General features: G+C 43.3%; 7 protein-coding genes, 1 long non-coding RNA gene, 1 other non-coding gene and 1 pseudogene across 12 annotated transcripts; 8 read left to right on the forward strand and 2 right to left on the reverse strand.

Annotated features, from left to right (window-relative positions):
* The first annotated feature begins 5422 nt into the window (after positions 1-5422).
* On the forward strand, positions 5423-27310 carry LOC129865791 (coronin-1B-like). 2 transcript variants are annotated; one of them, XM_055938802.1, is made up of 11 exons: positions 5423-5909; positions 6918-7123; positions 7778-7900; positions 8211-8340; positions 19020-19201; positions 21627-21746; positions 23569-23673; positions 23790-23935; positions 24165-24222; positions 24420-24758; positions 25333-27310. In XM_055938802.1, the coding sequence occupies exons 2-11, from the start codon at positions 6920-6922 to the stop codon at positions 25453-25455; spliced, it is 1530 nt and encodes a 509-aa protein (XP_055794777.1). In that variant the 5' UTR covers positions 5423-5909; positions 6918-6919; the 3' UTR covers positions 25456-27310. The 2 variants fall into 2 exon arrangements, with proteins under 2 accessions (XP_055794777.1, XP_055794776.1); XM_055938801.1 differs by having other exon boundaries at positions 5426-5550.
* LOC129865796 (uncharacterized) lies at positions 12535-15657 on the reverse strand. Its single transcript, XM_055938810.1, has 2 exons — positions 14096-15657; positions 12535-13176 (listed from the first exon to the last, which is right to left on the reverse strand). The coding sequence occupies exons 1-2, from the start codon at positions 14637-14639 to the stop codon at positions 12989-12991; spliced, it is 732 nt and encodes a 243-aa protein (XP_055794785.1). The 5' UTR covers positions 14640-15657; the 3' UTR covers positions 12535-12988.
* Positions 27311-27397: 87 nt separating the features above from the next.
* LOC129865797 (uncharacterized) lies at positions 27398-46488 on the forward strand. The gene is made up of 3 exons (XM_055938811.1): positions 27398-41321; positions 43924-44040; positions 44362-46488. Exon 3 carries the CDS (start codon positions 44364-44366, stop codon positions 45027-45029), a length of 666 nt encoding a protein of 221 aa, XP_055794786.1. The 5' UTR covers positions 27398-41321; positions 43924-44040; positions 44362-44363; the 3' UTR covers positions 45030-46488.
* Positions 46489-46648: 160 nt separating this feature from the next.
* trnaa-cgc (transfer RNA alanine (anticodon CGC)) lies at positions 46649-46720 on the forward strand. The gene has a single exon. It is a non-coding gene; the product is annotated as a tRNA-Ala (tRNA).
* Positions 46721-46991: 271 nt separating this feature from the next.
* LOC129865801 (E3 ubiquitin-protein ligase DTX4-like) lies at positions 46992-69604 on the forward strand (annotated as a pseudogene).
* A 5520-nt stretch (positions 69605-75124) lies between these two features.
* Positions 75125-78021, forward strand: LOC129864842 (myb/SANT-like DNA-binding domain-containing protein 1). 2 transcript variants are annotated; one of them, XM_055937126.1, is made up of 3 exons: positions 75125-75780; positions 76052-76339; positions 76879-78021. In XM_055937126.1, exons 1-3 carry the CDS (start codon positions 75521-75523, stop codon positions 77177-77179), a joined length of 849 nt encoding a protein of 282 aa, XP_055793101.1. In that variant the 5' UTR covers positions 75125-75520; the 3' UTR covers positions 77180-78021. The 2 variants fall into 2 exon arrangements, with proteins under 2 accessions (XP_055793101.1, XP_055793102.1); XM_055937127.1 differs by having other exon boundaries at positions 75126-75774.
* A 4882-nt stretch (positions 78022-82903) lies between these two features.
* LOC129865802 (regulator of G-protein signaling 12-like) lies at positions 82904-175875 on the forward strand. 2 transcript variants are annotated; one of them, XM_055938814.1, is made up of 18 exons: positions 82904-83101; positions 83829-85799; positions 96788-96889; positions 141756-141777; positions 143557-143729; positions 144757-144849; positions 145141-145284; positions 145732-145911; positions 146267-146420; positions 147180-147277; positions 149098-149295; positions 156170-156243; positions 157610-157736; positions 158279-158378; positions 164080-164150; positions 164688-164784; positions 165028-165621; positions 174544-175875. In XM_055938814.1, exons 2-18 carry the CDS (start codon positions 83922-83924, stop codon positions 174876-174878), a joined length of 4440 nt encoding a protein of 1479 aa, XP_055794789.1. In that variant the 5' UTR covers positions 82904-83101; positions 83829-83921; the 3' UTR covers positions 174879-175875. The 2 variants fall into 2 exon arrangements, with proteins under 2 accessions (XP_055794789.1, XP_055794790.1); XM_055938815.1 differs by lacking the exon at positions 174544-175875 and adding an exon at positions 169598-174537.
* LOC129865803 (uncharacterized) lies at positions 158592-169922 on the reverse strand. The gene is made up of 3 exons (XR_008761415.1): positions 169845-169922; positions 164581-164736; positions 158592-159514 (listed from the first exon to the last, which is right to left on the reverse strand). It is a non-coding gene; the product is annotated as an uncharacterized LOC129865803 (long non-coding RNA).
* Positions 175876-178708: 2833 nt separating the features above from the next.
* On the forward strand, positions 178709-196270 carry LOC129865804 (hepatocyte growth factor activator). Its single transcript, XM_055938816.1, has 14 exons — positions 178709-179090; positions 179245-179308; positions 179991-180084; positions 182132-182205; positions 182532-182675; positions 182982-183113; positions 185659-185769; positions 186066-186240; positions 186927-187024; positions 189694-189979; positions 190885-191024; positions 194982-195122; positions 195396-195538; positions 195974-196270. Exons 1-14 carry the CDS (start codon positions 179037-179039, stop codon positions 196145-196147), a joined length of 1830 nt encoding a protein of 609 aa, XP_055794791.1. The 5' UTR covers positions 178709-179036; the 3' UTR covers positions 196148-196270.
* A 306-nt stretch (positions 196271-196576) lies between these two features.
* LOC129864735 (protein Dok-7-like) lies at positions 196577-231949 on the forward strand. The gene is given in 12 exon segments (XM_055937031.1): positions 196577-196669; positions 196768-196813; positions 199374-199604; positions 202560-202760; positions 207761-207880; positions 212311-212415; positions 212966-213774; positions 221261-221309; positions 223185-223267; positions 224833-224902; positions 230190-230366; positions 231687-231949. Coding segments are annotated over 12 exon segments (2208 nt in total). The 5' UTR covers positions 196577-196615.
* The last annotated feature ends 56409 nt before the right edge of the window (positions 231950-288358 follow it).

The raw sequence follows: 288358 nt of genomic DNA on the forward strand, positions 1-288358 counted from the left end.
TTTCATCAGAATGCAGTGCCAGGAGTCCTAGTTCCACAATAAATCGTTGTTTTGTTTTAGAATGTCCATTTCTTCTGTCGAATTAGCAACTTTGGCTAGCATAGTGGAGCGCACATGTCCATGAACGTTTGGCGCATGGAACGAAAAATTCCAAAAGTCATAATAAAAGTCGAATAAACTGATCAAACTCAATTGAAAATCCATCCATTTCTTCATGTCTACCTAACGCATTGCAGAAAAAGATATGGTGCTCTCAGGTGCTCAGCAAAATACTGCCAATATGGCTGACCTGTCACTCCAAAAGCTCTCATTCGGTCCCACATCAGGCTAGACACCTCATTCAACGTTCTACTGCCTGTTGACATCTAGTGGAAGGCGTATGAAGTGCATACATATCCATAAATAAAAGGCAATTGAATAGGAGCAGCCCTTCACAATTTTCACTTCCTGTTTGGAAATTTGCCTGCCAAATGAGTTCTGTTTTACTCAAAGATATAATTCAAAAAGTTTTAGAAACTTCAGTGTTTTCTATCCTATAGTAATAATAATATGCATATCATATGATCTAGAACAGAGTACGAGGCCGTTTAATTTGGGCACTATTTTTTCCCAAAGTGGAAATGGTGCCCCCTATTAAGAAGAAGTTAACAAGGCACACCTGTTAATTGAAATGCATTCCAGGTGACTACCTCATGAAGCTGGTTGAGAGAATGCAAAGCTGTCATCAAGGCAAAGGGTTGCTACTTTGATGAATCTAAAATCTTTTTTGGTTTTACGTGATTCCATATAGCCAGCAGCATACCACCCTGCATACCACTGCTGGCTTGCTTCTGAAGCTAAGCAGGGTTGGTCCTGGTCTGTCCTTGGATGGGAGACTAAATGTTGCTGGAAGTGGTGTTGGGGGGCCAGTAGGAGGCACCCTTTCCTCTGGTCTAAAAAAAAATATCCCAATGCCCCAGGGCAGTGATTGGGGACACTGTCCTGTGTAGGGTGCTGTCTTTCGGATGGGACGTTAGACGGGTGTTCTAACTCTCTGAGGTCATTAAAGATCCCATGGCACTTATTGTAAGAGTAGGGGTGTTAACCCCAGTGTCCTGGCTAAATTCCCAATCTGGCCCTCAAACCATCACAGTCACCTAATAATCCCCAGTTTACAATTGGCTCTCTCATCCCCCTCCTCTCCCCTGTAACTATTCCCCAGGTCGTTGCTGCAAATGAGAATGTGTTCTCAGTCAACTTACCTGGTAAAATAAAGGATAAATAAAATATGTGTTATTTAATTGTGTTTTCTACAATGTAGAAAATAGTGAAAATATAGAAAAACCCTGGAATGAGAAGGTGTGTCCAAACTTTTGACTGGTACTGTATATGCATTGTCACTTTACACTCATCTATGCATAGTCACTTTACAAATTACCATGACTAACCTGTACCCCTGCACATTGACTCTGTACCGGTGTTGTGCCGAAAATCTCCCCCCTGACAGAGTTCTCCCCCCTCTTCGTGTGAACACGCATACACTCAATTCTTCATTGCTGCAACTTGCTTGATAGTAGAGGTCGACCGATTAATCGGAAAGGCCGATTGATTAGGGCCATTTCCAATTGGAAAAATTGCCGATTTGGCGATTTTAAATAATATTTCTGTGTGTTATTATGTTATAATTGAGTCTATGATTTGATAGAGCAGTCTGACTGAGCGATGGTGGGCACCAGCAGGCTCGTAAGCATTCATTCAAACAGCACTTTCGTGCGTTTCGCCAGCAGCTCTGCTGTTTATGAATTCAAGCCTATCAACTCCCGAGATTAGGCTGGTGTAACCAATGTGAAATGGCTAGCTAGTTAGCGGGGTGCGCGCTAATAGTGTTTCAAACGTCACTCGCTCTGAGACTTGGAGTAGTTGTTCCCCTTGCTCTGCATGGGTAACGCTGCTTCGAGGGTGGCTGTTGTCGATGTGTTCCTGGTTCGAGCCCAGGTAGCGGCGAGGAGAGGGATGGAAGCTATACTGTTACACTCGCAATACTAAAGTGCCTATAAGAACATCCAATAGTCAAGGTATAATCCTATAATTCCTTTAATAACTACTACCTAAAACTTCTTACCTGGGAATATTGAAGACTCATGTTAAAAGGAACCACCAGCTTTCATATATTCTCATGTTCTGAGCAAGGAACTTACGTTAGCTTTCTTACATGGCACATATTGCACTTTACTTTCTTCTCCAACACTTTGTTTTTGCATTATTTAAACCAAATTGAACATGTTTCATTATTTATTAGAGGCTAAATTGATTTTATTGATGTATTATATTAAGTTAAAATAAGTGTTCATGGGCCTCCCGGGTTGCGCAGTGGTCTAAGGCATTGCATCACAGTGCTAGCTGTGCCACCAGAGACTCTGGGTTCGAGCCCAGGCTCTGTCGCAGCCGGTCGCGACCAGGAGGTCAATGGAGCAACGCACAATTGGACTAGCGTTGTCCGGGTTAGGGGGGTTTGGCTGCACTAGGGATATCCTTGTCTCATCGTGCACTAGTGACTCCTGTGGTGGGCCGGGCACAGTAGCACTGACCAGGTCGCTAGGAGCACGGTGTTCCGACACATTGGTGCGGCTGGCATACGGGTTGGATGCGCACTGTGTTAAGAAGCAATGCTCGTCGAATAATCGGTATTGGTGTTGAAAAATCATAATCGGTTGACCTCTACTTGATAGTTGAGATTTCTGATCACATTAGGCTGCATTTCATTAGATTTTTTATGTCGGTTTGATCGTAATGTCTGCAGTTTTGGTTTGGCTAAGTGTATTAGTCTATAAATAAAGCTCTTTGCCAAAATTCATCACCTCCCCCGTGTCTTATTCGACTAGTAGTTGTTCTGAAATGTGTATTGCTTGCCTAAATTTTACTCCCTCCTCTATGTTTAATATAACACACATAGAGTTGAAGTCAGAAGTTTACATCAAATCAAATCAAAGTTTATTATCACATGCGCCGAATACAACAGGTAGACCTTACAGTGAAATGCTTACTTACAGGCTCTAACCAATAGTGCAAAAAAAGTATTAGGTGAACAATAGGTAAGTAAAGAAATAAAAACAACAGTAAAAAGACAGTGAAAAACAGTAGCGAGGTGTGGTGTACAGCAGGTCAGCCACCAGGGGGAGACTCGTAGAGGAGACCTATTCTTTTGGACTACAGTATTATTTTAATAAATACCTTTGAAACTGAGCTACTCCTACTCTGTCCGTGTCTGATCTGTGTAAACGTTTTGACCCAACCCCCTGGTCTGCCACAGAGGCTATATACAGGAGCGAGGCTATAAAAGTAGCGAGGGTACAAACAGACACCGGTTAGTCAGGCTGATTGAGGTAGTATGTACATGCAGATGTGGTTAAAGTGACTGTGCATATATTTACGTCATTTAGCAGACACTCTTATCCAGAGCGACTTACAAATTGGAAAGTTCATACATATTCATCCTGGTCCCCCCATGGGAATTGAACCCTGGTCCCCCTGTGGAAATTGAACCCACAACCCTGGCGTTGCAAGCGCAATGCTCTACCAACTGAGCCACACGGGATATATGATGAACAGAGAGTAGCAGTAGTGTAAAGAGGGCTTGGTGGGTGGCGGGACACAATGCAGAAGCCTGGTTAGCCAATGTGCGGGCGCACTGGTTGGTCAGGCCAATTGAGGTAGTATGTACATTCATCAATGTATAGTTAAAGTGACTATGCATATGATAAACAGAGTAGCAGCAGCGTAAAAGAGGGGTTGGGGTGGGGGGGGACACAATGCAGATAGTCCGGGTATCCATTTGATTATCTGTTCAGGAGTCTTATGGCTTGGGGGTAAAAACTGTTGAGAAGCTTTAATGTCCTACACTTGGCACTCTGGTACCACTTGCCATGCGTTAGTAGAGAGAACAGTCTATGACTAGGGTGGCTGGGGTCTTTGACAATGTTTTGGGCCTTCCTCTGACACTGCCTGGTGTAGAGGTCCTGGATGGCTGGCAGCTTAGCCCCAGTGATGTACTGGGCTGTACGCACTACCCTCTGTAGTGCCTTGCGGTCGGAGGCTGAGCAGTTGCCATACCAGGCAGTGACGCAACCAGTCAGGATGCTCTCAATGTCGCAGCTGTATAACCTTGAGGATCTCAGGACCCATGCCAAGTCTTTTTAGTTTCCTGAGGGGGAATAGGCTTTGTCGTGCCCTCTTCACTACTGTCTTGGTGTGTTTGGACCATGATAGTTTGTTGGTGATGTGGACACCAAGAAACTTGAAGCTCTCAACCTGCTCCACTACAGCCCCGTCGATGAGATTGGGGCCGTGCTCGGTCCTCCTTTTCCTGTAGTCCACAATCATCTCCTTAGTCTTGGTTACATACACTTAGGTTGGAGTCATTGAAACTCATTTTTCAACCACTCCACACATTTTTTGTCAACAAACTATAGTTTTGGTAAGTCGGTTAGGACATCTACTTTGTGCATGACAATAATTTTTTCCAACAATTGCTTACAGACAGATTATTTCACTTATAGTAAACTGTATCACAATTCCAGTGGGTCAGAAGTTTACATACACTAAATTGACTGTGCCTTTAAACAGCTTGGAAAATTCCAGAAAATGATGTCATAGCTTTAGAAGCTTCTGATAGGCTAATTGACACCATTTGAGTCAATTGGAGGTGTACCTGTGGATGTATTTCAAGGCCTACCTTCAAACTCAGTGAATCTTTGCTTGACATCATAGGAATATCAAAAGAAGTCAACCAAGACCTCAGAAAGTTAATGTAAACTTCTGAATTCAACTGTACGTTAATTATTAATTTCGGTTGACTTTCCTGATGTGAAGTTTGTTCTATAGAAAGTATTTGACTCTAGCACAAAATTAAGGAAATTAGAAGGGGGGGATTTCGGCAAGGCCATGTTCTTGCCTTCCAAAATCCCCACTTCTAAATTCCAAAATTTTGTGGCTAGAGTCAAGTACATTCTGTGGCACACATCAGAGTCAAATACTTTCTATAGAACAAACTTTACGTCAGGATAGGCAACCGAAATGAATAATGAATGTGTTTTATATTAAACATAGAGGGAGTAAAATGTAGGCAAGCAATAAACACTTCAGAGCAACTAATAGTCGAATTAGACATGGGAGCGATGACGAATTTTCGGCACAACACCTGTACCACATGTATATTGCCTCGTTATTGTTATTTCAGTCACATGAGTGTATGTATGGCCTGATATATGCATCTGATGTGGTTCAACAGCTTTTTTTTGCTGCCATCATGTAATGCCAATGTTGACAGAATACGTCACTTACACACATATTTCAAACACTTGTTTAGCATTTCAGGTAGTACAGTAGGCCTTTGTTTTTAGTGCAGCAAGCCAATCCAATAGAAAACTGTTGAGAAATGCGATGGATACAACAACGCTACATCCACTATATCCTGCCAGGGGCGGAAGTCTGGAAGTCTGTTCCAAACAGTAATCATTCCAACACGGAGTGTGAAGTGTCAGCATCTCTCCCGTCGCACGCCCATAATTCCTGGTAACCATTCTCTTGTTGTCTACATTTTAATTTACCATTATTTTGACGCGTTTTAAATGTTTGTTCGTTTTAAGTATTGCACCACAGATACGCATTTTTTTTACCAACTAGGTGGAAAATAATTTTGCAACAGGATTGTGCGCCGCGCGTCTTTATTTTTTTGAGCGCTAATCATCGCTTGTGTTTGTCCATCTACAACAATTATTTCCTGCCATCGTGGTAGGTCGGCTGTGTAGCCGTCTCTCAGACATAGCAAAGGATTAAGTTACTGCTGGTGGCGGATTATTCTATTGGCTTCCTCTTGTCACGTTCTAGTCTTCGGCCTTTATCTTTTCCAATTGAAGTTGCCTGAAATCGAGGTAGAGTAACTGAAAAAATGTCCGTTTTGTTTAACTAAAACTCAATGCTATTGTATTTACTTCGACTAATCTCCTAAAACCTCACACTGTCGAATCGCTTCTCCAAGTAGGGCAGGCTACTTTTAGGCTATTAGTTGTTACGTTCTCTTAGTTGTATTTTGTGTCCTTTTTATTTAGACATTTTCTGACCCACCTTTTCCATTAATGTTGATGCTAATAATGTGCGTTGTGCATCTACAGTATTTGCTAACTACACCTACCACTCCCTGTGACATTCTTACATTCAAATGATCTGGATGCAAGCCAAGCCAACATTTCTCACTACCACGTTGTTATAGGCTACATTGTTACGTTAGATGTAACACATGTTAACACTCTTGTTTAGATGGATACTGCATCGTCAACTATAAAGCATTGAGTAGCACCCCCTCCTCTCTCTAGCCGTCTGTCTCTAGCTGCCAATCCCCCCCAATGTTCTTCTTAGAACTGACTGACTCACATTATTGGAGAATTTAGCTGTTGCACATTGTTTACTTCCTTTCTTATCCCCAGTCTCATTAAATGTTACTGATTAACTGAATATACATTTCTTTATTGGTTAGTGCCATATTGTGTACCCCAATCAGCTGGTTTCACAGAGACAGGGCGAGACAACTTGTTTCATAGGCTTGACTCTTGACATTGTAGCCTCCTTGAGGATGTTCTTAAAAGAACATGGCTCAAAAAGTTTTGGAACTCATAGGCCTACCAGCTACCACCTGTCTATTAGTACTGACTTGCAAGAAGCAAAACTAGCACCACCAGAATTCTAATCGTTACTTGCATGCGAGTGTCTCAATATGTATTTGATGTGGTAGATATATTGGAACCATGGTACATTTCTCACCTGGGGTGTGGCTGCGTAGGCTAGCTACATCATTACAAGTTGAGGATAAAAACCTCCACATCGATTTGTCATGTTGTTGCTTAGGGTGCATTATGGGTAACAAGTAATATCTCCCTCTTCAGTCATGTCGTTCCGAAGAGGCGTGGTCAGACAGAGCAAATTTAGGCACGTTTTCGCCCAGGCTTGGAAGGCTGAGCACTGCATCGATGATGTCCGAGTGTCCCGTGTCACATGGGACGGGCCCCTCTGTGCTGTGAACCCCAAATTCACCGCAGTCATCATTGAATCAGGCGGAGGAGGGGCCTTCCTCGTTCTGCCACTCAACAAGGTTTGTACTCGCCCACTTAAGCATCCAACCTCTCTCAGATTGAGGATAAGCATCGGATCAATACCCTAAAGGTGTTTATGGGCAATTCCATGGTAATGGTATTATGCTGAGACTCAGATTTTTCACTTTAAAATATATACCAAACAAAAACCATTGATTTCAAAGTTTAACAAACCAAATAACTCAGAACATTTTACAAAAACACATTCAGAGGAAGAACTGTTTACCTACAAAGTTTAGAATAAAACTGACGGCGATTTTACCGTAATTCTGTTACCAAACTTGCATCTGCACAGTTTTTCCAGTAAATGTTTTTTTATTTTTTTTTATTGACCATGTAAATTGTACAAAGTAGTCATTGTGCATAGAGTTCTATGGTTTGTTAAACTTTGAAATCTTGGCTTTTGTTTGACATGCATTTTAAAGTGAAAGCAGAATTCCGTTGCCATGGAATTGCTCTTACTGGGCTGACGTTACTGGATGGGTTGGAGCAATATGTTAGCTACTCTGAGTCTTCCTGACCCACTGATTTTTCATGTAAAACAGTGCTTTTCTGTTAGTGAGTAAGTCGTATTGAGATCTACCTTGGAGGTTGTGACTTATCTGATGATGAATTGTCACCTGGCCCACCTTACACCTGCTTCTCTCTCACAGAGTGGCAGGATTGACCAGGCCACTCCCACGGTGTGTGGACACGCAGCCCCGGTGCTGGACGTCCAGTGGTGTCCTCATGACGACAACATCATCGCCAGTGCCTCGGAGGACTGCACCGTAAAGGTGAGTGATGGGAACGTAGCTGCCCTCTAAAAAAAGCAGCGTAAGCAGTTCACAGTAGTCTGATGACACTTTCAACCCTTCTCCAGATCTTTGCTTAGATTTAGGTGGACCGCTGGATGATAGTTATGTGTTCATTAAGGGGACATAGAAGATGCACTATTATATGATGGCATTGTGTTTGGCTTGTGATATATGTTCTACTATCCAGAGGGAATATTTGTGTTGAGAATGCTGGAGTTGAAACAAAGGTTCAGTTGTATGCTCTACTCCTGTAACAAAGTGTTGTCATTGATTGTATTGTCTATGACAGGTTTGGGAGGTCCCTGATGGAGGGCTGACAGGGCCAATGACAGAGCCTGTAGTGACACTGGAGGGCCACAGCAAACGAGTGGGGATCCTGGCCTGGCACCCGACAGCCTTCAACATCCTCCTAACTGCAGGTATCTGCACCTCGTTGTCTCACGTCGGATACTGTGATCATAATGCCATGGCTGTCTGAGAGGACAATGCATGGCAGACTACTTGAGGTGCAGACATTGTCCTCTGTCTTTGGACTATCCAACTCACTAGCGATGTCTCTTGTATCAATGAATGTAATTGGTAAAAGGAAAGGGAGACATGGTAGTGGCACAATTGGATCCCCAGGTCCATGAAAATGGGAGACCTCTTATGTTAGGACTTTTCTGAGAAAGAAGAACTGAGTGTTTTAAGAGGGAAGTGTTGCATGTAGTCACGCTCACACCTGGAAATGGAGACATAATGATAGTGTTAGGACACAGTTTGGTCACGAGTCAGGGTAGCATGTAGCTAGCTAGTTAGTCACCCATGTGTCGAACATTGGACCATGTGTGATTGCCAGAGAAAGCTAACGTGTAGCAGTAAATGTAAATGGTGAGAGTCTAAGGACAGCTCTAAACGCACTGGAGAGGTGTTACATGAAAGACAGTTTAATTCCAAATGCATTATACAAGCTAGGAATTGAGTTTCCTTCCTCTGCAATTAACTGCATGTGATTATTATTTGACCCTGCTGGTCAACTATGAACGTTTGAACATCTTGAAGAAAAATATGGCCTTAATGGCCATGTACTATTATAATCTCTACCCGGCACAGCCAAAAGAAGACTGGCCACCCCTCAGAGCCTGGTTCCTCTCTAGGTTTCTTCCAAGGTTCCTGCCTTTTTAGGGAGTTTTTCCTAGCCACCGTGCTTATTTTCTGCATAGCTTGCTGTTTGGGGTTTTAGGCTGGGTTTCTGTATAAGCACTTTGTGACATCGGCTGATGTAAAAAGGGCTTTATAAATACATTTGATGTGGTTTGCAAGTTTTAAAGGAGACTGTGGTTAAGGTTAACATGAAACTAAAGAGGTTTCAAGAGGTTGTGGGAAGGTTTCAAATTTTAGAATAAAAAACATGAGCTGGCGCACACCGAGAATTATTTTATGTAGAGGTGCTGACTAATGGCGGATAAGCTATAAGAATAATAGTTGTATACAGTGAGCACCATAATTCATTGGACAGTGACCATTTTTTGGTTCTTTTGGTTCTGTACTCTAGCACTTTGAGTTTGAAAGGACGCAATGAGGGTGAAGTGCAGACTGTCAGCTTTAATTTGGGGGTATCATACATATCGGATGAACCATTTAGAAATGACAGCACCTTTTGTACATTGTCCCCCCCCATTTTAAGGTACTACAAGTATTTGTTGTATTGGCTTCACAGATGTGTGTCGTTAGCCAGGTGCATTCATTTGTGTCGTTAGTGAATGCAGGAGAGCTGTTGATGAATAGTGTTGATTCTAGACTTTGCTATTGCCTTTGGAGGTTGTTGATGGGGTGTGACAACATGAGGAAGACAGCAGTGTCGATGCAAATGAAGCTGGCCATCATAAGGCTCAGAAATGAAAACATGAAAACATCAGGAACATTGCAAAAACCCTGGACATGCCCAAGTCAACAGTTTGGTTCATCATTAACAAGAAGAAAACAACCGGTGAACTCAATAATGTCAAAAGACCCAGTAGACGGAGAAAGACCACTGTAGTGGACGACCGGAGAATGCTCTCTATGGTGTAGAAACCCCCCCTGACAACAGCCCAACAGATCAAAAACACTAAAGGCGAGATTACAGTTTGCTAAAAAGCACCTAAAAGAGCCCCAAGAGTTCTGGAATAAAGCATTGTGGACAGATGAGACAAAGATGATCATGTACCAGAGTGATGGAAAGAGGAAAGTGTGGAGAGAAAAAAGACATGCTCATGGTCCAAAGCATACCACCTCATCTGTGAAAAATGGTGGAGGGGGTGTTATGGCTTGAGCCTGTATGGCTGCCAGTGGAACAGGCTCACTTGTCTTCATCGATGATGTGACTGCAGACAGAAGTAGAACAATTCATTCTGAAGTCTACAGAAATATTTGATCTGCTCAGATAAAACCAAATGCCTCAACTCATTGGACGGCACTTCATCATGCAACAAGGCAATGACCCTGAACATACTGCTAGAGCAACAAAGGTTTTTTTTGATGGCCAAAAAGTGGAAATCCTTGACTGGCCGAGTCAATCACCGGATCTGAATACAATTGAACATGCATTTTACATGCTGAAGAGGAGACTGAAGGCAATAAGTCCCCGAAACAAGCAGGAACTGAAGATTGCTGCAGTACAGGAAGAGCATCACCAGGGAAGATACTGGTGCATCTGGTGATGTCGATGCATCGCAGACTTCAATCACTCATTGCATGCAAAGGATATGCGACCAAATATTAACAATGATTACTTTATTCTACATTATGTTAAACTGTCCAATGTTTGGGACTATGTACAAAAGTTTCTATCATTTCCAAACGGTTCATCCGATATGTATGAAAATACCCTCAAATTACAGCTGACACCCTCATTGTTATTGTATCCTTTCAAACTCTGCTCAGTACAGAGTACAGAACCAAAATAACCAAAAAATGGTCACTGTCCAAGGAATTATGGTGCTCACTGTGTGTGTGTATATGTACACTACTAAAAAATGAAGGGAACACTTAAACAACACAATGTAACTCCAAGTCAATCACACTTCTGTGAAATCAAACTGTCCACTTAGGAAGCAACACTGATTGACAATACATTTCACATGCTGTTGTGCAAATGGAATAGACAAAAGGTGGAAATTATAGGCAATTTGCAAGGCACCCCCAAAAAAGGAGTGATTCTGCAGGTGGTGACCACAGACCACTTCTCAGTTCCTATGCTTCCTGGCTGATGTTTTGGTCAATTTTGATTGCTGGCGGTGCTTTCACTCTAGTGGTAGCATGAGACGGAGTCTACAACCCACACAAGTGGCTCAGGTAGTGCAGTTCATCCAGGATGGCACATCAATGCGAGCTGTGGCAAAAAGGTTTGTTGTGTCTGTCAGCATAGTGTCCAGAGCATGGAGGCGCTACCAGGAGACAGGCTAGTACATTAGGAGATGTGGAGGAGGCCGTAGGAGGGCAACAACCCAGCAACAGGAACGCTACCTCCGCCTTTGTGCAAGGAGGAGCAGGTGGAGCACTGCCAGAGCCCTGCAAAATGACCTCCAGCAGGCCACAAATGTGCATGTGTCTACTCAAACGGTCAGAAGCAGACTCCATGAGGGTGGTATGAAGGCCCGACGGTGGTGGGGGTTGTGCTTACAGCCTAACTCCGTGCAGGACTTTTGGCATTTGCCAGAGAACACCAAGATTGGCAAATTCGCCACTGGCGCCCAGTGGAACAGCCACTTTACAATAGTGCATCAAAATCTTTTAAGGGGGGGGGGGGGTCAGAAGGATTGCTATCCTATCCTAGGTATTCCTTAAAGAGGTGGGGTTTCAGGTGTCTCCGGAAGGTGGTGATTGACTCCTGTCCTGGCGTCGTGAGGGAGTTTCTTCCACCATTGGGGTGCCAGAGCAGCGAACAGTTTTGACTGGGCTGAGCGGGAACTGTACTTCCTCAGTGGTAGGGAGGCGAGCAGGCCAGAGGTGGATGAACGCAGTGCCCTTGTTTGGGTGTAGGGCCTGATCAGAGCCTGAAGGTACTGAGGTGCCGTTCCCCTCACAGCTCCGTAGGCAAGCACCATGGTCTTGTAGCGGATGCGAGCTTCAACTGGAAGCCAGTGGAGAGAGCGGAGGAGCGGGGTGACGTGAGAGAACTTGGGAAGGTTGAACACCAGACGGGCTGCGGCGTTCTGGATGAGTTGTAGGGGTTTAATGGCACAGGCAGGGAGCCCAGCCAACAGCGAGTTGCAGTAATCCAGACGGGAGATGACAAGTGCCTGGATTAGGACCTGCGCCGCTTCCTGTGTGAGGCAGGGTCGTACTCTGCGGATGTTGTAGAGCATGAACCTACAGGAACGGGCCACCGCCTTGATGTTAGTTGAGAACGACAGGGTGTTGTCCAGGATCACGCCAAGGTTCTTAGCGCTCTGGGAGGAGGACACAATGGAGTTGTCAACCGTGATGGCGAGATCATGGAACGGGCAGTCCTTCCCCGGGAGGAAGAGCAGCTCCGTCTTGCCGAGGTTCAGCTTGAGGTGGTGATCCGTCATCCACACTGATATGTCTGCCAGACATGCAGAGATGCGATTCGCCACCTGGTCATCAGAAGGGGGAAAGGAGAAGATTAATTGTGTGTCGTCTGCATAGCAATGATAGGAGAGACCATGTGAGGTTATGACAGAGCCAAGTGACTTGGTGTATAGCGAGAATAGGAGAGGGCCTAGAACAGAGCCCTGGGGGACACCAGTGGTGAGAGCGCGTGGTGAGGAGACAGATTCTCGCCACGCCACCTGGTAGGAGCGACCTGTCAGGTAGGACGCAATCCAAGCGTGGGCCGCGCCGGAGATGCCCAACTCGGAGAGGGTGGAGAGGAGGATCTGATGGTTCACTGTATTGAAGGCAGCCGATAGGTCTAGAAGGATGAGAGCAGAGGAGAGAGAGTTAGCTTTTGCAGTGCGGAGCGCCTCCGTGATACAGAGAAGAGCAGTCTCAGTTGAGTGACTAGTCTTGAAACCTGACTGATTTGGATCAAGAAGGTCATTCTGAGAGAGATAGCAGGAGAGCTGGCCAAGGACGGCACGTTCAAGAGTTTTGGAGAGAAAAGAAAGAAGGGATACTGGTCTGTAGTTGTTGACATCGGCGGGATCGAGTGTAGGTTTTTTCAGAAGGGGTGCAACTCTCGCTCTCTTGAAGACGGAAGGGACGTAGCCAGCGGTCAAGGATGAGTTGATGAGGGAGGTGAGGTAAGGGAGAAGGTCTCCGGAAATGGTCTGGAGAAGAGAGGAAGGGATAGGGTCAAGCGGGCAGGTTGTTGGGCGGCCGGCCGTCACAAGACGCGAGATTTCATCTGGAGAGAGAGGGGAGAAAGAGGTCAGAGCACAGGGTAGGGCAGTGTGAGCAGAACCAGCGGTGTCGTTTGACTTAGCAAACGAGGATCGGATGTCGTCAACCTTCTTTTCGAAATGGTTGACGAAGTCGTCTGCAGAGAGGGAGGGGGGGGGGGGGGGGGGGATTCAGGAGGGAGGAGAAGGTGGCAAAGAGCTTCCTAGGGTTAGAGGCAGATGCTTGGAATTTAGAGTGGTAGAAAGTGGCTTTAGCAGCAGAGACAGAAGAGGAAAATGTAGAGAGGAGGGAGTGAAAGGATGCCAGGTCCGCAGGGAGGCGAGTTTTCCTCCATTTCCGCTCGGCTGCCCGGAGCCCTGTTCTGTGAGCTCGCAATGAGTCGTCGAGCCACGGAGCGGGAGTGGAGGACCGAGCCGGCCTGGAGGATAGGGGACATAGAGTCAAAGGATGCAGAAAGGGAGGAGAGGAGGGTTGAGGAGGCAGAATCAGGAGATAGGTTGGAGAAGGTTTGAGCAGAGGGAAGAGATGATGGGATGGAAGAGGAGAGAGTAGCGGGGGAGAGAGAGCAAAGGTTGGAACGGCGCGATACCATCCGAGTAGGGGCAGTGTGGGAAGTGTTGGATGAGAGCGAGAGGGAAAAGGATACAAGGTAGTGGTCGGAGACTTGGAGGGGAGTTGCAATGAGGTTAGTGGAAGAACAGCATCTAGTAAAGATGAGGTCAAGCGTATTGCCTGCCTTGTGAGTAGGGGGGGAAGGTGAGAGGGTGAGGTCAAAAGAGGAGAGGAGTGGAAAGAAGGAGGCAGAGAGGAATGAGTCAAAGGTAGACGTGGGGAGGTTAAAGTCACCCAGAACTGTGAGAGGTGAGCCGTCCTCAGGAAAGGAGCTTATCAAGGCATCAAGCTCATTGATGAACTCTCCGAGGGAACCTGGAGGGCGATAAATGATAAGGATGTTAAGCTTGAAAGGGCTGGTAACTGTGACAGCATGGAATTCAAAGGAGGCGATAGACAGATGGGTAAGGGGAGAAAGAGAGAATGACCACTTGGGAGAGATGAGGATCCCGGTGCCACCACCCCGCTGACCAGAAGCTCTCGGGGTGTGCGAGAACACGTGGGCAGACGAAGGGAGAGCAGTAGGAGTAGCAGTGTTATCTGTGGTGAGCCATGTTTCCGTCAGTGCCAAGAAGTCGAGGGACTGGAGGGAAGCATAGGCTGAGATGAGCTCTGCCTTGTTGGCCGCAGATCGGCAGTTCCAGAGGCTACCGGAGACCTGGAACTCCACGTGGGTCGTGCGGGCTGGGACCACCAGGTTAGGGTGGCCGCGGCCACGCGGTGTGAAGCGTTTGTATGGTCTGTGCAGAGAGGAGAGAACAGGGATAGACAGACACATGGTTGACAGGCTACAGAAGAGGCTACGCTAATGCAAAGGAGATTAGAATGACAAGTGGACTACACGTCTCGAATGTTCAGAAAGTTAAGCTTACGTTGCAAAAATATAAATAAAAAAATCTTATTGACTAAAATGATATAGTACTGCTGGCTGGTGAAGTAGGCTGGCTAGGAGTGGCTGCGTTGTTGAAAGTGTAGCTGGCTAGGTAACCTCGACAATTTCTCTAAATTTCTCTAAACTACACAATTATCTTGGATACAAGGACAGCAAAGACAACTATGTAGCTAGCTAACACTACGCTAATCAAGTCGTTCCGTTGTAATGTAAGTTTCTACAGTGCTGCTATTCGGTAGAAGTTGGCTAGCTAGCAGTGTTACCTAGCAGTGTTGACTAGGTAGGAGAACGGCAGCGCGGCGGACGAAAATAGCTGGCTAGCTAACCGATAATTACTCAAAACTACACAATTATCTTAGATACAAAGATAGCAAAGACAACTATGTAGCTAGCTAACACTACACTAATCAAGTCGTTCCGTTGTAATGCAATCGTTTCTACAGTGCTGCTATTCGGTGGCTAGCTGGCTAGCTAGCAGGGTTGACTACGTTACGTTAGGACGAAAATAGCTGGCTAGCGAACCTCAATACTACACAATTATGTTTGATACAAAGACGGCTATGTAGCTAGCTAAGATCAAACAAATCAAACCGTTGTACTGTAATGAAAATGAAATGGTAATACTACCTGTGGAGTGAAACACAGGAGAAAGAGGTAGGGTGAGCTAGTGCGGTTGGCCCTGGGTTCCTCCTAATGCAAGACAATGCTAGACCTCATGTGGCTGGAGTGTCAGCAGTTCCTTCAAGAGGAATGCATTGATGCTATGGACTGGCCCGCTCGTTCCCCAGACCTGAATCCAATTGAGCACATCTGGAACATCATGTCTCGCTCCATCCAACGCCACGTTGCGCCACAGACTGTCCAGGAGTTGGCGGATGCTTTAGTCCAGGTCTGGGAGGAGATCCCTCAGGAGACCATCCGCCACCTCATCAGGAGCATGCCCAGGCGTTGTAGGGAGGTCATACAGGCACGTGGAGGCCACACGCACTACTGAGCCTCATTTTGACTTGTTCTAAGGACATTACAACAAAGTTGGATCAGCCTGTAGTGTGGTTTTCCACTTTAATTTTGAGTGTGACTCCAAATCCAGACCTCCATGGGTTGATAAATCTGATTTCCATTGATAATTTTTTTTTTGTGATTTTGTTGTCAGCACATTCAACTATGTAAAGAAAAAAGTATTTAATAAAAATATTTCATTCATTCAGATCTAGGATGTGTTATTTTAGTGTTCCCTTAATTTTTTTGAGCAGTGTATATACAGTGCGGAGAACAAGTATTTGATACACTGCCGATTTTGCAGGTTATCCTCCTTACAAAGCATGTAGAGGTCTGTAATTTGTATCATAGGTACACTTCAATTGCGAGAGACGGAATCTAAAACAAAAATCCAGAAAATCACATTGTATGATTTTTAAGTAATTCATTTGCATTTTATTGCATGACATAAGTACTTGATACATCAGAAAAGCAGAACTTAATATTTGGTACAGAAACCTTTGTTTGCAATTACAGAGATCATACGTTTCCTGTAGTTCTTGACCAGGTTTGCACACACTGCAGCAGGGATTTTGGCTCACTCCTCCATACCTTCTCCAGATCCTTCAGGTTTCGGGGCTGTCGCTGGGCAATACGGACTTTCAGCTCCCTCCAAATATTTTCTATTGGGTTCAGGTCTGGAGACTGGCTAGGCCACTCCAGGACCTTGAGATGCTTCTTACGGAGTCACTCCTTAGTTTCCCTGGCTATGTGTTTCGGGTCGTTGTCATGCTGGAAGACCTAGCCACGACCCATCTTCAATGCTCTTACTGAGGGAAGGAGGTTGTTGGCCAAGATCTCGCGATACATGGCCCCATCCACCCTCCCCTCAATATGGTGCAGTCGTCCTGTCCCCTTTGCAGAAAAGCATCCCCAAAGAATGATGTTTCCACCTCCATGCTTCACGATTGGGATGGTGTTCTTGGGGTTGTACTCATCCTTCTTCCTCCAAACACGGCAAGTGGAGTTTAGACAAAAGCTCTATTTTTGTCTCATCAGACCACATTCCCATCTCCCGTTCCTCCTCTGGATCATCCAGATGGTCATTGGCAAACTTCAGACGGGCCTGGACATGCGCAGGCTTGAGCATGGGGACCTTGCGTGCGCTGCAGAATTTTAATCCATGACGGTGTAGTGTGTTACTAATGGTTTTCTTTGAGACTGTGGTCTCAGCTCTCGTCATGTCATTGACCAGGTCCTGCCGTGTAGTTCTGGGCTGATCCCTCATCTTCCTCATGATCATTGATGCCCCATGAGGTGAGATATTGCATGGAGCCCCAGACCGAGGGTGATTGACCGTCATCTTGAACTTCTTCCATTTTCTAATGATTGCGCCAACAGTTGTTGCCTTCTCACCAAGCTGCTTGCCTATTGTCCTGTAGCTCATCACAGCCTTGTGCAGGTCTACAATTTTATCCCTGATGTCCTTACACAGCTCTCTGATCTTGGCCATTGTGGAGAGGTTGGAGTCTGTTTGAGTGTGTGGACAGGTGTCTTTTATACAGGTAACGAGTTCAAACAGGTGCAGTTAAAACAGGTAATGAGTGGAGAACAGGAGGGCTTCTTAAAGAAAAAATAACAGGTCTGTGGGAGCTGGAATTCTTACTGGTTGGTACGTGATCAAATACTTATGTCATGCAATAAAATGCAAATTAATTACTGAAAAATCATACAATGTGATTTTCTGGATTTTTGTTTTAAATGCCACCCCACACCATGACTGACCCACCGCCAAACCGGTCATGCTGGAGGATGTTGCAGGCAGCTGAACGTTCTCCACGGCGTCTCCAGACTCTGTCACGTCTGTCACGTGCTCAGTGTGAACCTGCTTTCATCTGTGAAGAGCACAGGGCGCCAGTGGCGAATTTGCCAATCTTGGTGTTCTCTGGCAAATGCCAAACGTCCTGCACGGTGTTGGGCTGTAAGCACAACCCCCACCTGTGGACGCCGGGCCCTCATACCACCTTCATGGAGTCTGTTTCTGATCATTTGTGGCCTGCTGGAGGTCATTTTGCAGTGCTCCTCCTCTTCCTCCTTGCACAAAGGCGGTGGTAGCGGTCCTGCTGCTGGGTTGTTGCCCTCCTACGGCCTCCTCCACGTCTCCTGATGTACTGGCCTGTCTCTTGGTTGCTCCTCCATGCTCTGGACACTACGCTGACAGACACAGCAAACCTTCTTGCCACAGCCCGCATTGATGTGCCATCCTGGATGAGCTGCACTACCTGAGCCACTTGTGTGGGTTGTAGACTCCGTCTCATGCTACCACTAGACTGAGAGCACCGCCAGCATTCAAAAGTGACCAAAACATCAGCCAGGAAGCATAGGAACTGAGAAGTGGTCTGTGGTCACCACCTGCAGAATCACTCCTTTATTTCGGGTGTCTTGCTAATTGCCTATAATTTCCACCTTTTGTCTATTCCATTTGCACAACAGCATGTGAAATGTATTGTCAATCAGTGTTGCTTCCTAAGTGGACAGTTTGATTTCACAGAAGTGTGATTGACTTGGAGTTACATTGTGTTGTTTAAGTGTTCCCTTTATTTTTTTGAGCAGTGTATATATTTTTTTCACCTTTTAACTAGGCAAGTCAGTTAAGAACAAATTCTTATTTTCAATGACGTCCTAGGAACAGTGGGTTAACTGCCTGTTCAGCGGCAGAACGACAGATTTGTACCTTGTCAGCTCAGATTTGAACTTGCAACCTTTCGGTTACTAGTCCAACGCTCTAACCACTAGGCTAACCTGCCGCCCCGATATAGTGTGTGCAACTCTATTTTTTTTACATTTTTATATATAGCTTAAGGTTTCAAATGTTGAAAGCAATTTGATTTGTCTTTTTGTCTGCATTACTTAGGATGTTATGTCTGTATTATGACTTATTTGCATGCTGTTCGTATACATTTGATTGTATCCATATGACATAGTTTTTAGGTTTTAGTTGTCTACAACTACAGAACTCCTACACACAATTTAACTAATGCACTTTTATTGTGGTTGACGTCTTGGTAAGCTGAGATTGGTAGTGTGCATGTTAACCCTCTTCTGTAAACACTGTTTTGTCTGTGCTTTCCTAGATGCTGTGTGAACACCTGTTTTGTCTGTGCTTTCCTAGATGCTGTGTGAACACCTGTTTTGAATATTACATATTTTCTCTCCTTTCTTGTCTCTCTCTCGCTCTCTCTGTGTCTTTGTCTCTCTCTGTATGTGTGGCTCTCTCCTCTCTCTCAGGCTGTGATAACCTGGTGTGTGTGTGGGACGTGGGCACGGGGGAGCTGGTCTACCAGATAGCCGATGCCCACCCAGACCTGATCTACAGCGTGAGCTGGAACCGGGAGGGCAGTGCCATCTGCACCGTGTGCAAGGACAAGGCGTTGCGTGTCATCGACCCGCGACGGGGCACCGTCCTCAAGGTGAGTCCTGTCTGTCCTATGTCGTATGACACACCCATGCAAATGAATGGAAAGAAGTCTTAAGAGATTTGGATATAATGACGAGATATCTACAGTTGAAGTCGGAGGTTTGCATACACCATAGCCAAATACCTTTAAACTCAGTTTTTCACAATTGCTGACATTTAATCCTAGTAATAATTCTGTCTTAGGTCAGTTAGGAACGCCACTTTATTTTAAGAATGTGAGATGTCAGAATAATAGTAGAGGGAATTACTTATTTCAGCTTTTATTTCTTTCATCACATTCCCAGTGGGTCAGATGTTTACATACACTCAATTAGTATTTGGTAGCATTTCCTTTAAATTGTTTAACTTGGGTCAAACATTTCGAGTAGCCTTCCACAAGCTTCCCACAATAAGTTGGGTGAATTTTGGCCCATTCCTCCTGACAGAGCTGGTGTAACTGAGTCAGGTTTATAGGCATTCCTTGCTCGCACACGCTTTTTCAGTTCTGCACACACATGTTCTATAGGATTGAGGTCAGGGCTTTGTGATGGCCACTCCAATACCTTGACTTTGTTGTCCTTAAGCCATTTTGCCACAACTTTGGTTGTATGCTTGGGGTCATTGTCCATTTGGAAGACCCATTTGCGACCAAGCTTTAACTTCCTGACTGATGTCTTGAGATGTTGCTTCAATATATCCACATAATTTTCCTCTCATGATGCCATCTATTTTGTGAAATGCACCAGTCCCTCCTGCAGCAATGCCCCCCACAACATGATGCTGCCACCCCCGTGCTTCACGGTTGGGATGATGTTCTTCGGCTTGCAAGCCTCCCCCCTTTTCCTCTAAACATAACGATGGTCATTATGGCCAAACAGTTTTATCAGAACAGAGGAAATTTCTCCACTAAGTACGATCTTTGTCCCCATGTGCAGTTGCAAACCATAGTCTGGCTTTTTTTATGGTGGTTTTGGGGCAGTGGTTTCTTCCTTGCTGAGCGGCCTTTCAGGTTATGACGATATAGGACTCGTTATACTGTGGATATAGATACTGTTGTACCTTTTTCCTCCAGTATCTTCACAAGGTCCTTTGCTGTTCTGGGATTGATTTTCACTTTTCGACCAAAGTACGTTCATCTCTAGGAGACAGAACGCGTCTCCTTCCTGAGCAGTATGACGGCTGCGTGGTCCCATGGTGTTTATACTTGCGTACTATTGTTTGTATAGATGCACATAGTATCTTCAGGCATTTGGTAATTGCTCCCAAGGATGAACCAAACTTGTGGAGGTCTACAATGTTTTTTTTCTGCGGTCTTGACTGATTTATAATTTTTTTCCCATGATGTCAAGCAAAGAGGCACTGAGTTTGAAGGTAGGCCTTGAAATACATCCACAGGTACACCTATTGACTCAAATTATGTCAATTAGCATATCAGAAGCTTCTAAAGCCATGACATAATTTTCTGGAATTTTCCAAGCTGCTTAAAGGCACAGTCAATTTAGTGTATGTAAACTTCTGACCCACTGGAATTGTGAAATAATCTGTCTGTAAACAATATTTGGAGAAATTACTTGTCATGCACAAAGTAGATGTCCTAACCGACTTGCCAAAACTATAGTTTGTTAACAAGAAATTTGTGGAGTGATTGAAAACAAGTTTTAATGACTCCAATCTAAGTGTATGTAAACTTCCGACTTCAACTGTACATCTCCATCTTAAAAACGGGATTTGTTGTCCACAGAGCGGAACGGTGGGCTGTCAAGCTCCTGCCTATATCCTCTCTTTTGGATTGATGTCTACATTTAGTTTATAGTTTTTTGAATATTAGAATTTGGGGTGTTAATGTCAACCACCTGTCTTCAATGGAGAGAGATGCTATGCTACTAGCCACATGTCATGAATGCGCATAGCCATCAAGACAATTCTGATGTAAAAAATTCTTAAAGTTGCCGGTGTGTCACGAGTCCTACTTATATCAGTATGCTCGTAACAACCTGAGTATTATGAAACTTCTATTAGATAAAATAAACCTCACGTAGCAAATAAGCCATTACATTTATTGTTGTTGACCAAATTCGACACTCATTGACTTTCATACGAAAAGTCCTCACTTGGTGAGCGAAATAAATTAAATAAATCTCTCTGGAGAAGACAGATTTTTCGCCCAGCTGTCCCTCTCGCTTCGCCTTTTCCTCTGGTCTTTAAGTACCAAAAACAAGCAATACAACTTTATTATCCTTCAAGGGGAAAGTAACCAACACAAAGTGGTCTGTAACACACAATCTCTCCACTGCTTAAGAAAATATCCTTATCAAAGAGAATTGGATTCAGCCAAATCCCCGAAGTACTGTATATTGTTTAGTTTGTATGAACTCTACCTTCTGTACATGTGGCTTTTGACATTGACTCTACCTACCACTTGTTGCTGTGTGCCTCAGGTGAAAGAGAAGGTCCACGACGGCACCAGGCCCATGAGGGCCGTGTTCCTCTCCGACGGGAAGATCCTGACCACGGGCTTCAGCCGCATGAGTGAAAGGCAGCTGGCCTTGTGGGATACGGTACGGCGGCTGGATGGGGACACTTCATATACACTGAGTATAGCAAACATTAGGAACATTTTTCTAATATTGAGTTGCACCCCCCCTTTTGGTCTCAGAAGAGCCTAAATTGGAGCATGCATTCTACAAGGTGTCAAAAGAGTTCCACAGGGATGCTGCCCCATGTTGACTCCAAAGCTTCCCACAGTTGTCAAGTTGGATGGATGTCCTTTGGTTGGTGGACCATTCTTGATACACACAGGAAACTGTTGAGTTTGATAAACCCAGCAGTGTTGCAGCTCTTGACACAATCCGGTGCGCCCAGCACCTACTACCATACTCCGTTCAAGGACACGTCAATATTTTGTCTTGCCCATTCACCCTCTGAAGGATACACATACACAATCCATGTCTCAATTGTCTCAAGGCCTCAATCCTTCTTTAATCCGTCTTCTCCCCTTCTACACTGATTTTGAAGAGACATCAATAGGATCATAGCTTTCACCTGGTCAGTTTGTCATGGAAATGTGTTCAATGTTTTGTACACAGTGTACATGACCTTGTTGAGTCTTATTAGAGTGTATGGAAGAGGAGAGTTGTGCTGCGGTGTCATGACAGTACAGTTCAGGTCAGCCCTGTTTATTTTCCCTTGACGCAGCACCTAGGGGTTCACTACACACACTGACCAAATAGTGGGAGCTAAGTGAACACTAACTGTAAACAATAGAATCTTCATAGTGCCTTGGAACGGTAGCTAGATCAACAGGTTCAGCTGCTACATGTTCAGCCAGGCAGAGCAGTGACGTACGTTATCAGCATGAGATTAAGTACATTCAAATCCAAGCTCATAGTTTCAAGTTTTATTAGTCGTAAGGGACACATACAGATGTTATACACGGTACAACAATCTCGACAGTGCAACAATAAGAAATAATTAAATATAAGAATATAAAGTAAATGTCTCAGTAGAATAAAATAAACATTTTAGCATAAGTATAATACAGGAAGGAACAATTTATGTTCCAATATTTACACATGTATCAGGGAATGGGCAGTGGGGGGGATTTTTATTTTTTTGCAGTATTAGCAATGATAAATAAGAGTCTGGTAGCAGCATGTGTGAATGTGTACGTGATTGCACTCAGACCTCATGCTCCGATACAGTCTGCTTGACGGTAAAGGAGTGAACAGCATGTGTGTGGGGTCCTTGATGCTGCAGGACTTCCTCAGGCACTGTTTCAAGTAGATGTCCTGGATGGGTGGGAACACGGCCCCAGTGACGTATTAGGTCCTCTTCATCACCCGCTGGAGGGCCTTGTGGTCGTGGACAGAGCAATTCCTGTACCAGGCCGTGATGCAACCGGTCAAGACGCTCTCGATGGTGCAGCGGTAGTATTTGGAGAGAACCTGGGGTGGTGTTGGTCCATGTCAAATTATCGGTGATGTGTACGCCGAGGAACTTAAATGCTGACTGTTTCTACTGCAGTCGCGGTGATGTTGTTGGGGGCTTGTTCCCCCCTCTGCTTCCTGAAGTCAACAATCAACAATCAACTTCATGTCCTGGCACCACAATGCTAGTTAATTTACCTCCTGAGAGGTTGACTCGTTGTTGGTATCAGGCCTACAACCGTGGTGTTGCGCAAAGGCACACAGTCGTGGTTAAACAGTGAGTGAGGACACACCCCTGGGGGGCACCTGTGTTAAGTCAGTGTGGAGGTGTTGTTGCCAATCCTCACAGCCTGTGGTCTTCCCGTCAGGGCTCTGAGTTTGGTGACGAGCTTGGAGGGAACAATAGGATTCGAATGCTGTAGTCAATGAACAGTATTTGGTGTTTGTGTTGCAGAATGATATGTCTGAGCCAATGGCAGTGCAGGAGATGGACACCAGTAACGGTGTTCTCCTTCCCTACTACGACCCTGACACTAACATGGTCTACCTGTGTGGAAAGGTACAGTACACCCATTTCCTGCAACACTTTCAACAAATTCTGCTGGTGGCATATGATCAGATTAGAAGACCTCTGGATGCTTGGTTCAGTCCCTTTTGTCTGTTGATCACTCTCAGGGGGACTGCACCATCCGGTACTTTGAGGTGACGGACGAGTCGCCTTACGTCCATTTCCTCAGCCTGTACAGCAGCAAAGAGCCCCAGCGAGGAGCAGGCTTTCTTAGCAAGAGGGGCGTGGACGTCAACAAGTGTGAGATCGCCAGGTGAACAGGTTTTTCAGCATGACTTCATGGTTGTTAGTTGAATTCTTCCTTTGTGTATTTGCTTCCTTTGTTTTCTCTTTCACCCCTCCTCTCTCCCTCCTACATTCCCCCTTTCATGCCCTCCCACTGTAATTAATTTCTATCGTCTTTCTTTCATTCATTCACTCTTTCATTCACTTTCTCGCTTTCTTTCATTTAATCTCGGTCTCCTCTCTTTCTCATATTGCAGGTTCTACAAATTGCATGAGAGGAAAGTAGAGCCCATTTCTATGACTGTACCACGGAAGGTAAGCCATGCATTTCGAAACAAAGCCATTTGAAGTCAATAATTTTTGGACAAAGGCCATATTCCAATAGCCATACTAGCGTCCCACTTAGAATCCATGCCCAAAACACAACATTCTACTAAGTGGCATGTTAATGTGGATATTGGAACAGAGAATTTTACTCAAACCTCCCCCTCACCTCTCTCTTGCCTCCTCAGTCAGACCTGTTCCAGGGGGACCTGTACCCGGACACTGCCGGTGTGGAGCCCTCTCTCCTGGCCGAGGATTGGATCGCTGGGCAGGATGCAGCGCCCCTGCTAGTCTCTCTGAGCGGGGGCTATGCTGGCAACCCCTCCAAGCACAGGGACAAGCTCAGGAACAAGCCCAAGCTGCTGTCGCAGGGCCCTGGGACGGATTCTTCCCCAGTCCCCCGGCAGGCCGCCTCTCCCACGGCAACCACCACCGCCAGGGAAATGGAGAGCGAGGGGGTGGGGGTGGTGCAGCAGAGGGTCACTCGAGCAGAAGGAGAAGGAGCATCCGATAGGGCGAGAAGAGAGGTGAGAATGGAGTTTGGTTATACGTGGGTATGGCAGTAAGCATAGCAGGGGTGTATTCACCAGGACACACTGTAGCCACTAATAAACAGATCACTTGTCACTTTAATAATGCCACTTTAATAATATTTATATCTTGCATTACTCATCCCATATGTATATGCTGTTTTTTATACCATCTATTGTTTCTTGTCTATGCCGCTCTGTCATTGCTCATCCGTATATTTATGTACATATTCTTATTCCATTCCTTTACTTAGATTTTTGTGTATTAGGTAGTTGTTGTGGAATTGTTAGATATTGCTGCACTGTCGGAACTAGAGGCACAAGCATTTCGCTACTCGCAATAACATCTGCTAACCAGGTGTATGTGACGAATTTATTTGGGATTTAGCAAAACGTTTTGTAACGAGAGTTTCTTATTGCTCAAGTTTAGGTTCTCTCCCTTAGAGAAGTAAGTATGAGTATGGAGGTAGAAGTGCCAGAAAAGTGACACTTTAGGCTGTCATCATGTATGTGACTGCATTCTCCCTCTTCACCTCCCTCTCGTCCCATCCATCCCTCTCCCCCGCTCCAGGAGGAGGTGCTGAGTGAGGTGCTAGCAGAGGTGAAGGCCCTCCGTTTGGTGGTCTTGGCCCAGGGCCAGAGGATTGAGCTGTTGGAGAGGCAGCTGGTCCGCATCGAGGACGGGGATGTCTGATTGGCCGATGGGGCATCACCACTACACCCAAAGGGCATTCTTACTAAAACTCCATAGACCATAGCCTTACTAGAATCAACAGCAGTACCTTAAGCTGAGTGGGAGGATGTAGTGAAGTGTAGCTCCGTGACTAACTATGTATATCACAGAGGGGCCGAGAATAAGGTGAACTGTTATAGTGAAGGTGTGCTGTGGGTGAATCTAAATTGTGTTTCCTTGTTCCCTCGCGTCCTCTCCCCTCACCTTCTCAAAACGCATTGGAGGACAAGGTCAGAGGGTCCTCCCCTCAGACCTTCTCTTCCAATGGGTTTTGAGAAGGAGGGAACAAGGAAACACAATTGAGATGCACCCTACAACTCTTCAGATGCTGCTTCAGATAGGATGAATGGAGATCATCTGTATAAAACATCCATACTGCAGTAAGACATGTCACAGGATTTTTTTGAAGGAGCATCGATGGTGACAGTATTTGAAGGTGTATCACTACAAAACTTAAGACATGCGGAATCAATCATAGCCTACTCACGAATCCTTATGACATCTGGCACAAAGGTCTATGTTAATTTGGTACATTTTGAAAAATGGCACATCAGTATACATTGTATGTATGTGTGTACACCCTCAATAAATAGTACCAAGTAGATTGCCAGATCATTTACAGTTGCTGTGTTCATTGAAGCACTCGCATTGTGAATCCATTCGGGATTGTTTCATCAGGTAGTTACAGCTGCTAATCATGTCATATCAAATGTGATACTCCGTTATTAATACTTATACATTTGTACATGTATGGCTTTATACATTACCATCATAGGAAGCTATTACTCTACAATCAGACCATTGGTATTATAAATATAATTGTTAATGCTAATAGTGCTATCCTTTTACAAAACTGCACTGGTTCATTGCGATTGGATTAGTTGTATTGAATTGTGCTGTACAGCGCCTATATTGACATAAAGAAAAAGATGGGTCAATTTCCAAATGTTTATTTTGATATGAAGCTCTTTTTCTTACAAATTCTGTGAAAGATGTGAGTTGGAGGTAGCTTAAAAACAGTTCCTATCATGTATGTTTATCTCTTTTTGGGTGATTTTTGTAATTATTTTTTTCAACCTTAGAAGGTAATACTTCATTTTTTGCTCTCCAACTTAAGTTGTCTTAGGTGAATGAAGCAACATGCAGTATCATTTGTCACAAAGGGTTATAAACTCCGATGACAGTTTATAACAGAGTTCAAGTTAAGTGTTACCTCAGAGAATGTGTTCCAAGCAGAACAAACGTAATATACCATTAAAACCATAGCAGTTCTATGAGGGTCACGAGGCACAGTACTTTAAAACTTTACAATGAAATTAGATTAAACTTCTTTTTTTACTGTGAATGATGTAATCCAAGCCAGTAGAACCTACTAGACTAATGTAGCAGCAGCTGCTGTGTTTCTATTTGAAGATGGGGAAGGGCATACGCTGCACGACTGTTGGACGGAACTGAAAAATAATAGTTCACTGTTACATTTAGATTTTTTTTGCGTTTATCAGCAGTTTATACCTCACCCCTTTTGTAGCCTTGGGTACTGTTCACATATAGCCTGGTCCCAGATTTGTTTAAAGCTGTATTGTCTACAACGACTACAGGAGTTGGCGAGACAGCATAAACAGTCCTGGGACCAGGTTAGTTCACATCGGGCTCATGTGTTTGTTTTATTTACTTGATTTAATATTTCTGTATGCTCTGTCATAATACAAATTTTATGTGTATGGTTGTGAACCAATAGAGGATGAAAATGACACTCCACTGTGCAAATCTTCCAATAAACAATCCTTTTGCATTGTGCAACAGGCACTTAATTATCCTCACTGGTCACGTGTCAGGAAGTCATAGCTGTCATTGAAATGTATTAGTAAGCCAGTGTACTGACATACACACAGAAAAATAGGAAAGTAAACAAACGGGTAATATGTTCTAACAGTAGTACAATTATTTAGTGGCATAGCGAACGTGTGTCCTATATACATGGGAGTACCGGTACAAAGTCAATGTGTGGCTGCACCGGTTAGTTGAGGTAGTATGTACATGTGGGTAGAGTTATTAAAGTGACTATGCATAGATGACGACAACCGAGAGTAGCAGCGGTGTAAAGGGGGAGGGGGGGGGTAAGCCTTTTAATTTTTTTATAATAAAAAAAAAAATTCAGGTAGCCATTTGAGTAGATGTTCAGGAGTCTTGTGGCTTGGGGGTAGAAGCTGTTTAGAAGCCTCTTGGGCCTAGACTTGGCGCTCCGGTACCGCTTGCAGTGCGGTAGCAAAGAGAACAGTCTATGACTAGGGTGTCTGAAGTCTTTGACAATTCCTGGTATAGAGGAATGGTTTGCAAGTCCTGGTTTGCAAGCCCTGCCACATCTGACGAGTGCCAGAGCCGGTGTAGTACGATTCGATCTTAGTCCTGTATTGACGCTTTGCTTGTTTGATGATTCGTCGGAGGGCATAGCAGGATTTCTTATAAGCTTCCGGGTTAGAGTCCCCCTCCTTGAAAGCGGCAGCTCTAGCCTTTAGCTCAGTGCGGATGCTGTCTGTAATCCATGGCTTCTGGTTGGGGTATGTATGTACGATCACTGTGGGGACGACATCATCGATGCACTTATTGATGAAGCCAATGGCTGATGTGGTGTACTCCCGGAACATATTCCAGTCTGTGCTAGCGAAACAGTCCTTTAGCATCTGCTTCATCTGACCACTTTTTTATTGATCTAGTCACTGGTGCTTCCTGCTTTTAATTTTTGCTTGCAAGCAGGAATCAAGAGGATATAACTATGTTCAGATTTGCCAAATGGAGGGCGAGTGAGAGCTTTGTATGCGTCTCTGTGTGTGGAGTATAGGTGGCCCAGCGATTTCTTTTTTTTTTCTTCCCTTTGGTTCCACATTTAACATGCTGATAAAAATTTGGTAAACGGATTTAAGTTTCCCTGCATTAAAGTCCTTGGCTACTAGGAGCACCACCTCTGGGTGAGCGTTTTCTTGTTTGCTTATGGTGGAATATAGCTCATTCAATTCTGTCTTAGTGCCAGCCTCTGACTGGTGGTATGTGAACAGCTACGAGAAATACAGATGAAAACTCTAGGTAGAAAGTGTGGTCTACAGCTTATCATGAGATACTCTACCTCAGGCGAACAATAGCGCGATACTTCATTGGATATCGCGCACCAGCTGTTTTTTACAAAAATACATAGTCCGCCGCCCCATGTCTATCCTGCCGGAATAGCGTGTAACCAGCCAGCTGTATATTGATAGTGTCGACGTTTAGCCACGATGCCGTGAAGCAAAAGATGTTAGTTTTAATGTCGCGTTGGTAGTTTAATATTCAGCGTAGCTCGTCGATTTTATTCTCCATGTTTGCTATCAGAATGAAGGGAAGTGGGGGTTTATTAGATCGCCTACAAATTCACGCAAATCGCGGGGATCTGGGCCTGTTCCCGAGAAAGCAGTATATCCTTCGCGTCGGGCTCGTCAGAGTCGTGAAAGGAAAAAAATGATTCTGCTTCGTAAAATGTCTGCCTTCATCTCCGGCGCCATAACCCAGTGGTTATCATCTTGTGTTATCATACACAGTGTAACCCAGTGGTTTTCATCTTTGTTATCATACACTGTAACCCAGTGGTTATCATCTTGTGTTATCATACAGGGTAAGCATGCTCCTGAAGCTTTTCTGATTGGTTCCTCAACGCTTTGGAAAGAAGAACTCAATTATATTCAGCATTAGAAATGGACTGTCAAGTTTAGTCCTCCCACAACATCATAGAAAAATGTACATTAATTCAAATCTATCTCTACGGTTCCCCAGAAGTTTATTGGGTTGTGTTTGTACTAGCCAGTGGAGCACACAACAGGATGTGGTCCCAGGTTAAAAAAGCATCAGCTCTGTGTCTCTTGAACCACTCACTTCCTGCCTCTGGGCTATGCAGTGTCTGTCAGCCGAGTGGTTCTGCACTGCTTCAACTCTTAACATAGTGCATTCGGAAAGTATTCAGACCCTTCCACTTTTTCCAAATTTTGTTACGTTACAGCCTTATTCTAAAATTAATGAAATTGTTTTCCCTCATCAATCTACACACAATACCCCCCATAATGACAAAGCAAAAATTTAGTTTTAGAAATGTTTGCAATTGTATAAAGAAATACAAACTGAAATATTACATTTACATAAGTATTCAGACCCCAGGCTCCGTTCATCTTTCCCTCGATCCTGACTAGTCTCCCAGTCCCTGCCGCTGAAAAACATCACCACTGCATGATGCTGCCACTACCATACTTCACCGTAGGGATGGTATTGGCCAGGTGATAAGCGGGGCCTGGTTTCCTCCAGATATGACGCTTAGCATTCAGGCCAAAGAGTTCAATCTTGGTTTCATCAGACCAGAAAATATTGTTTCTCGTGGTTTGAGAGTCCTTTGGGGGCCTTTTGGCAAACTCCAAGCGGGCTGTCGTGTGCATTTTACTGAGTGGCTTCCGTCTGGCCACTACTATAAAGGCCTGATTGGTGGAGTGTTGCAGAGATGGTTGTCCTTCTGGAAGGTTCTCCACAGAGGAACTCTAGAGCTCTGTCAGAGTGACCATCGGATTCTTGGTCATCTCCCTGACCAAGGCCCTTCTCTCCCGATTGCTCAATTTGGCCGAGCAGCCAGCTCTAGGAAGAGTCTTGGTGGTTCCAAACTTCATCCATTTAAGAATTATGGAGGCCACTGTGTTCTTGGGGACCGTCAATGCTGCAGAAATGTTTTGGTACCCTTCTCTAGATCTGTGCCTCAACACAATTCTGTCTCGGAACTCTATGGACAATTCCTTCAACCTCAGGGCTTGGTTTTTTCTCTATCATGCACTGTCAACTGTGGGACCTTATATAGTCAGGTGTGTGCCTTAACAGGAACGAGTTTGGGAAATCCTGATACAACTGATATCAATTGCTCGTTAGAGTGCGAGCTGCTTTTATAAGAGTTGGTATTTATTAGCAGAATCACTATGTCCAGTTAGATTCAGCCACTCTGTGGTCATTGGACTGTATGCATCTGTGAACCTTGAACTTCAAATTTTATTTGTCACATACACATGGTTAGCAAATGTTAATGCGAGTGTAGCGAAATGCTTGTGCTTCTAGTTCCGACAATGCAGTAATAACCAACGAGTAATCTAACCTAACAATTCCACAACAACTACCTTATACACACAGTGTAAAGGAATGAAAGAATATGTACATACAAATATATGAATGAGTGATGGTACAGAACGGCATAGGCAAGATGCAGTAGATGGTATTGAGTACAGTATATACATATGAGATGAGTAATGTAGGGTATGTAAACATTATATGAAGTGGCATTGTTTAAAGTGGCTAGTGATACATTTTTTTACATACATTTTTACATTATTAAAGTGGCTGGAGTTGAGTCAGTATGTTTGCAGCAGCCACTCAATGTTAGTGGTGGCTGTTTAACAGTCTGATGTCCTTAAGATTTAAGCTGTTTTTCAGTCTCTTGGTCCCTGCTTTGATGCACCTGTACTGACCTCGCCTTCTGGATGATAGCGGGGTGAACAGGCAGTGGCTCCGGTGGTTGTTGTCCTTGATGATCTTTATGGCCTTCCTGTGACGTCGGGTGGTGTAGGTGTCCTGGAGGGCAGGTAGTGCCCCCGGTGATGCGTTGTGCAGACCTCACTACCCTCTGGTGAGCCGTACGGTTGTGGGTGGAGCAGTTGCCCTACCAGGCGGTGATACAGCCCGACAGGATGCTCTCGATTGAGCATCTGTAAAAGTTTGAGTGCTTTTGGCGACAAGCCAAATTACTTCAGCCTCCTGAGGTTGAAGAGGCGCTGCTACGCCTTCTTCACCACACTGTCTGTGTGGGTGGACCAATTCCGTTTGTCCGTGATGTGTTCGCCGAGGAACTTATAACTTACTACCCTCTCCACTATTGTCCCGTCGATGTGGTTTGGGGGGTGCTCCTTCTGCTGTTTCCTGAAGTCCACGATCATCTCCTTTGTTTTGTTGACGTTGAGTGTGAGGTTATTTTTCTGACACCACAATTCGAGGGCCCTCACCTCCTCCCTGTAGGCCGTCTCGCCGTTGTTGGTAATCAAGCCTACCACTGTAGTGTCGTCTGCAAACTTGATGATTGAGTTGGAGGCGTGCATGGCCACGCAGTCGTGGGTGAACAGGGAGTACAGGAGAGGGCTCAGAACGCCCCAGTGTTGAGGATCAGCGGGATGGAGATGTTGTTACCTACCCTCACCACCTGGGGGCGGCCCGTCAGGACGTCCAGTACCCAGTTGCACAGGGCGGGGTCGAGACCCAGCGTCTCAAGCTTGATGACGAGTTTGGAGGGTACTATGGTGTTAAATGCTGAGCTGTAATCGATGAACAGCATTCTCACATAGGTATTCTTCTTGTCCAGATGGTTTAGGGCAGTGTGGTTGCGATTGCGTCGTCTGTGGACCTGTTGGGGTGGTAAGCAAATTGGATTGGGTCTAGGGTGTCAGGTAGGGTGGAGGTGATATGGTCCTTGACTAGTCTCTCAAAGCACTTCATGATGACGGAAGAGAGTGCTACGGGGCGGTAGTCGTTTAGCTCAGTTACCTTAGTGTAACGGATGTGAAATGGCTAGCTAGTTAGCGGGTACGCGCTAGTAGCGTTTCAATCAGTTACGTCACTTGCTCTAAAAACTAGATGTAGTGTTGCCCCTTGCTCCGCTGTGGGCGACCGTTGTTGATGTGTGCAGAGGGTCCCTGGTTTGCGCCCGGGTATGGGCGAGGGGACGGTTTAAAGTTATACTGTTACATTGATGCTGTTTACCCGGATCACTGGTTGCTGCGGAAAAGGAGGAGGTTGAAAGGGGGGTGAGTGTAACGGATGTGAAATGGCTAGCTAGTTAGCGGGTACGCGCTAGTAGCGTTTCAATCAGTTACGTCACTTGTTCTGAAACCTAGATGTAGTGTTGCCCCTTGCTCTGCAAGGGCCGTGGCTTTTGTGGAGCGATGGGTAACGACGCTTCGTGGGTGACTGTTGTTGATGTGTGCAGAAGGTCCCTGGTTCGCGCCCGTGTCGGGGCGAGGGGACGGTTTAAAGTTATACTGTTACATTAGCTTTCTTGGGAACAGGAACCTCTTGAAGCATGTGGGAACAGCAGACTGGGATAAGGATTTATTGAATATGTCCGTAAACACACCAGCCAGCTGGTCTGCGCATGCTCTGAGGACCCGGCTGGGGATGCCGTCTGGGCCTGCAGCCTTGCGAGGGTTAACACGTTTACATGTTTTACTCACGTCGGCTGCAGTGAAGGAGAGTCCGCAGGTTTTGGTAGCAGGCCGTGTCAGTGGCACTGTATTGTCCTCAAAGCGAGCAAAGAAGTTGTTTAGTCTGTCTGGGAGCAAGACATCCTGGTCCGCGACGGGGTTGGTTTTCTTTTTGTAATCCGTGATTGACTGTAGACCCTGCCACATACCTCTCGTGTCTGAGCCGTTGAATTGCGACTCTACTTTGTCTCTATACTGACGCTTAGCTTGTTTGATTGCCTTGCGGAGGGAATAGCTACACTGTTTGTATTCGGTCATGTTTCTGGTCACCTTGCCCTGATTAAAAGCAGTGGTTTGCGCTTTCAGTTTCGCTCGAATGCTGCCATCAATCCACAGTTTCTGGTTGGGGAATATTTTAATTAACGCTGTGGGTACAACATCACCGATGCACTTGCTAATTAACTCGCTCACCGAATCAGCATATTCATCAATGTTGTTGTTTGACGCAATGCGGAACATTTCCCAGTCCACGTGATCGAAGCAATCTTGAGGCATGGAATCAGATTGGTCGGACCAGCGTTGAACAGACCTGAGCGCGGGAGCTTCCTGTTTTAGTTTCTGTCTATAGGCAGGGAGCAACAAAATGGAGTCGTGGTCAGCTTTTCCGAAAGGAGGGCCCGGGAGTGCCTTATATGCGTTGCGGAAGTTAGAATAACAATGATCCAGGGTTTTACCAGCCCTGGTCTGCTTGGGGGGAATATATGCGGCTGTGATTATAATCGAAGAGAATTCTCTTGGTAGATAATGCGGTCGGCATTTGATTGTGAGGAATTCTAAGTCAGGTGAACAGAAGGACTTGAGTTCCTGTATGTTGTTATGATCACACCACGTCTTGTTAATCATAAGGCATACCCCCCCGCCCTTCTTCTTACCAGAAAGATGCTTGTTTCTGTCGGCGTGATGCGTGAAGAAACCAGCTGGCTGTACCGACTCCGATAGCGTGTCTCGAGTGAGCCATGTTTCCGTGAAGCAAAGAACGTTTCAGTCTCTGATGTCTCTCTGGAATGCTACCCTTGCTCAGATTTCATCTACCTTGTTGTCAAGAGACTGGACATTGGCGAGTAGTATGCTCGGGAGCGGTGCGCGATGTGCCCGTCTCCGGAGCCTGACCAGAAGACCGCTTTGTCTTCCCCTTTTACGGCTTCGTTGTTTTGGGTCGCTGGCTGGGATCCGATCCATTGTCCTGGGTGGTAGGCAAAACAGAGGATCCACTTCGGGAAAGTTGTATTCCTGGTCGTAATGTTGGTGAGTTGACGTTGCTCTTATATCCAATAGTTCCTCCCGACTGTACGTAATAAAACCTAGACTACCTGGGGTAACAATTGTCGTGGCAATTTCCTGTATTGCCAAATGAGGAGAGTTACAAACCACACACCAGTCAGTTATACTTAAACTTCATCTTTAATAATGTGAGCTTTACCATAGCCCTGTGACTTTCAACAATTCACTTTCTATAATGAATTGTTGAGAGTCCTAACATAATGGCAACTGAGATATTTTATAGCAAAGATACACCCCTCTCAACTTACATGACGAACCACAGATCTTTAGGAACTCTTCACAAAGGGCCTTTTACTTGAGAAAGGAGTATCCCATAGCCAGATAGCATTAGCTATAAATTATCGCTCAGTTTGGTCTCTAAATCGAGGTTCTAATCTCGTTCCTGGTACTTCATAGTACCAAAACATTACCTCATCCAAGGCATAACTCAATTGTCAACTCTTATATACTCCTATCTCAAGTAAACCCCCTCTTCTCCCCACTCCTAGACAAGCTCACTGAGGGGAGTGACTTGCACACAGACATTGTGGAGCCAAGAGATAATTGGTTCCCCCTTAATCATGCCATCCCTTCTAACAGATACATTCACATATGAAGACAATGTTCCATTCTGTCCTCTTCCCTTTCTGATATTCTGCATAGCACCAGGGACATGTGAAAGACAAGCCTGACCTCTCCCCTCTCTGGGCCCCAAGTGACTGAGCCCTAGCTGAGAAGGAAAAAGTGCAACTGCCAACAGTATAGTCCAAAAGGATACATTCTAATGACAAGTATCTCACATAAGCATATTATATAAATAAAACATCTTATTTATCTATGTTACCCAACTAATTCTGATTCATCTGCCACACAATGTAAGAAATAACACGTAAAAAAACAAAATACTGCATAGTTTCCTAGGAACGCAAAGCGAGGCGGCCATCTGTCGGCGCCTGAATTTGACTTTGCACATACAGTATGTTAATTGGTGGGTTGCTTTAGTGACATCAACCCTCCATTGTTGTACAAATCAATTCCATAGAATATTTTCTTGTGTCTATTTTCAAAGGATAAAGCTAAGAGCTGTTGTGGAAATTCTTACACAGGGACACTCAAAGTCAATCTTAAATGAATCATACTTTTTTGTCAGCAAAGCTGGAGAGGTCGTAGTCAAACTTAGATGCATAAAGTACCGGTCTGAAGTGAGCTCTAACAGGGCAGTCCCGTTAGTTCCCTTATATACTGACAAGTTATATTTGCATGATGTAGCTTATTCATCATTCATAATTAATGTTTGCTTCATTCATGTGACGATCAAATACTGGGTCATGCATGTGACAGACCAACACCCCACAAGGCTTCTTCTCTCTAAGCTGAGACCTTGAAACTGAGATATCCCTTTCTCTAAACAAGGTTCTAGGCGTACTGCCAAATTGCAGATACTGACAGTGAGGATTCGTTCAATCAGTCACTTGCATGAACACAGAAATTGGTTTATAGAAAAGCACAAACATAACACACAAATTTGTTATTAGAAAAGCACAAACATACACATTTCCATAACATTCCATTCTCTTATCACTTGTGTGATGATAATCATTACATTTTAATGTAAGCATTTAGATTTTAGCTTCTATATCATAATATTCTATACTCCTATTAAAGTTAGGGAAATCAACGCAGAAAAAAACAGCCACTTCATAATTTCAAACCCTTCATTCTGGGTTATACAATCTAAATAGTATGGTAATACAATTTTTTATTTAACTAGGCAAGTCAGTTAAGAACAAATTATTATTTACAATGACAACCTAGGAACAGTGGGGTAACTGCCTTGTTCAGGTGCAGAATAATTTTTTTTTTTACCTTGTCAGCTCGGGGATTCGATCTAGCAACCTTTCAAACAGGGATTCCAACCAAGTTGCAGGCGTCCACTCTGGTTGTGGGGAATTATTCTTAGCAACAGTGGCAATGTATTCGGCGAGATCAGTCATATTAGAAGAGTGATCTGGGACAAAAGTACAACATTCATCGCCAATGATTGCACAAGTGCCCTCTTGACCTGCCAAAATATAGTCAAGAGCCTCTCTGTTTTGCAGAGATAATTTACGCAATTCTTTTAGCATTGCCAATTTTCTCTATGTCTCTAGAGATCTCCCGAATTTGGCCTAGAGCACATGCATAACTTTCACAGGGAAGAGAGAGAACACATGTTATAACAGTTTCACACCAACCTTGATAAGAATGGGATTGGGGCAAGGTTAGCCCAAGCTACAATCTAGTGGCTCTCCTCACAATTTAGGGGTATAGCTCTGTCTCTACAAGCCTCTCCTTCCCATATCATAATTATAAATATTGATAAATTATCCAACCCAAATTTAGAATGACAGTCCTTAGTGCTTCACATTGGTTCTATCACTTTAATTTAAGACCCTCATCAATAAATCAAACAGAGTATTAACCACTAACAAATATTAATTAACAGGTGGGTTGTGTGTGGGTGCTGGCATGGTGCCCCCTTGTATATAGATTCCTTGCCCGCTATAATTACCATTCTATATTAACAGCTGGATCCGGGTACCTTTAACTGCTCTCCTAAGGCACTTGCCTTGGGAATCCTTTCAAAGGGAGAGATACAGAATCATTGATAAACGTAGAAAAAAAACTTGATAGACACATCACATGATACAGTGTCCCGTCAAGCTGAATAGGCACCTTCTAAAGTAAACAAACCCAGAGCCCCTCTCTTGTAATCATTGTCATTTCGACCTGTTGCGTTGACATACAATTCCATACAAACTATCCCTGGGACATAAACTTAGTCACAATTTAAAACCTGTTGAACAAATCTGCTAGGACCTTCAAAAAGTTGGTGCTGGCTTATCAGCACAATATTCGGTACTAAAACATTTACTTGGATCTACTTCTTCTGGACACAGTTCCAGGTAATGGAAACATATTGTTGTTTTAGATCACATTACCCACTTAAATCACTGGACACAGTTCCAGGTAATGGAAACATATTGTTGTTTTAGATTACATTACCCACTTAAATCACTGGACACAGTTCCAGGTAATGGAAACATATTGTTGTTTTAGATTACATTACCCACTTAAATCACTGGACACTGTTCCAGGTAATGGAAACAGATTACTGTTTTAGATGACATTACCTTCTTACTTTAATCCCTGGTGCTACCCATACTATAGAATTGAGTAATACATTGTCAAAAACGTGTCTTATTCAATTATTCATACCTCTGTCCCAAATTTCCCCACTGTGTCTCGTACAGCCTATTTGAGTTCAGTGTGTACTGGTAGCTATTGTTCCACAGGAAGCTGATCTCTAACCCAAACAACAGATCACTTAAACACAAGAGCAATGGACCAGGCCTTGAAGAGTGAGCAGCCTCTAATTTAATATCAGTCCCAATGCTCAATCCCTTTGTCTTATTACTTGAAATTACTAAAATATTGCATTATTGGAGTGCTATCTGAAAGCCAATTACTATTCACGTTGTTACTTTCACTAGTCTCCGTATCTGTTTCTTTCTTTCCCAATAGGAAGATCTTCTCAATCACTTTGTTAATACACACAGATCACTCTCAAACAACATTCTGCTTTTCCCCCTCTTGCAAGGTTTAAAACAAAACAAACATGATAACCTTCTCCATATTGGAAGGCATTGATTTCATTTTAGTCTACCCTAACAATGTTAGTCTATATATTTATTTCACTTTCTGCTTCACACTTATTAAATGTCTATTTTAAGCTTCGTATGTAATATGCCAAATGTATAAAATATATTGGTCAATTTAGAAGGGGAGAGATAAACAGTTTTTATAACTAGGCTAGCACGGCACTGTCATTGGAATGTTCTATCCATAAGGTTTCTGGCACTTGAGACAAAATAGACTGGGAGGCAGTGTCAGACCCCCAGTCATCCTGGGGCACTGGTTCAATTTGCCTGCTTACTCATTGGTTTAATATCTCATCGTTTGGGATATCAACAAAAATCAGGAGTACAATCAATTGTAGCCTTAAGTTTAGTTAATAGAAAATCATGTTCAACATTCATTGGTTCTATTTCTAGTTTTATTGGTTAGGGGTAAGTCAAGTCCCATACAATGCTTTAACCTTATCACACCTCAAATTATCCAAAAAGGGACCACTCTGAACATTTCTCATAATACTTTTTACACCACTTACATACGTCTACGTGTGGGTGTGCAAATTGTATATATATTTGTTTCTATTGTTACATCTCTAGTAACCCATTATACTCAATATTATGTTACTTTATCTCTAAAGTTTCAATCTCTTAATATCCACATTTCAATCAATCTTATTATCCAAATTTCAATCAGCTTAATTTGTCGTATCTCACAATCACGCATCTTTCACATCGACTTTCACTTTCACAAAATCACTCCCTAAAAACAAAATCCTATGGAACAATCCTTGGATAGCTTTTCAGAATGCACAGATAAATTGGTCAACATGGACAACTAGGTGAAGGATTTTTTAAACTAACAAAAGGAGTTCTACAAGCAGTTGTTACAAAAATAACAAAATAGCTTGAAGTGTTTTGTCCAATTACTGGTGGAGTAAACTAATAAAATAATGCATGACCTGATCAGAGAGGTCCAGGACCTGAAGAACAGTTTGCAGTTCTCCCAGGGTCCTCTTGATGAGTTTAAACAGGAGAACGGCAAGATGATAGCAATCTGTAAATCACTGAGAGAGGACATCAATTCTCTGTATGAATCCATGATAACAATAACAGATAAACCAGATTATCTCGAGGTACAATCAAGACGGAACAACTAGGTTGTGGACGGAATTGCAGAATCTCCACGAGACCTGGAGGGAGTCTGAGGACAAAGTGAGGGAAGTGATCTCATAGAAATTGAAAATGGACCAGCGGAAGATTGAGGTGGAGCGCGCCAACAGAACTGGAAATCCCACCACCGGTCCAGGTGACATGCCCAGGCCGAGGTAGCTGTTCTGTAAGGTAGTTGTTCTAGAAAGAACCAAGAACTTGAGAGGAATGTATATCTTCCTCAACAAGGACTATCCTGAAGCTATGCGCCAGAAGAGAAAAGACCTTATCCCAACCATGAAAGCTGCCAGAGCGCGTGTGGACATAGCTTACATCCGCTATGACAGGCTCATTGTCCATCCTCCGTCCCAAAAATGCCTGGAAGGGATGAGAGAACCAAGACTGTAGGTTCATAGCTTTAACCTCGCAGCACACACCACACTTTCACACACCAATTGATTAATGAACTGCTGAATGAATATTTTTTTCTCTTGCTTTATCTCTGATAAGCTACCCAGGAAAGGGCTGAAAATAGCCCATATTAATATATGTAACCATAGAAATAAGGTTCATATATTAGCCATTTCTGAGACTCACTTAGATAATTCATTTGATGATACAGCAGTAGCAATACAAGGATATACCATCTATAGAAGAGGCAGAAATGCTGTATATATTCAGAGCCATATCCCTGTAATGCTTAGAGAAGCTCATATGTCAAGTGTTATTGAAGTGTTGTGGTTTCAGGTTCACTTGGCACATTTAAAGCCTTTTCTGTTGGGGTGTTGCTATAGGCCAACAAGTGCTAACAGTCAGTATCTAAATAATGTGTGAAATGCTTGATAGTGTATGTGAGGTAAACAGAGAGGTCTACTTTCTTTATTGACTGGTTTTCATCAAGCTGCCCACTCAAGAGGAAGCTTCTTACTGTAACCAGTGACTGTAATCTGGTTCAGGTTATTAATCAACCTACCAGGGTGTTTACAAACACTACAGGAACAAGATCATCCACATGTATTGATCACATTTGTATAACTTTGTTCTAAAGCTGTATCTGTACCCCTTGGATGCAGTGATCACAATATAGTGGCTATATCCAAGAAAGCCTAAGTTCCAAAAGCTGGGCCTAAAATTGTGTATAAGGGATCATACAAAAGATTTTGCTGTAGATGATGTAAAAAATATTTGTTTGCAAGTCAGTTAAGAACAAGTTCTTCTTTACAATGATGGCCTACAAGGGAACATTGGGTTAACTGCTTTGTTCAGGGACAGGTAGACAGATTTTTTAACCTTGTCAGCTCAGAGATTCGATCCAGCAACCTTTCCCCTGGCCCAACACTCTAACCACTAGGCTACCTACCGCTCTAAAATGAATAAGGAGCATCCAGATGCTGCACTTGATGAATTTATGAAATTGCTTCTTACAATTATTGATAAACATGCACCTGTTAAGAAACTGACTGTTTGAACTGTTGAGGCTCCATGGATTGATGAGGAATCGAAAACCGTTATGGTTGAAAGAGAAGAGGTAAAAGGAGTGGCTAATACGTCTGGCTGCACATCTGATACTCATGTAGCTACCCTGCACACCAGCTGCCAAACCTTCAATCTGCACTACAGCTAAAGTACACAGAACACTACAGCTTCCTCTTTCTATGTATATTTGGGTGCACACTTTACTTGCTTATCACCCCTTGCAACATTTCCCCTCCACCCTGCTTGAGTTAGTGGGTTGGTTTATCTATCAATTATCAATTGTCATTGCAAATAAGAATTTGTTCCTAACTGACTTGCCTGGTTAAATAAAGGTTAAATATATATTTTTTTTTAAATAAAGTCATCTCTGCCCTTCGCTCTGTCTCTCTCGCTCTCTCTGTCTCTCTCGCTCTCTCTGTCTCTGTCTCTCTCTCTCTGTCTCTCTCTATCTGTCTCTCTCTATCTGTTTCTCTCTGTCTTTCTCTCTCTGTCTCAGTGTTGTAATGATGTGCAAATAGTTAAAGTACGAAAGGTAAAATAAATAAACATAAATATAGGTTGTATTTACAATGGTGTTTGTTCTTCACTGGTTGCCCTTTTCTTGTGGCAACAGGACAGACATCTTGCTGATGTGATTGCACACTGTGGTTTTTCACCCAATAGATATGGGAGTTTATCAAAATTGGGTTTGTTTTTCAAATTCTTTGTGGGTCTGTGTAATCTGAGAGAAATATGTGTCTCTAATATGGTCATACATTCGGCAGGAGGTTCTCTCTGTCTCTGTCTCTCTGTGTTTCTCTCTCTCCACCCACATTATATCCCCTCTCGCTCTATTTCTTACACGCCTATCTTTAAGTTTCTGTGTCCCCTCTCTTGTTTAAAAAAGTGCCACCACTAACACCTGCCTCGTTGGGTCTGTCTCTTTTGAAACCATCGTTCAGACTGTTCATTTTATAGCAACACATTGGTGAGTTTACATTTTTTTAATCAATGATAATTCATCAAATCTCCCCTATGTTTGGCATTTTATGGTCTGGATCTGTTTGAACATTTTCTTCCATCTTTCTGACATTTCTCTCATCTTCCTATGTGTGACCATCTTGTCACGGCTCTTTCCACTCTCTCTGTATGTCCACCTTCAGCTTCACACTCTCCACTCAATCTCTCTTTCCACATCTCCTCCTCACTTTTCTCCCACCACTGTTTCTCTCCTTCCACTGTGTTTTTATTTAGTCTTTTTAGGACTTTTACATATTTCCCCCCCTTTTTCTTTTTTTGGGTGTGACCCTGGTGTATTTAGTTTCAGAACTGTAAGAAGAATGTTAGTGTATGTAGTTCAGTCCTTGAGCTGTTCTTGTCTATTGAGGTTTTGAATTATATCATGTTTTATGTCTTGTGTGGAGCCCAGGAAGAGTAGCTGCACCTTCAACAACAGCTAATGGGTATCTGAATAAAATGCCAATACCCAATCTACAAAATGAAAGAATTGCATTGGGGTTAAAGGGTGTGGTTAATGGTTACATATCAAGTGGGCCTTTGCTTAAAACATTTAGGTTATCTGTGCTAATGCTGTGTAACTATTATGCATATAAACAGAGTATGTAAACAGCACATCCCTAAGTGAGATCCTTATTAAAGATCCTTATTAAATCAGTGCTCCACCCCAATACGGCTGCCTTTACAAAGGCAGTCTAATTCTAATAGTTTTCCTACTAATTGGTCTTTTGACCAATCACATCAGCTCTGAAAAAGATCTGATGTGAAAAGATCTACTGTGGTTGTTCAAAAGAGCAATTAGTGGAAAAAAGATCCGAATTGGCTGCCTGTCTAAACGCAGCCTACTGTACCCTGCCTGCCTGCACCACATGAAAACATGTAACGGGAAATGTTCAGATATTCCTTCGACTTATTGGCTGGTTGGTCATATGCATAAATGTAAAGGCATTGTAGGATGTAGAAAGAGAGAGCAAACATTGCTTAATGTATTTTGCATAATCAAGTTGGCAATCTAGGATGGACTATGCCTTGTTGATAACTTTCATCTGATGAGCAGAATGTCACATTTGTACGTCATATGAAACAACAAGTCCACATACTCTACCGTTCAAAAGTTTGGGGTCACATAGAAATGTCCTTGTTTTTGAAAGAAAAGCACATTTTTTATCCATTAAAATAACATAAAAAGGATCAGAAATACAGTGTAGTATTGTTAATGTTGTAAATGACTATTGTAGCTGGAAATTGCAGATTTTTTATGGAATATCTACATAGGCGTATAGAGGGCCATTATCAGCAACAATCACTCCTGTGTTCCAATCGCACGTTGTGTTAGCTAATCCAAGTTTATAATTTTAAAAGACTAATTGATCACAGAAACCCTTTTGCAATTATGTTAGCACAGCTGAAAACTGTTGTGCTGTTTAAAGAAGCAATAAAACTGTCCTTCTTTAGACTAGTTGAGTATCTGGAGCATCAGCATTTGTGGGTTCGATTACAGGCTCAAAATAGACAGAAACAAAGCACTTTCTTCTGAAACTCGTCAGTCTATTCCAGTCACTTACAACATTAACAATGTCTACACTGTATTTCTGAAAAATTAGATGTTATTTTAATGGACAAAAAAACGATTTTCTTTCAAAAGTGACCCCAAACGTTTGAAAGGTTGTGTAGATGAATCCCACTGCATTCCTGTCTGAACTAGAACTATAAACTAGTCTTTACTCAATATGTCAGCTATCCACACAGATTTGGGAAAACCACAGGTGCACTTATTTTAAAATGCATTTGTCGACTCTGACAGGCATCCATATTTATCTATACAAGCATCCATATTCATCTATATAACAGTTTCCAATTGACTGTTATAATTATTCAACTAGAAGTGAGCAAGACCGAGGGAGAGAAAGCATCTGCTGGCTTCCTGTTAGTGAGTCACACAGGCAGAATCAGGGGGAGAATCTCAATTGCATACTCCCCGCGTCCTCTCTCCGCTCTCCTCGCCTCCTTCTCAAAACCCATTGGATGAGAAAAACAGAGGTCCCACCCCTCTGACCTTCTCCTCCAATGGGTTTTGAGAAGAAGATGAGGAGACAGGAGAGAGGACGCGAAGAGTATGCAATTGAGATTCTCCCATTGCCTACACCTCACACTCACTTCCTGTGTTTGTGAGGTGTGACGTGCTGTATCTGCAGGGACAGTACAGCACAATGAAACAATAGCATGGCACATCAATCACCATGACACCACAACTGTCAGAACCATTCACAACCAGTCAGTGTGACAGTTTCTGATTACAATAATCATATTATTATTCATGGGCAGGTTTTAGTCTACATTTAAAACCAGCCATACGTTATCCTGTAAAATATTTTTTTCTGAGAGTCCACCTTTCCGCCACAAACATTTCCAGGTGTAATTATCTGTATATATATTTTAAAAAAATTGCTGCATGGATATTGTAATTGGGAGGTGAATTGTGTTGCTTGTCAGGAGGTATAATGAATACTACTCAATTATACTGCAAACATTTTCGTCAGTAGGAAGCTAATGTTACTATATTTTCTTTACAGATCCAGTCATTAATAAATCAATGTATGGATCACCTCCAATTGAAAGGAAATAAACTGGATCTCCACCACAGCAGTGAGCAAAGATTTCTTCAACTTTTCTGCGAACTATTTGAAGAGGTACGTTGCGACATCAAATCTATCTTACCCTGCTAACCCCAATAATAACAGATTTATGGTTTTGTTCTAATAAGAGGCCAAACATGACTGGATTTGAACAGCTTTAGAATAAGAGACTTGTATTTTGTGACTGTCACAGTTGGGGTCAATTCCATTTCAATTCAGTCTGACAATTGAAATGTAATATTTATAGTGCAGATGAGGACCAACCAATCACTTCAGGATCTGAATCAGAGATACTGTATATGCCTTTAGATCCAACCCAATGTCCCTGTCAAATGTCAGTTTAAACAGTTTTTCCAATGTTACTCTCTCTTGTAGGCATGACTACTTACGATCCAGAAATCAAAGACCAAACCACCTCCTCCTTTGTCGTCTTGACTGTCTTCTTCATCCTGTTCACCCTCGTTGCCCTCCTGGTCGTTCTGTACATGTGGCTAAACCGCCAGACTAATGGCCAGTACACAGTCCACCAACTGGTCCTTGGGGAGGGTGGGGCCAGGGACCGGGTGAGGGGCGGGGTCCAAGTCCTGGAGGTGTGGTTCAGGCGTCGCCTTTGGCCTCTCAGTGAGGATGAGGAGACTGTAGGAGAGGAGGAACAGAGAGACGAAGAGGAGGATGTAGAGAGAGTGAGTGAGGGAGGGGAAAGTGAGGGGGAGGGGAAGAAGGAGGAGGGGGATAAGGAGAAGGGGGGTGAGAGGGAGGGCCGAGTGGACGACTCTTCGGATGACTACTCCAGTGCGGAGGGCTGTGGCCTGACGGAGAGAGTGAAGGTCATGGACGCGAAGAAGGAGAGGAGAGAGTGTGAGGGGAAGAGAGAGGAGAATATGGAGGAAAAGGGGGATAGCAAAGGTGATGAGGGAGCAGCGGGAGGAGAAGAAAGTGGACGGGGAGGTTTGCTGATACACCTGCATCAGTACTCTGGTAGTGCTATCTGGTCTGAAGATTATGAGGGAGGCAAAGACAACAAGGATGTGACTGCATTGTGAGGAAAGGATCAGAAAGGGGAAAGAGTTCCATAATACATTTGTGTACAGTAATAGCGCTTGACAGAACATTGGCTACTTGTCATCATCACCATCATCATCATCGTCATAATTGTAAACCTTACAAACCAGTGATATAACAATCAAGGCAGAGAGCAACAGAGAGTGTACTAAATCAATCCAATTATCAAAGTGACTGACAAGAGCAACAATTGCAGCTTGAATACATGAAGCTATATTAATGTATTTTAGATATAAAATCTCATTTTTAAACGGTTTGGGAGTTTTGGGGTTTGCACTGTTTCTATGAGATGATTTGTATTGTAAATATTTGTGTTCTGTATATTTTATGAATTGAATAGCTATTTAGATAGGCCTGCCCAACCTTCTTCCTGGAGATCTACTGTCCTGAAGGTTTTCAGTCCAATCCTAATTTAGCATATCTGATTCAGCTAGTTAAGGTATTGTTGAGCAGCTAATTAGTAGAATCAGGTGTGTTAAATTAGGGTTGGACTGAAAACCCATAGGACGTTAATCTCCAGGAAGAGGGTTGTGCAGCCCAGGCCTATGGCTTGACTTTGTGCTATACTGTTTCATGTATTTTGTGCATTATGTTTATTTCCAGAGAAATCCATGTAGTGAATTGGAGCCTCTGCCACAGTCAGAGAGCCATAGGCCAACCATTTCATTGATTTGCATGTGACAATTTTTTATTTTCTGATACAACTTAAAGGCCCAGTGCAGTCAAAATGATGTTTCGCTTATGTTTTGTATGATGTTGTACAGCAACTGATGAAACAAACACTGTAAAAGTGTGAACATATTTGATCAGTGTTATTCCTGATAGTTGCTGGTTGAAAATACAATCTACACAGGGCCTTTACATTTTTATTTTTGATGAGAGACTGTTACAGAGGAGTGTAAATGTTTTTTTTTAGGCTGGAACATGTTGTTGAATTGTATTGTTGTATGTTATAATTGTATAATGTATTGATTGTTGCTGCCTTTTTGGCCAGGTCTCCATTGAAAAAGAGGGTCTTAATGTGCTTTTCCTGGTTAAATAAAGGTTATTAAAAACATTTTTTTAAATCAGCAGGTTTGCATGGCATTCCCCTCCCACTCAGACCACTCCCTGACAGTCCTAGCAAAATTCTTGCTTGAGAAATATTTTTCTGCAAAAAGGCTATTTCTGTCCATTTGAATGAGAAACTATTATAGTAAAGGTTCTTAATTGTTACCCAGAAGTCATTTGATATTGATATAATAACGGTTGCATGAGGCTTTTAAGTGTTTGCGCTGATGTGATTATATTGTCTGTTTCCTTTTCTTAAAACTGCATTGTTGGTTAAGGGCTTGTAAGCAAGCAATTCACTGTTGTATTCGGCGCATGTGACATATCATATTTGATTTGATTCGATTTGATAGTTATACTGTTGAAATAAAAAAATATTTTCCAAATTACTATTATTGAAAGTGTGTTTTTCAAAAAAATAAATATAAGTATTATAAAAAGTGTAGGCTATAATACTTATACTTTTTAAAGTCATAAATATAATTTTAGTGATTAATTTATTAGATATACTAGCTTTATAACCCTTTTTGCAACTTCGCCTGTAGCCAATGGGGATGTAGCTCAGTGGTAGAGCGCATGCTTCGCATGTATGAGGCCCCGGGTTCAATCCCCGGCATCTCCATGTTTTTACCTATTGTCAACCCAAGAAATTCATTACAACACAAAATGATAATTTGGAGTTACAATCATACTAACTCCTAATAACACATTTAATCATGTCATTTATTTATTATGTTTTATTATAGGGCTGTGACAATGGATGCTGCTTGCACATTTCGCTTCCTTGTCCGCTCAGCCATGGGCGGAGTATTGGGCATTGCTTCTGAAATTTGATTGGTTACTTTACCTATAAACTGGGCGGGGTGAAACACTGGTCCAAGCATTCACGCCAACATTTAGTCAAATATTATTTTTGCCGGGAGCACCCACGGAATAATTTTCAGTGGGCCTCTCATATAAATGCAACCCACTCATAAAACCAAGACACATCATGGACCAATTGCACGACCTGGCTATGCAGACCCAAATGCGATTTCATAGAGATTCAAACAAATAGTCTAAACAAAGCTATTGCATTGAACGTCAGGGCAATTATATAACGCGAATCCGTGATTTTTCTCGCCACAAACGTCTTGGATTTGCAATACTAGGCTATCTTTTCTAACAGAACGAAATGGATAATCGCTAAACCGTATAACCGAAAATACCATAGCCCACACTGGATTGGCTTTGATTGGAGGTAGAAGAAGGCGAACTAAAAGTAGGCTACCCGGCATTGGTAAATATGTCTATATTGATTTACTTTAGGCTATAGCCTACCTACAAATAAACCAATACGCCTAACATGTTAAGGGAATACAGTGGAATAAAGCTGTGGAACTCCTGACAGTTATTGGTCTTTTCAGTGACCAGTGGGCGCTCGCTGCTTATCTCTTACATTTTATCTATTAAAATAATGCATAATGAAACCATATCTGGCACTTGTTACAGTAACCCACTTTATTCATGTTTGATGTATCCAAACTCAGCTCACCACCACCATAGCACATAGCATCTTCACACACCCAAATTGGATTGTGCCATATAAATGATTTCAGTAGCCTAACCTATACGTCATTTTTCTGCATACGGACCAAAATGCAAGGAACCTGCTTGTTTTTTTGCCCTGCTATATGAAAAACGATTCTAATGATTTATTGATTCGCTTGAACAAAGGAACGAAATATTGTTGTATGCTACCTGTACGGGATATCAACATGGAAGGTAGGCTGCACAGACAATAGGTAGCCTACCTATGACAGAGCTGCAATATTATAGTTAATATAAACATATTTCGATAGCCTATCCTAGCTGGTAAATGTCTCAAGATGGATGCAGCTACGCACGGAGATGTGTGTAAAATAGGACATATCTAAAAAGAAAACCACTTAGACGCGTAATTTGTGCTATTTTCTTTTGCAGGAGTAGGATGTTACTAGCGTCGGCCGTGGTGGTATGGGAATGGCTGAACGAGCACGGGCGCTGGCGGCCTTACAGCCCAGCGGTCTCTCACCACATCGAGGCAGTCATCCGCAACGACCCACGGGGTGGTAGTGTTGTCTTAGGCCAGGTGGACACTCGCCTCTCGCCCTACATCGTCGACTTGCATTCCATGCACCAGTTCCGACAAGATACCGGTAAGACGAATGTGATTGACAACCGCCCTATTTGTATTGAGGGAAAATGAATTGGCCCTATGCTATTACAGTGTTATTACTGCAGTGAAACCGACGATGTAGCATACGACACAGCAATACAATAGCCTGCACTTCTAATTTAACTCATATAACCTACATTTGATTTCATGTTTTAAATAACAGCCTTTCTGTTATTGTTTGATGCGACATCTTATGCAGACGAGGCTATAGCCTATGTGTGCATGCACGGTTGCAGACTGTTGTTGTTCACTGATATTTTTCAAGGCCTTGTTTGTTAACTGCAGTTGCCTCCATTATCCCAAACCGTTTTCTTTTTCTTTTTCTCTTGATCATGTGTTTTGCATTTTACAAAACAATATTTCACAAGATTCTGTCATTATCATCACTGTTATCATATTTACATTTTAGATCTGGATAACATGGTTAGGGGCTAAAGAGAAACCTAGCATAGAGATAGTTAAATAAAAAAATTAATATAAAATAGAGAGGTAGCCAAATTGTGCTATTCATATCTTAAACCTCAACACCGAGTAGCCTGCATCACTTCCATGTTGCTACAAGCTGATTTCATGCTCCTTCTCTCCACATCTTGCAAGTGCAGTCCACTCTTGATAAATGCAACGCTTGGAATACGCCTTTACATCATGCAGTAAACTGAAGCATGCTGGTATCTGGAAATAAATATTTGGAAATATATGGAAAGCAACTGAAATGGGCCTGGAAAACTGCATGCTTAAAAAGTTTGTTCTCATTAGGGAGTCCACTTATCATTAGGTACATGCAATCTCATTCATTGTAATCTAAAAGGAAAAACTGATCCTAAATCAGCGCTCATATTCTGAGACACTTGATGCATACAGGCCCCTGGAACCTGCTATGCACATTGAATACATACAGTACGACTGGAGGGTTTTTCAGCTTCTGTGTTCACAACTTCAAAGGCTGTGAGCGTACAGTGTGCCAATACTCAGCGGTTAGTCACTGGTTGTAGCGTGTATGTGGACATCTACAGTGTATGTAGGCCAAAGTTATGGATGAGCTGTTCAGGCCTCTCATTATGAGTATGCAAAACATGATCATGAATAAAGATGAGAAGGCAGAGGGGAAATTGGGGTCGATTTTAGCTTGCCCACTTGTTTGTGTGGAGTTATACCACATTGATCAGTAGTATGTTTTTGTTGGAAGCAGAGGGTACACACTATTTTATCACACAGTCATCATAACACATACCCATACCATGCAATCCTGGATTGGATTCACAGTGCAACTGCAAGGCTCACATCCTTTCTCATGAGCAGCACATTTCCAAATTAAATCCCTATAAAACTCCTGTATATACTCTACTCTCACCTATGACTGGCTATCTGAATAGAGAGGGTGAAGGTGAAATGCTATCTGAACCTTCCTTCATCCCCACACTTTCCCTTATAGGTTTCTTATTAAGGCTGTTAATGCTATTCTGTAGAATGGTACTGATTGTCTCAAGCCCTCCAGACTTTAGGTGCTGGCAAAGAGAGAAGTCTTCACACATTGAAGTGAGGAAAGTATGGGATAACACAAAGGGAAGAATTGTCACTTTGGCCAAGACCACCGCCCTCCTCTCAACTTTGGCTGACAAAAGCTTTTGTGCAATCTGCCTGCTTCCCAGGCCGGGATAGCTGTGGGGAGAGAGGGGGTAGGCTGCCCTTGTCCCAAAACTAGAGGGAGAGATGAATTGCAGAAGTCTGAGGTCATTGAGAGAAGGGGGTAGTTGGGTTGAGTTCAGATTCAATTAAATAATTACTCTTGCGTTCCAGGCATTGTTGTGTGTCTAGTATAGTCTCTAAATTGTAATAGACTATACTAAGTATGTATGTTTTTCAAGTATACTTTACATTCAAACCCTATTGTTTTGAACAACATATTGTATTGATAGATTCATTATATTTGTTTGTCTCTTCTTAGTTGAAGCTTTCGTTTTTTATTGTCGCAGTTGTAAATGAGAACTTGTTCTCAACTGGCCTACCTGGTTAAATAAAGGTGAAATAAAAAATAAAAAAAGCCCTTTTACACAATTTATTCTCCCAAAATGTAGTTTTCGTTAAAACAAGCAACCGTCATTCATTGTCTGCCAGTCATTCTCAATTTAATCTTTTTGCAGGATTAGAAGTGATTTAATTCCCATTTAATAGGTGAACAGTATGGACAGGGCTTTATTGAACATTCTCTGAGTTTAGTCTCTGGACTCCCTGGGAAAGCAAACATGACCCGCTCTGAGCCCGACCAAGGCCAGCGACCAATCACAATCCAGAACATGGTGTGCGGTTACCAAGGGAAAGCTGTTAGCCTGTTTGCCCAAATTCTTAGCGAGCACACACCTATATGTCAAATTTGCTGGTTGTGTAATCTGCTTGACTACAACAAATATTACAGCAGGGCCTACAGAACATTTAGCTCATGTAGCTCTGTTGGTCTCAGTCAACAACAAAGCCTTATTTAAAACATTTATTCATATTTTTTTTTTTTCATAACTTGAACTGGCCATATCAAATCACATAAAAGTAGAAACACAATCATGTCTAGAGATATGGCTAGAAACATATTAGTGATTTGTGTCAATGTTTGTCTATTAATGCAGTGTCTTAGTGTAATAATACATGTTGTCAGTGTTGTGAACAGTGGGTGTGTGACAGTGTGTGGTTAGTTGACAGGTCTTCTGGAACAGGTCCTTCTTGTTCCCCTCTCTGTAGTTCTGTGGCGTGACCCTCGTCTTTCTACCGTTACCCCAGGTACCCTCAGACCGGTGCGCCGCAGCTTCTACGACCCCACTTCGGCGCCGGGTCAGGGCTGGCTGTGGGAGTGGGAGAACGACACAGGCTCGTGGACAGCCTACGACACAGAGGTGGGCATCGCCATCCAGGCGGCACGCGACCGCCAGCAGCCCTGGCTGGACTTGGCGCCACTGGGATTCTGCTACCTCATCCACTTCCAGAGCATGACCCAGATCAACGGGCAGACGCAACGCTGCCGCCGCATCCAGCGCCGCTCTGACCTGGCTTACCCACTTGTTTCGGGTCCCCTTCCCAAGTCACACCACGCCTGGGGGCCCAGCCCCGGGGCACTTTTGGGGGTGTCCGGAGTAGGCATGGGGGTGGGGTTGAGCGGGATGGGGAACGGGAACGGTAGCGCCTACCCCAGCGGCGCCTTGCCAGCCTCCGCAATCACCTCCCTGGGCCAGCCCTGCGCCTGTCAGCAATGCATGCTGCTCCTAAGCGTCAAGGCGGGCGCCATGGCAACAGCCCACACCCTGGGCAGGAGGCCACCTCAGAACAAGCCTCCCAGCCCCAAACTGGGTGGGGGTTACTCGGCCATGGGGGGGTCCTACTCGCTCACCCTCCCCCGTCCCCCCTCCTCCATGGGCAGGTCCCTTCCTCCCCACAGGACGTCCGTGGGCGGGGCTAGCGGTGGCTTGGGGATCGGAGGGGGCGGTGGCTTTGCCCACTCGCTCTCCCTCCTGGGTTCGGCCACCGCTGCCCTGTCCCTCTCCTCCACCCGGCCCCCTCCCCCGCCTCTACCCCCTCTTCCGCCTCCTCCGCCTCCTCCGCCCTCCTCCATCACCTCCAACAGTGCTGCTCTTACCCCCTCCTCTTCCTTCTCCATGGCATCCATGGCTTCCTCTGCCCCTCTGTCGATGCCCGTGCCCCCCCCTCCTCTCATCTCCACATCAGCTTCCTCCTGCACCCCCTCGCCCTCTGCCCGTGTCCTGGGGCCGGTGTCTTCAGCGGCGGCGGCCTGTGCCGCCCCCCTGCCTCCCCGTGCCAGCCTGGCTGGGCTGAGCCGACCCGCCCTGCAGCGCATCGCCATGGCCCAGTCCAGAGCCCTTATCGCCTCCGGGTGAGTCACTGCTCCAGCTGTTGCTATGTCACTACAGTTCACTTAATATTATACCTTGTCCTTTTATATGATCAATTATCCAGGTACTATCCCAATACTACACCTGTTCGGGCAGAGACTTCACTATACAATATTATCACGATACTTACAGTAGGTAAACGATACAATTTGTGTCACGATTTATCACCATATGCACTTCGATTTGATACTGCGATTTTATTGCAATTCGATGTTCCAAACATATTGCTCACTGTATGTCTGCTGCAGAGGGACAAGAGAGAGCCATAATAACATGAGTTTTGATATGTCATTTTTAAAAAAAGTGCTGAAAATGTCACGTCCTGACCATAGTGCTTATGTCTTTTGCTTGTTTTAGTGTTGGTCAGGACGTGAGCTGGGTGGGCATTCTATGTTGTGTGTCTAGTTTGTCTGTTTCTGTGTTCAGCCTAATATGGTTCTCAATCAGAGGCAGCTGTCAATCGTTGTCCCTGATTGAGAATCATATATAGGTGGCTTGTTTTGTGTTGGGATTTTGTGGGTGGTTGTTTTCTGTGTCAGTGTTTGTGCCACACGGGACTGTGACAGTTAGTTTGTTTTGTTATTTTGTATTGTATATAGTTTTCATGTTATTAAATCATGGAAACTTACCACGCTGTACATTGGTCCTCCGATCCTTCTCGCCTCTCCTCGTCCGATGAGGAGGACGAAATAGACTGCCGTTACAGAAAACATATTGGCTCACCATTTAAAAAGAAGATATTGGCCAAGCTATAGGAGGATTACTCAAGTTTTGGTGCAAGCACAGCCGACTACCACTAGCAATTTTTTGTTGTTGCTGTTGTTGAGAATCTATACTTGAAGTCATAGAATCAGTATATTATCATTAAAATCAATAGACATGGGAACACTGCTTGTGTTGTTCTTACATATTGAATGGCTCTTCAGAGAATCTCTATTGAACATGCATTTTACTACAGAACTAGGCTTAACCCATCTCTGGGAAGTCGTCCCAAAGAGTTTTGCCAAGTTTTCTTTCTGAAGACAAGGGGCTTTCAGTGTTGAGAATGAGATTCATTAGTGTTGTGTACCCTATGCAATGGGTAATGCCATCATGATACACGGTCGACTAACCCAACATACAGACTTGTCTCTCGCAGATAAACACGACACGAGGTAGGAAAAATGAGGATAGGCAAGGAATTTATACATTTTGATCCAAAGCGTTACCACTAGCGTAGACATGCCTCCATAATCACTGCCCATATCTGACATAAACAGCTCATTAGAATTCATAAGCCTTTAATCCTTATGACAAATTCTGTTAGCCTGTTCATTTCCATGTGAAAGCAACACCCAAACAACGTATTCATATAAAGAATGCTGCATTTTCACAAGTGTCACTCAGATTTGATTCACCCAGTTAGAATGTGAGGGACAGGAGGGGGGAGGAGGGTGGAGGAGGGAGTGGGGAGATACTGACATCTTCCCTAACACACACAGTTCCCAGGCCTATTCTCATTCTTACAAGCCCCTCTACCCCTGTTAGTGTGAGTGTGTGAGTGTGTGAGTGTGTGTGTGTGTGTGTGTGTGTGTGTGTGTGTGTGTGTGTGTGTGTGTGTGTGTGTGTGTGTGTGTGTGTGTGTGTGTGTCAGGGTGCGGTCACCGTGACAACCATTGCGGGCACAGCCGAGGCCTGGTTCCCATTTACAAAACAATGTTGGGACATGGGCAGAGGCAGGGGGTTCTCAGGGCAGGGGGTATGGGGAGATCCCAACGTTGTAGCGACTGGCCCAAATGTTACCCTGAGAAAGCGAAGCTGCATGACTGTCCTGTGGTATTGGTTGGGGAGTTGGCCCTGAGAGTGAATGTGACATTGATGGGGGGTGGCGATGGGGGTAATATGGAGACATGAGACTTGTTGATAGGGGGCATTTGGTTGAGGAGGGAGTGGGAAAGGGAGGGGGGTTGTCAGAGGCATACGTCTCCAGTCTTGGAGACACAAAGCAGCGTCTCACTTTGAGATGTGTTCCTGGTGCCTGAGAGGCTTGGTTTAGACAACTACTATATTGCTTTCACCAATGCCATCTTTTCAGATTGACAAGGGGCCATTGAGAAGTGTCTAGGGGTAGGGACTTGGGGTCATGTCATACTGGTAAATGCTATAATAAGCCACTATCCAGTACCCAAGCATGTGTAGATGGGAAAGCATAGGAGAGACAGGTTTAAGCTCCACCTTCTTCCATATCACTTTTGCATGTGCCATATTACCTGTCTATTTTTTTCAAATCTGTGTATAGGGGTAAGGGGGTGATTTGAGATTGAATGCAAGATACTGTGTGGTTTGGGATCCTGGCAAAGGACAACCCAGGTCGTTTTTAAACTGAGGTAGCAGATACTTAGGTAATACATACATGCAAATAGATGAGTTGTCACCTGAGGATAGGCCCACAGGGCGAGTATCAATATTGACATAGTTACTAGTTACTGTTTGAAGGAATGTGTTATTGTGAGAAGAGTGAGAGTGTAGCAATGATCTCCTCTTAGCATTAGAGGGCACTTTTTGCTGAGTGACCAACTCACTGGGAAGAGCTAAGACTTTTTTTTATTTTACCTTTATTTAACTAGGGAAGCCAGTTAAGAACAAATTCATATTTACAATGACGGCCTACCCTAACCCGAACGACACTGGGCCAATTGTGCGCAACCCTATGGGACTCCCAATCACGACCGGTTGTGATACAGCCTGGAATCGAAACCAGGGTCTATAGTGATGCCTCTAGCACTGAGATGCAGTGTCTTAGACCGCTGTGCCACTCGGGAGCCCCAAACTATACTTGAACTATACCAGACAGACAGTAGCTGAAGTCTGGTGTCAGAGGCTGAGAGATGTATTTGTGGGCTTGTGGAGGGTCGGCTATTTGTGGACGCCTAGTTTGTTTGACAAGAATCACTGATAACTTGCTTATTAATTAATTTTCAATTATAATTTTTTGTGAAGTGACATATAGTTTTATGAGAGGGCAGTTTCAGACAGGTTCAGGCCTATTTTGTGGGGGGGAAATGGGATTTCCAAAATAATAAACTGATTACCAACAATGACGAGACAGCCTACAGGGAGGAGGTGAGGGCCCTGGGAGTGTGGTGCCAGGAAAATAACCACTCACTCAACGTCAACAAAACAAAGGAGCTGATTGTGGACTTCAGGAAACAGCAGAAGGAGCACTCCCCTATCCACATTGACGGGACTGCAGTGGAGAAGATGGAAAGCTTCAAGTTCCTCGGCGTACACATCACTGACAAACTGAAATGGTCCACCCACACAGACACTGTGATGAAGAAGGCGCAACAGAGCCTCTTCAACCTCAGGATGCTGAAGGAATTTGGCTTGGCACCTAAAACCCTCACAAACTTTTACAGATGCACAATTGAGAGCATCCTGTCGGGCTGTATCACCGCCTGGTACGGCAATTGCACCTGCCCTCCAGAACACCTACAGCACCCGATGTCACAGGAAGGCCAAAAAGATAATCAAGGACAACAACCAACCGAGCCACTGCCTGTTCACCCTGCGATCATCTAGAAGGCGAGGTCAGTACAGCTACATCAAAGCTGGGACCCGAGAGACTGAAAAACAGCTTCTATCTCAAGGCATCAGACTGTTTAATAACCATCACTAGCACATTAGAGGCTGCTGCCCTATATACATAAACTTGAAATCACTGACCAGTTAATAATGGAACACTAGTCACTTTAATAATGTTTACATATTTATATTCTGTATTCTATTCTAATCTACTGTATTTTAGTCTATGCCGCTCCGATATTCCTCTTCCAAATATTTATATATTCTTAATTCCATTCCTTTACTTTATATTTGTGTATATTGTGTATATTGTTATGAAATTGTTAGATATTTCTTGTTAGATATTACTGCACTGTTGGAGCTAGAAACACTCGCTACACCTGCAATAACATCTGCTAAACACGTGTGTGTGACTAATAACGTTTGATTTGAGGGACAAATTCGAAGTGCTTCCAGGACTAGGCTTAATCTGTGTCCAGGACACCGGCCCAATACGTTTAATTGATTAATGCATTCAACACTTCATAGCATAGTTGTAAACTCTGTTTACGTTTGTTTGGCAAGTTTTACTTTGAAAAAAGTGAAGTGTGTGAGGACAGACGCTGGGAGACGACAAGCAAGTACAGGGAGTGAATATTTAATAAATAACTGACATGAAACAAAAACAAGGACAGCGTCTGGACAGGGGGAACAAAACTACATTAATTCGAACACGGGGATGAAACTGAGGAATAGACAGATATAGGGGAGGCAATCAATAAGTGATGGAGTCCAGGTGAAGCGATGATGCACGTAACGATGGTGACAGGTGTGCGTAATGATGGGCTGTCTGGCGCCCTCGAGCGCCAGAGAGGGGGAGCGGAAGCAGGCGTGACAGTAGCCCCCCCTCTAGGGGTGCCACCCAGCGTCCCACCTGGGCGAGCCTGACGGGCCGACTGAGGCATGGGAGCCGACTGAGGCGTGGAAGCTCGACGAGCCGGCTGAGGCGTGGGAGCCCGACGAGCCTGCTGAGGCGTGGGAGCCCGACGAGCCTGCTGAGGCGTGGGAGCCCGACGAGCCGGCTGAGGTATGACGTGGGATGGGAGCCTGCTGAGCCAAATGAGGCAAGAAAACCTCTCAAGCCAGCTAAGGCACCCCCGGTTCCTTCGGCAGCGGCACCCGGGCCCGACGTCACCAACAAAAAAACAGAAACAAAAAACTCCCTGATGCTTCCAATATTGTGGTGTCAGCATTCTGTGATAACAAATGCTGGGATACGAGAAGCATGTACAGGGAGTGAATATTTAATAAATAAACGACATGAAACAAAGCAAGGATAGCGTCTGGACAGGGGGAAGAAAAACTACATTAATGCTGACACGGGGATGAAACTGAGGAATAGACAGATATAGGAGAGGCAATCAATAAGTGATGGATTTCAGGTGATTCCAATGAACCGATGATGCACATAACGATGGTGATAGGTGTGCGTAAGGATGGGCCGCTTGGCGCCTTCGAGCGCCAGAGAGGGGAGAGCAGGGGGCAGGCGTGACAAAAGGAGTGGTTGTGGGATGGTCAACCACGTCAAGAGATTAACCCATGACGTTACAGGGTCAACCCCTTTCTCCCCTGTCACGTGTGTGCATGTCAGTGGTCCAGGCACAGTGTTCCTGGCAATTGTGTGTGTATTTCCAGGTATCTGTGAACCAGACGGTTGTTTTAGGATCTGACCCACAACACATGATTTTAGAGCTTGTGGGTGTATATGTTTCCTATGGCCAGGCTGTGTGTGACTATTCTTGTCATATAATTTCTAGTGCTCCAGGGATCAAACAAACGTGACTAAACAACACAGTTAACTCCCAAGTCCCAACTCCTCCTCACCTTGTCGCTCTCCCTCCCCTCCTTCAGTCACTTGTTTACCATACAGGAGGGTGGTGACCCAATGAAATGCATGGGGTTTCCCTATTGGTCAGCCAATTTAGGGGATGACACCAGACAGGTCCTGTGGAGGGATGGGGTCATTTTCTTTAGCCTTTGGAGATTACTTGGGATAATGTTCAAAGCGCTATGGCCTACAATTGAAAGTTGATTGAGTGTTTGGACGGTGCAATGAGTAAGAGGTTCACAGACTATTACAGATGCTCAAATGATTGACTAAATATTGTCATTGGATGAATTAGAAGTAATCTACAACTGTTGACGTGTAATAGCTAGTTTAATTTCCTCAGCCACTCAAGTTTTAAAATGAGTTGTAACATGTTGCAGCTGATACACTTGATAAATGAAACCAATTGTACTTATGTAACATCTACACTAGATCATCTGTAGGGGTCAGGGGCTTTCCAAATAAAGTGATACCAACATTTTTAAAGAGGGACTGATGGGGGTTTAACTAGTTCTAAATGTGCAGATGAGGAATATCTCTGTTGAGGAATGGACCTTGGGTATGGTGGATGGTAATGTATATTCAACGAATGATCCACAGTTGGTCAGTGCAGTGTTGTCTTTATAAACAGAAAGATGCTAAGAAATATCCAAGTTGCTGGGCTAACAGTATGTTTCAGTACCTACATTATTTAAAATAATTTGCATATGTGGATGAACCAGACTTTGGTTAATGTAGCATGACGGTATAAGTAACAAGAACATTTCCCAGGACATAGATATCTGATATGGGCAGAAAGCTTGGTAATCTAACTGCACTGTCCAATTTACAGTAGCTAATACAGTGAAAGAATACCGTGCTAGACGAACCATCAAACAAGCAAAGTGTCAATACAGGTGTAACAGTCCTGACCTGTTTTATGTTGTTTTTTATGTGTTTATGGTCAGGGCATGTGTTTTGGGTGGGCAGTCTATGTTATCTGTTTCTATGTTGGTTTCGGTGTGCCTGGTATGGCTCTTGATTAGAGGCAGGTGGTTTGCATTTTCCTCTAATCAAGAGTCATATTTAGGTAGGGCATTATCACTGTGTGTTTGTGGGTGATTGTCTCCTGTGATGTCTTCGTTATGTTAGATGTATTCACTTTTGGAGCTGTTTGGCTGTTCGTTCGTTTCGATGTCCGTTCCTGTTCGTGAGTTTACGTTTGTCCATGTAAGTTTATGTTCAGGTTGCGTGTACGTCGTTTTCTTATTTTGTAGTTTGTTGAAAGTGTTTTGTTTAGTTTTCGTGTTGCCATCTGCATCGTTGTCATATGTAAAATAAAGATGGCATATTTCCCTAACTCCGCATTTTGGTCAGAAGATCCTTCTCTCCTCACCTCATCTGAGGATGAGGAGAGCGACAGCTCTAACAGAATCACCCACCAAAATACAGAGACCAAGCGGTATGGGAATGCTCGACGGAGCAATAAGGATTTCTGGACTTGGGAGGAGATATTGGACGGTAGAGGACCTTGGGCTCAACCAGGGGAATATCGCCGTCCAAAGGAGGAATTGGAAGCAGCGAAGGCTGAGCGGCGCTGGTATGAGGAGGCAGCGCGACGACGCGGTTGGGAGCCCGTGAGTAAGACCCAAAAATTTCTTGGGGGGGGGCACACGAGGAGTGTGGCAAAGCCGGGTAGGATACCCGAGCCAACTCCCCGTGCTTACCGTGGAGGTAGAAGGCGTCGTACTGGTAAGACACCGTGTTATGCGGTAAAGCGCACGGTGTCCCCAGTACGCGTGCTTAGCCCAGTGCGGGCTATTCCACCTTGCCGCACTGGGAGGGCTAGGTTGGGCATCGAGCCGGGTGCCATGAAGCCGGCCCAACGTAGCTGGTCTCCAGTACGTCTCCTTGGGCCGGTGTACATGGCACCAGCCTTACAGGTGGTGTCCCCGGTTCGCCTGCATAGCCCAGTGCGGGCTATTCCACCTCGCCGCACTGGCAGGGCTACGGGGTTCATTCAACCTGGTAGGGTTGGGGAGGCTCGGTGCTCAAGAGCACGTGTCCTCCTTCACGGTCCGGTATATCCGGTGCCACCTCCATGTACCAGTCCTCCGGTGGCAGCCCCCCGTACCAGGCTGTCTCTCCGGGTTCTCTCTCCTGCTGTTTCCTCCTCTCCAGCGCAGCCGGTGCCTAGACCACGCACCAGGCTGTCTCTCCTTCTCCTCCCTACAGAGCTATCTGTCTCCCCAGCGCCATCTGAGCCATCCGTCTCCCCAGCGCCATCTGAGCCATCCGTCTCCCCAGCGCCATCTGAGCCATCCGTCTCCCCAGCGCCATCTGAGCCATCCGTCTCTCCAGCGCCATCTGAGCCATCCGTCTCCCCAGCGCCGTCTGAGCCATCCGTCTGCCATGAGCCTGCAAAGCCGCCCGTCTGCCATGAGCCTGCAAAGCCGCCCGTCTGCCATGAGCCTACAGAGCCATCCGCCAGACAGGAGCCGCTAGAGCCGTCAGCCAGACAGGAGCCGCTAGAGCCGTCAGCCAGACAGGATCTGCCAGAGCCGCCAACCAGACAGGATCTGCCAGAGCCGCCAACCAGACAGGATCTGCCAGAGCCGCCAACCAGACAGGATCTGCCAGAGCCGCAAACCAGACAGGATCTGCCAGAGCCGCCAACCAGACAGGATCTGCCAGAGCCGCCAGCGAGCCATGAGCAGCCAGAGCCGTCAGTGAGCCATGAGCAGCCAGAGCCGTCAAAGAGCCATGAGCAGCCAGAGCCGTCAGTGAGCCATGAGCAGCCAGAGCCGTCAGAGAGCCATGAGCAGCCAGAGCCGTCAGAGCGCCATGAGCGTCGAGAGCCGTCAGCCTGCCATGAGCGTCGAGAGCCGTCAGCCTGCCATGAGCGTCGAGAGCCGTCAGCCTGCCATGAGCGTCAAGAGCCGTCAGCCTGCCATGAGCGTAGAGAGCCGTCAGCCAGCATGGACCTGCCAGAGCCGTCCAAACAGGACCTGCCAGAGTCCTTCAGCCGGGATCTGCCCCTTGTCCCGGTGTTGCCCCTTGTCCCGGTGCTGCCCCTTGTCCCGGTGCTGCCCCTTGTCCCGGTGCTGCCCCTTGTCCCGGTGCTGCCCCTTGTCCCGGTGCTGCCCCTTGTCCCGGTGCTGCCCCTTGTCCCAGTGATGGTCCTTATCCTGGTGCTGCCCCTTGTTCTGGTGCTGCCCCTTGTCCCGGTGCTACCCCTTGTCCCGGTGCTGCCCCTTGTCCTGGTGCTAGCTGTTTATTTAGGGGAAGGTAGTGTTAGGGTGGGCATTAGAAGGGGTAGAAAGAAGAGGGGAGTGACTATGGTGGTATGGGGACAGCGTCCTGAGCCGGAACCACCACCGTGGTCAACTGCCCACCCGGACCCTCCCCTGGACTTTGTGCTTGTGCGCCCGGCGTGCGCATCTTGAGGGGGGGGTACTGTAACAGTCCTGACCTGTTTTATGTTGTTTTTTATGTGTTTATGGTCAGGGCATGTGTTTTGGGTGGGCAGTCTATGTTATCTGTTTCTATGTTGGTTTCGGTGTGCCTGGTATGGCTCTTGATTAGAGGCAGGTGGTTTGCATTTTCCTCTAATCAAGAGTCATATTTAGGTAGGGCATTATCACTGTGTGTTTGTGGGTGATTGTCTCCTGTGATGTCTTCGTTATGTTAGATGTATTCACTTTTGGAGCTGTTTGGCTGTTCGTTCGTTTCGATGTCCGTTCCTGTTCGTGAGTTTACGTTTGTCCATGTAAGTTTATGTTCAGGTTGCGTGTACGTCGTTTTCTTATTTTGTAGTTTGTTGAAAGTGTTTTGTTTAGTTTTCGTGTTGCCATCTGCATCGTTGTCATATGTAAAATAAAGATGGCATATTTCCCTAACTCCGCATTTTGGTCAGAAGATCCTTCTCTCCTCACCTCATCTGAGGATGAGGAGAGCGACAGCTCTAACAACAGGATTAAGATTGAATCCTACTACACCGGCTCTGACGCTCGTCGGATGTGGCAGGGTTTTGAAAACTATTACGGGCTACAAAGGGAAACCCAGACGCGAGCTGCCCAGTGACGCGAACCTACCAGACGAGCTAAATGCCTTTATGCTCGCTTCGAGGCAAGCATCACTGAAGCATGCACGAGAGCACCAGCTGTTCTGGATGACTGTGTGATAACGCTCTCGGTAGCCGATGTGAACAAAACCTTTAAACAGGTCAACATTCACAAAGCCGCTGGGCCAGACAGATTACCAGGATGTGTACTCAAAGCATGCGCGGACCAACTTTCAAGTGTCTTCACTGACATTTTCAACCTCTCCCTGACCGAGTATGTAATACCTACATGTTTCAAGCAGACCACCATAGTCCCTGTGCCCAAGGAAGCGAAGGTAACCTACCTATATGATTACCTCCCCATGGCACTCATGGCACACATCAACAGCATCCTTCCGGACACCCTAGACCCACTCCAATTCGCATACCGCCCCTACAGATCCACAGATGACGCAATCTCAATCGCACTCCACACTGCCCTTTCACCTGGACAAAAGGAACACCTATGTGAGAATGCTGGTCATTGACTACAGCTCAGCGTTCAACACCATATTGCCCAGGAAGCTCATCACTAAGTTAATGACTCTGGGACTAAACACCTCCCTCTGCAACTGGATCCTGGACTTCCTGACGGGCTGCCCCCAGGTGGTAAGAGTAGAAAACAACACATCTGCCACACTGATCCTTAACACTGGGGCCCCTCAGGGGAGTGTACTTAGTCCCCTCCTGTATTCCCTGTTCACCCACGACTGCATGGCCAAACACGACTCCAACACAATCATTAAGTTTGCTGACAACACAACAGTCGACAACGATGAGACAGCCTATAGGGAGGAGGTCAGAGAACTGTCAGTGTGGTGCCAGGACAACAACCTCTCCCTCAATGTGAGCAAGACAAAGGAGCTGATCTTGGACTACAGGAATGGCGGGCCGAACAGGCCCCCATTAACATCGACGGGTCTGTAGTGGAGCAGGTCGAGAGTTTCAAGTTCCTTGGTGTCCACATCACCAACAAACTATCATGGTCCAAACATACCAAGACAGTCGTGAAGAGGGCACGACAAAACCTTTTCCCCCTCAGGAGACTGAAAAGATTGGGCATGGGTCCCCAGATCCTCAATAGGTTCTACAGCTGCACCATTGAGAGCATCCTGACCAGTTGCATCACCGCCTTGTATGTCAACTGCTCGGCATCTGACCACAAGGCGATACAGAGGGTAGTGCGAACCGCCCAGTACATCACTGGGGCTAAGCTTCCTGCCATCCAGGACCTATATAGGCGGTGTCAGAGGAAAGCCCATAAAATTATCAGAGACTCCAGTCACCCAAGTTGTAGACTGCTTTCTCTGCTACCGCACTGCAAGCGTTACCGGCGCGCCACGTCTAGGACCAAAAGGCTCCTCAACAGCTTCTACCCCCAAGCCATTAGACTGCTGAACAATTCATAAAAATCGCCACCCGGACTATTTACATTGACTGCTACTCGCTGCTGCTACTCGCTGTTTGTTACCTATGCAGTTACTTCGCCCCCACCTACATGTACAGATTACCTCAACTAGCCTGTACCACTGCACACTGACGCGGTACCGGTGCCTCCTGTATATAGCCTCATTGTTGTTATTCTTATTGTGTTACTTTTTATTATTACTTTTTATTTTAGCCTACTTGGTAAATATTTTCTTCTTCTTGAACTGCACTGTTGGTTAAGGGCTTGTAAGTAAGCATTTCACGGTAAAGTCTACACTTGTTGTATTCGGCGCATGTGGCAAATAAAGTTTGATTTGATATGCAATAGTTAATTGGATCAGTCTAAAACTTTGCACATACACTGTTGACATTTAGTGGCCAAGGCCAAGGTCTAAATTGCGCCTGGGTTAGAATAATTCGTTGTGGCCTTTCTCTTGCATTTCAAAGATGATGGTACAAAAAAACACATGTTTTTTTCTTTGTATTATCTTTTACCAGATCTAATATGTTATATTCTCCTACATTTATTGCACACTACCACAAACTTCAAAGTGTTTCCTTTCAAATGGTATCAAGAATAGGCATATCCTTGCTTCAGGTCCTGAGCTACAGGCAGTTAGATTTGGGTATGTCATTTTTGGCAAAAATTGAAAAAAAGGGGCGGATCCTTATTAATCACCCGAGACCAATCCCAGCCCCTGCTTCACGTCATGTACTATCCCTCAGTGAAATCCCACAGCATTGCCTAGAGGGCTAGTGTCGAGGGTTAGAGGGTGTGACCCCAGCTAATGTCATTACTACAGTATGCGCTGGTGTCTGTCTGCCGTATGGCGGCCTTGCACGTTGATGTGCTAATAGACAGGTAATCTCGGTGTGGTGACATCAACAGATGGAAACAGGCGGATTATCCCTATAAGAGCCAGAGGAATAAGATGGGACAATCATACACCTACTGACTGATCTAGAGAGGGAGACTGGAGCAGGGAGATACGGCGTATCTGAGGTTAACAAGGATTTATTCTTTAGATTTGGAAAGGAGAAGGAAGATAGAATTGAGAAAGATTAAAGCTTGGAGAAGCGATAGCGGAAAGCGTCTTTGGGATAAAACATTTATTCGTAGCTGAGGTGTTGTGCAGATTCAGCTGAGAAACAAACTCCACAATCAAAGTCAAGATGACCATAATCAAATTCAACGCAAAGTGAGTACAGTTTCTGATTGGATTATACTGCGAATAATGTGGAGTCTCATCATGAGAATGATACAGCACAGCAATCTTTCAGTTTTCTCACAGAGAAGACCGTAGGGAATGATGGGCAATTTCAACCCTGGCTATTGAATTCTGTTTCAATTCCTGTCAGTTATATTGGGCATGGAATTTTTCTATAGGAGCGATATTCCATTTCTGGTGTGATTGGAATTAAGATGAAATTGACCAACGGGCCAACTCGGCTGACTCCAAAGGGTTCTATTTCCTGTTGATAAATATTCAGAAGTTTCACAGCCTTCTATGTACTGAACGATAAAGCAGTGCTGGCTCAGATTAGGGTTGTTGTTTTCAGCCAGGGCTTAGACAACTAGGGGAGTCCTGGTTGGCGCAGCGACATGTCAACATGGTGCTATTCTAGTCCATGAGCCACTTAGCCATTGTGTCTAAAACGTGACTTGGTAAAAGCTCTTTGACTTGTAAACAAGATGTGAGCCTTGACACAGCAAACAGCAGACGCTATGGTCACCTGTGCGTTTCCCACCCGCAGTTTACCTTTGACACAGCAATTAGTGTGCCTAATCCTAATCCGAATGTGTGTGTGTGTCTGTCTGTCTGTGTGGTGTGTGTTTGTGTCTGCTAGGTGTGTGTGTGTGTGTGTTACGAAGTGGTTTTTTAACCGTAGTGTGTGTTTTGTATTTCAGAGTCCCAACGGTTCCTGTGAAGAACCTCAATGGATCCAGCCCTGTCCACCCTGCATTGGCAGGTAGGAACAGCCATTAAGACACTATCAAAACAATATAAACAACAAGCCTAGTTTCTTAGTTGAGCTATTAAGGAAATGCCAGTGTCCAAATTAATTTTCGCTCTTAGTTGCTAGGCCTATCAACGGCCACTTTATCTAACAATGATAGACAGTGTTACAGAGAATCAGGCTTCATTTCTTAATTAATGTGACCCACATATGGTCAATGAGAGTAGCTTCTGATGGATGAGATTGTGTGTAAACAGTGTCAATAGATGGTGATGGAGAAGTGGTCTAACTGCTCCTTCTGCTGGTTGTATTTAGGTATTACAGGGATCCTGATGAGCGCCGCAGGACTTCCTGTCTGTCTGACCCGACCCCCCAAGCTGGTGCTCCACCCCCCGCCCGTCAGCAAGAGTGACATCAAGCCCGTTCCCGGCCTCGGCCACTGCTGCCGCAAGACCACCAAAAAGCAGGCTCGCAAAGGTGGGTGTAGCATGCAGAGACACACACACACACACACACACACACACACACACACACACACACACACACACACACACACACACACACACACACACACACAGAGACAGAGACAGACACACGCACACGCACACACACACACACACACACACACACACACACACACACACACACACACACACACACACACACAGAGAGACACACACACAGAGACAGACACGCACGCACAAACACACAGAGACACACAGACAGACACACACACACACACACACACACACACACACACACACACACACACACACACACACACACACACACACACACACACACACACACACACACACACACACACACACACACACACACATAGTCAGACACCAGCATAGGAAATTTGTGAAAATGTCTCTCTCATCCATTCCTCCCTTTCTCTCAGGCAAGACACCTGAGGAAGTAGTGAAGAGGTACCTTCAGAAGGTCCGCAGCCCCCCAGAGGAGGACTGCACTATCTGCATGGAGGCCCTGCCTGGGCCCTCGGGCTACAAAGGCCCCGGTGTTGGGGGCATCCAGCGGGCAGAGTCGGTGGGTCGCCTGGCCCAGTGTGGGCACCAGTACCACCTACAGTGTCTGGTGGCCATGTACAACAATGGCAACAAGGATGGCAGCCTTCAGTGCCCCACCTGCAAGACCATCTACGGCGTGAAGACGGGCAACCAGCCGCCTGGCAAGATGGAGTATCACGTTATCCCCCATTCGCTGCCCGGCCACCCCGACTGCAAGACCATCCGCATCATCTATAACATCCCGCCAGGCATCCAGGTAACAGCCTTATTGCTTATCCACATCTGATGTTCTGTAAATCATGATGTTGACCATCATTTTCAATTCACTCTTTAGTACGTAGGAAGAACTACTGTACATGTCACTTGTTTACATTCTAATCGTGACCTTTCACCTTTCCCAGGGCCCTGAGCACCCGAACCCAGGCAAGCCCTTCACCGCCCGGGGATTCCCCCGACACTGCTACCTCCCTGACAGCGAGAAGGGACGCAAGGTAAACACCAGCCTACTTCCTGTTTAATGTTTAACTTCTTGATTACTAGTTTACCCAGTTGTACCGGTTTGCAGTGGATGAAATGACTGGACTATGTGGCTAACTAATTTCCTCCTTCTCTCTCTCTCTCACTCCGTCTCTTTCTCCCCCCCAGGTACTGAGGCTGCTGCTGGTGGCGTGGGACCGGCGGCTCATCTTCTCAGTGGGCACATCCAGCACCACGGGCGAGTCGGACACAGTCATCTGGAATGAGGTGCACCACAAGACGGAGTTCGGCTCCAACCTGACAGGACACGGCTACCCCGACCCAGGCCACCTGGACAACGTTCTGGAGGAGCTTAAGGCCCAGGGGATCACCGAGGAGGAGTGCCTACCCAGAGACTGAGCTAGACGGGCCGATGGGGAAACAGCAACAGAGAGACTTGTCAGACACTGGAGGGCATGGCTAAAACAATGAACATACAGTCAGAGAGACAAAGGAATGGAGAGGGGGAGTCATAGACATATGAATATGTTTTAAAAAAGAGAAGTACAGAAATGAACACAGACGGTACAATTGTGACACCCACAGAAACAGACAGCCTGAAAGACAGCATACGAGAAGAAATTAATGAACCGATGAACAGATGAGCCAAAAAAAGAACCAACGGGACATAAAACAAATGGAGAAACAGACAAATAGACTTTCTGGCTCTAGTTTCTAGGGACGCTAACTGAGGTACGACATTAGAAACCCTCTGAGCAGGTGGGCTGTGGGTCGGCTCCGCTGCATGGGTCAGTTGTATGATGGAATGTATATTTTTTTTCTGCTACATTAATGGGGCTGTCACAAAATGTAATTCAGTGAGAGGTTTGAGGCCACAGTGCACATGCAATTCATTGTTGGACAGAAGCTGTCGTTTAGACCCTGAGAGTTCGACAAGAATGTACTGAATCTTAATTGGTCCATTTGAATTCAATGGTGTACCAAGTTTACCAGAGCGGCTGTAAGTGGTATGATGAGCGCAAAACATGGGTATTAAAGGGAATATGCTTAATAGGGGATTGAATGGAAGAGGGCAAGAGAGAATACTAGGCTTAAAGTATTAGACCTTTGGCAGCATAGTAACAAATCTCTCGTTACAGAAAACATAACCTAACATAGCAGGCTTAAAAGAATCGTCTGAGCGGCGTTTCTTTCTTTCTAGTCCTGACAAGAAAATAAAAAACTGTTAGGGGATTTTCTCTTCTGAATCTGCACTGTTTAACCAATCCAGTAAATGTGGAGGAGTTGAGATGGAGTGTCACCAAAGACGGTTAGCTCTGTGATGTCGCCTCGTTAAAAGTCCAAAAGAAGAAGTCCGTCTCTATTTCCATTTGCTATGAAAACCGGATGCATCCGGTTGAACCTTCCCCACTGAGGGTGCAGAAAACTTTACAGAGAACGTTCAAAATATCTCAAGTTTATGACTGGATATGTGTGAGCATGAGTGTTTACTGCCCTCTAGTGGTACTTATCGAAAATACATTCCCTTTTCCTCTAGGTTCTTATCGGTATTTTATTAATTGCTGTACCATTTGGAAAATGCATTGTTGTACATTTTAAATAGTTGATATATATTGGCTCAGTTGAGTTGAGTATCATTTTTACATTCCATGTTGTTCTTAATTTTTAACATTATACGTTGTCTATTTGATTGCCAGAGCATTATTTTCTATATGTGGCATTGTAAGGAGATGTGTCAAGCTTGAATCTTCTCGGGAGGGCTCGCTCCTGAGTATTACGAGCCACTATGAGTGTGTTCAAAAAATTTCACTGAACATCGATTTTAGACTCATCCGTTGCCAATCAATATGAATGATTTGGGAACCCTCTTGATGGGGTGGGTGAGTCTAAATATACAAAATAAGAGTCCTCTTCAGCCCATGGGTGCATCTCAATAGTCTTGTGTAGCTTCCTCTCCTATTCTTTCATGTCAATTCAGATGAAAGAACAGGAAGTGAAAAAAGGCCCCTATAGACGGTTGAGAAGTCAGAAATAAAGCTATGATTGGACCTGCCACCAGAGGTCAGATTTGCACTGCACAGGGCATTCTGTCTTTTTTCCTTCAGTCAAAAGGAAACATGGAATGTTAGATAAACAGTTAAAACTACTTTGGGTTTCATTGTATTTTCTTTGTTTTGGACACCGTTGGCACCATTGGCAGCTCTAAGGAAAGCAAACCTTCTATTGTTTTTGCCATAACGAGGTACACGTTTGAAAGATTTGCTCTGTCGTCAATCTAACCTGTGGTCAAACAGTCCAGTCGGTTTGTGTTAGGTTCATGACGGACCTGCTTATAAAGTGGTACTGTTGACAATATTTATTGGTATGTGTTAACATACAATGTTAGGCCAATATTTATACTTTCTGTATGCACTGGATGTATGTGTTAATGTACACGACTTAAAACCATTAAACCATTTTAAAAGGTACGAGTATAACGTAACTGTACACTTAATACCTCCTTTATTTAATGTGCTCTCTATTTTTTAATCGTTTGTATCAAATTGTTAAGTTCAAATAATTCAAAACCACTATTTTTTCACTTTGGGGTATTGTTTAGCCACATTTAAAGCTGTGTGACTACATGGAGACTACATAGCCATTCTACTTTGTGAGTAGGGGTACATGCATTTGGTACGTCATGTGACCTTGTAATTCTTTCGATGACTCCTGCAGCTGGATTGGGAAATGTAGGACTTTATGTAGTCAGTCATGTTTAATGTCAGTTCTTGCAATGCTCAGTTTGGTACATATCATTTTCTTTCCCAGGCACATGTCTGTCAATGGGAATAAAACAACGGTTGAAGGCTCATTCACACTTTGTATAAAACCTCTGTAAAAGTTGTAATGGTGAGAACGAGTGACGTGGAGACATCTATGATGGCAGAGAATGTGGTAACATGTATAAAAGTAAAAAAGATTTGAAGTAACCGTGGGACTATTAAATTAACATGACTATTATGATAACGGTGTTGGTGTTTTTTAATGTGTGACATTAAGGGTTTCCCTATTACCCGGGGCAAGTAAACTAAGCAGTTGGTAAAGGCGTGCAATTATTTTACTTAAACAACCAAACTGCAAGAATTCCAGTAACCTTAACCTGATCTCTGGTTCCTCACCATTGTTAAAGTGAAATATGGCCAGTTTATGGCATTTCTGTGTGTAAACGTGTTTGGGCAAGTGACCATTTTCAGGCAACCAAAAAATATTCCTGATTTGTCTGATGGAAAGTGCCTTTCAGAATACAGTAATTCCCCCCCCCCCATTGTTTTCTCATTTATGATTTTTTTTAATACAAAGAATACAGTAATTCTATTAGGTTCTTCTCCAGATTAGTTACAGTCTATTGGTTCAGTCTAACCATGCGAAACCACGAGGGACAGGTCATCTCTAGATTAGTCTATGCTCTGGATTAGTTGTCTGGATTATGTCCACTTTAAAGAATGAGAAAAGCCATATACAGTAGCGTGAGTAGCCTATTAGATTACACAATGACTGTTGAATTTCTGCTCTTCTTTTAGTTGCTAGGCAAATGTGTAGCACAGTAGCCAACACACCTACTAGCATTTGGCAGTCTTTGTAGACTACCAGTCAGTTGCTATATATCACTGTGTTGTTATGAGAGGGCTTTTGTGCCACAAAGTGCAATTTCTGGCCAATTAAGTCCAATTTCTGATTAGGTTTTGATCTATTTGACAGGCTTGAGCTGCTTGAATACATTTGCGGATATGCAGACGGTCAAGAGGTATAAGTAGATTAACATAGTCTGTGTCTGTGAAATGGCTATGGTTGGAATAGGCTCCAAATTCATAAGGACTCTATGAGGCTTGCCATTGTTGGAAGTCTTGGAGTTCCCTTTTTCAGATAACAACACATTATTTGATTCTTGTACAGGGTTAATTTGACGAATGAAGTGAGAACATGGCCCTGCCACCACCAAGTTACTACAGGCATAATCCTTACAATGTCAAAAGGGGTCTCTTGAAACATTATCCAAGTTTGATATTATACAAATGATTTAATTATGTATAATGAACAAAAATATAAACGCAACATGCAACAATTTCAACTGTTTTACTGAGTTACAGCTCATTTAAGGAAATCAGTCAATTGAAATAAATTCATTAGGCCCTAATCTATGGATTTCCCATGACTGGGCAGAGGCGCAGCCATGGATGGGCACGGGAGGGCATAAGCCCACCCACTGGGGAGCCAGGCCCAGCTAATCAGAATTATGTTTTCCTCACAAAAGGGCGTTATTACAGACAAAAATACTCCTCAGTTCCATCAGCTGTCCGGGTGGATGGTCTCAGACGATCCCACAGGTGAAGAAGCCGGACGTGGAGGGACGTGGAGGTCCTGGGCTGGTGTAGTTACATGTGGTCTGTGGTTGTGAGACCGATTGGACATACTGCCAAATTCTCTAAATCGACATTGGAGGAGACTTAAGGTAGAGAAATTAACATTCCATTTTCTGGCGGACATTCCTGCAGTCAGCATGCCAATTGCACGCTGCCTCAAAACTTGAGACATCTGTGGCATTGTTTTGTGTGACAAAACTGCACATTTTAGAGTAGCCTTTTATTGTCCACAGCACAAGGTGCACCTGTTCCTGTCAGCTTCTTGATATGCCACACCTGTCAGGTGGATGGATTATCTTGGCAAAGGAGAAATGCTCACTAACAAGGATGTAAAAAAAATTTGTGCACAAAATTTGAGAGAAATAAGCTTTTTGTGCGTATAGAACATTTCTGGTATATTTTATTTCAGCTCATGAAACATGGGACCAACACTTTACATGTTGCGTTTATATTTTTGTTAAGTATAGAACTAGAAATACATTTGAAGCAAGGTTTGCTCTTCTGCCATCTTTAGCCACCTCAGGACAGACATGAAAACACATCAATATGTAGTGTTTTGTGGTCATGCGTGACTTAGCAACGATCATGGGTTCAAACTCCCACAGGGAACACTTACAAAAAATGTATGTATTCAATTTATTGTAAGTTGCTTTGTGTAACAGTGTCTGGTAAGTGCTCTAACATAAACCTCTAGTTCTCTGTCCATTTCAATAATGGATGTTTTCTATAGGTAAGTGACAGCAGTGATGGATTGTGAGAAGCTGCCAGTGTTATGGCATGATTAAACGACTGTCAGTTTCTATGGAGCAGATGGACCAGGAGGTCTAATAAGGGCAATATAGGCTAAAGACACAGTGACAGAAAGTGTCACTAATAAAGACAAAGTGATGGTAAGTCACAGATGGATCCGTCTATTAGTGGCAATATAATCTCTTTCGACTTCAATGAGGCCCCTTCTTGGAAATTTGAGGATTGGTTGGGGGTGTTTTCACATGTAGCCCTCTTTAAAAGCAAACTCCAGGTGAGAAAAGGATGTACTGTGTACTCCTGTTGGAGATCTCAGCAGGCTATCCGAACAGACACTATTACGTCCATGTTGTCTCCAGAGTGTTTTATGGAAACTAGTATTGAAACCTGCCATTGACTACAGTATAATGGAAACTAGTATTGAAACCTGCCATTGACTACAGTATAATGGAAACTAGTATTGAAACCTGCCATTGACTACAGTATAATGGAAACTAGTATTGAAACCTGCCATTGACTACAGTATAATGGAAACTAGTATTGAAACCTGCCATTGACTACAGTATAATGGAAACTAGTATTGAAACCTGCCATTGACTACAGTATAATGGAAACTAGTATTGAAACCTGCCATTGACTACAGTATAATGGAAACTAGTATTGAAACCTGCCATTGACTACAGTATAATGGAAACTAGTATTGAAACCTGCCATTGACTACAGTATAATGGAAACTAGTATTGAAACCTGCCATTGACTACAGTATGATGTACAGTGCACTCTGTTTTGTAGGCCCGGGGCGATACCGGTATCGCAATATTTTTTCCATGACAGAAATGAAAAAGCAAACCAGACCAAACTCAGACAAAAAACCTCCTGTATGTATTGTGTGCTATAGCTCGGGAAATAAATCCATGTGACTCTGGATGACAACATAATGACGTTTGTTTCCAACATTATGGCTGTTTTTCTAAAGAAGTTTTAATCCGCGAGAGAGAGAGAGAGAGTGAACTTGAGAGAAAGAGAGAGAGAGAGAGAAAGGGAGGGAGAGACATTGTAAATACCACCAATATTTTATCTGTTTATTTACTGGATCTTCCCCCACTATTAGTACTACAACTATTTTCACATTGCTAAAACTAACATCAACCCAAAAACGATTAGAAATTAACAGTAAACATTGCAATCAAAAAGGTTGAAAAAAGATAAGCATTTCAAGTGTTACATTATGAGTGTTGTAGTACGAATAGAGGGGGAAGATCCAGTAAATAAACAGATATATGTTGGTGGTATTTACAATGTCTCTCCCTTCCTTTCTCTCGGTTTTTTGTTGATGTTAAATGTATTTCTTCTCACTTTAATTGATTGTTTATTTCACTTGCTTAGGCAAGGTGAACATGTTCCCCATAAAGCCCCTTAGAAATGAATTGAGGGAGAGAGAGAGAGAGAGAGAGAGAGAGAGAGAGAGAGAGAGAGAGAGAGAGAGAGAGAAAGAGAGAGAGAGAGAGACAGAGACAGAGAGAGAGAGAATTCAACATCCCAATTAGGATCTGGCTAAAAATACTTGAAACAGTTATAGAACCCTTTGATGTCTGCGTTCTGCTTACCAACCAATAATTCACAAAATGGGACATGCAGAATTCTGCAAAAACATCCTCTGTATCTAACGTAAAACACCAAATAATGCATGCAGAGCAGAATTAGAACGATACCCAATGATCAAAATCCAGAAAAGAGACGTTAAATTCTACAACCACCTAAAAGGAAGCAATTTCCAAACCTTCTATAACAAAGCCATCACTTATCAGAGACATTAACCCAGAGAAGAGTCCCCTCAGCAAGCTGGTCCTGGGGTTCTGTTCACAAACACAAAACCCACAGAGCCTCAGGACAGAAACAAAATTAGACCCAAACAAATCATGAGAAAACAAAAAGATAATTACTTGACACGTTGGAAAGAATTAACCAAAAAACTAAGCAAACTGGAATGCTGTTTGGCCCTAAACAGAGAGTACACGGTGGCAGAATACCTGACCACTGTGACTGACCCCAAATGAAGGAGAACTCTGACTATACACAGACTCAGTGAGCACACTGAAAGTTTGCTGGATCGAATCCCCGAGCTGACAAGGTAAACATCTGTCGTTCTGCCCCTGATCAAGGCAGTTAACTCATTGTTCCCTGGGAGTCGAAGACGTGGATGTTGATTATGGTTGACTCTTTGATTCAGAGGGGTTGGGTTAAATGCGGAAGACACATTTCAGTTGAATGCATTCAGTTGTACAACTGACTAGGTATCCCCCTTTCCCTTTCCCTTAGCCTTGCTATTGAGAGCGGCCGCCATAGGCAGACCTAGCTCTCAAGAGAAGACAGGATATGTGCACACTGCCCACAAAATGAGCTGGATAATTAGCTGCACTTCCTAACCTCCTGCCAAATATATGACCATATTAGAGACACATATTTTCCTCAGATTACACAGACCCACAAAGAATTTGAATACAAATCAGATTTTCATAAACTCCCATATCTATTAGGTGAAATACCACAGTGTGCCATCACAGCAGCAAGATTTGTGATCTTTCGTCACAAAAAAGGGTGAGCCAGTGAAGCACAAACATCACTGTAAATACAAACTATATTTATGTTGAGTTATTTGCCCTTTTGCACATTGTTGCAACACTTGAAATGTCTCTATTCTTTTGAAACTTTTTGGAGAGTAATGCTTACTGTTAATTTGTAATTGTTTATTTCACGTACATTTATTATCTATTTCAATTGCTTTGGCAATGTAACCATATGTTTCCCATGCCAATAAAGTCCATTGAATTGAATTGAGAGAGAGATAACATGCTGCGCTCACCCTTGCAGGCCAAGGTCCATATTGTGGTGTGGGTGGGGGAGGGTGTTCAATTGTCCACGCATAAGCTGACCTACCGACAGGACTCCCATTGTCTTGGATGATTAGAATACACTGACTCCCCCCCTGAATGTACTCTACAACTCCCCATACATATCCATTTCAATACAATTGTTTCCCCTGCACTTTCATATCATTTGCATATAATTTAATTGTGCATTGAGAATAGTATCCACACACTGCCAAAGTATGTTGCTTTTGATAACAAATGTAGGTGTATTTTCCTCAGGTGAAGAGTAATATACTACTGTTTGCACCACTTTGACTGCAAAAAGCCAGTCCCTGTCTGTTATTAAAAGCATTTAAATGCAGTAACATCTTGGCAGCCTGCCCAGTCCAAAGGCCTGTTGCCAAGGAAACAAATGACACCTGCTCTCTTGCTCTACTCCCTCCCTCCCCCAAGGCTCATATTTCAAATCTGTTTTTCCTGTAATCTCTGGTATACCTCATTGCCTTTCAGCTAAAAGCTTTTTGTTGTGGCATTGGAGCAAGAGAGCGAGAGAGGAAGTGAAAGAGAGGGAGTGGTTAAGAGAGGGGGAGGGAGGGAGAAAGAGGGGCCTCCTCCTAGTTGCTAGGGCAACTTGACATCACAGTGACGATTTCCTCCATTTAAAAGCTTTTAACCGGATCCCTCTCCTGCCCTAGGCCCCATTTTGAGTCCTCTTTCAGCTAAGCTCGGGGGAAGGGCACAGCACAGGCAGAGCGGTGTGTGACTGTTTGCAACCACATTCCACTGACAGCATAAGAAATAATGCTAAACAGCAGAGAAGGGCTTTCAAACTAAACCGTTTTTGGGGCCTATTTTTGTTTACAAAACCAAAACAGGAAGAGAGTGCTTTTGAGAGGGCTTTCAAAATGGCTGCCGAGGAGAGTTTTAGTTACCTCATTCCGGGCCACAGCGAGAAGCACAGAAGGGCCCGAAACTGGACCGATGCAGAGATGAAGGGGCTTCTGTATGTATGGGAACAGAATGTCGCCGAGCTGAAGAAATGTAAGAGGAACGCCAAGATCTACGAGAAGATGGCCCAGAGGTTCTTCGAGCTCACTGGAGAACAACGCCATCGGGAGGAGATAAAGATGAAAATCACCAACATGTCTTTCCAGTACAGGCAAGTGTAAGAAATAGCTTTTAATTATTTATTTGGGGGGGGGGGAGTTGAAAAAGGTGGCAACATAAATCCACAAAAATCTTGTATTGTATGAACGCACTTTAATATCCAGAAAGAACTGAGGTAGGCTACGTTGGAATGTAACTCCACAGGTGTCAGAGCATCCTGCATAACTAGAACTCAATACGGTCTGCTATGATACTTAGAAACCCAGACTTCTTATGTCCCCTACTTTACCCAAACCAAAATATACCATCCTTAACTCCTTGTTTGACAGGAAAATGAAGTGCACAACCAATGGGAGCGGTGGGACACCCGACTGGCCGTACTACAAAGCAATAGAGAAGCTCCTCACCAAGACTGACGATAATGGGACTATGAACCCGTTTGAGCTCCAGTCTCCTGGCCCCTCCACCTCCACAGAGGCCTCGATGTCCCATGCAGAGGGCCTCCCCACGGGCTTCCTTCCGGAGTACACAGGCTCCTCGGACGAGATGGAGATGAGGGAGGACCTGGATGGATGGGAGAGCTCTGGCAGCCTGCACTCTGGACTTCCCTGTCCTGAGTAAGGCCATGTTTACATATTGGGCTTCAAATGAGGAAACGGAGAGATAGAAAGAGAGAAAAAGACGACACCTCCTGAGAGAGAGAGAGAGAGAGAGAGAGAGGGAGAGAGAGAGAGAGAGAGAGAGAGAGAGAGAGAGAGAGAGAGAGAGAGAGAGAGATAGAGAGAGAGAGAGAGAGAGAGAGAGAGAGAGAGAGAGAGGGGGGCGGGGGTGCTGAGGTATTGAGCTAAACTGCCCACCCTTGCCGGGAGGGGTCGTCTATTGTCATTGGGACGGACTGATTGTCTCCACAAGGCTCTCTAAGTGATAAACATCACAGTGTATTGTGATGATAGTTAATTAGCATGAGAGTAATTAGCATACAGCAAGTTTACTTTAATTTCACATTATTTTGTAGTTCTCGGCTTATCCCAGAAACCGCTTTACCAAGTTTGATCGAAAAGGGCCCTACATACAGAACTCTTGAATGCTTGTATAACTCTCTCTATAAATTATGTCCTTACCATTGCTTTGACTAACAAAACCGCTTTCTGTCCAGTTCCCACCCGGCGCCGGCCAAGAGGAAGAAGGTGCACCAGCACCTGTCTCTGAAGCGGCGGAAGCTGAAGGTGATGGAGGCCATGCTGCAGGAGCAGCGAAAGGTGAGCCGGGCAGTGGAGGAGACGTGCCGCGAGGTGCGCCGCGTCATGCACCAGCAGAACTTCCTCCAGGTGCAGAGCCTGCAGCTCCAGGAGCGCATGATGAACCTGCTGGAGAAGATGATCCAGCCACTGACGGCCCCCACGCCAGCCTGGGGTGCTGCTGCCCAGCCTGGGGTCAAAGAGCCAGGCCAGGGATGAAGGGTCCAGTGTGAGGGATCAAGGAGGGTGGTGGTAGTGGTCAGGACTCCCTAAAAACACGCCACTTCGATACAAGGGACTTTTCGTAGCAGGTTAGGTGAGCATTTCTGCTGACCCTAAAACCTAACCCTTTCCCCAATCTTAACCTAATTCTCCTAACCTGCTACATTAATTCTCCTAACCTGCTGCGTAAGTTCTCCAAATCTGCTACGAAAAGTCGTAGCTATATCGAAATTGCGTCCCTGTGGTGCTCACTATATGGCTATGCTAGAAAATAAATGCCATATGCTACATGGCTATGTGTTATATGCTACATGGCTATGTGTTATATGCTACATGGCTATGTGTTATATGCTATAATATGGCTATGCTTCATCTGGTATATGGCACTTTTTAACAACTGATTGAGAGTAAATAATGTAAATCTCACCCTAACCTTACCCCTGACCTGAATGCTCACTGGCAGAGAGAGGAAAAAAGCAACTTGCTCATCAAAAGGCCGGTTTCGTCCTTTCTAGCATGGCCATCTAGTGGTTGCTGTGAGAGAGTGAGAGGTCAGGGGTGAGGGTTCAGAGGTGTATGGCTGAGGCTGCTTTAAGATAAGTTCCACCATTCATTGACCGATTTGAGAGATATCTACAAGCTAGGAAAATAGTGTGCTAATTCACAAAAGACAACATTTGTCCACAAATTCTAAATCTTAATGACAAAAGGCATGGGCATTTGGTGTTGTATCACTTATTTTCTAATGTGTGTCCTGCTATGGTGTATGTATCTTCCAACTAGCATAGCCTACTTGTTTGAAATGTATGACTGAAATAAAAACATATGTTCTGTTGTCATTTTTTGTCTGTCTTTCAACTATTCCTGTTACAATCTTGTCTCCCTTTCATCCTAAATATTGTCATAATGTAGCCGACATAAAGTCAGCATTCACACTTTGTGTGTACTGTCATGTATTATGATCTCCATACAATAACACATCATATTAAATGGTAACATACAGTACCAGTCAAAAGTCTGCACACACCTGCTCATTCAAGGTTTTTTCTTAATTTTTATTATTTTCTACCAAAAAGTGTTAAACAAATTAAAATATATTTTAGATTTTAGATTCTTCAAAGTAGCCACCCTTTGCCTTGATAAAGTCAGAGCATCTGCTGTCTCAGCCACTGCCTGTCACCAAGGGTGTACCCCAAGGCTCAATCCTAGGCCCCACACTTTTCTCAATTTACATCAACAACATAGCTCAGCTGGCCCCTCCCACAAATGTCATGTGGTTTGGTAAGAACAATGCCCCTTTCCCCACAGGTACTACCTCTGAGGGTTTAGAGCTTGAGATAGTCACCTCATACAAGTATTTGGGAGTATGGCTAGACGATACACTGTCCTTCTCTCAGCACATATCAAAGCTGCAGGCTAAAGTTAAATCTAGACTTGGTTTCCTCTATTGTAATCGCTCCTCTTTAACCCCAGCTGCCAAACTAACCCTTATTCAGATGACCATCCTACCCATGCTAGATTACGGAGACGTAATTTATAGATTGGCAGGTAAGGGTGCTCTCGAACGGCTAGATATTCTTTACCATTCGGTCATTAGATTTGCAATCAATGCTCCTTATAGGACACATTACTGCATACCCGTCGCAAGACCCACTGAGATATCTGAGATATCTACTGTAGCCCTCATCCTCACAACACCCGGTCTGACAGTAACATTCTGCAGGTGTGTTGAGTCATTGTCCTGATGAAAAATAAATGACAGTCCAACTAAGCGTAAACCAGATGGGATGGCGTATCGCTGCAGAATTGCTGTGGTAGCCATGCTGGTTAAGTGTGCCTTTAATTCTAAATAAATCACAGACAGTGTCACCAGTAAAGCAACCCCACACCGTCACACCTTCTCCTCCATGCTTCACAGTGGGAACCACACATGCAGAGATTTACATTTGTATTTTATTGAATCTTTATTTAACTAGGCAAGTCAGTTAAAAACAAATTCTTATTTACAATGACGGCCTACCAGAAGGCAAAGGCCTCCTGCGGGGACAAAACACATCACGTCAAGAGAGACACCACAACACTACATAAAGAGAGACCTAAGGTCAACAGCATAGCATGGCAGCAACACATGAAAACACAGCATGATAGCAACCATGATCATCCGTTCACCTACTCTGCGTCTCACAAAGACACGGCGGTTGGAACCAAAAATTGCAAATTTGGAGTAGATGTTGACATGGGTCTGTTACTTGAACTCTGTGAAGCATTTATTTGGGCTGAAATTTCAGAGGCTGGTAACTTTAATGAACTTATCCTCTGCAGTAGAGGTAACTCTGGGTCTTCCTTTTCTGTGGCGGTCCTCATGAGAGCCAGTTTCATCATAGCGCTTGATGGTTTTTGCGACTGCAAAATTGACTGACCTTCATGTTTTCAAGTAATGATGGACTGTCGTTTCTCTTTGCTTATTTGAGCGGTTCTTGCCATAATATGGACTTGGTCTTTTACCAAGTAGGACTATCTTCTGTATAACACCCCTACCTTGTCACAACACAACTGATTGGCTCAAATGCATTAAAAGTAAATACATTTCACAAATGAACTTTAAACAAGGCACACCTGTTAATTGAAATGCATTCCAAGTGACTAACCCGTGAAGCTGGTTGAGAGAATGCCAAGAGTATGGAAAGCTGTCATAAAGTCAAAGGGTAGCTACTTTGAAGAATCTCCAATATAAAATTTGTTTAGATTTTTTTACACTTTTTTGGTTACTATATGATTCAATGTGTTTTTTCATAGTTTTGATGTTTTCACTATTATTCTACAATGTAGAAAATAGTAAAAATAAAGAAAAACCATGTAATAAGAAGGTGTGTCTAAACTTTTGACGGGTACTGTATAATGTGTAACAAAACATACTACAGATGTAGGATCTTAATTTGATCACCCTGAGAACTTCTTTGCGATGCAGGACATTTTTAACTTGTAGTGTGTTTGAGGTTTAAAAGGGCTTCTGAATTTGCACTTTCAAATTGCAGGCTTGATTTTCCCTTAAGAAAAATGTATCAACCCTTAAAAAAAAGTGCATGAAATATAATCCACATCATTCACATTTTCTGTTGCCGCTGGATTATTTTCCTGCTGTAGCAAACTGGCTCAAATTAAGATCCTACATCTACACTACTGTTCAAATGTTTGGGGTCACTTAGAAATGTCCTTGTTTTCCATGAAAACATGCATTAAATGAGTTGCAAAATGAATAGGAAATATAGTCAAGACGTTGACAAGGTAATACATAATTATTTTTAATTTAAACGAAAATGGTGTCCTTTAAACTTTGATTTTGTCAAAGAATCCTCCATTTGTAGCAATTACAGCCTTGCAGACCTTTGGCATTCTAGTTTTAAATTTGTTGATGTAATCTGAAGAGATTTCACCCCATGCTTCCTGATGCACCTCCTACAAATTGGATTGGCTTGATGGGCACTTCTTACATACCATACGGTCAAGCTGCTCCCACAACAGCTCAATAGGGTTGAGATCTGGTGACTGTGCTGGCCACTCCATTATAGACAGAATACCAGCTGATTGCTTCTTCCCTAAATAGTTATTGCATTGTTTGGAGCTGTGCTTTGGGTCATTGTCCTGTTGTAGGAGGAAATTGGCTCCAATTAAGCACCGTCCACAGGGTATGGCATGGCGTTGCAAAATGGAACGATTGCCTTTCTTCTTCAAGATCGCTTTCACCCTGTACAAATCTCCCACTTTACCACCACCAAAGCACCCCCAGACCATCACATTGCCTTCACCATGCTTGCCAGATGGCGTCAAGCACTCCTTCAGCATCTTTTCATTTTGTCTGAGTCTCACGAATGTTCTTCTTTGTGATCCGAACACCTCAAACTTAGATTAGTCTGTCCATAACACTTTTTTCCAATCTTCCTCTGTCCAGTGTCTGTGTTCTTTTGCCCATCTTAATCTTTTATTTTTATTGGCCAGTGTGAGATATGGCTTTTTCTTTGCAACTCTGCCTAGAAGGCCAGAATTCCAGAGTCACCTCTTCACTGTTGACGTTGAGACTGGTGTTTTGCGGGTACTATTTAATTAAGCTGCCAGTTGAGGACTTGCGAGGCGTCTGTTTCTCAAACTAGACACTCTAATGTACTTGTCCTCTTGCTCAGTTGTGCACTGGGGCCTCCCACTCCTCTTTCTATTCTGGTTATATTCAGTTTGCTCTGTTCTGTGAAGTGAGTAGTACACAGCGTTGTACGAGATCTGCAGTTTTTTGGCAATTTCTCGCATGGAATAGCCTTAATTTCTCAGAACAAGAATAGACTGACGAGTTTCAAAAGAAAGACCTTTGTTTCTGGCCGTTTTGAGCCTGTAATCAAACCCACAAATGCTGATGCTCCAGTTACTAGTCTAAGAAGGACAGTTTTATTGATTCTTTAATCAGAACTAAAGTTTTCAACTGTGCTAATATAATTGCAAAGGGTTTTCTAATGATCAATTAGCCTTTTAAAATGATAAACTTGGATTAGCTAACACAACGTGCCATTGGAACACAGGAGTGATGGTTGCTGATAATGGACCTCTGTACGCCTATGTAGATATTCCATTAATTATCAGCCGTTTCCATCTACAATAGTCATTTACAACAATAACAATGTCTACACTGTATTTCTGATCAATTTATGTTATTTTAATGGACAAAAAAATTTGCTTATCTTTCAAAAGCAAGGACATTTCTAAGTGACCCCAAACTTTTGAACGGTAGTGTATCTGTATGTGATATATCTGATATGGCAGCTAGTGCCTTGACTGAAAAAGTCCTCATTCAGAGGGAAGGGATATACAATATATGTTGTTAAAACAATTTTTGGGGATCACATTGAGCGATTGATTGATAGTGCAAGACATCCTAATTAGACAAATCTAGGATATGGTTAGTGTTGTGGATAATTTGAGAAGACAGTTCCATTAACTCACTTAAAACCGCATTGTCTTGAGGTGCTCTCTTATGTGAAACCATGGGATTAAATAGAATGGAGTTGAATGTAGTTTTGCCACATATAGGCTTTGCATTTTACATTTGTGAAAACAGCTAAATAATATACAGAAAAATATACAAAAAAATATCAATAGCCTGCTTATTCGATTCAAATGACTATCTATCACTTCACTATCTTACAAGGCCTAAGGTTTTTGTCCAGGGTTTTAGTAGGCCTAAACATACATAAAACCTCTCGGCTTTCACTGTTTCCATTGACTGACTCACTGTGTCTATTTGACTGTGGTGTGCAATAGGACCATGTGACTCACTCCCCTTGCGACCTTGCAGCATTTTGACCATAATTCACTGTTTTTGTGTTGTTGTTTTTCTCTCCTGGCAGGATGCAACAAATGATGACCCCTTGAGCGGTGTAATTCATCCTGTCATGTTAATTAGCTTGTTATATATCCATCATTAACTGTGTGGTGGTGGTTGCATTTAATAGCCATTTAGGCTACATCTGCATAGTCATTTGTAAATTAGCGCATGTTGGTAATGATATGTGTTTGAAACGTGGCCTGAACAACAACAACAATGTTTTTATTTAGGCTATCAATTTCAGATGATCAGAACCAATAGGATCACCGCAAATATTTGAATATTGAGCTCTCAGACAGGGGGATTGGCGAAAGAAATCACGTGCTCTGAAAACGATGTCATGGTTACTATGAAGGACGCTTTGTAATCCCCAACAATGAATGGATGCGGGTGGAGTTTGTCATCCGTGGTTTATGGAATACCATAATACTGGAGGGAAACTTTGGAAAATATAATTTATATTACGGAAACTACGCACGTTTGGATTTCTAACTAGTTTGGACTGTTGGGAGTATGCAACCTTTAAACTGACTTCATGAAGCTTTGAAACGGTAATTTCAGTCTCAGTACTGGCAACATTGTATCTAGACGTCGAGAGTGTGGGAGACTACTTTACATTTAATACTAGGAAATATTTTACCAAGGCTATTTTTTGTTTTGTTGTATTTTGATGGACAATGCCGAACTAATCTGCTGTTTTGTAAACATTTAACTAAGAGCGGTAGAGAAACGATGTCAAACGAAACCAAATCAAGGCGCTCGAGCATGTTTCATTAACAAACGTCTCGCTTGAATGCTCGTGCATTGATTGAACCGTTCTTGAGAAGGGGGCCAGCTGGCGCTGTCTACTCTATGGCAAGTAGATGGTTCATTTGCACGCTGACATGGGACCAGGCTAAATGGTCTCTTCAACCCATACTTGTCTGCTTAAACTATAACAACTCATACATATATTTTCGTAAAAAAATCTGGAGATTGTTATAGGGTGCAGCATTATTGTTGCAGAATGAAATCGTATAGTATTTTCTTAACAGTGAATGTTTCTAAATATAGGGGAAATATATTTTATGGCTTTTGTGCACAATACATTGTATCACACCATTATTATTTCGTTTATACATTGTATAACACAATATGTTGTGTATCATAATGATATCACATGTTAAGTGTTACGGTTTCAGTTTGTTAAAAATAATGTTACAGTAGGCCTATGCCTAATCATTATTTGATACACTGTATTTCACTCAGCTTAAATCTCTCTCTCTTGTCTACTTTTAGTGTTTACACTTCAGTGTTGGCACTAAAGAGATATCACTCCAGAGTGACATTCAGTTCCAACGCTCTGCATCTGAAAAAACGGCCACATTCAGGATGAGGATGCCGGGACAGGCTGAAGGGGCGCGGAGGCGTCTGGATTTGACCTCTCCTCATGAAGTCAGACGGGTTGAGGTTGTTCGAGGACGTGTAGGATACGGGTTTACCTTATCGGGACAAGGCCCGTGCCTCTTGAGTGGTATATTGGAGGGCAGCCCTGCAGACCATGTGGGACTGAAGCAGGGGGATCGTATAGTGAGTGTCAACGGAACTGATGTGGCAAAGGCATCCCATGAGGCTGTGGTGCAGTTGATTGGCACCTGTAAAGGCCCCTTACGGTTGGTGGTGCTTGTCGGGAGTGGGCCCTCGGTGGACCTATCCTCCAGCGACGAGGAGTTAAGGATTTCTAGAACAGAGGGAAAGGGTCTTTTTCAGAACGGGGGAGTTTTTCGCACTGTTTCGGACCACTCTGGCAACTCGTCATCTAACTCCGTAAATGCCACCCCAGCTAAACAAAGACCTGTGTCAGAACCTGACATGTCCCACTGGATCCAGCCTTCGAACTCCAAAACCCAGCCTCTCTTCCTATCTGAGGAGGAAACCGCCCGAGTGGCAGACGGCGACTCTGTTTTCAACGAGCAGGAGGATGATATGAATCGAGACTGGAGTATTCTGAACACAGCCATGGTGGTGGGCTACCTGGGCTCTACTGAACTGATCTTGGCCTTGTCCAGACACGGCTCAGAGGACGACTGCCTACAGGTGATCTGCGGGTGTATCAGACATATGGGCACAGAGCAGGAGACCCACACGCTGGTGATGATGGAGATCATGTTCGACTGCGTCCGCCTCTGTGATGACACAGGAGCCATTCTGGCCGCCTTCCCCGCCGAGAACCTTGTCCTGGGCGTGGTGTGTTCCGAGGACAGGCGCTTTTTTTGTCTGGTCACCACTGCACACATCTCTGGCGGCCACGTTGGCCAGAACGGTCCCCTGAGTACCTCCTGCCACGTCTTCTTCATCGACCCCGAGCTGTGCCACCACAGTGACCACCTGGGCATCACAGGGCGCTTCGGCTTCGACTGCACGCCCGACCCAGACACCCAGGGCTGCCTGGAGTTCCCCCTCACTCCCCCCTCCGTCCTCCAGTTTGTATCTGTCTTATACTGTGACATGGGGGAGGCAGTGGAGAGGCTTAGAACCAGGCTGGACAGAGACTCAGCCCACCACCTCCACACGCAACAGAATCGCAGCAGTACCGGTAAGAATGGCAGCGCCAGCAGCAACGGAGACAGCGGGATCGGAAACACCTCCCCCCCTGAGGAAAGAGCGGACAGGGATTTCCCCACCGCCCGCGGAAACGACCCTGGGGGCCAGCTCCCCAGCTGTCCATGGGAGGATTACCCCCAGGCTGAAGGAGACCTCACCCAAATAGTAGCTCATCAAAATGGCTGCCTAAAACTAAACGGCCATCCTAATCCAGGCAGCACAAATTCCCTTTCCGAATCTCTACCTGGCCCGGCGTCGTTAACCGGCCCATCCGGTGGCCCTCCTCCCACGCTGGAGTTTCAGTTCAAGCCCCCGCCACCACCGTACCCTCTGGCTAAGAACCAGAAACAGAGCCTAACAGGAGGAGGCTCCTTCAGAAGCAGTCAGCGCTGGTTCTCTATGAGTGTTAAGCAGAGATGGCCTAAGGGCCGAGGTGGAGAGCCCGAGTCCCAGGCAACACCGGCCACTAACAGCTGGTCAGGACCAGCCATGGTGGGTAGCACCAACGCTCTGCCACCCCCCATGAGCCAGATCCCACCAGACAGGTACCTGGCAGCAGAGACCATGATGCTGCTGCCCCAGAGGGAGGAGTGGGCCAAACGACTCTGGAGAGTAGAATCTGGAGAGCTGCTGAATGGAAATCACAGGAAAGATGCCAATACCAAAGTAAGATAAGAAGAGGGAATGCTGTGTCAAAGCTTGTATGTGTTTACCCTTTATTTAACTAGGCAAGTCAGTTAAGAACAAATTCTTATGTACAACAGCCCACCCCAGCAACACTGGGCCAATTATGCACCACACTATTGGACTCTCAATAACAGCCAGTTGTCATACTGCCTGGAATTGAACCAGGGTCTGTAGTGACTCTTGTAGCAATGAGGTGCAGTGTCTTAGACCACTGCACCACCCGGGAGCCCAGAGTAAATTTTTCCAGGGTGTGACCCTAACCCAAAGTTAAGATAGCTCCAATATTTGCTTTGTGCAACGCAACAAAAAATACATTTGCATGCTCCCTTCTGTTTAGCATCTGGTTTTGTGTTTCTGTTTGCTTTATGTTCAACTACATTCTACAGGAAGTGATAAAACATTTGCAGGAGTTGGGTTGCCAGGCGCTGAGAGGGTGGACAGACCATTCACTCTGACACATCAGCCATTTCACTGCTCAATTGGCTGTGAATTGAGCTTGAAAAAGCCACCTGTTAGCTTATACCTCAATGATGTCATTGTCATAAATCCACTTCCAGAGAAAGTTCAGTTCCAAACAGCCTTTTCTGTTCATCTCCTCATTGTCCACAAGATGTCCCTGTTTCACTATTTAACTGTGATGGGAGTGAGTTTCCCCATGGAAGAAGTACTTAAATGAAAACTTACAGGTAACTGCAAAAATAATGGAAACACTTGAGTAAATGAGGGAAACAAAGTTTAATGAAAGCAGGTGCTTCCACACAGGTGTGGTTCCTGAGTTAATTAAGAAATGAACATTCCATCATGCTTAGAGTCATGTATAAAGATGTTGGGCAGGCCATTATTTTGGCCATTATCACAGTAAATATAATGTTATTCGTCACATTCTTCATTAACCACAGGTGTAGACTAACATTGAAATGCTTACTTTCCAGCAATGCAGGAGAAAGAAAATAGCAAAGTACAAATAAATACACAATGAGTAATGATAACTTGGCTACACAGGAGGTTGGTAGCACCTTAATTGGGGAGGACGGGCGCTTGGTAATGGCTGGAGCAGAATTTGTGGAATGGTATCAAATTAATCAAACACATGGTTTCCATGTGTTTAACGCCATTCCATGTGCCTCGTTCCAGCAATTATTACGAGCAGTCCTCCCCTCAGCAGCCTCCACTGCTTGGCTATATATATGGGGTACCAGTACCAAGTTGATGTGCAGGGGTATGAGGTAATTGAGGTAGATACAGTGCCTTCATAAAGTATTCATACCCCTTGACTTATTCCACATTTAGTTGTGTTAAAGACTTTGTTTCTCAACCATTTACACACAACACCCCATAATGACAAAGTGAAAACATGTTTTTAGATTTTTTATCAAATTTATTGAAAATGAAATACAGAAATATCTTGTTTGCATACTTATTCACACCCGAGTCAATACTTTGTAGAAGCATCTTTGGCAGTGATTACCTCTGTCTTTCTGGGTAAGTCTATAAGAGCTTTCGACACCTGGATTGTGCAACATTTGCCCATTATTCTTTTCAAAATTCTCCAAGCTCTGTCAAGCTCTGTCTATGGTAAGATCATTTTCAGGTCTTGCCATAGATTTTTAAGCAGATTTAAGTCCAAACTTTCATTCGGTCATTCAGGAACAAGCATTTCGCTATACCTGCAATAACATCTGCCAAATATGTGTATGTGACCAATACAATTTGATTTGATTGATATTGTCTTCTTGGTAAGCAACTCTAGTGTAGATTTGGCCATGTGTTTTAGGTTATTGTCCTGCTGAAAGGTGAATTAATCTCCCAGTGTCTGATGGAAAGCAGATTGAACCAGGTTTTCCTCTAGGATTTTGCCTGTGCTTAGCTCCATTCTGTTTAGTATTTTATCCTGGAAGAACTTCCCAGTCCTTAACGATTACAAGCATACCCATAACATGATGCAGCCATCACTATGCTTGAGTGGAGAAAGTGGTAATCAGTAATGTGTTTTATTGGATTTGCCCCACTTTGCATTCAGGACAAAAAGTGACTTAATTGCTTGGCCACATTTTTTGCAGTATTACTTTAGTGCCTTGTTGCAAACAGGATGCATGTTTTGGAATATTTTTATTCTGTGCAGACTTCCTTCTTTTCATTCTGTCAATTAGGTTAGTATTGTGTAGTAACTACAATGTTGTTGATCCATGCATAGTTTTCTTGTCACGACTTCCGCCGGAATTGGTCCCTCTCCTTGTTCGAGCGGCACTCGGCGGTCGACGTCACCGGCCTTCTAGCCATCGCCGATCCACTTTTCATTTTCCATTTGTTTTGTCTTTGTTTTCTACACACCTGGTTTCAATTCCCCCATTACATGTTCATTATTTAACCCTCTGGTTTCCCCCATGTTTGTGTGCATGTTTGTTTTAGTGTTCAGGCTGTTACTGACGGCTGGTATTTTGTTGCTGGGTTTTGTTATTACGCCCGTTTATCTCGTGGTACCGGTATTTTTCCCGCACCATAGTATTGTGTTTATACTGGTGTTATCTTGTATTAAATACCTTGTCCACGCATCTCAGCTCTCCTGCGCCTGACTCCTTTCACCAGTTACCCACAGCCTTGACAGAAACACGCACCCACTTGGAATGGAGTCAGCAGGAGCAGGTGCCCCTGCAGTAGGTGTTGAGGAGCGAGTCCAGCAGCACACTGCCATGCTACAGCATCTCGGCAGCGCCATGGATTGCGTTCTACTAACCATGGAGCGCTGGGAGAGAAGAGGAGTCCCTCCAGCGTCTCCACCAGCACCACCAGTCTCACCATCACTCACCCCTCCTTCACCCGGGCCCAGTGGGATTCGGCTCGCCCTCCCGAGGGAGTATGATGGAACGGCGGTGGGTTGTCAGAGGTTCTTGCTCCAACTAGAGCTCTACCTGGCAACCGTCCACCCGGCTCCTTCGGGTCGTGAGAGCGTGGCCGCTCTCCTGCCTCTCAGGGAAAGCCCTGGAGTGGGCCAACGCCGTATGGGGGGAAGAAGAAGCGGTGTTGGACCACTTTGAGGATTTCACCCGTCTTTGACCACCCGCCTGAGGGTAGAGCAGCGGGTAAACGTCTCGTCCACCTAAGGTAGGGGACGAGGAGCACACAGGAGTTCATGTTGGAATTCCGGACCCTGGCCGCCGGCCCGGTATGGAACGACAGGGCCCTGATCGATCACTACCGGTGCAGTCTGCGCAAGGACGTCCGTCGGGAGTTGGCCTGCAGGGACACCACTCTGACATTCGACCAGCTGGTGGACCTGTCCATCCGGCTGGATAACCTGCTGGCTACCCGCGGACGTCCAGATCGGGGTCTGTCGGTTCCATCCCCCAGCACCACTGCTCCGACGCCCATGGAGCTGGGAGGTGCTGCACTTAGGGCGACCGAAGTAGCGGCCGTTCCATGCACCATCTGTGGCCGCAGAGGGCACACTGCCGGTCGGTGCTGGGGAGGTTCCTCTGGGAGTCGAGGCAGCAGGCAGGGCGCTCTCGTGTCACCCCAGGTAAGTCGGCACCACATGTTTTTGTTTATTAATTTTCCTGAATTTTCCCCGCATTCCCAGCATAAGGCGCTCGTAGATTCAGGCGCAGCTGGGAATTTTATTGACAGATCATTTGCCCATAGTTTAAGGATCCCCATTGTTCCTGTGGATATGCCCTTCCCTGTGCACGTCCTAGATAGTCGACCATTAGGGTCAGGGCTAATTAGGGAGGCCACCGCTCCACTGGGCATGGTTACGCAGGAGGGTCACAAGGAGAGAATCAGTCTCTTCCTTATTGATTCTCCTGCGTTTCCCTGGTTGGCCTGTCATGACCCCACTATTTCGTGGCAACAGAGGTCTCTCACGGGGTGTTCACGAAAGTGCTCAGGGTGATGTTTATGGGTTTCCGTCGGTGCTACTACAGTGGAAAGTCCAGACCAGGTCTCCACCGTGCACATCCCCTCTGAATATGCCGATTTGGCTCTCGCTTTCTGTAAAAAGAAGGTGACTCAATTACTACCACATCGACGGGGGGATTGTGCGATAAATCTCCTGGTAGACGCAGCACTTCCCAGGAGTCACGTGTATCCCCTGTCGCAAGAGGAGACGGCGGCTATGGAAACATATGTCTCCGAATCTCTGGGGCAGGGGTACATTCGGCCCTCCACTTCACCTGCCTCCTCGAGTTTCTTTTTTGTGAAGAAGAAGGATGGAGGTCTGCACCCGTGTATTGACTATCGAGGCATCAACCAAATCACTGTGAGGTACTGTTACCCGCTACCTCTCATCGCCGGTGCGATCGAGTCAATGCACGGGGCGCGCTTCCTCACAAAATTGGATCTTAGGAGCGCCTACAACCTGTTGCTTATCCGGGAGGGGGACGAGTGGAAGACGGCATTTAGTACCACCTCAGGGCACTATGAGTACCTCGTCATGCCGTACGGGTTGATGAATGCTCCATCAGTCTTCCAGGCCTTTGTAGACAAGATTTTCTGGGACCTGCACGGGCAGGATGTAGTGGTGTATATCGACGACATTCTGATATACCTGGCTACACGCGAGCATGTGTCCCTGGTGCGCAGGGTTCTTGGTCGACTGTTGGAGCATGACCTGTACGTCAAGGCTGAGAAGTGCCTGATCTTTAAACAGTCCGTCTCCTTCCTAGGGTACCGCATTTCCACTTCAGGGGGTGGAGATGGAGAGTGACCGCATTTCAGCCGTGCGTAATTGGCCGACTCCCACCATGGTAAAGAAAGTGCAGCGTTTTTTTAGGGTTTGCCAACTACTACCGGAGGTTTATCCAGGGTTTTGGTCAGGTAGCGGCTCCCATTACATCACTGCTGAATGCGGGACCGGTGCGTTTGCAGCGGTCTGAGGCGGACAGGGCTTTTGGTCACCTGAGGGCTCTGTTTACCTCGGCTCCGGTGCTGGCTCATCCTGATTCCACTTTGGCATTCATAGTGGAGGTGGACGCGTCCGAGGCTGGGATAGGAGCCATGCTCTCTCAGCGCTCGGGTACGGCACCAAAGCTCCGCCCCTGTGCCTTCTTTTCGTAGAAGTTCAGCGTGGCGAAACGAAACTATGACGTGGGGGACTGGGAGCTGTTGGCTGTCGTCAAGGCGTGGAGACATTGGCTTGAGGGGGCTAAACACCCTTTTCTCATCTGGACGGACCACCGCAATCTGGAGTACATCCGGGCGGTGAGGAGACTGAACCCTCGCCAGGCAAGGTGGGCCATGTTCTTTACCCGTTTTGTCTTCACCCTGTCCTACAGACCAGGTTCCCAGAACGCGAAGGCAGACGCACTGTCCCGGATGTATGACACAGAGGAGCGGTCCATGGATCCCACTCCCATACTCCCGGCTTCTTGCCTGGTGGCACCGGTAGTGTGGGAGCTGGATGCGGACATCGAGCGGGCGTTACGTACAGAACCCACTCCCCTCCAGTGTCCAGCTGGGCGTCTGTACGTTCCGTTTGCTGTCCGCGACCGTTTTATCTATTGGGCTCACACGTCACCCTCCTCTGGTCATCCAGGCATCGGTCGGACAGTGCGCTGTCTTAGTGGGAAGTACTGGTGGTCCACCTTGGCTAAGGACGTGAGGGTTTATGTTTCCTCCTGCTCGGTGTGCGCCCAGTGCAAGGCCCCTAGGCACCTGCCCAGAGGGAAGTTACAACCCTTACCCGTTACACAACGGCCGTGGTCGCACCTGACGGATCTTCCTCTCTCACAGGGTAACACCACTATCCTGGTCGTTGTGGATCGGTTTTCTAAGTCCTGCCGTCTCCTACCTTTGCCCGGTCTCCCTACGGCCCTACAGACTGCGGAGGCCCTGTTCACACATGTCTTCCGGCACTACGGAAGTAGTGTCTGAGGACATAGTATCTGATCGAGGTCCCCAGTTCACGTCAAGGGTCTGGAGGGCGTTCATGGAACGTCTGGGGGTCTCGGCCAGCCTTACCTCAGGTTTTCACCCCGAGAGTAAACGGGCAGGTGGAGAGAGTAAACCAGGATGTGGGTAGGTTTCTGCGGTCTTATTGCCAGGACTGGCCGGAGAGTGAGCGGCATTCATATCCTGGGCAGAGATGGCCCAGAACTCGCTACGCCACTCCTCTACCAACCTCTCCCCCTTCCAGTGCGTATTGGGGTACCAGCTGGTTCTGGTGCCGTGGCATCAGAGCCAGATCGAGGCTCCTGCGGTGGACGACTGGTTTAGGCACTCGGAGGAGACATGGGACGCCACTCATGTGCACCTTTAGCAGACCGTGAGGCATCAGAAAGCCAGCGCAGTGAGGCCTCGGTTTTTGCACCGGGGGCCCGGGTCTGGCTCTCAACCCGAAACCTGCCTCTCCGCCTGCCCTGCCGGAAGCTTGGCCCACGGTTAGTGGGGCCATTCAATGTCCTGAGGACATTCTCAGGCCGGTGGTGGCTGGTCCATTCCAGGAGTACTGGACTCGAGGCGTCGGTCGAGGGGCCTTCAGTACCTCGTGGAGTGGGAGGGATACGGTCCGGAGGAGAGATGCTGGGTGCCGGTGGAGGACGTATTGGACCCTTTGATGCTGTGGGAGTTCCACCGTCTCCATCCGGATCGCCCTGCGCCTCGCCCTCCGGGTTGTCCCCGAGGCCGGTGTCAGCGCACTGCTGGAGCTGCGAATGCTTCCTCTCCGGCAACTGAGTTAGGAAGCACGCCTGTGGCTTTGTAGTGACTGGGTGTATGGATACACTGCCCAATGTCTGCTTTTTTCTTTTTCTTACCCATCTACCATTAGGTGCTTTTCTTTGTGAGGCATTGAAAACCTCCCAGGTCTTTGTGGTTGAATCTGTGTTTGAAATTCACTGCTTGACTGATAATTGTATGTATGGGGTACAGAGATGTAGTAGTCATTTAAAAATCATGTTAAACACTATTATAGCACATTTTTCACTCCTGAACTTATTTAGGCTACCATAACAAAGGGATTGAATACTTATTGACTCAAGACATTTCAGCCTTTCATTTTTAATGTATTTATTAACAAAAATTGAAAAACATAATTACACTTTGAAATTATATGGGGTATTGTGTGACCCCCAAAAATCTATGTTTAATCCATTTTCAATTCAGGCTATAACACAACAAAATTTGGAAAAGTCAAATTGTATGAATACTTCCTGAAGGCACTGTATGTACATACAGTATAACTAGGAATAAATTGACTAGGCAACAGGATGGATAATAAACAGTAGCAGCAGCGTATGTGATGAGTCAAAAAAACTTTGCGCAAAAAGGGTCAATGCAGATAGTCCGGGTACCTATTTGGCTAACTATTTAACTAACTATTTAGCAGTCTCATGGCTGGGGGGTAGAAGCTGTTCAATGTCCTGTTGGTTCCAGACTTGGTGCATCGGTACCGCTTGCCGTTCGGTAGCAGAGGGTGGCTGGAGTCTTTGACAATTTTTAGGGTCTTCCTCTGACACCGCCTGGTATAGAGGTGATGTACTAGAGGCCCCAGTGATGTACTGGGCCGTACGCACTACCCTCTATATCGCCTTACAGTCGGATGCCAAGCAGTTGCCATAACAAGCGGTGATGCAGCCAGTCAAGATCGTCTCAATGGTGCAGCTGTAGAACTTTTTGAGGATCTGAGGGCCCATGCCAAATCTTTTCAAAGCCTCCTGATGGGGAAAGGCATTGCCATGCCCTCTTCATGACTGTGTTGGTGTGTGTGGACCATGATAGATCCTTAGTGATGTGGACACAGAGCAACTTGAAGCTCTCGACCCGCTTCACTACAGCCCCGTCGATGTGAACGAGGGCATTCGGCCCTCCGTTTCCTGTAGTCCACGATTAGCTCCTTTGTCTTGCTGATTTTTGGCTGCCATGGCGATGCCCCCATAGGGTGACAATGCCCCCATCCACATGGCACAAGTGGTCACTGAATGGTTTGATAAGCATGAAAACGATGTAAACCATATACAATGGCTATCTTAGTTACCAGATCTCAACCCAATTGAACACTTATGGGAGATTCTGGGGCGGTGCCTGAGAGTGTTTCCCACCACCATCGACAAAACACCAAAAGTATGGAATTTCTTTTGGAAGCAACTAGTGATGCGCGGGTTGACTCATAACCCGTAGTCCCCGCGGTTATATGTGCGGGGTGGGCGGGTTAAGGGTCATGTAATATTGTGAATAATGAGATGCATTAAAATCCATAAATGGGTAGAATAAAGAGTAAACAATGCATTAAATAAATAAATTATTGTGCAATTCATGTCTATATGCTAGATTGAGGTTTTTCCTTTCGTTCTTTTTATCTGATGTTAGTGTGTAGCCTAAGCTTTAGGGCCTGACTGTAGCGTGCAAAATACATGCCATTTGTCAAATCATTTTTTTACTTGTTAAGTTAATGTCAATCCACTGAGACAAAAAGGACAATGTCGGTGTTTAATTCAAAAAGAGAAAAGCTTTGAAATAGAGAGTTGAAAATAAATAGAAGGGAGGGCCAGAACAGTAGTTTAATGTTTGGGAAAGATTTGGTTAAAGAGGATGATAGCAGTGTTATGTGTGATGATTGTGAGGTGCTATGGAAAATCGACAGTCGCAAGACGGGGACTTCAAAATGTCACATCAAGGGAACTGTACTCTTCAGATGGGTTAAATGGAATACTAGCCTATCTGAACTCTGGACACTGACTGTAGGTCTATAACCTCTCACATAGCTTAATATAGTGTTAACCTCTGCAGAATTAGGCATTGCTTGCAGTAAAATTATACACCAAATGTACGTTTTGACTCGGGAACAGAAATGTAGAAATATTATTTATTTATTTTCGCATCATGACAGAATTACAGACGGTCCCTAACGGCGTGTTCAAAGTGCTGTCTTTATCAGCATCATAAAAGCTGATTGTATTTCAACCACATAAAATATACATTCAAGCCAAACTGAAATCTTATCAAAAACATGTTGGGTCTTTTAACAGCTTCTAATTTTCCTCAAAACCAAACTGATGTCATTTGGAATTTTGCACAACATTTTTCGCTATTGCATATTCTCTGCTGTCCCTAAAAGTCTTTGCTACTTGAGAGAAGCAGAGATAAAAGCGAAAACAAACTTTACCGATGTTAACTAGATTTAACCATTCATTCTATTGTTTTATGACATTCTGGTGAGCAAGGGTTTGTTTAGTCTTCTAGGGCAACAAGTATTGACAGAAGAGAAGCTGCATCTATCTAATTACTAATCTAATTACTCAAAGTTCACTTTATCACATACTGTGTAGAAGGCCGGTTGCGGATGGGTTATTAGCAGTTGCGGGCGGGTGAACAGCTGACCCACGCATCACAAGGTCCAACGCCCTATTAAGACACTTTATGATGGTGTTTCCTTTATGTTGGCAGTTACCTGTATACTGTATACTCAATATGTTTCCTGTTGACACAGAAGTAAAGGTGCATTCTAAACTTTTGGAAAAATCCTCAAAGCATATTAAAGTACTTTGAAAAGCCAATACAGAAAGTTAACCTTTTATAATATGTTTCTCCTGTGGCTACGCTATTGCATGCATGAGTACAGTAGATAAAGATGGATGTGTTCCATGGATAACCAGGCATTTGGCAAAACAGAATCTTTGCACAAATTGAGAGAATCCTCCTCTACCATCTGATGCATTTTTTATTTCCGCTCTTCTTTCCGGTACAGAGAGCAGATTACCCGAGTCAGATGATAGGGGAAAATATTACGCTGTTTATCGTTGTGTTTGTCTCTCGCTGTTTATCCAAGCAAAAGTTATTATCCTGTGTGCATACACCGAATGAATAATGTGTCTGTCTGAAATGTCCTCTGTTCTGAAAAGAAGTTTTGCACAGGAAGCTAAAGCAAATTACAGGATAGAGCACATGTGATACCATGGTAATTACCGGCAATTCTTTATTCCAGCTCAGACATTAGGCTGGGCTTTCACCCATCATTATAATAGCAGGCTGCTGGCGAAATGTGTTTCTCATGCTCCTTTAGTGTAGCAGTGAAACGGTGAGATTAAGGTGCAGATGAAAGGGGAGGAGTTGAGTTTGATGGAAGCTTTTGAGGTAAAGTAGGTGAAAATCTATTTTTTCACTACCTCAGCCCAACTGGTGTCTGCAAAATCGTCAACATAGTGCAGAACTGAGACTAATGGGCCGTGTGTGTGTGTGGCCAATCCGTTATTTTTGTACAATCTGTTGGCCAGTCACAGTTATGTTGTCGGGCAGGAAGGGAGTTGCGTGTCAGGACCCTTGTTTATTTAAAGACACGCCATATGGCCTGAAGGTCATGGCAGGAAGAACATCTGTCATCATCTTGGTTGGTTTACATCATCTTGGTTTAATTGCCCAGTGAGATAGTCCCTTATCACTCGAAAATCTCTCCAAAACGACAAGCTTGTTCAGTGTATAGGGATATGCCTATTTTGTATGGAAGTGTATTCCAGACAAAGGGATGATCACCATTGACAAGTTTACTTTACTAATCCCTAATGCTTACATCATGTTAAAGGTGTTATGTCATGTTTATGATGGTGTTATGTAGGCTCATGACCCATAGCTAAGTATGACAGAAACCATGATAGGATCAGTGGTCCATGTAGTAGTGTGATGTTTTGGCAGACAGTCATTATCCCTTTCCTGCAGTCAAATGACCTTGTGGCCCCATGGGTGGAGTGTTATTAATATTTTTCATAATTATTCAACATTTAAAAAAATAAATGTCGAACAGTTTTGTTATATTTCAGTCTTCTGTGATGTATATGAAGTATCAAAATTGAATACATTTCAACTCTATATCTGCATGGTACAGGTGTCTTATTTCTTTTAAGCCCATAACCATGTGTGTGAGGTGTGTACTTTTGTTTCAAAGTAGATTTGTTTAAGACTACTAAGAAATACTCAGTGTGACCCTGATTTAGCCCACTGCAGTAAAAGGTTCTCACTGTTCTCTCTTCTCCCCATGAAAGGGCTCCAAGTTCTGGGGCATTGGCGCCGGCCGCTCCTCTGGCCGTCGCTCCTTTGGACACTCCAAGAGGCTCAGCCTGGCACGATCACTGGACGACCTGGAGGTAGGCCCCATGTCCAGTACAGTATTTATAACTGCTGTCATATCGTTTAAAACCTAGCACCATCCTACTCGGTTTGCCTGGTATTAACCCCATTTGTGTTTCTGGAATTGGAGTTTTTTGAATTAGAGTAAAATATCTGGTGTTCAATCAACTTAATTCAATAAAACTCTGTTCTGGCTTATTGTAACATTGTAAAATGGCCCATCTTTTATGGGAACTGCATTTTGAGGGCATGCTGCTCGCTTATATGTGGAGGAGTTGGTCAGCTTGACTAATTTGGACATTCAGCCGAACCTCCCCCGTTCTGCTCCAGTTTCCACTATTTTGGAACCTTTCATTTCTGTTTGCCTTCAACTCTCATATTTGGTGCCACACTTACGGCGAGGGTGGCTCACAAAGTGGTCTTTGTGTGGGCTCTAGGCATGGGCCCTGTTGGTTTGGCCTTGTTAACGAGCAGCCTGAGGCATGGGCCTTGTTGGTATGGCCTTGCTAACGAGCAGTGCTACTAAATGACGTTCCCACATTTCTCCCCTATTCGCATTGCTCATGGATTCTACAGCCCCTTGCTATCACACATATACACACGCACACATGCACACACACACCCTAAACAGTAGTGTCAAAAACTTGAGGCATCTGATTCTCTGTTTAAGTTCAATAGGGTTTTCACCAAGTCTCTTTGGAACATAAACCTCTATCTTATATAAAATGGCACCGACAGAGATGGTCGCCTCGCTTCTCGTTCTTAGGAAACTATGTGTCACAGCCGTCGTAGGGAGGAGACCAAGGCGCAGCGTGGTATTCGTACATTCTCTTTATTTTAAGAATGAACACTGAACAAAACTAACAAAACAACAAAATGAACCGTGAAGCTATACAAAGAGTGCTAACAGGCAACTACACATAGACAAGAACCCACAAAACCAAAAGGGAAAATGGCAACCTAAATATGATCCCCAATCAGAGACAACGATATACAGCTGCCTCTGATTGGGAACCAATTCAGGCCACCATAGACCTACATATACCTAGACTACCAAAATCCCTAGACATACAAAAAAACGTAGACAAGACAAAACAAGCATACCCACCCTCGTCACACCCTGACCTAACCAAAATAATAAAGAAAACATAGATAACTAATGTCAGGACGTGACAGTACCCCCCCCCCCCCCCCCCCCAAAGGTGTGGACTCCCGACCGCAAACCTGAACTTATAGGGGAGGGTCCGGGTGGGCATCTACCCTCGGTGACGGCTCTGGTTCTGGACGCCGCCCCCTCTCTTTACACTGATCCCTCCGGCTTCGTAAATCTGGACCGTGGATCATCGCCGGAGGCTCTAAACTGCAGATCATCGCCGGGCTGGGGACCGTCGCTGGAGACCCCGGGCTGTGGACCGTCGCTGGAGACCCCGGGCTGGGGACCGTCGCTGGAGGCTCTGAACTGGGGACCGTCGCTGGAGGCTCCGGACTGGGGATCGTCGCAGGAGACCCCAGGCTGGGGACCCTCACTGGAGGCTCCGGGCTGGGGATCGTCGCTGGAGGCTCCGGACTGGAGCCCGTCGTTGGAGGTTTCGGACTGTGGCCCGTCGTAGGAGGTTCCGGACTGTGGCCCGTCGTTGGAGGTTCCGGACTGTGGCCCCGTCGTTGGAGGTTCCGGACTGTGGCCCGTCGTTGGAGGTTCCGGACTGTGGCCCGTCTTTGGAGGTTCCGGACTGTGGCCCGTCTTTGGAGGTTCCGGACTGTGGCCCGTCGTTGGAGGTTCCGGACTGTGGCCCGTCGTTGGAGGTTCCGGACTGTGGCCCGTCTTTGGAGGTTCCGGACTGTGGCCCGTCTTTGGAGGTTCCGGACTGTGGCCCGTCTTTGGAGGTTCCGGACTGTGGCCCGTCGTTGGAGGTTCCGGACTGTGGCCCGTCGTTGGAGGTTCCGGACTGTGGCCCGTCGTTGGAGGTTCCGGACTGTGGCCCGTCGCCGGAAGCTCTAGACTGGGTACTGTCGCCGGAAGCTCTGGACTGGGTACTGTCGCCGGAAGCTCTGGACTGGGTACTGTCGCCGGAAGCTCTGGACTGGGTACTGTCGCCGGAAGCTCTGGACTGGGTACTGTCGCCGGAAGCTCTAGACTGGGTACTGTAGCCAGAAACTCTGGACTATGGAAAGCACTGGAAGCCTGATGCGTGGTGCCGGAACTGGTGGTACCGGGCTGAGGACGCGCACCTCAGGGCAAATGCGGGGAAGAGGCACAGGCCATACTGGACTGTGGAAGCGCACTGGAGGCCTGATGCGTGGTGCCGGAACTGGTGGTACCGGGCTGAGGACACGCACCTCAGGGCGAGTGCGGGGAGGAGGAACAGGCCCTACTGGACTGTAGAGGCGCACTGGAGGCCTGGTGCGTGGTGCCGGAACTGGTGGTACCGGGCTGAGGACGCGCACCTCAGGGCAAATGCGGGGAAGAGGCACAGGCCATACTGGACTGTGGAAGCGCACTGGAGGCCTGATGCGTGGTGCCGGAACTGGTGGTACCGGGCTGAGGACACGCACCTCAGGGCGAGTGCGGAGAGGAGGCACAGGACGTACTGGACTGTGGAGGCGCACTGGAGATCTGCATTGTAGAGCTGGCACAATGCGTCCTGGCTGGATGCTCACTTGAGCCCGGCAAGTGCGGGGCGCTAGCACAGGACGCACTGGGCTGTGCAGACGCATTTTAGATACAGTACGCAGAGCCGGCGCAGGATATCCTGGTCCAAGGAGGTATACTGGAGACCAGGAGCGCTGAGCCGGCACCATCCGTCCTGGCTGGATGCCCATTCTAGCCCGGCAACTGCGAGGAGCTGGAATAGAGCGCACCGGGCTAAGAATGCGAACTGGAAGCACCGTGCGCATCTCTGCATAACACAGTGCCTGACCAGTTACACGCTCCCCACGGTAAGCAGGAGGAGTTGGCTCAGGTCTCCAACCTGACTCAGCTAATCTCCTCGTGTGCCCCCTCCCCAAAAAATTATTGGGGGTGCCTCTCGGGCCTCCTTGCTAACTGTGTCCCCTCGTATCGTCGCCGTTCCTCCTGTGCTATCTCCACCTGCTTCCATGGCAAGGTCTTGTCCCCTGCCATTACCTCCTCCCAGGTCCAGGATGTCCTCCACTCATCTTTCTTCCGGGCCCAGGATGTCCGCTCCTCATTCACACGCTGTTTGGTCCTTTTGTGGTGGGTTCTTCTGTCACGGCCGTCGTAGGGAGGAGACCAAGGCGCAGCGTGGTATGCGTACATTCTCTTTATTTTAAGAATGAACACTGAACAAAACTAACAAAACAACAAAACGGACCATGAAGCTATACAAAGAGTGCTAACAGGCAACTATACATAGACAAGAACCCACAAAACCAAAAGGGAAAATGGCAACCTAAATATGATCCCCAATCAGAGACAACGATATCAGAGACAACTAATGTCAGAGCGTGACACTGTGCAGTATTTTGTTTTTTTATGTATTATTTCTTACATTGTTACCCCAGGAAATCTGAAGTTTTATTACATACAGCCGGGAAGAACTATTGGATATAAGAGAAACGTCAACTTACCAACATTACGACCAGGAATACTACTTTCCCGGAACGGATCCTCTGTTCAGACCACCACCCAGGACAATGGATCTGATCCCAGTAGCCAACCCCAAATAACCTCGCCGCAGAAGGGGCAGACGGAGCGGCCTTCAGGTCAGGCTCCGTAGACGTGTACATCGCTCACCGATCCCGATTATACTACTCGCCAATGTCCAGTCTCTAGACAACAAGGTAGACGAAATTCGTGCAAGGGTTGCCTTCCAGAGAGTTGCCTTCTGTTTCACGAAAACATGGCTCTCTCGGGATATGTTGTCGGAATTGGTTCAGCCACTGGGCTTCTCCATGCATCATGCCGACAGAGATAAACATCTCTCTGGGAAGAGGAAGTGCGGGGGTGTATGCTTTATGATTAACGACTCATGGTGTAATCATAACAACATACTGGAACACAAGTCCTTCTGCTCACCCGACCTAGAATTCCTTACAATCAAATGGAGGCCATTTTACCTACCAAGAGAATTCTCGCCAGTTATAGTCACAGTTGTGTACATTCCCCCTCAAGCGAACACCAAGACGGCCCTCAAAGAACTTCACTGGACTCTATGTAAACTGGAAACTATATAACCGGAGACTGCATTTAATGTAGCTGGGGATTTTAACAAAGTAAATATGAGAACAAGGCTACCTAAATTCTATCAGCATATTGATTGCACGACTCGCAGGGCTAATACTCTCGACCACTGTTACTCTAACTTCCACGATGCATACAAAGCCCTCCCTTCAGCAAATCCGACCATAACGCCATCTTGCTCGTTCCGTCTTATAGGCAGAAACTCAAACAGGATGTACCAGTGACGAGAAACATTCAATGCTGGCCTAACCAATCGGAAGCCACGCTTCAAGATTGTTTTGATCACGCGGACTGGAATATGTCAGCCTCAGAGAACAACATTGACCTATACGCTGACTCTGTGAGTGCGTTTATAAAGAAGTGCATTGGAGATGTTGTACCTACTGTCAATATTAAAACCTACCCTAACCAGAAAGCGTGGATGGCGGCATTCGCGCAAAACTGAAAGCGATATCCACCGCATTTAACCATGGAAAGAGGTCTGGAAATATGGCTGAATATAAACAGTGTAGTTATTCCCTCCGCAAGGAAATCAACTAAGCAAAATGCCGCTACAGGGACAAGGTGGAGTTGCAATTCAACGGCTCAGACATGAGACGTATGTGGCAGGGTCTACAGGAAATCACGGACAACAAAACAGCCACGTCACGGACACTGCCGTCACGCTTCCAGACAAACTAAACACCTTCTTTGTCCACTTTGAGGATAATACAGTGCCACCGTCGCGGCTCGCTAACAAAGACTGCTTCTCCCCCCTCTCCTTCTCCGTGGCTGACGTGAGTAAAACATTTAAACTTGTTAACTCTCGCAAGACTGCTGGCCCAGATGGCATCCCTAGCCGTGTCCTCAGAGCATGCGCAGACCAGCTGGCGAGTGTGTTTACGGTCATATTCAATCGCTCCCTATTCCAGTCTGTTGTTCCCACATGCTTCAAGATGGCTACCATTGTTCTTGTACCCAAGAAGGAAAATATAACTGAACTGAAGGACTACCGCCCCGTAGTACTCACTTATGTCATCATGAAGTGCTTTAAGAAGCTAGTCAAGGATCATATCACCGCCACCTTACAGGTCCACAGATGATGCAATCGCCATCACACTGCACACTGCCTTATCCCATCTGGACAAAAATAATACCTATGTAAGAATGCTGCTCATTGACTAGAGCTCAGCATTCAACACCATAGTACCCTCCAAGCTCACCATCAAGCTGGAGGCCCTGGGTCTCAACCCCGCCCTGTGCAACTGGGTCCTGGACTTTCTGACAGGCCGCCCCCAGGTGTTGAAGGTAGGAAACAACATCTCCACTTCGCTGACCCTCAACACTGGGGCCCCACAAGGGTGTGTGCTCAGCCCTCTCCTGTACTCCCTGTTCACCCACGATTGCGTGGCCATGCACATCTTCAACTCAATCATCAAGTTTGCAGACGACACAGCAGTAGTGGGCCTGATCACCAACAACGACGAGACAGCCTACAGGCAGGAGGTGAGGGCACTCGGAGTGTGGTGTCAGGAAAACAACCTTTCATCAACGTCAACAAAACAAAGAAGATTATCGGGGACTTCAGGAAGCAGCAGAGGGCGCACCCCCCTATTCACATCGAAGGGACAGCAGTGGAGAAGGTGGAAAGTTTTAAGTTCCTGGGCATACACATCACAGACAAACTGAAAGGGTCCACCCACACAGACATTGTGGTGAAGAAGGCGCAACAGCCTTCTTCAGGCTGCTGACAAACTTTTACAGATGCACAATCGAGGGCATCCTGTCGTGCTGTATCACTGCCTGGTGCGGCAACTGCACCTCCCTCAACCGCAAGGCTCTCCAGAGGGTGGTGCGGTCTGCACAATGCATCACCGGGGGAAAACTACCTGCCCTCCATGACACCTACAGCACCCGACGTCACAGGGAGGCCAAAAAGATCATCATGGACAACAACCACTCGAGCCACTGCATGTTCACACCGCTATCATCCAGAAGGCGAGGTCAGTACAGGTGCATCAAAGCTGGGACCGAGAGATTGAAAAACAGCTTCTATCTCAAGGCCGTTAGACTGCTAAACAGCAATCCCTAACTCAGAGATGCTGCTGCCTACATTGAGACCCAATCACTGGACACTTTAATAAATGGATCACTAGTCACTTTAAACAGTGCCACTTGAAATAATGCCACTTTAAAAATGATTACATATCTTACATTACTCATATCACATGTATATACTGTATTTTATACCATCTACTGCACCTTGCCTATGCTGCTCGGCCATCGCTCATCCATATACTTATATGTACATATTCTCATTCACCCATTTAGATTTGTGTGTATTAGGTAGTTGTTGGGGAATTGTTAGATATTACTTGTTAGATATTACTGCACTGTCGGAACTAGAAGCACAAGCATTTCGCTACACTCGCATTAACATCTGCTAACCATGTGTATGTGACCAATAACATTTGATTTGATTTGTACAGGACAGCTTCACACAATGTAAAGTACATTTCTTATGTCTGACCTAATTGGTTTTGACATTTTGTTTTGCTCACTTTTGCGTTTAACTTCGAAGGAGTGGGCGGAAGACTCAACTTCAAAGCCTTCTGTCAGCACAGCGGCTGAATCACTCTTACCTCAACATGGCTGTTCATTAGTACTACACAGCAATAGGATGTTATGACTTAACGGTTTCTGCTTTTTCTGTCTGAGGGATTTCTGAGTCACTGGTACTGCAGAGGAGTGAAGATAAGATAATGGTATTGTCAGTCAGTGTGTGAATCCTGAACCGGGAACTCTATATATATAGATTTGCTCCACTTCACCATTTTCGAACGCTAGAGCGATGTCATTGGTTAAAGCCATCTCAAATTCTTTCAAGTACAGTAGGGCCTTGCAGCCTCTTCAGGGTCAAGTAAACTAGGGCCTTGCAGCCTCTTCAGGGTCAACAGCTACTGTGACGGCTATGGAGCGAGACCGGACATTTGACGTGTTGCAAGTGTCTGTGAGGTCAATAAAACGAGCTACAGCTTTCATACATTATGTTAGCATTAGCTATGATCTCTGTCTACAGAGCCTGCTAACTGCACATGCTGGGTGTAAACAACTGAATTATAGGATCCTAAAAAAAGGTCCGCTATAGGCCTACACAAAGAAAACCTGCTACCTAGTAATGAACTACTTATAGCTCTAATCCAACAGAATAAATTGGATACAAAACGTTATTGTCCACACAACGAGGAAATTTACCCTGGGCTTCACATAAATTAAATTTCTAGATACAAAACATATTGCAATACTAGGAATACTTTGTCATCAAAAGCATTTCAGTTGACATGTATAACTATTATAGAGAGAAAAATGAACATTGGGCTAAGGTCAGCTCGTATTGAATTAAATAATAACTCATTTTGATGTCTCTTTTATAATTGGGCTTTCAGGGTAGTAGCTCATCCTACTGTTTGATCCTCTCTATGACGCAAACTGTAATTCTCTCAGAAATAGTTTTGGCCTAGCAAAACAAAAGGCTATATTTGGGTTGCCACAGACTGAATGGGAATCCCCGTTCAAATTGGGAACAGCAAGTAAGAGTAGTAGGATTTCCTCAAGTGTTTCCTGGAACATTAAGACTTGGGTGTATTCCACCAGCTAAATAGTATTTTGGTCAGCGGGTGGCTGCAGCGCAGAGTGGGGCTAAGGGAATTTTAACATAGTCCGGGAAGGGAATCCCGCCTTTACTGTATAGCATTTGTCACAATTGTCTTCTTTAGAGAGAGTGGACCAAGGCGCAGCGTGTGCAAAATACATCTTCTCTTTATTTTGAAGATGAACACGAAACGAAACACTTATACAAACAACAAACAGCCGTGAAGCTACAAACGAAAGTGCACACACAAGCTACTTACGTTCAACATAGACAATCTCCCACAATCACCTAAAGCCTATGGCTGCCTTAAATATGGCTCCCAATCAGAGACAATTAATGACATCTGTCTCTGATTGAGAACCAAACCAGGCAACCATAGACTTTCCTAGAACTCTCTCCTGAACACAACCCCATACACTATACAACTCCCCCTAAACAATACACACACCCTAAACTAGACGAAACACACAAACTTCCCATGTCACACCCTGACCTAACTAAAATAATAAAGAAAACAAAGAATACTAAGGCCAGGGCGTGACAGCATTTTCCTCAAGCTGTACTTTTCCAAGTTATGAAATGGTGGAGTTCATAATTAAAGGCCCAGTGAAGTCAAAAACATGATTTGTCATGTGTTTTATATATATTTCCACAGGTTAGAATAATACTGTGAAATTGTGAAAATTATGATAATACCGTTTTAGTGTAAGAGCTGTTTGAAATGACTGGCTGAAATATTTTGTTGGGATGAAGTTTTGGCCTGCCTTGTGACATTAGTTAACCAATATCAAATCAAATCAAATGTATTTATATAGCCCTTCGTACTTCAGCTGATATCTCAAAGTGTTGTACAGAAACCCAGCTTAAAACCCCAAACAGCAAGCAATGCAGGTGTAGAAGCACGGTGGCTAGGAAAAACTCCCTAGAAAGGCCAAAACCTAGGAAGAAACCTAGAGAGGAACCAGGCTATGAGCGGTGGACAGTCCTCTTCTGGCTGTGCTGGGTGGAGATTATAACAGAACATGGCCAAGATGTTCAAATGTTCATAAATGACCAGCATGGTCAAATAATAATAATCACAGTAGTTGTCGAGGGTGCAGCAAGTCAGCACCTCAGGAGTAAATGTCAGTTGGCTTTTCATAGCCGATCATTAAGAGTATCTCTACCGCTCCTGCGGTCTCTAGAGAGTTGAAAACAGCAGGTCTGGGGCAGGTAGCACGTCCGGTGAACAGGTCAGGGTTCCATAGCCGCAGGCAGAACAGTTGAAACTGGAGCAGCAGCACGGCCAGGTGGACTGGGGACAGCAAGGAGTCATCATGCCAGGTCGTCCTGAGGCATGGTCCTAGGGCTCAGGTCCTCCGAGAGAGAGAGAAAGAAAGAGAGAAAGAGAGAATTAGAGAGAGTATACTTAAATTCACACAGGACACCGGATAAGACAGGAGAAGTACTCCACATATAACAAACTGACCCTAGCCCCCCGACACATAAACTACTGCAGCATAAATACTGGAGGCTGAGACAGGAGGGGTCAGGAGACACTGTGGCCCCATCCGATGATACCCCTGGACAGGGCCAAACAGGAAGGATATAACCCCACCCACTTTGCCAAAGCACAGCCCCCACACCACTAGAGGGATATCTTCAACCACCAACTTACCATCCTGAGACAAGGCCGAGTATAGCCCACAAAGATCTCCGCCACGGCACAACCCAAGTGGGGGCGCCAACCCAGACAGGAAGATCACGTCAGTGACTCAACCCACTCAAGTGACACACCCCTCCTAGGGACGGCATGAAAGAGCACCAGGAAGCCAGTGACTCAGCCCCTGTAATAGGGTTAGAGGCAGAGAATCCCAGTGGAGAGAGGGGAACCGGCCAGGCAGAGACAGCAAGGGCGGTTCGTTGCTCCAGAGCCTTTTCGTAGACTACACTCAATCATATGACCCACTGAAGAGATAAGTCTTCCTTAAAGACTTAAAGGTTGAGACCGAGTCTGTGTCTCTCACATGGGTAGGCAGACCATTCCATAAAAATTGAGATCTATAGGAGAAAGCCCTGCCTCCAGCTGTTTGCTTAGAAATTCTAGGGACAATTAGGAGGCCTGCATCTTGTGACCGTAGCGTACGTGTAGGTATGTATGGCAGGACCAACTCGGAAAGATGGGTAGGAGCAAGCCCATGTAACGCTTTGTAGGTTAACAGTAAAACCTTGAAATCAGCCCTTGCCTTAACAGGAAGCCAGTGTAGGGAGGCTAGCACTGGAGTAATATGATCAAATTTTGGGGTTCTAGTCAGGATTCTAGCAGCCGTATTTAGCACTAACTGAAGTTTATTTAGTGCTTTATCCGGGTAGCTGGAAAGTAGAGCATTGCAGTAGTCTAACCTAGAAGTAACAAAAGCATGGATACATTTTTCTGCATCATTTTTGGATAGAACATTTCTGATTTTTGCAATGTTACGTAGATGGAAAAAGCTGTCCTTGAAACAGTCTTGATATGTTCGTCAAAAGAGACATCAGGGTCCAGAGTAACGCCGAGGTCCTTCACAGTTTTATTTGAGATGACTTTACAACCATCAAGATTAATTGTCAGATTCAACAGAAGATCTCTTTGTTTCTTGGGACCTAGAACAAGCATCTCTGTTTTGTCCGAGTTTAAAAGTAGAAAGTTTTCAGCCATCCACTTCCTTATGTGTGAAACACAGGCTTCTAGCGAGGGCAATTTTGGGGCTTCACCATGTTTCATCGAAATGTACAGCTGTGTGTCATTCGCATAGCAGTGAAAGTTAACATTATGTTTTCGAATGACATCCCCAAGAGGTAAAATATATAGTGAAAACAATAGTGGTCCTAAAACGGAACCTTGAGGAACACCGAAATGTACAGTTGATTTGTCAGAGGACAAACCATTCACAGAGACAAACTGATATCTTTCCGACAAATAAGATCTAAATCAGGCCAGAACTTGTCCATGTAGACCAATTTGGGTTTCCAATCTTTCCAAAAGAATGTGGTGATCGATGGTATCAATGGCACCACTAAGGTCTAGTAGCACGAGGACAGATGCAGAGCCTCGGTCTGACGCCATTAAAAGGTAATTTACCACCTTCACAAGTGCAGTCTCAGATGGGGTCTAAAACCAGACTGAAGCATTTCGTATATACATGGTTTGTCTTCAGGAAGGCAGTGAGTTGCTGTGCAACAGCTTTTTCTAAACTTTTTGAGAGGAATGGAAGATTCGATATAGGCCGATAATTTTTTATATTTTCTGGGTCAAGGTTCGGCTTTTTCAAGAGAGGCTTTATTACTGCCACTTTTAGTGAGTTTGGTACACATCCGGTGGATAGAGAGCCGTTTATTATGTTCAACATAGGATATGCAAGAGTTCCAAACCTCTTTGCTAGTTTTCAGTTTTCCCCTCCCCACACAGACCATTCCCAGACAGTCCTAGCAAAATTCTTGCTTGAGAAATTGCTCTTTGCTAAGAAGCTATTTTTTGTTTATTTTTGAACATTTTAATGAAAAATAATCAAATAATCACACAAGGTAATAATTGTTTCCCAGAAATGATTTGATATTAAGATTAAAACAGCTGCATTGGACCTTTTAAGGGTTTCTTAGGAATTGCTGGTCCTCTGGGAGTTTTTTTGTTGCTGCAAAACAGTTGTTCTGTAAGCACGTCTGTGGTCTGATAAGAACTTAACAGTGGCGTATTTGCACATTTTTCATTGTGCAGTCATCATTTCTGCCACCCTGAAACCATGACAAAGTGAGTGCAATTTACCCATGCTGCTTTAAGTCATGGTATACATTCCAGGTAATTACTATGAGGTTTTCTTCTAATGGTGGCCAAAGGCAATTAGATCCTCATCTATGGCTGTCGCCCACCCCTGGTTTCCACTTCAAGGGCTCATCACCCCTAGGACTCAGCATCACCATCCTTGCTAAACCAGACACCATTGTTTCACCGGAGAACGGCATTCAGTCAAGTTTAACTACGCTATAACAGCTTCACATGATCATCAGTCAAAGATCAATGAACCACGCCGCAAGGCTCAGTACGGGAAGGAAACATGAATATGTATGCACTCACTACTGTATGTCTGCTAAATTAGTCAATGTAGAGCAACAGAAACACATCATCTGCTCCTTCTTGATAAGGAAAGTGAGAGCCTCCATTTGGCAGGTATCCTGTAAAGACAATATATGGAATGACAAACTGGTGCATGTTGTGCATGCTACATCAAAGGAGTTTTACACCCACAAAGTAAGATTCCCTATGTTCCTCACCATATAAATAGCAAGTGTCATCGTATCTCAGCCTCTCCAGATTACTAGCGTGCATCACGTTGGAATATCCCATTATACAGGGATTGGAAGGTGTTTTGTTTAGAGAGTTTTTCCTACCCTCATGATTCCTCAGTCCAGTCCTCGACTCCCTAGAATGTTATTGAGCCCATTTCTCACGCTGTGTGAATCCAAAATGTGATAAGCTGCCACTGGTCACTGCACACATCTCTACATGAGCGGACAACGTGGGCCCCTGGGAGACCCGTCCCACAGCGCTGTGGTGAGACCCCTGCTTGTGTATAACCTCTCACCGTTTGACGCTACGGAAGCTGCAAGCACATGCGGCGGCTCTGTTGCTTTTTCCGTGGTTAGTCGTGTGCGTCAGAACCGTGGCAACAGGGGTCAGGAATCAGTAAACACTGTTATATTTGACCTCGCAGAGCCTCTGACATGTAGCTACGCCAGACTGTCCTCTCGGCTAGCCTAATCTGCTGTTTTCTGTCTGTTTCGCTTGTCCTGGTTGCCATTTGGTCTCAGCAGAGGAGCTGTGATGATCAGCGGTTGATGTATTTTGTGTGTGTGTGGAGATTACGCGATAGGAGCGTCTCGCTGCACGCTGGGGCTTTGTTGTTTGGGAACTTTGTATCTCTTCCATTTATTTTTCAGCACACTTGTCAAAGCCCCGCCGGCCCCCTCCCACGCCAATTCCTTCCTCATCTCAGGCTTTAATTTCTGACTTAAATCAGATGCTTTGCACACTGAATGATAAGTGTGTGTGTGTGTGTTTGGAGTTTCTGTGGTCTATGTGTACAAATAATACATTACAAATAGTGTGAAGAAATGCTTGTGAGTGTATGCTATTTTGTGTACCTATGTGTGTGTCAAGAGTTGATGGCCCTCCCTTATCCGTGAGTCTAAGGTTTTGCGTTCCCTCACACATCATAGGCTGGATAACAAAGCTTGGTTTGCCTGCCTGAGGCTAAGAGATCCACTTTGTGGGCGTAGCAGGAACTGTGAGGAGGAATGAAGACAGAGGGAGAGAAACATAAATGGAAAGGGAAGGATGATAGAGTGGGTAGAGGGAAAGTGAGAGAGGGAGGGAGGTAGGTAGGGAGTGAGAGAGGGAGGGAGAGAGGAAGCAAGGCACAGTAGCAGCAGGGGGAGGGTGTTTGAACTCTCAGTAGCTGTCAGGATCTTGGACTGCCGCTCTCCGCCTGAGCTTAGCTCTCCCTGGCTGCATACACACACACACACACACACACTGCGGAGTGAGCCGACGAATGGACTTGTTTCCACACACCGGGCGTGTGGAGCTGCAGCAGCACTGAAGACAAGCCAAACACAAGCTGCACACAGCGCCATACATGGAGCAAACTTTAACTCTCAACTCTGTAAGTATTCTCATCAAACTCATTGAGCGTCTCTCTCTCTCTTCTTGCTTTCATAGTTCATGCTTATCTCTGTGCTGTGGTGTCTTCCTGCATCTCCCTGACAGTTTTCTTGCCTTCTTTGGGCTCTTTGTAACTCATATTTGACTGTTTAAGTGCCTCACAGTGGTTAGCTTGTGTGTTCCTTCAGAGGAATGTTTTGGTCAGCTCCAGCCTCTAACAGAGCTTGCATGTGTGTGTGGCTATGTGACACACTGTGCAGTTCTATACAGCGATACTGTCCTGCTTCCTGAATACTGGGACCGGGGACACAAACTGAATTTAAATCAGGCATCATACTAAAAGGGTTTTGTGAAGTGATGAGTGATTTTTCTCATCGTGGACTCTCATCAAGTGTTCTTTATGAACTGTTGACTGAGCGACGCTGTGTTTGGAGTCCCTTGGCTAGTGACCCATTTCAAATTAATTAGTGTTGTTTGGAGGAGTGCAGCACAGTTTTAGTGTAAAGGACCCAACCGACATGGAGAAGAATTTTCTCTTTAGGGTTGCCCATAGCAGCTTGAGTTGAGGTTGAACTTGATGTGGTTGCATGTGGTTTTGCTCTGCCCCTCTCTGTTTACTGTGCACCGATTCACCCCCTGCTGTTAGACAGTCAGTTATGTTTCTGTCTTAAAGGAACCAGTGGTGGCACATCTGTTTTTGGTATATGTTCTGTCTCTGGTCTATTTTTGTCTTAAAGCAACCTGTAGAAACATGTAGCCTAGGCTTAGTCTAGTTGTTTTATTCTAATCTAAATGTATGGGATCAGCCAGAGCCGTATATAGAGATACACCGTATGTATACGTCTGGATTCTGCTTGGGACATTATGATGCTGCTGCTGTGACTTGAAAGGCGGTGCAGAAATGGTGTGTTTTTGGGAGGATTAGCAGTCGAGGGAAGATCACGACACGCTTTTATCTCGCAGACGTCACAGGATGAGAGCGTCAACGTGTGGGTGGACAGTTGCTCTCACGAAATGTGTCCTCGGGCACAGCATTATGGGATGTAAAGAGCAAGTGGCCTGACATTTCCTAAATGCCTCTTCACAGCGGTGCGCTTTTTTTCCTCCTGCAGAGGTTTCCTTGCGTTAAATAAGCTGCCTCTCTGCCCACAGACTGGGAAAATGGCTAGCTGCATTGGACTCCAGATTCAGTTAGCTGCAGAACTCAGAGGATGGAAACTATGTGACCAAACAGACAGATGCGACAGCGGTTGCTGACCACCTTGAGACCACAGAAGGAAAGCAGTGTCTGACCAACTGAGGTCAGAAATACAGTACTGTGTACTCCCACACTGACCATGTGGTTGGTTGGTTATTGTGCATAGTACACCCAGCTCAAAACTTAATGATGTCATCACAGTGACACCAAAACCATGACATCATTCTGTCAACATTTAGCCAACTGCCTGGTGGGAAAGGAGATGTATTAAATTAGTTGGCAACAGTCAGCTCTGTTTGTCCCATTTACCTGGTTGTGTTGAATAGCCTCCTCCTATCAGAGATATAGGCAGGCTCTGGGAATAAAGCAGTATGATTCACCTCCAAGGCCATTTTCCCACCCACGCTATTTACATTCCTATTTATTTGTATTTCTTTCTACTTTTCATCCATTCCTTCATACTGCATTGTTTGCAGTACATCTCCTGCCAAGGGTGTGGAAGTAAGTCAATGAAGGAAAACCATGGAACTAGGACACCGTTTCTCACGAAAGGAAACGGTTTGAACATGTCGGAGAGAGAAACTAGTACACACTTGTTTAAAAAAAAAAAAATGTTTTATTTGTCTTTAACCTCAAACCTGTGTCTGTTTCGTACGGGCGTGTATCGTGTTAGAACTAGCGTGCTAAGAGAATGCGTTTCTTCAATAATGCAGGGAATGAACGCGTTTGTTGGTATCTTTGGCCATATGTTGGCAGAGAATGTTGAGAAACAGTGCCAAGGTCCTGTCTCCTTAGCACCATGGATAGAATAAACACAGATCTTTGTGAGACAAGTTCCTCCCCGACGCTATTGTGAGAGCTTTGCTAGGGCTTTGCATTGCAAAGACAAACACTACCCTTTTCTCCCTCGTGAGATATTTCAATAACTTAAATCTAGGACGTAGGTTTATATAATGTCTCCTTTTTGCACTCTTTTTATCCAAGCATCTTACAGTACTACATACATACTTTTTCATATCTTGCCGCAGTGGGAATCAAATTTACAACCCTGCTGTTGCAAGCACTATGCTCTACCAACGGAGCCACACAGGACTAATGCAGTATTCTATTGTGTGACCTAGTTGCTTTCTGTTGAGCAAAACAGTAACTCCTGTGGTTTGTGCTATAAAGTACAGTACATGGTATGTGGTCATGGTATTTCCAAAGGCGCTTGAGGTGTATGTTGCCCCTAAAATTACAAATCTAGGTTCAGGTTACCCTCCCCCGTTCCCTGTAGGAGGTTATTAAAGGAAAAATGACCTGAGAACTGCCTGATATCATCACTGATGTAACATTCTAATGCCCCCAAAGGCGCAGCACACATGGGTGGGTGGATAAAAGTAGCATATAGATGTAAATACTAGGATTACTTAGCATAAGTATTTCAAATTTATTTAATTGCATTTATTTAATTGTGGGCAACAACTCTCTCTAGTAGGAAGATGTGGGTGGTTCAAAGGATGGATAGAAGATTGGCCTTTGGAAGCTAAATTGGATTAGATGACACCAGTGTGTTATAATATTTCAAGTTTATTTTTATACAGCGGAACATGTAACTCTCCCTACTCTCACCCACTCAGTCTCTGTAACAGTTTGTACATAAACACAGCAATCCTCACAGTCTCTGTCTGTTTCCCTCCAGAAACGTCTATTTTTGCCCCTCTGAGAGCTGCCCCGAACTTGTCCCCATGCCAAATACCCATGAGGACTAACTAGACGACGACATCTGTTCCCCTATGGGGACTGACTTAACCGAAACCCCCATCCCCGTTTTCTCTCCCAGTCTCCCCCAGCCAGTTAAGGTTCCCAGTATGACAGTGGTGGTCGGTGCCGTTTTAAGATGAGGGAGGACGATTCTTTTTTTATGAGCATGGCGTTATTTCTATTACAGGATATTGGATGACTGTTATTCATATTCTTTTCACCCAGCTCAATGTAACATCGATAGGTTTAGGCTACTTAACATTATACTATTATACTACATTTTCCCTATACCCATTATGAGGTTGGTACGAACTAGCCTATCAGTTAAAGTTCACAACGTACACTCCAGTTCAAAAGTTTGGGGTCACTTAGAAATGTCCTTGTTTTTGAAAGAAAAGCAATTTTTGTGTCCATTAAAATAACATGTATTTGATCAGAAATGCAATGTAGACATTTTAATGTTGTAAATGACTATTGTAATTAGTCTGCTGGAAACGGCAGATTTTTCTGGAATATCTACAGTTGAAATCGGAAGTTTACAAACACTTGGGTTGGAGTCATTAAAACTCGTTTTTCAACCACTCCCCACATTTCTTGTTAACAAACTATAGTTTTGGCAAGTCGGTTAGGACATCTACTTTGTGGATGACACAAGTAATTTTTGCAACAATTGCTTACAGACAGATTATTTCACTTATAATTCACTGTATCACAATTCCAGTGGGTCAGAAGTTTACATACATTAAGCTGACTGTGCCTTTAAACAGCTTGGAAAATTCCAGAAAATGATGTCATGGCTTTAGAAGCTTATGATAGGCTAATTGACATAATTTGAGTCAATTGGAGTTGTACCTGTGGATGTATTTCAAGGCCTACCTTCAAACTCAGTGCCTCTTTGCTTGACATCATGGGAAAATCAAAAGAAATCAGCCAAGACCTCAGAAATTGGAGACCTCCACAAGTCAGGTTCATCCTTGGGAGCAATTCCCAAACGCCTGAAGGTACCACGTTCATCTGTTCAAACAATAGTAGGCAAGTATAAACACCATGGGACCATGCAGCCGTCATACTGCTCAAGAAGGAGACGCGTTCTGTCTCCTAGAGATGAACGTACTTTGGTGCGATAAGTGCAAATCAGTCCCAGAACAACAGCAAAGGACCTTGTGAAGATGCTGGAGGAAACAAAAGTATCTATATTCACAGTAAAACAAGTCCTATATCGACATAATCTGAAAGGCCGCTCAGCAAGGAAGAGGCCACAGCTCCAAAAACGCCATAAAAAAAGCCAGACTATGGTTTGAAACTGCACATGGGGACAAAGATTTTACTTCGTGGAGAAATGACCTCTGGTCTGAAAAATCAAACTGTTTGGCCATAATGATCATTGTTATGTTTGTAGGAAAAAGGGGGAGGCTTGCAAGCCGAAGAACATCATCCCAACCGTGAAGCACAGGAGTGGCAGCATCATGTTGTGGGGGTGCTTTGCTGCAGGAGGGACTGGTGCACTTCACAAAATAGAAGGCATCATGTGGATGGAAAATTATATGGATATATTGAAGCAACATCTCAAGACATCAGTCAGGAAGTTAAAGCTTGGTTGCAAATGGGTCTTCCAAATGGACAATGACCCCAAGTATTTTTCCAAAATTGTGGCAAAATGGCTTAAGAACAACAAAGTCAAGGTATTGGAGTGGCCATCACAAAGCCCTGAGCTCAATCCTATAGATCCCTTCCCACAAGGGAAGGGCTACCCTTCCACAATTGTTTGACCGAAGTTAAACAATTTAAAGGCAATGCTACAAAATACTAATTGAGTGTATGTAAACTTCTGACCCACTGGGAATGTGATAAAAGAAATACAAGCTGAAATAAGTCATTCTCTATACTATTATTCTGACATTTCACATCCTTAAAATAAAGTGGTGATCTCAACTGACCTAAGACCTGGAATTTTTACTAGGATTAAATGTCAGGAATTGTGAAAAACTGAGTATTTGGCTAAAGTGTATGTAAACTTCCGACTTCAACTATACATATGTGTACAGAGGCCCATTATCAGCAACCATCACTCCTGTGTTCCAATGGCACGTTGTGTTAGCTAATCCAAGTTGATCATTTTAAAAGGCTAATTGATCATTAGAAAACCCTTTTGCAATTATGTTAGCACAGCTGAAAAGAGCCGACTCTGGGATGCTGGCCTTCTAGGCAGAATTGCTCTGTCCAGTGTCTGTGTTCTTTTGCCAATCTTAATCTGTTATTTTTGTTGGCCAGTCTGAGATATGGCTTTTTCTTTGCAACTCTGCCTAGAAGGCTAGAATCTCAGAGTCGCCTCTTCACTGTTAACGTTGAGACTGGTGTTTTGCGGGTACTATTTAACCAAGCTGCCAGTTGAGAACTTGTGAGGCGTCTGTTTCTCAAACTAGAGTCAGTTAAGAACAATTTCTTATTTACAATGACGGCCTACCCCAGCCCAACCCGGACAACGCTGGGCCAATTGTGCGCTGCCCTATGGGACTCCCAATCACGGCCGGATGTGATACAGCCTGGATTTGAACCAGGGACTGTAGTGACACCTCTTTCACTGAGATTCAGAACCTTAGACCACTGCGCCACTCGTGAGCTTGTTGAAGCACCGTTGGCAGTGATTACAGCATCGAGTCTTCTTACAAGCTTGGCACACCTGTAGTTGGGGAGTTTCTCCCATTCTTATCTGCACATCCTTTTAAGTTGGATGGGGAGCGTTGCTGCACAGCAATTTTCAAGTCTCCAGAGAGGTTTGTTGATCGGGTTCAAGTCTGGGCTCTGGCTGGGCCACTCAAGAACATTCAGAGACTTGTCCCGAAGTCACTCCTGCGTTGTCTTGGTTGTGTGCTTAGGGTCATTGTCCTGTTAGCAGGTGAACCTTCGCTCCTGTCTGAGGTCCTGAGCGCTCTGGAGCAGGTTTTAATCAAGGATATCTCTGTACTCTGCTCCGTTCATATTTTCCTCAATCGTGACTAGTCTCCCAGTCCCTGCCACTAAAAAACATCCCACAGCATGATGCTGCCACCACCATACTTCACCGTAGAGGGGGTGCCAGGTTTCCTCCAGACAGATGTGACGCTTGGCATTCAGGCCAAAGAGTTCAATCTTGGTTTCATCAGACCAGAGAATCTTGTTTCTCATGGTCTGAGAGTCTTTAGGTGCCTTTTGGCAAACTTCAAGCGGGTTGTCATGTGCCTTTTACTGAGGAGTGGCTTCCGTCTGGCCACTCTACCATCAAGGCCTAATTGGTGGAGTGCTGCAGAGATGTTTGTCCTTCTGGAAGGTTCTCCCATCTCCACAGAGGAACTCTAGAGCTCTGTCAGAGTTACCATCGGTATCTTGGTCACCTCCCTGACTAAGGCCCTTCTCCCCCGATTGCTCAGTCTGGCCCTGGCGGCCAGCTCTAGGTAGAGTCTTGGTGGTTCTCAATTTCTTCCATTTAAGGATGATGGAGGACATTGTGTTCTTGGGGACCTTCAATGCTGCAGAAATGTTTTGGTACCCTTCCCCAGATCTGTGCCCTGACACAATCTTGTCTCGGAGCTCTACGGACAATTCTTTCGACTTCATGGCTTGGTTTTTGCTCTGATGTGTTGTGCAACTGTGGGACCTTATATAGACAGGTGTGTGTCTTTCCAAATCATGTCCAATCAATTGAATTTACCACAGGTGGACTCCAATCAAGTTGTAGAAACATCTCAATGATGATCAATGGAAACAGGATGCACCTGTGCTCAATTTCGAGTCTCATAGCAAAGGGTCTGAATACTTATGTAAATAAGGTATTTCTGTTTTTTTTAAATTATACGTTTGCAAAAATGGTTAAAGAAACTTTGCTTTGTCATTATGGGGTATTGTGTGTAGATTGCTGAGGATTTGTATTTATTTAATCAATTTTAGAATAAGGCTGTAACGTAACAAAATATGGAAAAAGTCAAGGGGTCTGTGTACTTTCCGAAGGCGCTGTCAGTGAAAGTGAGAGAACAAAAATTGCCAAATACAGCAATCTCTCTCTCTCTTTCTTGCTCCTGCTTCATTTTTGAATACATTAATTTGTTCAAAACTGTTCAACTATTGTCTTTCTCTCTCTTTGAGTCAACTACTCACCACATTTTATGCACTGCAGTACTAGCTAGCTGTAGCTTATGCTTTCAGTACTAGATAAGTTCTCGGTGGGCCACATGTCAGTTCGTGCTGCAAGAGCTCTGATTGGTTGGAGGACGTCCTCCGGAAGTTGTTATAATCACTGTGTAAGTCTATGGAAGGGTGTGAGAACCATGAGACTCCTAGTTTTTGTATTGAAGTCAATGTACTCAGAGGAGGATGGAAATTAGCTGTCCTACGGCTACACTATGGTGCTACCCTATAGAGTTGAGGCTACTGTAGAACTTCATAGCAAAACAGTGTGTTTTAATAAAGAAGAACCAACAAGGTACTGGATCACAAGGTCACGGAATTGAACATTACACTCAGCAAAAAGTCAGGGAATGGGACTGTTTCATTGTCAAGGCCAAGTCCATCTCCCTTAGTCTGGTTACACACTGAAAAACTCCAAGCCTACAAATCACAAGGTCCTCTCATCATCATAGGCTCAAACAAAACCACCGGTGATGGCCGCTGATTGGCTAAGTACTCGGGGCAAAGCAGCATGACAGAAATATGATGCCAAGTTTTCGAACTACCATTAGTTTCTTTGAGAAGATAAAGTATATAAAAGTGATCTGTGCATTTGAACACAGCGTAAATACACCAATTTCAGTTTTGCAGATCAAAACCGAATGACCAGTGCTGCACATGCTGCCTCAGTTTTAACCAGATTAGATTTAAAATGAGCAGCCAGCTCACAAACGAACGAGTACACCAGGGAGAACGCAACAAGCATGCAGATGCAATAAGTGAAAACATATTATCTAACTGGGGATAGCTAGCTAACATAATGTCACAAAGCATGATGTGCTAGACAGTTAACGTTCATTCTGAAATAACTTCACATTTACGAGTTAGTCAGAACTGAGTTTAGAAAGACTTGATATTGGCATGGGCACTATCTAGCAAGCTACCAGCTACCTATAGATAGCTAGCTGCTTATCAAAGGTAAATAACTGGTTAATTCGACCCCCCCAATTTTTTTTTACCAAACTATTTCTCAATGTGTCTGAAAATTACTGTAGCTGGCTAATTAATTTGATCATGCTTTGTGATACACCCGGTTTTATGCTGTTTTAGTCCACACATGTCACCCTTTCACCTATAGTAGAACCTGACAAACAACATAGGGGGAAGCAGTAAGCCACCGTCATGCTTTTCTGTCTTACCAGATCCTTGGTGAGAAGGTTCTAGCGAGTGTATTCCTCTGTCCTTCGACTCTTGTTGGATGTAGATATCTGGTTTATTAGGTCCCAAGTTAATTACAATTAGCTTTTTGCTTCAACGCCATCTGTACCTGATAGAGCAGATCTAGTCTCACGTGCGGAAGTAAGGCGTCTGGCGCGAAAGACGTATTAGGAGGGAGACTAGATCAGGCCCAGAAGTTCTGACTGAACGCACATTTGAGCGCCCCAGGATGGTCCTTTTTTTTTGTGCTGTTATAATTTATGCTAGCAGTTCCCCATCATAGCCAATAGCTGGAAAAAACAATCCAAGCAATGTTCGCAAAGCCTATGCACCCATGGAGGCGGAGATGCTGCTGCCGGCAGTCAATGAGGGGCAGAGTAGTAAGTACACTGAACAGTTTGTTTTGAACAATACATTTTTTAAATATATTATTAAAATATATTTATTTTTTATTTTTTATTTTATTTTGTTGACCAATCACAAGTGTTATTTTTTTTGACCAATGACATGTGGGGCGTGGCCCCTAATGCCATAATAAGATCACCCTTGATTTTTAAAACACTGCATGAAACCATTCAAGCTTTTTCTCTCTGTAGTGGGGCTATTTTTGGGAGACTAAGTGGGAAGAATCTAAGGGCTAATTACAAGTGCAAGGTTTCAGTTTGGAAAGCCCATTTCTTGTGTAGCTGTGGGAGAGAAAGTGAGGAGAAAGCAGGGCGAGGGCATGTTGGGGTCTAATGTGGCCAACTCTGCACACCTTCAAGGCACTTCTCTGTCATAGTCAACGAGGCTGTGATGTTTGAATATTTTTCTTGCGTGGACCAGTTCGATCTTCCTCAATGTTCCTCAACTGATTTACTGCAAAGATGTTTTCAGCTCAACGTTGAACGTCACACACTATGGAAGGGGGTGAGAACCATGAGCCTCCTAGTTTTTGTATTGAAGTCAATATACTCAGAGGAGGACGGAAACTATGTCAATGAAAGTTGGAGATGTCAGATGTTATCCAATCTATTCTCAATGAAGTTACCAATTTTTTTACGCTTCCGCCACACTGACGTATCTGCATTCAGAGCGACACTAGCAATTGCTTAATGGAGCGAATGTCATGCCTCGGAAAGACATTAGGTCACTGTACCTGTACGAAGGGTCAGGCGGGGTTAAATTGATATTACCCGTCTTTGGAACAAGGAAGAAACACTCCGTTCTGACTGTTATATAGCCTGGGTTTGGTGTGTCTGACCCTGAGAGATGTAGAGCATCAGGAATGAGAAAGGTAAACATCTCCAGTGAGAGGAATGCTAACACAGTAACACTCCCAGCTAACGTGTTATCACTGTCATGGCTGCCCTAGTAAGACCTGGCTAACAGTGACACAGATATATACACTACATGACCAAAAGTATGTGGACACCTCCACGTTGAATATCTCATTCCAAAATCATGGGCATTAATATGGAGTTGGCCCCCGCCTTTGCTGCTTTAACAGCCTCCACTCTTCTGGGAAGGCTTTCCACTAGATGTTGGAACATTTCTGCGGGGACTTGCTTCCATTCAGCCACAAGAGCATTAGTGAGGTCGGGCACTGATGATGGGCGATTAGGCCTGGCTCGCAGTCGGCATTCCAAATCATCCCAAAGCTATTTAATGGGGTTGAGGTCAGTCAAGTTCTTCCACACCGATCTCGAGAAACCATTTCTGTATGGACCTTGCTTTCTGCACAGGGGCATTGTCATGCTGAAGCAGGAAAGGACCTTCCCCAAACTGTTACCACAAAGTTGGAAGCACAGAATCGTCTAGAATGCCATTGTATGCTGTAGCGTAAATATTTCCCTTCACTGGAACTAAGAGGTGAAACTAGCCAGAACCATGAAAAACAACCTCAGACTATTATTCCTCCTCCACCAAACTTTACAGTTGGCACTATGCATTGGTGCAGGTAGTGTTCTCCTGGCATCTGCCAAACCCAGATTCGTGCGTCAGACTGACAGATGGTAAAGCATGATTCATCACTCCAGAGAACGCGTTTCCATTGCTCCAGAGTCCAATGGCGACGAGCTTTACACCACTCCAGCCGACGCTTGGCATTGCTCATGGTGATCTTAGGCTTGTGTGCGGCTGCTCGGCCATGGAAATCCATTTCATGAAGCTCCCAATGAACAGTTGCTGACGTTGCTTTCAGAGGCAGTTTGGAACTTGGTAGTGAATGTTGCAACCGATGACAGACTGTTTTTATGTACTTCAACACTCGGCGGTCACGTTCTATGAGCTTGTGTTGCCTACCACTTCGCGGCTGAGCTGTTGTTGCTCCCAGACATTTCCACTTCACAATAACAGCACATACAGTTGACCGGGGCAGCTCTAAAAGGGCAGACATTTGTCAAACTGACATTTGTTGAACTGGAAAGGTGGAATCTTATGACGGTGACACGTTGAAAGTCACTGAGCTCTCCAGTAAGGTCATTCTACTGCTAATGTTTGTCTATGGAGATTGGATGGGTGCTCGATTTTATACACCTGTCAGCAACAGGTGCGACTGAAATACCCAAATACACTAATTTGAAGAAGTGTCCACATACTTTTGTATATATAGTGCGGGCGTACACACGGGCGCGCTCGCATACATGTACACACACACACACACACACACACACACACACACACACACACACACACACACACACACACACACACACACACACACACACACACACACACACACACACACACACACACACACACACCTCAGGTAGTCTACAACAACATACCAGTTTAACACATACCAGTTTAAGTCCAGACTGGAGCCGACCCCATCTGCTGCGGCTGTAGCGGCTAATTGGAGAGCCAATTCTTCTTAAAGAAGAATGACTGTGATTAGCACAGATCAGGGAGATTAGGAGATGAAACGCAGCGGGACAATGGTTGTTGTTCACATGCAAATCAGACTGACCTTAAATGACAGTTAAAGGTCTTTGTTTCTGGAATTGATTACACTAAAGGCTGAATGGTTGTGCACAGCTGATTGGTTCCAGCGGGCTCTAGTTCCTTGTTTGACCTGATCATGGACCTTCCTTGCTGCTCTTCAAGGCAAAGATATTTAGGCTGCGACATCGTGTATGCTTGTGAGAAGATCTTTGTAGTAGAATTATTTAAAACAAGTGGACATTTTATTGAATTTGCAAACAAATAGCCCCAGATAAGTGCTCTAGGCTACATCCAAACACCAGCAATGAATGATCACCCATTGAAGTCATAAACAATTTATGAACACTGACTGTATGCATGCCATGGTCAGATTTTAGGAATGATCCTCTCAGTTTAATCCTTGGTCTTACATGCCCACTTTGCCTTTAGGAAGTAGATGGCACATTTAGGGAGAGTCTACTCTAATTGCGTTCAATTTTTTTACTATCCCTCACTGTCACCCAATCATTGTTCATGAACTCATCATCAGATCTGAGCTGATGTTACACAGTGTCTAGCAGACCTACAGGGACGTTGTGGCTATACAGATTTCCCAGTGAAAACATTTTGAAGCACACAACACAATGCTGTCGCTCTGTCTGGGGGGGTATCTTCACTCGCTCACATATTACCAGAGGAGTCTCCATCCTCTCTCTTCTTCTCCTCTCTTTGTTGGGGAAGAAATGCATTTTCCATCTTATCAGTCAAAGGAAGCGGCTTCCAAACCCCTCTCTTGATGTTGTTTTCAGAGGAATAGTTTTTAGACTGCCATAAGAGAGCAGGCAGAGATTAGTTGTCTGCTTCAATTGGAGATGGCTTTGTTTAGAACTTCTGACGAGTGCTGCCGAGGTCTTGTTGACATTGGAGTATTCGCATAGGAATAGAGTATAGGGAGGAAAGGAAATATCTGACTAATTGATTTGGTTGTGGGAGTGTTGGCTCAGGGATTATTAAAGCTGGAATCATCGATGGTAAAGCTGTCACATCCGTTTGCGATATTACAACAACAAAAAAGTTACTGCAAACAACAAAAACAGTTGTTTCCTCTTCGGACATCATTACACATGCGATGGAACAGCAGAATATGTACTGCACATTGTTTTACCACTTTGGGCGACGCTCCTCTCCTCTGCTTCGTCAACAAAACAATAAGAAGGGCCGTGGGGTTGTTAGTGGTGCTGTTTCCCCTACTGCGGATTCCATCTTATGGAGTCCCATCATGGGATGCCTTCATTTTGAGTATTAGAACCACTGGGACTCAATAGACAATGGTTGGAACAGGCTGAGGCATTTTGGAAAATGTCAGTAAGCATAAAGTGTGGGTATTTTCTGCTAGGCTTTCTTCTTACAGCTCACAGTCAGTAAGCAAGAATCGTAAGCATGACAATTGGATGAGGAACTGATCTAAAAAGATGCTGCACATTAAATAAAAACAAATGGATTGGCTATTGGTTATTTGTGTTTGGTAAATTTGTACACATGCTATATTAATAAAAATATGCCATTTAGCAGACGCTTTTATCCAAAGCTACTTACAGTCATGCGTGCATATATTTTATGTATGGGTCATCCTGGGAATTTAATCCACTATCCTGGCGTTCTCGCCCTTTGGCTATGCTAGTTACCTAGCGGATTTCTTCCCTGATAGCTAGTAATACTGTAGCTAGTGATCGCTAGTGATAGCAGAGAGGTAGAGGCGAAGCCTGAGGGCTGACTTTGCTCCAAAATCTGTCTGTGTTAAAATAAGCATTAACCAGTCAAAAAGGAGATTTTTTTGTATGGAGGTCAATGAGAGAGTGTCGAATACGTGAAGCTTATTTGATCGAATAGAAATTTCGTAATGTTTAGGTATTTACAAATGTACTGATATAAGCGGAAGACACGTTGCATCCCGGCAACTTTGAGAAAAACAATGTTATATCGGAGTCGTGCCTGTTATTCACTTGCGAATCTGCCTTATCATTGGCTAGAATGTTACCACCTTTTAAAGAAATGTATTCCCATAGTTACAACATTGAGTCCAGTCTCTTGTGGTGATAGTGATTCATAAGCAAGGTCTATTTGAAACATTGCCACCTCCTGGTAGCAGATTCAGAGGCTTAAAGCCCACAAAAGCTTGAAAATCCCATAACATTTTTGCTGACAATTTGGAAAAAACCCTCAAACTGAACATAATTCATTATGTTTTTTTTGTTATTTTAGTTAGTTTTGCAGTCAAAGATAATAGTTTCAGAATAGTTTTAGTTTTTCAATCGGTTTAGTTAATTATTTTATTTAAGTTTACGAAATAGTTTTTTTCATGAATGTTTGTCTTTGTTTTCACTTTCGTTTACTACACAGACACACACACACACACCTACACACACACGCGAGCGCGCACACACACACACACACACACACACACACACACATGCACACTTTTTCTCTCTTTGTCTGTCTGTCAGTCTCTCTCGCTCTCTTTTGACACAGACCATGACATAGAGGACATTCACATGATAAACATTAATAGACCATAATATGCCATGTTCAAATGCACTAGGACATCAAACAATCCTCTGTGAAATCTTAAGAAGTACTGCATGTGAAACCATAGTTACACGGCACTTCCAGGCCATGATGAAATGATGGGAACTCTGTGTTAAGAGAGGAATGAAATGGAATAAGGCTTGTCCATCAGCTATGAGAAAACCTTGGAATGGGCCACCCATGTTTGGGAAAATAGAGTGGGTTCCAAAGCAATTTGCACACAGATCCCAGAGATTGCCAAAGAACATCAGAACTGCGACTCAGTCCGACTCCAATGCCAAAGGTTTCGAAACGTATTTTCTTTCTCTTTTGTGGAAAGGAAAAACTGCTAGTAGAACCAGTCAAATAGTTGACAGGATTATTTTCATTAAATCATACATTGTTTTCTTGGTTATAGAAATGGTCCATTGCTTTTGTAGTTGGAGTTGATAGTTATGGTGGATCAAATTATAGCTGAACGGTGCAACCTGATGAGGATAAATGCTAAATCTTATTTGAAAATTCATCTGGTTTCAATGTATCAGTGACTCAAGCTCTCTCAAGGTAATGTATATAGAAAACTGTGTCTGGAAACAAAAGAATAGGAAAGAGGCCAATGTGGTTTGACATTTTTCGAGGAGGAGGGAGCAGGGGGTTGTGTTTTATTTCATCCGAATCCCTCACGCACTGTGGTTGCGGAGGCTGAATGTACTGTATTGCTCATGTGGGTTGCCATGGCAACAGTGAGCGCAGGAGTATAGGGGAACTGATGTCCTCCGGTCCGGTACCTCTTCAAATTCCTCCGGCTCTCTCCGACTTGTACAGACTTGGTGGCAGCATTCGGGTGGGTACCAGTGGCGGAGCTTTCACTCCCATGGGGACCCCCTCGTTGTTATTCCTACCAATGAGGTCCTCGCCGGTGACACTGTCATTCCTCCCCTGCTCAACATAGTCCTCCTGACCTGTTCTCGGTGCTAGCTGTCGGACTCGGAGCACCCTTTCCTCGCTTTATGCTGCCATGCAGCTGCTTCTCCTGTCATTGATACGGTCACCAGATTCAATGTCAGTGTCAGGGACATTGTTGTTAGTCTCAATCTTGTCATGCTGCTCAACTTGACTAAATAAATGTGTTAAAGGCCCATGTGACCAGGTTTTCCCTTCCTTTTCTCTTTGTGCTTCAGACCCAGGTTTATACCTACGTTCCATTCTAGCCAGAGCTCCGATTTTTAGCCGGCTAGCCGGCTAGATCTGACGCAGATGAGCAGACTGTCACAGATTGGTCGGATCCTAAAATGCATTATGCGCATCAATGACAACGGACGAATGCGCCAATGATATGCGAGGTAATATCTTATATAAATGCAGATATAAAAGGTAACATTTTACAGGACACCCAGCGCGATAACACGTTATGACACGGTCATATTATAATATGTCATAACAGTTGACATAACTGGTTATAATAAGGTCATAAAATACTGTCATGACACATATTTAGATCTGTTGTGACATAAATTGCGTTATTTTATGGCTGGTTATGACACCTACATAAGAGTGTCAAAACCCACAAAACCTACCACATAAGGCAAAACGTTCCATACACCAAAGCCTACGTGTCAACTGTATGTTTATGTTATATATTAAAAATACATATTTGACCATGTTAAATTATCATTGTAATTGCGCACACATTGATGTCAGACATGCACCTACCCCAATGCTGTAATCTGGGATTAATGCAGGAGCAGATTTCAGGAGCAGGACAAGACACCCTCTTTTTGACTGATGACTGACCCACCACGCTGGCGTTACAAGCGCCATACTCTACCAACTGAGCTACAGTTGGGTGGCCGTGGTCTGTGGTCTCTAAGTAAGCATTTCACTGTAAAGTCTACACCTGTTGTATTCGGCACATGTGACAAATAAAATGTGATTTGATTTGATATAAGGGCATTTACGTGATAGGCCTATCTGGCTTATATGATTATGATGATCATAATGCTTCTTGACAGTCTCATAAAGTGTATTTTCTTAGTCCAAGTAAAGTGAAACAGGATAGTCATAATGCTTCATGACACTGTCATGAAGCATATTTTCTACAAGTTATTTAAAATATGATGAAAAAACATGACTGTAAAGAATTCATTACAACAACAACAAAGGATTTTAGAAACAAGCTTTCAAATGAAAGGAAACTTCTTGTCAGAGAAAAAAAACGAATTTTAATAAATGTGGGTTTTGACACCCTTATGTAGGTGTCATAACCAGCCATAAAATAACAAAATATATGTCACAACAAGTGTAAATATATGGGTCATGACAGTATTATGACCATATTATGACAGGTTATAACAAGTTATGTCGGTTTTTATGACATTATGACATGGTTATGACCTTGTCATGAAGTGTTATGACACCGGGTGTCAAGTAAAGTGTTACCATATCATTTTATTTTCTTTGTCACCATTTTTTTTTATTTGATATGACAAACATTCTTGGCGGCTCCCCTTATTGGCTGCATTGAAGCTCCGCCCCTGGTGGGGAGTGTTCAGGTATGCGCTCAGACACATATCTGTCTGCCTGTTAACATACACCAGACTCCGAGAACAATGAGTCTCAAAAAGAGACTCTCCTTCAAGAAAGCCTGGTACTTCAACACCGTAAGTAAACTTCTGAGAACTTCGTAGGAGAGTTTCATTCTTTTGTCTTGTGGTGGTAAAGGACTCCTGTTTTTGTTAAAGCATCTGCTTTAGTAATTACTCTCTCTCTCGTTCTTTTTCTCTCTTTTCCTCTCTCTTTCTCTATCCTCTCCTCCCACTCAAAACAGCTGTGTCGGGCGTTCTCTCTCACTAACATCAATCTGGAGTGGGGAATCACATTCATTGTGGTAACGTTTGTTTTCACAGTTGTGCTTTGGGACAGATGAACTGCTTCAACTTGCGTGAAGGTTGAAAAGGCATCTCTCTCTATGTGATCAAGAAAGAGAATATCTCTTAACCCAAACCCTTCTAAACAAGTGAAGAAGTGGGATGTGATCTGCCATATTTTTAACTTCTACATTTACATTTACATTTACATTTAAGTCATTTAGCAGACGCTCTTATCCGAAGTGATTTACAGTCACATGTGCATACATTTTTACATACAGGTGGTCCTGGGAATCGAACCCACCACGCTGGCGTTACAAGCACCGTGCTCTACCAACTGAGTTACAGTTGGGTGGCAGTGGTCTGTGGTCTGAGCTACATCTCAGCTGAGCTACAGTTTGGTACCTGGGTCAGTGTTGAATGTGTGCTGTTTAGGACAAACCTGCAGGGTTTAGGACAAACCTGCATTTGTGTTGGAAATGTATGCATAGCCTGTGGCTGTCATATGTTAATGCTTACATTGGAAAACGTTTAGTTTTATTTCTCTCTTAACATCATTGTGGTTGTACATTGTCTCACTGGATACAGTTGAAGTCGGAAGTTTACATACACCTTAGCCAAATACATTTAAACTCAGTTTTTCAAATGTCCTAACATTTAATCCTAGTACAAATTCCCAGTTTTAGGTCAGTTAGGATCACCATTTTATTTTAAGAATGTGAAATGTCAGAATAATAGTAGAGAGAATGATTTATTTAAGCTTTTGTTTCTTTTATCACATTCCCAGTGGGTCAGAAGATTACATACACTCAATTAGTATTTGGTAGCATTGCCTTTAAATTGTTTAACTTGTGTCAAACGTTTCGGGTAGCCTTCCACAAGCTTCCCACAATAAGTTGGGTGAATTTTGGCCCATTCCTCCTGACAGGGCTGGTGTAACTGAGTCCGGTTTATAGGCATTCCTTGCTCGCACACGCTTTTTCAGTTCTGCCCACAAATTTTCTATAGGATTGAGGTCAGGGCTTTGTGATGGCCACTCCATACCTTGACTTTGTTGTCCTTAAGCCATTTTGCCTGTGGAACTGTGGAAATATGCTTGGGGTCATTGTCCATTTGGAAGACCCATTTGCGACCAAGCTTTAACTTCCTGACTGAGGTCTTGAGATGCTGCTTCAATATATCCACATAATTTCCTTTCTCATGATGCCATCTATTTTGTGAAGTGCACCAGTCCCTCCTGCAGCAAAGCACCCCCACAACATGATACTGCCACCCCCATGCTTCACTGGTAGGATGGTATTCTTTGGCTTGCAAGCCTCCCTTTTCCTCCAAACATAACAATGGTCATTATGACCAAACAGTTCTATTTTTGTGTCATCAGACCAGAGGACATTTCTCCAAAAAGTACGATCTTTGTCCCCATGTGCAGTTGCAAACCGTAGTCTGGCTTTTTTTCTGATGGTTTTGTAGCAGTGGCTTCTTCCTTGCTGAGCGGCCTTTCAGGTTATGTTGATATAGGACTTGTTTTACTGTGGATATAGATCATTTGGTATCTGTTTCCTCCAGAATCTGCACAAGGTCCTTTGCTGTTGAACTGGGACTGATTTTCACTTTTCGCACCAAAGTACGTTCATCTCTAGGAGACAGAACGTGTCTCCTTCCTGAGCGGTATGACGGCAGCGTGGTCCCATGGTGTTTATACTTGCCTACTATTGTTTGTAAAGATGAACGTGGTAACTTCTGGCGTTTGGAAATTGCTCCCAAGGATGAATCAGACTTGTGGAGGTCTCCAGTTTTTCTTCTGAGGTCTTGGCTGATATTCTTTTGATTTTCCCATGATGTCAAGCAAAGAGGCACTGAGTATGAAGGTAAGCCTAAAAATAGATCCACAGGTACACCTCCAATTGACTCAAATGATGTCAATTAGCTTATCAGAAGCTTCTAAAACCATGACATCATTTTCTGGAATTTTCCAAGCTGTTTAAAGGCACAGTCAACCTAGTGTATGTACACTTCTGACCCACTGGAATTGTGATACAGTGAATTATAAGTGAAATAATCTGTCTGCAAACAATTGTTGAAAAAATGACTTGTGTCATGCACAAAGTAGATGTCCCAACCGACTTGCCAAAACTATAGTTTGTTAACAAGAAATTTGTGGAGTGGTTGAAAAACGAGTTTTAATGACTCCAACCTAAGTGTATGTAAACTTCCGACTTCAACTGTATGTTCATTACACATGGCTGTCATACGCTTGTCTTGATTTGATTTGGATGCCACTATCAGATGTACAGCCAGGTCCATAATTATTGGCACGCTTGATAAAGATGAGCAATAAAGACTGTATAAAATGCATAATACCAATACTGCAATATATCTTATGCAAAAAAATATATAATTATTTTATTTTATACTAATACAATTGCTCAGAGAAAGAGATTTTGTTAAACAAGTTATACAAATACATCTAAAAAAGCTAAGTGTCAATTATTGGCGTTCTTGTTTTGGCACCCTTGTTTTCCATATTCTGCATCCTTCTTTTGACGCCAAAGAGACCAATTTTCGTGTCATCTGCCCTTAGCACCGGTTCCAATCAAAGTGCCAATGGCGTTTAGCAAGCTCCAGGCGTTTACATTCATTGGTTGCTCTCAATAAAAGCTTGTTTTTGGCAACCCTTCCAAAGAGCCTATTGGCATGGTGACATCTAATTGTACATTTGGAGAATTGGTGACCCAAAGATGAGACCATGCTTTTCTTTGCCTCCCGAACTATCTTCCTCACTGTGCGTGGGGACAAGATACACTTGCTTCCAATACCAGGCAAGTGTACAACTGTTCCAGTGGTTTTAAACATATTATTTGTTGCCCTAATAGTGGTAAGTGGTATTTCATTTTGTGCAATTTTTTTGTACCCATTTTGTATCCAAATGTGTGTTACCTCATTTTTATACCCCAATGAAACAGGATCCATGTAAAGGCCACAATTAAACTGAGATTAACTTAAAAAAGTAGAATGTTAATGCAGATGGTATTTTGTTTAATTTTATTTATAAGAATCTTTAGGGGTGCAAATCATTTTTTACATATTTTTTAGATCATTTTTTTATACAATAAAATCAGTATTTTTTTCTCATCTTTATCAAAGGTACAAACAATGTTGGACCTGACTGTAGCCTACATTACCTCTTAGGAATCAGTGTATAATCTGTGTTCCCCCCTTGAGTTCTCTACCAGCACCTGGGCTATATGAAAACATCAGGACTTCAGTAAAATGTTTTACTACATTTCTATGCAATTTAAAAACTAAAAAATGCTATTTGGAGAACATCAAAAATGTACCCAAGCCATTATCATATTGGATGCTGTTGCTTCATTCATCTCAATCAATTTACAAACACATAGCCTATTAGCTATACAATTAGCCACTACACATGAACTCAGCACCGGGATAAAAACTATAATTTTATACATACAGAGGTATCTGTTAGCAGAAAAAGTATTTTATTAAATAAAAGTTAACAAATACATTTGCTTTACAGAACCATTTCTGTTGTTGCAGTTTTATAGCTACATTCCTGCAATTCTACACATTTTGCCATGGGGTGGGGAGAGATTTCTGCAGTTTTAAAATATAATTTCCTGTAATTTGACACATTTTGCCATGATGTATGCCATGTTAATATGATATCTGAGTGAGATGACTAACAAAATCAACGTGGGCCGCCCTGGAGTTAAGGGACATGATTAGACTAACTAGACTATGGCTAGACTAACTAGACAAATTTACCAATCTAACTTTTTTTTACTGACATGGGCTAATTAATTGAGTGACATACAACAACATAATGGAAACTGCTGATGAACAACAGAGTTTCAAAATTGCACCTACTATTTTAACCCAACAATAAATTGAGTTCCTAATTTTAAAAAAATCACAGAGGTCCTGACCTCAGAGTCCTCATATGTAGCTACGGCCCGGCTGCCTAGTGCCACCCATGGATAGAGCCAGTCACTGGAGGTGTGAACAGAGGACGAGAGCAGAGCAGTTGAGACAACAGAGGTGGGCAGCCATCACTTGATCTCTTCACAGGGGTGTACTGCTGTGGAAGAAATAATGAGCTGGAAAACACACAGAGGTGTGTGTGTGTAGTCCCAGCAACCACTATGGGCTGTCACCACACACACACACACACACACACACACACACACACACACACACACACACACACACACACACACACACACACACACACACACACACACACACACACACACACACACACACACACACACACACACACACACACACACACACACGCGTGCAGGTGACGCACACATACATACACATACACACACACACACAGACACACACTCTGTTTTGTGAATCAACAGTGTGACAACGTTCGTAGGTGTGGCGAGATAAATCAAAGGAGTGTTGAAATTGCTATTTTTTTATGGATTATGTGTCGTGAAGTGTTACCTACATATGTGAAAGGCAACCTGACATGACATGATCTGACATGTATAATTATCGTTCATCAGAAATGTTTCTCATATGACACATAGTGATTTAGGAGGGAAGGTACTTGGTTGGCTATGATCCGCGATGTGTCATGATGAGATGTACTGTGTTATGCTCTCCTATGAGGCAACATGAATGAAAGATTGGTTGGTAAGTCCATCATCCTAGAGAACAGGATATGGCTGACATCTCAACTGTTTTTCCCATCAATGTAACACAACACAAGTCCTTGAAATGTCATACTACTACTAGGACTCTACGGTATTTGGCTAGGCTTCTACTCTAGCGATGGATTTTGTGTTGACATTTGAGTCATTTAGCAGACGCTCTTATCGAGAGCGACTTACAGGAAAAATTAGGGTTAAGTGCCTTGCTCAAGGGCACAACGGCATATTTTTTACCTAGTCGGCTTGGGGATTCAAACCAGCAACTTTTCAGTTGCTGGCCCAATGCGCTTAACCGCTAGGCTTCCCAACACTCATTTGTATAACAGGGTAGTTCTAGGAAAATTGTGTCATTTTGACCAGCTTTTTATGTTTAAAAAAGTAATAATACTTAGTCAGATAATAGTCAACCCCTTAAAAATGTAAATTAACATACATGACTGCTTAATTTGTTTTGCTATTTTTACAACATATTAAAAAAAATACCTGTAGCGTTTCAGAATATAATTTGACTATTTAATTTGAATATATAATCAAAGACAGAAAAGTTTCATGATAATGAAAAGATGGCGGCCATAGTAGCTCAAACCACAGTTCTTTTTTATCAAATTCCCTTTTCCCTTTACTGTAAACTGTGGAACACCGGTGACACATCTTAAGGCTTCACATGAAATTGCCAAATGAATCATCAAATTGCTAATAGAAGAGAGATTGCAAACTCACCATGTGCTTTTCAAAACAGCCCCACCTCCGAAGAACCTTTGACCCAGTAAGAAGCTGGCCAGCATGTTGCATGTTTTTTTATGGTGGTTTTTATAATGAGGTACCATGAGGGACATGAAATTGAGAGGTATTCCCTGTAAATGATTTATAATATTTAGTTCATATTTTAGTTTAAGTAATCCACTAAATAACTATAATAATTTCCTTTGTATTATGACATTTATAGTGTGTAAAAAAATATATATTTTCAATTCTAAATATGTCACTTAACCACGACTCCTGACCCGAGGGACAAGCTAGGATATATAAAACATTTTTTTTTGCAATAGAACTGTCTTAGTTTTATTAACACAAAAACACTTAAATTAAAACAAAAGCATATATTTTGTGTTATTATCTGACGTTTTTAAGTGTTTTTCCTCGTGGTTAAGGCGGTGGACTGGAAAGCAACCACTTTCGTAGAATGACCCAATTGCATGGTTTCAGTAGGGACTTTTTATGAGTTATAAACTAACCAAGACGTGTGTCATATCATAGATGATGGCTGTCTGTAGTTTAGAATAAAATGTGGTTAATGGCGACTACTCTGTATTTAAAGGTGGTGCTTTTAGTACTTTTAACTGACAGATCTACTGAAGCAACAGTTGAGTGGGTGCTCTCTCCACCCCCATTCTCTGTTTTCTATTGACCCCTTCATCTTCTCTCCCTTTGACTCCTGGCTGTATGTGTTCTAGCCACCACACAAGAGGTGGCTTTTAGGACCCGTCTGTATGAGGTTGGTTCAGCAGCCTTGTGGTTGTTGTTCTTGGGACTGCCCCTTGTTTCACCTCTGTGAGAGAGGGAAACCCCTGAGGCAAGGTTTAAATATGGTCACCGTCACTCCCAAAATGGAATGGACCACAGTGGGTGCACATGACCGTGATCCCTAACCCTCAGATGGTCCAACATGATTTACCACTGACTGACTCTGAGACTGAGTCAGTCAGTGGGCGGGTACAAAATGTGTCTGGTCATATTCCTCAAGTCATTGATCAATGAAGGATGTCATTTTAGATGCATAAATTGCTTCTCCCAGCTGTGACCAATAGTAGGCCCACAAAGATATTTAAATAATCCCTTGTTATGCAATCTTTTGTTATAAAGCTTTGCTAATTTTCCATAGCAATACTTTTCTGTCCTCGAAATGATCAAATCAAATCAAAGTTTATTTGTCACGTGCGCCGAATACAGCAGGTATAGTAGACCTTACAGTGAAATGCTTTACTTATAAGCCCTAACCAACAGTGCAATTTTTAAGTAAAAAATAGGTATTAGGTAAACAATATATAAGTAAAGACATTTTTAAAAACTGTAAAATGACAGTGAAAATAACAGTTGTGAGGCTATATACAGGTGGTACCGGTACAGAGTCACTGTTTAGGCGGGCTAATTGAGGGAAATGTACATGTAGGTATAGTTAAAGTGATTATGCATAGATGATAAACAGAGACTAGCAGCAGCGTAAAAGAGGGGATGCCGGTGGGGGGGGGGGGGGGGGGGTGATATACAATGGGTAGCCGTTTGATTACCTGTTCAGGAGTCTTATGGCTTGGGGTAAAAGCTGAAGCTCTCAACTTGCTCCACTACAGCCCCGTCGATGAGAATGGAGTTGTGCACGGTCCTCCTTTTCCTGTAGTCCACAATCATCTCCTTTGTCTTGATTATGTTGAGGGATAGGTTGTTATTCTGGCACTATCCGGCCAGGTCTCTGACCTCCTTCCTATAGGTTGTCTCATCATTGTCGGTGATCAGGCCTACCACTGTTGTGTCGTCTGCAAACTAATGATGGTGTTGGAATCATGCCTGGCCATGCAGTCATGAGTGAACAGGGAGTACAGGAGGGGACTGAGCACACACCCCTGAGGGGCTCCAGTGTTGAGGAGCAGCGTGGCAGATGTGTTGCTACCTACCCTCACCACCTGGGGTCGGCCCATTAGGAAGTTCAGGATCCAGTTGCAGAGGGAGTTGTTTAGTCCCAGGATCCTTAGCTTAGTGATGAGCTTTGAGGGCACTATGGGGTTGAACGCTAAGCTGTAGTCAATGAACAGCATTTTCACGTGGTGTTCCTTTTGTCCAAGTGGGAAAGGGCAGTGTGGAGTGCAATAGAGATTGCATCATCTGTGGATCTGTTTGAGCGGTATGCAAATTAGAGTGGGTCTAGGGATTCCCGGATAATGATGTTAACCTCTACCGAGCACCTACCCCGGGTCCGGGAGCACCCCCCATCCCCCCCACACTGATTAGCATCGCTAGCATAGCGTCACAATTAAATAGTAGCATCTAAATATCATTAAATCACAAGTCCAAGACACCTAATGAAAGATACAGATCCTGTGAATAAAGCCACCATTTCAGATTTTTTAAATGTTTTACAGGGAAGACACAATATGTAAATCTATTAGCTAAACACGTTAGCAAAAATCACCATTTTTCTTGTCCACCATTTTCTCTCAACACCAGTAGCTATCACCAATTCGGCTAAACTAAGATATTGATAGCCCCTAACCAAGAAAAAACCTCCTCAGATGACAGTCTGATAATATATTTATGGTATAGGATAGGTTTTGTTAGAAAAATGTGCATATTTCAGGTAGATGTCATAGGTTACAATTGCACCCACCGTCACAAATGGACTAGAATAACTACATAGAGCAACGTGTTTACCTACTTACTAATCATCAAACATTTTGTAAAAATACACAGCATACACTAATCGAAAGACACAGATGCTGTGAATACAGACAATATTTCAGATTTTCTAAGTGTCTTACAGCGAAAACACAATAAATCGTTATATTAGCATACCACATATGCAAACGTTACCAGAGCATTGATTCTAGCCAAAGAGAGCGATAACGTAAACATCGCCAAAATATATTAATTTTTTCACTAACCTTCTCAGAATTCTTCCGATGACACTCCTGTAACATCACATTACACAATCCATATAGAGTTTGATCGAAAATGTGCATATTTAGCGGCACAAATCGTGCTTACACAATGGAAATACTGTCTAACTACTCAAGCAATCTGCCCGGCAGCATCATGATAATACAACTATTTTTATCGAAAACTATTCATAAACTTGACTAAAAAAATACAGGTTGGACATGAAATGAAAGATATATTAGTTATTAATGCAACCGCAGAGTTAGATTTTTAAAATTAACGTTACTGGACATACAGTGTGCGTTACAGCCAGACTAGTGACGCAATAACGGCGTCACTAATCACCATTATTGAGTTTACATTTTTCCACATAAAAACGGAATAACATCATAAATAGCTCTTACTTTTCGACGAGCTTCCATCAGAATCTTGCCATGGTGGTTCTTTGTCCAAAAGAATCGTTGCTTGGTTGTAAAACGTTGCATTCAACTTATGATATAGCAGCTAACTATAGCTAACAATTGCTAACATTAGCTAACGTGTCCAAATCCTCAATACGCAATACTGAGGAAATTCCGAAAAATAGCAATATACTCGCATAATCTGATATAACTCGGTTTCAAATAGCTTCGTTATGATGTTTCTAACACCTATATCAAATTAAATTACAGACTGATATATCTAAAGTTCATTACTGAGCGCTCAAAAATGGCATGCCCAGGTCTCTCTCTGCGTAAAGTTCAACGTCGAAAAGATGGCGCACCTCACTCCTTGGTCTTTTATAACCTCTGAGAGTGACGTAGGAAGCCCATTCCACTTCTCATTGCTTACTGACATCCAGGGGAAGGCGGGTGCAGTTCGTGTCGTTCCATAGGATATACACACCCCTTTAAACTGAACTGAGATCAGAGCTTCGCTCTCAGACCTTCGCAAAACCTGTCATGGATTTCGCTGTAGAAAAAGTTCTGTTCCACTCAGAGACATAATTCAAACGGCTATAGAAACTAGATAGTGTTTTCTATCCATTAATAACAATAATATGCATATTGTACGATCAAGAATTGAGTAGGAAGCCGTTTCATCTGTAGAGACAATTATGCTAATTTGAAACAGCACCCCCTATAGTCGCAAGAAGTTAATGTGTGCCATTAACATCCTTTCAAAGCACTTCATGGCTACGGACGTGAGTGCTATGGGTCCGTAGTCATTTAGGCAGGTTACCTTAGTGTTCTTGGGCACAGGGACTATGGTGGTCTGCTTGAAGCATGTTGGTATTACAGACTCAATCAGGGACGTGTCAGTGAAGACACCTGCCAGTTGGTCAGCACATGCTTTGAGCACACATCCTAGCGGCCTTGTGAATGGTGACCTGTTTAAAACTTCTTATGGCTGCAATCCCGTTAACGGGAGGATATGACAACAGCCAGTGACAGTGCAGGGCTTAAATTCAAACAACAGAAATCTCATAATTTAAAATTCCTCAAACATACATGTATCGTATACCATTTTAAAGGTAATCTTGTTGTTAATTTCACCAAAGTGTCCAATTTCAAATAGGCTTTTCAGCGAAAGCACCACAAACGATTATGTTCGGTCACCACCAACTCACAGAAAAATTCAGACATTTTTTCAGCCAAAGAGAGGAGTCACAAAAAGCACAAATAGAGATAAAATTAATCACTAACCTTTGATGATCTTCATCAGATGACATTCATAGGACTTCATGTTACACAATACATATATGTCTTGTTCGATTAAGTTCATATTTATATCCAAAAACCTCAGTTTACATTGGCGCCATGTTCAGAAATGCCTCCAAAATATCCAGAGAAATTGCAGAGAGCCACGTCAAATAACAGAAATACATAATCATAAACTTTGATGAAAGATACATGTTTTACATAGAATTAAAGATACACTTGTTCTTAATGCAACCGCTGTGTCAGATTTCAAAAAGCTTTACGGCAAAACACAATATTCAATAATCTGAAAACAGCGTTCAGCCACAAAAGCAAGCCATACAGTTACCCGCCAAATTGTGCAGTCAACAAAACTCATAAAAAGCATTATAAATCTTCACTTACCTTTGCTGATCTTCGTCGGAATGCACTCCCAGGACTCCCACTTCCACAAGAAATGTTTGTTTTGTTCGGTAATGTCCATCATTTATGTCCAAATAGCTATTTTTGTAGCGTGTTTGGTAAACAAATCCAACGTCAGGAAGCGCGTTCACTAAAAGCTGACGAAATGTCCAAAAGTTCCGTAACAGTCAGTAGAAACATGTCAAACGATGTATTGAATCAATTTTTAGAATGTTTTTAACATAAATCTTGAATAATTACATTGACTTCAGATGAGCGATGGAACAGAGCCCCCTCTCATGTGAACGCGCATGGTCAAAGCCAGGTCAGGTCATGGCAGACCTGACTAATTCCCCTCTCATTCGGCCCCCCTTCACAGTAGAGGCATCAGACAAGGTTCTACAGACTGTTGACATCTAGTGGAAACCATAGGAAGTGCAAACTCATCCATATCTCGCTGTGATTTCAATAGGATCTTGGTTGAAAATTGACCAGCCTCAGAATTCCCACTTCCTGTTTGGATTTCTTCTCAGGTTTTTGCATGCCATATGAGTTCTGTTATACTCACAGACATAATTCAAACAGTTTTAGAAACTTCAGAGTGTTTTCTATCCAATACTAATAATAATATGCATATATTAGCAACTATGACTGAGGAGCAGGCCGTTTACTCTGGGCACCTCTGTGCACCTTTCATCCAAGCTACTCAATACTGCCCCTGCAGCCATAAGAATTTAAAGGTCTTACTCACGTTGGCTACGGAGAGCGTGATCACACAGTAGTTCGGAACAGTTGATGCTCTTATGCATGCCTCAGTGTTGCTTGCTTCGAAGCGAGCATAGAAGTGATTTAGCTCGTCTGGTAGGCTCGTGTCACTGGGCAGCTCGCGGCTGTGCTTCCCTTTGTAGTCTGTAATAGTTTGCAGGCTCTGCCACATCCAACGTGCGTTGGAGCCGGTGTAGTACGATTCAATCTTAGTCCTGTATTGGCGGGTTGCCTGTTTGATGGTTTGTCGGAGGGCATAGCAGGATTTCTTATAAGCTTCCGGGTTAGATTCCTGCACCTTGAAAGTGGCAGCTTTACCCTTTAGCTCAGTGCGAATGTTGCCTGTAATCCATGGCTTTTGGTTTTGGTATGTACGTACAGTCACTGTGGGGATGACGTCCTCGAAGCACTTTTTGATAAAGCCAGTGACTGATGTGGTGTACTCCTCAATGCCATCGGAGGAATCCTGTAACATATTCCAGTCTGTGCTAGCAAAACAGTCCTGTAGTTTAGCATCTGCTTCATCTGACCACTTTTTTATAGACCGAGTCATTGGTGCTTCCTGCTTTAATTTTTGCTTGTATGCAGGAATCAGGAGGATAGAATTATGATCAGATTTGCCAAATCTTTGGGCGAGGGAGAGCTTTGTTCGCGTCTCTGTGTGTGGAGTACAGGTGATCTAGATTTTTTCCCCTCTGGTTGCGCATTTAACATGCTAATATAAATTAGGTAAAACTGATTTAAGTTTTCCTGCATTAAAGTCCCCGGCCACTAGGAGCGCCGCAACTGGGTGAGTGGTTTCCTGTTTGCTTATTTCCTTATACAGCTGACTGAGTGCGGTCTTAGTGCCAGCATCTATCTGTGGTGGTAAATCAACATCCACAAAAAAATAGATGAAAACTCTCTTGGCAAATAGTGTGGTCGACAGCTTATCATAACATACGCAAGCAAAATCTAGAGACTTCCTTAGATTTCGTGCACCAGCTGTTGTTTCCAAATATACACAGACCCCCCCCCCCCCCCCCCCGTCTTACTGGAGTGTGCTGTTCTATCTAGACGGTGCTGCGTATATCCCGCCAGCTGAATGTTTTCCATGTCGTCATTCAGCCACGATTAGGGTGAAACATAAGATATTACAGTTTTTGATGTCCCGTTGGTAGGGTATTCGTGATCGTACCTCGTCTAATTTATTGGCCAAATATTGTACGTTGGCAAGTAATATTGATGGTAAGGACAGATTTCCCACTCGCCGTCAGCGGATCCTTACGAGGGACCCCGCCCTGTGTCCTCTATACCTGCGTCTCTGTCGCTTGCCAATGATGGGGATTTTGGCCTTGTCGGGTGTCTGAAGTACATCCTGTGCGTCCTGCTTGTTGAAGAAAAAATATTTTTCTAATCCGAGGTGAGTGATCGCTGTCCTGATATCCAGAAGCTCTTTTTTTGCCGTAAGATACGGTTGCAGAAACATTATGTACAAAATAAGTTACAAATAACGTGACAAAAAACACATAATAGCACAATTGGTTAGGCGCCCGTAAAAAGGCTGCCATTTCTTCCGGCGCCATCTATATGATTTATCTCAAGCATTAGCCTGGTTGGAAGTGCCTTGTGTAGACATATCCAGTGGACAGAAAAGTACCTCGTACCTACGGTAAAATATGGTGGTGGATCTTTGATGTTATGGGGCTATTTGCTTCCACTGGTCCTGGGGCCCTTAAGGTCAACGGCATCATGAACTTTACCAAGTCACAGGACAATTTAGCCAAAAACTTGGTTGCCTCTGGCAGGAGGCTGAAACTTGTCCATTAAGACAATAACCCCAAGTACTAATCAAAATTCACAAAGAAATGTTTAATTGACAACAAAATCAACATTTTGCAATGGCCGTCGCAGTCTCCAGACTTGAACCCCATTGTAAACCTCTGGTTTGAATTGAAGAGGGCAGTCCGTAAGAGCAGACAAAGGATATCAAGAATCTGGAAAGATTATGTATGGAGGAATGGTCAAAGATCCTTCCAAATGTGTTCTCCAATCAAATTTTTACATTTTAGAAAAAGGCTGTATCGTTATCCCTTTTAGAGATATTTTGAAATTACTTTTTAAACAAAATCACTTTCACTGAGCGTGCGTAGGAGCCGGTGTAGTATGCACGTATTATTATAAAATATTCAATTTCTCAATTGTTTTGAGCGTACAATACAGCTCAGTATTTGTATTATTTATTATATCGAGTCTTTTTTGCTCATCTTTATCAAGGATGCCAATAATCTTGGAGGTGACTGTATCTACCAGCATGTTTACACTGAAGTTGCGTCTCATAACCTCATAGGGAATCATACTCTCTTTCTAAATGAATCCTCCAACACACTGATTAATAGTGTGTTCTTGGACAAAGCTGAATGATGCTCTTCTCATTTCCTAATTTCCTCTTCCTCTTCCTCTGCATTTCCTGCTGCATTTGAAAATATTTGCCTTTCAGCTGTAAACCTTTATTTTAGCCTTACTAAACCAATGTTAACAGATATCCCTGGTTTTCTGCCATTCTCTCACCAGCAATGTCTTCAAATTGTTTGCTAAGTAAACATTTGTAGCTGCTGCATAAAATCAACCTATTCTTGTGAAGAGAAGAGACCATTTCACTAATAAATATGCCAGCAATGAAATTCCAGGAGTGTGTATTCATGACGGAAACCGTTTACCTTTCAAGAACCAAACGGAAACAAACTTTGTCCAAACCTACTTTGTCCAATAGAAACTCTTGTTTGCATTTTCTGTTTGGAGTAAACAGACAAAACGTTTTGCTAAAGAAACGGCATAATGATTACACCTGGGCTTTGTGATTATAATTTTTTTGTCTTTCCGAAGATGTTTGTCAGAATTGCTGATCACTCTGTGGCCTTTAGTCTTGTATAGACTTTCATTGCCCACTCAGCCCCTGAATTAGCATGTGAAAAGTGGCTTATTAGTGCAAGCAAGGGCCGCTTAAGTGGCTCCTCATGATGACTTCTAGTCTGACCAGACACCAGTGAGAGGGAACATGCCACTTGGCTTTTGTGTGTGTGTGTGTGTGTGTGTGTGTGTGTGTGTGTGTGTGTGTGTGTGTGTGTGTGTGTGTGTGTGTGTGTGTGTGTGTGTGTGTGTGTGTGTGTGTGTGTGTGTGTGTGTGTGTGTGAGAGAGAGAGAGAGAGAGAGAGTGTGCATCTCCGAATGTGTTCTGAGTGTGTTTTTGTGTGTCCAAAGCGTGTGAGTCATAGGTAGTGAGTGTGTGTGTGGTGAGAAGTGGGACCCATTCTTGAGGTGTGAACAGCTGTGTGTGTGTGTGCAGAGGCCCTGGGCTGGATCCACCCACATTTCACATTAATAGCCACACACACACACACACACACACACACACACACACACACACACACACACACACACACACACACACACACACACACACTAGTGGGATGCCTGGAGAGACATTCTGTGCTCAGGCTCCAGTGGTTCCTTGCCTCAGAGCAGGAGGAGGTCATGACGGCATCTTCTCACTCATGTCTCTCTTTGTTGTCTTACAGTCGGCTGCTTCCTCAGAAGGTGGTGAGTACATTTCTCTTTTCATTACACTTGTTCTTACATTCACTTTATCTGTGATGACAGAACACAGTACATATGTTTGTTTCCTGCATCTGTATGTACTAGGCTAAATAATAAGCTTTAAGTTGAGTTCAATTAAAGTGTTCCAAAACAAGCATGGGCCAAATGGGGTGTTTTCACCCTCCATGGACATTTTTGTTGAACAATAATAGTCACTTTTTGTGTGCCTTTGTCTTGAATGCGTCTTTCTCCGTTTCCTGTATGTTTGCTTTTTATTGTGTGTTTATTAAGCTCTCCACAACACGCAACTCTGTGGTTATTGGATTTAACAGGCTTGCAGAATATGATGTCAACCTATTTATTTACGACCTCAACAAAAGGCTCTTGTGCAGTGGTTTTAGGACAGGGTTTCCCAACTCCTCGAATATTCCAACCAGCACACATGTTTGTTGTAGCCCCAGACAAACTCACCTGATTCCACTTATTGAGGGATCGATGATTAGTTGAATCAGGTGTGCTGGTCTGGGGCTGCAACAAAAATGTGTGAAGTTCGGGACACTGGAGGAATGGAGTTGGGAAACACTGTTTTAGGATAGGGTTTGGCCTTGGGTGTTTGCTGTCGGTTCCCCCTTTCACAGACGTTTAATAATGTTTGCTGAACGCCATGTTCAATGGAGCTGTGGTTTTGGAGTAGCTGCTTAGCTCTTTCAATGAGCATGTGGCGAAGAAACTCTATGCTATTTATCCTGAAAACCATCTCATTAACAAAGCAACACAGGCCCCATATTTGCTCTCTGCTGGCAAAGTCAAGATTCCAAACCATCAAATCTAATATGGCTAACTCCTAACCAAATATCAGGTCAACTCCAAACCAAATATCACGTCACTGAGGTCAATTGGCAGAGCTTTGAAATTAAAATATAAACAAATGTCTGGGACAAATTGATTGGTGTAATAGAAAATGGAATACATCTCTTGCGTCTTTTAATGGGAGATGTGAGGGCTTGTAAAAACCAGCTTGTTTTATGCCTTTACAGCTCTGCTGACACCTACTGATTCAGCTGGGCGAGTTGGCTAACAAAGGCATGAGCTTCTATAGTTAGACTGTATCCCGAGGCATTACTCACGACATTGTAAAGTAGTCAGTCACGAACAGTCATGATTCAGTGTCCAAGTTGTCATGTAATATTTGCAATAGCATTTAGAGGCTACATCTAATTATTATTTGTCCCGTGCTTGTGCATGCTTATCAGTGATCAGATACCCTGGTGCTGGAGGCTATGGATTAATCTGTGTAGTGTTTTCAGAAAGCTCCCGACAGAGGCTTAAAATTCCTCAATTCCGTAAGCATTGGCAGATTGTGAACACTTCTCTTGCCTGACGTTGACCATTCAAGAGCATTTTGATAACAGACCTTACTGTCTTCCTTTTTGTGTTTTTGTTATTTTGCTGTCTGGTTGGTGGGACTTTGAAATGGGCATCTGCCGCCATGATAGCAGGCAATAACTGTGTGTCCTTGGAAGTACTTGTTTAAATAGGCCTCTTTCTCTAGATTCCACAGTTCCCAAGCTATTCCCTTCTTTTTAGTGGTTTTGGACTAATAGCATTTTCTCTCCTCTCTTTGAACTAGCTTAGAATTGTGTCCCTGAATTAACTTTTCTCTGCTGTAGATTGTGGTGCATTATTAATGCTGTTGTTGTCAGAACAATCACTGTCAGAACAGTTCTGGTCCCTACCCCCGTTGTCCCCTAATCACTTTCCCTACCATTTCCCTCTCTCCAGACCATGGTGGTGGTGTGCAGCTCCAGGGCTGCTGCAGCCAGAGCAGTCTGAACAGCAACGGCAGTCTGCCCGGCGCCGGCAGCCACAGGAGGCTGTCAGAGCGCCGGGTGGCCAGCTGGGCCGCCTGCTTCGAGCGCCTGCTCCAGGACCCCATTGGCGTCCGCTACTTCTCAGTATGTATAGTAAAGAACTCTGGGAAATTTAATTTAATTTTAGTTCACATCATTTTAGTTCACTGTTAGTTTAGTTATGTGATCTGAAACCCTCTCATTCTCCATTCTGTTAGATGAAATCTATACTCGTCTACCTCAGACGTCCAAAATTATGTTTTAGTTTGCATGTTACCTGATGTTACAGTTATCTCTCTCATTCTCCATTCTGTTGGATGAAATCAATGTGAAGCTACCTCAGACATACAGGGGTATTCATCTCTTACCTTACGAGGTCCGGTGCCTGCTGTTTTTTTGTTCTACCTGATAATTCATTTCCCCCACCTGGTGTCCCAGGTCTAAATCGGTCCCTGATTAGAGGGCAACAATGAAAAAACGCAGTGGAACTGACTTCGAGGTCCAGAGTTGAGTTTGAAGGCGTTAAACCATTCTCTTCTTATGGAATAGAAGCAATAGTTAACTATATAGCGTTAGGTTCTAATTATCAGAGTAAGAACTCGACGGACACTATGAAAGCTTAAACCAAGTTTATTCTTCACAAAGGATCGAGCAGCTGAACCGACAAAAACATGTTTACAATAGTGGTGGTATATGTATCCCACTTTGGATGGAGTCTCCTCCTTCTCGCTAAACATTGTATCTTTATTGCTAGGCAGGAAACGACGTGATACAGGCAATAAACTTTTCCTTCTCCCTTAACGTGACCTGACCTGACCTCGACCCCCTTCATCACTAATCCATGACTCTCTCACCTTATCAATGCCTGCCACATATGATCGTTTTCCCTGCACTCAGCACATTCCAAGCTTAATTGCACCCACCATATACCTTCCTCCTACAGATAACCATCCACTTCTGGTGTAGACCCTCTAAACCATAGCACTCAATATTTCAATAGAATACCTGATAATTAACTCTATTTCAAGTTTAGGCGTTAGAACCCAGAATCCATCAATAGCCAATCAACACTGGATCCGAACACTCCAGGCTTACTGCAGGTATGATAAAGCTGTTGTTTGTGTCTCCACAGGAATTCCTCAAGAAGGAATTCAGTGAGGAGAATATCTTGTTCTGGCAGGGCTGTGAATACTTCAGTCATATACCCGCAACGGACAAAAAGCAGGTAAGGTTCTTCCTCGTACACATCACCAAGACCAAACCATACTTTCCTATCTAGTCCATAGGCTTTGGATGTCATGGATTGATTAAAAAAGATCCCTCAATATACTGGACATGTCTGTGTGTCTCGACAGACAATTCCTTGGTGCCTTTAGAAGTGCTGGTTGTGCAGCACCTTGTGTGGCTGAGTGAGGATCTGTGTGTAAAACACCAGAATCAGTCCCCTTCATAACAACGGACTAGGTTATGTCATAGTTGTGTGTGTGTTTTTAAAACATCTTCCTCTCCTCTCCAGCTATCCCAGAGGGCAGGGGAGATCTACAACAGCTTCCTGTCCAGTAAAGCCACTACTCCGGTCAACATCGACAGTCAGGCCCAACTGGCCGACGACGTCCTCACCTCCCCATGTCCAAACATGTTCAAGGCTCAGCAGTTACAAGTGAGAGGACCAACTGCCTACTACTCTATGTTATGTTGTTGAATAAATAATAATATACTTTATTGTCAACCCTCCCTTATACACACACACACACACACACACACACACACACACACACACACACACACACACACACACACACAAGGCTGGGAGTAGCACAGTGTCAACTGCCGGGGCAGCACTGCTGGAATTTTTTTCATTATTCAGTGTCATCTGCCTGTTTCCAAAATGGCTCTTGTGCTTTACCAAGGTCAAACACAAACTGGCATACACCCCCCCCCCCCCCCCACAAACTCACAGGCCTGTACAACGTCAGTGTAGATCTGTCCAATGTTGTTACAAACATGACTTAATCATTGCTATTACCACATATGTCATAACACATGTCATAACTGATTGTGACCCTTCATAACACCAGACCCTTTCCCCCCCCAATTTTGTCTGTAGATCTTCAACCTGATGAAGTTTGACAGCTACTCCAGGTTCCTCAAGTCTGGCCTGTATCAGGAGTGCATGCTGGCCGAGGTGGAGGGACGACCTTTACCTGACCCCTACCAGATCCCCTGTAGCCCCGCCCCCTCCAAGCACAGCGCCAGCTCCTCTCTCTCCCTCTCCACGCCCATAAAGGTACCCGCCTTGTACTAAAGTAACCTTACCAGCCAAAATAGTATCTGCTATTGTCTTAGTAACCATCACAGATGTTTGTGTCATTCGCCTGTGGGATGCACATTTTGTGTTGTAGCCAGTTTAGGTGTTTGTTAACCTTCAAAACATCATGGTCATATTCACTAGGTACCAAATGGAAGAAAACAGACCAAAAGGGACTACCTGAACTTGTCCAATAAGAAACTAATTTTCCACTGCAATTTCTTTTTGTTTCGAAATGTTTTCAATAGCAAAACGGTTTGCTACGTTGTGCACAAATGTATACAACCCAGGTGTTAGACATGTTGTTTGAACTAGTTGTTTTGTTGACCAATAGGAGGCCAGGAAGCAGAGATCAGGAAGGTCACTTAATGAGGACCCCGGAGACGAGCATGATGAGCATAAGAAACGGGGCACCTTCTTTTCTTGGTCCCGGAACCGGAGCTTCGGAAAGGGACCCAAGAAAAAGGACATTGGAGAAATCAACCTCGGTCAGCAATTCTCAGTCATAGAATGTCACAAGGAGTTAATCTTATGTATTCAATTCAAATAATGTTTTTTCCCTGTGAGGGAACTTCTTGTGTATGGTTTCAATATTGACATGAAGCTTTCTGGCATGCATTATGTTCTTTGGTCAGGCAATACACAGCACTGCACTGCATGCTATAAATTTGTTATGATGAAAGGTGAACTTCTGAAGCGGCATTTCAAATGGTGTTTTGAGCTTCATCTGATTTATGTCATTGGCGATGTTACACAAATGTTTTCCCTTGATAGTAGCTTATCTTTTATGTGTAGTTGTGTTGTGATGATGCTTGTCTTTTATGTGTAGTTATGTTGTGATGATGCATGGGTAGTAGCTTGTCTTATGTGTAGATGTGTTGTGATGATGCATGGATAGTAGCTTGTCTTTTATGTGTTGCTGTGTTGTGATGATGCATGGATAGTAAGTAGGGATGGGATGATACCAGTATCGCGCTACTAGTTTGTATCGTGGCAGCGAAAAAAACCCACAAAGGGAAACAGACCTAATGTTGGAAACAAACATCATTATGTTGTCATCTAGAGTCACATGTATTTATTTCCCGAGCTATAGCACACAATATTGTACAAACAGTAGGTTTTTAAAGAAACAAATAGTTATGTCTGCTTCTTGTTCTCCTTTTTTGCATGGAAAAAATATCGCAATACTGAGTTAATGAGTTCCTAACTGTGACCTCTGACCTCCCTGGCCTTCCTGTGTTGGGTAGATTCCTGGAGCAGCAACGGTCGGAGGGAATCACAGGGCTCCTTGTCCTCAGGTGCCAGTCTGGAGCTGGCCACTTCCTGTTCAGCAGGCAAGATGGAGGTAACATCCGCATGCACAGCCAGGCCAGGTCACCATGGCAACACTGAACCAAGATAGCTCTGTAGTAGCAGCAGACATTATACAGATCACGACTCTGTTTAGTTTTGTGGCATGTTGCCAGAAAGTCCTCTTGACTTGGGTATGCCGCTGTCAAAATGGTTATGACAGGTGTTATATGAAACATATAACTTAACTTCTTACGGCTGAGATCCCGTTAACGGGATCGACTTGACAACAGCCAGTGAAAGTGCAGGGCGCCAAATTCAAACAACAGAAATCTCATAATTAAAATTCCTCAAACATACAAGTTTTTTACACCATTTTAAAGATAAACATGTTGTTAATCCCACCACAGTGTCCGATTTCAAAAAGGCTTTACGACGAAAGCACACCATCTGATTATGTTAAGGTCAGTACCTAGTCACAGAAAAACACAGCCATTTTTCCAGCCAAAGAGAGGAGTCATAAAAAGCAGAAATAGAGATAAAATTAATCACTAACCTTTGATGATCATCAGATGACACTCATAGGACTTCATGTTACACAATACATGTATGTTTTGTTCGATAAAGTTCATATTTATATCCAAAAATCTTAGTTTACATTGGCGCGTTATGTTCAGTAATGTTTGCCTCAAACATCCGGTGATTTTGCAGAGTGCCACATCAATTTACAGAAATACTCATAATAAACATTGATAAAAGATACAAATGTTTTACATGGAACTTTAGATAAACTTCTCCTTAATGCAACCGCTGTGTCAGATTTCAAAAAAACTTTACGGAAAAAGCACACCATTCAATAATCTGAGTATTGTGCTCAGACACAAAAACAAGCCATACAGGTACACGCCATGTTGTGGAGTCAACAGAAGTCAGAAATAGCATTATAAATATTCACTTACCTTTGATGATCTTCATCAGAATGCACTCCCAGGAATCGCAGTTCCACAATAAATGTTTGTTTTGTTCGATAAAGTCCATAATTTATGTCCAAATACCTCCTTTTTGTTCGTACATTTAGTTCCAAAATCCAAACATGACATGCAGGCCAGATGAAAAGTCTAAAAATTCCATTACAGTTCGTAGAAACATGTCAAACGATGTATAGAATCAATCTTTAGGATGTTTTTAACATACATCTTCAATAATGTTTCAACCGGAGAATTCCTTTGTCTGTAGAAATGCAATGGAACGCAGCTAACTCTCACGGGAGCGCGCCTGAGTGAGCTCATGGCACTATGCCAGACCCCTGACTCAATCAGCTCTTATTCCCCCCTCCTTCACAGTAGAAGCATCAAACAAGGTTCTAAAGACTGTTGACATCTGGTGGAAGCCTTAGGAAGTGCAATATGACCCCATAGACACTGTATATTGGATAGGCAAACCTACAAACCTCAGATTTCCCACTTCCTGGTTGGATTTCTTCTCAGGTTTTTGCCTGCCATATGAGTTCTGTTATACTCACAGACATCATTCAAACAGTTTTAGAAACTTCAGAGTGTTTTCTATCCAAATATACTAATAATATGCATATCTTAGCTTCTGGGCCTGAGTAGCAGGCAGTTTACTCTGGGCACCTTATTCATCCAAGCTACTCAATACTGCCTCCAGCCATAAAAAGTTAATGGGGGTTCATTTCAAGGTTCAGACGTTCAACATAGTTTTTTTACCCCATAGGGAATTTTGGTTTGCAGATAGGACGAACATTTAACACTACATACAATACAAGACATAGAGACATTGTTGCTGTTTTTAACTCTTGGTCCTATCTCTTGCTTCTATTGAGTTCTATCTCTGACTATGGTTTGTCCTGTGTAGGGGGACAACCGTCACTCAGTGCCGGTGTGGGACAGGTTGTCTTCCGCCAAGCACTGCAATGTGACCTTGCCGGATGGCTCGTGCTCCTCTGTGACTCTCCGGCCGGGAGCCACCATCAGGGAGGTGCTCCGGGTCCTCTGTCAGAAACTCTGCATCAATATGGTCGCCGTCGACCTCTTCCTGGTGGGAGGAGAGAAGGTGAGGGAAGCACACTGATTCTTAGCACAGTTACTGTGCATCTCAATGTGGATTTAGAGTGACATTATCTAGATTCACTGATGTATTAAGTAGGGCTGTCAAACGATTAAAATAATGAATCGGGTTAATGGCATTATTAATCGTGATTAATCACAATTTTAGAATTTGCTCAAATTTGGCCCTAAAGAAAGATTTTTCCATTTAAAAAGCAGTGCTTTGCGTTACTGGTAGGGCTGTTGCAGTGACCATATTACCACCAAAACCGGCACTTATGAGTCATGACAGCAGTAAAATTCCACGTGGCCTGGTACTGAGGGCTCTATTGTCCCTCTAACCACTCTGACATCAATGCAAATACAATTGAAATTCACATCAAATACTTAACATCAAAACAGTATTGTGCTTTTAAAACTCACCTCACTGTGATTGATCTAGTTGAAGAAAGAGGTTCAACAACAGTTTGAAATTGAGTGTAAAATATAGTCCTTGTGGATGTTGTTTCAAAGCCTAATACAACAAAATGGACAGCGCTTTCTAAGGTGTTTTGCGGGTACTATTTAATGGAGCTGCCAGTTGAGGATTTGTGAGGCATTTGTTTCTCAAACTAGACACTCTAATGTACTTGTCCTCTTGTTCAGTTGTGCACCGGGGCCTCCCACTCTTTCTATTCTGGTTAGAGTCAGTTTGCTCTGTTCTGTGAAGGGAGTAGTACACAGCGTTGTACGAGATCTTCAGTTTCTTGGCATTTTCTCACCTTCATTTCTCAGAACAAGAATAGACTGGCGAGTTTCAGAAGAAAGTTATTTGTTTCTAGCCATTTTGAGCCTGTAATCGATCCCACAAATGCTGATGCTCCAGATACTTAACTAGTCTAAAGTAGGCCAGTTTTATTGCTTCTTTAATCAGGACAACAGTTTTCAGCTGTGCTAACATAATTGCAAAAGGGTTTTCTAATGATCAATTAGCCTTTTAACCTGTTTGGACTGCAAGCCCGAAATCGGACGAAAATGACAACAGCTGCAGGGCGCGAAATTCAAAATCTATTTTTTTAAAATATTTAACTTTTACACATTAACAAGTCCAATACAGCATTTGAAAGATAAACATCTTGTCAATCCAGCCAACATGTCCGATTTTTTAAATGTTTTACAGAGAAAACACCACATATATTTATGTTAGCTCACCACCAAATACAAAAGTGGACAGACACGTATGGATATGATTATGAAGTATGAATTATGATTCAAGTAGCATGCACAAGCCAACCGAAATAAACTAAAACCAACCTAAAGAGCCCAGAAAAAACTACCTCAGATGACAGTCATATAACATGTTACACAATAAATCTATGTTTTGTTCATAAAAAAGTGCATATTTTAGCTATAAATCAGTTTTACATTGATGCTACCCAAAAATGCTAACACATAGCTAGAGTCTGAATCCAGACGGGAGTAGCCAGTGAAAATACATACACCAACGTCGGCTACTAATTACACCTCATAAAACATTTCAGAAAAACATATGGTGGATAGCTAATGAAAGACAGATATCGTGTGAATAAAGCCAACATTTCCGATTTTTGAAGTGTTTTACAGCGAAAACACAATATATCGTTATATTAGCTAACAACATAAGCTAGCATAAGTCAGCACTAGCATTGGTCAAGCGCTAGCCTAGCACAGTTAGCCCAGCACAGCTCAACAGATATATGAAAAAGCATCCCAAATTGGGTCTTATCTTTGTTGATATTCCATCAGAATGTTGTAACGGGGTCCAATGTCCAGTAGAGTCTTTAGTTGGGTTCCAGAACGAATTATTTCCCTCTTTGGTTAGCAAGCACAATAGCATTGCGGCGCTACACAGCGTTTCTTCAAAAAATTCTTCCGTCGTATCACATCTAAAGTCCAGAATAAATTGCAATAATATAATTAAAGTATATTGAAAAAACATACTTTAGGATGATTTTGTGACATGTATCAAATAATATCGTAGTCAGACATCATATTCACCGTTATCTACCTTGTTCCAGAAGCCGAGACCAAATTCTGCTTCGCGCCCGGATTTTTTTTTTAACTGCGCAGGTCTCACAAGAAGGTGTGTTATTCAGTCCATGGACGAGATATTCGACTCCTTTCAATTCTCACTTCCGCATTACAGCCTGACGAAGGCGTGTGATGTGTTCCTATGGTCCCAAGTCAAAGGGCCTTTTATAGAGAAGGTCTTAAAGAGACACATCGCATTTTGGAAATCTCAATTCGGCTGGGAAAATGGCTGTAAAAATATTTCTGTTCGACTTAGAGAAACAATTCAAACCTTTTTAGAAACTATAGACTGTTATCTATCCAACAGTAGTAAATATATGCATATTGGAAAATAAAAAGTTTCTTAGGAGGCCGTTTGAAAATGTGCACACATTTTCCAGTTTTTTCAATATTCAGCTTGCAGCCCAAACAGGTTAACTTCTTTGGGCTGCAAGCCCGAAGCCGGGCACAATATGACAACAGCCACTTCAAGTGCAGGGCGCGAAATTCAAAAGATATTTTTTAGAAATATTTAACTTTCACACATTAACAAGTCCAATACAGCAAATGAAAGATAAACATATTGTGAATCCAGCCAACATGTCCGATTTTTAAAATGTTTTACAGCGAAAACACCACGTATATTTACCTTAGCTCACCACCAAATACAAAAAAGGACAGACATTTTTCACAGCACAGGTAGCATGCACAAAACCAACCTAACTAACCAAGAAACAACTTCATCAGATGACAGTCTTATAACATGTTATACAATAAATCTATGTTTTGTTCGAAAAATGTGCATATTTGAGGTATAAATCAGTTTTACATTGCAGCTACCATCACAGCTACCGTCACAAATAGCACCGAAGCAGCCAGAGTAATTACAGACACCAACGTGAAATACCTAAATACTCATCATAAAACATTTCTGAAAAATACATGGTGTACAGCAAATGAAAGACAAGCATCTTGTGAATCCAGACAATATTTCCGATTTCTTAAGTGTTTTACAGCGAAAACACAATATAGCATTATATTAGCTTACCACAATAGCCAGAAACACAAGCCATTTACCAGCAGCAAAAGTTAGCGATCGTAACAAACCAGCAAAAGATATATAATTTTTGACTAACCTTGATAAGTTTCATCAGATGACAGTCCTATAACATCAGGTTATACATACACTTATGTTTTGTTCGAAAATGTGCATATTTAGAGCTGAAATCAGTGGTTATACATTGTGCTAACGTAGCATCTTTTTCCCAGAATGTCCGGATATTTTTATGACACTCAACTATTCTGACCAAATAACTATTCATAAACGTTACTAAAAAATACATGTTGTATAGGAAATGATAGATACACTAGTTCTTAATGCAATCGCCGTGTTAGAATTCTAAAAATAACTTAATTACGACATCCAGCTTAGTTATAGCGAGAGAGTGCCCAAAATCTGGGCGCAAACTAATAGTACACATGTTCAACAGATATATGAAATAGCATCATAAAATGGATCCTACTTTTGATGATCTTCCATCAGAATGTTGTACAAGGGGTCCTTTGTCGGGAACAATCGTTGTTTGGTTTTAGAATGTCCTCTTCTCCAGTCAATTAGCACGGAAAGCTAGCAAAGTGGCGCGAAGCTCTCCTTCGTGAACAAACGCAGACAAAGCAACACGCCTAACGTCCCGAAAAAATTTCAATAATCTAATAAAACTATGTTGAAAAAACATACTTTACGATGATATTGTCACATTTATCAAATAAAATCAAAGCCGGAGATATTAGTCGTCTATAACGACAACTTTTCAGAAGGCAATACCAGGTCCCTTCTCGCGCGTTCCAGAAAACAGGAAATTGGTGTCACGTCATGCCAAGAGCTTTTATTCGACCTCAGATCATGTTATACACTCCATTTCTTCTCTCACTGCCTGTTGACATCTAGTGGAAGGCGTATGAAGTGCATGTATACTAATACATATCAAGCACATTTATAGGCAGGCCCTAGAACAGAGCATCGATTTCAGATTTTCCACTTCCTGTCAGGAAGTTTGCTGCAAAATGAGTTCTGTTTTACTCACAGATATAATTCAAACGGTTTTAGAAACTAGAGAGTGTTTTCTATCCAATAGTAATAATAACATGCATATTGTACAAGCAAGAATTGAGTATGAGGCCGTTTGAAATGGGCACCTTTTATCCAGGATACTCAATACTGCCCCTGCAGCCCAAACAGGTTAAGTGACCCCAAACTTTTGAACAGTAGTGTATGAACCCGCAAAAAAAAATGAATTAAAATAATGAGTGTGCCGTTATACGATAGATAGTCTTATAGCCTGCCGCATATTACTCACGGCAGAAAAACATACAAAAAAACGGATTTAAGATGTCTTTGGTGTAAGCTATAATTGGTCTAGCCCAGTCGTTCCCAAACTTTTTATAGTCCCGTACCCCTTCAAACATTCAACCTCCAGAAACTAAAGAATTGACTTACGATAAACTGAGCTCCAAAAAATCACCAGACAAGTGTAAAGGCAGTCAATGTTGTTCTCCTCCTCAAACGAGGAGGAGCATGGATAGGACCAAGATGCGGATTGAGGGAAATAAGCCATCTTTTAATGAAAACAGCAAAACAATACACTACAAAACTACAAAACAACAAATGAGACTAACCTTCAACTGTCCTGTGAGGACACAGGAACAAACACCCACAAAACACCAGTGAAACCCTGGCTGCCTTTGTATGACTCTCAATTAGAGACAAACAATACACACCTGTCTCTAATTGAGAATCATACCAGGCCGAACACAAAACCCCACATAGAAATACAAACATAGACAAACCCACCCAACTCACGCCCTGACCAACTAAAATGAATACAAAACAAAGGAAAACAGGTCAGGAACGTGACAACAAGTCATTTTCAATCAGGAAGCACTAGGGTCAGCGCACTCTCAAATGTTGTGTTTTGCCACAATTGTAAGCCTGCCACACACACACTATACGATGCATTTATTAAACATAAGAATGAGTGTGAGTTTTGGTCACAACCCGACTCGTAGGAAGTGACAAAGAGCTCTTATAGGACCAGAGCACAAATAATAATATAATAATAATCAATCATTTTGCTCTTTATTTAGCTATCTTACATATAAAACTTTATTTGTTCATTGGAAATTGTGAATAACTTAACACAGGTTAATGAGAAGGGTGTGCTTGAAGGGATGCACATAACTCTGCAATGTTGGGTTGTATTGTAGAGAGTCTCAGTCTTAAATCATTTTCCACCCACAGTTTGTGCCTGTATTTAGTTTTCATGCTAGTGAGGGCATCAGTGTCTTAACAGCGCGATTTGCCAAGTCAGGATACTCAGAGCACAGCCCAATCCAAAAATCAGGGAGTGGCTTCTGATTAAATTAGATTTTCACAGAACCACTTGTTGCAATTTCGATTGATCAAATATCGGTAAGTGGACTGGAGGCAGGGCATGAATGGGATAAGAATCCAGTTGTTTGTGTCATCCCTTTTGGGAAAGTACCTCGCTCAGATGCTTCACTATATCACATTTGACATTGTCTGTAAGCTTCATTTGCACACAAAAAATCATACAATGATGGAAAGACCTCTATGTTGTCCTTGTTAATGCAGAGAGAGAAGAGCTCCAACTTCTTAATCATAGCCTCAATTTTGTCCCGCACATTGAATATAGTTGCAGAGATTCCCTGTTATCCTAGATTCAGGTCATTCAGGCGAGAAAAAACATCACCCAGATAGGCCAGTCGTGTGAGAAACTCATCATCATGCAAGCGGCCAGACAAGTGAAAATTATGGTCAGTAAAGAAAACTGTAAGCTTGTCTCTCAATTTAAAAAAAAAACGTGTTAATACATTGCCCCTTGATAACCAGCGCACTTCTGTATGTTGTAAAATAGTTACATGGTTGCTGCCCATATCATTGCATAGTGCAGAAAATACACAACAGTTCAGGGGCCTTGCTTTAACAAAGTTAACAATTTTCACTGTAGTGTCCAAAACATTTTTCAAGCTGTCAGGCATTCCCTTGGCAGCAAGAGCCTCTCGGTGGATGCTGCAGTGTACCCAAGTGGCGTCTGGAGCAACTGCTTGCACCCGCGTTACCACTCTGCCCCTGAACAAGGCAGTTCACCCACTGTTCCCCGGTAGGCCGTCATTGTAAATAAGAATTTGTTCTTAACTGACTTGCCTAGTTAAATAAAGGTAAAAACATTTAAAAAAAAAAATGTAATACATGATTTGGGCTAGATGCACACAGCCTTCAGCAATTTAGCTAAAAACACAAGCGTTGACTGTAGCTGTGTTCCATTTTTTTTTTTTTTTTTTATTTTACCGTTATTTTACCAGGTAAGTTGACTGAGAACACGTTCTCATTTGCAGCAACGACCTGGGGAATAGTTACAGGGGAGAGGAGGGGGATGAATGAGCCAATTGTAAACTGGGGATTATTAGGTGACCATGATGGTTTGAGGGCCAGATTGGGAATTTAGCCAGGACACCGGGGTTAACACCCCTACTCTTACGATAAGTGCCATGGGATCTTTAATGACCTCAGAGAGTCAGGACACCCGTTTAACGTCCCATCCGAAAGACGGCACCCTACACATCCATGTTGGGTTCTGCGTTGAAAAGGCTCCGTGCGGAAAAACACGTGCGCTTAAAAGGTTCCGTGCAGTGAAGAAATGGAGCCTTGATTAATGGCGTTTTGGATAAAAGCGTCTGCTAAATGTCATATATATATTATTATCATTATATTGGTTAGGCATTGCTTCATGGCTTTATGAGTAGTTTTTCATGTTGGTTTCAATTTTGTTTAGCCTTTAGTGCTGGACCAAGATTGCATGACCCTCAGCTCACGGGAACTCAGAATGGAAAAGCGCACCCTTTTCAGGTAATAGCAGATGCATCTACTGTATACACTATATGGCAAAAAAGTATGTGGACAACCATTCAAATTAGTGGATTTGACTTTTTCAGCCACACCTGTTGCTGACATGTGTATGCAATCGAGCACACAGCCATGCAATCTCCATAGACAAACATTGGCAGTAGTATTGCCCGTACGGAAGAGCTCAGTGACTTTCAACGTGGCACCGTCATAGGATGCCACCTTTCCAAGTTCATCAAATTTCTGCCCTGCTAGAGCTACCACGATCAACTGTAAGTGCAGTTATTGTGAAGTGGAAATGTCTAGGAGCAACAACAGCTCAGCTGTGAAGTGGTAGGCCACACAAGCTCACAGAACGGAACCGCCAAGAGCTGAAGTGCGTAGCTTGTAAAAATCGTCAGTCCTCGGTTGCAACACTCACTGCCGAGTTCCAAACTGCCTCTGGAAGCAATGTCAGCGCAAGAACTGTTCCTCGGGAGCTTCATGAAATGGGTTTCCATGGCCTAGCAGCCACACACAGGCCTAAGATCACCATGCGCAATGCCAAGCATTGGCTGGAGTGGTGTAAAGCTCGCCACCATTGAACTGGAAGTGCGAGGAAACGCATTCTCTGGAGTGATGAATCATGCTTCACCACCTGGCTATCCGACGGATTAATCTGGGTTTGGCGGATGCCAGGAGAACGCTACCTGCCCAAATGCAGAGTGCCAACTGTAAAGTTTGGTGGAGGAATAATGATCTGGGGCTGTTTTTCATGGTCGGGCAAGACTCTTAGTTCCATTCAAGGGAAATCTTAACGCTTCAGCATTCAATGACATTACAGACGATTATGTGCTTCCAACTTGGTAGCAACTTGGAAGGCCCTTTCCTGTTTCAGCATGACAATGCCCATGTGCACAAAGCGAGGTCCATACAGAAATGGTTTGTTGAGACTGGTGTGGAAGAACTTGACTGGCCTGCACAGAGACCTGACCTCAACCCCATTGAACACCTTTGGGATGAATTGGAACGCCAACTGTGAGCCAGGTCTAATACCCCTACATCAGTGCCCGACCCCACTAATGCTCTTGCCCCTGCACCAATGTTCCAACATCTAGTGAAAGCCTTCCCAGAAGAGTGGAGGCTGTTATTACAGCAAAGGGGGAACCTACTCCATATAAGTGCCCATGATTTTGGAATGATATGTTCGACGAGCAGGTGTCCGCACATATAGTGTATCTCTATATTATTATGTCTCTATATATCTCTCTCTCTCTCACATTCCACCCTTTTTATTTACCAATGTAAAATTTGAAATAACTCTTCGCACCTCCATTCTCCCAAGAGAATCTTAATGAAATCATCTGATTTATTTTCCCTCTATTTTTAGGCTGGACCTGGTACCCATTAATCGGTCCGTAGGCTTGAAGGCCAAACCCACCAAACCCGTCACCGAGGTCCTGCGCCCTGTCGTGGCGAAGTATGGCCTCCACCTCAACGATCTGGTGGCCAAAATAGTAAGTCTGGCTGGGTCGCCTCAAGGTTTTCTGTTTGCAGCTGTGTATCCAACCCACCCCAGCTCTTCTGTAGAGCATGACAGTGGCACTGGGTGGAGTCTCATTGGCTTGGAAGGGGGAAGGAACCTCATGCTCTTCAAATGTTACTGGGTGGTTAGCTCATTCTGACTCAACCAGCCTCAGATTTTGCAGAGAGAGGGCTATAATTATGAATGACTACACTCCTGAAACATGAGGGAGGAAGAGGGTAGAAAGACTCCTCCCTTTCCCCCAAATCCTTGCCAGCTAGTTGGTTTATTTTTGTCCTGTGGTGTGTTTCCAAGCATTTACCCCAGTATTATACAGGAAGCTAAAGCCACATTCTAAATAGAGTGAGGGCTTCCATGTCTTACATGGTTAATGATAGTACACAGAAGTTGAGATGATATGCTACATGTTTGAATGACATGCTAATATGGCATCATCCTAATCTGTTGAAATGGATGGGAACATGCTAATAATGCTAGCAAGGTAACTTTCTAAAATGCTGTGTATTTTGACAGAGTGGAGAAACGGAGCCTTTAGACCTAGGGGCGCCAATATCTAGCCTCGACGGCCTGCGCATAGTGCTGGAAAGAGCGGATCCCTCTGCTTCAGGGAAAGGTAAAACCACCACCACACCAAACTCCAAAACACACGCTAAGACAAGAGACAAGGTCAACCAACCCTGAAGAGGGTCACTGTTTCCTACAGTGACCTTGCATGGTCCCAGATCTGTTTATCTTGCTAGTGTAACCAAGCTAGGAACGTACCACAAGCTCACTCCACAGCTAGCTTGAAATGTCACTGTTGGAGCTATCCAATTGGTACCTGTTCTATAGCTCAGGCGGTTTGCACGGGCAGTCTGGTTCAAGCCCAGTCAGAGGTAGGTTCAGGGAGGCAGCGCTACATGCTAAGCTAGCACACTGACACCGATTATACCAACACCTATGGTTACTGTCCATAGGAGTTATCAAGACTGTTACGTGCCTCCTTGAAGGAGGGAGATGCAGGAATCAGGAGCAGGAGAGCAAGGAAATCCCAGTGGCACAATAGTTTATTAGAAGTCCCAACTCAACAACAACATGGGGGGGAAATACGGCCAAACGAGGTCGCCACACACAGGGAAAATAAACGCTACACACAGGGTTTATACTCCTTAACACATACCAAAACGGTACAACTGCCGTGAGAAAGAAAACCCGTGGTGCAGACACACACCCCTAACAAAGAAACCACAGCAAACAATCCTGCACAAAGACTAGCAGGCAGCGGAGGTAAATAAACCCACCGTAATCAACTAATAGGACACAGGTGTAAACAATACAGACAGACACAAACGAAAAGGAAAAATGGATCGGTGGCAGCTAGAAGGCCGGCGACGACGTCCGCCGAGCACCGCCCGAACAGGGAGAGGAGCCACCTTCGGTGGAAGTCGTGACAGTACCCTCCCCTGACGCGTGGCTCCCGCAGCGCGCCGACACCGGCCCCGAGGACGATCCGGAGGACGAGGCGCAGGGCGATCCGGATGGAGGCGGTGAAACTCACTCAGCAGAGATGGGTCCAAGACGTCCTCCACCTGCACCCAGCATCTCTCCTCCGGACCGTACCCCTCCAAATCCACGAGGTACTGCAGGCCCCTCACCCGACGCTTGGAATCCAGTATGGATCGCATTGTGTACGCCGGGGCCCCCTCAATGTCCAGGGGGGGCAGAGGGACCTCCCGCACCTCAGCTCCTTGAAGCAGACCAGTTGCCGGCCTGAGGAGAGACACATGAAACGAGGGGTTAATACGGTAATAGGGGGGAGCTGTAACCTATAACACACCTTGTTTATTCTCCTCAGTACTTTAAATGGCCCCACAAACCGCGGACCCATCTTCCAGCAGGGCAGGCGGAGGGGCAGGTTTCGGGTCGAGAGCCAGACCCGGTCACCTGGTGCGAACACCGGGGCCTCACTGCGGTGGCGGTCAGCGCTCGCTTTCTGCCGCCCTTCGGCCCGTTTCAGGTGCCCGTGGACGGCCTCCCATGAATCCTTCGAGCGCTTCACCCATTCCTCCTCCACAGGAGCCTCGGTCTGGCTCGGATGCTACGGTACCAGGACCGGCTGATACCCCAACACGCACTGAAAGGGTGAAAAGTTAGTTGAGGAGTGGCGGACTGAGTTCTGGGCATCTCTGCCCATGGAACGTACCTCGCCTACTCCCCTGGCCGGTCCTGGCAATACGACCGCAGAAACCTACCCACATCCTGGTTTACTCTCTCCACCTGCCCATTACTCTCGGGGTGAAAACCAGAGGTCAGGCTGACTTAGACCCCCAGACGCTCCATGAACGCCCTCCAAACCCGGGACGTGAACTGGGGACCCCGATCAGAAACTATGTCCTCAGGCACCCCGTAGTGCCAGAAGACGTGAGTAAACAGGGCCTCCGCAGTCTGTAGGCCCATAGGGAGACCGGGCAAAGGGAGGATACGACAGGACTTAGAAAACCGATCCACAACAACCAGGATCGCGGTGTTACCCTGGGACGGAGGAAGATCGGTCAGGAAGTCTACCGACAGGTGTGACCAAGACCGCTGTGGAACGGGGAGGGGTTGTAACTTCCCTCTGGGCAGGTGTCTAGGAGTCTTGCACATCGAGCAGGAGGAGACATAAACCCTCACGTCCTTAGCTAAAGTGGGCCACCAGTACCTCCCCCTAAGGCTTCGCACCGTCCTAACGATACCCGGATGATTCCCCGCTGCTCCTGAATCTACTAGCGCCTTATGCTGGGAATGGGGGGAAAACTCAGGGAAAGAAATTAACCTGTCTAGGATCAGCGTGGCGCTAGCGGCACACCCCCCCCCCCCCCACTGAAAAACCAGTGCCGCGAAATTCAAAAAAAATATTTTTTTTAAATATTTAACTTTCACACATTAAAGTCCAATACAGCTAATGAAAGACACAGATCTTATGAATCCAGTCAACATTTCCGATTTTTAAAATGTTTTACAGGGAAGACACAATATGTAAAGATGTACATCTATTACCTAAAAACACATTAGCATAATCCACCATCTTTTATTTGTCCACCAACACCAGTAGCCATCACCAATTCGGCTAAACTAAGATATTTATAGCCCCTAACCAACAAAAAAACTCATTAGATGACAGTCTGATAACATATTTATGGTATGGGATAGGTTTTGTTAGAAAAAAGTGCATATTTCAGGTATATGGCATAGTTTACAATTGCACCCACCATCACAAATGGACTAGAATAATTACAATGAGCAACGTGTTTACCTAACTACTAATCATCAAACATTTCGTAAAAATACACAGCATACACGAATCGAAAGACACAGATCCTGTGAATACAGACAATATTTCAGATTTTCTAAGTGTCTTACAGCGAAAACACAATAAATCGTTATATTAGCTTAGCACATAGCAATTAGCAGCCCAGCATTGATTCTAGCCAAAGTGAGCGATAAAAGTCAACATCGCCAAAAGATATTAATTTTTTCACTAACCTTCTCAGAATTCTTCCGATGACACTCCTGTAACATCACATTACAACATGCATATACAGTTTGATCGAAAATGTTTATATTTAGCCACCAAAATCATGGTTAGACAATGTGAAATGTAACTCGGCTGGTCAGAATTTGTCCTTGCGCCACTTAGACAGTGATCTACTCTTATACATAAATACTCATAAACGTGACTAAAAAATATAGGGTGGACAGGGATTGATAGACAATTTAATTCTTAATACAATTGCGTTATTACATTTTTTAATTTATCCTTACTTTTCAATACAGTTTGCGCCAAGCGAAGCTACGTCAAAAAACATGGCGTCCTAAGCCACTAAAATGTTTCGACAGAAACACGATTTATCATAATAAAAATGTCCTACCTTGAGCTGTTCTTCCATCAGTATCTTGGGCAAAGGATCCTTTCTTGGGAGAAATCGTCTTTTGGTGGAAAGCTGTCCTCTTGCCATGTGGAAATGTCAACTACGTTCGGGATGAACTGAAAAGCGTGCCCAACTTTTCACATCGTTGCAAAAATAAATGTCCCAAAATCGCACTAAACGGATATAAATTGCTATAAAACGCTTTAAATTAACTACTTTGTGATGTTTGTAACTCCTATAACGAGTGAAAAGATGACCGGAGAAATATAACAGGCTAAACTAACGCTTGGAACAGGAGAGGGTCGGTGTCTTCCACGCGCGTTACGCAGCAAGAAAAGACTTGCTAGCTAAAGGTTTTTTTCATTTGTAGGGCCTGTGAACGAGCAATCGAGCCCGTTGGAATCGTCATCACGTAAAGGCATCCAGGGGAAGACGTAAGAAGTGTCCGTATAGTCATAGCAACGACAGTGCCCTTTTAACTGACTTCAGAAAAGTGCCCAACATTTCTCAAATCTGACTCCATGTCAGGGAAATTGCTGTAGAATGGGCTCTGTTCCACTTAGAGACAAAATTTCAACTCCTATAGAAACTATAGACTGTTTTCTATCCAATAATAATAATAATATGCATATTGTACGATCAAGGATTTTGTGGGAAGCCGTTTAAAAAATTAGCCACATTAGCATAAATAGTCTAAACAGCGCCCCCATCCCCAACAGGTTAACACATACATGTGACCAACAGGGGGCTCTGGGTGAGCCTGGTCCTGACTCACCTGGGGTGTCCGAACAGTACTTGGCCTGCCGTCTCAACTCCCAGACGAGCTCCTCCAGCACCGGTCGCCAGGGTGCCCTCTCCGACCACACCCAGTGCAGGAGGAGGCTCCTCCTCCAATCGCCCTCGCTGCAGCACCCCCTAACTCCATGGGGGTTGGAGCGGAGGCGCTGGGGGGTGGAACCAACAGGACCCAATCCGGACGCTCGCGCGTAGCCAGCAAGTTGTCCAACCTGATGGACATGTTCACTAGCTGGTCCAGGGTGAGGGTAGCGTCTCTGCATGCTAGCTCCCTGCGGACATCCTCCAGTAAACTGCACCGATAGTGGTCAATCAGGGCCCTGTCGTTCCACCCTGCGCCGGCGGCCAAGGTCCTGAACTCCAGAGAGAAGTCTTGTGCGGTCTTCGTCTCCTGCCGTAGATGGAACAGACGTTCACCCGGCGGCGGGTGAACTCTGGGTAGTGGTCCCTCGCCGAGTCTGGTCCATCCCAGACCGCGTTGGCCCAATCCAGAACTTTGCCTGACAGGCAGGAGACGAGGGCGTTCACGCTCTCACTTCCCGAAGGAGCCGGGTGCACGGTTGCCAGGTAAATCTCCAGCTAGAGCAGGAAACCCTTGCACCCTGCAACCATCCCACCGTACTCCCTCGGGAGCGCGAGCCGAATACCGCTGGGGCCGGATGACGCCGGAGAAGGTGGTGGTGCTGGTTGGAGTGTGGCTGGTGGAGGGATAGGCAGGCCACCCCTCTCCCATCTCTCCATCGTCGCCATCACTTGATCCATGGCGGTCCCGAGACGGTGGAGAACGGTGGTGTGGTGTTGCACGCGCTCCTCCATGGAAGTGGAGAGCGTGTCAGCTCCTGCTGATTCCATAACAGGTGCGGGATTCTGTTACGTGCTTCCTTGAAGGAGGGAGGTGCAGGAATCAGGAGCAGGAGAACAAGGAAATCCCAATGGCACAATAGTTTATTAGAAGTTCCAACTCAACAACAACATGGGGGGGAATACGCCCAAACGAGGTCGCCACACACAGGGAAAATAAACGCTACACACGGGGGAGAAACCTCTACTCCTTAACACATACCAAAACGGTACAACTGCCGTGAGAAAGAAAACCCGTGGTGCAGACACACCCCTAACAAAGAAACCACAGCAAACAATCCTGCACAAAGACTAGCAGGCAGCGGAGGTAAATAAACCCACCGAAATCAACTAATAGGACACAGGTGTAAACAATACAGACAGACACAAACGAAAAGAAAAAATGGATCGGTGGCAGCTAGAAGGCCGATGACGACGACCGCCGAGCACCGCCCGAACAGGGAGAGGAGCCACCTTCGGTGGAAGTCGTGACAAAGACAGCACAAACAGATCTGGGACCAGGCTAATAGAGACCCACTGGCATACTCAAACCCCCAATCACCCTAAGTGATAGTGACTGGAGAAATTCAGTGGCGACACTTTTCCAATGTTGACCTTGCACTTCAGCCCATCTGTTTCCAGGAATTCAAACCGCTCTTGTAATCTATGTCCTGTTTTGTTGTCCCACTTACTTCTAGTGATAAGCAAAGATATCAGAGTTATGTAGGATGCATGGGATGGCTCGTTGGCTCAGATTCACCTCCATGTTGTTTTTCTCTATCTCTATAGATTCCAAGTCCAAGTCAGCCTCCTTGAAAGCCCATCTGCCATCTTTGACCAGCAGGAGTCTTTCAGCAACAGTAAGGAGACTTCCTTCTTTTATCCCTGTTTTCACTTTTCTCAAGTATCCTTAAACTTCTAAATGTTCTGTCTCCGGCTCCCCTGCTATGCTGCTTCTTAACAATTTAACATCACATAATAATTGCTCAAGTGCTCTACTCTACTTTGTTCGAAGTGGTTTCCTTGCTTGAATGCTGGCTGCAGCTGACTTGAACACTGACTGACCCCCTGCTTTGTAGTTCATCCTCCAGGTCGCCTTTATAGTTGAGACCTGACCTTGTCCCCTAGGGATATTACATTAACCTGCTTTACTAAGCACCAACGAAACAACGCGCATCAAAGAAACAACACACATAAAAGGAACAACGGGCCTGTGTTTTATGTTGTTTTGGGGTTTTCCTTTACTTCTGAAAATAACAGGGCAACAGGTGCAAACACTTAAACACTCACAGTGTAAGTAAATCTGTCCGGGATGTGTCGTAGTGGTGTTAGTAAAGGGCATGCACAGCCTCCTCCCTCCCTCTTAATGGAGTGCGTTGTTATTGTTGCGTCTGCAGGGAGATGACAGGTCATCAGGAAAGGCAAGCGGACCAGAGCCGTCGCTCCCTACGGAAAAGAGAAAACCGAAAAAGATTAATATAGATGAAGCTGAAGGTAAATCACCCCCCTCTCTTTCTACTCTGTGGTGGCTTCTCTGAGCTTTGCTTCGCTGCGTCACCAACACCACCTCTTTGGCAGCATTAAAAGGAGCCTTCAACCTTCACAGTTATCTCTCAGTGCAGCGTGGGGCTGTGTACTGTACACGTTAAACTAACTAATCCCCTTTTTATCTGACCCGTTTCCTTGTTCTTGGGGAGGGTTTTAGGAATAGGAAGTAACTGCTTTCTCTCTCTTTAGAATTCTTCGAGCTCCTGAGCCGGGCACAGAGCAGCCGGAGAAATGCCCAGAGAGGCCTCCTTAACAAAGAGGACCTGGAGTTACCTGACTTCCTGCGGTTAACCACCTGCTCCCCCTCCACTGCCTCCCTAGACGCGACTTGCTCCACCCCCACCTCCATCAAACAGGGCCAGGGGGCAGGCAGGGTGAACGGGGTGGGCGGCACCCCCGCCCGCGGTCCCCTCAACGCCAGCCTGCGCTCCGAGAGCCTGGACTCCTCCCTCAGCAGCGCCAACGGACACTCCCACTCCGCTGCGGGGCGCAGGGCACTGCCCCTAGCCCGCCACCCCATACCCACCTTCGGTGCCACCCTCTCCCCCATTCCCCGCCTCTTGGACGCTAGAGGCCCAGGCCTCAGAACGCTGGAGGAAGACACCCATGCTGACCTGACCCTGGTGGGAGAGGGGGACATCAACAGCCCCAACAGCACCCTTCTGCCCCCCTCGCCGCTGCCGCTGTCCCACGAGGGTAGCCTGCCCGAGGCTAACTTCACCCCTCCTGCGCCCTGCGCCCAAACCTCCCAGGATGGATGTGGGAATGGTCAGTCCAGCTCAGGTATTTCCACATTGTGACTATGCATTAGCGTGTTGGTGTGTGTGTGTGTGTATGTGTTTGTATATGTGTGAGAGACGGAGAGTGTGTGATTGTGTGTGTCTGAGGGATGACCTGACTTCCAATGACAACTAATTTTATACTGACTTCAATGCACTTTATGTACAACTGCTCTCTCAGTTGTACCCCAATAATTTTTACTCCTTTGAATACTTTCTAATGAACATAGATAGCATTGTTTGTGGTCACTTTCAATAGTAAGTTGAGTTCAATTGTAAATAGTGATGTATATATTTAGAAATGAATGACATTTACATTCGCATACCACTGAACTGATGGGTTTTACAACCTAACTGCGATTTGAGGTGATAGTCAACTGTAGAAAGATTCTTATTGTTGTACCACAGAGTATATAAGGATACAGATTTGACCCAGGTGAATAAACTTATTATACATTCATAATGCTTTAATGGTCAACATGCCAAATGTCATTACAATCCATGAAAAATAGTCCTACTATAATTTGACAGCAACCAATTGTAGCAAGCTACAATTACCATGCAGGTGTGAATTGTTTGGTTTGATTGATTATAATAGAAAACCTGAAAGATTGCCATGAGTCACAGCCAGCATTCATGTCAATCAATAAAAGCTCTATGCTTGCATTGTGAGTTTATAATTGGTGTGTAGTTCTCTGCCCAGTACACAGCTACAGACAAGATAAAACGTAACCAAAGAGTTATGAAATTGTTATTTGAAAAGATGACCATGTCACAATACCTGTACATTGTATTATTTGTATTGAATTATTTGAATTGAAAAGCTGTATTTTCTTCCATCCCACCCTCTAATGCAATGCAATTCAACAATGCTAATAAGTATTTCACTCTGGTTTTAAAATTCAATGAAATATATAGAGAAAGAAAACTAAAATAGTTTTTTTTCCTTCACAAAATGGTGATAATTATAGTCAGTGATGATAGAGCTAGTTTAACATGAATGGTATCATTGTTGAATTGCATGTCACACTCTGTCTGGAATCATCCTTTCCCTCTGTGGATGCCTGTTGTAGATAATCATGAAAATGAATTCTGTATCTGTGTTTGATTAGATCTAATAAATGTTAGACCTGGAATCACATCGTCTGTCTTTTTACACGTTTGTAATCTCAAATTCAGTTACCACTCCATGTCTCCTCTTCACCAACTTTCCCCAACACGACCTGTATCTCTTTCATTTAGTTTGTCTTCCACCTCCTTCTCCCTGTCCTGTTCTTGCATGCTAGCTGCTTTGTCTGTGGGCTTCTGAGAAGGTTGTGGCGTCTGTGTCTGGGTATTTTTGTTGTTTTGTCTGTGTGAGAAGGTCATTCGGTGTTGTGTTTGTGTGTAATTCTGATTGTTTTGTCTGTGTGAGAAGGTCATTCGGTGTTGTGTTTGTGTGTAATTCTGATTGTTTTGTCTGTGTGAGAAGGTCATTCGGTGTTGTGTTTGTGTGTAGTTCTGATTGTTTTGTCTGTGTGAGAAGGTCATTCGGTGTTGTGTTTGTGTGTAATTCTGATTGTTTTGTCTTTCTAAGGGATTGCAACATTTCTGTAACTTTCCCAAAACCCCCAGGTTTTCCAGAACTCCGGGTTGGAAGATTATTTCCTCTTGATTCCAGGAATCTTCCAACCAGGATTTCTGGAAAAAAATGTATTTACTGTAATGTACCTCATCTAATGTATAATGCTTTTAGTATGAGCCGTGTATATCTGTATCACTCCTGGATTTTCATTTCTCATACCCCTTACCCACTGGTCAGTTTCTCGTTCTCCACTGTATACAGTAGGACCTTTAAGTGAGGTTGATAGTTGTGGTGAGCCAGAGAAGTTGGTGAATGCAGTCAACTAACTCCTGATAATTGAAGTTTTAGAGTTCCCAATTATTTTGTTGCTCCTGATAACGGCATGCTCTGATTGAATGCACGCTGCCACAACAGTCCCAAATGAATCTAGTTTTGCCTGTTATCATTCACTATCTAATGTCTATCTCTATTGGGGTGGGTTAGTCTGTCAAAACGGAATGAGCAGTGATGGGAATCGATCACAATCTCCAGCATTATTATCTGCAACTGGTAGTTTGCCATGACAGAGTCAGTGTTAGCCAGTTTATCAGTGTGATTTCACCGTAGTCTAGGTGTCATACTGGTGTTCAGACGTCTATTAGAATAATAACAACACGCTTTGAAATCCCAATTTAAAAGTGAGCCTTATCCAGCTGTGCTGTTTGAAGAACTGTACAGCAAAAAAAATCTGTCAAGAAGCAAGATGGCTAGAATTACATAAGGTGTTTACATTTCTCAGCTCATCTATTTAGTATGTATTATGATCCCCATTAGCTGTTGCCAAGGCAGCAGCTACTCTTCCTGGGTCCAAACAGGATTTAAACAATTATATCACAACAAAACAAAACAACAGCCTACGTCATAAATAAAACAATACATCATACAGGACATTATTACTCTCTAATTACAAATGTACAATACTACAATATAGCAATATTACAATGTGCTTGTGTCTAGAGTGTATGTGTGTGTCTCTCTTTGCTGTCCGTGTTGTGAGGTGAGGTTTTATCTTTAAAAAAACAGATTTAACTGCTCACTTGAATTACTACGTAGAGGCATGTAGTCACGGCTCTACGTAGTACTGTGCGCTTTCCCTGAGTCTGTTCTGGACATGGGGACTGTGAAGAGACCTGGTGGTATGCCTTGTGCGGTATGTATGGGTGTCCGAGTTGTGTGTTAGCGGTTTGAATAGACAGTTCGGTGATTTCAACATGTCAATACCTCTCACAAAGACAAGTAGTGATGCAATCAATCTCTCCTCTACTTTGAGCCAGGAGACATTGACATGCATGTTATTGATATTAGCCCTCCGAGTACATTTAAGGGCCATCCGTGCTGCTCTGTTCTGGGCCAACTGTAATTTGTCTATGCCCTTCTTTGTGTCACTTGACCATATAACTGGGCAGTAGTCCAGGTGTGATAAAACTAGTGTTTTTTTTATTATGATGTCAAGAAAGCAGAGCAACGACCTATATGTTTTGACTTATATGTTTTGACCATGTCAGTTTACAATCAAGGGTTATATCCAGCAGTCTCCAAAACTTGCTCAATTGCTATTTTATTCATTACAAGATTTAGATTAGGTTTAGGGTTTAGCAAAGTATTTGTCCCAAATAAAATGCTTTTAGTTTTTTATATATTTAGGGCTAGCTTATTACTAGCCACCCATTCTAAAACTGACGGCAGCTCTTTGGTAAGTGTTGCAGTGGTTTCACTTGCTGTGGTAGCTGACGTGTATAATGTTGAGTCATCAGCGTACATAAACACACAGGCTTTACTTAATGCTAGTGGTAGGTCATTAGTAAAAATAGAAAAAAGTAAGGGGCCAAGATGGCTACCTTGAGGTATGCCAAACTATACCTGGTTTATGTTTGAGAGGCTTCCATTAAAGAACACCCTCTTTGTTCTGTTAGACAGGAAACTCTTGAAACATGATATGGCAGAGGATATAAAGCAAAAAAGTGTTTTCATCATCTGACCCGGGTTCAAATAGCATTTATTTTGTTTCAAATACTTAAACATGTGCTTGATCAAACTTGTCTGACGCAATGGAACCAATAGAATAGTCCCCAAAGTGCAAACCAATGGAATAGTCTTCTGAAGTGCATCCATCTAGCACTCCAGGCAGGCTCATTTAAAACATTGAAGTATTTGAATGAAAACAAATTAAGTTTAACCCATGCCTGCAGCTCAAAGGGTGGCACACTTCAAAGTACACAGAGTCCGTCACTCCGGAGGACACGACGTGTCTAGCCCTGACCTTTTCTAAATGGCTCTGTCAATAGATATCTGTAAGGTGATATGTGTACACAAAATGATACGAGTGGGTAGAATAAGACTCACAGTCTCTCTCTGCTCGTCTTTTCTGGTTACTAAGCGCATCAGCCTGATTCTGCCACATTGGGAGCCATGGTAACAGGTCCGCCTTGCATCAGTTGACTGTGCTGCTGCAGAGAGAAACTGTTGCTATTTTCTCTGTTTCTGTCGTTTTCTCTCGCTCTCACTCTCACTCACTGCCCGCTCCAAGCTAAACAGAAAGCCTGAAAATGCATATATCCCTGCCTGAAAATGCATATAATTTTTGTTCTTTATTATGCATGCAGTATTTATGTTCTGTTCTTTACCTGTGCCTTGCGGAATGTTCTTGCTTGCACGACAGTCAGTACGCATCTGTATGCACAACAGCCAGTACGCATCTGTATGCACGGAGGAATGCGGCATGCACACAATTAGTGACAGTACATCTGAAAGGTAACATTTTTCTGTCACATTATGATGGCCTGGAATGAATTACCTTTGACCTTTAAAAAAGACAAATTGACATATCATCAGAGAGAAATAATTGTATGCAGTGCATCAGGCATATTTCTGAGTAAACTCAAATAATTAGATGTTGTATCATTAATTTACATATAAATGCAATCATCTCGCACTTCAGTCAATCAAACAATTGTCTTCTTAATAATCAGTGGGATGAGTAGAAATGAAATCATTCCTCTCTTAGTTTATGTTATGGCCACTGTCAAGACTACCATTCTCTGCTGGAGAAGGTTAACAGACGCCATATATTACAAACCAAAGGATTCATCTAACTAGGAGCCAAGGGTTTATGTTTCCTGGGGTTTACTTATACGAGTGGAACGGAGTTCACCTCTTATAGCAGTGGAATGAAGTTCACCTCCACTTTGGATTAGATGTTAATTAACTAATATCTGTTCAAGTTTTGGACACTGCATCTCAGTGCAAGCGGTGTCACTGCAGTACCTGGTTCATATCCAGGCTGCGTCACATCTGGCCGTGATTGGGGGTCCCATAGGGCGGTGCACAATTGGCCCAGCTTTGCCTGGGTAGTCCGTCATTATAAATAAGAATGTGTTCTTAACTGACTTGCCTAGTTAAATAAAGGTTTAAAAAAAATAGGATGAAAAAGCTAGTGATTTTCTCATACAAACACAGAAACCCCAGCTGTAGCTCAAACATATGTCCCAGTTAAAGCAACCCTCTTCCAGCTGTTACCGACTACAGGTAGGCCCTAATATTTGTGTTTGTAAACTGAGGGGTTTTGGCAAATGTAACTTATGACAATAAGGGTGGTTTTGGGTAGACTGGTCCCAGATCTGTTGTCTCCTCCTATAACCTGGTCCCAGATCTGTTGTCTCCCTCTATAACCTGATCCCAGATCTGTTTGTGCTCTTGCCAACTCCATTCCTGTCATTGTCCAGCCAAACATGTTTGCATGACAATGAGTGTGACAGGGAGTTGGCATGATAGCATCAACAGACTGGCACTCAGACAGAGAGATTCTGGGGTCAGCTCCTATAGGATATCCCAATTCAATCCCTGACTACAGCATTAATGTAAACTTATGTTGAAAAACCAAACACAGGTCTGCTAGCGTCACCCCACCTAACATTTGAAATAACAATCAATTTGACCTCATGAGTGTGTTCTGTTGAGATACATTTACCATTGTAATATCTCAAATATACTGTATAATCTGATGATATCTTAATTATGTGTTTCCTTTCCATGTCAAATCAAATGATGGTTGTGCAGCTGGTCAGATAAACATTTATTGGTCATTATTTGTTTAATTAATTATTTTAGCCACTAGAGGGCGACAGTATACAGTATAACTGTTCCTCCACCACCAGTTAAGGCATTAATAACCTCATCTACCATACTAGGGTGTTCGAGGATGAGCTCAAAACTGCTCAGTTTTCTAGTCATAGTAAAGAACCAATGCATAACATTTGACGCCTTGGTTTGGTTATCATATTTTTTACTGTATTTATCATAGCAAGAGCATTTTTTGAAAAGGACCTGTAAGTAAGCATTTCACTGTTAGTCTACACCTGTTGTTTACGAAGCATGTGACAAATACATTTCGATTTGATTTGTATAGTGATTGGTCCTGATTCTAAGACTTTGTGATATCATTGGCCTCTCACACAAACTTTGCATAAATGGGACTTATGTGTCATCGCCCATATCCAGAATTTAGAACAGCTTTTATACTTTCCAATGCAATCAACCACTTAGGCAAAGGGCTTAGCGTTCAACCCACTGCACCATAACAACAAAATGAAAAGGTGACAATCGTAATACCGCCAAAAAAAAAAAATAGCTTAAAATGATTCCGAATTCTGTGAACCCTGTGAGGATTGTGTGCCTGAGGGACGTGGTGGCTCGAACCTTCTTTCATCTCTCTTTAGATTTCACCCGCTTCATCCCGAATGGCAACCTGTTCTCCATATAGTGCCCTGGTCAAAAGTATTCCACTATGTAGGGAACATTGGGAAGCAGTCTGGCTGACACACCTGAAAGCTGGATACAGCTGACCCTCAGTCTGTCTTATCATCAATCTGGCAGTAACCAGGGGGCCTTGGGGCTGATCTCAGCCAGTCTGAGCTGTGCGGCTGGTTCTGTTCCAAACTGGCCCTGGGGAGAGCTGGTCTGTCTGGGCAAGTCTGGTGCCCTAGGACATTGACATAAGACACCTGACAGACAGCCATCAGGCTCGTGTTAACAGCAGTGCTAAGACAAGAATTACACCTCTTAGCTCAACTCTTTAATGAGAGCTAGACGTTTATTCCAAACCACTTCAATCGCTCAATATACTTCTCATAATTCCCACTGTAATAATTTGCTGTTGACTATTATTTGAAGTAGCTTCATGAGACAATTTTGAGCACATGAACTTTTTACGTAGGCCTACGCTTGGCAAAGAGGTTGCTGTGTGTGTTCAGCTGTGAGAATGGGAACGACGTGGAGGTTGTGTTTATAATACCGCATCGATTCTGTGAATCAGAGGCGTAGGAGCTCAGAGGGTGTATGTGTTGGAGTCACTTAGACCTCTTCTTTAAGGGCCACAGGAGGGACGAGGAGAAGTATTACTCATTGGAACTGTAATATCACAGTTACAGATGTAGCATCACCATTTGTTTCACTACTGGATTGGTTTCATAAATCAACTGTCTTCTCACTCCCGAACCCTCATTTCCTGCTTTGTAGGAACATTCTCAGCAACAAACGAGTGATCAAATTAAGATCCTACATCTGTAGCTTTGGACTCGACTCACACTCTCTCAGTATCATAGAGAAGTGTTACAGCGGAACTGAATGAGTCGGCGCGCTCTAGAACCAATTCTTCTAATGTGATGTCTCATTACGTACACTGGCTTCAGTGCAGATATTCTTTCTCCATCTGTGATAGTCACTCTTGTCAACACTTGTCAAGATAAAAATACAGCTAAAAAAAACTCACTGAAATGTGCCATGGCCATAGTGACACAGCTCCATTCTGACTACAGACTTCAATCTGGATCCAAAAATGCATCTTTGATAAAGTTCTGTATTATGTACCTCTGTTTGACAGTGTATCATCATAGCAATGCAACACTGCTCAGTTTTTGCACAAGTGCCACGTTTGGTTGACATCCAACACGTGGAGACCATAGTAGTGGAGCACGGTACACAGCGGACCTAATGAATAACCAGGAAGTTAAACAGTGTCCGTTTGTTCTTTTGAATCTAAGCAGACAAGCTGAAAGGCACGCATAGCCCTTGTTATGGTTGAGATGGTTTCATGTTGTTAGATCACAGGGCGCAATGATCTGAACTGGTCCTGGACCAGAAGCCATCAAGACAAAATACTCTGAGCCTGATGCTTTGTCACCTACGGGTCACTGCTCTGAGATCAGCTCAATGGACATACTGCATTTCAAGGGTCAGAGGGTTTCTTAAAAGGTTGTGTCTGGATTTTCTCCCATCCCCCTTGGTTCCGCTGTTCACTCTTTTTGTCCTCTACCATCAAAAAAGGGCGTATGTCAAGACAACCCACTGCGGACAGATGTCAATTCAGCATCTGTTCCACGTTGGTTCAATGTTATTTCATTTAAATGAAGTTGATTCAACCAGTGTTTGCTCAGTTGAAAAGCGCTGGTGGCCCTATGACTCTGTTTTACACTGATTATAACATGGATGATCAGATCCTCTGAAAGACTTCATACCACATGCACTGCAGTAAACCGTCCGTGAATCATTAGCAACAGTTTTGGGGAAGCTATACTAACGCTACCCTTAATGAAAACATATTTTACTTAACTGAAGTTACCTTGAAAAAGTAGTCCACTACATCCAAAATACTTTGTTCAAAATTGTCCTTTGTAAATCTGAATTGTCATCGACTACAAACTGCAAGAACAGTTTACTTTGGACTCATATGTTAACAGAATGTAATTTAGCCTATTAAAGTCAAAAACAATTTGTTTCAAGTGACAATGTATTATTGTGTCATCTATGTATCACCTATGTATTATTTTCTTGGTAGTGTTAAGTTCAGTAGTTAGTTAAACCGCTACATGGCAAAAAAGCTGTTAACTACTGAAAACACTACCAAGATTGGAATTTAGTTCAACTACCACCAAGCTACTGGAAATTGTAGTTCAATTACTAGTTGAACTACATGTAGTTTACTACTCCCCAACACTGATTAGCAATTATATTAACCAATTCATGATAGATTGGAGGCCTCAAGGCTGTGGAGTATTGGTACTTATCCTCTTTGTTGACCACTGTGGCGAATACTTCAGCTGGAACACAGTTGGAGAATCTCAATTGCATACTCCTCGCATCCTCTCTCCTCGCCGTCTTCTCAAAACCCATTGGACGGGAAAGCCAGAGGTCCCACCCCTCTGACCTTCTCCCCCAATGGGTTTTTGAGGAGTTGAGGAGAGAGGACTCTAGGAGAATGCAATTGAGATTCTTCCAATGGCACATCCTTCTATTAATAATTCTCCCATCTCTCCCTTCCTTACCCAGAGAGAAGAAAAAGAGCATGTGCTCTTGACCGCTCTCACAAGAGGGCGCCGTGTCTTGGAGCACTCCGCTCTCAGCCTGCCCTGCAGGAGGTGATGGACGTGGAGGGAGTGTGTCTAGAGGAGGGGGAGGAGGGGGAGGAGAGAGATAAGGTGGGGGAGGTCACCATCATCCGGGGAGAAGACTCCGAGCTCAGCCTCAGTTTCCAAGGGTATGCCACTGAGCTCCGGCAGTGCCAAAGCCGGATGAAGACCTCCCAGGTGCCCCTCAACGCCCGCGACCAATCAGAGGGGATCCAAGACTCCAACACTGACATGTACAAGGCCACAATCGTGTGAGTTCTGAGGCTGAGCAACCTTCACAAGCACTTTCCAAGCTTGAGTCACTGTCTGTTCAAACAGGAACTTACTTGACAAACAAGGGACTTTAACCGCAAAAAGCTATTGATTTTCCCTCCAGAACTGATAGAATGTATAATAATTGTTTTGGTGAAATATATTGTATTATTTAACATTACTCTGGTGTGTGTTTAGTGGGTATACATGAAAAGAAAATGAATTGCCAGTTCAGATTGATGAACAATTTGGTAATAAACTACTGTTTGGGAATTTATCAAGGTACAGGTGATCTTGTTTAAAACATGGTTGCTGATACTGTAGGTACTGCAAGGCAGGGGCTATAGAACTTAACCTCTTTCAGTTAGATGAGAAGATAGGATTCACAAATTGTAGGAACACGAGAACCTCCTCGCAACTCTAGTACATTTTACTATATTATTCTAGTCGGCAGCGTAGCCTAGTGGTTAGAGCGTTGGACTAGTAACTGGAAGGTTGCAAGTTCAAATCCCCGAGCTGACAAGGTACAAATCTGTCGTTCTGCCCCTGAACAGGCAGTTAACCCACTGTTCCTAGGCCGTCATTGAAAATAAGAATTTGTTCTTAACTGACTTGCCTAGTTAAATAAAGGTAAAAAAAAATAAAAAATAAAAAAAAATAATTGGGCCAGTAACCGAAAGGTTGGTAGATTGAATCCCCGAGCTGACAAGGTAAACATCTGTCGTTCTGCCCCTGAACAAGGCAGTTAACCCAGTGTTCCCCAGTAGGCCGTCATTGTAAATAAGAATTTGATCTTAACTGACTTGCCTAGTTAAATAAAGGTAAAATAAATATATATATATATATATATATATATATATATATATTCCACGCTTTCATTGGGAACAACATGTGATCCTTCTTCATGTCTGTAAATGTACCATTACAGTATTATGATTGCCTTCATGTTTGGTTGTTGTTCAAATTCCACCCAATAAACATGCCTACCTTTATAATTCCAGCATGGAAGCCTCTGTCGTTAGTCATTTTGATTTCTGTATGGTAAGGAGTCATATGTTGAAGGATTAAATTAAAGGGTCAATCTGGGATTTCAAACAGCTCCACTTGATGGGGGTATGTTAGAAGAAACTAAACTCACGAGGCATTTCTAAGTTATTTTCTTCAAGAATCAATGGCTATGTACTACCGTTCAAAGTTCAGGGTCACTTAGAAATGTCCTTGTTTCTAAAAGAAAAGCACATTTTTTGTCCATTAAAATAACGTCAAATTGATCAGAAATACAGTGTAGACATTGTTAATGTTGTAAATGACTATTGTAGCTGGAAACGCCAGATTTTTAATGGAATATCTACATACAGTAGGCATACCGAGGCCCATTATCAGCAACCATCACTCCTGTGTTCCAATGGCACGTTGTGTTAGCTAATCCAAGTTTATCATTTTAAAATGCTAATTGATCATTAGAAAACCCTTTTGCAATTATGTTAGCACAGCTGAAAACTGTTGTCCTGATTAAAGATGAAAGTCTTCTTAAAGTCTGATTAAAGTCTTCTTTAGACTAGTTTAGTATCTGGAGCATCAGCATTTGTGGGTTCGATTACAGGTTCAAAATGGCCAGAACAAGTAACTTTCTTCTGAAACTCATCAGTCTATTCTTGTTCTGAGAAATTAAGGCTATTCAATGCTAGAAATTGCCAAGAAACTGAAGATATCGTACAAAGCTGTGTACTACTCCCTTCCCAGAAGAGCGCAAACTGGCTCTAACCAGAATAGAAAGAGGAGTGGGAGGCCCCGGTGCATAACTTGTGCTGATGATAACCATATGTATCTAACCCGGTTTCTGTGGATCCAGCTCTTACAGTAGATAGGAAAGAATGTAAGTTCCCATTCCGTCAGGGAGGAAGCATTCACCACCACTGTATCACCATCAGTTCATCCAGACCTTGGTGAGTCCAGTGTTGGTCATCTCAGCTTATTGTTAGTTACTCTAGTATCCAGTGTTTTGGAGAAACAAACAACCATTTCAACCAAATACACACAACACAACATTGCCACACGTTTCCATTACTCAAAGAGGTACCTCACTCTTCTTGTACACTCAAAAGGGGTTTCCCAGTTATTGACTGGTTGAGGTGACACAATCACACACACATGCACGCACGCACGCACACACACACACACACACACACACACACACACACACACACACACACACACACACACACACACACACACACACACACACACACACACACACACACACACACACACACACACACACACACACACACACACACACACACAATGTGTACTACTCCCTTCACATCAACTGGCAGCTTCATTAAATAGTACCCGCAAAACACCAGTCTCAACGTCAACAGTGAAGAGGCGACTCTGGGATGCTGGCCTTCTAGGCAGAGTTGCAAAGAAAAAGCCATATCTCAGACTGGCCAATAAAAATAAAAGATTAAGATGGGCAAAATAACACAGACACTGGACAGAGGAAGATTGGAAAAAAGTGTTATGGACAGACTAATCTAAGTTTGAGGTGTTCGGATCACAAAGAAGAACATTCGTGAGACGCAGAAAAAATTAAAAGATGCTGAAGGAGTGCTTGATGCCATCTGTCAAGCATGGTGAAGGCAATGTGATGGTCTGGGGGTGCTTTGGTGGTGGTAAAGTGGGAGATTTGTACAGGGTGAAAGGGATCTTGAAGAAGGAAGGCAATCGTTCCATTTTGCAACGCCATGCCATACCCTGTGGACGGCGCTTAATTGGAGCCAATTTCCTCCTACAACAGGACAATGACCCGAAGCACAGCTCCGAACAATGCAATAACTATTTAGGGAAGAAGCAGTCAGCTGGTATTCTGTCTATAATGGAGTGGCCAGCACAGTCACTGGATCTCAACCCTATTGAGCTGTTGTGGGAGCAGCTTGACAGTGTGGTACGTAAGAAGTGCTCATCAAGCCAATCCAACTTGTGGGAGGTGCTTCGGGAAGCATGGGGTGAAATCTCTTCAGATTACCTCAACAAATTGACAACTAGAATGCGAAAGGTCTGCAATGCTGTAATTGCTGCAAATGGAGGATTCTTTGACGAAAGCAAAGTTTTTAGGACACAATTATTATTTCAATTAAAAATCATTATTTATAACCTTGTCAACGTCTTGACTATATTTCCTATTCATTTTGCAACTAATTTCATGTATGTTTTCCTGGAAAACAAGAACATTTCTAAGTGACCCCAAACTTTTGAAAGATTGTGTACATCATTAATTTAATTCAACAATAGATGTACAAATCTCAGATTGCCCCTTTAATGATTAATTTAGCTTGAGATAAAACATTTTTAGAATGCAAATCCTTGTTACCAGACCTGGTTCAAACATAGACCTGTAAAACCCTTATCATTGGGTTTATAAGATTTTCACATTCCAAAATTCTCCTTGGTGTGTTTTGTCTTCTCAGTCTGTTTGCCCAGTTGGTTAGAATGGTCAATTATTAACAGTGTTAGTTATCATTAAAGTGAACAATTTCATATTTGAACCGCACATTATAACCCACTTTTTTTACCGGTCTTGTAAACTGTCAGAAATCTTGTAAGAATAGGTCTCATTGTGTAATTTACTATAGCATCTGCAGGGATGTCAAATATTGCAGCCTTGGAAAATTAGAGGCTTGGTTATGGGACAGTGGGTATTCTTGCCACAGCACGCCGCACTTGGAATGTTTACAACTCTGGGACGCTGCATGGCGACCAAACTCAGATCGAGAGGAGGGACCCCGCACCGTCACCCGCCCCCATCTGCCAAAAGGTTACTTTCCATTACATCAAAATATCCGCTCTTTCAAGATCTTGCAGGTTTCATCGTGGGCGTGTCGCGAGGGAAAACGTTCGATGTTTTGCGTAGAACAATGACCATAACCGAAAAGTCTGTCTAATGACGAAATTGATTTACTCAATAGAGTTTGAGTTTATAGAGGACAGTATCGCTCTTGCAGGATTTCCCACGTTCTCAATGACCAAAAGCAGACTGAGTTCTCTGGAGTTGACAGATAAGACGTAACAACGTTTATCTAACGGACCTGCTTCAGGAAATTTACTTCTAAACATTTTGCGCATGATATCTAAATCAGCGACCAAACAAACAAAAATATTATGATGCTATACTTTGTGTTACTTTTCCTACCGTATGTCCTCAGTGCACGGACGGTACGTGAATTTAAAAACAGTTATTTCTTACAATTATTGCAGTTCTAGAGCGCAACCAGTGATCCTTTTGGAGAGGCATATTTTTACGTGCGTAATTTGGAAACAAAGTAAACTAACAATGCATTACTTTAACTTTGTTTCACTTTGATAACAGCGAATGGTACTGCCTGGATATGAAACGTTACGTACGAGAAATGGGAACGACAATAGTCATAAAGGTAATTATTTCCTATTCACGTTAACAACACAAAGCACCTGTTTAATTGATTACAGCTTTGTGCGTAATCTTCACTATCCTGTAGCCTCTTTGTTTATGAAATGTTGAAATATCTTGTTTGTATAATAACTTTACACAATTGTACAATACAGCCCATCAACCATTTTACCAATCAAGAACTCAGAGATAATGATCTCATTTGTCGATGCAGTAGGAATCCAGTACTATTCAGTTTGTGTTAAGGGTCCACATCTCTTTTCATACCAGAACAATGATTAGGCTGTTTAAGGGAAGGATGAAGTTATGAGATTTATGCTGCCCTTCTACTGGGCCTCCACAGTAATATAACTTAATTGGGTCCTGGCTGGAGCCACTGTCAAACTCAAAGGATTCATTGTCCCTCTGGCGCCATGGGAGAACACCTGGTTGTTCATTAGCATATTCACATTAAATGGCCTCTATTCTGCCACAAAGTTTTTTTTTTTTTTTTAGTTTTTACTTTGAATATGATTTTTTACTTCGAACTTGATCTTGTACGACAAACTTCATGAAAAAAGTTGAAATCAATTTTCAATTTTCTTGCAGAGAATGCAGAATTGACCACTAGAATATGTGTATAATAAAATATGATGACTTGTGCTGATGATAACCATATGTATCTAACCCTGTTTCTGTGGATCCAGCTCTTACAGTAGATAGGAAAGAATGTAAGTTCCCATTCCGTCAGGGAGGAAGCATTCACCACCACTGTATCACCATCCGTTCATCCAGACCTTGGTGAGTCCAGTGTCGGTCATCTCAGCTTATTGTTAGTCACTCTAGTATCCAGTGTTTTGGAGAAACCAACAACCACTTCAACCAAATACACACAACACAACATTGCCACACATTTCCATCACTTAAAGAAATACCTCACTCTTGTACATTCAAAAGGGTTTTCCCAGTTATTTTTTAGTTATTTTATTTTACCTTTATTTATCTAGGCAAGTCAGTTAAGAACAAATTCTTATTTTCAATGACGGCCTAGGAACAGTGGGTTAACTGCCTTGTTCAGGGACAGAACGACAGATTTGTTGACTGGTGAGGTGACACAATCACACACGCATAAACACACACACAGACCATCCATCTCAATACCTTATATTACTATAATAAATATAATGACTTAATTATAGTCCTCATTAATCCAAAGGGAATTGCTCTAAAACACAATGAGGTGACTGTATGCAATCTTCCACGAGCTAATCACTATGTGACCTAATTCAGCTATCTTAAATGGCCTCATATGTCATCACTAGTCAGCACTGCTAATTTATTCACCATAAACTGTAATGAATATGCTATATGCTATAACATGTTTATAACACGGTTACTCTGGTTTTATAACCTGAGTTAATGGTTTAATGCAGTGGTGTAAATACTTAAGTAAAAATACTTTAAAGTACTACTTAAGTAATTTTTTGGGGTATCTGTACTTTACTTTACTATTTCTATCTTTGACTACTTTTACTTTTACTTCACTACATTCCTTAAGATAATATTATACTTTTTACTCTATACATTTCCCTTGACACCCAAAAGTACTCGTTACATTTTGAATGCTTAGCAGGACAGGAAAATGGTCCAATTCACGTACTTATCAAGAGAACATCTCTGGTCATCCCTACTGCCTCTGATCTGGCGGACTCACTAAACACACATGCTTTGTTTGGAAATTATGTCTGAATGTTGGAGTGTACCTTTGGCTATCCGGAAATTGGTGCCGTCTAGTTTGCTTAATATAAGGAATTTGAAATGATTTATACTTTTACTTTTTATACTTTTTATACTTTTAGTAATTACATTTTCTTTTGATATTTAAGTATATTTTAAACCAATTACGTTTAGACTTTTACTCAAGTAGAATTTTACTGGGTGACTTTTACTTTTACTTGAGCTATTTTCTATTAATGTATCTTTACTTTTACTCAAGTATGACAATTGGGTACTTTTTCCACTACTGGTTTAATGGTGTATATTAATGATCTCATGTCTCAAAATACAGTCTTTACTTGTTTTGATTAAATTCTTGTATTGTGAAAACGATGAGACCACAGATGTGTGTCTCAATAACCACAGCTGTTGGACAGGAAGTGCTATGATATATGTCATCCTCTGTGGAACTGCGCTGCGACTGCAGGGCAAATCCACTCAGGCTATGACATGGCTACAGGCGTCTGCAAGTACGCACAACTAGGATGTAATTCAATATGGATGGTGTTCTTGCCCTCTTCCACTCAGTTCTCAATTAACAGCAAGAGCCTAGTGCTGGCTCATCTTTAACCGTGTGGGATTTTGAGGGTGTGTGTGTGTGTGTGTGTGTGTCCTCTTAGAACCTCAGCCGCTGGAAGTCCCTTTATCCCTTAGTTTTTTTTTCAAAGGTTTTTTAAACCCAATGTATTGGGTTTGGTGTTTTGGGTTTATGTAATGGACAAGGTTTTAGTTAGTGGGTGTGGGTGTGGATGGATGGGTGGATATCATTTTTGTCCAAAAAGGATTAAGGAAGTGCAACGTTATTAGGACCTTCTCCTCAATAAATCTTAAAGACAGTCATTATTAAATATGGTATCAGTTTCAAACCCACCTCCTGTACGTACAGTGCTACTTACTGAGCCATACAGGTTTCTGAGGAATAAGGGTCCATTTTAGTATGCTCACAGTTCTTACCCAGGTGACTGCTAGTTGTCAATCCGCTGTTGATTTCTTATCTGACTCCTTCATCTCAATGGCTAAGTTGAAACTGCTGTGTGTTCTTTACAGGAATGTTTTTATTTCTGAATCATAGGTGTTCTCTGACGCACAATTTTGATCGGGACTTTCTGTGGGGATACTGTGCAGCTGTGACCACTCAACCCAGTGGTAAGAGGTCATTTCTGTAGAAACTATGGACAAGACTTCATGGTCTACTAAGTCTCTATTGTCTCTGTGTATGTATCTATAAAATCTTAGATACACATTTCCTGCTATTTATAGTACTGGTATGCATTATCATGTACTATCTTTCAATCCGCCTGAATCTTAGTGCGTTTTCCAAATGTTCTCTTACAGCTTTAAAGCTAATCATACTATACATACTGGTACATACTTGGTACATACTATATTCTGATGTTACTGATGTACAATACTGTTTCTTACTAATGTTTTCACTAATATAGTTCCTTGTGTATTTGTTTGATGTGTTTTAGTGTTCGTCCACTCATCACGCCGATTCACAGACTTGTGTCAGGTGAATCCATGTCAAAATGTCGGCATCTGCACTCTGGTCCCCCACAGACGCTCCTTTGAGTGCTCCTGTCCAGAGAACTTCACCGGGAGGCACTGTGATCAGAGTGAGTCACTCACTATCACACTTTCTATATGGACTTGTGTTTCAAAGTAGTTTCAATGAAACTGAAGCAGTTATACATTCAGCTTAGAGTCAATTGCCAATGGGGTTTTACTCTACATTTAGAGGTGTGGAGGTGGTAGAGAAACTGTCTACCCTCTTGAAAAATAGAGCATTGACCCATATCTTGCTCTTCACAGTGCCAAACACAAACGATGCCCCCTATCACCTCATTGACCTGTTCCCTTCCTCCTCCTCCTCTCACATTTCACCAAACTACCTTTTATCCCTCTGTTCTCCCCTTTGTCAGGGAAGTGCTATGAAACCATACACCTGAGATATTATGACATCGGAGAATCCTGGGGAAGGATCTACCACCGTAATGTGGAACGGTGCACATGTGTGGACGGGGAGATCTCCTGTGAGAGAGTGCGCTATACCGGTAACGTTCATGCTTTCTTTCAACCTTTGTTGCTTTAGCCACTCCTTGCCATGTATTTTTTGTCTTGTTATCTTTTGTTAAAAATGCGAGTGGAACCTTAGACTTGATGAGGTGCTGTCTCTTGGCAGGGGAATGGGCCCCACAGGGGCCCCTAAAACCTTTGGAGTATGAGGGCTTCTTTAGTAAATCTCCATCTCAATACTTCCCATTCCGACATTCCTCAATCTCCCACACCTCTCAGATGATCAGGCTTTAGTCTCAGCTGTGTTGCCAAGCATCACACTGTTTTCTCAATGCCTTAATGGTTGGGGGCGGTTTGGGTGAGGCTACCAGGCCTTGAGAAAGCCAAAAAAACAAATCACCTCACGTTTGTTCCCATAGAGCAGGGATGGGCAGCTTTGATAGGGGTGGGGGACACAAATAAATGGAACTCATCATGAGGGGCCGCAGTGGCTCGTGGGTCTGCGTACCACCCCCCACCTTGTGAGCAAAACATTTTAGCTGCACCCCGCATGACAGTGAAGATAAATATTTTTAGTTTTAAAGTTAATTTCCAGCAATTCTGCATATTTTGCCATGGGGCTTAGAGAAAATGTTGCCGTTTTAAAGGAAGTTTGCAGAAATTCTACACATTTTGCCATGGGGCAGAGAGAAGATTTTGAAATGGTATAACACATTTTATGCAGTTCTACTCTTTTTGCCATGGGGCGGATAGAAAAATGTAAAGTTTTAAAGCAAATTTCCTGCAATTCTCCACATTTTGCCATGGGGTGGAGGGAAATGTTTGTGGTTTTGATAACGGATGATCAATGGACCCAATCCCGGGCGGTAGTTCGAACATGCATATTACAAGTTTAGATAGCTGGCTGTTAGACTAATTTACCAATCTAAAACAATTTAGCTGACATGGGTTAATTGAGTGACTGCTGATGTACAATCAAATTTTGAAATTGCACTTTCTGTATTCTACTATTCACTCTCAACAGTAAGTTGAGACCCGGACAATTGGTTTGTGGGCCTACTATAGAGATACCAAAAGCAGGGTTGGCCGTCTCTTTGATTCTACTCTCCATGGTTACAAGTGTAGCCTTGCTGTAGCCTTGCTCCAGACCTTGATGAGTCCAGTGTCAGCCATCTCAGCTTATTGTTAGTCACTCTAGTATCCAGTGTTGCTACACATTGCCACACCTCACTCTTGTACACTCAAAGGGGTTTCCCAGTTATTGACTGGTGAGGTGACACAATCACACACGCATAAACACACGCATAAACACACGCACACACAAACAAACACACACACACACACACACACACACACACACACACACACACACACACACACACACACACACACACACACACACACACACACACACACACACACACACACACACACACACACACACACACACACACACACACACACACACACACACACACACACACACACACACACACACAGAGAGAGAGAGAAAGAGACACACACACTGTGTGCACAAAAAAAGTACCTAACCACTAACACCACAATGTCTGTGACCATCCATCTCAATACCTTATATTACTATAATAAATATAATTACAGTCCTCATTAATCCAGGAGGAATTGCTCTACAACACAATGAGGTGACTGTATGCAATCTTCCACGAGCTAATCACAAAGTGACATAATTGGGCTATCCTAAATGGCCTCATATGTCAGCACTGCTAATTTATGGGTTAATTGAGTGACTGCTGATGAAATTGCACCTTATTGCATTCTATTATTCTAATGCGTAACAGTAAATTGAGACCCCGACAATTGTTCCACGGGCCTACAAAAAGGGTGCCGCCAGTTGCCCATCCCTGCTATAGAGATACCAAAAGCAGGGTTGGCTGTCTCTTTGATTTTACTCTCCATGGTTACAAGTGTAACCTTGTTGTAGATGAAAAGACAGATTACATGACTCAACGTGACTCAGGAGGGGAGTGTGGGACACGCCCGAATCTCGCCGAAGGGTCTTTCCTCTCAATGGGGGGATGTTTTATGGGACTTACAAAAGAGAAAGGCATTTTGGAGAGCTCGTTTGACCGGAACCTGTTTTGTCATGGTAGGAAGGATTTTTATAAGGTTATGCAAACAAATGGGATTTTGCGCTACCATTTACTGGCAGAACTTCCCCTTCGTCTAGTTTGGTACAGAAGGACTTGCCTTTTCCTGCTTCCACCTTGCCAGCCTGTTATGTAGGCTTTTCCCACTTATACTGTCCGCACAAGGCCACACCAAGAACTACATGTCAAATCTGACAACTACACCGGTGTCTGTGTTAGTGAATGCATTTCTCCCACTATAATTTTGCAACCCTGAACCATAAGCACTCTAATGTAGGTAGTCTACTGCTTCATGTTTGTTTTGGTCCAAGTTAACACCCTTAAAGCACTGATGCAAGACCAGCTCCTGTGTTTATCATGCAATGGTGGGAGGCAGGAAATGGGTGGTTGGAACTGATCCCAGTGCTGTGGTTTGTCATAATGTAATATACCTGATGTAGTGTGTAACTGTCTTCAGTCTGCAGTGAGAACCCCTGTGAGAACGATGGCACGTGCCGTCTCATCACAGCCACCAGGGAGGAGGTGTGTGCGTGCAGGCCTGGCTACAGTGGACCCTACTGTGGCATCGGTTAGTCCAACCGCTACATGCTAACACAGTTACATTTACATTGCTAGGTTAGCCTAGTTTAGCATAGCATAGCTTTAGCTTAGAATTACTAGTCTGAGCCAGAGGTCATTCATTGAGATAGAGAGTAGATTTTATGATGTTTATCTTACTCTGTGGTTACATGTAGACTATAAATATTTAGATATTCCAAAATAAAGCAAACCGACGGTCATGCACACGCTCTCATAAACAAACACATAAACACAGGAAACTGTGATATACTTATTTTCTTATCCCTCACATCCCTTGTTGTTCAGCTCCAGAGGAAGAGTGCTATGACAACAAGGGCATAGACTACCGTGGCGTAGTGAACACCACCGTCTCTGGTGCCCGCTGTCTGCCGTGGAACTCTGACCTGTTACATGATGAACTCCACATGGGCACTGTGGAGCGCGCCACCCTCAGGGGTTTGGGGGAACACTCCTACTGCAGGTGTGTGCGGCATTATGAAGTCTTTATTTCTTTAAGTCTTTATTGACAACCAATCTGGCAACCCAGAACAGAAGTGTAAGTCTGTCTATGCTTCATGCCACCGCTATCACAGCACTATCATTCGACCCCCCCCCCCCCCCCCCCCCGTCTGTCTGTCTGTCTGTCTGTCTGTCCGTCCGTCCGTCCGTCCGTCCGTCCGTCCGTCTGTCTGTCCGTCCGTCCGTCCGTCTGTCTGTCTGTCTGTGTGTTTCTGGTTTAGATGGTGATATGGTTATTCTACCAGCTACAGCCGTAGGAGGGGCTTCCCCCTCTGACTCTGGTTCTTCTTGTTTTTCAGTGGCATTCAAACTTTTTCAGCAGGGATCATTTTCTGGCGACCCCACCCCAAATATAATGAAGTAACCTTTAAAATCGGTATACTTATCAAAATGAAAAGAAACCGATAAATATATTTACTCGATAACATTATATTTTTCAAATTGTCTTTCTCTAAAACATTTGTGTATTGTCCCATACAATAATCTGTACTCTGAATGTTTTGTTCCTAAAAAAATACCACTGCTCTTGAGGTTTCTTTCTTCTTGGGATTTTTTCCTTGGAACTGTGCTTAAGCTTGCTCTTTTGGGGTGCAGGCCGGGTTACTGTAAAGTGTGTCATAACACCAGCATAACATGTCCACTGTCCAGAAACCCAGATGGGGACAAGATGCCGTGGTGCTACACCCTCAATGACAGAGCCATCTCCTGGGAGAACTGTGACGTTCCGTCTTGTGTCGTGCGTTTATGTGAGTAACATGAGTGCTATACTGGGGCGTCACGAAAGCAGTGTTTTTTTAGCTGCTACACTGGAGGCTTCATTTTTCCCAGCGTGAAAAGAGCGCAAACCACTTTATCAAGTGTTCTCAGGCGTGAGCCGTGTGTCGAAATTTTGTCTAGATAATTTTTGTAGATAATACTAACTAACCTGTTCTATATATCAGTTGGGGTCTCTATAAGCTTCAATATGAGGTCCTAAACCTAGCATGAAAGTGTATCCTTGTAGCTGTGTGAGCTAATATAGCCAAAACATTTGCCTTTGAGTATATTGAGCCAATGGCCATCAGGTAAGTTGAGCAAATTGTTGAGCCAATGGCAAGTTGAGACAAATTGAAATGTTTTCTTCCCAGGAGTAATGCAAGGCATTATCGCTGGGATATGAGGTAATAACAGGGTCTGGCCTATGTTAAAAGTGTATAAAAAAGGTCAAAGTGTTTGTTAGTCACTCTAGTCACTCTAAAGACAAACAAGCGATTGTGATTGTGTTGAATTGTGTTTGGGAAATAAAGATAGAAATGGTTTAAAAAATGTAGTGGTCATATTTCATTCAGTACAGAATTGTGTAGGCGACTTAACTTACCCTGTCCTGCAGCTCCATTTAGCCCATACCTGGGGTAAGTTGTACCAAAAGACACAATTTTTGGGAAAAGCTGTTTTCAAAACTGTAATGTTTACATTAATTCTGATCCTTTCCAGGGATTTGTTAGAATGAATACAATATTTCCCTTGAGGGAATGATGCTGAATGTAAAACATACTTCACCTTCCCCTACTGTATTATAATGAGTAATGAAGAGTTGGACAGCTTTTTGAATCTCACCAACAGCTGCATCTCATTTAAGTGGAATAGAACCATCTCTGTTTTTATATTCCACCAAAAATGTTATTCTCTGCTTTCACAGAACAGTGACATAACCCATGACACCTGCCCTACGTAAAATTCAAAGCTCAGCACTTTTTAATAAACAAATGGCCCTATTAGTGATAAAAAAAAGATTACTACACTTAACTTTCCTGTACGACTCAGAAGAGAATGCTGTCTTGACACAGGTAGCCTAATGTTTAAATAGAAAGTTAGTCAGAATAGCTAAGAAAAATGTGTAAATTGAGATGAGGAAATTGAGAATCATTCAGAAAGTGCCAAATGCTTCTGCAGTAACTCGGCCAACTTGGCTCTGTTATATCGATGTCATGATGTCGTGGGTATGCACAGAAAGCAAAAAAAATGTTGGGCCAACTGCTATTCCACCACATCATTGAATGGTAATTGTTGGGTGGCAAATGGTATGCTAATCTGAATTTCTGGCAATGTGTTATTGGGATTCTTTTCAATACTTTCTATAAAATAGCTCTATTTGTTGGTTGTCTTTTCAGGGGGAAATGAGCCACTGGTAAAGTCCAAAATGTTAAGAAGAGGTATACTTAGAAGCCTTGTATGTAGCAATTAACTGTATGCTGGTAGGTAGTAATTGTAAGCCTAGTAGCAGCAGTAGTAGTAGTTGTAGTAGTAGTAGTAGTGGTAGTAGTAGTAGCAGCATTAGTAGTAGCAGCAGCAGCACTAGTAGTAGTAGTAATAGAAGACTACTACTAGTAGTAGTTTAGTATTACCAGTTTATGACTAGTATTACCCTATCACATGTTGACAATGAAATCAGTGCTCTTCACAGTGAATGTGAACTGATTTGAAATGAAGCCCTTCTAAACTTAAATATGTAACATGCAGAAATCGCTCCCCCATTTCCTGGTTGCCAAAATTCTAATAGTTCACCTAATTTCAGTTTATGTGACAAATTAAGCAAGTATAGTGTAGAGAATCATTGTACCATCTAAATCGCTGTGAAATATATTTTCCATAACCAAACATATTATATTTTCAGCTGTTTGAAGCTGGTGTACAAAAATGCAGGTAAAAGATGGAAAAATGAAACTTAAGAACTAAAAGCATAGAAATGGGACTTCTTAGACTTGCTTTAATGAGAATTTATATGTGAAGTTGGTCACTCCGGATTTGTATGAAATATGACCTACAGTTCCTTCAGAAAGTATTCACACCCCTTGACTTTTTCAAAATGTTGTTGTTACAGCCTGAATTTAAAATTGATTGAATGGATTTTTTGGGGGGTCATTGGCCTACACACAATACCCCATAATGTCAAAGTGTAATCATGTTTTTCAAAAATGTTGAGTTCAAATATTAATGACCACTGATTGGCCAGCTCATCCTTCTCACGGCTATCACATCTGGAGCGGCAGGTAGCCTAGTGGTTAGATTGTTGGGCCAGTAACCGAAAGGTTGCTAGATCAAATACCGGAGCCGACAAGCTAAAAATCTGTCATTCTGCCCCTAAACAAGGCAGTTAACCCACTGTTCCTAGGCCATCATTGAAAATAAGAGTTTGTTCTTAACTGACTTGCCTAGTAAAATAAACATCATTCTCTATGAGGAAATAGCAAGTGTTTGTGAAACAGTCTGTTTGAGGCGTGGAGTGTTTTTACTTAAAATTATCCTTTGGCCACAAATACGAGTATAGGACGAGTCAGCAATGTTATTTGGGTATGAGTTAACAGAATATGAACTTTAAAAGTGCCATTTTCCCTGGACAGTTACTTTAAGTCTGCTTCCCTGTTCCCTCACACAGCTTCTTCGCGGAGAGTGGTACAGGTGCCACGGCCGCCACCGCCACCTAACGTCCTCCCTGACACCAACCAAACCAATGACGCCAAGCCAGCCAAGAAGCCTGTGTGCGGAAAGAGGCATAAGAAGAGGATATCAGTGGCCAAGGGTCGCATCCTGGGTGGCAGCTCTGCCCTGCCCGGTACCCATCCCTGGATGGCAGCCCTCTACATAGGAGATGACAACTTCTGCGCGGGCACCCTGGTCTCGTCCTGCTGGGTGGTCTCTGCCGCACACTGCTTCTTTCGCAGGTACTGTAGAATTAGAAGATATAGACACTACACTACCACTTGGAGCATCCATTTGTGTTGATTATGTCGTCACCTATTTGGATTTTATGCCACTATGAGTCAGTTCTCTGTGGAACGGGTTCTAAATGAAAAGGGTTCTACCTGGAACCAAAAAGGGTTCGTCAAAGGCTTCTCCTTTGACAGAATTGGATCCCTTTTAGGTTCTAGGTAGTACCTTTTATTGTAAGAGTGTACTCTTAGGGTGCTTCTTATTTTGTCACCTGTTTGTGTGGTATGCACTGTGATTCAATTCTACCATGCTGCATTTCTTGAGGGACCATGTACAATAACAACTAGATGTTAAGCTTAGTAAGAAATAAAGAATGTCTGATCATTTCAATATTTGTATAGGTGTTTGCTTGGAATGGTTGCAATGGTACGTAAAGGCAGCAGAGAATACGATGTTTAGTGTGCTAGCTTTCACATTCAACCTTCAACCTCACATTTTCTCACAGACACTCATGACTTTGACTTTAACATTGCCATTTTATGATCACAAACTACAGTATAATTAGACACAAATATTGAGTTTGAGTAAAAACTGAAGCGCTCTGGGAGGATTTTCCTTGAAGATTCCTCGTTACTATGGTCTTGGGTCTTTAGGTTTAAACTTTTCAGTCCAGGTGCCAGAGTAGGAGTACTTAGGCTCAGTTTGACCTTTGTAAATCACAAAGACCAAAATGACATGGACAAGGGGGACCTGATCTTAGATCAGCTACTCTGAGACACTTGATACAGACGGCCCCAGGACATAAGGCATTAATATCATACAAATGAAATGTAATTGTATTCAAGTGAATTCATGTGACATAATGGTCCACTACTAGCGACATAGAATTATGAGAAGGATGTGTTTCTGTCCTCAGTCCCCTTGTGTCGAAGATTCGTGTGATTCTGGGTCAGCATAACTTCAACGTTACATCTTCGGACACCAAAACCTTTGGAGTGGAGAAGTACATCTTTCCAGACCGTTTCTCTGTCTTCAATCCAACTCTCCATGACATTGGTAAATATACTATGTGTCACGCCCTGACCTTAGAGATCCTTATTTATTCTCTATGTTTGGTTAGGTCAGGGCGTGACTCGGGTGGGAGAATCTATGTTTTCTATTTCTTTGTTGTTTTTGCCTAGTGTGGTTCCCAATCAGAGGCAGCTGTCTATCGTTGTCTCTGATTGGGGATCATATAATAGTTGTCATTTTCCGTTTGGGTTTTGTGGGGTGTTGTTTCCCATTTAGTATCTGTGCCTGACGGAACTGTCCGCTTTCGTTTTTGTATTCGTTATTTTTGTTTGAGTGATTCTTGACAAGAGCTGGAGTGGGTATCCAGCCAGGACGTGTTGTGGCAGCTCCCCGCACCAGGCTTCCAGTACGTCTCCTCAGTCCGGTGAGACCTGTTCCGGCTCCACGTACGAAGCCTCCAGTGATGATCCATGGTCCGAAGCCTCCAGTGATGATCCATGGCCCGGAGCCTGTAGTGATGATCCATGGCACGAAGCCTCCAGTGATAATCCATGGCCCGGAGCCTCTAGTGATAATCCATGGCACGAAGCCTCCAGTGATGATCCATGGCCCGGAGCCTGTAATGATGATCCATGGCAAGGAGCCTGCAGCTAGGGTCCCCAGTCCGGAGTCTGCAGCGACGGTCCCCAGTCCTGGAACCTCCAAAGACGGTCCGCAGTCCGGAGCCTCCAGCGACGATCCGCAGTCCGGAGCCTCCAACGACGATCCACAGTTCGGAGTCTTCAGCGATGAGCTGCAGTCTGGAGCCTCCAGCGGCGATCTGCAGTCCAGAGCCCCCAGCAGCGATCTGCTGTCCAGAGCCTCAGGCGATGATCTACGGTCCGGAGGTCCCGGCGACGATCCCTGCACCGGAGGCACCACCGAAGTGGGGGAAGCCTAAAGCGGGGCAGGGTCTGCGTCCCGCACCGGAGCCCCCACCGGAGCCCCCACCGGAGCCCCCACCGAGAGTAGATGCCCACCCGGACCCTCCCCTATAGGTTCAGGGGGGATACTGTTACGCCCTGACCTTAGAGATCCTTATTTATTCTCTATGTTTGGTTAGGTCAGGGCGTGACTCGGGTGGGAGAATCTATGTTTTCTATTTCTTTGTTGTTTTTGCCTAGTGCGGTTCCCAATCAGAGGCAGCTGTCTATCGTTGTCTCTGATTGGGGATCATATAATAGTTGTCATTTTCCGTTTGGGTTTTGTGGGGTGTTGTTTTCCATTTAGTATCTGTGCCTGACGGAACTGTTCGCTTTCGTTTTTGTATTCGTTATTTTTGTTTGAGTGATTCTTGACAATAAAGATCATGAACACTTTCCACGCTGCGCTTTGGTCTCATTCCGACGACAGCCGTTACACTATGTCACGCTCCTTTTCACTCTCACTGATTATTTGCATACACACACTCACACAAAGTTTACATTATTGCACATGCTCTAACACTGACTCACACACGTCTTCCTAGACTACAACACTCAGTCTACGTGTCTGCAGCGCACACTCTGTGCTTGCAGCTGTGCATCTTGGAACAGCTGTCTCCAATGTGAAGACACACACAGACACACACATATATTTGGGTATGACAGTGTCTGAGCATCTGTGTCCATTCAAAAGGTACTCCCTCGCTTTTTTCTCTCTTTTCTGATCTTTCCCAATTTTACAAGAGCTATTTTCTGAAAGCAAAACAGACATTATTTAATAGTGGAGCAATCGTTCTGTGTTTTCATGATTCAAGATTTTGAATAACGACTACACTACATCATACAGCGTTCTTGTCACGCCCTGGCCTTAGTTATCTTTGTTTTTCTTTATTATTTTGGTTAGGTCAGGGTGTGACATGGGGGATGTATGTGTTTTGTCTTATCTAGGGGTTTTGTATGTTTATGGGGTGTTTACTAGTCTATGTGTTTGTATGTCTATGGTTGCCTAGATTGGTTCTCAATTAGAGGCAGCTGTTTATCGTTGTCTCTGATTGGGAACCATATTTAGGCAGCCATATTCCGTTGGGTATTTCGTGGGTTATTGTCTATATGTAAGTTGCCTGTGTCTGCACTTGTTTAATATATAGCTTCACGTTCGTTTGTTGTTTTGCATAGTTTGTTTAAGTGTTCTTCGTTTCGTTAAATAAATAGAAGAATGTATTCTTATCACGCTGCGCCTTGGTCCTCCTCTCTTCATCCAAACGACGAACGTGACAGAATAACCCACCACAACCGGACCAAGCAGCGTGGAAGGAAGGAACAGCGCTTTGTGGAGCAATGGACTTGGGAGGAAATATTAGACGCAAGAGACCATGGGAACAGCCGGGTGAATATCACCGCCCCAAGGCAGAGCTGGAGGCAGCGAAAGCCGAGAGGCGGCATTATGAGGAGCTAGCTTGGCAGCGCGGCTGGAAGCCTGAGAGGCAGCCCCAAAAATGTCTTGGGAGGGGGCACACAGGGAGTGTGGCGAGTTCAGGTAGGAGACCTGCGCCAACTTCCCGTGCTTACCGTGAGGAGCCGAAGAGGGAACCAGAGCCAGTCGGGGTGGAATTGGAGGTGAGCAAGGGGAGTGAAGCAGAGACTCTGAAGGAATTAATGGGGAAATTGGAGGAGAGTGAAATGAGGGAGTTGCTGTGTTGGTGCATGAGGCACGACATCCGCTCGACGGAGCGTGTCCGGGATTTGATGTTACCTGAGTCAGCTCTCTATACTCGTCCTGGGGTGCGTGCTAACCGTCTGGTAATGACAGTGCCAGTCCCACGCACCAGGCCTCCTGTGCGCCTCCCTAGTCCTGCACCTCCTGTGGCAGCCCCACGTACTAGCTCTCCTGTGGCAGCCCCACGCCCCAGCTCTCCTGTGGCAGCCCCTCGGACCAGTCCTACGGTGCCGGCGCCACAAACCAGGCCTCCAGTTCCAGCACCCCGCACTCGCCTTGAGGTACGTGTCCCCAGCCCAGTACCACCAGTGCCAACACCACGCACCAGGCTTCCTGTGCGTCTCCAGAGCCCTGTACGCCCTGTTCCTCCCCGCACTAGCCCTGAGGTGCATGTTCCCAGCCCGGTACCACCAGCTCCGGCACCACGCACCAGGCTTCCTGTGCGCCTCCAGGGTCCAGTATGCCCTGTTCCTTCTCCCCGCACTCACCTTCAGTCCGGAGCTGCCCCTCAGTCCGGAGCTGCCCCTCCGTCCAGTGGCGCTCTCTACGATGGTCTTTAGTCCGGGACCCGCTGCGAGGGTCCCCGCTCCAGAGGCGCCACCAAAGTGGGTAATGACTATGGTGGAGTGGGTCCCGCACGTCCCGCACCCGAGCCGCCGCCGTAAGAAGGCCCACCCGGACCCTCCCCTTCTGTGTCAGGTTTTGCGGCCGGAGTCCGCACCTTTGGGGGGGGGTGGTACTGTCACGCCCTGGCCTTAGTTATCTTTGTTTTCTTTATTATTTTGGTTAGGTCAGGGTGTGACATGGGGGATGTATGTGTTTTGTCCTGTCTAGGGGTTTTGTATGTTTATGGGGTGTTTACTAGTCTAGGTGTTTGTATGTCTATGGTTGCCTAGATTGGTTCTCAATTAGAGGCAGCTGTTTATCGTTGTCTCTGATTGGGAACCATATTTAGGCAGCCATATTCCGTTGGGTATTTCGTGGGTTATTGTCTATATGTAAGTTGCCTGTGTCTGCACTTGTTTAATATATAGCTTCACGTTCGTTTGTTGTTTTGCATAGTTTGTTTAAGTGTTCTTCATTTCGTTAAATAAATAGAAGAATGTATTCTTATCACGCTGCACCTTGGTCCTCCTCTCTTCATCCAAACGACGAACGTGACAGTTCTGTAACTTATTTGGATGACTTCCCCACTCCAGGTCGTAATCATAGGAAATGAACAGCGGTTCTTAATGTACACGCAAAGGCTAAATAAAGATTAAATAAGTACAACTTTTCTTCACCTTTTCCTGTCTTATGATAAGAATGTTTCTATTCCAACAGTTCTGGTGAAACTTAAAAAACAAGATGGCCACTGTGTGAGAAGGACTCAATTTATACGGCCAATCTGCCTGCCTGATAAAGCCATGACCTTCCCAGACTACTACTGCTGTCAGATCACTGGCTGGGGCTACATGGAGGAGAGTAAGTGTTGTGTCAAAAACAGTCATCTGGTGTATTGCGTGTCCTTCACTGTACTGGTCAGATATGTCATTATATTGAATGTCTTCATATCACAACAATGTAACATCTCAAATAGACATCAATGCACCGTGTCCAATCACATGTTCTTCCATATAGGTCCATGTGTCCTATTCATGTCTTCACATGAATGTAATTGTTATCATGTGACCTAATGCTTACAGTGTATAAGTCTATCCAAGCCATTATGGATTTATTTGCCTTATTTTTCCAAAGAGGCGAATAAATACAGCAACCTGCAGGAAGCCGGGGTGAGGATCATCCCGTTTGAGAGGTGTATCCAGCCTGAAGTCTACGGCAACCATGTGACATCCAACATGGTCTGTGCCGGGACCGACCGATGTGTGGATGCCTGCCAGGTAAGAGTGCATAGACCTAGGGCTCCTTTTCTGGACCAAAATAGAATAGAAGAGCATAAATGTTTTCTTGTACAGTCAGCCATGTGATAAGGATGTGTAATGAGTGATACAGTATAATATATAGAGGAGCCTCTGGACTGTTTTGGTTTGAGTATAGTGGGTTGCGTTCACAGAACATGCATATGGAGGAGGCTGCTGTATAAATTGCATGGCTTTCAGCTGCATTCTCTTTAATGAAAGGTTATGGTTAACTTCCCACCTTGTTTATATGTTGTGTTGTAATGACACAAATATTGAATGTAGGTAGGAGTGCACTTGGTTTGTGTAATATAAGGTTTCAAGGGGATGACTCATTGTGTGTGTGTGTGTGTGTGTGTGTGTGTGTGTGTGTGTGTGTGTGTGTGTGTGTGTGTGTGTGTCTGCTTGTTCCCCCAGGGTGACTCAGGAGGCCCCCTGGCCTGTGTGAAGGATGACGTCAGCTTCCTGTATGGAGTCATCAGCTGGGGTGATGGCTGTGGAAAGACTGGGAAGCCTGGTGTCTACACCAAAGTTGTTAGCTATGTCAACTGGATCAACACAATTATCAAGCGCAAGCCCAAGTCTAAATGAATGGACATCAGCCTTATTGTATGGACCTTACAGCTTGTGTCCTATTGTGGAAGAATAGTGATTTTTGCACAACTGTGAAATAAAGATTATTTTGTGACTGAATAAACATTGTAAATATTGTTATATGTGTGTGTAACAATTCATTATTTATGTATTGTTAGTGAGCCATCCCCAAATGATAACCTTTAACTCATTTAGTCAATTGCAAGTAGCATTTCTTTAATATATTTTGATTAATATCACCTGTTGAAAAATCACCTGTTGAAAAATCACCTGGGAAAGTCTGTAAGTTTGGGTGGGTGCGTTTCTGTGTGTTTGCGTTGGTGTCGGATGGGCGTGCACGAAGCGCGTGTACAAGGGGGGAGTGTGTGCCCCTCACCAGTAGGCTAAAGCTATTTTGAAAATGACCTCTCATTCGGGCACCGGACAGCGACACCGCAGCTGTTTGGTTTGGAACCATGACTGAAGATGACGGATTCAGTTGTCGTGGAGGGATATGTCAAATTCAGAGATGGAAAAAAGGTGTTTACAAAACAAATTAATTCAGTGAATTTGAATGTGCATCAAAGTTATACAATATTTTAATGTTTGCGTCTGTTTCGTACGGTTGTCTCTTTCAGTGGAAGGATAGGTGGGTTGCACTCCGCAAGCCATCGCCTGTAGCAGGTACGTCGCTCACTGTTCTATATTCGATGGCGCGTAACACACGTTTTTAGAGAAACATCAGCGCATAACTTTACTTTGTTTTTCTTTGTTAAATGTATATGGTCATGTAATAGGCCTACAATTCAATTCGAAAGTTTACTGCTTGTGGTCTATTTACTACCGTAGTAAATCGATAAATAACTGTCTACTTGTCATTTAGCCTACTAAACATCCCCCAAAAAAGCAACAAAGTTGCATTACTGCATGCCATGGAATGTAATATTTTCCCATGCATAGGCTACTGTGCTGATAGTTTCGAATTTTGGGTTGCTCCGTCAAACTTTGGCTGGCCCCGTATTAAAGTTAATATGTTCTGGTGCTAGGCTACATTTAAAGAGGCCGCTGCTCTATGTGTGTTTATAACTGGTTTATAACCATGCATCAGGCAATTACGCTGTAAATACAATGTAGGAAATGTAGTTTTATGTAAAATGTGTCTGTAGTTATTAAGAATGTAAACTATAGTCTTCTGATTGGAAGTGATTACCTTTACTGTGCTGTAGGCTAGTTATTGTGTCTATTGATTAAATATGTTCAGATCAGTGGAGGTTGCTGAGGGGAGGACGGCTCATTATAATGGCTTTAATGGAGCAAATGGAATGGCATCAAACACAAGGAAACCGTGTGTTGGATGTATTTGATACCATTCCACCCATTTCGATCCAGCCATTACTACGAGTCCATCCTCCCCAATTAAGGTGCCACCAACCTCCTGTGGTTCAGATATAACAGTAAATGCACTCACAATGTTATTGTGGGATATCATGTGTTGTCAGTAGCGAGGAGCACTGGCCAACTACTGTGGACCAACTTCTGTGGACCAGCTACTGTCTGTTTTCACCATATGCCTGTACGGTCACAGTAAATGCCAAGCACCCAAGATAACCATTCCCCCTGCCTTTCATACTATGTCAAGAGATACTGGTACTTACAGTAGGCCTGGCATATTATGGGCTCTGGCCATGTCTTACAAGTGTCAGGTGCTGCCAACAGGTTTACTCAAAGTGCAAAAGTCGCTGATTGACTTATCATTGTGTTGAGTGTAGCCTTTCAGGATAATATAGGAAGTCAGAGTCCTTTTGATATTTTCGAAGCAGGCCAGACAATATGGTCCATTTATTTAACTCGTATTCTTCTCTAGACAGTAAGGATGTACTGAAGTCGAGTATAAAACTCACATTTTCTAATGGTCTTTCTTCTTCCTCTATTTCATCCTCCCACCTCAATACAATACATTACAATACATTACAATACAATACAACATAATGCAATACAATAACATAACATAATACAATACATTACAATAAAATATAATACATTATAATTCTATATAATAAATTACAATACATTATAATTCTATATAATACAGTACAATAAATTACAATACAATATAATACTATGTAATAAAGTACAATATAATACATTACATTACAGTACATTACAATATAATACAATACAATATAACATAATACAATACAATATAACATAACATAATACATTACAATACAATACGGTACAATACATTACAATATTGTACAATACCGTACAAAACAGTACAAAACAACACAATGCAGTTTAATATAGTACAGTACAGTACAATATTGTACAATACAATAAAATATATTTTAATACAATACAATACAATATAATGGAGTACAGTACAATATATTACAATAACATAAAATGTAATATAATACAATGCAGTAAAATACAGTACAATACCATGCAGTACAGTACAATATATTACAATAACATAAAATGCAATATAATACAATGCAGTACAATACAGTACAATACAATAAAAAGCTCAAATTGATTCTTACTCCACCCTATTCACTGGAAGGCTTCTCAATACAATGATAACTCTATGCATAACAACGTTTCCTGGCTGTAATTAACTTCCTCATACCTAGCCTCTACATTCACTAACAACTAAGACTGCTTTAAGACTCAACATTGTGGGAAAGGTTCCTGGACACAGATTAAGCCTAGTCCTGGACTAAAAAGCACTTTCAAAGGATATTTCTTTTGAACTGTCACGATCGTTATAAGGAGTGGACCAAGATGCAGCGTGGTATGTTCCATCCTTTATTTTGGAATAGAAAACTTTAAAGAACAAACGAAACGTGAAGTTAATATAATGCTCACAGGCAACTATACATAGACAAGATCCCACAAAGCACAAAGGGGAAATGGCTACCTAAATATGATCCCCAATCAGAGACAACGATAAACAGCTGCCTCTGATTGGGAACCATAACAGGCCAACATAGACATAAAAACACCTAGATGACCCACCCTAGTCACACCCCAACCTAACCAACATAGAGAATAAAAAGCTCTCTATGGTCAGGGCGTGACATGAACATACTTTTTAGTCCAATAATAATCTTAGACTGTCCAGGAAACTGACCCTTTATGTTGTAGGATACAACTGTTATATATCATCAATTTTATAGATCATAATTTTGTGAAATTTAAGTTTTTCCTTATGTTCTCTCTTCTCTCCCATTTTTCCCAGACTGCTTATTACTTCTGGTCTACAAAGACAAGTCGGATAAAGCCCAGGGCCACCGGGAGAGGGTCAGCGTCACCTTGGAGGACATCTGTGGTCTGGAGACAGGTCTCTCCTATGAGGGGGTGGGCTACACGCTAGCCATCCTCTGCCTGGGCCAGGTTGTCATGCTGGGCTTCGACGGAAAGGAGGCTCTGCTGGCCTGGGACATCCGCATCCGCTACAGTCTGGGGGAAGGTGGGAGATGCACTGGTTTATGGTAGTCATTGTTTGTGTCCCATATTTGTACTATGTGGATTAGTTTGTGAAGTAATAAGTTGAACTCATGTAGTAGATTTTAGCCTTGGACATCCGTGTCCCCTTCAGCCTGATGGTTATTGCAGAGGGCCCATGTAGGTAGTATGTAATGTGTATAACTCTGTTAGGCGTTGAGTCAAATCAGCGTGTTTTTAGCTGGTATCTGCTACACTACATCCTAGGCAACAGGCAGTCTTACGGGTAGGTCCTTGTTGACAGTGTTCTCCGATGACGTGCTCTTCTGGGTGACCCAAGTGTTGTGCAATATGAATTTACATAACATGTGCATCAAACCACATAATTTCAAAGTAACCAGTAAGGTGTTTTAGATGTCAGTTTGATGACTGATTGAGCATGGAATGGGGTGTAACTGTTTGTATCTACTCATATCCCTGTCACCATCCGGAAATATGTATTCATTAATATGTGTTTTGACTTTTTTATGCTCTGATTTTGGTGTAGAAGTTTAATAAGGCAATTTATATTTTGTAGAACTCTTATTGACTCCACAGAGTCCAGTTGAATTGTGTTGTGGAACAAATGAGTGTAAAAAAAATCAGATGTATTGGATCTATTGTGTGGAGTGTAATTGGAATGGTCAAGCGGACATATTGCAGCTGCCCTGTGTGTGTGCTTGTGTGTGTGTGCAATGTAAATGCCAGTGTGTGTGTGTGTGTGTTCCACTGTGTGTTTGTGGGTGAGTGTGGTAATTGTCGTGCTCTGGTGTGAAGTGTCAAATCAAATCAAATGTAATTTTATTCTTCACATGCTTTGTAAACAAGAGGTGTAGACTAACAGTGAAATGCTTATTTACAGGCCTTTCCCAACAATGCAGAGAGAAAGAAAATAGAGAAATAATAGAAAAGTAAAACACGCAATAATAAAATCCACAATGAGTAATGACAACTTATATACACGGGGTATCAGTACCGAGTCGATGTGCAGGGGTACGAGGTAATTGAGGTAGATACACTACATGACCAAACTGTTGCAACAAAGTTAGAAGCACAGAATCGTCTAGAATGTAATTATGTGCTGTAGCGTTAACTTAACTTCACTGGAACTAAGGTGCCTAGCCTGAACCACAAAAAACAGCCCCAGAGACCTTTATTCCTCTTTTAGGGCATAACCTGTATTGTAGCTGGCCACCATGTCCAGAAACAAGTCCTTACTTTCTGGAAGTAACCCTGTTCAATACAATCACATTTTACCAGATAAACGTTCTGTGAGTTTGTATGGCTTACCACTTCGTGGCGGGGACGTTGTTGCTCGTAGACATTTTCACTTCACAATAATAGCACTTACAGTTTACTGGGGCAGCTTTAGCAGGGCAGAAATTTGATGAACTGGCTTATTGGAAAGATGGCATCCTATGACGGTGCCACATTGAAAGTCACTGAGCTCTTCAGTGTGGTATTCTACTGCCAATGTTTGTCTATGGAGATTGCATGGCTGGGTGCTCGTCTGAGCAGCAACAGACGTGGCTGAAATAGCCAAATCCACTACTTTGAAGGGTTGTCCACATACTTTTGTATATACAGTGTATCAAGAAGCTGATTAAACAGAATGATCATTACACAGGTGCACCTTGTGCTGGGGACAATAAAATACCACTCTTAAATGTGCAGTTTTGTCACAATACAATGCCACAGATGTCAATAAAATAAATTATGAAGTGACAGATAATGAACAGTATGTGTATATGATGGGTAAAAAACATTTGTGCAAAAAGGATCAATACAGATAATCCGGGTAGCTATTAGGTTAACTATTTAACTAACTAGCTTGGGGGTGGAAGCTGTTCAGGGTCCTGTTGGTTCCAGACTTGGTGCATCAATACCGCTTGCCGTGCGGTAGCAGAGAGAACAGTCTATGGCCAAGCATTTGCCATACCAAGTAGTGATGCAGCCAGTCAAGATGCTCTCAATGGTGCAGCTGTAGAACTTTTTGAGGATTTGAGGGACCATGACAAATCTTTTCAGCCTCCTGAGGGGGAAGTGGCGTTGTCGTGCCCTATTCACAACTGTGTCGGTGTGTGTAGACCATGATAGATCCTTAGTGATGTGGACACGAGGAACTTGAAGCTCTTGACCCGCTCCACTACATCCCTGTCGATGTGATTGGGGGTGTGCTCAGCCCACCGTCTTGCTGACTTGTGGCCAGGCACGCAGAAATGTCACCTGCCAGCCTGTGCCTGAGGGTCGTTGTGTGCCAGCGCTTTTGTTGTGATTTGTGACACCCCATGAATCTTTCTCAAACTGAGCGATGACACGCCGGGACTGGCTGACATTTTCTCATCTTTGGCGCCATCAATCTCTCTTCTAACAGAGTTTACTCACTGGTATCACTCATGTATTTTAATGTAGTTCCTGTTTGGTATCGAGAAACTCCCATTTGTACACATACTCACACACTGTTTCTCAAGCATTTAAAATTCACATACACAAAACACCCAAAAGTCTACACACACACACACACTTAAAACATTTAGAAAACAGATCAACAGACAACACAGGTTCCTACCCTGACCAGGCCTGCTGTCCCTCTTGTGTTGCTCATTAGCAAAAATATTGAGTCAAATAGATTGGGGTTTGCGACAAGCTCTGATTGATTACATTTGGGCTTCAGATCTGAGCTCTACTCTGTTCAACTTACCGATCTCACTCTCAATGCACTCCGCTGTTTTCCTTTTTTTAATACTATACAGTTAAATCACAGCCATACTGGAGCAATAATGTTTAGGATGAAATTGTTATTTCTATCTCTTTTTCAGTTATTGGCTACCACTAAAACAATTGTTTGTGTCGAGGTAGTGATATGTTTATATTAAATCAATAATTTGTTTTTATTGTATTTTGTTTAACTGGTTTCCAACTTCTCTTCTTCTCTGTCCAGTCCACAGGTTTAGCGTTGGTATCTTACCAGGCACCATGTTGGAGAGCGGGCCTGCGACCCTTCACTTGTGTAACAACCTATTGGTCCTGGTCAGGGACATTCTCCCCGTTATCATCGGCCAGTGGAACCTTCCAGACCTACGCAGATATGGGCCTGTACCAAACGGCTTCGTCTTTGAGGGGGGGACGCGATGCGGCTACTGTGAGTTGATTGATGTCGCTGTTGTTGTGCTACAGCCACTAACCATTGTGCTCTCATATTGTGTCATGAAAAAGAAGAACGGCATTGTCATTGGAGATTTCCAGTTTGACATTAGGCTTTAGCAGATAGATCCTTTAAATCTAAGCCCAATGGCCTATAAGATTAGTCTTGGACCATTTTTTTAGGAACTGAAACAAACTTCTATGACTATATGATCTGATTAAGTATCATGGAACTAATAAAGCGTCTGTTTCTGCTTGGTCATAAGAATACTAATCAATACAGTACATAACAACAGGAAATCAGACTCCACAGTTGATCTTTGATAGACTCAAATTCAAGGTGAATGTGGCATTAAGGAATTTTCTGTGGGTTATACAGGTAACTGCCAAAATAAAGGAAGCACCAACATTTAAGTGTCTTAATAGGGCATTCGGCCACTACGAGCTGCCAGGAAAGCTTCAATGCTCCTTGACATAGATACTACAAGTGTCTGGAACACTATTGGAGGGATGTGACACCATTCTTCCATAAGAAATTCCATAATTTGGTGTTTTGTCGATGGTGGCGGGAAACACTTTTTATACATGACCCTAAGCATGGTGGGATGTTAATTGCTTAATATACTCAGAAACCACACCTGTGCGGCAGCATCTGCTTTCAATATACTTTGTATCCCTTATTTACTCAAGTGATTCCTTTATTTTGGCAGTTACCTGTATATGATGGCTATTATTTATGGTGACCTTTGGGACTAAACTTGATTTTATTGAGTGGACAATTACAGAAGTTAATTCAAACGACATATCCAAGCTTTTGTCAAGTTTTATTTTTCACTTACTTTGGTTACTAGACTTCGGTACCACTGTTTACAAAATGTGTTTCATCTTCACATGGAGCGTATGTTGGCATGTGCTTTCAGCCGCTTGTATCACTCCACAATTTGATCTAATTTACATGTTTCTGGGATTTATCTCATCACTGAGAGCATGAAAGATGAGTTTGGCATTCAGTGGATTTAGATCATTACATTTTCCTGTTTTTTTTCTCTCTGAGTCGTCTACCCTGTAAGAACAGCGTGTCAAATGGCATCATTCAGGCGGAGAACATTAGTGTCGGGACTATGACTACTGAGAGTGGTAAACAGAGTTGCTGGATGTTTCTTAATTTTTATGACTCATCCTTGGGGCCAGACTTACATTAAATATGCTCAATGGTGTTTGACGAGACACAGAATCATAAAAATAGCTCTTTGTACGTTAGTTTCTTCTCCGCAATGAGTCGGAAACTGATGATTTTTAGGATGGAAATCCATTCTAGACCGTTTGATTGGTCCCAAAAATCGATGGGTTGGGTGGGCAAGAACACACGTGGTGGGTAAAGCGGAATTTGAAAATGCGTCTTTGGCTTTGATACTCTGATTGGTTAGAGATGATCCAATCGCTGATGACTTCTCATTTTGACTTCACCACAAACGACTTCAACGATGGTAGTCTCAGACTGAAGTATGTAGTGAACATAGAACAGCGGAGGAATTCAGTTTGTCGTCCGACAAGATGGATCAGACGTATAAACATCTGCTTTTGTAACTTGGGTAGACGACATGAAATAAAGTACTTGTTGTCATGGCCGATTTTGTTTCACAAAGCTTGCAAGCTTTGAATAGAAATCCAATCTCATTTAGCCTTGGTCCAGCAAAACATAATCTCTAAATATAAAGTCAATGAAGTCATACTTGAGCAGAGAGCACGTTAAGTTTATTTCCATGGCCTGTGTATGTGATTGTGATATGGTATTTTGCAGTTTACATCCTGGAATAGACTCTAAACCGTTAAAGGTGGAACGGACGCGTGTCAACACCTGTAGTGGACACAGACAGGAACGCAAAGTACGCTGCATAGCTGAAGACATCAGAGTAAAATTAATACACACGATGAACTGGAAACAGGAGACTCCAGTATGTGATCCGTGATTCATTTAGCTCTATTCAATCTTCGGCTAGAGGCGCAACTTAATATCGTGAAGGTCACATTCGGGGAGAGTTTTCCAATCCATGCGTCATAAAAGGGAATCACATCCCTTTTTCAAAGACGGGAAAAATGTATGTGTGTGTGTGTGTGTGTGCACACGGGATCTATACATGGGCGCGTCTGAATGTTTAAGTGTTGTGAAGGGCATGCATTCCAGAGATACGTTGTCGCAGCACAGTTTATCCACAGCAGATGGAGAAGTGGGGCGACAGTGTTACTGGACCTCTGGCTGGGGGGTAACGTTGCTGCATGGTGTCTGGTGGTGAATTGGCCTCTTCAGTCTTTCCCATGTGGACTATCTCTAAGGCCAGGCTCAAAGTCTGTCTAAAACAACTCCCAGGGATTGTCAAATATCAAAACTGAGATGTTTCAAAGCCATGTTATGACAATGGGAACAGGGATGGAATACAAAGCTACAGTATAACGAGAGAGGAAATATTCTTTCTGCTTTTTATGTAGCTGGAAGCTAATGTCTGTTCAAAGTCTGTAGACCAGACCAGTCTGTCCAGACCAGTCTACTGTCACGATCGTCTTGATATGAAGCATAGGACCAAGGCGCAGCGTGTGCAAAATACATCTTCTCTTTATTTTGAAGATGAACACGAAACGAAACACTTATACAAACTATACAAAACCAACAAACAACCGTGAAGCTACAAACGAAAGTGCACACACAAGCTACTTACGTTCAACATAGACAATTCCCCACAAACAGCTAAAGCCTATGGTTGCCTTAAATATGGCTCCCAATCAGAGACAACAATAACCAGCTGTCTCTAATTGAGACCCAATTCAGGCAACCATATACTTTCCTAGATACCTACACTCAACCATAGACACAGCTAGACTTCTATACTAAACATAAACCCAACTACTCTAATAAACCCCCTAAACCTTACAACCACCCTAGACACTACAAAAACACATACATTCCCCATGTCACACCCTGACCTAACTAAAATAATTAAGAAAACAAAAAAAATACTAAGGCCAGGGCGTGACATCTACAGACAGTCTGCACTGGACAGCAGCTTACCAAGGAGACCTCAAAACTAAGGATACTTCCATTGAGGAATACAGGGCTTTTATAATGATTTTAAAGAGCAGGGACAAGGCCGTCTGAACACAGATATACATTAATAAGTGTGTTCCTATATGATTCACTGCTCATTCAGTGCTGGGTAGTTTCTTTCTAAATCTAAGCTGTTACAGTTACTAGTTACTCAGTGCTCATTCAGTGTTGGGTAGGTTCCTTTCTAAATGTAACCCGTAACAGTTACTAGTTACTCAGTGCTCATTCAGTGCTTTCATCTCCTGGTACTGGTGTCAGTTAATGGCCGCTGCCAGGGTTGGCTAGGTTCCTTTCTAAATGTAATCCTTTACAGTTACAAGTTACTTAATGCGCATTCAGTGCTTTCATCTACTGCTGCTGGTGTCAGGTAATGGCCGCTGCCAGGGTTGGCCAGGTTACTTTCTACATGTAATCCGTTAGTTACTAGTTACCTGTCCAAAATTGTAATCGTTAACATACCTTTTGGATTATCCAAACTCAGTAACGTAATCGTATTACTTTGTTACTTTTACTTTCCTCTTAAATGCCACTGTATGGTCAATCCGACGTCGACATTGGCCGTGCAGCATCTACAGTGATACGGCATCTGCAGAAGTCAGGGCATTCATACTTATTGCGCTTCGCAGGGCAGCGCAGAGCTGTCGTGAAGGAAGTTGTCAAGGAAGTGAGTTTGAGTTTATACAGGACCTCTCGCCCCCACCTACCGTCAACCAATCATGTCAATGCGGAGCTGTACGGAATTCTGCGCATTGTTACAAAATTTGGTAGGCACACAGCGATGCGAACCACATTTTCGCATTAAGGATAAATTAACCCTAAATTTAAACACAGTACTAACCCTAACCTCAAATTAAGACCAAAAAGCTGTGCTGCTTAGCTTTGTTGAAGCATTTTCATGATGTCATCATTCAGGAAGTATGTTATTTCACTTGTTGTTGTTGTAGCCAGAGCCTTACATTGTTCTCAAAGCACCACTCATACTTCAGGTGAACAATGATGGATTACTTTCCACCCAAGTACTGACATAAATCAATACATAGGTGCAGTAGTAGACATTGCAGCTATTGAGAATCCATGAATACTGTAAATTATTCTCAAGTCAGATTGTTAATTAACCTTGTGAATTAGCCATTTTACTCAGAACAGGATGATAGACGACAACAGATGACTGCAGACGAGAGAAGTTGTAACATGCTTCTTGAGTCCCCCTCAGTGTAGACATCTGAGTGGTCTTAGCTGCTAACCTCTGACCTCTTCTTAGGGTCGGTGGCATCTAAAGAATGTGACGGGGGCCAGCTCTGTGGTGGGTGGTCTCAGGACCAAGTGACAGAAGGACCCTCTTGGTGACCTCTCTGGTGTGTCTAAGGCTTGGGGGTGATGGTTAGCAGCCTTGGTTGTTAGCGGAGAAGGCAAAATAACTCCTGACCCATTAACCCTCTCAACCTATACCAACTTTACGCTTCGAATTGGACATTTTGAGTGACCGAAGCTGTATATCAGAGATTTAATTTTTTACAGTTAATTTGTGTTGTGTGAGGCTTTATTTATCCGTAGCTTATGTACATATTCTAGAATGTAGTGGGTTAACATAATCTAACTTCAGCGTTTTATATCTATGAAAGTTCAAGGTTGCTCTTATTTCACTATCTGACTAAGTTAAAAATGGACCACAATTGTCTGGTTGACAGTCCAGAATCATGTCCATTCACTCTGCAAACAAAATTAATGGGTGCTAGCAATTGCAATGCTTGTGAGCCAACTGGACAGTACAAAGATGCATCACTGTACTCTACTTCCATCCATTTATAATTGACCCAGACGGGTGTAGTGAAACATTCACCACAATCTACATAGTGGAATGTGACATTAAGCCGTCGGACTATGTGTGTTTCCTACAGGGGCTGGCGTCTTCTTCCTATCATCCATGGAGGGTGAGCAGATCAGCTTTCTGTTCGACTGCATCGTCAGAGGCATCTCCCCCAGCAGAGGCCCTTTTGGACTTCGGCCAGTCCTGCCAGGTCAGTACCAAAGGTGTTTACTGATGCGTAGGTATGAAGGTTGTCACGGCTAAATATACGGCTTGCCTAAACAAGCACAGACCGATCAGGGTGGCGTACAGAACATATTTCAGCTCGGGTTATTTTGATCAAATTTCTGGGCAATTTAAATGGGGATGGATGAAATGTATCCATTGGGGTCTTTCTGAGATAAGGTATATAGAGGTAGAGTATCCATTGCCTTTTCGCCTTCTGAGTTGGCAAACACTTAAATTGAACACTTACCGTCTTAATCAAAACAAGTGTTCTTCGAGACATACTTCGAGTGGGATTTATCCTCTCTATAAAAGAGGTCCACCCCATGTGCTTTCTGGAATGTAGCCACTTGCAGAGCATGTTACATTGCATGGATTCCATGCAATGTACTCTGATCCAACAGAATGATGACTGACAGCTGTATTATACATAATTGGATTAGCTGGGTACAGACTGTAATATTAGTGAATATAATAAGATAACCACTGAACTAACTGTACCATAAGCAGCATATACAACGGGGCCACCTTATACATATGTAATAGGATAACCACTGTACTAACTGTAACTATAGCAACAAATTAAATCCAGTCACCTCTGAATGCTCTGTCGCATCGTGAGAGAGGTACGGTAGAGGTTAGGGTGTGCGCTGCAGCTGTGGCAAATTCTCCAGTGTTAAATCAACACTGAGAGTGTTACATTTAACACTGGTCCAGTGTCTATAAGGATCCACAATCTTCAGTGTTAAATTAACACACTGCTTAGTGTAAAGCCTTATTTGCATATTTCCCAGAGTGTCTTGCCTTTCAAGTAAATAGTAGAGTTACCACCCATGACTGTTATTGTTAGTGACAGATACTGTACACGGTTGCTGTATTCATCCATTTTCAGTCCTGTGGCCTTCACCAAGTGAAATCCTAAACAAATATGTTATCATTCAAATTAAATTATTTAACCCAATACAGCACGTGTTTAGTTTCAACCTAATACAGTGGCCTGAAACTCATGGTTTACAGGCCACATCAGGCCTGCAAGTCACATTATGCTGGCTTGCAAAGTGATGTGTAATTTTTGTTGGAATACAGCCAGAGTGGGGATATCCAACGTTTGGAATTTTTATTCACCCGCAACCTACATTCGGAATGATTTCCGGGTTGGGAAGACTAAGATATTAGACTACCTAAAACATCTTAACTGGAACAATCATTTCATTAACAGGTGCAATAAGTCCAAGTAACAGATTGGATTAGTTTAGAATAATTTATGTTATTTATATTTGACTAGCATAAAATGTATTTAATCAATCAATATACATACAAAACATAGACACTGAAAGAAACATAATGGGAAATATGTTAATGAGGGGAGTGGTTTTGGTTTAACACTGGTTATTAACACCAACACTGAAGTTATTTTACACCAATGAGTGCTAATTTAACACTCACAGAGTTAATTAAACAGCTGAATTAACACTAGAAATGTTAGACTGAAAATCAACACTAGGTAACACTGGTCAATTTGCCGTGTGGGTATTCCTGGGTTCACACATCCCCCTCGCCCAATCAGGCATTGAACTAATTTTCTATTATTGTAGTGCGTAGTAGAATAAATACAGGAGACGATGTCAGAGGGAAAGCGGGGGGGGGGTCAAAGTCACAGTTCACACAAACAGAGCGCACCAAACCCTTCTAATCACTCTGAGCATGTGTGTAACCTCATCCCCATGATTCCAGTGTCCCCTGTACCCCCCCACCATCACACACTCGGTGCCTCTCTCTCACACACACACTCTGTGTACATACACTCTGTTCCTCTCTCTCTTTCTCTCTCATTGCCGTCCTCCATCTCGTGTTATTTTCTCCCTCTCTCCCCTTCAATCTGTTCCTTCCTCTGTCTTCCCCTCTTTCTTGAGTAATTATACTCTCTCTCCCCCTCTCTCTCTCTCTCTCTCAATCTGTGTGTCTAGTCTCCTTACTCTTCTGTAAACACCACTGTCCCTTCTCGTGCAAGGGAACACGGTTGTTAACAAGAAGCTGAAGCAGATGTCAGCTATTACAGTCCATTCATTAACAGCTAGATAACATATTGAAATTCTTGTGGTAGTCCTTTGCCATTTGTATGTCATTTTGCACTCTATTTGCACAACCAAAATGACAATGACCCTTGCACTCTATTTGCACAACCAAAATGACAATGACCCTTGCACTCTATTTGCACAACCAAAATGACAATGACCCTTGCACTCTATTTGCACAACCAAAATGACAATGACCCTTGCACTCTATTTGCACAACCAAAATGACAATGACCCTTGCACTCTATTTGCACAACCAAAATGACAAATCAATGTAACTTAGCAATAACAGCTGATTTTAGGACTAAGGTAATTTATATAAGATCCTGGCGGCGGTATTAACAATCCGTCGCGTGTACCACAGATGCCACGTGGCAAGCAGTGCTATTAATAAACACATGTAGTGTTGCATAAACAGCAAGGTGTTCCCATGTGACTCTGTTCTCTATTAGCCCTCTAAAGGCCTAGCGTTCTCACCCTCACAGATAGAGGGCACACCGTAGCAAAATGTTTTGCAACCGAAAACAGAAATTAGTGTTCTTATAGAGAACGTTCAGGTAATACCTTTCTGTTTTATCCAGCCCGGTCCAAGCTCTTCTCTGTTCTGGCAGCCCAATGTTGGAACCAGCTTTCCCCTGAAGCTAGGACAGCAGAGACCCTGCCTATCTTCGGAAAACAACTGAAATCCTACCTCTTCAAAGAGTATCTTAAATAATCCCACAGCACCCAGCCTCGCATCTCCTTCTCACTCCGATCCCCCCCATCTTTCGTGAACTAATACTCACACTTGACTTTTTTGACCCCCTTACTAGCTCTGACAGCTACTTTATTGAGGAATAATTTACTTACTATGACTGTGATATGTGGTTGTCCCACCTAGCTACCTTAAGATGAATGCACTAACCTTAAGTTGCTCTAGATAAGAGTGTCTGCTAAATGAATAAAATGTTAATGTAAATGTAGCCCAGAGAAGCTAGCTAGCTAGGCAAATTGAGGTCACATGTTGTTCTTTCTCATCAACCCCAGTCAGATAAAACAACAGCCTACCTGTTGGTTACTCGTTGTAGCCTACTCCTTCTCATTTCGCTAACTTTTAAATCCGTAATTTTATTCCATCTTGCATTGCATTAGTGAACTCTCACTCCACTTGCTACATGTTGAGCCTCTGCCACTTTGATTGGCCAGCATAAACAACAAGCTACACATGTGACGGCTACCAGTCTTTTTATGGGGTGCACCATCACGCCATAAAAACTACATAGAAAAGTTTGTTGTTTTATTAAATTAATAACTCGAAATCTCATGGTATATGTAACAATGTCACATGGATATTTTAATTTAATTTAGAAAAAGCCTTTTCAGTGTTACAATCAGGTTAACGTAGGCCTAAAGTGCATATATAAAGACTACACCCGCTTGGATTTCTTCACATTTTATTGTGTTACAAAGTGGGATAAAAATGTATTTAATTATACTTTTTATCAACTGTTTACACTAAATACTCTAATATCAAATTGCAAGAAAAAGTAATACAAAAAAGATGAATGAAAAATAAAACACTAATATACCTTGATTAGATAAGAGTCAATAGAAGTTAGAAACCCCTTTAGCTGTGATTACAGCTGTGAGTCTTTTTGGGTAAGTCTCGTAAGAGCTTTGCACACTTGGACTGTTCCATATTTGCTCATTATTCTTTTCAAAATTCTTCAAGCTCTGTAAAAGTGTTGGGGATCATGGATAGACAGCAATCTTCAAGTCTTGCCATATATTTGCAAGCATATTTAAGTCAAAACTGTCCACTCAGGAACGTTCACTGTCTTCTTGGTAAGCAACTCCAGTGTAGATTTGGCTTTGTGTTGTAGGTTATTGTCCTGCTGAAAGGTGAATTCCTCTCCCAGTGTCTGGTGTAAAGCAGTGTTCTTTTGCAGTATTACTTTAGTGCCTTGTTGACTGAGAACACATTCTCATTTGCAGCAACAACTGGGGGAGAGGATGGGGGATGAATGAGCCAATTGGAAGCTGGGGATGATACGTTTTGCATATTTTTATTCTGTATACTTTTATTCTACTTTTCTTTCTGTCTTTTAGGTCATTATTGTGGAGTCACTACAATGTTGTTGATCCATCCTCACTTTTCTCTCATCAAAGCCATTGAACTCTGTTGTTGTAAAATCACCAACGGCCTCATGGTGACTTCCCTAAGCAGTTTCTTTCCTACCCTGCAGCTCAGTTCATCATTGTATTAGTGTGTTATTGATACTACGTATTTTTGTTGACTGTTGACTCCTGGTAAAATACAGGTAAAATCAAATGAACACTGTTGTGTGTTTCACTCTGACAGACACCAACGCTGTCGCTAGCCAGGCCTACTCTGAGAAGAGGGTGAACCATGAGGCCCAGGAGTTGGAGAAACGACTCACCATGCTGTCTCACCAGAGCAGCACAGGTGCTGTATCTCTTCGTTTATTCTATTCCAGCCATTACAATGAGCCTGTCCTCCAATTTAATATCTCCACCAGCCTCCACTGCCACTCCACCATTTATCTTCCCTCGACAACACTAGGAAAACACCAACCTTTAGTTTCATAAACAGACCTCACTTCCTTTCACTTTAAACAAACTTCAGGAACTACCACCCCTCTAACATATGTAACGTGTACTAGTGTTAGTGTTATTATTCTCCATGACTAATCCATGGAAAATGATGCATTCCCAGTAATGGTGCTTGTTGCTTTAAAGTAGCCTTCTAAATAAACCTTCTAAATAAAACATTTTTTAAAGTACGTTTCTATAGCATCATATTTATTATGTTGTTGATTAATTGTGAGTATTATGGCTGTGAATACCAGTCAAACAATTGACTGAGGAAACTTATTTTGGATAATCTGATATGTTTTTTTGATGTAGTGCCTCAATGTGTTGTGTAGATACGGTATATAAGTAATAATTTTGTTTTTAAAGAATAAATAATGCGTTTTCGTATGTTGTTTTGGCAGGTTCCTCCACATATGGTCTGTCTGTGGCGGGAGATGACTGCAGCATATCAGGCTCCTCTCACACCTCCGACACCAGCCAATCAGACTCCATCATCGGCAACCGGCTGGCCATTTGGACTGAGCCTGTCACAACAAGCTCTGCCCGCACAGAGACCATCATTGGCCAGTTACAAGCCAAGGAGAAACCGTCCGCCAGCCAGGTGGGTGGAGCCCGTGTAGTAGCCAAGATCCCTCGGTCCCGGCAGCTGCAGGAGATTGGTCGCCAGAGCTCGTCCGACAGCGGCATCGCCACAGGAAGCCACTCCTCCTACTCTGGGAGTTTCTCCTCCTACGTGGGTAGCCTGGACATTGGCCCTGGGGGGGACGACTTTGGCTCCCTGCTCAGCCTGCCCCCTCACCTGTCTCTAGACCTGGCCCCCTGTACCTGTCCCCATGCGCCAGGACATGAGTACCAGGTACCCACCTCACTGAGGTACATCTATGACAGCCCCCGAACTCTACTGCAGTGGGGAACAGGAGGGGCCAGGGGGCAGGATACCTCCACAACACCTATAGACCAGGTGACCAGTTCACCCCCATTATGTGAGTCATCACAGGGGGGGAAAGATGCTCCTCTCAGGGGTCTCTCGGACAATGTTGCCAGGCGGTCCACCACAGAGCTCCTGCAGAGCCAGTCTGAGGAGAGTAAAAGAAGGGTGGCGCCCCCTAGTGACAGTCAACACCCAGAGTCCTGTCAGGTCTGCAGTAGTTCCCAACCCACTGCCTCCAAAACCCTCCTCACTATCTGCCCCACCTGTGGAGGATTCAAGGTACAGAGAGCTGGGGTGAATCTTCTTTATTCCTTGTGTCCTCTCTCCTCGCTTCCTTCTCAACTTATTGGAGAAACTTAGGATCCTCTACTCCAATGTGTTTTGAGAGGACACAAGGAATCAAGGAAATACAATTGAGATGCTCCCCTGGTCACTTTTATTAATCTATGGATGAAAAGTGTTAAAAAAGAAAAACATGTTTATCTTAATACTATTGACTGTATTCCACTGGTTCGTCTCACTGTTATTATCATCAAATTGACACAGTTTGTGCCAAAATGTTTAGTTTCTTCAGAGTTGCTTTGTTTTTCTCATGAGTACCAACTACCAAAGTACAAAAATACTGTCAGCTGCTTTTGATTAGACTTCACTTTATAACAGCTTCTTCGACTGTGAGTAAACCCTTGTCATCTTGGTATCATCTGTTGCCGGCTATAGTTGTCAATGCATCCCTTTGTGTGAAATCTATCTCACAGCAATTGGTGTTGGAACATTAATAATCTTGCTGCCTGTCTGTCTGCCTGTCTGTCTGCGCTCTACTCAGTGTTGGGGAGTAGTAAACTACATGTAGTTCAATTAGTAATTGAACTACAATTTCCAGTAGCTTGGTGGTAGTTGAACTAAATTCCAATCTTGGTAGTGTTTTCAGTAGTTAACAACTTTCTAGCCATGTAGCGGTTTAACTAACTACTGAACTAAACACTACCAAGAAAATAATACATAGGTGAAATAGGCAATAATTTCCTTTCTTTTTCAACAACCTGTCACTTGAAACGCTTTTTGTGTGCCTAATTCTCACTTTCTGTGTTTAACAGGCAAAGTCACACATTCTGTTAACATCTGACTCCAGAGCAAACTGTTCCTGCAATTTGTAGTCTATGACATTTCAGATTTAGATGTGATATTTTTTCACAAAGTAGTTTGTTTCAAAGTAACTTTAGTAAACTATATTTTTCTTGAGTGTAATTTAGTATAGCGTAACTTCTTCCAGTGTGAAGGAGTAGGTAGCTTGGTAAACTATATATTCAGAGTAGCTTCCCCAACACTGACTCTACTAGGCATTTGAGATATCAGCTGTCCTCTCACTCAATAAGGTCAGGAAATGCTCTTCTGTGTGTAGATGTTGTTCATGGTCGATTAAACACCCCCATCTCTGTAGAAAGTGTGTTTATAAGAGCATCTGTGTCACAATAGTTACTGCTCTTCTAAATGGGCCTCCATCTTGAGTTTGTACTACCATTCTAGGTTGTCTTGGGCTTTTTAAAGGCCAAGTGTTGTCAAAAACGTTATTATCCTGTGTTTTATATATATTTCCACACTATGAGCCTGGATGATAATACCGTTTTAGTGTAAGAGCTGTTTGAAGACCTGAAATGTCAGCTTATTTTTGGTTGGGATGGCGTTTTAGCCTGCCTGGTGACGTCACCAGACGGTAAATTAGTTAATAGACCAATAAGAAAGAGGGTTCCAAACCGTTCTGCCAATAACAGCTATTTTTCAGTTTTCCCCTACCCATTTAGACAACTCCCAGACACAATCGGAGCAAAATTCTTGCTTGAGAAATTGCTCTTTGCTAAGAAGCTATTTTTGTTTATTTTTGACAGTTTTAATTGAAAACAATCACAGTAAGGTACTTGATTGTTACCCAGAAATGATTTCATATTGAGATAAAAACGGCTGTATTGACCATCTTCTCTCTCTTTGAGGTCATCCAAGTGCAGGGAATTGATTTTTACTTATTTTCTTTTTACAAACTTTTTTTCCTTACGCTTTCTTGGCTTGTTATGGAACCACAAGAAATGATAACCCTTCAGTTTGATCTTTAAATAATCTCATTTACAAGTGATTTACAACGTAAAACCTCATGCTTATATGTTTTGAAAGAGGGATTATTCATACACAGAGCATGAGACTTTTGATTAGATCAAAATATTTTCAAAAAAATTGTCAGTCGAATAGAATAGCTGATTCTAGGCATTTTTTTGTTCATCAAAAATATACCTATTTTATTAAGCAGTGCTTTTGATTATATTAAATCAAATAAATGTTATTTGTCTCTTGCGCCGAATACAACAGCTGTAGACCTTACCGTGAAATGCTTACTTACAAGCCCATAACCAACAATGCAGTTCAAGAAATAGAGTTAAGAAAATATTTACTAAATAAACTAAAGTAAAACAATCAAACCAAATTAAAAAGTGACACAAGAAAATTACATAACAATAACGAGGCTATGTACAGGGGGTACCAGTACAGAGTCAGTGTGTGGGTGTACATGTTAGTCGAGGTAATTTGTAAAGTGATAATAAACAGCGAGTAGCAGCAGTGTCCAAACAAAGGGGGGGGGGGGGGGGGGTCAATGTATATAGTCCGGGTGGCTATTTGATTAATTGATCTGCATTCTTATGGCTTGGGGGTAGAAGCTGTTAAGGAGCCTTTTGGTCCTAGACTTGGTGCTCCGGGACCACTTGCTGTGAGGTAGCAGAGAGAACAGTCTATGACTTAGGTGACTGGAGTCTTTGACAATTATTTGGGGCTTCCTCTGTCTAGTATATAGGTCCTGGATGGCAGGAAGCTTGGCCCCAGTGATGTACTGGGCCGTACGCACTACCCTCTGTAGCGCCTTACGGTCAGATGCCGAGCAGTTGCCATACCAGGCAGTGATGCAACCGGTCAGGATGCTCTCAATGGTGCAGGTGTATAACTTTTTGAGGATTTGAGGACCCATGACAAATCTTTTCAGTCTCCTGATGGGAAAAAGGTGTTGTCGTGCCCTCTTCACAACTGTCTTGGTGTGTTTGGACCATGACAGTTCGTTGGTGATGTGGACACCAAGGAACTTGAAACTCTCGACCCGCTCCACTTCAGCCCCAACTCCTTTGTCTTCAGCCCCATGATGTTAATGGGGGCCTGTTCGGCCCTCCTTTGTCTTGCTCACATTGAGGGAGAGGTTGTTGTCCTGGCACCACACTGCCAGGTTGCTGACCTCCTCCCTATAGGCTGTCTCATCATTGTCGGTGATCAGGCCTACCACTGTTGTGTCTTAATGATGATTTTGGAGTTGTGCTTGGCCACGCAGTCGTGGGTGAACAGGGAGTACAGGAGGGGACTAAGCACGCACCCCTGAGGGGCCCCAGTGTTGAGGATCAGTGTGGCAGATGTGTTGTTGCCTACCCTTACCACCTGTGGGCGGCCCGTCAGGAAGTCCAGAATTCAGTTGCAGAGGGATTTGTTTAGTCCCAGGGTCCTTAGCTTAGGGATGAGCTTCGTGGGTACTTTGGTGTTGAATGCTGAGCTGTAGTCAATTTGCAGCATTCTCCCATAGCTTTTCCTTTTGTCCAGGTGGAAAAAGACAGTGTGGAGTGCGATTGAGATTGCGTCATCTGTGGATCTGTTGGGGTAGTACACAAATTGGGTGGGTCTAGGGCACATATGTCAGAGTCAAGGCCCGCGGGCCACATCCGGCCCGCGAGAAGGTTTTTTACGGCCCCTGGGATGATCTTGATTTATTATTAGAACCGGCCCGCAGACCGCAGCAAGCCGGCAGCCCGCAGATCTTTTACACGCACCAATACTACATTTCCCACAATGCAACGGTGACGCACCGAGCAGTAGGCTGCTTCATTTCAATATTTATTGGCACAGCAGTCGTCAGCATCACAGTAAAATTAACTTTCAGATACCCATCAAAAATGGCAAAACGGAAGGTGGACACTGAGAACCGGGGGTTTCAAACAAGGTGGGAGTCGGAGTATATGTTCACGGAGGTAGCTGGAAAACCTGTGTGTCTTCTGTGTGGAGAAAGTGTGGCGGTACTGAAAGAGTATAATCTGAGACGACATTATGAAACGAAACACGCGGACAAAAACAAGAATATGGACATGGAACAAAGGCTACAAAAGGCAGAGGAATTAAAACGAGGCCTCAAATCTCGACAGGCTCTGTTCAAAAAAGCCAAATCACAAGGCCAGGCTGCTGTCAAGGCCAGTTTTATTTTGGCAGAAGAGATCGCTAAATCAGCCCGGCCATTTACGGAGGGGGATTTCATCAAAAACTGCATGATTAAAGTTTGTGACGAAGTTTGCCCAGAAAAAAGGCAACTCTTTTTAAATGTGAGTCTGAGCAGAAACACCATTGCCGAGAGAGTAGACCAGTTGTCCATCAATCTAAAAGAGCAGCTTGTGAAAAAGGGAAAAGATTTCATTGCATATTCCTTGGCTGTGGATGAGAGCACCGACATTTCTGACATTGCCCAGTTGTCAATTTTCATCCGCGGAGTGGACTCCAGCCTAAGCGTGACAGAGGAGTTTTTGGCTTTACGTCCTATGCATGGCACAACTACGGGGCATGATTTGTATGAAGAGGTGTCAAGATGTGTAAATGAGATGGAGCTGCCTTGGGAAAAACTCGTGGGTTTGACAACCGACGGAGCACCTGCGATGTGTGGACACAGGAGCGGACTGGTGGCGAAGATACGGGAAAAGATGCAAGAGGAAAACGCGACAGGTGAGCTGACAGCTTATCATTGTATCATACACCAGGAAGCGTTGTGCGGTAAAGCCTTGAAAATGGAGCATGTAATGAGCATCATCACGCGCACAGTTAACTTTATCAGAGCCAAAGGTTTGAATCACCGCCAGTTCAAGGCATTTCTGACGGAGTTAGAAACGGAGCATGGTGATTTGCCTTATCACACAGAGGTGCGATGGCTAAGCCAGGGAAAGGTGCTTCAAAGATGTTTCGAGCTTCGTGAGGAGATTTGTCTGTTCTTGGACAGCAAAGGGAAAGACACAACACAACTCCGAGACGAAATGTTTCTGTGTGAAATGGCTTTTCTGTGTGACATTACGAGTCATCTGAATGCAATGAACTTGCAGCTGCAGGGTCGGGATCATGTCATCTCTGATATGTACAGTACAGTGAAGGCATTTAAAACCAAACTGACTCTGTGGGAGACGCAGATGCGGAAAGAAAATTTGAGCCACTTTCCCAGCTGCCAGACCATGAAAGAGAAGCTCTCTACCAGTGCGTTCCCGAGCGCACAGTTGGCTGATAAAATAGGTATGCTTGCCGCTGACTTTCGACGCCGATTTGCTGACTTTGAAGCACAAAAAAGCAGGTTGGAACTGCTCGGTAACCCATTTGCTGTTGACGTGGAAAGCTCACCACCAAACCTCCAAATGGAGTTGATTGACCTCCAATGCAATGATGCACTGAGGGCAAAATATGCGGCAGTGGGTGCTGCGGAGTTCGCCCGTTTCCTCCCCGACACAATGCCCCAGCTGCGCATCCAGGCTGCTCAAACGTTGTCTATGTTTGGCAGCACATACCTGTGTGAACAACTGTTTTCTTTGATGAACCTGAACAAAACATCACACAGAAGTCGACTTACTGCTGAACACCTCCACTCAATTCTGAGGATTTCCTCAGCTCAGAGCCTTACCCCGAACATTGATGAACTTGTGGAAAAGATGGGACACCACCAAGTATCACCCTCAACCTCAAACAAGTGAACATTACTGTGCAATCACATATTTAGAGTTTTTACTCAGTTCAAGTTTAAAAGTTAAAGTTTAATATTTGTTTTCACTGCATGTTACTTCTCCTTAAACAAAGTGTTGTTTTTGATTAATAGATTTTTGCACTTTATTTTATTGTATTTCAATCCAATTATATTTTAAAAATATTTCAGTTGAGTGGATGATAGAAAATTGCTATTATTGTTTTTTTCTTTGAAGTAAATTTAGCCCACTTTTGCTAAAATAGAAAATATAGGCTACTGATGGTGCCTTGAATACCGGTTTCTTTCATTTAATGTTCATGTTATGGGGATTTTTATATAAAGGAAATTTGTCTTTTGTGTCTGTTGAAAATTAAAGATTACTGACAGAGCCATAAGAAAATATTGCTTTATTTATCTGATCATATTGGAATATATTTGTTAGGTTTTCAGTAGGTTCAATTAGGTTCACTAGACTATATGCGTCATTTAAAATTTTTTCAATGAACATTCGAACAGTCCGGCCCTCGGCTTGTAGCTAAATTTTTTATTTGGCCCTCCGTCCATTTGACTTTGACACCCCTGGTCTAGGGTTTCCAGGATAATGGTGTTGATGTGAGCCATGTCCAGCCTTTCAAAGCACTTAATGTCTTCCGACGTGAGTGCTAAGGGATGGTAATCAGTTAGGCAGGTTACCTTCACTTTCTTGGGCACAGGGACTTTGATGGACTGTTTGAAACATGTAGGTATTACAGACTCGGTCAGGGAGAGGTTGAAAATGTCAGTGAAGACACTTGCCAGTTGATCCGCGCATGCTTTGAGTACACGTCCTGGTAATCTGTCTGGCCCCGCGGCTTTGTGAATGTTGACCTGTTTAAAGGTCTTGCTCACATCGGCTACGGAGAGCATGATTACACAGTCGTCTGGAACAGCTGGTGCTCTCATGCATGCTTCAGTGTTGCTTGCCTCGACGCGAGCATAAAAGGCATTTAGCTCATAAAAGGCATTTAGCTCATTTAGCGAATCACTGCTACTTCCTGCTTTCGTTTTTGCTTGTAAGCAGGAATCAGGAGGATAGAATTATGGTCAGATTTGCCAAATGGAGAGTGAGTGAGAGCTTTGTATGAGTCTCTGTGTGTGGAGTAAAGCTGGTCTATAGTTTTCCCTCTGGTTGCACATGCTGGTAGAAATGAGGTAAAACGGATTTAAGTTTGCCTGCATTAAAGTACCCGACCACTAGGAGCGCTGCTGGATGAGCATTTTCTTGTTTGCTTTTGGCCTTATACAGCTCGTTGAGTGCGGTTAAAAAGAAAATTAATGAAGAAAAATTCTGACCATAAGAATTTCAAACATCTTAAACCAAATTGCTCTTCTTTCTTCGAAGGGAGTCTGTTTCACTCTCTGATGAAACAACTTCAAATGATGTTCATGTTTTTTTCTGCCCCGTATACAGTATGTGACTTTATTGATCTTTTAAATCTAGAGCTCCCTCTGCTGGTGGTGCATTTAGATATTAATAATCCCATATTGCTTTATCAAGGTTAATTTCTGATGACCTTTGTAGAAAACAAAAAAGGCATTGTTCTGTTGATTCCTCTGACTTGTCTTTAGTGTAGTCTTCGGTCACTTTGAAAGATATTCCCTATGAGTGCCGTAAAGGTCCAGCCTTACATTACAATAATTCCTCTGTTAGCTGCCCAGCACCGGTCCTATTGGATAAAGCATTGTGTGAGTGCACATCTATCAACATCGTTGTGATACTCAACCTCAGCTAGGAAAACAAAGACCATTAAGCGCCCTTAGGTTCCAATAAGTCATTGTAACTCTATGTGAGCAAGCCATAGTGGCTCTCATGTTTTTACATAAAGACAATGTCCTAGTTATATTAGTTGAAAGACTGGCACAAAAGAGAAAATATTGTGTGAAAGGAACTTTTTCATCTAGTCTGAATTATTGAAGATATTCTCTTTCCTTATTTTCTCACAGGGGAACCCGCTCTCCTACACAGCGGGCTCAGCAATGCCAGCCATAACAGGTAAGTCTGTTCCACTGGCTGTGTGCGTGTGTATGCACACCGATGCTATTATATGCCTTTAATATCTCTCTCCAAGCATGAATTTATTTTCAGACTTGTTTATTTTGCAGCATGTTTAGATAAGTAGTTTGTTCTTATTAATGAATCCCATGAATTATTAAACCGATGTACAGAACCTGTATAACTAGATATGCGTTGAGCTGCAAGCACAGAACCTATGGACTGAGGTTATCGAGAGCATGCCCTCACCTGCCTCAGTGATCAATCACAGCTCTGAGAAGCTGAAGAGGCTGAAAGAGGAACCAGCAGCTCTCAGCTGAGCTATTAGGCACCCGCAGCACAACCGGAGAGCCATGTAAAAAGACAAACACACTGAATCTGTATGAGTCAACGGCCTCTGCTGAGCTTACGTCCCAAGAACTTGTTACCACCTGCAGACCTTTGCGTGATCTGAACTCGACATGACAAGGGGACTATCATTTTACGAAAACTGCTTCAAGTGCAAGAACGGGGAGGAGTGCTATTCGCCCACTAGGGTGACACCAGCATTGCCTGGGAACAGCGTTGTCCTATAGGTTGGTCAGATTCACCACAGTGGTGTATGTTTTGGACAGCCACTACCCTCTGGGCCTTGCTTGGAGAATGGTGTGGACTGTGAAGGGACACCTAAAGAAGAGAAGCCCATTGAAGTGCAACTGCTGGACCCTAAATTACAAGATGGAGGCCTTCCATCTGTGGAGGTGAAAGGTCATTCAGTTCCGTTGAAGGTAAGAGAGTGCTCCCCTTCCGATTTCCTCCACTCTTTATTGACTGAACTCCATGCTAACAGACAAAGCCTGCCTCTTCCTTCATGCATTCCTCCCTCCGTTTATTCACTTCTTTCCCTGTTCTCCTTGACTAAGATCTTTTATTTTCTGTATTTCCTGGACTATTTCTCCTCCCCTTGTTAAGGTGTCGATGCCTCTCCATGTTTCTACATGCTGCATTGATTTTGCGATTGAGCTGCTTAGACAGTTGGGAGAGATGCAGAGAATCTCAACCAGTTGCTGCAGGAAGAAACAGAATGTTATAAGAAGCAATATAATTTTACATTACTGTGATGGTAAACAAGAAAATTACTAACTAAATAGACCATTGTCATATTTGTCCAGCATGACCCCAGATTGTATAGCATTACGCTGACCGTTATTTAGACAATGTGGTTTTGTGGAGGTTTCCATTTGTACTGGAAATGACATCTGGGCCACTGTGTTGGCTGCTGTGCTCGTAACAGAGCCATCCCCATGAGTAATACAGCACTTATCCCAACCACACTAGGGAGCTCCAGACAATGTAATGCTAAAGTATATCCTGTCCTCTGACATGTTGCGGTCTTGTAAGACGTTGATTAATCAATCCCCTGCAATCATCGTCCCCAATCGTTTCCTATCCTAGATCAGACAGGTTACATGTTTGGGCACCAAGAGACACCGCTTCTTTGACTGCATTAGTTCACAGCATGTACAGATGTAGGATCTTAATTTGGAAATGTAAAAAGTGTAGTGTAAAAGTTGTGCATTTGAGGTTTAAAAAGGCTCCTGAAGTTTGTATTTTCCACTTTGAATTTTAAGACTTGATTTTCCCTTACGAAAAATGTATCAACCCCTACAAAAAGGTCCATTAATTATAATGCATGTAATAATTCACATTTCCTGTTGCTGAAGGATTATTTTCCAGCTGTAGCAAACTGGCTCAAATTAAGATCCTACATCTATAGTAGACAAAAAGGAAAACCTGACATAGGGATATTTTTCTCACAGGCTTTACTGCAGTGTAATAGGAGTCTGATGTGTAGTTGCACATCTCAAACACACTTTATTTTCCTCTCGCCACCAGACAAGAAGCTGAAAAGTAAGGAGGAGAGGAGCAAAGTTGAATATGATACTATGGATAGCCGGGCGTTGGAGAAGAGTTCAGAGGTAGGAGGTTTATGAATGGGATTCCTCACTCCTCTTACGATCATCACACTCACATCCTTCAATTGTTTTTATTACTATGGTCCAAACTTAAAAGGAAACACCTGTGAGGCCAAATGTCTATGGAAAAAAAGGGAAATACTTTATTTTTTGAGACAGTAACAGCAAAGATTACAAGATATTGCATAGTTACTTAGAACACTTTGGGTTGTTTAGAGATTTTTCATAATTTATCCAGACATTTGCAGTCTGCCATTTCTTTGCGACCCTAGTATTTAACATGAGTGGAACAAACATTGATGAATGTCAACAATGTTTATGTGATGTGTCAGTACTGCTCTTATACACAATGGTGGTCTTAAGTGACAGTCCTTCTCATCTTAACGATGCACTCTGGGATCTTAAGCACAAGAGATGTGTAGCATATCGCACAAATTGCAAAATGCGTATGATATACGAATTGCTACATTTGTAACATATCACACAAAATGGATTATGTAGTACACCGTTGTATTATGTAGTACACAGTTGGATGATGTAGTACACAAAAAAAACAGTGACCCATTTTGGCTCGTGAGAGCCACTTTCAAATTTACTGGCTGAAATGATACAAAAGTTTGAGAGTGCATCTTTAAGAACAGTTCATTAAAATAAAGTGAGAGTTATTTTGGGGAGGATTATGTGGGTGTGCCAAGCAAGTCGGTGTAACACACTGTTTGGCAGCTATGGAGCAGAACAGACAGAACACAGTGTCACGTTCCTGACCTGTTTTCCTTTGTTATGTATTTGTTTTAGTTGGTCAGGGCGTGAGTTGGGTGGGCTAGTCTATGTTTTCTATTTCTATGTGGGGTTTTGTGTTCGGCCTGGTATGATTCTCAATTAGAGACAGGTGTGTATCGTTTGTCTCTGATTGAGAGTCATACTAAGGCAGCCAGGGTTTCACTGGTGTTTTGTGGGTGTTTGTTCTTGTGTCAGCGTTTGGGCCACACAGGACTGTTGCAGGTTAGTCACGTTTGTTGTTTTGTTAATTTGTAGTGTTTTGTTGGTTTGCCATTAAATCATGAATACCTCCTACTCCGCATCTTGGTCCGATCCATGCTCCTCCTCGTCTGAGGAGGAGAACTACATTGACAACCTTTACACACAGTGTGTAAGAGCTTTACTACCTAAGTCAGGATCTCTTACGCTTCAGTCTGACAGGAAGCATTGAGCCTGCACTTTTCCATCATGTTTTCACACCAAAGACTGTAGCAAAACCCCCAGAACAATGGACTCAGAAGAAAAGGCATGAATAAGCCTCAATAAGAACAAGAGACACTTCAAGCTACATGCTCCTTTCAGCTTAAGTAGACAAGCCTGTAAGATTTCCGTAGACTCCAATTAGTCAATTGAACTGTTGAGTAGAGATCATCTTTAAGTCTGGGTTTTAGTCTGTTGTTGAAATATATATTTTTATTCAAGTTGGACTGAATTTTTTGTAATTAACTACAGCCTCAGGCTTGACTTAGTTTGATGTAAGCCACCCCTTCTAAACAAGCATGTTACTTATTGTGTACTGTGTCTTTCAGCCAGAGGAGAAAAGCAAGTATGAGCTGGTGGGCAGTTGTGGACAACAACGGTTCCTTCATGAGACTGAAGGTGAGTGCATTTAATATTCCAGTCTTCTGTCCCACAATAGCCGAAAATGAGCGTGGAGAGAGCAAGATAATGAGGTTTGTCATTTATGTTCGTTTTTTTTTGTCTGAATACTGAGCCAGTCAAAACATTGCACACACTGTATATAGATTTTTCTATTGTGTTATTGACTGTACTTTTGTTTTATCCCACGTGTAACTCTGTGTTGTTGTTTTTTGTCGTACTGCTTTGCTTTATCTTGGCCAGGTGTCACGTTCCTGACCTGTTTTCTCTTGTTTTGTATTTATTTAGTATGGTCAGGGCGTGATTTGGGTGGGTTGTCTATGTGTTGTTTTCTATGTTGGGGTTTTGTGCGTTCGGCCTGGTATGATTCTCAATCAGAGGCAGCTGTCAATCGTTGTCCCTGATTGAGAATCATACTTAGGCAGCCGGGGTTCACGTGTGTGTTTGTGGGTGTTTGTCTTTCGTGTCAGTATTCGTACCACACGGGACTGTTTTTCGGTTGTATTCTATTTGTTATTTTGTTTCATGTTAGTGTTCAGTTTATTTCTAATAAATTATGGACACTTTCCACTCTGCGTCTTGGTCCGATCCCTACACCTCCTCTTCAATCGAAGAGGAGGAAATCAGCCGTTACAGAAACACCCACCACCAAAGGACCAAGCGGAGTGGAAAAGGGCAGCAACAGCAGCAGCAGCAGCGGCTGGACTCCTGGACTTGGGAAGAGATCCTGGACGGCAAAGGACCCTGGGCTCAGCCAGGGGAATATCGTCGTCCCAAGGCAGAGTTGGAGGCAGCGAAGGCAGAGAGGCGCTGGTATGAGGAGGCAGCGCGGCGACGCGGTTGGGAGCCCGAGAGTCAGCCCCAAACATTTCTTTGGGGGGGGGGGCACACGCGGAGTGTGGCAAAGCCGGGTAGGAGACCTGAGCCAACTCCCCGTGCTTACCGTGGAGTGAGAGGGCGTCGTACTGGTCAGACACCGTGTTATGCGGTGGAGCGCACGGTGTCCCCAGTACGCGTGCTTAGCCCAGTGCAGGCTATTCCACCTCGCCGCACTGGTAGGGCTAGGTTGGGCATCGAGCGGGTGTCATGAAGCCGGGCTAACGCATCTGGTCTCCAGTGCGTCTCCTCGGGCCGGCGTACATGGCACCAGCCTTACAAATGGTGTCCCCGGTTCGCCAGCATAGCCCAGTGCGGGCTATTCCACCTCGCCGCAGTGGCAGGGCTACGGGGACCATTCAACCTGGTAAGGTTGGGCAGGCTCGGTGCTCAAGAGTGTGTGTTCTCCTTCACGGTCCGGTAATTCCGGTGCCACCTCCACGTACCAGTCCTCCAGTCTGCGTCTTGGTCCGATCCCTACACCTCCTCTTCAATCGAAGAGGAGGAAATCAGCCGTTACACCAGGTCGCAGTTGTAAATGAGAACTTGTTCTCAACTGGCCTACCTGGTTAAATAAAGGTGAAATTATTATTATTTTCTAATCTACAAAGGTTGCCCTTAATGTGCCTCTGACTGATGAGCAGTTTATTTTTGATTATCTTCCTCAACAGAAAATTTGGGGTTTCGCTTCTAGGCCATCAACTTCTCAGGTCAACTGAGGTAACTTCTTAATTCTCAGTTGTCAATCGGAGGCAAGTTCTTAGCTGAACTTCACCTTTCAATTTCTCGCCAAAGTTCCTGTGCTCTCTCTCCATTAAAGTGGATCATTTTGATGAGTTACTCCCTGCTGTTCAGAGTGTGTGGAATGACATATTGACCATCTGGATTGGCAAACAGACAGACAAACAGCATCCTGGTGTATTGAGACAAGCACCAGATGTAGGGGTCAGAGAGGGCAAAGAAGAGGTACAGACAGGTCTGTGACACCTGGAGTGCTCTGTGAGATTGAGCAAAGGTAATAGACTAGCGCCTGACAGGGAACACTTCATTTGACGAGGTGTACACTTTAGAACACCTAGCGTGCTTTAACCTGAGCAGTGTATTTAGAGAGTTGGGCTTATGCGGTTTCTGCATTATGATGCATTTACATCACATTTCAACATTCTATAGCAGCCATGTTTTCTCCCCATTAACATTACATAGGGAACAATGCTACATAAGTAAATGTCTCGAATTAGAACAGTATTCAAAACTCTAAACGTTGGCCTAATTCTCTAAATATATAGCTCTGGCCTTAACTAACGTCTGATAAATAGTATTACAGAACAGTAGTGCCTGTGTCAAACTAGCTTTTTGCGCCGCCAACTCAATTGAAGTTTTGTACAGTACAGTGAGTAAAAATGTGTTTTGTTCTGTTTTACATGCTGTACACTTCTCAGGCTTCTGTCTCTGCTTCCATGTCTATTGTCATCTCTGTGTGTTCGAAAATGTCTGAGCGCTTCATCCTGCCTTTATGTAACTCATGTTGCATAAGGAGCACACATTTTTGTTACAGCTGTGAGAAGAACACTCACTCTACTGTTGTACTGTCGGCATGCAGCGTTTCCGCAAAGGATGTCCAGGCAGTGAAGTGCACATGACAGAGTGTTGGCCATGATGTGAGGTGAAGGGACAGTCATCAGGGTCACTTAGGCCGCCCACTCCCACGTCCTCTCAGTCCTTTACACACCTGTTCTGGAACTCTCCTCACCGCTGTCACACAGTGGCACCACACCCATCACTCATTCCACCACCATTTTCCTCCCACACTTGGCTTCAGTTCCCATGTCACCTTGCCACCCTCCTCCTGTTGAAGCCATAACATTAGTTAGTAGTTAGTGCCCCTCAGGCTTGCTGGAACTCTCTAGGACCGGTCTTCGGTCATGAGTGCTGGGGACACTGTTTACCTTACAAAAGCATCAGCTCTCTAGCGACTGTACTTTTTTAAATGTCCAACAACCTGTGCCAAAAAAATCCCTGAACTTCTCAAAACTGGCTACCTTCAGCTCCTTATTAAAAATAACTTACTTCAAAAATTTCACAGAACTTCAGTGAAAAAATAACCTCTCACCTGGGCTTTATAAAACAAATTCCTACCCACCAGAGTACAACAAAAAGCTAGAGTAGCAGCATAGAGCCCCTGCTTAGACAATTGGCTCAGACCATTGGCACTCTGTTCTACAAGCCAAAGCAGCCGACCTTCCAAAGAGAATCCACAGAGCGGTGCTGCTCCACAGTGGAGCTGTCTGCCAAAATGGCTGCCCCCCTGCTGGGCTTACTCTGTGTGAACGGAGGCTAAAATATCCCGGCTTCTGAAGCTGTGTACATGCCCACTGTCGTAATGGGCTGCCATTACAGCCTGCTGTGATTGGAAGGGATGGTTAATGTCTGATCAATTAGGAATCAGTACTCTCAGACGATACCAAAGGAAAGACCCGCAGAGAGACTGCCAGTCTCGAATGGCTTCTCAATTACTTTGGAGAAATATTGCCCTGACACTGTTGGTGCTCAGCTGGTTAAGGTGCCAATGACGCCATTTTGAAGGATTGAAATGTAACGAAGGAATGGAATCACTGTAGAAGTAGGTAGCCTTTTCTGAGCCAGTGTAGCCCATAGGGCAGGAGCCTATCTCCTGCTTCTCTAGCGTGAGGCAGCTTGATGTACAGAACGCTAGTCCACTAACGTTGCGTTTTATGTACTGTGTCAGTATGTATGAGGGATCCTGTAGTTTGACTCTCTTGAGAGAAGCTAAATGAAACAGAGGCTTGTGTCAAACACGGTGTGTACTAATAGGGAGAACGTTTTATCCTATAGTTGTATTTGTGAAACATTTCTACAGTATCTGCTTTTAGATCCTAAATCAAGCTAGCTGATTTTACAGGAAAAAGTGACATAAATCCTCCCATGGTCTGTTTAGAACTATCTGTTTAAAGCGGTATCGATTTTGCTATCCCACTGTTTTCACAGTAAGACGACCACCATAACTGTTTTGTATAGAAAGGGCCTTTAATGCAGTGTTTGTTCTTCCAGATAATGGCCCCTGGCTATAGGGAGTAGATGCACTGACCTAGAAAGATGAATGGGATTTAACAATGTTTACTCAAGAACAGCTGCTTCCAGTGTTTTGCATCGTGCAGTTGGTGATAGCAGATACACAGGTTACAATAGCAGATGTAGTAACATCTTACTGCAGTTTAAGTATTTTACTGAAGCATTTAAAACATTACTTGAGCAGTAATGATTTACATCGCTATCTAAAAGGTTAACACCAAATTCTGTAATAGCCCTTGAATCAGATTCTTCACAAATCCCTATTTGTAGGTTGTAGTTGTATACGTTATTTCATTCAAGGCCGGGAACGCCGTAATGGATCAGGTTATGAAAAGCGATTGCACCTGCTGTAGCTGATAAAAAGCGACTACTCTGAAATGTACATATTTTAGCTATGGTCTATACCATTGTACGAATAAGACATTGAGGTCAATGGCAGTCAACCACCCAGTAATGTATTCCTCTCTATACCCTGAATGGCTTTCAGCTTTAAGACAGGCAAAGCTCTTTGGGGACTTCCTTCTCTTGTCTCTCTACACTATCTGAGAGCAGGTGCAAAGCATGTGGGTGGAACACATTGACTTGCTGTATTTGTCTAATTTCTGTGTTTGACAGGAAAGACTGTTAAAACTGATACAATACACACCTTTTGTATTTTTCCCACTATTTCAACCGTTCAGCAATAAATAATAACTTTAGTCCTGGGTATGTACAGATACCATATCTTAATTTGAGCCAGTTTGCTACAGCAGGAAAATAATCCTGAAGCAACAGTACATGTGAATTGTAATGTGGATTATAATTAATGTTTTCTGTTTTGTTGTAGGGGTCGATACATTTTTCGTTAGGGGAAATCAAGTCTGAAATATTTAAGTGGAAATTACAAACTTCACAAACCTTTTTAAACCTTGAATACACTACAAGTTTGCATTTCCTGCGGTGCAGGAAAATTCCTGTAACAACAGGATGATCAAATTAAGATACGGCATCTGTACAGTAGGTTCAGTTGCACACATTTGCTAATACCTTTTGTAGGTCCTATCAAGGACTAGATTTTTCTATGAGACCATTGCTTTGCCCTGATGGAGACACCAACAGAAACTCACAGCAGCATGTTAAGTGCCACAAAATGGCCACCAGTGGGTCACTAATATTGAGAATATGGTAGCGTGTAGAGAAGTTAATTCTGGAAATAACACTCACGTGTGGTTCAGATTCATATTTTTTTTAGGTATGCATCACCTGTGCCTGCTGATAAGTCAGCCTCATTAGGCCTCCAGAAAGATCTGTGAATAACACCCTGGTATTTCTCTATTGGCAGGGGCCAAGTTTGTGTTTCCGCCAGACATGGTGGCTCCAGAAAGACCCCGCGGTGATGGTGTGACATACGTCAATATTCCCATCAGCCCCATGTCTAAGAAACAGCTGAACTACATGGAGCTGGAGCATCAGGAGCATGCTGGGGTCAGGGGGACTGGCCAGCACCTTCCAGGACAGAGTAAGAGCCCATTTTCTCAATAACAACCTGTCTTTTATGGGTCTCTGGTGGTCCGCACTTCTGTGATTTCAATGTCTTCTGTCTTGCTATGAATTTTTCTATAGCCAATTGAAATGATGTGCATCTTGAAGTGCACTATTGTACATGGCTAATTGGGGAGGACGGGCTCATAGTAATGGCTGGAACGGATTAAATGGAATGGTATCAAACATATGGTTTCCATGTGTTTGATACCATTCCCTTCACTCCATTCCAACCTTTATTATGAACTAACCTCCTCTCAGCAGCCTCCTGTGACATGTAAGTACACTGTATATTGAAGGTGATATTGTGATCAAAGACAATATCAAGTGGAATACAGTATATTTCTTGCGTGAGCACAAGACTCAAGTGTGACCATTTGTATTTCAGATTTCTTGGTTGCACGCAAAAAGAAACAGAATAGTAGTGCTGAGGGAAGAACCAAAATGTCAGTTTATTCCCGGTTATTAAACAACTGACCGACATCAAGAACTATGTGGGATGCTGGGCTGAAGGGAGTTGTAATTTTCATAAGCAAATATTCAACCTAGTTCAGTGCAGAAATGTAGTAATTAACTACAATGACAATAATTCATTGCGCCAGCTGGGACAGAGACTTTCCACCTGCTAAATTAGGTTAGATACACATAGACCACATGAGAGTGAGGAATGTGCATAATACAACTACGAGAAGGATAGAGACCGTTTGTGAAAGTATGCCTTATCTACTTTGAAGAACTAGTTAAATAATTTTATCAGACAGCAGAATACTTAGTCAGGCTAGTCTAGATAAATAGGATGACTAAAGGCAGCACAGTATGGGGAGCACAGAGAAAACGTAGGTTGTCTGTCTGGCTGGCTAAAAATAATAAAGTTAGTAAATAAAAACTAATTAATATACACAACTAAAATATTGTATTATTTCATAGTCATTTCCTATTTTTCTATTGATGTCTATCCAATGTGGACCTGAGAGAGGCAATGGAATATTTTTAATCTTTTGGAAATTTAACGTTCACTATTTTGGGCTTTGGGATTTTAATTGAAAAGCTCTAAAATAATTTTATTGTCTTTATTTCATCATCTATTTAGTGTTTGAAAAATCATCGAAACCAAAATCTGTGATTTAAAAAAAAATGTATTATAATAAACTGAACCGACCTCAAAAAGCGCTAATCGCTCAGAACTACAGAATGGTGAAGAGGGACAGGGTAGCTTGCAACCACTGGCGTATCGATTCCATTAAGACTTGAGAGACTCTTGGTAAATGATAATCCCCTAATTCTATTTCTCCATTAGTTGGAGATTGCTCCCGGTCTTTCCGAGTGACAACTGAGACACCGTCATCAGCGTGGTCTAATCGGCAGAAAAGTCAACCGTTAACGTCATTACTCTCCGGGAATATGAGGGACAGTCTTGCTCAACGTGAGAAAGGTTAATTTCCAATGTCAGCGAGAGGATTTCCGTCCCGGTGTGTGGCATCATCTATATATCACTTGGAGGAGAAGCGTTCCAGTTTAGCCGCGACAGAAGGTCATAGGGCGTTCGGAATACCGTGGTGAAGTCACTCGCTCTAATGTGGTCATCTTCCCAGAGTGTGTTGACGCGTGTGTGTGTGTGTGTGTGTGCGTGCGAGCATGTGTGTAAGGATTTTTCCACTTTATGAGATCGCCTGGAGAATGCATAACTGAAGCAATCTCATTGCTTCCACTGTAGCTCAAGGACAGGAATATATTGCTGTTCTCTCATTTGAATGGTAACCGTACACAAAAGTGATCACTCAGTGTTTTTAAATAAACCTCTCTACCGTGTTCATTCTATTTTTATGCATGATGTCCTGAATGGAGGGTCAACAACATTACTGATCTCATGGACTGTCTGGTGTTTCTTCACTCTACAGGGAAAAGTTCCTCTAAATATGCCCAGATCGACATCACTGCTACGGATGCCGCCCACAGAACGGGTACCCAGCATGCCTTGGGGAGAGAGGAGGGTCTTCACACCCTGGAGCAGAGGAGGAGGGTAGTACCACAGTGACATCCCACCTCCAATCTTGACCTCCACAGGCCATCTGACTGGCCTAGACCAGGCTGTTGTATAGAATTCACCAGAAACATGGATTTTCTGGGACGCCTCAAGTTGCCATGATGTCAAACTCCTCAAAGATCTGCCAGATTTGATATCTTTAACACCAATTATTGACAGCTTCCATTGAATTCTGTCCCAATTACTGTGCTCTTCCGGGGAAGGCTAACCCCAAGAATCACGCCTTCTGCCCTCAGTGTGAATTATACCGACAGTAGGCCTACAGCACTGACGCTCCACAATCATCACGAAAGCAACATGAAATCAAACTCTAAGAAAAAAAAACAAAAAGTTGCTGCTTGGATGGAAGGGAACATTTCAATCAAGGCTCTCTCTAGCTGTGTTCACATTGGCAGTTTAAAGTGACTCAAATCCTATTTATTTGCATTTCTGATTTGCATCGATTCTTTTTCCTGCAGACTGACCAGCCCAAAAGCACATGTAATCGGATATTTCAAGCTACATTTCAAACCACATTCGTAGGTGGATCAGATACAAATCTGATTCCTGGCCATGTAAATTGTGGCTGAACGGTCAAATCGGAATTATTTGCCCTCAAGGGGTTTTTAGACTGTTATTCGGCATATCTTGTTGCTTGCTAGCTGCTCTGTTGGCAGTTTGACGTGAACATGTGGTAGCTAACTAGCTTGTTAATTGTTTAGCAACAAATGAGTGAATGTGCTAGAAAGCTAAACAGCTACCTAGCTAACTAGTTGACTGCTGTGGCTAGCTAACTAGTTACCTGCTGTGGCTAGCCAAAATAGACTGGATCATTTTATCCTTTGCGTCTTTAAAAGTGTTCTTACACTATGATTTTGAACATTCAAAGCAACTGGGAAATGTCCATGGCAGGCATTGTTGCCACCTTATCTTGCTACCTAACTTCTGAGGGTTAGGATGCACAAGCACCACCACCAATCAGCCTACAACACCGCACACACATCCGTCATTACTACTAGCATAGCTTTGTCAGCAAATGGTGTCAGGACACACTAATCCGATTTTGTCACTTGTAACTTGCTGTTTGGACATTCAATAGTCCAGAACGGATTTGAAAAACACAACTGATTTGAGCATTAAGGCCTGCAGTGTAAACAAGGCTTTTGTATATTCAGAAATATCATTAGAAGGCATTATGTCACTGTCACAGCCCGGGCAGACTTGGGTGGAGTGGGGGGCTGAAAGTGCCAGTCTTAGGGGGAGTCATTACCCGGACGAGCAGTGGGTTTTTCACAGTCTTACCAGTGCCACCCCTAATCTGATACAATACGATTAGGATCTCATTTGGGGAAGATGAGGGAGATGAAAAAATGAAGAGCGTCCCCCTCCATAACTCCTCTCTGATTATCATTGTATTAATTCTACAGTGGTTAGTTGTATGAAAGACTTGATTGAGGCCTTTTAAATCAGTCTCTATTTGTGCTGTACATTACATGCAGTCTTACTCATTCAGAACGCTTACCACGCTTTTTAGAAACTTTGTGAAGCTAATGCAACAAAGTGGGCATAGAAGCTGCGGCGGTCTTTGTATACCGATGAGAACAACACAATTAAATCCTCATTAATGGCTTCTGATGACTCAGCCCAGGCTTGTTATTGTTCTGTGTTGTCTAAATGAACTTTGGTTGGCTTGAGTGCGGCTAATTGCCCACTGTTGACCACATATGTAGAGTTCATTTCTAGGTGCTCTCCATTTGTTTTTCAGCTTTCACGGTTCACGTGGCTTCGCTGAGGGACAGACAGAGCTTTAGCAACACACACCCTATAAATAATTCAGAACATGTCGAAAGAAAATTCATAGGATTTTTTTTCAGCTTTGCAGAAATGAAAAATGTAAAACAATATCCCGGAAATGTTTTTTAGAAGTGCCTTTGGCCCCCATTATGCACACATACATTTTTGAAATAGATAATTTAAGACAGGAGTTCCTTTGTACATTTTACCTTAGAGGAATATAAATTGCTTCTTGTCTGTATTCCCTACTGTTTGTTGAAAGTTTCACCGACAGGAAAAGATTCTACCGTAGTAGTCATTACATCATTCTGTAGTAAACTGTAGTATACTGTAGAATACTATATTGCACACTGTAGTATCCCTCGATTGTGTAGTGCTTCCAATATAATTGTGTAAACAAGTATGCTACTAAATTATATAGTAAGTATACTTTGCTACACATTGTAGTATCCCTTGATTATGTGTAGTACTTACTATATAATTTAGCAGTATACTGGGGAATACAATGCCACATCCTGTAGCATCCCTCGATCGTGTGTAGTACTTACTATAGAATTTTGTAATATACTGTAGAATTCTATAGTAAATACTACAAAATTATCCGCAAAAAAACACTTTAGTAAATATAACAGTAATATACGCCTAAACACTACAGTGTCCTCAAAAACACTACAGTTTTTAAACAATAGTAATACTCCTGTATTTAATTTGCATATACTCCACCCATTCCCGTCCCCCATATCCTAATTTGTGCCACCCATGAGTGAGAAACCTACATGCTAAGTATACACTGGCGATTTTAGAATGTGTAAATTGTGGTGAGGGGGCAAACTCCCCCAAAAATGTTTGGTTGCATGCCAGCAAAAATGAAACAATACAATACAATACAATACAATACAATACAATACAATACAATACAATACAATACAATACAATACGGTGCCCACAAACTGTTAGGGCCTACATAAAGTTGTCCCAACAGCAGAGCTTTCTTTTCAGCACCATGGAGTGAATCCTTACCACCGCTACACCTGGCTACCAGTGGAGCATTCTCTGGCAGCGAAACAGTTCATTCAGCCTCATTTACTGCCTTTAAAAAACATAGCTGATATGGCTGACTTGCTTAAACAAATGTGGTTTCTACTGACAATTGAGATGTACAAACCATGGCATAAGGGGACGATGAGTAGATAGGAGGCAATCCGTAATTTCGATTAGGACATTAATGAGCGAGTTAGGATGGATGTAGTCAATAAAACGATTTACTCAGCACTTTTGAAATGTACAGCAACATAAATCAGAACATAGGCGTTTTTAACAGTATTCACCCTGTACACCAAATCAGAACCGTAGGATAGATAAAGGGGGCATATAAGCAAATAATGAACGCTCTTACAATATTCGATGATGACATTTCTCTAAAACAGGCTATAGGCTACATGTGCATCACCAACAGCTAACAGCTTACTACACAACATACACTTAGTAATGTTTTCTTGGCTACAGTATACATATCTCCCTGGCATATTACATCATTTTTGCAGCAGCATACAATACATTTTTGGACTCACTTGAACAGGAAGGTGGTGCGGCGGTCTTTCGTTGTCACGTTCCTGACCTGTTTTCTGTTGTTTTTGTATGTGTTTAGTTGGTCAGGGCGTGAGTTGGGGTGGGCATTCTATGTTATGTGTTTCTATGTTGGGTTTAATGTGTTGCCTGATATGGTTCTCAATTAGGGGCAGGTGTTTGATGTTTCCTCTGATTGAGAACCATATTAAGGTAGGCCGTTCTCACTGTTTGTTTGTGGGTGATTGTCGCTGTGTCTGTGTTTTGTTGCACCCCACGGTACTGTCTTGTTCGTTCATTCGTTTTTCCTGTTTGTGCGTTCTTCGTTTTATGTAGTTCACAAGTTCAGGTCTGTTTAACGTCGTTTGTTGTTTTGAAAATTATCAAGTGTTTTTCGTGTCAGTGTTCGTCTTGTTTAATTAAAACATGATGTATTCATCACCCGCTGCGTCTTGGTCCACTCTCTCAACGAAAGACGACCGTTACATTCGTGGGCAAATTTTGACATCAAACTTTGTCATCTTAGTCTGAATTTATGGTGCACACACCAACTCCACTGAATAGCAGGCTAGTGATTGCTTTGCAACTCTTGAAGTTAACCACAGATTCCTCCACTCATTGTAATGTTTATGTCCAATGGCCGATGAGCACCAATACGTTTCATCTATAATTTCTCTTCATATGAGAAGGACTGCAAGCTTGCTATCTAAGATTTTGAAAGTACAATGTTGACATGATCAGTTCAATCAAAGCTACGATAGCTATATCGTGATTAGACATTATTTTATCTGTGGCCAGGTGCTTGAATTTCCGAGCTCTCCGCCTAGATTTTGGGGGGAATCATGTAGTAACCAAAAAAAAGTGTTTAACAAATCAAAATATATTTTATTTCTGAGATTCTTCAAAGTAGCCACCCTTTGCCTTAATGACAGATTTGCACCCTCTTGGCATTCTCTCAACCAGCTTCATGAGGTAGTCACCTGGAATGCATTTCAATTAACAGGTGTGCCTTGTTAAAAGTTAATTTGTGGAATTTATTTCCTTCTTAATGCGTTTGAGCCAATCAGTTGTGTTGTGACAAAGTAGGAGTGGTATACAGAAGATAGCCCTAGTTGTTAAAATACCAAGTCCATATCATGGCAAGAACATCTCAAATAAGCAAAGAGAAATGACAGTCCAACATTACTTTAAGACATGAAGGTCAGTCAATCCGGAACATTTTAAGAACTTTGAAAGTTTCATCAAATGCAGTCGCAAGATCTATCAAGCGCTATGATCAAACTGGCTCTCATGAGGACCGCCACAGGAAAGGAAGACCCAGAGTTACCTCTGCTATAGAGGATAAGTTCATGAGAGTTACCAGCCTCAGAAATTGGAGCCCAAATAAATGCTACACGGGTTCAAGTAATATTCACATCTCAACATCAACTGTTCAGAGAAGACTGTGTGAATCTGGCCTCCATGGTCGAATTTCAGCAAAGAAACCACTACTAAAGGACACCAATAAGAAGAAGAGACTTGCTTGGCCCGACATTAGACTGGTCGAAATCTGTCCTTGTCTGATGAGTCCAAATTTGAGATTTTTGCTTTCAACCGCTGTGTCTTTGTGAGACTCAGAATAGGTGAGCGGATGATCTCTGCATGTGTGGTTGCCACCGTGAAGCATGGAGGAGGTGTAATGGTGTTTTGCTGGTGACACTGTCTGTGATATTTAGAATTCAAGGCACACTTAACCAGCATGGGTACCACAGCATTCTTTAGCGATACGCCATCCCATCTGGTTTGCGCTTGGTGGGACTATTATTTGTTTTTCAACAGGACAATGACCCAACACACCTCCAAGGCAGTGTAAGGGCTATTTGACCAAGAAGTAGAGTGATTGAGTGCTGCATCAGATGACCTGGCCTCCACAATCATTCGACCTCAACCCAATTGAGATGGTTTTGGATGAGTTGGACTGCAGAGTGAAGGAAAAGCAGCCAATAAGTGCTCAGCATATATGGGAACTCCTTCAAGACTGTAGAAAAGGCATTCCTGGTGAAGCTGGTTGAGAGAACGCCAAGCATGTGCAAAGCTGTCATCAAGGCAAAGGGTGGCTACATTAAAGAATCTAAAATACTGGTTACTACATGATTCCATGTGTTATTTCATAGTTTTGATGTCTTATTTTGATGTCTTATTATTCTACAATGTAGAAAATAGTACAAGTAAATAAAAGCCTTTGAATGAGTAGGTGTGTCCAAACTTTTGACTGGTACTGTATATTTCTCCAGTATCTGTAAATACTTTCCCCTGTTTTAATTCTAGTCATCTTGGTTTTCTCATACATTATTCATTTGAAGATATGTGTACAGATCAATGTAAAGCGTTTTTAAAACAATGTCTGTATTTTTACAAAAGCCTTATTTTCATTAAATTGTACTTATAACATATAACATTGTTTTGATGTGTGACTGGTTCACTCATGGGACTAATTTTATCCTCATGTGGCTAATTGAACATAAACCCAATGGTTACACTGTAATAAAACACCTACAACCAAATGGTTGTTTGTTTTGGTTGGAGTGAAAGATTATTATTCTGCTTGTTTTAGGGACCAAATGTTGGAGAAACCATCAGGGAAGTAACAGGAGGCAGCAGGATCAGGTGCAAAACCGTGTCCAGTTTATTTACAGTGAAAAGGTGGAAGACTCAATCCAATCGATATTTACATAGGGCTATAAAAATATTTACAAAATAGAGAAATTCTCAGTCACTGCTAAAACACTGGTTCGAATTAAATCAAAAGCTAAGGTTCAAAATCAGGCCTACCCTGCCAAAACAACTATAGCAGGTTGGGGTACACCGGGCTAGTGACTAGCTGATACGATCAAACGTCTTTCATAATTAGCTGCGATGAGCCGTTGATAACAGGCTGCTATTTAGCTGTGAGCAGCAGATTTTCGACCAACCGTTACTTGGCGATACTTTTCAACTCCCATGGCTAGTTGCAGGGGGAACGTTTGAGTTGAGAATTGTTATTTATTCAAATAAATCTCCCTTTTCTCCATGATGTTATCCAACCAGAAGAGGCTGGTGGGAGGAGCAATAGGAGGACAGGCTCATTGTAAAGACTGGAATGGCGCAAAGGGAACGGTATCAAACATATGGAAACCACATGTTTCACTCCATTCCATTAATTCCATTCCAATGAGCCCGTCCTCCTTAAGCTCCTCCCACCAGCTTCTTCTGAATCCCAAAATGTATATGCTGCCATCTTGTCTATTTCTGATCCTCTTAATCATCAAGCCTGGGGTGTATTCATTCCGCCGATTCTGTTGCAAACGTGTCTTAAATGGACACAAACGGAAAAAAACGGGACCTACTGTACCTGAATTTGTCCAATACAAACTCTAGTTTTTCACTGTTTGCTTCTTAAACAGTAAACGGTTTCCGTAATGAATACACCCCAAGTTGAGTGTCTTTCAAAGTGACACTTGATTTCTGAATCTCGGTCATGCCATGCAGCACTTTGGGGTGGACACCCACCTGTCTCAATCAATAAGAGAGTATCAGAAATAGACAAGATAGCGACGTATATTTCATGGAGCAAAAGATTATCTAATTCAATAACGGATAATTTTCCCAAATCAAATTTTCCTCCTGCAACTAGCCATGGGAGTTTAGAAGACACTGGTGACTTCCAAGTCGAGAATAAAGAAAGGTTCGCCATGTAAAGGATGGTTGAAAATCTGACACTTACGACCACATAGCAGCCTGTTATCAACGGATATCACAGCTAATGATGAAAGATGTTTGATCCCATCAGCCAGCTAGTGACAGCCTCCTCACAGCTCACATACCTGAGCTAGAATAGAAATGAAGCACAGCACCCTTGAGAAACAGACAGCTTTATACCTATGGTCCCTCCCCATGGACCATACCATTAACCATGGATAGGTTTACACTTAACCAAAACTGGCATCAACTCAATGGTCGCGTTCCCCTGCTCAGATGTTCCATGCATCACCCAATGGTTGCATGCTACATCATCGACTGTCTCATCGACTGATAGATTGCTATAACATATGATGTTTCACGCAACCATTGGTTGATGCATGCAATGTCTGAGCAGGGAAACGAGACCTTATGTAGCCTGTCTAAATAGGCTGCGTTTACAAAGGCAGGCCATTCTGATCTGATTAGTCAAGATATCAATTAGTGGCAAAAAAATCAGAATTGGGCTGACTGTGTAAACACAGCCATTGACATCTCAAACATTCCTGGCTCAAACTCAAAGCCGCAACACTTTAATGAATATATATTTCCTAATATATAATAGTAGGCTAATGCAGGCCAATATGCGGAAAAATGTAAATGGAGCTGTGGACCCGCGAGCTCTCCCATATGACTGACATGACAAATAGCTAGACAGACAGACATGGAGCTCATAGACACATGACTTACAAACAAAGGAAACATAGGCTATATGGAAATGAACTTAACTTTTTTATCGTGAGTATTAGTCTGTACCTAAGCTTCGCATTCACTTGGAGGATTGCAAATGGGTATTTTTACAGCGTTTAAATGTCAAACTGAAATGTGCGCCAATAATTTGACCAAACGTTTACTTGACACGTGATTAGACTTGCGCACATCGTGCATTCAGGCCTTCTTCGTGTTATGCAAGTGTTGATGTAGCTTCTGGCTTACATTCTCAAACAAAAACATTTAAAAAAAATTGGATAGTTATAATAATGTCAATGAGAAGGCTTACAATCAAATGCAATGTCCTTGTTAAATATTAGAAAACCCCAAAGATATTTTCATGCAACCCAGAATGTGTAGTTAATTGATCACACACACTGTTTTTAGTTCCAATACCTCTGGGCCTAAACAGCATGCTTACAAGTTTTACAGAAACATGATGTGAATTCTTCATAAAAACATTATGAATTAACTACATAAGCAGATCAACACAAAGTAAATAATACTTTGCGCAAATCACCGACAACGCCAAAACACTGTCCAAAGCTGCACAGATGGGCGTCATCCCCAAATCACCGACAACGCCAAAACACTGTCCAAAGCTGCACAGATGGGCGTCATCCCCAAATCACCGACAACGCCAAAACACTGTCCAAAGCTGCACAGATGGGCGTCATCCCCAAATCACTGACAACGCCAAAACACTGTCCAAAGCTGCACAGATGGGCGTCATCCCCAAATCACCGACAACGCCAAAACACTGTCCAAAGCTGCACAGATGGGCGTCATCCCCAAATCACCGACAACGCCAAAACACTGTCCAAAGCTGCACAGATGGGCGTCATCCCCAAATCACCGACAACGCCAAAACACTGTCCAAAGCTGCACAGATGGGCGTCATCCCCAAATCACCCAGCTGCACGAGATCTTCAATCAACACCACTTTAGGCTCCCAAAATGGCAACTGGTAAGCTTCTGGCAGAAATGGGGAAGTTCTTCCCATGATCGCTCTCACACACTTTCCCCCTGTTTATAAATCCCACAGGTAACACAGTTCTCCACTGACCACATTTATATATGCAGAGTATTCCGGATAGTAGCTCATATCCAGCTTAAGGTCTACAAGTAACCATGAATAAACAGAATATTCCTAATATTTAAATGGAAAAGTAACTGAAATATGGACACCGGAGGAGGTTGGTGGGAAGCTCTATAGGAGGACGTGCTCATTGTAATGGCTGGAATGGAGTAGATGGAACAGAGTCAAACATGTGGTTACCATTTGCTTTATGTGTTTGATACCGTTCCATTTATTCCATTCCAGCCATTACAATGAGCCTCTGATGGACACTGACTGTAGGCCTATAAACTCTCACATGTAGCATAATATAATATTAACTCCTGCTGAATTATTCATATCTTGCAGTAAGATTATAGAACAGATGTTAATTTTGTCTTGGGAACAGGATTGGAGAAATATAATTTATTTCTTTCAGCATCTCTTGAGAAAATGTGAATGCACTGTAAAGTGTTATCTTTGACACTCTTATGCAAGCAGACAGTATGTCAACCACATAAAATATGCACCCAAGACAAACTGAAGTCTTATCTGAAACGTGTTTCATAATTTTTGCAGCTTTTCATTTCCTCAAAACTGATGACATTTGGACATTTTGCATAGGACCAATCTTTCCACTGTTTTGGAGTTATTGTGTTCTCCCCGGTCCCTAAACGAAACAGGCATCTTTACCAGTGTTAACTAGATAACTAAGGTATTCATTCTATTGATGTACGACAGTATTCTGGTGAGCACTACTTTATTTAGTCTTCTGAGGCAACAAGTTATGACTCAAAAGAAGCTGCATGTATCTAACTATAGTCAACAAACAAATGGCCTACCAAATGTCGGAAATTATAATACGGCCTACCAAATGTCGGAAATTATAATATGGCCTACCAAATGTCGGAAATTATAATACGGCCTACCAAATGTCGGAAATTATAATACGGCCTACCAAATGTCAGAAATGATAAGCAGAAACGTGTCTAAATTAGGGGTGAAAGTAGCCAGTAGGCTATACAGTCTAGTATGGAGTATCAGCTAAATAAATGATTATGGAATTATTATGGTGGATAGAACTGCGCAGGTAGCCTACTTTTTGAAGTGATTTGTTTGACAATCAGATGAAAACATCACACAACATCTATGATATGCGAAACTGAGCCTGCGCAGATCACAGAAAAACTACAGTAAACTGAATAAGATGTTTACATGCCACAGTATCCCGTCTAAGATCATCATATCCCACACATCTTATCCGGGTTTCTCATAACCGGGATACAAGCTTTTCGGGTTATTGTAAACGGGATATGATGTTTATATGCGTCAGCTCAAAAACAGAATACTTGACAATCACGAATGATAACGGGTAATTGGTGTGCATGTAAACTTGGTCATTGTTTCCTAGGATTGTGTTACCTTTGTAAACTCTGGCTTGGTAGGCTTTAGGCAAGCCAGGTCACCATGGTAACCCATGGATAGACAGACAGACCTAGATGCCAACAAAGTGTTCCTGGATGCGAAATAATATACAGATAGCCTAACCTTCACATCAATCAATGTACTGGAGTTTAATTTGAACTTTGACAAAACTTTAATTGATCTTTTGTTGAAATGTGAAAGGTTGAGGTCACAACATCTGCAGCTCGGATCAGAGGGAGATGGGTCTGAGGTTTTCTCAGGACGCCATGCCGAACAACTGCCCACAATGTGACCAGTTAAGCGCAGTGAAATCTGTCTGTCACTCAACTGTGTTTTAAAGTGATGTTTCTGACTCTTTTGATTGGCATGTATAATATTTTCAAGCCCTCTACCACCAAGCAGGGTTGATGTGAAGTGCCTAAGAAAGCAATGAAGTAGCTGACCAATGAGAGCGAGCACTTGATGAGTTCACTCGGAAAACCTCTCGCTCTCAGCTTCGGAGAAAATTATATCTGTTGAATTAATAATTGCGACCCTGAAACGGAAACGTCATCAGGTTTGCTTTATCAATCTTCCGTCTTGTCAAAACAAATTTAAATAACTGCACACTTCTCAATTATTCAGGTGGAATTCAGTTGGAAAATCTTTACTCTACATGCCTGGTCTTGCAAGTCTTTTCGAGCAACATAAAACAAATAAATGTCCAAATTCAATAAATAGTTCAACAACAGAGGAAGGCTTATTTGCACCTTACCATCAAACACCTAGAGTGGACAACACAGGAATAGCAAACCCTGAGCATGGTGATATGCTTTAGTTAATAACGTACAGTGGCTTGTGAAATTATTCACCCCCCTTGGCATTTTTCCTATTTTGTTGCCTTACAACCTGGAATTAAAATATATTTTTGGGGGGTTGGTATCATTTGATTTACACAACATGCCTACCACTTTGAATATGCTAAATATATTTTATTGTGAAACAAACAAGAAACAAGACACAAATACTGAAAACTTGAGCGTGGATAACTATCCCCCCCACCAAAATGAATACTTTGTAGAGCCACCTTTTGCAGCAATTAGAGCTGCAAGTCTATTGGGGTATGTCTCTATAAGCTTGGCACATCTAGCCACTGGGATTTTTGCCCATTCTTCAAGGCCGAAACTGCTCCAGCTCCTTCAAGTTGGATGGGTTCTGCAGGTGTACAGCAATCTTTAAGTCATACCACAGATTCTCAATTGGATTGAGGTCTGGGCTTTGACTAGGCCATTCCAAAACATTTACATGTTTCCCCTTAAACCACTCGAGTGTTGCTTTAGCAGTATGCTTAGGGTCATTGTCCTGTTGGAAGGTAAACCTCCGTCCCAGTCTCAAATCTCTGGAAGACCGAAACAGGTTTCCCTCAAGAATTTCCCTTTATTTAGTGCCGTCCATCATTCCTTCAATTCTGACCAGTTTCTCAGTCCCTGCCGGTGAAAAACACCCCCACAGCATGATGCTACCACCACCATGCTTCACTGTGGGGATGGTGTTCTCGGGGTGATGAGAGGTGTTGGTTTGCGCCAGACATAGCATTTTCCTTGATGGCCAAAAGCTCAATTTTAGTCTCATCTGACCAGAGTACATTCTTCCATATGTTTGGGGAGTCTCCCACATGCCTTTTGGCGAACACCAAATGTGCTTGCTAATTTTTTTCTTTTAGCAATGGCTTTTTTCTGGACACTCTTCCGTAAAGCCCAGCTCTGTGGAGTGTACGGCTTAAAGTGGTCCTATGGACAGATACTCCAATCTCCGCTGTGGAGCTTTGCAGATCCTTCAGAGTTATCTTTGGTCTCTTTGTTGCCTCTCTGATTAATGCCCTTGCCTGGTCTGTGAGTTTTGGTGGGCGGCCCTCTCTTGGTAGGTTTGTTGTGGTGCCATATTCTTTCCATTTTTTTATGATGGATTTAATGGTGCTCCGTGGGATGTTCAAAGTTTCTAATATTTTTTTTATAACTCAACCCTGATCTGTACTTCTCCATCAACTTTGTCTCTGATCTGTTTGGAGAGCTCCTTGGTCTTCATGGTGTCGCTTTCTTGGTGGTGCCCCTTGCTTAGTGGTGTTGCAGATTCTGGGGCCTTTCAGAACAGGTGTATACAGACTGAGATCATGTGACACTTAGATTGCACAAAGGTGGACTTTATTTAACTAATTATGTGACTTCTGAAGGTAATTCGTTGCACCAGATCGTATTTAGGGGCTTCATAGCAAAAGGTGTGAATACATATGCACCGACCACTTTTCAGTTTTGTATTTTTAATTTTTTTAAATTTCACTTCACCAATTACATGAAATCCAAATAAAAATCTAATTTAATTACAGGTTGTAATGCAAAAAAATTGGAAAAACACCAAGGGGTATGAATACTTTTGCAAGGCACTGTAGAGAATATGATGCTATTAGATTTATTTGAGTAGGCTTTATAGCGCCGTGGTGGGAATGAATCAGCATACTGTAGCACCATGTAAATTCTATCATGTCAACATGACCACACAGCAACATTTTTCACCTTTCCCCCCAAAAAAATATTTTTCGTTTGAAATACGTGCAGGAGAGAGAAAAGAGGGATGGCTCACTAGAGAAGTGAAGGGCAGAGGAGTAGAGGTATAGCAAACCAGCTCTATGGTTACAGTCACTCCTCCACTAGGCTCCATCTTCCCCATCCTGTCGCCATCAGTTTCCTTAACAAACGCTTTAGAAATCAAAGGTCCCCCGGAAGGCACTGTGAAGGTCAGGTCACTGATGATGACTAGGGAGCATTAGCGAGGTCGGGCACTGATGTTGGGCGATTAGGCCTGGCTCGCGGTTGGTGTTACAATTCATTACAAAGGTGCCTGATGGGGTTGAGGTCAGGGCTCTGTGCAGGCCAGTCAAGTTCTTCCAGACCGATCTCGACAAACAGTTTCTGTATAGACCTCGCTTTGTGCATGGGGGCATTGTCATGCTGAAATAGGAAAGGGCCTTCCCCAAACTTTATGCTGTAACATTAAGATTTCCCTTCACTTGAACTAAGGGGCCTAATAAAAAACAGCCCCAGACCAATATTTCTCCTCCACCAAACTTTACAGTTGGCACTATGCATTTGGGCAGGTAGCATTCTCTTGGCATCTGCCAACCCCAGATTGGTCTGTCGGACTGCCAGATGGTGAAGCGTGATTCATCACTCCAGAGAAAGTGTTTCCACTGCTCCTGAGTCCAATGGCGGTAAGCTTTACACCCCTCCAACTGACACTTGGCAATGTGCATAGTGATTTTAGGCTTGTGTGCGGCTGTTCGGCCATTGAAACCCATTTCATGAAGCTCCCGACGGACAGTTATTGTGTTGACTTTGCTTCCAGAGACTCATTAGTGAGTGTTGCAACCGAGGACAGACAATTTTTACACTCTACAGTGCACCTGGAAAGTATTCTGACCCCTTGACTTTTTCCACATTTTGTTACATTACAGCCGTATTATAAACTTGTAGTGTCATACCCAAGAACACTTGAGGCTGTAATCGTTGCTAAAGGTGCTTCAACAAAGTACTGAGTAAAGGGTCTAAATACTTATCTAAATGTGATATTTCAGTTTATTTTATTTTATACATTTGCAAAAAATCTAAACCTGTTTTTGCTTTGTCATTATGGGGATTATGGGATTATTATTATGAGGTGTGTAGATTGATGAGGGAAAAAATTGCTAACACATTTTAGAATGAGGATGTAACGTAACAAAATTTTATAAAAAGTCAAAGGGTCTGAATACTTTCCGAATGCACTGTATGTGTTTCAGCACTCGGCGGTCCCGTTCTGTGAGGTTATGTAGCCTACCACTTTGCGGCTGAGCCGTTGATGCTCCTAGACGTTTCCACTTCCCAATAACATCACTTACAGTTGACCTGGGTAGATCTAGCAGGTCAGAAATTTGACGAACCGACTTGTTGGAAACATGGCATCCTATGACCGTGCCACGTTCAAAGTCACTGAGCTCTTCAGCACGGCCATTCTACTGCCAATGTTTGTCTATGGAGATTGCATGGCTGTGTGCTCGATTTTATACACCTGTCAGCAACGGGTGTGGCTGAAATAGACAAATTCACTAATTTGAAGGGGTGTCCATGTAGTGTATGTCAGAAAGGAAGCAGTCACTCTTTCAAAGGCATTCAGTTGAGCACTGGAAAACACAACCATGACACACTTGAGACATTCATTTGACATTTGAATGCCTTTGCAGTCGTTCGGTGTGTTGCTTGCAATGTGAATGTAAAACAATGCACGTGTCACTTCAAATTACATGTACAGCATCTAGTGCTAATGTGAATTGTCATATTATGCTTATGTAAGAATGGAGAAGACCTCATATATACCCGTCACAACATAACCACTGTGATTTTTTCAAGCTTGTACATGTATAAGTGTCATGCTCGTCTTCCTTGTGTTTGAAAATGGTTTCCAAGTGTTTAAAAATGGTCTTGGACGCACATTGGCGACTCCAACATTCAACCTCCATCGATTCTACTGCTAAGCCTTCACAAATAGCAGCTGATCAGTTTAGCTATCGGACGTGATTTGTTGCCAACGGTCCAGGCCTAGAGGGCTGGGTAACATTTCCAAACGCCAGGCAACCAAATCATTTGCGGCCACTGACCTTTCTGTCCTGGTCATTGGCCTGTTTAATGCAACTCGATTACAGCCCCTAATGTCCCACAGAAAGCAGCTTGTACAGGCAGTGCCCACGAGGCATAGTGGGGGAGAAATGTCCTAATCTTTTTTTTTTTTTTTTTTTTTTATGTATACCATCCTCTCTTTCTGTGGTTGCTGCTGCTTCACTGGCTGATGCGCTCTCTCTCTCGCGTGCTGTCTCTGTCTCTGTCTCTGTCTCTGTCTCTGTCTCTGTCTCTGTCTCTGTCTCTGTCTCTGTCTCTGTCTCTGTCTCTGTCTCTGTCTCTGTCTCTGTCTCTGTCTCTGTCTCTGTCTCTGTCTCTGTCTCTGTCTCTGTCTCTGTCTCTGTCTCTGTCTCTGTCTCTGTCTCTGTCTCTGTCTCTGTCTCTGTCTCTGTCTCTGTCTCTGTCTCTGTCTCTCTCTCTCTCTCTCTCTCTCTCTCTCTCTCTCTCTCTCTCTCTCTCTCTCTCTCTCTCTCTCTCTCTCTCTCTCTCTCTCTCTCTCTCTCCTCTCCTCTCTCTCCTCTCTCTCTCTCTCTCTCTCTCTCTCTCTCTCTCTCTCTCTCTCTCTTCTCTCTCTCTCTCTCTCTCTCTCTCTCTCTCTCTCTCTCTCTCTCTCTCTCTCTCTCTCTCTCTCTCTCTCTCTCTCTCTCTCTCTCTCTCTCTCTCTCTCTCTCTCTCTCTCTCTCTCTCTCTCTCTCTCTCTCATTGCTCTCCCTCTCGCCGTCGCTTTTGCTCTGGCTCTCTCTGAATACACGTTACACTGATGTTACACTGGTTTAAATCCATTGACACATCTTGATGAGAATACTTTTGTTGTTGTTGCTAAGACTATAGAAGTGATGTTCTTGTAATGAATCTAGAACTAATTTAACTTAAATAAATAAATAAGAAACAAGTAAATCATGTGAATGGGTACACTCAATACTGTTTGTCAGTTTTAGGCCCTTCCTTGTTTGTGTCATCAGAGGTTACCCACTGGGAACAGACGTCAATTCAACGTCTATTCCACGTTGGTTCAACGTAATTTCATTTATATGACGTGGAAACAACGTTCATTCAACAAGTGTGTGCCCAATCGGTAGGTGGGTGGGTGATGCAAGAGTGACTCGATGTTGGCTTCGTGGAAAATTCCAGAAGTACAGACAAGGCTTACGATCGGAACAAAACAACCTTATCAGTTAACAACCTTTGTCTTTGCAACTTATCGCAAACTCGTTGCTAGTAACTCACCACAGTATACTGTGCTACACGGGGAGTCATGTAGGCTAACAAGGTTACTTCTGGTTACCCAGAGGATGTGATGAGTAACACTTGAGCAGCATCATAATCCGCCTCTCATACGTTGACCTTTGACTGTTGGGCGCAAGTACCTTGGAGTGGCTGCAGAGCATCCTCCTCGTCCGCAAAACGAGAGCCCCATTTAATTAAGAAAGCAATCGACTTATTAGTGACATTACTACGTTGATTATGTAACCCAACACTCATTCTTGATGGGATTTCGACTTTTCGTTGTTTTATTTTCATGGTTATTGATTTCCGTTGATCTCGGTCATAAGGTGGTGGTCTGATGAAGGGTGGAGTGTGATATCATGACATGGGCCAACTGTCCTAGCAAGTAGTTAGATTGACCCCCCATTATGTATCTACTGTAAACATAACATATTCACATTAAATCACAAGATCCATAGTGTCTTCTCGTCAAAACTAACCTCATGGATGGGTTTCATAAATCAAATACCTTCTCACTCTTGAACCCTCATTTCCTCAGCCACAGTAAACCCCATTGAAAAGTTTGAAAGATTGGATACTGGAAATTGGACATTAACAAATCGTGAGTTCATAAGTGACCAGAAGTTTTGAAGGTGGTTGGACTGTTCTAGTTCATCTCATGAACCTATAGTAACAACAGGTATCAGAACCCTTTCTGTACTAGTTATGATTTACAGATGTACAATCTTCATTTGAGCCAATTTGCTACTGCAGGAAAATAATCCTGTAGTAACAGGAAATGTGAAATATTATGTGAAATATAATTAATGGAAATGTTTCATAGGGGTTGACACATTTGTCATCAGGGAAAATCAAATCTGGCATTTTTAAATGGAAACTACAAACTTCAGAAGCCAGCAACAGAAGATGGATCAAACTTCAGAAGTCAGCAACAAAAGATGGATCAAATTAAGATCCTACATCTGTATGATTATGACCTCCCTAGGTCATTGACGTCATCTTGAAATACAGTCAGCTTGTTTAGTCAATGACTGTGTACCATTGTGATGGCTAATACAACTCTTATGTTCACTCTCACCTTAACTCTGTAGTGCTCTCACATTGCACTTCTAGTAATAGTCAACACATTCAGCTCTGTGTGATTCCAGTGCACTGGTGAAATGACAGAGTGAATCTGGCTGTAAGTCAGTAAACAGTGCAATGACTCATGTTCTAGCATTAGCCATTCAGTGATGTTGACCTGACCATTGAGGCAAGACCTACTTACCGCTTAACAATTGAACTGCAAATTGCTTGCAAATGTCAAGTTCTTAGATAACCTTTAATGTTTAATTTAGTGTATAGTGTGGGTTTTCTGTTGGTGGGGAAAGCTTTGAACAAACAGCTTTGAACAAATCAATATATGCCTTTCCATTGAAATAACTGTAAGGCAGCAAGTGTGTGAATACTGTATATATTTACAGTTTAACGCACAGAGCGATTCAGCCAAGGTTTGAGTACAGAGACCTAGCTGTTTACCCAAGGTTGAAACCTTGAATACAAAATGGACCAAATTATTATTGCTATCCTTCCGTCCTTTCCATCATTCCAGAAAATGAAGTGAGTCGTTTGCTGGTTTGGTATTAACGATGTATTATGTGCTATGACCTATTCATTGTATGTTCTATTTTAACTTTATTTATAGCTGATTTCTTTGAGAACAGTGCCTCTAATTTGTTGAGACAAATGCCTTTCCCATATCAATTTGACCAGTAATGTTCGAGCCTAAAATAACTTGTCTTTTACAGAAAAGGTGTAGATTTAAACACTAACAGACAAAAAGATAACCAATGAAGGCTAAATGATTCCCGCTGTAACCATTTAACCCATCTATGTATATATTAAACATGTCTTATGACAGTAGACCATGACGCAAATCCCAAATGGATGTTTTTAGCTGTATTATTAGGATTTATTCATATCTCATGTGTTTGAAGTAGGTGCTTAATTGACAAACCTTTTATTTTACAATTTGCATATACGAGAGGGTAAATGGGAGAAGGTAATGTACACGCTTACACAAACCCTTTTGTTTTCCCAGCGAGTAGTATTTTATAAAGCATGTTCAAAGATACACAGAGAAATTGCTTTTATCTGAGCGTGTGTGATTGCTGATGTGATGTTGGCCCACTCCTCCATACAGACCTTCTCCAGATCCTTCAGGTTTCGGGGCTGTCGCTGGGCAATCCTAAGGAGCCACTCCTTAGTTGCCCTGGCTGTGTGTTTCGGGTCGTTGTCATGTTGGAAGACCCAGCCACGACCCATCTTCAATGCTCTTACTGAGGGAAGGAGGTTGTTGGCCAAGATCTCGCGATACATGGCTCCATCCATCCTCCCCTCAATACGGTGCAGTCGTCCTGTCCCCTTTTCAGAAAAGCATCCCCAAAGAATGATGTTTCCACCTCCATGCTTCACGGTTGGGATGGTGTTCTTGGGGTTGTACTCATCCTTCTTCTTCCTCCAAACACAGCGAGTGGAGTTTAGACCAAAAAGCTATATTTTTGTCTCATCAGACCACATGACCTTCTCCCATTCCTCCTCTGGATCATCCAGATGGTCATTGGCAAACTTCAGACGGGCCTGGACATGCGCTGGCTTGAGCAGGGGGACCTTGCGTGTGCTGCAGGATTTTAATCCATGACGGCGTAGTGTGTTACTAATGGTTTTCTTTGAGACTGTGGTCCCAGCTCTCTTCAGGTCATTGACCAGGTCCTGCCGTGTAGTTCTGGGCTGTTCCCTCACCTTCCTCATGATCATTGATGCCCCACGAGGTGAGATCTTGCATGGAACCCCAGACCGAGGTTGATTGACCGTCATCTTGAACTTCTTCTATTTTCTAATAATTGCGCCAACGATTGTTACCTTCTCACCAAGCTGCTTGCCTATTGTCCTGTAGCCCATCCCAGCCTTGTGCAGGTGTACAATATCACCCTGATGTCCTTACACAGCTCTCTGGTCTTGGCCATTGTGGAGAGGTTGGAGTCTGTTTGATTGAGTGTGTTGACAGGATTTATACAGGTAACGAGTTCAAACAGGTGCAGTTAATACAGGTATTGAGTGGAGAACAGGAGGGCTTCTTAAAGAAAAACTAACAGGTCTGTGAGAGCCGGAATTCTTACTGGTTGGTAGGTGATCAAATACTTATGTCATGCAATAAAATGCAAATTAATTACTTAAAAATCATACAATGTGATTTTCTGGATTTTTGTTTTAGATTCTGTCTCTCACAGTTGAAGTGTACCTATGATACGAATTACAGACCTCTACATGCTTTGTAAGTAGGGAAACCTGCAAATTCGGCAGTGTATCAAATACTTGTTCTCCCCACTGTACATACGACCTTACAACTTGTATAGCACAATTCAAGAAGAGCCCTTCACCTCATTTCATTCTGAACTATACAGTTTGTCCAATGCCACGTAATGTAGATCCATTGGACAATATATATGAATAAATGCACAGTTCTAATGAAAATATAAGTGGGAAAATGTAGGTGGAAATAATCCTTTGGTGGTATACTGTGTATACTGATATAGCCATGGAATGGCTACTCTCAATACCGTTGATACTATTTCTTTGAAGTTAAAAAAAAGGTAATATTTGTAGCTACCTTTTTAAGCCTTGTGAGTCACTCACTGTTGTGCAGCACATGCCAGGTGATCTAGTTACAGTATGGAATTCACAACTAAATGTCTGCCAGCTGGATGTATTAGAACTATTAAAGTTAAATGTCTAAAATGTGTTAAATGCTCAGCAGTTGTGAATTTAGTTTGCTAATTTAATGGTTAGCTTCTTGCAAAATTAAGCTTCTATTGGTAGCAGCAGAGAATCCCCTTCTGGATAAAGTGCTTTTCTGTCTAATATTTGTAACTCTGAGGTGCATTTTTGAGTTAATTGTATAACTTTATAAGCTGGGATGTTTGTCCTGCAAATAGTTTGTCAGAGATTGTATAAAACGTTTGCAATGCGCTCGTGAGCATTTAGCTAGCATACTTGTTAGCGTTGCTAATCTTTGGGTTACAGAGGCTCAGTGGGTTTGAAAATAGTGCACCTTGTGTTCAGTGCCGGTTTTACCACATTTCCCGGGATGGCACCAGGTTGCTATGACTATCTGGATACCGCCCAAGCCTAGAGGAAATGGAAGCAAAGACAAAGACATAAACACGATAGCATCTTTTTCTAATAATACACTACATATATAAAAGTATGTGGACACACCTTCAAATGAGTTGATTCGGCTATTTCAGCCACACCCATTGCAGGCAGGTGTATTCAATCGGGCATGCAGCCATGCAATCTCCATAGACAATCATTAGCAGTAGAATAGCATTATTGAAGAGCTCAGAGACTTTCAACATGGCACCATCATAGGATGCCACCTTTCCAACAATTCAGTTTGTCAAATATCTGCTAGAGCTGCCCCGGTCAACTGGAAGTGCTGTTATTGTGAAGTGGAAACGTCTAGGAGCAACAACGGCTCAGGCACAAAGTGGAGGGACACACAAGCTCACAGAATGGGACTACCAAGTTCCAAATTGCCTGTGGAAGCAACGTCAGCAGAAGAACTGTTCATCGGGAGCTTCATGAAATGGGTTTCTGTTGCCAAAGATCACCAAGCCTAAGATCACCATATGCAATGCCAAGCGACGGCTGGAGTGGTGTAAAGCTCACCGCCATTGGACTCTAGAGCAGTAGAAACATGTTTTCTAGAGTGCTGAATCACACTTCACCATCTGGCAGTCTGACGGACAAATCTGGGTTTGGCGGATGCCAGGAGAACATGGTTTTTCATGGCTAGGCTAGGCCCTTTAGTTGCAGTGGAGGGAATTCTTAACGTCTCAACGTACAATGACGTTCTAGATGATTCTGTGCTTCCAACTTTATGGCAAAAGTTTGGGGAAGGCCCTTTCCTATTTCAGTATGACAATGCTCCCGTGCACAAAGCGAGGTCCATACAGAAATGGTTTGTCGAGATCTTTGTGGAAGAACTTGACTGGCCTGCACAAAGCCCTGACCTCAACCCCATCGAACACCTTTGGGATGAATGGAACGCTGACTGCAAGCCAGGCTTAATCGCCCAACATCAGTGCCCGACCTCACTAATGCTCTTGTGGCTGAATGGAAGCAAGTCTCCATAGCAGTGTTCCAAGATCTAGTGGAAAGCCTTCCCAGAAGAGTGGAGGCTGTTATAGCAGCAAAGGGGGAACCTACTCCATATTAATGCCCATGATTTTGATGCAGAAAAATGCATCCATGCTTTAGTTACTTCTAGGTTAGACTACTGCAATGCTCTACTTTCCGGCTGCCCGGATAAAGCACTAAATAAACTTCAGTTAGTGCTAAATACGGCTGCTAGAATCGTGACTAGAACCAAAGAATTTGATCATATTACTCCAGTGCTAGCCTCCCTACACTGGCTTCCTGGTAAGGCAAGTGCTGATTTCAAGGTTTTACTGTTAACCTACAAAGCGTTACATGGGCTTGCTCCTACCTATCTTTCCGACTTGGTCCTGCCGTACATACCTACACGTACGCTATGGTCACAAGACGCAGGCCTCCTAATTGTCCCTAGAATTTCTAAGCAAACAGCTGGAGGCAGGGCTTTCTCCTATAGATCTCAAATTTTATGGAATGGTCTGCCTACCCATGTGAGAGACGCAGACTCGGTCTCAACCTTTAAGTCTTTATTGAAGACTCATCTCTTCAGTAGGTCCTATGATTGAGTGTAGTCTGGCCCAGGAGTGTGAAGGTGAACGGAAAGGCTCTGGAGCAACAAACCTCCCTTGCTGTCTCTGCCTGGCCGGTTCCCCTCTCTCCACTGGGATTCTCTGCCTCTTACCCTATTACAGGGGCTGAGTCACTGGCTTACTGGTGCTCTTTCATGCCGTCCCTAGGAGGGATGTGTCACTTGAGTGGGTTGAGTTACTGACGTGATCTTCCTGTCTGGGTTGGCGCCCCCCCCCCCCCCCTTGCTGTGGCGGAGATCTTTGTTGGCTATACTCGGCCTTGTCTCAGTATGGTAAGTTGGTGGTTGAAGATATCCCTCTAGTGGTGTGGGGGCTGTGCTTTGGCAAAGTGTGTGGGGTTATATCCTTTCTGTTTGGCCCTGTCCGGGGGTATCATCGGATGGGGCCACAGTGTCTCCTGACCCCTCCTGTCTCAGCCTCCAGTATTTATGCTGCATTAGTTTATGTGTCGGGGGGCTAGGGTCAGTTTGTTATATCTGGAGTACTTCTGTCTTATCCGGTGCTCTGTGTGAATTTAAGTATGCTCTCTCTAATTCTGTGGGCTGTCGATTATTCTGTGGGCTTTCGATTATTCCAGTGGGCTGTCGATTATTATTCCAATGTCCATTGGTCGTGTGAGTACCTGTGCTATGTTGTTTTGGCTTTCGTGCCACGTATATTGTGCAGATGATTACGGGTCTCGTCCCAGTGATAATCATTGTGTAATTGTGTATTTATTCGAGGTACTCCTTGCTCTTTTGTTTGGGTTTCTACTCTGTGTTTTATATACGTGTTTGTTTGGTCTTCGTCCCTTCGTCCCCTTTGTCCCACACTTTTCAGATAGAGACCTTATAGTGGTTTCCGGTCTGCTAAGAAAATGGAAAATGCAATAACCACAGACTTCCTCGCTGCCCTGATACAGGCCTGATAATGGGTTTAACGGGGGACGGAATCGATACGCCTGTCCCCACTCTCTGCCATGGTTCCGTCGGCTGGAGAGCTCACATAGAAAAGCAAAGAGGACCAGTGTAATCACTGATGGAGAGGAAGAGAAATGGTTCACTCCTCCAGACAGATTTGACTCATATTTGAAGATGTATTCTGTTGAAAGCACAGTGCAGTAGTCAAACATTTGATTTTTATGTGTTTTATATATATATATATCCACACTGAGGTTAGAACAATACTGTGAAATTGTGAAATTTATGATTATGTCCTTTTAGTGTAAGAGCTGTTTGAAAAGACCGGCTGAAATTTCTGGCTATTTTGGTGGGATGGAGTTTTTGGCCTATCATGGTGACATCACCATGCGGTAAATTAGTTAATAGGCCAATAAAAGAACATTCCAAACCTCTCTACCAATAACAGCTAACTTTCTGTTTTCCCCTCCCCAGTCAGACCACTCCCAAAGAGTCCTATCAAAATTCTTGCTTGAAATATTGCCCTTTGTTAAGAAGCAATTAAATATCATGTTAACAATGCATACAAAGTGACCAAATCCTGCCTCTGTAGAAACAGTGTTTCATAACATCCTCCAAATTCACTTCAGTTTTTGTCAAGTGTCCTCTGGGCCAACTCACTCTAGCACTCCTCTCAGACTGGCCAAACGCCAAGTTTCTCTCTCCTCTGCCTCATTGTGGGTGAAGAGGTTACATAAAACACAATCAAATAACCTCTGCATTTTCTTGGAAATATTCTGAAATACGCATCGCTCTTCCCAGGAAGTGTAGTATCAGCAATCATATCAAGTTTTAAAGTTATTGAGCAAAAATAGGATTGGTCATACATTATATTGTGACTTGCCTAGTTAAATAAAGGTTAAAAAATATATCAATATATTGTAAGCACAAGAATGTAAGCCCTTGTCCTCAGCAAAGCAGTTGAATAACACTCACCTACGTTAGTAATGAAAGAGTTTGGATACCTTGTAGAACCATACACGAAGTGTAGCAAGAGCCCTAAGGGGTTATTCCAAACACCTCACAATGGCAGAAAACAAACAGAAAGCTGCTGGGAAACTCCTGGAAAGAATTTAAGAACAAACAACATATTTAATATGGAAAACAGAAACAAAAAGGTCACTTTGACAAATTAGTTTGTGCCGAGCAAATAAAAGCTTGTTACGGAATGTTCTGAAAGTCCCTATGTGATGTTCCATGCAACAGTATAGGCACAATGTTTCATTGGAAATTATTAAAAAACATGAGCTGGCACACATCCAGAAAAATGAGTTTGTGTGTAGGTGCTGACTAACGGCGAATAAACTATAAAAATAAAGAAAGTAGCACACTCCATATATAAACTCCCAGCAATTTAATGGGTATTTACCAACGTTTCGGCATCAGTGTGCCTTCCTCAGGTCACCCAAATTATTGAAATTAAATTATAAGACAATTTTCTATTGTATTTTTTAAAATTGAGGTAAATGTCACACTTACTTGAAATCCGGCAAACAATGAACAATTAAAAATGGTGCTATGTGACATTCAACGCTTAAAAGGCACACGTAACGACTTAATTGTACATGTTACATGAAGGTTGGACCACATAATAACAGTCTGTGGGTGGGGGAAGAACAGATGTGACAGATATGGCTCCTCATCTCTACAACTTGCTCTTCTTTTTGTGTGAACAGAAGTCCAGGCCAGGTTGTGATTTACTCAGGCTTTCAGTCTTGAATGCAACATGTACAGTTGAAGTCGGAAGTTTACATACACTTAGGTTGGAGTCATCAAAACTCGTTTTTCAACCACTCAACAAATTTCTTGTTAACAAACTATAGTTTTGGAAAGTGTTTTAGGACATCTACGTTGTGAATGACACAAGTAATTTTTCAAACAATTGTTTACAGACAGATTATTTAACTTATAATTCACTCTATACCCACAATTCCAGTGGATCAGACGTTTACATACACTAAGTTGACTGTGCCTTTAAACAGCTTGGTAAATTCCAGAAAATGATGTCATGGCTTTAGAAGCTTCTGATGGGCTAATTGACATCATTTGAGTCAATTGGAGGTGTACTTGTGGATGTATTTCAAGGCCTCCCTTCAAACTCAGTGCCTCTTTGCTTGACATCATGGGAAAATAAAAATAAATCAGCCAAGACCTCAGAAAAAAAGTTGTAGACCTCCACAAGTCTGGTTTATCCTTGGGAGCAATTTCCAAACACTTGAAGGTACCACGTTCATCTGTACAAACAATATTACGCAAGTATAAACACCATGGGACCACACAGCCGTCATACCTCTCAGGGAGGAGATGCATTCTGTCTCCTAGAGATTAACCTACTTTGGTGCGAAAAGTGTGAATCAATCCCAGAACAACAGCAAAGGACCTTGTGAAGATGCTGGAGGAAACAGGTACAGAAGTATCTATATCCACAGTAAAACGAGTCCTATATTGACATAACCTGAAAGGCCCCTCAGCAAGGAAGAAGCCACTGCTCCAAAACCGGCATAAAAAAGCCAGACTATGGTTTGCAACTGCACATGGGGACAAAGATCGTACTTTTTGGAGAAATATCCTCTGGTCTGATGAAACAAAAATAGAACTGTTTGGCCATAATGACCATCGTTATGTTTGGAAGAAAAAGGGGGAGGCTTGCATTCCAAAGAACACCATCCCACCCGTGAAGCACGGGGGTGGCAGCATCATGTTGTGGGTGTGCTTTGCTGCAGGAGGGACTGGTGAACTTCACAAAATAGATGGCATCATGAGGAGAGAAAATTATGTGGATACTGTATATTGAAGCAAAATCTCAAGACATCAGTCCGGAAGTTAAAGCTTGGTCGCAAATGGGTCTTCCAAATGGACAATGACCCCAAGCATACTTCCAAAGTTGTGGCAAAATGGCTTAAGGACAACAAAGTCAAGGTATTGGAGTGGCCATCACAAAGCCCTGACCTCAATCCTATAGAAATTCTGTGAGCAGAACTGAAAAAACGGTGTGCGAGCAAGGAGGCCTACAAACCTGGCTCCATTACACCACCTCTGGCAGGAGGAATGGACCAAACTTCACCCAACTTATGTGGGAAGCTTGTGGAAGGCTACCCGAAACGTTTGACCCAAGTTAAACAATTTAAAGGCAATGCTACCAAATACTAATTGAGTGTATGCAAACTTCTGACCTACTGGGAATATGATGAAAGAAATAAAAGCTTAAATAAATCATTCTCTCTACCATTATTCTGACATTTCACATTCTTAAAATAAAGTGGTGATCCTAACTGACCTAAGACAGGGAATTTTTACTAGGATTAAATGTCAGGAATTGTGAAAAACTGAGTTTAAATGTATTTGGCTAAGGTGTATGTAAACTTCCAACTTCAACAGTATATTGTGTATTGTTTGTCTTAGTTCTGCAACAAGTTCAAATATCTGGATGGAACATGCACGCATGTACTGTAAACACACAATGCGTACACATGTTGGCACGCATTCACGCACACACACAGATAACATAAGAGGGGAGAAGGTAGCCTAGCGGTTAAGAACGTTGATCAGTAACGTTGTAACGAAAGGTGACCGGTTCGAGTCCCTGAGCCGACTAGGTAAAAAATGTCCTTGTGCCCTTGAGCAAGGCACTTAACCCTGACTGCTCCTCTAAGTTGCTCTGGATAAGAGTGTCTGGTAAAATGCATATGTGGGAGAAGAGATAGCACCATCTTTGTTGTCAAGTCTTGGGGGATGACAGTTGATATGGACACTGTTATAGCTATAATCATACAAGCTGTTATAGCTATAGTCATAAAAGCTGTTATAGCTATAGTTGTACAAGCTGTTATAGCTATAGTCGTACAAGCTGTTATAGCTATAGTGGTACAAGCTGTTATAGCTATAGTCGTACAAGCTGCTATAGTTGTACAAGCTGTTATAGCTATAGTCATAAAAGCGGTCAAACTCTGAGAAAGAGGAATTTGGGGATTGATCTAGTCATAGTGGGTGGCAGGTAGCCTAGCAGCAAGAACGTTGGGCCAGTAACCGAAAGATAGCTGGTCACTGGTTTAAATCAAATCAAATGTATTTATATAGCCCTTCTTACATCAGCTGATATCTCAAAGTGCTATACAGAAACCCAGCCTAAAACCCCAAACAGCAAACAATGGTGGTGTAGAAGCACGGTGGCTAGGAAAAACTCCCTAGAAAGGCCAAAACCTAGGAAGAAACCTAGAGAGGAACCAGGCTATGAGGGGTGGCCAGTCCTCTTCTGGCTGTGCCGGGTGGAGATTATAACAGAACATGGCCAGATGTTCAAATGTTCATAAATGACCAGCATGGTCAAATAATAATAATCACAGTAGTTGTCGAGGGTGCAGCATGTCAGCACCTCAGGAGTAAATGGTCTGGGACAGGTAGCACGTCCGGTGAACAGGTCAGGGTTCCATAGCCGCAGGCAGAACAGTTGAAACTGGAGCAGCAGCACGGCCAGGTGGACTGGGGACAGCAAGGAGTTATTATGCCAGGTAGTCCTAAATACCCAATCCGACAAGGTGAAAAATCTATCGATTTGCACTTGAGCAAGGCACTTAACCCTAATTTGCACCGGGGCGCTGTACTATTATGACTGACCCTGTAAAACAACACATTTCACTGCCCCTATCTGGTGTATGTGACAATAAAAAATATATATATATTAGTGCTCCAGCTAAAACTGAAATGACTAGTCCTATATTAAATATAATCCGACCTTTAGCTGGACAGTTGAACCAAGTCATTAGTCAAGGAACATTAATAGCAGTGCCTGTCTTCTAATGATTTTCCATGAACTTTTAGGGAAAATGTCAAGAATATGCCATCCCATAATTGTTAAGCCTTTTAACTGCAAAAATTGCAGCCAATAATTATTGAATGTGCTATTAGTGGGTGCTAAGTAACTACACAATATAACCATTTCTCAGAATATGCATTATATCGCAAACCTCCGTATCTAAATGACTTAATTTCAATTCAGACTGATCTTTGCCTTTGATCTCTCTCGTCTCATCTTTCTCCTCACTCCTTTTTCACTCACTCCAGCTTTCTGTCACGCTCTATGACACACAATGTGAGCTTTGCCCATTTGCCCATTTGCCCACCAAAAATCACATTTCTTTATTGACAGCTAAATTGTTTTACTTCAAAGCCCAGCACATAAAGAATACATTTTTGCAATGTATTCCCAATGGAGCTGACTTTCCTATCGCTTTCGGTTGAACAAATCTGCCGACTATGAAAATATGCTTTAGTGTCATTAACTGATTTGAACAGCACTGTGCAATTCTAAGTTGCTTAGATTTAACTCACATAGTGACAATAGGTGGTACAGCGGCATTCATTTAAAATGCGGCTTTCAATTTATTTAAGAAGAGACTTCAATAAGCTTTCCTTTGCCTTAAAATATACTACTTATAATGTAAAATGTATATCTTCGAATTAACAGGAAACTAGTTTTGACAAGAAGTTTACCACAGATTGATTCCAGATGAATGCACATAGCTCAGTCCATAGGTGAAACCTGTGAAGAATTTTTACTGTAGAAACTGTAGTTGGGCCATTATCAAATCCATCCACTGTGACACAAAACATATTGCCTTTTGGCACATCATTATTTGCTCTTGAATAAAAAGGCTGAAAGGTCATCAGTTTCCAATCTCACTGGGTAAATAATGACCAAGTCTCATACTATCTAATAGTTTCTAAATGGACATGTTACATTAGAATGGGCATCACTGCTGAACAAGTAAATGAGCTATATGTGCTTTAAATGGGGTTAAGGTTAGGGTTAGGTATTTACATCTCATTTGTGGTTTACTACTGTCATCTCCAGCTTGTCCAGATAGCCTAGTAACAACTGTGAAAGTAATGACTGTGAAGTCCCATGTGTGCACTCAAGGTAACAACCACACGGTCCTTGCGGTGCATTCTGGGATATGTATGAGTGACCCTTAACCTCCCACTGACCCTAACTATCCCTCAATGGTCCTCCCAGGTGGGCATAACAGCGACAGTGATCAGGTGCCTCCACTTCCATAATCCAACGCTCTGGGCTTGCATAACAACAACTCATAAAGACAAGAAAGGAGATCACAGAAATTGTGAGCAATAACAAAAAGCTAAGGAATGGAGAAGACAATAAAGGATAAATTGAATACACATTGCCCCGGGGAGATGATGTTATGCGTGGAGATTACTGATGTCCAAGGAAACCTACTTGGGTCTAAATTAGTCTGCCTGACTCTATGAGAATACTAACGGGTAGTTGTAGATCCAGAGTTGAGAACTGCCTGGACAAGTTACACTGCATTACCTGCCAATTGGAGGAGTAGTGTCATGGATGTTAATTAGGAGAAGTGGACATCTTAATTTAGATTTTAATTAGATGACAAAGTCTTATTGTGGGATCTAATAGCTGTTACAGATGGGTTCAATTCCTTGTTATCTGTGAGAAGGGAGTACTATTCAGAGGTCATTGTGTGAATATTCATCTTCAAATGTTTTTCTCAATAATAAAGGGGAAAGATTCGTTTTTTTTATGGTGAGTAGATCAAAAGGCATTATAGAATTGTATCATATGGGCACAGCTTGATTATTGAAGGTGTCACATGGGATGACGCTGGAGAGACGAAGCAGGTACGGGGAGTCAAACATTTAGTGAAGAACGGACATGGAATGAGACAAGAACAGCGTCAGCAAACTAGTAATACAAACAAAAAACAATTAATGCAGAAGCGGGAGAGCAGACGTGACAAAAGGTAAACTGTGTTATTCCTTAACTGAGGTCTTGGTCGCAAGGATGAATTCTGAGGTAGCGGTTCACAGGCTGTATTTTGGGAAACATTATGGGGGAAAAGCAAGTATGTTGGCCAAATGTCTGAGGACTTACTGCCCATAGAAACAGATTTAGAGGTGGCCAGGCTAATGCAAGAAGCTGCACCACACGTGTCATTAGTCCAGTTTAAAATCCCCAAATTTTCTTATGTTATCTATATTTCAACCTTCCTCAGACTTTACTATAGTTCTTCAACATGGCTTTTATTGTTAATGGAGAGTGTGTGAAGCCCTGCACTGGGAGCTTAAATTTGTCGCCACGTCAAATTTTCTCTCAGAGAGTGCTCCCGAAAGGACAGACATCGAGGTTACAAAGATGGTGAGAAACTTTCTCTTGGCGATGAAAAATCCCTTTGCATTGAAACAATTGCTACCTTTACCATTCTGTTACAAGCCTCTCACCTCTGGCGTTTCAATTTGCCCAGTCCAGCTGTCACTGTTCTGGAAGTAACTTGAATTTGGAGACAAAGATTGAGGGGGGAAAAATAGCAACTACACGGAGGAGAAATGAGACATTCAGGAAAAGGTTTGAGAGCTTTTTCTTTGATATAAGAAAAAGAATGCAGCCTATCTATTATAAACAAGAAAAGCATTGACCATACAGTATGCTACAGTTTATTTAAAAAATGTTATTCAAATAACTTTTCAGTGCTGTAAACTCGGGTCTACTCTCTTCTCATGGTCTTTCTAGTTTTCACTCTAATTCAGCGTTTCAACATTCCGCCGACTTCTTCTGAGCATTTTCATTGATATTTCCACATTTCTACAGCGGCTGCCTTTTCAAGGATCAGTGAGGTAGCATGGACGTTCGACAAGTTCTGGGCCTGCTACCAGGTTAGGTTGGTCAAGGCTGCTGCCTCCCATGGCATGCTCTTCCTCTTTCCTTCAACGTTATTTATTTGGGGTTTGGATTACTTCCTAATGTAATTCCTAAATTACCTGTTCTCTTTCTCGCTTTCATAAGAGAGATTGCTCACAGCTCGAGTTTTCCTCTCAAGTTTAGGTTTAAGCGATGAAGCATGATTGTGAATGGTTTTCCTCCGGACTTTTCTTTATTGAACTTTCCTCCTTTCCAATTTAAATGTAACATCCATGCTACCCAGGAGCACTCGACCTGATTTACGTAGTGCTGAAAATAAGATCAAATGCATGAGAGGCTAGTTCTCCTAAAAAATGTGATAGCCTTTGCAGGCAGGGATAGTTGATTGAATTTAGCAGGTGGTTTTGAAAAGGGACATAGAGACGGAGGGATAGCTTTGAGTTGGCATTTATTTCAAAGATTTCCACTCGGTTTTAAAGATGCCTTTATTCAACAGACATTGTAAATAATTTACCGAAGGGATTCAGGTGATGTTGTGTCATTACTCACAAGGGCGGGTAGAGTCAACATTAGGATTCAAACTTGTGGCCCTGTGGTCACCAATCTGATCCTTTCATCAACAGTTACTGTTCCATGCTGCTGGCTCTGAAACCCCAGGGGGCCTGTTCAGGAGGTTGCAATGACATAGAACATTCAGATAGAAATGCATTGTGTAGAATATTCAAAATATTTTAAAAGTTCTAAATGTTTCAGCTCATTGAACATATCCCAGGTTGTGAGATCTCATAGGTTCTCACATCACCCTTTATCACTGATCTACCATCATGACTTTGCCATGCTGCTCTATAGGCTATGATGGAAAGATAGCCTATTCTGGGGATCTGTAACATTGAATCAACCTCAAATAGGAGACCAAAATGCTAGCAGACAGTCTTGATTCCTGTGCTGAGCCTGGCCTTTTGGTGGCTTGACATTTATGGCCAGTTCTGATGGCTGAACGAGAGGAGGTAGCGTACCCTCTCATGTGCTTCCTGCCTAGGCCCTGTTCCCCTCTCCCTTTCAATTAAGGATGGTTATGTCCTGAGGGCTGACCCAGAAAAGGCTAGGAGCCTAACCAAAATATTGTGTGGCCTTATAAAGGTCACGTGAACTTGGAATTCATGGCCTTTTTGTAGACAGATAACTTCCTTTAAGGCTACATATTGAATATGACTGTTCAAGCACGGTGATCAACCAAGTAAACTAAGCACTAATCATTTTGTGAGATAGCTGCTATAACAAAGATATGATTTGTGAAAGATGATCGATAATCATAGTGGAGAGTAGAGAGACTACAATTAGACGTCTTAGAATATGCTGTTTGAAATTACTTATGGTCCTTGGCAACAAAATAAGCCAGTTGTCATTGTTGTAGTCTCTTGTATGTGATGAGTGTATTTTGAAAAGTTACTTGGAGCGCCCTCAAAGCCTGCTTGAACCTGTTGCCATGGAAATGTATTGGCACAGTTGTAAAGAAAGAACAGTTCATTTGGAGCTTCAGAGAACTCTTCTTTCATGTCCTTATGTCAAACAGTATAAAACGTTTTTATCAGGTTATGGGTGACCGCTACTGTATGAATAGAATTCATCCATCCCCATTCCTCAAATTAACCTCTTTCTTTGGCTTGAGAGGAATTTAGCCAGCAAAGATGTTAGTCAAATATCCAGTTTATTCCAGTTTGTCTAAGTTTCCCATCTCTGCAATAGCCAGGGATGCACTGAAAGTGAAGTACTGGTAGCTGCAATAGAGATAAATGCTACTTGGAGGAGATATGAAGTTCAATTGATTCACATTCATGACAGAATGGTTGTCGTTGCCGTCTTGTTTCCCTGTTGTTTCTTGTTACATTCCAGTCATTACCCTGTTATGTCAGCAATGTAAACTGAAGTGCTACCATATTGGTATTATTCCAGACATAAATCTCTTTTGAATTGCTTGCGGGGTTAACTTGTTTATCACAAAGGCATTCCATTAAAGTAAGTAAAGTCCTCACAGCTACAACTTTGCCATTGACGATATCGGTTGGATGTATTGAATATAGTTCACTGGCGTAACACAGTTACTCTGTTTTAAAATCACCATTGTCCTCATGGTGAAATCCCTGAGCAGTGTCCTTCCTCTCCAGCAACTGAGTTAGGAAGGACACCTGTATCTTTATAGTGACTGTGTGTATTGATACACCATCCAAAGCCTAATTAATAACTTCACCATGCTCAAAGGGATATTCAGAATCTACAATTCTTAACACATCTACGAATCAGTGCCCTTCTTTGCGAGGCATTGAAAAACCTCCCTGGTCTTTTTTGTTGAATCTGTGCTTGAAATTCACTACTCGATTGAGTGACCTTTCAGATAATTGTATGTGTGAGGTACAGAGATGGAATAGTTATTAAAAAAGAATGGTAACCACTATTATTAAACACGGAATGAGTCGATGTAACCTATTATTGTAACGGGCTTCCTCCATCTCTTCATCCGAAGAGGAGTAGCAAGGATTGGACCAAAGTGCAGCGCGGCTAGTGTTCAACATGTTTAATAAAATAACAAGTGAAACACTACAAACAACATACAAAATAACAAAATGTGCAGAAACCGAGACAGACCTATCTGGTGCAGACAATCACAGAGACAGGAAACAAACACCCACAAAATCCCAACACAAAACAAGCCTCCTATATATGAGTCTCAATCAGAGACAACGACTACCATCTGCCTCTGATTGAGAACACACACTAGGCTGACATAGAAACAGACAAACTAGACACACAACATAGAATTCCCACCCAGCTCACGTCCTGACCAACTAAACACATACAAAACAACAGAAAACAGGTCAGGAACGTGACAATTATGTGATTTGTTAAGCACATTTTTACTCCTGAACGTATTTAGGCTTGCCGTAACAAAGGGATTGAATACTTACTGACTCAAGATATTTCAGCTTTACATTTTTTAGGAATTTTTAAGATTTTCCACAAACAGAATTCCACTTTGACATTATGGGATATTGTGTGTAGATCAGTGACACAAAATCTCAATTGAATGAATTTTGAATTCAGGCTGTAACACGACACCATTTGGAAAAAGTAAAGGGATGTCAATACTTTCTGAAAACTATATATATATATATATATACACTGTATATATATACAGTATATATACAGCTATGTACAGTATTTAGCTGCTATTTATAAACTTAAAAAGAAAATTACACATCAACTACCCTAACAATGAGAAAAAAATCAGTCTGCTTGAGGATACATTTAGCCACTATTTATTGTTGAACTAATCAGGTTTTGTCTGGCTAATAGCCTACACAAATGGGATGTAATCAAGGGTAAATTAAATTCAACTTGAGAGACTCCCCTGGTCATCTGAAGTCCTCCTGAGACATTGTTCAGTATATGTCCATTGCGCTGCACACAATTTAAACATAGTTTTGGCCAAGTTATACCAGAGATAAGGGACTATTGATATTGCAACCACACAACTCAAATATCGGTTCACATCGCAAACTGCTTTTTTAGTTTGTGCCCAGCTTCCCTGATGTTGCCATGGCAATCAAGCTGTTTTCAACCATCCTTTTAACAGTCACTTCTACGAAGAGATCGTTTTCTAAAATAAAACTCATAAAGAACTACCTAAGAATGAATCATTGGGCTCTCGGTCTGATATGGTGCTTTTGAACACCTGAGTAAGCTCCACTCATTGCATCAATGACAGGAGCATGGGCCCTCAGAGCTCGTGGGCCCCCCAGACTGATGTGGGCTGCAGGGGTGTCCAGTATGCCAGTAATATAGTTAGGTGTGCCGGTTAACCCAGAACTACAATCTTGCGTAATTTGGTCAGCTACTCGATTAGGTTCTGGAAGAAGCGTGTTACCAAAGTCTCCACCCTCGCTATGGGAAATCTTCATCCGTGGAAGCGATGCACGTTAAGCACCGCCTTCGCCCAATCCTGACACGTCCAAATAACCAGTGACTCGGAACTACTGATGTTCGTTATCTCACGCATCCCATAGCATGCCGACAGATCTACTGTTCCAGTTATGCTTAGGTAGTCTGTCCACGAGAGATTAGATATTGTCCAATCCTGTAAATGAAGACAGATAGGCCCTTACAGGGTATACTGTATATTGCTGCCTGCTTCTATTCAGAAAGAGCAATGTTCCATCTTCACAGAAGCCTTAGTCACCAACACCAGTAAAAATTTTGGGATATCACCCAATCACTCTTCCTTTTACCATCCAGTTTACACAGATTTCCTCCTGCTCCCTTGACTTTACAGGCTGATATGTGACAGTCATTTCTTAGCCTCTAGTGCTTGTTGATATGATCACAAATAAATGTGATTCACAACAGAACTCTCTGACCTCAATCGGAGCCAATTAAAATACCCTTTAAAACCCAATATACACTTGTAATTTATTAATGACACCATAGCAATGAAACTCAAATTTAGCTCCAGCCTGCTGCCGACAAAGGTACGACATTACTAATGCAGGCGCCAGGCAACCCGACTCTAAGATCTATTAACCTTCACTTTCCCAGTGTTTCATTATTATCTGCGTGAGATATTGTCACGGGGAACTCAATTTGAGAAGCGAAGCTACTGGGTTTCAAGAGGGGGTGATAGGACCATGTTTGTTTTAGCCTGTCTGGCTGGTCGGCTGGCACACACCATGCACAGTCAGCCTCTCGCTCGCCGAAGTGATTCTGACTCACCCAGATAAGGATAGAGTTGGGAGAGCGCCATGATTCATTATTTCATTTTCACATGGCGCGAGACGCATCATTTGTGCAAATGAAGGGGGAAGACGGTCTGATGTATGGCATAGCTGGGTTGCGTTTGTCTCGCTGAACTGATAAATGCAGATACAAAAGGTCTATTGTGTTTAGATGGACTTCTGTTTGAGTCATTGGGAAAGCCACAATGGCATGATGTGAGGACTCTATACTTCTCCTTTTATTCTGAAAATTTGGCCATTTCATTGAGTCACTGGACCGAGGTAGACCTGGAAGTCGAGGTAGTACAAATACATCTGGCTAAGCAGCTAAACAAAAACAAACACACTTTTGCCAACTCCTACCCCCTCAGTTTCAAAACAAGTGCAGACCCAGGGGCAGCCCTTTTGACCGAATTATAAATGCAGCTTTAATGTCAAAGTCACTCATCTCGTGATGATAACACAATGCAAATGTTTATCCCTCAATCATGCAACACATGTTATTCACTCCTGCACCATATGGAATACTGTATGATGCAATACTATGTTTATTTCATTTTTATTATTGAGAAACCAATCAAGTACTGTAGGTTGAACAGAAACTATATGCAACTCCCGTTGAAGGATTGAGTAGAAGCAAGTCCCATTTAAATCCTGTCTTGTTGTATACCTGTCAATCACAGTCAAATCTACTATCCATATTGTTACTACACAGAAAAGCAGGATTATGTTGGACCACAATATGATCAGTTAATAGAATATTGTAAGCACTACATGTCCAAAGTAATTTTATCATGTGGCCCCTAAATATATGTTGATTATAGATTGTGTTTGTCTTAAAAGCTTCCAAGTCATAGTGGACTTGTTTGTGGCTTCAGTATGAATTTGGGGGAGAATGTGGTAAGAGCAGATAACCTGCACCGTTTCCTGAGAGCAGAGAACCTGCACCGTTTCCTGAGAGCAGAGAACCTGCACCGTTTCCTGAGAGCAGAGAACCTGCACCGTTTCCTGAGAGCAGAGAACCTGCACTGTTTCCTGAGAGCAGAGAACTGGCACCGTTTCCTGAGAGCAGAGAACCTGCACCGTTTCCTGAGAGCAGAGAACCTGCACTGTTTCCTGAGAGCAGAGAACCTGCACCGTTTCCTGAGAGCAGAGAACCTGCACCGTTTCCTGAGAGCAAAGAACCTGCATCGTTTCCTGAGAGCAGAGAACCTGCACTGTTTCCTGAGAGCAGAGAACGTGCATTGTTTCCTGAGCCTCAGAGAACAAGACAAACATACTGAAGGTCATGAGCTGTTTAGAGATGAGTCCAAACAGCCTGATGTTGTTCTCAACCAGCGTTTAGCCAAATATTCACTTGGCATGGAGGATGCAACAAATTTCACTTTCAAGCCAGATATCATAGGACTGGATACACTTTGGCCTCCTCATCATCTTTGTTGCTGTCATCCTCACCACCACCACCATCCACTTCCCAGCATGTTGATCCTATTCTCTACACATCATCCTCATCACACTCCTCATCCTCCTCACCACCATCACCATCCACTTCCCAGCATGTTGATCTTATTCTCTACACATCATCCTCATCACCATCCTCTTCATCATCATCACCCCCACCCCCACCAAAATCAGTTCATGAGATCACTGGGAACTCCACAAGATCCACTCAGGCAAGCGTGAGCCATCTGGCAAAAAATCAAATAGCACACACGACACAATCTTCCCAAAGATGATCACAGTCATCGCATAAGTCTCTAATTTTCATTAGAGCAATTTCATTCCCACTGACATGGGGGATAAGTGCTGTGGTGTAGAAGCCATCTGCCTACGCTGGTCCTAGGTCAGCTCTGCAGGGGTAGTGAGGCAGAAGACTCTCTGTACTGTCGTCTTCAGTTTAGGTCTGGAATGGAGTCGATCTGGAACACCATGTTCTTTAAACACAATACAAAGTGGTTGACCTCTAGAATCTTCATCTCAGTCAGTGGTAAGATTATCCTGTTCTTGGGTTCTCTACAACCCTTTACTTGTATCCCTTATGGGATTTTGATATCGTGAACAATGGATGTCATTTATTAAAAATGTATGAAAAACAAAGCGTTTGTATTGAAAGTTTTATCACAGAAAAATGACTTACCCCCATGTGGTTTTTGGGTCTGGACTGATCCAGGCAGGTAGATGGATGAGAATGTGCATAGGTTCATGTTAAGTCAAGGACGATCCATGTTGTAATATTTGCTTCTTTATCTTGAAACTAAACAACATCTCTTGACGTTTTTGCAGCTAAGCCATCGTCCCCGGAGATGCAATGTTCTGATAATTTTCAGTGCATTTTGCATAAGTAGCGTTTCTTGAGCATACTAAGCAGAAAGATAAGGCCTTTGAGAGCTGTAAACTCATGTACTTCATCAAAGCATTTCTTAGACATCAAGGTTTTTCCGCTGGGAATCCGTCCAACCCCCACCTGACTTTGCAGGATGTCACTGTCCTAGCTGGCGTAAACAGGTGGCATTCTGAGTAACATAACCTTCCGAGCTTTGTAAAACAGCTGATTATTAACCTTAGAACCTTCTTAGAACTTTCTTAAAAGTGTCTCATGAAGCAATCTGGCATTGCAGTCCTTCAGTCCTTCATGTGTTTAGTTAATTGTTCAACCATTCGTTTATTTATTAATTCGTTCTTTTATCTTGTTGCTGTATATCTATTATCTTTGATTTCATGTTTCTTTTATGTTGTTACTCATTTATTCACCTGATTATATACTTCCGGGGCTTGGGCTGAGGTGAGGACCACTCCTGATGCCATTTGTTGGGAAGATCGGTGAGAAGACATTAAGAAGAGTGACGTCTGTTTAATGGGAAATATTAGATGAGTAAAGTTGTCCTTTCCCCACAAAGAATGTTGTAAAAACTTCTCCAGACCACGAACGAGCCGTCAAATCAAAAATCTTCACAAATGCTGACCGACTACCAGTCTTCGACACCACCCTCTCCCTTTAATCCCTTTAAAGCAGCCGCCTGCCTCCTAGCCACGGCCAGCAACCCTTCAATGGTGTTTGTTGTCGTGTCCTTTACTGTCGGTGCTAATTCCCTCCAATTTGTTCTCTCTCACTCGTCCTCAGGTTGAGTGCATCGTTATTCTCTTTGATTTTAATTGCTTATTGCTTCATGAAGACAGCTATACCCTCGACACCTTTGCGGTTCCCTGCTGAGCTTGGTTAAAGACGACTGACATTAATGTTTCAGAAGGTCGTGACAGCATGGCAGACGCAGCATATGGCTCGCATCCCTCTGAAAAAAAGTGTACCTGATCAATTATTCATCATGGCGTCTTGTTTATAATTTCTCACCTGACACAAAATAAGTAGCTAAAGCCAACTTAATATCACTTATGTCACCGTAATCAATAAGGTACAGTGCCTTCAGAAAGAATTTACACCCCTTGACTTTTTTCACATTTTGTGTTACAGCCTGAATTTAAAATTGATTACATTTAGATTTTGTGTCAGGGATTTACACACAATACCCCGTCATGTCAAAGTTTAATTATGTTTTTAGAATGTTTTACAAATTAATAAAAAATTCTATGCTGAAATGTCTTGGGTCAATAAGTATTCAACCCCTTTCTTATGGCAAGCCTAAATAACTTAAATAATACTTTCAAGGATTCACTCTGTGTGCAATAATAGTGTTTAACGTGATTTTTTAGTTGTACCTCACACATACAATTATCTGTAAGTTCCCTCAGTCGAGCAGTGAATTTCAAGCACAGATTCAACCACAGTGAGGTTTTCCAATGCCTCGCAAAGAAGGGCATCTATTGGTAATTGGGTAAAGAAAAAGCGGACATTGAATATCACTTTGAGCATGGGGAAGTTATTAATTACACTTTGGATGGTGAATCAATACACCCAGTCACTACAAAGATTAAGGCGTTCTTACTAACTCAGTTGACGGAGAGGAAGGAAACCTCTCAGGGATTTCAGGCCAATGGTGATTAAACGAGTTAAACGAGTTTAATGGCTGTGATTGTCACGCCCTGGCCTTATTATTCTTTGTTTTCTTTATTATTTTAGTTAGGTCAGGGTGTGACATGGGGAATGTTTATGTTTTGTTGTTTTGGGTGTTTATTTGGTAAAGGGGTTAATGGGTGTAGTATATGGTTTTGTGTTGAGTGTAGATGTTTAGCATTGTCTATGGTGGTTAGTTATCTAGGAGAGTCTATGGTTACCTGAATGAGTTCCCAATTAGAGACAGCTGATTTCGGTTGTCTCTGATTGGGAGCCTTATTTAGGGTAGCCATAGGCTCTCATTGGTTGTGGGTAATTGTCTATGTAAGAACGTTAGTAGCCTGTATGTTTGTGCACAACGTTTGTAGCTTCACGGTCGTTTTGTTATTTTGTTGTTTTGTTAAAGTGTTTTTGTGTCGTGTTCATCTTCGTGTTAAAATAAAAGAAGATGGCTTATTTTCCAACTGCTGCATTTTGGTCCGTTAATCCGCCACACGATCGTGACAGAATTACCCACCATAGGACCAAGCGGCATGGAAGGCGGCAACAGGACCTACCCACAAAGGATTTCTGGACATGGGAGGAGATACTGGATGGTAAGGGGCCTTGGGATCAACCTGGAGAATATCGCCTCTCTCGTGAAGAGCTGGAGGCAGCGAAAGCCGAGAGGAGGCGATATGAGGAGGCAGCACGGAGACAAGGCTGGAAGCCCGTGAGTACAACCCAAAAATTTCTTGGGGGGGGCCTTAAAGGGAGTGTGGCGAAGTCAGGTAGGAAACCTGCGCCTACTCCCTGTACTTACCGTGGAGAGCGAGAGTACGGGCAGACACCGTGTTACGCAGTAGAGCGCACGGTGTCTCCTGTACGCGTGCATAGCCCGGTTCGGTACATTTCAGCTCCACGTATCGGCCGGGCTAGACTGAGCGTTGAGCCATATGTCATGAAGCCGGCCCAACGCATCTGGTCACCAGTGCGTCTCCTCGGGCCGGCGTACATGGCACCAGCCTTACGCATGGTGTCCCCGGTTCGCCTACATAGGCCGGTGCGGGTTATTCCACCTCCCCGCACTGGTCAGGCGACGGGGAGCATAGAACCAGGTAAGGTTGGGCAGGCTCGGCGTTCAAGGGAGCCAGTACGCCTGCACGGTCCGGTATTTCCGGCGCCACCTCCCCGCCCCAACCCAGTACCACCAGTGCCTCCTCCACGCACTAGCTATATGGTGCGTGTCTCCAGCCCTTTACCACCAGTGTCTAAACCACGCATCAAGCCTCCTGTGTGTCCCCAGAGTCCTGTGCGTCCTGTTGCTGCTCCCCGCACTAGCCCTGAGATGCGTGTCTCCAGCCCGGTGCCACCAGTCCCGGCACCACGCACCAGGCCTACAGTGCGCCTCAGCCGGCAGGAGTCTGCCGTCTGCACAGCAATGACTGAACTGCCCGTCTCCCCAGCGCCATCTGAGCCATCCGTCTCCCCAGCGCCATCTGAGCCATCCGTCTGCAATGAGCCTGCAAAGCCGCCCGTCTGCCATGAGCCTGCAAAGCCGCCCGTCTGCCATGAGCCCACTGAGCCGTCCGCCAGACAGGAGCCGCTAGAGCCGCCAGCCAGACAGGAGCCGCTAGAGCCGTCCGTCAGACAGGATCTGCCAGAGCCGCCAACCAGACAGGATCTGCCAGAGCCGCCAACCAGACAGGATCTGCCAGAGCCGCCAACCAGACAGGAGCAGCCAGATCAGTCAGCCAGACAGGAGCAGCCAGATCAGTCAGCTAGCCATGAGCAGCCAGATCCGTCAGCTAGCCATGAGCAGCCAGATCCGTCAGCTAGCCATGAGCAGCCAGATCCGTCAGCTAGCCATGAGCAGCCAGATCCGTCAGCTAGCCATGAGCAGCCAGATCCGTCAGCTAGCCATGAGCAGCCAGATCCGTCAGCTAGCCATGAGCAGCCAGATCCGTCAGCTAGCCATGAGCAGCCAGATCCGTCAGCTAGCCATGAGCAGCCAGATCCGTCAGCTAGCCATGAGCAGCCAGATCCGTCAGCTAGCCATGAGCAGCCAGATCCGTCAGCCAGCCATGAGCAGCCAGATCCGTCAGCCAGCCATGAGCAGCCAGATCCGTCAGCCAGCCATGAGCAGCCAGATCCGTCAGCCAGCCATGAGCAGCCAGATCCGTTAGCCAGCCATGAGCAGCCAGATCTGTCAGCCAGCCATGGGCCGTCCCTCAGTCCGGAGCTGCAGTCCCTCAGTCCGGAGCTGCAGTCCCTCAGTCCGGAGCTGCAGTCCCTCAGTCCGGAGCTGCCATTCCTCAGTCCGGAGCTGCCCCTTACCCTGGTGCTGCCCCTTACCCTGGTGCTGCCCCTTACCCTGGTGCTGCCCCTTACCCTGGTGCTGCCCCTTACCCTGGTACTGCCCCTGACCCTGGTACTGCCCCTGACCCTGGTACTGCCCCTTACCCTGGTACTGGTCCTTAGTCCGGAGCTGTCCCTTAGTCCGGAACTCCCCCTTAATGCAATGGGGTTAATGTGGAGGGGGGTCGTTTGGAGGAAGCCTAGGAGGTGGTTAGGTACTGTGGTGACGTGGGGACTACGACCAGAGCCGGAGCCGCCACCGTGGAGGGGAGCCCACCCAGACCCTCCCCTAGACTGTGTATGGTGCGCCCGGAGTTCGCGCCTCAAGGGGGGGGTTATGTCACGCCCTGGCCTTATTATTCTTTGTTTTCTTTATTATTTTAGTTAGGTCAGGGTGTGACATGGGGAATGTTTATGTTTTGTTGTTTTGGGTGTTTATTTGGTAAAGGGGTTAATGGGTGTAGTATATGGTTTTGTGTTGAGTGTAGATGTTTAGCATTGTCTATGGTGGTTAGTTATCTAGGAGAGTCTATGGTTACCTGAATGAGTTCCCAATTAGAGACAGCTGATTTCGGTTGTCTCTGATTGGGAGCCTTATTTAGGGTAGCCATAGGCTCTCATTGGTTGTGGGTAATTGTCTATGTAAGAACGTTAGTAGCCTGTATGTTTGTGCACAACGTTTGTAGCTTCACGGTCGTTTTGTTATTTTGTTGTTTTGTTAAAGTGTTTTTGTGTCGTGTTCATCTTCGTGTTAAAATAAAAGACGATGGCTTATTTTCCAACTGCTGCATTTTGGTCCGTTAATCCGCCACACGATCGTGACAGTGATATGAGAAAACTGAGGATGGATCAACAACATTGTAGTTAATCCACAATACTAACAGAGTGAAAGAAGGAAGCCTGTACAGAATAAAAATATTCCAAAACATGCATCCTGTTTGCAACAAGGCACTTTAGTAATACTGCAACAAATACATTATGGCAAAGAAATGAACTTTTTGTCCTGAATACAAATCATCATGTTTGGGGCAAATCCACCACAACACATCACTGAGTACCACTCTTCATATTTTCAATATTGTTGGTGGCTGCATCATGTTATGGGTATGCTTTTCATCTGCAAGTGCTAGGGATTTTTTAATAAATAGAAAAGGAACAGTGCTAAGCACAGGCGAAGTCCTAGAGGAAAAACTGGTTGAGTCTGCTTTCCTTACAGACACTGTGAGACAAATCCACCTTTCAGCAAGACAATAACCTAAAATGCAAGGCCAAATATACACTGGAGCAGTGGTGATTTTAGCATGTAAATCTTTGTGGGGCAAAAAAAAAAAAAAATTGTGGGATGCATGCCAGCAAAGCCACTACATAACACAACACTAAACAATATATTAATTGCACTACAATGGTGACAAATGGTTCCCACAAACTGTTAGGGCCTACATAAAGCTGTCCCAACAGCAGAGTCCCAACAGCAGTCCCAACACCTTACCACTGCTACACCTGGCTATCAGCGGAGCCTTGTCTGGCAGCGAAACAGTTCATTCAGCCTCATTTACTGCCTTTAAAAAAACATAGCTGATATGGCTGACTTGCTTAAACAAATGTGGTTTCTACTGACAATTGAGATGTACAAACTAAAGTGTGGCATAAGGGGACGACAAACAATTGAGGCAATCTGTAATTTCAATTAAGACATTAATGAGCCAGCTAGGACGGACATAGCCATAACTATTTGTTCAGCACTTTTGAAATGTAAAGCAACAGAATTCAGAATATGGGCCGTTCATAGTATTCTCCCTGTACACCAAGTCAGAAACGTAGGATAACTGAAGGGGGAATAAAAGCAGACAATGAAAGCTCTTATATTTATATATTTTATATATTTTTTCTTATAATATTCAATGATTACATTTCTCAAAAATAGGTTATAGGCTACATGTGCACCACCAAGTCAGAGCAGTAAGCGAAATTAAGAGGTGAAAATAGACCAAATTATTAGGGTGAGGCACATTGCCAACTAACAGCTTACTACACAACATACACTTAGTATTATTTTCTTATATTACATCATTTATGCAGTAGCATACAAGACATTTTTGGACTCACCTTGTTGTGCTGTGCTCACTTCAACAGGAAGGTGGCGCGACGGTTCTTCATTGGCAAACTTGTCATCAAACTTTGTCATCAAAGTCTGTCATTCTCTGGATTTATGGTGCTTTCAAGACAACTGGGAACTCGGAAGAAAAAAAGGTTGAATCATGATGACATCAGTGATCTTCAGGTCGTAGCTCTAGAAAGAGGCCGGGGTGCCCTATTTACAATTCTGAGTTGGATGACTTTTCAAAATGTATTTTCCCAAGTTCCCAGTTGTCTTGAACTCACTAAAGTCAGATTTTGCAGCTCCGTGTTAACAGTTGTTTTGAGCACGGCACAAGTCATGCTTCATTGACAGCATGGCCAATGTTGAATGTGTATAATTTTAAAATAGGAAAAGAGACCCTTAATCTTAGATTTGTGACCACACAGCCACTCCACTGAATAGCAGGCTAATGATTGATTTGCAATGGTTGCAGTTAGCCACTGACTCCTTCCAAACCACTCATGGTTGAATTTGCGATTTCCAACTTGTTGTGTAATGTTTATGTCTAATGGCCGATAAGCACCGATACGTTTTATCTATAACTTATTTTCACTATTTCTCTTTAAAAGGATTAAAAAGGATTTGCCAGTAGATTGTCGACTTGATTCATGGTGATGACTGCTAGCTAAGATTTCCAATCAAAGCTACTGTAGATATAACGTGATTTGATGTAATTTTATCTGTGGCCAATGACCTTGAGCCTTTTTGGATGGGCACTTCTAATGTAACTCTATGGCAGCACCCAAGGGCTTGAATTTTCTAGCTCTGCCCTTAGACTTGGCGGTGACGTAGTGTCCCCATGAGTGACAGAACACCGAGTCAAACACGATGCAACGCCCCGTATTTTCTGCTGCCTTGCCTTACCACCACAGAAAGCACTGAGCTAGGTTGTTGTTCCAAGATGGCGTAGCAGTCGGACGTGTGTTTGTCTTGTCCCGTCTCATCCCGCGTAAATAGTCCTCGTATTTTTTGTATACATTTCGTATATATTTTAATTTCACTTTCCATCTAGGAACTGAATATACATTCCCGCAACCCGCCTCACCCAATGTGGTACGGATCTGCTATTTTTTATACTTTAGAACCGTAACCCCAATCAGAAGCTAGCCAGATAACTAGCTAGTAGTCAGTTAGCCACTGCTGCGGTCTTCACCCTTAACTCGGACACCAGCCAGCTTCAGCTCGGGCCAATACCTGCCAGTCTGCAGGCGCGATATCAACCCAGAGCATATAGGACTGCTTTTTCTCTACCACATCACCGGATTCCTGACGCAAGCTCTGGACAATTACACCGGTTACATCGTAGCTAGCTAGCTACAACAGAGTGGCTACTACTGGCTAACACCTCTGTCCCGAAACAAGCACCAGTTAGCCTTGAGCTAGCCTCGAGCTAGGCCCATCTGCCGGCTAGCCGAAGAGGTCTACCAGCGAATTCTTGGGCTACAATACCTCTTTTGCCAATTGGACTGGACCCTTTATTGCCGACACGGAGCCCCGCCGATCCATCACGACTGGTCTGCCGACGTAATTGTCCGAGACCTCCATCCTATGTTATCTTGCTACCGATAGGCAGCTACCCGGCCAGCTGTCTGGATCGCCGTGACCCCAACCAACCTCTACTCACTGGACCCTTATGATCACTCGATTAAGCATGCCTCTCCTTAATGTAAATATGCCTTGTCCATTGCTGTTCTGGTTAGTGTTTATTGGCTTATTTCACTGTAGATCCTCTAGCCATGCTCACTATATATCCAACCTCTCAGTTCCACCACCCACATATGCGATGACATCACCTGGTTTCAATGATGTTTCTAGAGACAATATCTCTCTCATCATCACTCATTACCTAGGTTTACCTCCACTGTATTCACATCCTACCATACCTTTGTCTGTACATTATTCCTTGAAGCTATTTTATCGCCCCCAGAAACTTCCTTTTACTCTCTGTTCTAGACATTCTAAACGACCAATTCTCATAGCTTTTAGCCGTACCCTTATCCTACTCCTCCTCTGTTCCTCTGGTGATGTAGAGGTGAATCCAGGCCCTGCAGTACCTAGCTCCACTCCTATTCCCCAGGCGCTCTCTTTTGATGACTTCTGTAACCGTAATAGCCTTGGTTTCATGCATGTTAACATTAGAAGCCTCCTCCCTAAGTTTGTTTTGTTCACTGCTTTAGCACACTCTGCCAACCCAGATGTTTTAGCCGTGTCTGAATCCTGGCTTAGGAAGACCACCAAAAATTCTGACGTTTTCATACCTAACTACAAGATTTTCAGACAAGATAGAACGGCCAAAGGGGGCGGTGTTGCAATCTACTGCAAGGATTGCCTGCAGAGTTCTGTTTTACTATCCAGGTCTGTTCCCAAACAATTTGAACTTCTACTTTTAAAAATCCACCTCTCTAAAAACAAGTCTCTCACTGTTGCCGCCTGCTATAGACCACCCTCTGCCCCCAGCTGTGCTCTGGACACCATATGTGAACTGATTGCCCCCCATCTATCTTCAGAGCTTGTGCTGCTAGGCGACCTAAATTGGAACATGCTTAACACCCCAGCCATCCTACAATCTAAGCTTGATGCCCTCAATCTCACACAAATTATCAATGAACCTACCAGGTATCACCCCAATTCCGTAAACACGGGTACCCTCATAGACATCATCCTAACCAACCTGCTCTCCAAATACACCTCTGCTGTTTTCAACCAAGATCTCAGCGATCACTGCCTCATTGCCTGTATCCGTAATGGGTCAGCGATCAAACGACCTCCACTCATCACTGTCAAACGCTCCCTGAAACACTTCAGCGAGCAGGCCTTTCTAATCGACCTGGCCGAGGTATCCTGGAAGGATATTGATCTCATCCCGTCAGTAGAGGATGCCTGGATATTTTTTTTAAATGCCTTCCTCACCATCTTGAATAAGCATGCCCCATTCAAGAAATTTAGAACCAGGAACAGATATAGCCCTTGGTTCTCTCCTGACCTGACTGCCCTTAACCAACAGAAAAACATCCTATGGCGTTCTGCATTAGCATCGAACAGCCCCTGTGATATGCAACTTTTCAGGGAAGCTAGAAACCAGTATACACAGGCAGTTAGAAAAGCCAAGGCTAGCTTTTTCAAGCATAAATTTGCTTCCTGCAACACAAACTCAGAAAAGTTCTGGGACACTGTAAAGTCCATGGAGAATAAGAACACCTCCACCCAGCTTCCAACTGCACTGAAGATAGGAAACACTGTCACCACCGACAAATCCACTATAATTGAGAATTTCAACAAGCATTTTTCTACGGCTGGCCATGCTTTCCACCTGGCTACCCCTACCCCGGTCAACAGCACTGGCCTCCCCTCTGCTACTCGCCCACGCCTTCCCCATTTCTCTTTCTCCCAAATACAGTCAGCTGATGTTCTGAAAGAGCTGCAAAATCTGGACCCTTACAAATCAGCCGGGCTAGATAATCTGGACCCTTTCTTTCTAAAACTATCTGCTGAAATTGTTGCCACCCCTATTACCAGCCTTTTCAACCTCTCTTTCGTGTCGTCTGAGATTCCCAAAGATTGGAAAGCAGCTGCGGTTATCCCCCTCTTCAAAGGGGGGGACACTCTTGACCCAAACAGCTACAGACCTATATCTATCCTACCCTGCCTTTCTAAGGTCTTCGAAAGCCAAGTCAACAAACAGATTACCGACCATCTCGAATCCCACCATACCTTCTCCGCTATGCAATCTGGTTTCAGAGCTGGTCATGGGTGCACCTCAGCCACGCTCAAGGTCATAAACGATATCTTAACCGCTATCGATAGGAAACAGTACTGTGCAGCCATATTCATTGACCTGGCCAAGGCTTTTGACTCTGTCAATCACCACATCCTCATCGGCAGACTCGACAGCCTTGGTTTCTCTAATGATTGCCTCGCCTGGTTCACCAACTACTTCTCTGATCGAGTTCAGTGTGTCAAATCGGAGGGTCTGTTGTCCGGACCTCTGGCAGTCTCTATGGGGGTGCCACAGGGTTCAATTCTTGGACCGACTCTCTTCTCTGTATACATCAATGATGTCGCTCTTGCTGCTGGTGAGTCTCTGATCCACCTCTACGCAGACGACACTATTCTGTATACTTCTGGCCCTTCTTTTGACACTGTGTTAACAACCCTCCAGGCGAGCTTCAATGCCATACAACTCTCCTTCCGTGGCCTCCAATTGCTCTTAAATACAAGTCAAACTAAATGCATGCTCTTCAACCGATCGCTGCCTGCACCTGCCCGCCTGTCCAACATCACTACTCTGGACGGCTCTGACTTAGAATATGTGGACAACTACAAATACCTAGGTGTCTGGTTAGACTGTAAACTCTCCTTCCAGACTCACATCAAGCATCTCCAATCCAAAGTTAAATCTAGAATCGGATTCCTATTCCGCAACAAAGCATCCTTCACTCATGCTGCCAAACATACCCTTGTAAAACTGACCATCCTACCAATCCTCGACTTCGGTGATGTCATTTACAAAATAGCCTCCAAAACCCTACTCAATAAATTGGATGCAGTCTATCACAGTGCCATCCGTTTTGTCACCAAAGCCCCATATACTACCCACCACTGCGACCTGTACGCTCTCGTTGGCTGGCCCTCGCTTCACACTCGTCGCCAAACCCACTGGCTCCAGGTCATCTACAAGACCCTGCTAGGTAAAGTCCCCCCTTATCTCAGCTCGCTGGTCACCATAGCAACGCCCACCCGTAGCACGCGCTCCAGCAGGTCTCTCTGGTCACCCCCAAAACCAATTCTTCCTTTGGCCGCCTCTCCTTCCAGTTCTCTGCTGCCATTGACTGGAACGAACTACAAAAATCTCTGAAACTGGAAACACTTATCTCCCTCACTAGCTTTAAGCACCAGCTGTCAGAGCAGCTCATAGATTACTGCACCTGTACATAGCCCATCTATAATTTAGCCCAACAACTACCTCTTTACCTACTGTGTTTATTTATTTTGCTCCTTTGCACCCCATTATTTCTATCTCTACTTTGCACCTTCTTCCACTGCAAACCAACCATTCCAGTGTTTTTTTTTACTTGCTATATTGTATTTACTTCGCCACCATGGCCTTTTTTTATATTTTTATTTATTAATATATTTTATTTGCCTTCACCTCCCCTATCTCACCTCACTTGCTCACATTGTATATAGACTTATTTTTCACTGTATTATTGACTGTATGTTTGTTCTACTCCATGTGTAACTATGTGTTGTTGTATGTGTCGAACTGCTTTGCTTTATCTTGTCCAGGTCGGAATTGTAAATGAGAACGTGTTCTCAATTTGCCTACCTGGTTAAATAAAGGTGAAATAAATGAAATAAATAAAAAGATTGAAACACTTGCATTTTGGAGCTGCCTTACTCAAGATGTAACGTCTTGACCAGAGTTCTTATGTGTTTTGCTTGTTTAGTGTTGGTCAGGATGTGAGCTGGGTGGGAATTCTATGTTGTGTGTCTAGTTCGTATGTTTCTATGTTCAGCCTGATATGGTTCTCAATCAGAGACAGCTGTCAATCGTTGTCCCTGATTGAGAATCATATATAGGTGGCTTGTTTTGTGTTGGGGATTGTGGGTGGTTATTTCCTGTCTCTGTGTTTGTGGTCTGCACCAGCTAGGACTGTGACGGTATGTTCTATTGTTATTTTGTATAGTATAGTGTATTGTTTTGTGTTGATTAAATTCATTATGGAAAATTACCACGCTGCGTATTGGTCCTCTGATCCTTCTCGCCTCTCCTCGTCTGAGGAGGAGGACGACTTAGACTGCCGTTACACAAGAAAACAAAAAAGACACCATGTGCGTTTGCAGCTTTATTAACTCAGTGATAGATATACATATATATACAGTTGAAGTCGGAGGTTTACATACACTTAGGTTGGAGCCATCAAAACTCGTTTTTCAACAACTCCACAAATGTGTTAACAAACTATAGTTTTGGCAAGTTGGTTAGGACATCTACTTTCTGCATAAGTCATTTTTCCAACAATTGTTTACAGACAGATTATTTCACTATCTCAATTCCAGTGGGTCAGAAGTGTACATACACTAAATTGACTGTGCCTTTTAAACAGCTTGGAAAATTCCAGAAAATTATGTTGTGGCTTTAGAAGCTTCTTATAGGCCAATTGACATAATTTGAGTCAATTGGAGGTGTACCTGTGGATGTATTTCAAGGCCTACCTTCAAACTCATTGCCTCTTTGTTTGGCATCATGGGAAAATCAAAAGAAATCAGCCCAAGTCCTCAGAAAGCAAATTGTAGACCTCCACAAGTCTGGTTCATCCATAGGAGCAAATTCCAAACGCCTGAAGGTACCACGTTCATATGCACAAACAATAGTACGCAAGTATAAACACCATGGGACCACGCAGCCGTCATACCGCTCAGGAAGGAGACGCTGGAGGAAACAGGTACAAAAGTATCTATATCCACAGTAATACCAGTCCTATATTGACATAACCTGAAAGGCCGCTCAGCAAGGAAGAAGCCACTGCTCCAAAACCGCCATAAAAAAAGCCAGACTACTGTTTGCAACTGCACATGGGGATAAAGATCGCACTTTTTGGAGAAATGTCCTCTGGTCTGATGAAACAAAAATAGAACTACTTGGCCATAATGACCATCGTTATGTTTGGAGGAAAAAGGGGGACGTTTGCAAGCTAAAGAACACGATCCCAACTGTGAAGCACAGGGGTGGCAGCATCATGTTGTGGGGGTGCTTTGCTGCAGGAGGGACTGATGCACTTCACAAAATAGATGGCTTCATGAGCAAGCAAAATTATGGGGATTTATTGAAGCAACATCTCGAGACATCAGTCCAGAAGTTAAAGTTTGGTCGCAAATGGGTCTTCCAAATCGACAATGACCCCAAGCATACTTCCAAAGTTGTTGCAAAATGGCTTGAGGACAACAAAGTCAAGGTATTGGAGTGGCCATCACAAAGCCCTGACCTCAATCCTATAGAAAATTTGTAGGCAGAACTGAAAAAGCGCGTGCGAGCAAGGAGGCCTACAAACCTGACTCAGTTACGCAACCTCTGTCAGGAGCAATGGGCCAAATTTCACCCAACTTGTGAGAAGCTTTTGGAAGTCTACCCGAAACATTTGACTCAAGTTAAACAGTTTAAAGGTAATGCTACCAAATACTAATTGAGTGTATGTGTCACGTTCTGACCTTAGTTCCTTTTTTATGTCTTTATTTTAGTTTGGTCAGAGTGTGAGTTGGGGTGGGCATTCTGTTGTTTTCCATGTTTTGTTCTATGGTTATATTTCTATGTGTTTGGCCTAGTATGGTTCCCAATCAGAGGCAGGTGTCAGTCATTGTCTCTGATTGGGAGCCATATTTAGGTAGCCTGTTGTAACGTTCCTGACCTGTTTTCTGTTGTTTTTGTATGTGTATAATGGTCAGGGCGTGAGTTTTGGGTGGGCAGTCTATGTTTTCTGTTTCTATGTTGGTTTTGGGTTGCCTGGTATGGCTCTTAGAGGCAGGTGTTTTGCGTTTTCCTCTAATTGAGAGTCATATTTAGCTAGGGTGTTCTCACTGTTTGTTTGGGGGTGATTGTCTCCTGTTTCGTCTATGTCTGTACCATACGGGACTGTTTGGCTGTTCGTTCGTTTGATGTAGTCTGCTCCTGTCCGTGAGTTCTACGTTTAGTTATGTAAGTTCATGTTCAGGTTTTCGTCTACGTCGTTTTCTTATTTTGTAAGTGTTTTGTTTTCGCTTTTGCCGTCGTATTCAAATAAAGAGATGGCTTATTTCCCTACTGCTGCGTATTGGTCCACTGATCCTTCTCTCCTCTCCTCATCTGAGGAAGAGGAGGACAACAGCCCTTATACCTGTTTTCCTTTGTGTTTTGTGGGTGGTTGTTTTCCTGTGTCTGTGTTTTCACCATACGGGACTGTTTCGTTTTCGGTTTGTGTCATTCAGGTTTTTATTTTTGTATTCTTAGTGTCCAGTTAAATTGAATATGGACATTTACCACGCTGCGCTTTGGTCCTCAACTCATTCCAACGACAAGCGTTACAGCATGTAAACTTCTGACCCACTGGGAATGTGATGAAAGATATAAAAGCTGAAATAAATCATTCTCTCTATTATTCTGACATTTCACATTCTTAAAATAAAGTGGTGATCCTAACTGACCTAAGACAAGGAATTTTTACTAAGATTAAATTTCAGGAATTGTGAAATTATGTAAATTTCCAACTTTAACTGTATGTATATATTTTTTTACATTGTATGCAAACTGATATGTGACACGTATTAATGCCAAAATAACATGCAAAACAGGAAAGCCCCTACAAAAATAATATATATAATTTTTTTGTGGGGGGGTAGGGCTCAAAACAGGTGGGTCTCTGACCGGGTCGCCCCGTCATTCAGGGCAGGTTTCTTACCAAAACGACATTGAACGTTTTTGAGTGGACTAGTTGCAGTTTGTACTTAAATCAAATTTATTCAAATCAAATGTATTTATATAGCCCTTCTTACATCAGCTGATATATCAAAGTGCTGTACAGAAACCCAGCCTAAAACCCCAAACAGCAAGCAATGCAGGTGTAGAAGCACGGTGGCTAGGAAAAACTCCCTAGAACGGCCAAAACCTAGGAAGAAACCTAGAGAGGAACCAGGCTATAAGGGGTGGCCAGTCCTCTTCTGGCTGTGCCGGGTGGAGATTATAACAGAACATGGCCAACATGTTCAAATGTTCATAAATGACCAGCATAGTCAAATAATAGTAATCACAGTGAACAGGTCAGGGTTCCATAGCCGCACGCAGAACAGTTGAAACTGGAGCAGCAGCACGGCCAGGTGGACTGGGGACAACAAGGAGTCATCATGCCAGCTAGTCCTGAGGCATGGTCCTAGGGCTCAGGTCCTCAGAGAGAGAGAGAGAAAGAAAGAGAGAGAGAAATATAGGATTAGAGAGAGCATACTTAAATTCACACAGGACACCGGATAAGACAGGAGAAATACTCCAGAAAATATATACTCTTGTAAATATATGGAAAGACTTAAATGGCTGTCTAGCAATGATCAACAACCAACTTGACAGAGCTTGAAGAATCTTTAAAAAAAAAAATGCGCAAATATTGTTTGCAAAGCTCTTAGAGTCTTACCCAGAAAGATGCAACTGTGAAAAGTGATTCTAACATTAAGAGGGTTGAATACTTATCTCATCAAGAAACATTCGTTTTTTAATTTTCCATTAACAAATTGCTTCCACTTTCCACAGTGTGTGTGTAGATAATTTATAAAAATTGTAAATTAAATCCATTTTAAGCCCACTTTGTAACGCAACAAACTGTAGAAAAAGTCAACGGTGTGCCTTCTGAAGGCACTGTATGTCCATGACTGTTCGAACAAGGCCAGAAATACTCAAGTCATTGGAGTTGTTCAAAACTATTTCAAAACTTTCTCAATTATCCATGGGGGTCATGAGTGTGTACTGGAGCTGAACATACTGTATGTATCACTCATTGGAGGTAGATTTGGCACTCTGACTCTGAACATACTGTATGCATCACTCATTGGAGGTGGATTTGGCACTCTGACTCTGAACATACTGTATGTATCACTCATTGGAGGTAGATTTGGAACTCGGACATATGTTCAACTTTACACGTAGTGAGCTACCGATGAACTATGAACGAATTGTGTGAAACAGCATTGGATACAGAATGTACAGAACCGGCTGTAAGCAGTGTTGCCAAATATGTTTAAGTGAGAATCGCTATTGGCTCCTTGATTTGTTGCTAGATTATGTTTTGCCATTGCTGCTATGATGTCACTGCACGAATTTACCTTGCTGCGGCATGCGGTCCCCGATGTAACATTTGTGCCCCCCTTTCCCGCTGCACACTGTCTCTGCCTGTGTGCGCACCGCTGCTGTGACATAATGACATAACATAATGTAGCAGGTGTAAAAGAAACGTCTGAGCAGTGTTTCATTCTTTCTGGTCCTGATAACTGTGCACACATACAGGTAACTGCCAAAATAATGGAAACACTCAAGTAATTGAGGGATACAAAGTTTATTGAGAGCAGGTGCTTCCACTCAGGTGTGGTTCCTGAATTAATTAAGCAATTAACATCTCATCATGCTTAAAGTCATGTATAAAAATGCTGGGCAGGTCACTATTTTGGCTACCATGGCTATAGGATGACAATGCCCCCATCCAGAGGGCACGAGTGGTCACTGGATGGTTTAATGAGCATGAAAATGATGTGAACCATATACCATGGCCGTCTTATAGGAGATTCTGGAGTGGCGCCTGAGACAGTGTTTTCCACCACCATCAACAAAACACCAAATTATGGAATTTCTCGTGGAAGAATGGTGTTGCATCCCTCTGATAGAGTTCCAGAAACCTGTAGAATCTATGTCAAGGTTCATTGAAGCTTTTCTGGCTCGTGTTGGCCCAACGCCCTATTAAGACACTTTATGTTGGTGTTTCCTTTATTTTGGCATCTACCTGTTTGTCCCGAGGGCCTGTGAACCCAACTCATTACCTTATCAAACATGTTATACATACATCATTGGGGCGGCAGGGTAGCCTAGTGGTTAGAGCATTGGACTAGCAACCGAAAGGTTGCAAGTTTGTAATCCCCGAGCTGACAAGGTACAAATCTGTCATTCTGCTCCTGAACAGGCAGTTAACGCCCTGTTCCTAGGCCGTCATTGAAAATAAGAATTTTTCTTAACTGACTTGCCTAGTTAAATAAAATAAAAAATTATTATTAAATACATACATCATTACCCCAATACAGTGGCGCCGGAATAGGACAAACTGTATCCTTTTATATTTAGTTGAATAAAAAAAATAAACACATGAAAGGAAGAGATGTTAGCTGCATGCTCAGTCACTTGAATCACAGCAGTGCTGGAAAAACAGATGCACCAAGTGAAGCAAAGCTTAACCAACTTGAACTGATCTACTTCAAAACAATCAGAGGAAATGGAGAGCGTATATAGCTATTCAGCTATTGAGACGCATGAATCAAAACACCCAGGAGAGCTTTGTCTCTCCGATGAAATCTGTTCACATCCAATTTGTATTTTAATATATGTGATGGAGATTTACCATCTCAAAGGACCAGTGTTGCCTCAATACCCTTGCCTTGCTACCCAAACTCCTTGCACCGGCCAAATGCAAAGCCACGCCCAGGACATTAGTTTCTTCTCCGCAATGAGTCTGGATCTGAGTATCTCCCCAACGATTTCTGGAATGCAAACACATTCTAACCATTCTGATTGGTCCCAGAAATGGATGGGTTCTACCAGAACACGTGGGTAAAGCTGCGTATTGAAAATGCATCATTGGCTTTGATACTCTGATTGGTTAGAGATTGTCCAATCGCTGATGACTTTGTTTTGTACAACACCCATCATTTTGATGTCACCACAAACGACTTCAATGATGGCCGTCTCAGACTGAAGTCTGTAGTGAACATACAGCAGCGGAAGAATTCAGTTTGAGTCGTCAGGCAATCAATACCGTGTTTTACAATACATATCAAGTAGACAGTAGTTAACACTTAATAGAACATTATGGACTCAGTTCTTTGTTGTTACTCGCCAAATAAGAAAAACTAAATGAAATCATTGATTTAATACTGTGTATACTATAAGATTCTCAATCTCTACAGTGCTTTATATGATCATACACTACACTGTTGTGATGATCATTCTATTGGCATGTACACCCTTCAGTGAACCAATAGGATGTGAAACCAAGTAAATATAAGGGCTACCTGCCTGAACAAGCAAACTTAAATCCGTTTTACCTCATTTCTACCAGCATGTCACATGTGCAACCAGAGGGGGGAAAAACTCTAGACCACCTTTACTCCACACACAGAGACACATACAAAGCTCTCCCTCACCCTCCATTTGGCAAATCTGGCCATCATTCTATCCTCCTGATTCCTGCTTGCAAGCAAAAACTAAAGCGGGAAGTACCAGTGACTCGCTCAATACGGAAGTGGTCAGATGACGTGGATGCTACGCAACAGGACTGTTTTGCTAGCAGAGACTGGAA

Source organism: Salvelinus fontinalis, chromosome 11, assembly GCF_029448725.1.
Source record: "Salvelinus fontinalis isolate EN_2023a chromosome 11, ASM2944872v1, whole genome shotgun sequence".
Lineage (NCBI taxonomy): Eukaryota > Metazoa > Chordata > Actinopteri > Salmoniformes > Salmonidae > Salvelinus > Salvelinus fontinalis.

Bases quoted from the DNA above. Each gene is read 5' to 3' on its own strand.
- LOC129865791 (XM_055938802.1), top strand. From the start codon at position 6,920: ATGTCGTTCCGAAGAGGCGTGGTCAGACAGAGCAAATTTAGGCACGTT. The intron at 23,936-24,164 runs GTGAACAGGTTT...CTCATATTGCAG, and splicing joins AACAAGTGTGAGATCGCCAG to GTTCTACAAATTGCATGAGA. The intron at 24,223-24,419 runs GTAAGCCATGCA...TTGCCTCCTCAG, and splicing joins CTATGACTGTACCACGGAAG to TCAGACCTGTTCCAGGGGGA.
- LOC129865796 (XM_055938810.1), bottom strand. From the start codon at position 14,639: ATGTGTCTGTCTATCCCTGTTCTCTCCTCTCTGCACAGACCATACAAA. The intron at 13,177-14,095 runs GTGACTTTAACC...TCTCTTCTCCAG, and splicing joins CTCACCTCTCACAGTTCTGG to ACCATTTCCGGAGACCTTCT.
- LOC129865797 (XM_055938811.1), top strand. From the start codon at position 44,364: ATGACTACTTACGATCCAGAAATCAAAGACCAAACCACCTCCTCCTTT.
- LOC129864842 (XM_055937126.1), top strand. From the start codon at position 75,521: ATGGCTGCCGAGGAGAGTTTTAGTTACCTCATTCCGGGCCACAGCGAG. The intron at 75,781-76,051 runs GTAAGAAATAGC...CTTGTTTGACAG, and splicing joins TCTTTCCAGTACAGGCAAGT to GAAAATGAAGTGCACAACCA. The intron at 76,340-76,878 runs GTAAGGCCATGT...CTTTCTGTCCAG, and splicing joins TCTGGACTTCCCTGTCCTGA to TTCCCACCCGGCGCCGGCCA.
- LOC129865802 (XM_055938814.1), top strand. From the start codon at position 83,922: ATGAGGATGCCGGGACAGGCTGAAGGGGCGCGGAGGCGTCTGGATTTG. The intron at 143,730-144,756 runs GTATGTATAGTA...GTGTCTCCACAG, and splicing joins TTGGCGTCCGCTACTTCTCA to GAATTCCTCAAGAAGGAATT. The intron at 164,151-164,687 runs GTAAGGAGACTT...TTGCGTCTGCAG, and splicing joins GCAGGAGTCTTTCAGCAACA to GGAGATGACAGGTCATCAGG.
- LOC129865804 (XM_055938816.1), top strand. From the start codon at position 179,037: ATGATGCTATACTTTGTGTTACTTTTCCTACCGTATGTCCTCAGTGCA. The intron at 179,309-179,990 runs GTAATTATTTCC...CTGTGGATCCAG, and splicing joins GAACGACAATAGTCATAAAG to CTCTTACAGTAGATAGGAAA. The intron at 180,085-182,131 runs GTGAGTCCAGTG...TCTGAATCATAG, and splicing joins ATCCGTTCATCCAGACCTTG to GTGTTCTCTGACGCACAATT.